The sequence below is a fragment of the Colletotrichum lupini genome, chromosome 7 (genome assembly GCF_023278565.1).
Source record: "Colletotrichum lupini chromosome 7, complete sequence".
NCBI classification, from domain to species: domain Eukaryota; kingdom Fungi; phylum Ascomycota; class Sordariomycetes; order Glomerellales; family Glomerellaceae; genus Colletotrichum; species Colletotrichum lupini.
Window position 1 is genome coordinate 1,050,074 of NC_064680.1, and position 228,973 is coordinate 1,279,046.

Sequence of the window (228,973 nt, forward strand, 5' to 3'; positions counted from 1 at the left end):
TTATTAGAAATATTTATTTAAAACCTAAGTTAATAAGAATAACTTAGGTAATATTCTTTTTATACTAAAGTAAAAAAAAACTAAGACTCCTTTTTTAATATATATATACTTAATTAATAAAAAGTAATTAACGAGATAACTTAGGGGTATCGGACACTATATTATTACGTTTATATTATAATTAGTAAAACGAAGTACGTTTTACTAACTATAGTTTAATTTAACCGAATTTACGTAAATTAATTAATTACCTTTCTAAAGAAGTAAAAAGATATTCTTAAAATACTAGAACTTCTAAAAAATTAATTTATAAAAGTAGTACGGTTAGAAATTTAAAAATTAAAAAAAATAAATACTTAGAAAGTAGTTAGTAAGGCGTCGGTTACCTCTAAGCTAATACTTTTTAAATAGGTATTTAATTATAAATTTAATAATAATAATTACCTCGATTACTATAAAATGAGAATTTACGTTAGGGGGGACTTTTAAAAATAATACCCCTTGAAAGAAATATATATAATAACGCTAATTACTAAGACGTTTAGAGTAGTTATAACTATTACTACTTAATTTAATTTAAAAATCTATTAATATAATATTATAAACGCTTTTCTAAACGTAATTAAAAAGCTAAATAACCCCCCTATTATTTATAAATTTCTAAACGGCTTTTATAAGCTAGAAATATATATCGAACTCGAATAAGCCCTATATAGTACTTATAACGTTTTATTATTATAATATAAAGAGTTAATATTAACTTTTAAAAATCTAGGTCTTTTATTTATAAGCGAGGACCCGTATTTATTTTAAGATTTTATTAAAAAGGTCCTAGTCCTTTTTTATATAAATAATATCCTCGTTTTTTATTATAAAAACTATATTTATAAAGCTAATTAAGTAATTAAGGGATTTAAAAAAAAGTATAAAATAAAAAACTAAGGGCTAATTTTATGATATCTTAAGATAAGGGTCGTTTATAATTAATTAAATAAAAAGATCTATTTAGTTTATAATTAATATTTTAAAAGAGTAGCTAAGAAGTTTAATTTTATTAACTTCATTATTCTTATAACCCCGTTATTAACGGTCCTAATTAAAAAGAACTTAGGGATTATATCCCTAAATAAGACTAAGTTTTTTTAAAAAAAGATTAGATTAATATTATATATAGCGATTATAATTCGGCTTAACGTCGCTTTTATATACGCTTTACTCTTTTAGTTCTTAACGAACCCGTTTTATTAATATTATTTTATTATAAATTAAATTATATAATACCTTTTTTATATATAATATTTAATAATATACTTTAGGATCTTAGGGGGTAACTAAGTATTATTAATTATAAATAACGCTTTATTTATAAATAATAAAAAAACCTAAAGATCCTTATAAGGTTTTATAATTTCCCTTTTTAATAGCCTCGTTTAGTAAAAAGTAGCTTATTAAAATATTATAACTATGTTAATTATAGAGGCTAAATTACTAAGCTTAAAATATATAGCTAAGGAGATACTCGCTCTTAAATACCTTTTTAAAAATATTTTATTTAAACTTAGTAACGTATAAAAAGTATATTATAATAATTATTAAATAATTAAACTCGTAATAAAAAAAGGGGAACGTATTTTAACTTACTTATATTATATTAATATTTAAAATATATAGTTATAATAAGAATACTTAAGAAGCTTATTGTAAGTAGTTTATATATTAATAAATAAGATATTAGTTAACGGTTTTATAAAGAACCTTTTTAAAACGAAGTTCGAGTACTTCGTATTACTTTTAAATATAAAAAATATATAAAAAGTAATTATATTAAATAAGGGGACGTTTAAAAAGTAATAAAACGGCCCGGGGGGGCCCGGTTTTTAATTAAAAAACGTAGCCTATAACTAAGGAGTATAAAGTTATTTTAATAACCCCGTTAAGTTATTTAAAAAGAGGCTATTTACTTAAGAAAATAAGCGCGTATTTATTTAAAAAAAACTTAAATACGGGCTATATATTTAAAAGGATATATAAATTAATAAGAGTATTAATTCTAATTTAGATACTATATATTTTTATAAATAAAATAGCTAATATTATTACGTCCTTAATAAGTTCTTTTAATAACGCCTTTAATATAAAAAGAGCGCTTATAAACGCTTCTTTTATTAAGGCCTCGTTTATATAAACCCCCTTATTCTTACTTTTATTTAAAAAACCGTTATACTTAAGGGCCTTATATAATATTATTATTATACGAGTTAAAGTCTATATATTAAGTTATAAATAATAAATAAAATAAGAACGGCTTAAAATATACTTTATAAAGTATAAGTAGTTTTATATTAATAATTATAGTTCTTACTAACTTTTTTATTATTTCCTACTTAAAGTATAAGAACTTTATACTTAAGAACCGTATATATCCCTTAAAAATAGGGGTATAACCTAACTTTTTATAAATTTAATAATATTAATATTTATTATTAATACGTAAACTTAAAAAGTACGTACTATCTAAACGGCTACTAAGGGCGCTCTTAATATACTTAAAGTATTTATAACTAAATAAGGGAAATAAAAGTACCGGCTTATATTAAACCTTAGTACTAAGGATAGTACTAAGAGGGTCTATTATTAAGAATTAGTTCTATAAATAATAATAATTAAAAAAGTATTATATATATAATTAACTACTCTATACTTTTTAAAAAGAGGTAAAAAAAAGGGGCTATAAACCTACTTTATTTCTCTAATCTTTTTAAAAAAAGTCTTTTTTTTTTCTTCTTTTTTATTTAAAAAGAGATAAAAGAGGGGGCTATAAACCCTCTTTATTTATACTATTTTTTTAAAAAACGAGGACGTCTTTTTAACTTTTAAAAAAGAGTAAAAAAGGGAGCTATAAACCCTTTTTATTTTCGTTACCTTTTTAAATAACTCGTTTAGCTATAAGGCCGTTACTTATTAAATAAAGTAATTAAATTAATATTAAATAAATAAAGGCTATATTATAATTAAAAGGAATTAATAAGGACGCATAACGAATTAATACGGACGCATAGCTCTTAGGGACGTATAATATTCTTTATTTCTAATTAGTTTAAAAAAATAGTATCTCTTTATAAAAGTAATAAGGGTAATTATATTAATATAGCTATTCTTACTATCCTCTCTAACCTAAGCTCTAGTTTAAGATTTTTAAAAATAAGAATATTATTATAACCCCCGTATTCGTTTAGAACTATTATATTACTTATTTAAGATTTATAAATCTTAAATAAACTAATAATCTAAGTTTTTATAAATTTTAAATAAATAAGGCTTTTTCGTACTATATACTTAAAATATATAAAGAATAAATTATAATAACGTTTACTTAACTACCTCTTTTAATATAATTATAATAGTTTATTATTATTATAAACTACTTTTTATTAGCTCCATTTCCTTTAAATACTGAGCTATATTAGCTATTTATTTATATAATTCCTTATTATCCTCCCCTTATTAAAAACGCTAAACTAACTCCTTATTTATTATTAAAATAAGTTTAATATTTAGTTTTAACTTAACTAACTTATTTTTTTTATAAACCTAGCTAGTATTAACTTATTTCTATTTTTAAATAAGCGGCCTTACTTTTTATTACTAATACCTTAGTTATTATAAATAATACGGGCTTAACTAACTAACTAGCCTTTTTTAAATAAAGCTAGTTATAATAGAATAGGTTATACTATATTCTTTAGCCTATTATAGAAAAATATAATAATTTTAAAGTTAAAGATTTAATAATATAAATCTAAAAGAAATATCTTTTAAAGACGTTATTAAGGGTATACTTTTTATTTATTGAAAATAACTAAATTTAATATTTTAAAGTAGATTTTATAATAATATAAAATACTTAGTTTAATTAAAATAATATAATTTAGATTATAAGATCCGAGGGGGTCTAGTAATAGCCTCTTATTAAATAGTATTACTTTTTTTATAAACTAGCCTTATATTCTAATTAAAATAAGATATTTTAAAAAAAGTATTATTCGAAGTTCGCTTAGGTATTTAAAGCGAGTATTTATATACTCCTAGCTTATAAATACCTCGTCCTCTATATAAGCTTAGTAAAAGCGTAGTTCTTAATTACTAATTATATTTTATATAATATTAATAAGCTAATATAAATAACTAAAACTATTTAAAAAATAACTTTTAATATTACTATTACTTAACTTAGTATTAAAAATAATACGAGTATTAAAGTTTTAGTATTTTTAAATAAAATAATAGGCTTACTATGCTCTTAAAAATAGGTATATTACGTAAAAGTACTAAAGGATTAGGTATTAGTTATTAAACTTTTTATAAAGCTTAGTCTAAGCTTTTTTAAAAATATGCTTAGTTTTACTAAAAATAATAAGCTTTTATATTATAAAAACCTTATAATATATATAAAAAGGGGGCTTATTAATAAGTATATTAATATAGACCTTATCCTTATTACTTAGTATAGTTATTACTTATATTAATAATTAATATCCTTCGTTATTAAACTTATTATTATTATTACTATAACTACGGTCCTTAACCTATTTCTACTTAGCCCTAAGTATAATATTAGAGTTAATATAATAAATATAAAGTTATTACTAAACGTCCGGGAACTACTCGTTTAATATAGCTTTTATTTATTTATTATAATTTATAATAATAATAATAGAGTAACGGATTAAGTATTAGTTTATAAATTAGTAAATACTTATTAAAAAACACCGGAAACCCTTTAGTTTTTTATTATTGATAAGGCCGAACGCGGTATTATAAATAGATTTAAAATAGGTTTACTTAGTAGTTTAGAAAAGAGAGAGCTTAAAGCGATTAGTATTATAAGTATTATTAAAGCTAATTATTTTAAAGAATCGCTTTTATATTTAGAAATAGTAGAAAAAGGTCTAAATAAGGCTAATAAGGTAGTTTAGCTCGTTATTTACTTATTTTACTATATATAAAACATTTTACTTATTAAATAGCTTAATTAACGCTATAGTTAATAAGTATTTAGCTAGTTTCTCTTAGTTTATACGAGCCCTAGCGTTATAAATATCTCGCTAAGTAAATAAGGACTTTAAAAACTATTCTTAGATAATAATATATACGTTACGTACTTAAATCCTAACTTATTAGCTTATAATTTTAATAATATCCTTAACTAGCTAGGTAAGCTTATAAGAAAAAAGGTATATAAATATTTTAAAACTAGGCCTATAGTTATATTAGCTATATTAAAGATCTTTATATTATTATAATAATTACTATCCCTCGACCTTAGTTTTAGTAATTAACTTCTATTTATAGTTATATTTTCGGGATCTTTATTATTTTAAACTTATATTACGGCTAGGCTTAGGATATTTATATTAGTTATATTAAAATGTATACTAAATATTCTTCTCATTTTACTTATACTTATAATATTTTATAATATTAAAACTATTAATTTTAATAAAAATATTAACTTAATTAAAGAGAATATTTGCTATTAGCTTTAGGCCGCTAGGAATTAGTAAGTTTAGGGTTTTATTTAAGGGAGGAGAGGAGGATTTATCATTTTAAGTATAATAAGAAGCTATAGTTTAAAAAAATAATAAATTTAAAAAAAGATTTTATTATAAAAGTAAATAAGGTAATAAGTTCGTTTAAGAACCCTACGTTTTTTATTATAAATAGCTTTATTTATATTATTAAATAAAGCTAGTTATTAACCTTTTATTAGTTTTAATAACTTATATAATAAGCTAAAGAATATTATTAAATTACTTTATAATAAGCTAGGTAGGTTATTAAAATTTATTAAAAAAAGGAGAAGGACTAGGCTTTAGTAATATTCGGGAGAGGGTAGTATATTAAGTAGTTTATATTTCCTTTAAAAAATAACATATAAAGTAAAATATAGGCTATTTAAACTTTTTATTAAAAAGGGGAAGACTACGTATTAACGAGAATTAAGGAATAATAAAAAGTTAAAGAGTATTAGTTTTATTAAAGAATTTCTAATTAAAATAAAGAGTTAGTTCTATTCTAATATATTAATATAAATAGTAAAATAATAATCGCGTTTTTTATAATAACTTAAGTAAAGTATTGTTTATTAGGTTATTATATATATAGGGATTACTAACTTTATAGAACTAGTTAATATTAGTATAGTTTTTATTTAAAATAAGAGACGATAATATATTATTATTATTAGAGCGTTAGTGTTTTATAAAATAGCTTTAATTATTTAAATTATTAAATTAAGCTTAGTAATATAAGCTCGGTACATAAGTTATTAAAAAAGCTATTTTATATTATATAAACTAATATAGCTTTAAGAAAAAGAAGATATAAGACGTATTAAATTAATAATAGCTTCGTAATAAAGCTCTCTTAAAGTATAATTATATAAAAGAGATTATAAAAAGAGATAAGTATTTTAAGAAAAAGTAGTAAAATCTAAGTATATTAATAATAAATTTTTAAACTAATTAGAGGTAGAGAATATTATACGTCCCTAAGAGCTATACGTCCGTATTAATTCGTTATACGTCCTTATTAATTCCCTAATTAAAATAAGGGAATATTAGTTATTTATCTTAGGCTCGTAAGGGGGGCTAGGGGAGCTACTACTCTCCCTTAAGGCTATAGCTTTATATTTACGCTTCTTAGCTTCTTATACTATAATAATATAAGCGTAATTTCTACCCGATCGTTTTAGTAATATTTAAATAAAAATAATACCGTTAGTAAAGATCCTTTCTTAACGATATATATATATAAAAACGTAAGTATAAAAATAAAAAATAAGGGTATATATATATAATAATAATATAAATATAAGTTAAAGAGAGAAGGAAAGTTAGTATTATAAATAGTAATAAGAAATTTATATATTTATTACCCTTAACCTATAGGTCGATTATTTAATTAATAAAAAGCCGTCCTTTAGTTATACCTTTTATTAATAATATAACTTTAAAATTATTCATAATAATAAATATAAAGGTTAATTTATAACTAATTTACCCCTCGCTTATAACTCTATATATAAACTAATTTATTTTATAATTCCTTTTATAAATAGATTTTTATATATTAATATTTAGTTTTCCGCTTTTAGTAGACCTTTTTATAATAATATAAGTAGTTAAGTACGCTTTTTTTAAACGTATATTTGTCTAGGGGGGTATATTATAATAGCTTTAACTATTTATAGCCTTATTATATATTATATAACCTCGGTTATATAATTACCGAGGCCTACTTCGCTCGTACCCTTTATATTAAAGCGAGCTTCGTGCCTATTTCCTATTTCTAATAGACAACCGTTCTCTTTATATACGTTAATACCCTTATAATAACTCTACGACAGTGGTCGAATGAAGAAGGCAAGTCCTGGCCACTGAAAGAAAACAAACGACCCGATCGATCAAATATTTTGCACCTCTGTACCCGCAGTTGCCATTCGAATGAGACATTGTTGCGCAAGGCTTTGGCACCCAACCTCGGCTTCTCCGGAACCGCCGGAACAACACGTCGGCTCTGACACATAATATCGACCAGAATATCACCTGCCCTCAATGATCATAAGTCTCGGAGATCCTCGCTCAACATTCACCCGTTGCGCTTCCTCCAACACAAGGAGTCCCAGTACAATTGAAGCCCTGCGGGCTCACAGCATTTCCGCAAAGGTATGAAGTGGCAGCAGTCCCGTTGGCAAACTCCAGGTCGACATCGAAGAGACCGATGTTGGTGCAGGGTGCAACAGCACTGCATTGGAGACTGGCAACGCGGGATGACTTGGTCGTGCCGACCATGCCATTGAGGGTGATGTCACGAATCTGGAATTGCGAGTTGGTGCAGTTGCCCACTCCAGGTGCGCCGCGGAAACGGGTGCACTGGGAGATTGCAAATGCAGCACCGCGCATGCCCTGAACAGTGAGGTTCTTGAAAGACATATCCGACGCAACTGCAGAGTCAAGGTCGTTAGAGACATCCTCACCAAGAGTATTACTGCGTGTTCACAGCTTCAGACTTACAACCAAGCCCGCCGCCGCCGCCATTGGGAGGGTAGCCGTTCTGATCATCCGTCCAAGTTTTGAAGTAGACCTGAGGACATCGTTAGCACTGACGGGCTCTCATGGATTTGAAAGAGAAGGGCGAGGAGGACTAACGGCATGCAACGTGCTGTCAAAGAAGCAATTCTCGACTTTCAGCCTCTCGATGGTCTCAAACTGGTCGTTGTATTGTCCAATGCTACCAAGCGCAATGCCTAAGCCATTGTAGAACTTGGAGTTTGTAATGCTGACATCAGTGCTGTTTGCCTTGAGAGAGATGCTATCGTCGCCGCTGTAGACAGTCCAGTTATTGAACTTGATGCCGGAGGACCGGATCGTGTCGGCTCCGTCCGTGTTCGCTATGCGAAGTCAGCGAGACTCAGTCTCTTGCTAAAGGCAGAGTCTAAAGCATGGTGTTCTGGACATACAGCTTTGGAATCGGTTTCCGGTGTTGTTGACCAAGATGCTATCGAGGACGACGTTATGAGAGTAGATGATGGACAAAGTCCTGCTAAACTTAGTCACGTTCCACCTTGTTCTATGGGAATATGCTCATACCACATCTGACTTCTCAAGAAATTTACCCCCTTTACAACAGAGTTCCTCAGCCCGTTGAGAGTGAGAGCATGCGGACGACCAGGGTAGTTGGAAGTATTGGCTTGCTGTCTGATCCATTCATACCAGTAGTCGCCGTTGCCATCGAAAGTGCCTTGTCCATGGCCGTTGAGACGAACATTGTTGCCGCCGAGGATGAAGGCGGTGGACTGATTCTGATACCCAACATCCAGGGAGTTGGCGAGCCAGTACGAGATGTTCGTACTCCACTAACAGCCGGCAGTCTCGCGTTAGCTGATCGCCATAAAACGAAAGTCTTGGTATTGTTTGGCTTGGCGCATCACTCAAATTGAACCAAGATCGGGAAGGGGGGCAACAAGCCTGCCGTGGACGGTAACGTACCAGTAGAGTTCCCTGAAGATCAATCTCGACGTCGTCCAGCCAAGTGACATTCAGAGCGGAGTTGACAAAGTATGTCGTTGGCTCGAACACGACCTTGCCGCGCCGGCCGCACTGCGTGAATGCCTCGAGTATAGCAGGAGCGTCGTCGGTCGTGTTGGTCCCGCTGGCCTTGACAACACAAGTCTTGCGTCCAGCGGTGTCTTCAGTCTCTCGGGCACAAACCTTGGAAGCTGAAGCAAGTAGAGTGCAAAGCACGCCAACAGCCCAGGAATAGTGCATGTTCAAACAACGTGTAACAGGTCCTTTGAGCTGGGCTGAGAACACGGGGTCCAGTGGCTGACGGTTGAAAAAGCGATGAACGACAGGATTGGCTCAGAACATCAGCTGAAAGACAGAAGACCCTAGCGCTACCTCCCACCGGCAAACCGTGACGGTGCCCAAGGATTGAATAGTTTCCTAGCATCGTCAAATCGGGCTTTTCCCGGCCGAGTCTCCGCGATCTCAGCGTCGTGTTTAGTCGGTCGCACTGAAATCTCGCGCCGGATTCCTTGGGGCCAGCATCGGAGTTACATCGTTGCCGTTCGACCGGTTGGATTTTGCACGAATCATGAAGGAGGAGGTACGCGAAGGCCTAGAGATCTCCACGTTTATGACTAAATTTGTACGGTGTCGATCGGTTGGCGATTGACAATGCGGAGGCGGGGTGATGCGGGGAAAGCATATTATTTCCCCGGTCACTTGTTGCGCAACGAGAATGACTTCAAAGAACATACATCTATCAGTTGCGTACTACATGGCAACCATTGTAAGGCGTGTTACTTTTCCATGAAACTTAAGAGGATATGATCCATTCCTCCTCGAACTCCAAAGGCTTCATCACGGGGCAGTATGGGACGAACTTCCTTCGATCCGGGCCCTCCGTGACAATAGCCAACAATGTTCAGACACTCAAATACGTTCCGTTGTGCGAAGGTAATTCTCAACTGCATCGGATTCCGAAAGCCCCCTGCTCATACCCAACACCCAATCCAAATTCATACAATGGAGTCACCATCGCTATTGACCTCCTTCGCCATCTGTTCCCTAGCTTTCTTCTCTTCTGCTTCCATCCACTTCCTCATACCCCAGACAGTGATCAATGTGATCACGATTACAAGGACGCCATAGAGAGCGATCCACGGCGAGATGATTTGATTACCATCTGGGGGAGTCCAATTGAAGAAAGACATGGAGAAAAGGGACTTGCGATGCATCAGCTTACTTGTTCTTACGCGACCGCTCAAATATATTGCAGAAACGGATGAACTTACTGCAAGAAATGTTCCAGGCAGGAAGATCATCCCTAGCAGGGAAATGCTTCTCATTTGGCTGCCATCTCTCTTCGTAGCATTTGCAATGATGATGGATACTCTAGCGTCTCGTCTCGTGTAGTAGTTTGATTCCTAGCCATGAGCGTCAGTCCCGCAACTAGAGAATCAACGAAAGCGTTTTGCTAATGCTCACCATTTGTGCAGCTAGGGACATCCCGCCGAGGAGAGCTTCACAGCTTCGGATCTTGCTTCCCAACTCATCAATCATCTCGCGTAATCTCATCTCAATCCTGCTTCCTGCTCTTCGTTCTTCGGCATGTTCATCAATCTTATTGCTACCTTCGACAGGTGACTTGAAGTATGTCGTAGCTAGATTTCCTGAGTGTTCCATCATGTTCTGCAGCTGAGTCCTGAGACTATGGAGTCCATTTTGGAGACTACTGACATCCATCCAAAGTTTGGTCGACTCACAATCTCTCGTTTGTGATGTGGGCTCAGAATCTGCCTTCTCAGAAATAGAACTCTGGTCTTCACCTCGAAGCTTGTTTTCCAACTCCAAGATACGTTTGGCAAGCGCCTCTTTCTCCCTGTCAAGCAAACCTACCAGGCGTGCGCGTTCTAGTTCCGCGAATATTACTGGCATAGCGAGAGGATGAAAGGCCTGTCCACCAAAGTCTTCCAGGCACTTAATAGTTGACTCAATGACGGGCTGCGTGCAGCCATACATGGCTGCGTAAGCTGTGCCAAGAGTCGGAAATGAAGTGACTGACAGCGCAACATCGTCTGGACGATTCACTGTCGGCGGTGGGCTTTCAATGTCGGACTTGCAGTTGTACACTGCGCTTCATGTTAGAGCCTCGAAACTCCATGGTGACAACTACCCGGCGGACTCAAAGGGTGGATGTGAATAGCACTTGACAACAGGATAGAGCTCCTCTGAAATGGTTTTCTTACCTATGGATGGCAAAGAAGTGAGACTGCCCTCCCACCCCACAATGTTGTGGGTGATGAGCGCGGTAGAGGCTCTCTTGAACAGGAGCGCCAGCGAACGGTGCTGATATAGTTTTTGAGTTATTTTTCTGAAAGTGCTCTTCCCGTATGGCAGTGACCTGGCTCCCAGTGGGTCGGTTGCATCCAGCCTATGATGCATCACAAGCACCAGGCCTGGCACCTCAAGAGGCGACTTCTCCTATGATGTATGTGGTAAGCAGACTAGCCCTGGTGAAACGGAGAACCATTTGCTCGAGGTACTTACCAATTCTAGCCATTTCAGAAACTCATCTTCTGTGGTGAACTCTAAGGTTTTTGGCTTTGAGATGCGATTAATTTTGACTAGGCTGGACTAAAGACACATGAAATAAACTGGAAAGTCACATGATTGTCAGACTTTCGTAAAGTCACAGTCGATATCTTGAAAGACTCTTCCGGAGAAAATTCAAGTTTATTCAAGTCTCTTTTGAGAAAGTCTGATCTTTGACTGATCCATTCCATCGTGACAACAAGTGATACGCGACTTCAGCATCTGGATCAACGAGGGAAAGAGCTAAGGTGTTTTCACGATGTTGGGCACTTGCTTCAGCTTATACTTGTATAGTGAATCAATTGCACGACTTGCCAGCAAAAGATTCTGGCGTGCATCAGCCCGCTCATTAGTGTGTGTGTAGCATTGAAACCCAATGGTCCAGACTGATGTCAACGGCAGTTTCCTGGCCCCCGACCTGCCTGAGACTCTATGTGGATTAAAGGTTCAAACTTGTGCTTTGCCATTGACCCTGCGCCATGATGACTGCAGATGCACTCAACTAGACCAATCAGTGCTATATCCGCTCCCGTCCTTTCACGTAACTCGATGAGCTGTTGTTGGTTGCAATACTGCATGAACAATAACACCGAAATTATGAGCCTGGTAGTGACATACGGTGCCCCGAGCCTCACTTGTGATACAACACACAGCCTGCTTTTTTAGCGCGACTGAAGGCATTGGGGGTAATGCACGTGGACTAAAAGTCATATCATGATACCTTAGCCGACGCCGTGTGCTGACACCTCTTAGCTCGCGGTGGAAGTACAGGCGATGATAAGCCATTTGCCCAGCCATGGCGCCATGTATGCGTGCGCCTGAAAAGGTGCCTCGGGAACTCAGCCACTCACTTTTCTGGATGACACCGAAGCCACCTTCAGTGGTTCGCAAAATGAAGAACTGCACTTTGCCTCGCTGGAGCCTGGCGAGCATCTGGCTCTGATGATTAAAATGCGAGAATTTGAAGAATGCGCACCCTCTTTGTATAACTCGCGAAGTCTTCACTAGACAACAAATTCTTTGGTTTGCAAACTTGTATTTGTATTCTTAAAAGCCCCGTCGTTGCTTTACATGGATGATACAAATATCCGATCTTGGGCATCAAGGCTCAAGAGCTACATCCCGACTTTCGGCAAACGAGATAAAATGGCCAATACGGAAGAATTTATCGCGACCGACACGATAATCGATCGATATGCCGACGTGAAGGTTTTGCAGAAAACGCTTTTGAGATTCAAGTTTCCCAAGGAGACGATTAAGGTGAAGGTAAGGCGTCGCCCAAGCCTCGCTCCCGTCCTTTCACATCCAGATAACATACTGATTCCTGATTTAGGCAACAAAAGCCGACTGTCTCAAGGTTCAACTTCCTCGAAAGTTGACCCCAGTGAGTCTAGATATCTCTTGGCTGGATGAATTTCTATGAAGTCATTTCACCGTCTGACCTAGGTGCTTCCCATGAAACTAGGAGGAGATAGAAAACGTTCACGCTGCCCTCAAGAAGGCGAAAGAGGTAGACTCTGAAGAAGAATGAACTCTTTCGGGACACTTGCAGTGGAGAGAATTAATCTTGGGCGCATTGTCTGTCATTTTGGGCGTGATTCCGGATCGTGATAAGTAGGTATTAGCTACATCGTCGACGAGCGGGGGTTATGCGTCTGCATGACCCCTCCTCTCGGTCTCCGTAGATAAGGTAGATGGACGTTCGTGGAACTGAAATACATGTGAAAATAATTCACAATTCCACCGCAAGGAAGCCTGGTGATGACAGACGTAATTCCTTACCATACTCGAAAATTTGTAAGCGTGCAGTGCCTTCTACTGCCTCCCCAGACTTGCCGTGTTAATAGTGAAGCGGGGATTCCCAATCCTTGAGTGCCACGTCGTTGCCGTATCTCGCATATTCAAGGTTGAGGTGATGTAACATCCGGTCTTCCACATTGCATCTGCAGGCTTTCAGAATTATCAGCGAAGGGCTTGCTTCATTCGTCCGTGACTACTTCAGTCGGATGGAGGCTTCGAGTCTGGACCACCTGCTGTTTGAAGCTCTGCTTCCACACTTGCAGAACATCTCGAACCTCATTCGACGCTGCCCGCGTACTGCCGTCGATGAGCAGCATTCTTGACTGGACAAGACTTAGGAATCTCTTCAAATACTCTGTGCACCGTGCATGGGCGCGGAGACGTTGAAATTGCTGACACCAGATTTCCGTCAGCATCACAAATTGGGCAGAATCGTCGATCATTGGATATTCAAACACTCACCGAAGTAACCGAGGGCTTTAGATCTGCAACAATGGTCCGAGGACCTCTTCTTGGCCACCACCATGTCCCTCGTTGCACCCTCTTCTTGAAGAAAGTATCTTCCAGTACCGGCGGGAACTCCAGGTCGACATCGATCTCATCTGTCTCCTGAAGGCGGTTTTCGCGGAAGCTCTCGACTCCAGCCCACCCTTCTATGGCCCAGGTGATGAAGTCGAGAAACAAGCATCCCAAGCACCATATATCGAACGACTCATCCACCCTGGATCTCTCGAAATCTCTTTCAGGTGGCCGGTATGTCTTTGTCTCCGCCTTCTGCGTCGGACGTGTCGGAGAATTACGATTGAAAGGCTTAGATAGACCAAAGTCCGTTAGCTTCAAATCGTATGAGACTTTGCCATCGTGGGACTGTTGGAAGCAGACAACGTTCTCCGGCTTGATGTCGAGATGAAGTTGGGCCTCGGAAGAGTACCCCCCTTCGCGGGAATCATAGCCATGAACCGTGGCCAAGGCGTCGGCGATGAAGTAGCATTGGTCTATCATCCATTGAACTGAGTACCAAGAGGGCCAATGCTCCGTTGAATCATGATGTAAGTCGTGCTTTCTCCATAAGTCATAGAGACTGTCCCCGTCAGCCCAGGGAAACAGGAGATAATATCGATTTCGGTGTTTGAAGGCAGAAAATAGCGGTGTTATACGGGGATGGGTTGTCCTTTGGTTGGCAGCAATCTCATCCATAAAAGAAGTTTCGGCAGCCTTGGTCGTATGCTTCTTGTCGGTGATCTTCAACGCAAAATATTCTATAGGTATTCCAGCTTGCTAAGACACGAGAAGTTATTAGTAAATATGGCCTGATCGGTGATCAATCCGATTTGCAAACTTGCATCTGAGAAATCGTGATGATCTCGGTGTATCTTGATTCTTTGCACAAACGAGACTTGTCCATCAAGTATCCTCCCCTGCATGTCGAGCTCTGACCACGGCAACGAAATCTCATCATGCAATAGATGATAAGGCTGCTCATCAACCTTTGTCCTTGATTGACTGAAGTACGGAGACCTCATATGCCACTGCAGCTGGTGGAATAGCTCCTGATCATGTGCATCTAGGGCTTGCAGGACGTCCCGAAGCGCCTCAGCAGCACGGGAAAAGTAGGTTGGCAAGTTTGGATCGCTGCATGGCCAAGCTCCATCACAAATATGAACTGAAGTTTGATAAATATCCAATATTACTTCCTGTTTCCCAAGGATGAATAATGTTGCGAAGATAATTCTCAGTCCTGTGCACAAAGCATCCTTACAACAAGGACATCTTTGATGCTTGCTGGGACTAATGAAACGTGCAATTTCAGCAATTTTAGTCTTGTCGGAGGGAATGAATGTGCTTAACAAGCCTGACACCTTCTTTTGGTCGAATTGGGACACTAAACTGCCCCGTGGAACGAACCGATTGCGTTTGTCGTTGAGATCTTGGCATGAAGCACGCAGGAGGATGCAGGCGATATCATCCCTAGCGGCGCCGACGTCGAATGACTGTGGCATTAGGCAAGCTCGGTTTTCGAGACCCGGACTGGTTTTGGAGATCTGTAAGGTATTTCTTAGCGGCCTGGAATGACTTGGAAATCAGATACGTGCAGAAAGATTGCTTTTTAACCCACAAAAGGCAGGAACATCCACACGAAGCACAACAGTGGACATTACGCTGTGGCTGCAGCACGCATGCCTCTCTCTGCCATAGTGCGACATGTCGACAGCTAAACAGCGCATGCAGTAAGAAAGCAACCCACCTGTTTACCTGTTCAAGGCTTGGAGAGAGATCCGTGATAGGTTATGTTGTGAGGAAGTAGTTCGGTGTAGTCGTTTAGTCGAAGAAGCACTACCGGTTTGTTCGGGATTGGATGGATGAGGATATGTAGATCTAAGTAGTGGTCATGATCCGCGAAAGAGTTGGACGCAAGTGTGTTTTTGAGCTGTGAAAATGCCGTAAGGCTCCCACGTCCTTTGCTGCCTGTTTCTGGCGCGGCATTGCCATAGGCGGTGTTGCCATAGCCACCGCTTTGCGCAGCTGACAGTCACAGTTTCCCGTCAATGTGCAGATTTGAACGTGACAAATTTGACTCGAAGCTCGAGGCAGGCCGCGAAATTGACGGCCGTAGACACCGAACCCACCTTTCAGAAAAGGATTGAACCAATCGAAAATTATGATTGGTCTATGATACGATGGGAAACATGAGAGAAGTCGTTCGTCTTCTATGGTGGGAATATCCGACATGCGTATTACACTGGACCATCCACACCGTGACCGCCAGGCCCTCAGCCTGCTGCACCACACCACTGCCATCCAACATGAAGCCATGTTTTCACCCGATAGCAAGTAGGTACTCCGTAGGCAGCCAGGCATACTGAGCGATGTCACTGTCGATCGATAAAACCCCGCACCGGCGGACCGTGCGCTTAAATCTTCAGCCACCGAACCAAAGGGATGGTGTAGTGCAACAAAAGTAAGAATGCAGCAGATGCTGGCATTATTAAGGTGCAATCTGATGGGATGCTCGGCATCTATCCGTAATGAAAGGGGGGAAACGAAATATGAAAGGTTTTTCTTATCCCTAGCAAGACAATATTACTCGCTCAGTAGAAGTCAGTCCGATGCATGTACGTATAGGTGTCCGACGGGGAAATCAACTTGTACTTCTTGCTTCAAGAGGGCCTGCGATCCTGAATCCCGTCAACCATCCTCATTGTGTTTTTCTCAATAACCTCACGATATTTCTGGGTATATCAAATAAGATTCGATTTCAGTGACTCTTCAAACCAGCGATTTTCTCTCTTTTCAATGATTAACTACCTTACCGCCCTGTTTTCCACCTCCCCAAAACCGACTTATCCTCGTTATGACAATTTCAGCTACTCTCAGCCATCCACTCGACAAAGTACTGGCTTTTCATCATCGACAACTTCATCATCGGCATACAATCACAATTATGAGAAACAAGAAATATCCGGGCGATTTATCAACAAGCGGAAGCTCCAGAAACTCTTAAAGGATCGATTTGGCAACGACTACCAATTGCATGTATGTGCCACAGGACAGCCTACGGCGATCTTGCTTTCGCTGAAGAATACTAATCGTTGACGCCTGCTACGACAGATGAGGTCAAACAATTATCGTGTATACGCAAGAAGACCACTGAGCGAGGAAGAGATTTTAAGCTGTTGCTGATATAACTTTCTTGAGTTTATAATCTTGCCGTCAAATAGTTAGGAGTTCTTTTACATGTAACAACGCGATTTTCCCGAAGGCCGTCTTCCTGTTCGCGATATTTCTTGTTTTCCAACTTTTTGCATTGATCAGTTGAAAGGAAAGTAAGGTAGATGTACGGTGTATGTTTCTAGCAACTCACGTTATTCTCAATCACGGACAGTGTTATCCCTTGTGGTCCCTCAAAGATGGCCAGGTTGAGCGATTTGTGTGGAAGTAATGATTCAAAGCTACGTATTATGTTACTCGATGTAGATGAAGGTACGTAGACTTGGCAACTGCGAACTAGTAAGGTACCTATCCCTGATAAATTTGTGCAATGCAGCACCTTCGCAGCCTAGCAATCCAAAAGGAAATGCCAGTGGCTTGGAGAAATGCCGTCAAGTAACGTCTCAACCCGGCTCCTTCGTAACCTAGCCTGTCAAATCGCAATGGTTTCTGCTTGCATGTATGCAGTCTGACGTGTGACTCAATATTACAAGGAGCCTTTACCAGCGTAACGAATAGCACTTGTCCTTCTGAAAAGTGCATAAATCATCTTGTCGAGGCATGCCTCACTCGATATGTGAATTCCACTTCTCTCATACCATTGCCCTTTCTGTCGGGTGCCCTTCTTCATTGCCCTCTACTATCAGGGCGATTAATTATCGATCTTGTCCTTTAGCAAAAGAATTGATGAGAAAAGCCTTTTCTCGTACACCAAGCCACAGTTGAGCATAAACTTGAAAATGATCAAGTACTGGTTCGTCTTGGACCAAACTCATTATGAGGCGCCCGTTTATGTGGATGAGACGTACAGGGAAGCTTGCGGCACTCTTCTTTTGGGACACATCATTCCTGGTATCAAGAGCCTGGATCAAGTCATCAACAGAGACGAGCTGCCTGGCTTTCCTCGAACCTTTCGGGTCCAACGATCGACACAGAGCAACGTCTCTTGGTCTCGCAGCACACAGTTAGATGGCAGTGCCGGCGCGAGCGCAGGTGCTCCAGCTCTTGCCGGGGTAGGGATAAGTATCCAAGCCGGGGTGAAAGTAGGGTCGACTACGGGAGGCAGTGATTCATGGGAGTTCGATCAGTTGGAGACACAGGCCATTGCGCCTACGACAAACTATATTCAGGATTGCATCAGGGCTCCTCAAGTTGCTGCATATGTCAAGCAGCGCAAGACACTGGGCAGCTGGAAGCTTTACATGATTACCGGAATCAAAATTGGAAAAGGCGCAAAACTTGAACACAGAGACTGCCAGGGAAAATCCGGGGGTTCAAACCCGGGCATGTGAGTTTCAAGCGGACCACACTTCTGTTAGTGAGCCTTACTGACAATTTCAAGCGACATCGCTGATGCCTTCAATGTGGGAATCGAGGGCCAGTATTCTCGGCTAACCGAGACATCAGTGACAGCTCAATATGACGATGCCTTCATTTGGGCTGTCAGGCTACTTGAGATCTCAGGTAGTTGGTTTCATTCAAGTATTGGGCTTGAAGCTGTCACTACGGGAACCACACTTGGTCTAGACAAAACCCAGGCCACTGCCGAAGCAACTGCCCTTGCCGCCGGGCTGGATAATTATTGTGTAATAAGCTCTGATCATCCAGGGGATGATGAGGAAATCTTGCTTCTCGCTGTCGACTGATTGCAAACACACTGTCATTGGTAATCATGGCATGTTGATGCCAGACGCATCTAATGTCGTTCACGTTAGAAGAGAGGCTACAGAACTGTATAAATTTTCGCACACTCATAGATTAGGCCAAATCTCGTCAGTAACGCCAAATCTCATCAGCCAAGTCAAGCGTCTCGATCAATTTGTCGCGCACCGTGATTCTTATCTTATCCCTTGTACTTTCGTCGAAGCCAAACCCTTCCTTCAAGGGAAGCTGTCGTTGTAGGTTCCCTGGCAACAACTTCCACGGGACGATACACCGATAACACCCATCGGGTTCTGAAATCATACCAAGTACTTGGGTCAAATGACTCCTGTACTTCAAAACATCCGCAATTTGCTCCCTTTTGCCTTCGGGGTCTCTAACTTGCTTTGAGAAGTTCAGCAAGAGAGATACTAAGCCGCAGGCAAGCGCAGTCGAGTAAGACGTGCCGGACACCGTTCTGGGTTGTCTTGTGTTATCGGAAAGCTCCACATTCTCGCCTAGTATGGCAAAGTTGTTCTCATGGCGGCTTGTTGGATTGAGATCATGAGAGTTCTTGATGTTGCCATTCGTTGAAAAAGTACAAAATATGTCCCCACCCCAAGCGGCTGGGTACGTGATTTGTGCAATGTTTCCGGGATTAGAAGCTGCAGCAAACACATGGATGCCCTTGTTAATAGCATCTTGCAAGGCTTTCCGAAGATCGGGGACTCTTGTCGTGAACCCAAAGGCCATACAAATGACCTCCGCCTTCTGCTCAACTGCCCAGTTCACTGCCTTGATACATGGCAACGTGAGCTTTAATCTCGGAAGATTGTGCTTTGATTCAAACTCACATCGACTACTGCCTTTGCAGTACCACCGGTTTCGTTGTTTTTTTCCCAGACTCGAGCCACAAGAACATCAGTGGAGTCACACATTCGGTAAATTAGCTTCACAATGTTCGAGCCATGCCCCGTAATATCTGTCATCTGCACTTGCTCGTTCGAGCCATGTCCCGTAATATCTCTCATCTGTACTTGCTCAGTTCTAGTGAAGTCGCGATATGAGTGGGCTTGAATTCCGAAATGCTTTGCCTCTTCCTGAGTAATACCGGTATCCAGTACTGCTACTCGAGTCTGGGTAGACTGTTTACGAGAACCTAAAATGGAATAAACGTCATTCATCTTTCTAAACCAGAGTGGAGATGAGTTCTCTCCATGACTATGAGCTTTTAGTTAGAAATGAATGCGAAAATAGAGGTTTAGTCGCGTCTTTACCTTCCAGAAACACTGCCGTGGAAGTTTTCTAAACTCAAGGGGGTCGTCTCATTGACCACGCCTTCGCTGCGGCTTGGTCCCTGTGATGTCGCTCTGGTGAGAAAGTTCAAGTTCCATTCTCGGCATTCTGGTGAGTCGGATATTTCGTATTGTTGCCAGTTTCTCTCCAATAGCGAGATAACTTTGTGATAGATCCACTCATTGGTCGTCATCTCCGCCATTTCCTCAGAATCAGCCGCTGCCAAACATGATCTTACGGCTTGTTTCACAGATCCGCAAAGGCTGTATTCATAATCACGACTTCTGACCCAACTTTCTAGACAACTGCGTTTTACAGAGACTGGCTGAGGACCTCTCGACAGTCTCTTTCCAGTTGAAATTTCCATGAGAATTTGGGCGAATGACAGCATTAGTGTTTCAACAGTGCCTGTCTTGGATGTCTTGTCTGGAGAGGACGTTTCCTTTTCGTTCTCTAGTCGAATGGACAGATATGGTCTCTCTACATCTATAGTCGGGGGATTTGAGCCATCCGGTGCTCCGGGGCTCCAAGACAGAAAGATGTTGTCGAGGCTCCACTCATTTCGGACCCACGCGTCCGGTGAAAGATGAACTAAAGCTAGTGCGAGATTCAGGGAGAGTGCTGCCTTTTCTGCAGGAAGTATGCCGTTGTCCATGGGGAGCTGGTCACGGCTGCCGAACCAACCTTGGTCAAGAAGGTTACCGAGACATTGTGTTGGGGTGTGAGGCGTCCGATTCGACTTCTTCTCAGTCACAAGAACGACGTGTCTCCTATCGCGAGCTTGCTGGATATTGATATACAGAGGCTTTTTGGACTCTTCACAGAGACTTAGAAGCCTGCAGAGGTAATCTTGGTGTGCAGAGGCTTCTACATCGGTATCCTGTCTTCAACCACAGAGGCGTTAGCACCCTTTCAAGGTTTACATGTGTTCACGTACATGACTGTGTCGTAAGAAGCTTCATTCCATCCTGAATTCAGTTCCGAGTTGGATGAGAGGAAAAGAGAGAATCGACCGGCTGCATCTGTGTTCTTCATACAGAAACCGTTCAAATGAAGACGCGCTATGTGGTTCCCACAACAGCGTGACAGACGCACGAGAACTTCAAATAGATTACTTGAAGGCTCGGTTAGAAATGTCCTGCGCTCAGATGGTGTTGTCGTCTCGAAAGGAATGTCGCCTCCCATTGTTGTTTGACAAATTACTGAACACCTGCTGAAGTCAATCTCGTTCGAACGATCTTGTTGGCCCAAATTCACTGCTAATATCTCCCATTCCTCCAAAGCTTGGCGGTTATCGAATGAACCGGAACCACGTGGATTTTCTGATTCTTCCGGAAGATAGTCCCACAGCTGTAATATCTTGATATCGGCCACTAATAGCTCGGCATCGTTCCGGAAGTCTAGACGTTGTGGAGACTGATCAGTCTCGGGCACATCTGCAACTATCTTTTCGACACGTTCTTTGATTCGCCCTAGCAGGCCAGAGACTGGCTTTTCCAACCAGTTCATAACATTAGTAGGTATCCGACAAGTTGAGGTCGAATGAGGATTGGTCTAGGTGCGTCCTCCAGATCTAAGATACTGCGGAGTTTGATTGTGATAGTAACTGTACTGTCGAGGCCGAGCAGCGGGTCGCGAGGATGAGGAGAAAGTGTGACGGAGCTCTGTTGTTATCTCCTCCTTCAGCAAATATGGTAAGTATTATCCGTACGATAGGTACTTTCGAATAAACCTAAATAGAAGGTGTGGGTGGGGCCGCAAACGGGAACGGTTCATGGACATCGGCGCCCCCCCTCGCCTGCTTGGCCATTTCCGTTGGCATCCAGTCAAAAGTTCTGATGTCTTGCCGAAGTCACTTCGACCTGCAGGCACCACCCGCCCAGCTGACCGCGCTGCAGGCCTGGTGATATTCACATGTACGTCCGATGCCACTCTTCATATTGTGACACTCTCAGAATGGAAGGATCAATGTTGGGGCACGTCAATTTGACTCCAGGCCTATTCCCCGAGCCTGATTACGTCTGACACATCTCCAAGTAAAAATAGTCCCAATCAAACTGCAACTCTGGTTTCTCGGACCAAAGCTTCATATCCACAGCATACTATGCAAACATTTCTCATTGCGAATTCTTCAGCTCTCCACCATGGCCGCACCTGCCTTCAATGAGCAAGGTCCTGCGATACATATCGCGGCCCGGGGCTGCGACGATCAGCTCCGCGATATGATACAAACCACCCACCAAGGTAAAACCGCTTTGAAAGAGCTTCAACAAAGGTTTCAGGCCTGGGCAAACAATTCGGGGGTCTTCGCAGAGCAACAAATCTGCCTCGACGCTCGATTGAGCGACCACAAGCCGCCGCGATTGATCATTTTGGAGATGATCAAGCTCATACAGCGCAATCTCGAAACTGGTATTTCATCCCAAGGGGCTGAACCCTACCCTATCTGTAAGCTCACTTTGACACAGCGCGGAGCAACACTATCACTGTGCAAGAGAGCAGACTCGAGACAAAGTTGGGGGACAGGTTTCCAGGAACCACTGTCCAATTGAGTGATACCGAGGAACCTGGCCTTGATTTAGATATGAGGTACCTGAACGTCGCCTTCAAGGGGGTATTAGGCGCTCTTGAAAGGCTCAATCGCATAGCCGCGTTGATCTCAAAATCTTCCAAATTAAGTCGGCCAGCTAGATTGGAAGAATTCATCCGAAGAAATCCACAAGACTCAGAAACTGAGATAGTCATCAAAGGCATGGTCTCCGGCAAGTTCCCGGACATTCCTGGCTTGCTGAAGACACAACTTATAAGATCCATGATCTATCGAAGAAAACGACTGGAATACGAATGCGGCAGACGAGAAAGGTTATACAACACACGTGCTGAAGAAGAAAATGCGAGCGCCTGGCATGATGATGGTAAGGCATCAACGTATCATCAGTCGGCCTTCAATGAGGGCTATGACGCAATACAATTAGAGCGGACCACCTCAGTCAGCACGACGACAGCAATAGGAACGGAGATCCAATACCCTCGGCAACCAAAGGCTGAAGCTTCTGAAGACATCACAAGGAAATGTCAGTTCTGTCGCAAGCAATTCCCAACGGAGCAAGTGACTAGAACTCGGTGGTGGAGGTCAGTACAACTCTTTTCGTCACATGTCCTCACACCACTATGCAGCCCAACCAGAAAGCAACATGGGAATTGATTGAATTAATCATGCTCCGCGAGTACTTAGGCGTCACGTGGATGAAGACGTAGAGCCGTTTGTTTGCATTTCGGAGAAGTGTGCATATCCCCCTCAAACGTTTGCGAAGTTGACCGCATGGCGAACACACATGGAAACCGAACATGGTCTTGACTGGATGCATCACGCTCACCGCCCGCAAGACTCGGAACACGAGCAAAAAGCAGTATGCTTTATGTGTAAGCAAGTCATATCAGAACAGGAACCGCAGCGAGGGCAATCTGCTGGATTGTCTGAGCCTGTCAACACTACACGCACCACTATCATTCCAGAGAGTCCAACGCCGAATTATCGACGCCGTCAAGTCCAGTTTGCAGATGACAATAAGGAGCCGAGAGTCGCTCCGGAATCTCGATTGAAGGGAATTGAAGTTACAAGGACCCATTCCAGCCAAACAAACCTAACAAGCCACATTGCAAGGCATCTTCAATCTCTGTGCTACCAGTCAATCAGCATTGGAGTTGATGATGAAAATACAGAAGATGGAGATATAGAAGATGAAGGTACAGAAGATGAAGGTACAGAAGATGAAGGTTCAAAAGATGAAGGTACAAAGGTTAGCGACAACACAGAAGGGGGCGTTGCCGAAGGGGAGAATGAGAGATCCTCGTCCGATGGTATCGATCGTTCCAGCGGTCAAGGTGGGAAGGAAGAAGATGTTTCAGTAGAATCCCAGAAAAGGGACTTACACACTAACACAAGTTCCCCATCGAAATCAGGCCAGAGGAACGAGTTTCGAGCAACTGACGTAATTTTTCATCGGTACGGCAACGTCCGAGTCTTGCAAAAGATTCTACTAGCCTTTGGCATTCCAAAGACCGATATCAACATAAGGGTATGATGGCAGCGAGAAATAGATGCTAATACGAGAAACTCCGTTAACGAAATATACATTGGTAGGCTACAATGGAAATGGGTTTCGAACTACAGCTTCCTCGGCGACTGACATTGGTTCGTCAAGCCTTCTACTCGCCCCAAACTGCTTAAGTCTTTGCTAAACCAAGTGTGTTAGGAAGAAAAAGAAAATATTATGACCGAATTCGATCTTGAAGCAGCGAAACTCTTTTGGAGCGTACAGCAGGGAATGCGTATTTAGGATGATTGAGAAGGTGCGAGGCAAATTACAGCATCGGTGTTTTTTTCTTAATTCTACAAATTTCTGAAGACTCATTCGTGCGTAAGAGACAACCTGAGCATTTAGGACAAGAAATTCAAGACCTTTCAAAGTCGAATGGCCATGACTCTTAGAAACACAAGTCCAATACTTGGCTCTGATTATGAATCTACTGTTCCGTGACTCTCCATCGTGCCAATAGGTCGCGGGCCTCAGCCGATGTAGCTCGGTTGCCGCTATCTGCGACAAGCATATTCGATTCCATGAATTCAAGCAGAGCAGCAAGGAATTGTGTGCACATAGAGTCATTTAGAAGAGACTCTATTTTCTATGATTGAAGGCAGAGAGTCAGCACATTGTCTGATATTAATCACGGCCTGGTCAAATTGGGGGTTGCGTTCGAGCCTCACTTACTATCGTGACTGATTCTTTGAGCACCGGGACCATCTTCGCGCCTTCGAACGTGGTACTCGTAGTCTTCATCCTATCTGAAATGTCCTTTACTCTACGCATGGAGAAGAAAGTATCTTCTAGAACGGGAGGGAATTCATCGTCGTCGTATGCGTCGTGTACTTGCTTGAGGCGCTCGGCTTGAAAGTCATCGATCCCAACTGATCCGTTCAGAGCCCAGATAGCGAACTCAAGATAGAGGCAACCCAAGCACCATACGTCCCAGGAAGTACCTATCATTGAGTGGGGAAACGCTTCTTCGGGTGGCCGATAAGTCTTGATTTGGACGACGCTGTTCCGCCGCACGTAGCCATCAACGACTGGCAAGGCCAAGCCGAAGTCGATTATCTTTAGGATGCATAATGGTCTTCCGCCAATAAAATCAGCAAAACAGACAACATTCTCGGGCTTGATGTCTTGATGTAGCTGAGGCTGAAGAGCAAACCCTCCCAACTCGGAGCGATGGCCATGAATGGTGGCAATGGCATCAGCCAGGTTATAGCATTGGTCTGCCATCCAGTCCATGGAGTACCGCGGCGCAAAAGAGCTTATGCCTTCTTGGGCACCAACGAGGGAGTACTCGTCCCAGAATTGTCGCAGGTTTCCACCCTGTGCCCAAGGAAGCACAATGTAGAAGGCGTCTCTATGTTCGAAGGCTGTGAGAAACGCGACAACGTTTGGATGTGTCACCTTCTGATTCGATGCGATTTCGCTCCTAAATCTTTCTGCAGCGAATTTCAAATTTCGACCCTTTTCGAAGGCTTTCAGCGCAAAACTGTCTCCTGGCATTCCCTAGCTTACTTAGGTTAGAATGTGAAAAGGATGAACAACGCGTAGGCGGTCGTCAAGAGTGCTTACTAGCGCATGGTGATCTTGGTGAATCTTGATTCTCCGTACAAAGGTTCGTTGGCGTCTATTCCACTTTTCCCGGACCTCTAATTCTGTCCATGGTAGGCTTACATCGTTTGGAAGTCGTTGGTGATATTCGTGTCCTGACGGAAACATTTTTGTAAAGTACGGTGATCTCATGGGCCACTGTTCCTGAAATACAAGATCTTTCTCTTCCAAATGGAGAGGTCGGAGAATTTCCTGTATCGCTGAATGATGCGCTGTGCGCGCATCTGCCGCATTGATCGGCCACAAGCTATCGCAAAGAGAGGGCGAGGCTCGCCAACAACTAATGATCAAGTCTTCTCGGGCCATGGACAGAAAAGCCGAGAACATGATTCTTAGACCAGTACAGCATGATTCTCCGCACTCGCAGGCCTCCTTTTTCGGACTTATGAAGGTGGCGATTTTGTCAACAAGAGGCTCGGTATAAACACCAGGATCAAGGAGTATTTGCAGAAACTCTTTGACCCTCTCGCGGCTCAACACAGTGAATAATTGACCTCGAGGAATGAACCATCGACTGTAATCTTGGAGATCCCTTTGCGAAGTTAGGTGAAGTGATTGCTGGATTACATCGCGCGCTGCTTCAACAAGATTGGGGGAATGGGCCTGGAAGAGAAAGTCGCATTTTAGCATTTGATTTAGTCGTAACGGTTGAAAAAAATACTTTCATGCCAGTGGAAGAATAAGTTCGAAGGTAGCTACTAGGAAATTCAACTAACCATCGTAACCACTCGTTCACTTGCTCTGATTGAAACAAATGTGCTTGAGCAAAAGAAGCCCTGCTCAAAATAGTTTGCTACCTACGAGAACTGAATAGGAATTCGGAGCGCAACCGTCGCTCGTGAGCTGTAATCCATGGCACAGGGTTCCGCGGGCGAGCTCCGTGGCCCAGTGCACCGGACTTCGCCCAGGACGACATGTGCATTGCCGGTCTTGATCAACTCGTAACGCCAAGTGCGCCTCTCAATACCCCGCGATTGTCGTGGCCACCCACTATTGGCACTCCAGTATCAGTCAATATTATGCCGACTTGTGCATTATCACAGGATGAGATATGCTTGGTTATTGGCTTTTAAATGTGTGAGTACTAGGTAGATGGGTATGCAGTAAGCTGCCTGCCTCCAACGGGATTTGCACAAAACAATCTGCAGTCATGGTTGCATGCATATCAGAGGAGATGTAGCAGCTACTTCAGCTATACCAAACAAGATTTTGCCACTTTTTGTGAGAATGACTTATGCAGGCTGCATACTACCTCCATGTTGATTTTGGAGATTTGTCCAAGCCAGTCGAGAAAAGAGGAAGTGAAAAGAAACTGAGCACGTGTCTAAGCACTCGTAGTCAATCCCTTTGAACATTTGCCCCAAGCATCTGATATGTATCTCTGTCATCAGATTTATGCGTGCATGGGTCCAAAAACCTTTTATCGTCTCACTCATTCTCTGTCTTAATATCTAAATTTACTAATAAGACTCTGCTCTGCTACAATATCTTGAGTTCCAAAAACTGGGAGCAGTGATAAATGATTCTAGCCAAGCTGAGCCATCTAATTCCGAATGAAGATTACTCAATAGATAGAAATTTGGCGTTATTTGTATTTTTGCCACTATAATGCCAAGTTGGTATCACTTGATCTCATGACCTCGCACTACGAATGCTGCATCGGCAAGTAAATTCAGAACGTAGTCAGGATTCAAGAATGACTTGCGACGTTGACATAATGAACTGCGTAAAACCGGACGAACACAGAGTTCACATAGACTTCGCCCTCGCCAGGCTCAGTGGTAACCATCGTGCTACAACTCTATCTTAGGGCTTTTCCAGTCTGGAATCGGGCTGATTACGTCGATGTTCTTGTATTATCCCGACAGACTATGCCCAGAACGAGCTTCCACTGGTTTTTGTGGACATAGTAACAATTAGAATACAGTCGTGAATGGAACCGAGTCAGGATGTGAGTGTTAGTATCCCTATTACAAGGTAGTTAGTTCGAACCGTAGTTAATAAAGAGATTAATTAAACTATATAAATATTTATATAATAAGTATAAAAAGGAGGTTCTAACTATAGGTTAAGCTAGCTACGATAATTATAAATAGGGCCCCTAATTAGCCCCTACGTAGTTAGTTATATACCGTAGTTAAATTAAACTTCTAATCTAATATTAACTTTCTCTTTTTTTTATTAATTTAATTATTATAATTAGAAATATAATTCGACCTCGGGCCTATTTACTAAGTCGTCTCCTTTTCCCCCTTTTTTTTATTCTTTTTATATAACCTATCCCTCTATTTATATAATAACTTTTCTATTACTTACGAATTACTTTAATCCCTTATTTAATACTACTTTTATAAAAGCGTTTACGAGGTTATTTTTATTATTAATCTAACGGATCTTAAGTATCTCGCGCCTTTTATATAATTACTTAAGGGCTATAATATTAATTATAAGCCTCTTTTCCTTCGTCGTTCCTAATTTAATAAAGTATTTATATAATAAATAAGAATTAATATAAATAACTATTAAAATAGGTATAAAGCTAATTTAATTAGTAATTTTTTTTAATATTATTAAAATTATATAAGAGAGGTTAACGCCGTTAATTATACTATAAGCTTCTAATATTAGTATACTTCTCGTTACTTACTTATTTTTAGTTAATAAATAGTAAATTATATTATTATATATAATAAATTCGCTCTTATTTATATTCTTATTAATGAGGATAATAATATACTCTAATTATAAAATAAAGTTATTATTATTTATAAATAACTTATTAATAAAGACGTAGAGCTTATTAGTTATAAAGTCGATTAAGTAATAAACGAGACCTCGATTAAGATTCGTTTATTATTACTTAAGCCGCTTATTAAGTACCTTAACGTCTCGGTTAGTTAGATTTATAGCCTATGCTACTTTAATATAATTAAAAGTTACCTCGGGTTAATAAATATTTATAATATATACCCCTCGCATAAGCTTAGCCTTATACTACTTCTTAATACTAGTTATATTTAAATTAATAAGGTTAATTTTCTTATTTTACCCCTTTTATTAAAAAACGACGGTTTCCCTTTTAATTATAAAAATCCCGCCGTTAAATACTAAGGGGGTATTTATTATAAAAACCTCTTTTAGCTTCGCTATAAAGCCCGCTTTTTAAAGCTCCTTATTCTCTTTTTTTATAAAGTTAATATTAAATAGGCCTAATATATCGTCGGTTTATATTTTAATAATCTTAAATTAATTACCTTTATACTCCGTAACTAATAAGTACGGGTCGTATATAAAAGTAATTATTAATAATTAATTAATATAAAAATCGTAATAAGTAGCTTATTAATAAGTGCCCGATTTTATAAGCCTATATAATAACTTAAGCACTTTAATAATCGTACTTTCTAAGTACTTACTAACTATTTCTTTTAGTAAATAGGCTAGGATTTTCTTTATAAGCCCTATAGCTGATTAGGTATAAGCCTAGGTAATATTACGGCTCTAAATCTCGTATCCCTTTTTTTATAATAATATTATTAATATTATTATTAATCGTTAGCTATAGCGCTATATAGTAGGTAATTATATAAGTAGCGTTACTTTTTTAACGTTATTATACTTTTAAATTACGTATTTAAACTTTTCGTACGGCTAGGGTATTCTTTTCTTTTTAATCTTACGAACTATTCGTAATTTAAATATATAAAGGTTTATATATTTTTTTAAATTATATAGGATAAATTAATAAACCCCTTGATTATAAAGAGTATTTACTTTAATAAGATTTAATCTTTTATATAGCTTTTTAATAATTATAATTACGCCTTCTTTACGTAGTTTAATTACTAACTTAAAATCGGTTTTCTTTTTTATTATATAAAAAGTATTAATTACCTCGTTATTAATAATAAATTACTACGTTAGGGCTTACTATCGTAGTTTTTTACGACGTCTTATTAGTAATATTAATACCTTTTTAGTAATTTCCTCTTCCTCGTCGTTTATTAATACTATTATAACAATTTCGTTAAAAATAATTTCCTATATTTCTACTACGGGTTATATAGTTTCCCCTAGCTCTTCTTTTTTTTATAAGTTAAAAATTACCTCGTTAAGTTTTTTATAGTACGGTTTAATTACTATAATTAATACTTTAAATAGCTAATTATAATTTCTTATAACTATATAAAAGCGCTCGTTAATAGAAATTAACTTATATAGCCTAGCCTATTATTAAGTAATTTTGCGCTATACTTATATATCCGAATTTAGTAATATATCTAAATTACCCCCTATATCGGGCCTATTATATATAATAATTACCTCGTTAACTTACCTTTTTATATTTACTTTGCGTAGTACTTATATTACTTTTTTAACTACTCGGGCTCGTTAGTTCATATTTAATAATAATAATAAGGCTAAGGTCGTTTTTCAATATATTTTAAATACTAATAGCGTTAATATAAGTCCGTTAGGCCTTTTAATATTATTATAGTATTTAAGTATTATTTAGAGGCATTCGTTATTAATAAAATCCGGATTTCCTTTTTTAATCATTCTAAACGCCCTTTTTAATTATTAATATACCCTTTTTACTTTTTTAATACTATAGTACGCTTTAATAAGTACGATTTTTAATTATATACTATAAGCCGTCGTATTATCCTTAAATTCTACTAACTTAAAGTTAGTACTAACGTTAGTTTTAATACTATTTAGTAGTCCTTAATATATATCGATCTAGCTTTTTTATAGGGCTACTTATACTATCTTTATTTATAAATCCTAGAGGAATTGCCCTATTTAAAAAGATATAACTATGTTAATTATATATAATACTAGCCGACTATTTAAATAGAAAATATTAACGACGATTTCCTAGTTAAAGTTAAGCTTATTACGTAATTTAAATTCAAATCTGCGTAAGCTTTGTGTATTTATTTAGTATTAATAATATACTTTCGTTAACTATTTTAGTACCCCTATTTTAATATTATTATTACTTAATTACTTTAGGAAGTTATATAGCCTCGTAATTAACGGGTGCCTAAATCTTTAATATAATCTTCTAAGCTTACTTTTTATTAAGTAATTAATTAACTTCGTATTATTAATAAGCTTTATAAACGTATACCCCTATTGTTATTTAACTATTTCGAAATACGTATTACTAAAGATTCTATTCCTCGTATTATTAAGTATAATACCTAATTTATCTATATTTTTTAAATATAAGAGAAATAGGGTATTAATAAGTAAAATATAAAAAGTTATCGTTCCGAAGTACGTTTTTACTTTTATTATACTTAGGGTAACGATTTCCTTACTTAGGCCGAAACTAATCCTTATAATACCCGTTATTAACGTATTAAGTATTACTAATACGATCTTTTATAATACTTAAAATTACCCTTTTTTTCTAATTAACTATTATAATACCTTAGTATTTAAAATAATCTTATAGAAATTATTTAAGCCGTACTTTTTACTTATATAAAATACCTATACGAGCTTAGTATTTAAGGGATTTAAGTAACATAAAAAGGACCCCTCTAGTTACCCCTAGATTTACTTAGTACTATATTCTTTTTTTTTTAAATATTAAAAAAAATAATATCTTCTCTTTAATCGTTAAGAGAATAGGCTTTAGCCTTATTAAATTCGCTCTTTTAGCCGTTTTTTTATTTATTATTTAAAGGACCTTTTTTTATTATTTATAAATAAAAGCTTATTTATTAAGAGCTTTTATTACCCTCTATTTATTTAGCCTCGTATATCCTTTAAAAGCTAACGGGGTAAAAAAAGAATAGTTAATATTATTAATTTTATTATAATTTAATTTATTAATATAAGGGGTAAAATCTTCCTTATCTTCCGAATTTCTTATAGGAGGTATATACTTTAGGCCGCTATTTTAGCTACTATTACTAAGTTCTATACCCCTAAATCTACTTTTATATATAATAAAGAATTAGTTAAACCGACGAGGGCTAGTTTTATTATTTATTATTCTTAACTTTTTATATTATTTATATAATTTAGTACGCTCTTCTTTAAAATAATTACTTAATTAATATTTATCCTTTTTATAAATATAATATTACCTCTTTTATTACCCTACTTATAAGTTAAATCTCTACTTATTTAATAAATCTAGGCCTCCTTATTAATAATTATTATATTTAGCCTCTTTTCTTTTTTTATTATATATTTAATTAACTTAATATTATTAATAAGGGCCGTTATACGCTTAGAAATAGGTTTAGTATAGTATTTTTATTTTAATATTAAAGCTAGATCTTAGCCTCGAGTAGAGCGTCTCGTAGTTTTTAAATACTTAATATAAGGTTATTTTTATTTCTAATATACGCTAAATTATATTATAAAAATATCTAACTTTCTACTTATTTATCCCTTTATTTAGCTAGGTTTTTACTAACTTATTAATTTAATTAATAAGTTTTTTAAAGATTTTTACTCGTAATTTACCTTTTATTATCCTAGCTATAAATCTAAAAAAAATTATTTATAGCTTAAATAAGAGCTCTAAGTTCCTATTATAAGTCTCGAAGTAGCTTCAGATTACGTTAATTATACTAAAAAAGTCGTTTTAATTAAAATTACGTACCGCTTCGTAATAATAATTAAAAGCTTTACTTACGAGTACGATATTAATTATTAAATAGTACTAATATTCCCTAATTCCGACTTTTTCGTAGTAATTATAAAATATTATTAGGGTTTTTTATAAAACCTTATACTTCTCCTTAGAGTATAATTTCTTTTTTAAAAAGATTTTTTTAAAGTTTATAAATTACCTCGTATTTATTACTAAATTTTCGGTATTTATATACGATCCTTGCGTTACTACGTATTATTAATAACTTCGGGTCGTTTACCTCCTTTTTTATTAACTAATTAGTACCGAATTTCGTATTAATAATAGTAATAAGTTATAAATCGAAAGAAGTAGAATTATTAATTATTATATTTTTAATACTATATTTTACCTCGGTATATCTTTTTATAATAATAGATTTTTATTAGTAATTATAAAAAAGAAATCTAGGTCGTTTACCCTTTTTTTAAATTCGTTAAAGCGATTATACGCTTTATTAACTTATACTTAGTTCTATAATACGAATTCCTCCTCTATAATTATTATTATTAATATTTTATATAGCTCTTACGATTATAATTACGCTAGTAATACCCCTTATTTATAAAAGAATCTATTAATTACTTTTATAATTCCTAGGCTTATACTCGTAAACTATTTATTTAGTTAGTAATTAAGGTTATTTACGATTTTACAAAATAGGGGTTACTCCTATAGCCCCTTTTTTTTATAAACTTTAGTTAAATAGATTAATATTATATTAATCTACTTACCATTAAGCTAATTCGCAATTTTATATATTTACGTCCCCTAATAATCTAGGTTAATATTTACTTATTTATAAGGGATTAGGATTCTATTTAGGATCGGGTTTTATCCTCTTTTTCTTTATTTTAACTTACTAAGGGTCGTACTCTAGCTTATATTTATATTAATAACTATTAATATATTTAATCTTAATAAGGATATATTTAATCCGCGCGCTAGTTATAATAAATCCGTACTTTCGCTACTTAACGAATTTATTAAAGTTTAAGAAATTCCTACTTCCTCTTACTATCTTATTACTACTCTCGTTTTTACTATTTTTAATAATTATTATTACCCTTTTAAATTATTAACTATCGTACTTACTAAGATCCTCCTTTTTATTTAATATAAAAGGGTAAGTTTTAATAATTCCTTTTTATAATAATAGTAATAAACGTTTATATTATTATAAAAAAATATAATAATTAGTCTTAGGATCTTTATTAGTTACCGATTTCTACTATTTTATATATTTCTAGCCTCCTAAGCCTCGTACTTTTTATAATTTCTAAATAGCTTCCTTTTTTAACTTACTTCTTTTAGGGCAGTATTCTATAAAAATAATTAAAAATAAATACTAAGTAGCTCGTAAAAGAGCTATATAGGCTATTAAGAACTATATAAGCTATTAAGTATAGTTAACGAAGTTAAGCTCTTTTTTTTATAAAATCGTAAATTTTAAGGACTTACTAAAAATACTTATTTATTACTTATATATAGTAGGGTTAAATACTTTAAAAATCTTATCTTTTATGGCCTTTTAGTACCCTATTTTATATTTTTTAAGTAGTTTTTTTCGTAGCTTAATTATAGTTAAGTAATTATTACTTATTAGCGATCCTTTTTATTACTTAGATCATTTTTTAAAATTAATAATCTCGCACTAGGAGTTAATATAAAAAAAAGCCTTTTAGCGGCCCTTTAAAAGATTTCTTTTTTTTTTTAAAATCCTCGTTTTTTCAGCCTTTTTTTAAGCTAATAATAACTCTAATAAGAGGTCGTAAGACTATTTTAAAATAGCCGCCTTTTTTTTAAATTAATTTCTAAGATTTATAATATTCTTAATTTAATATTATTAAGACCTCTAAATCCCCTCCTTTTTTATTAAACTATTTTTTATATTATATTCTTAAATAATATTTAAAAAGTAGTTAAGGGAGCTATAAAAAGGTTACTTAAATCGTAGGCTTAAAGTTATACTTATAAAATCCTCGTAATAATAAACTTTTTTATATCCTATAAATCTCTTAGCTTAATAACTCTTATAAAGTTACTTTTATTACTAAATAAAAATATTTACGTTTAAAAATCCCCTTTTTTAATTACGTAATACTCTTTTATATTATAGTATTAAGCTCGTTTATTATACTAATTAATTAAATAAATAGTTATTACGTAAGTATTTCTTTTTATTAATTTAATTAGTTAATTTCTAATCGTAGGCCGGCTATAGAAAAGTCGTTTAATAAAAAAGCTACTCGGGGTAATAATAAAAGGCTAGTTACTTAAGTAATTTCGTTAATTAACGTAATTTAATATAATAAACGTCGACCTCTCGTAAGTAATAAAGGGCTATAATTACTTAATTCCGTATAGTATTTAAAAATCGCCTCCTTTTTTATTTACTTCTATAAAATTAATTAATACGAATCTCTTATCCCATATAGTATTAAAAAGTCGTCTCTTTTATATAACGAAATACTTTACTAATTTATAATAATAAAATTTAATTACTAATTAATATTAATATCCCTATTATAAAGTAATTAGTTCGAACTATAATTAATAAAGAGATTAATTAAATTATATAAATATCTACGTAGTAAGTATAAAAAGGAGGTTCTAACTATAGGTTAGGCTAGCTATGATAATTATAAATAAGGCCCCTAATTAGCCCCTGTGCAGTTGGCTGTATGCCGCGGTCGAATTAAACTTCTAATCCGACAGTAAGGTTCACTCTCACTTCGTAAAAACCATGAGCCAAGAAGCTTACGAGTACCAATAAGTAGTGTTGAGAAGTTAATTTTTATCCATGACCAGTTCAATTTACGTAGCCATGGGTTCATAATGTAATTCGTCCACAAATGGCTGCAACACGACTCGTGTAACATGCCAACTCCGTCCTGAAGGAGTTACTATCAGTCAAAGTTAGGCTTTTCTCGGAATCAAAAGCAATATAGGTTGATGATTGTTCTCCTGAAATTTGTACATAACGCCACCTTTCCTCTGATCGGCAAGACCTAGTAGGAAGGACTTCTCAACCACCACTATCATTTCATATCATCTCAGCCACTTGAACAATCAGTCCAACTCGCAAATCAGCAACACGATCACCATCCTCTAGTCCAACCATTCAAAATGAAGTTCACTGTCTTCATCACTGCCTTCACCATCATCAGTGGCGTAGCTGCAAAGGTATTTCCGAATCACTGCGCAGCAGAGCTTTTGCTGTGAGCTATTTGGTGTAGATACAGTGCTAATCCGGTATCCAGGACTGCTGCTGCAATGTCCTGCCCGCCAACAGGTGCGATTGCAAGGATTCGTATGCCGACAACGTCAACTGCGACGAGATCTGCCGCATCAGGAACAGCTTCAGCTGCTAAGTCATGTGAGATACGTAATGGTCCGACACCAGATTGAACGATTGAATTCCTAGACGGACGTAAGGTTAAAATAGATCCAAAGCGGGAAAGCAGGATGCTTTAAGTCGACCCACCCCCTTTTGGCCACCCCCCCCTTTTGGCCACCCCATTTCTCCATCCCAGCCACCGCATTAAAACCCTACCCACGATTTTCAAACTACTATAATAATTATAAAAATCGTCTAAATATAATTCTTTTTTATATACTTATTTATTAATATATAATAGTCTAGTATACTAAAAATAAAGTTATTCGGGCTCTTAAGGCTATTAAAAAAGGTCTCTTAGTTAATTAGGCTTTAATTAAGTTCGGAGTTCTAAAGTTAACTTTTTATAATTATAAGAGAGGCTATTAAACGAGGGTAATAGTATTCGTAGACCTCTAGAGGCTTTTTTTATAATAAAAAGACTAGCTAGCTTAGTAAGCTCGTATTTAATATAATTTAAATATTATATTAACTTATAAATAGCTTATAAAATTCGCTAAGTAAGTTCTAAGATCTTAGAGGGATATAAATCCTCTTAAAAAGAGATAAATAGACGCTTTTTTAAAGAGGAACTTATTAATTAAAGTCTAAAGAAGTCGTATTATTAATTTAAAGTATTTAAATAGGGCTATTACTAATATAATTAAATTATAGTTTAGATTACTTAATATACTAGAGATTAATAATATTAAATAGGTTAATAAGTATAATATAAATAAAATTAGTATTTTAAAGAGTAAGGGATTTAATAGCCTAGTTTTAAATAAAATAAAAACTATAGTAATATAAAAAAAGGAGCTTAATTCGCATACTTAAGTATTTATAATTAAGTATATTTTTATTAATAGTTAAGCTATTAAACTATTAGTTATATATAAAGAAAAGTTAGTATAATAATAGTAGTTTCTATTTAAACTTAACCTTTATACTAATTAAGAGTTTATAATAATAAATAATAGCTAGACGATTAATAAAACTACTTTTAAATAGTTAAAAATAGTATTCTTATTATAAACTAAGACCCCCCCCCTTAGGGGGCTTAGTATACTTAATAAGCCTTAACTATTAGTTTTAAATAACTATAGGAGTTATATAATAATAGAATTTATATAAGAATACTATAAAAATAATATTTATTTACTATTCTTATTGCTATATACTTCTTATATCCTCTAGCTATTAAATATAGCTATTTTTAAACTTATTAAGTCTAAGTATAGGAAGGAGCTTAGTAAGGAGGATATAGTAAATAATTTTATTATTATTAAAAAGTAGTACTTTTTAAGCTATTATTAAAAAGCTCGTTTAGCTAGTTTAATGTTATTAAATATATAACATAAGTAGAAAGTAATTAGATTATATCCCCCTAATATAACTAGACTATTTACTAATTTAATAGTCCTACTTAACCTAGTTATACTAACTAAAAAGACCGCAAATACTAAGTAAGTAATTAATAATATTAAAAAAGCTATTAACTAAGTATTAGTGGCGTTTATTATTAACTAGTTAATACTTAAGAAGGCTAGCGAGCTTTGCGATTAGTTAAAGTTATTTATAGAGCTTAGTTTAGACTATAATACTTAATAACTACTATTTAAAAAAATAAAAAAGGTATTTAGTAAGTAGGCTTACTATTTAGTAATATTTTAGTACTATATTCGAGTTTTAAAAGCTAAAGTTAACTAATTAAAGCTATAGAAAAAGAAGAGTATATTAATAAACCTAAATATTAAGTTCGTAAATATCTAGGATATATAAAGAGCTTAGGAGGACTTTAATAACTATCTAATTAGTCCTAGTCAACTTATAAGGGTCGAATTACTTAAGGAGAATAATAACTATATTATTATAGTAGTAGAAGATAATTAATTAATTGAGTATAGTTAGTAGCGATGTTTTAATACTATGTTTTAATAGGGTAGCCAAAAGGGGGGGGTGGCCAAAAGGGGGTGGGTCGACTTATCAGATCGAGTTTACGTTATATATCGGTGCCAATACACTGCCTACATCGTTTATGCAGCAACATGGCTTCCACCATGTGACAGGTGTCTAGAGTTGCTCTTGCAAATGAATTTTGGATAATGTTGGAGAAAAGCGGCCCATGACTATGTTGCGTATTGGTAGGCGTGTCTGTTAAATCCGTCCGCTTTTCTGAAACGAGCAATACAGATCACAAAATGCTGTAAGTGTGCTGCCTGTTATCGCAGTTATTTGACAGATAAACAGCGGAGAAGATAGGCTCACTGACCTTTGAGAATGCGAGCCCTTTCCGCCTGTCTCATGAACGCTTTAACGCCTTGTATTGACCCAAAGCGGCTCGTAGAGTGATTGAAGGAAGAAAGTGCAAAGCCGAGACGAAGAAAAGAAACCATGTACAGACTCAGTTATAGTTTAATTGAGTTCAATATGTTTGCTCCGGATCCATTGGACGAACGGTCGCTCACTAGATCTTGGCGGGTAGCAACCTGAAGTAGCACAAGGATCGTGTTGTTACCTTCTCTCGGAGGCTTCACTCCGGTTCCGACCCTGAAGGCAGGATATTCGTGGAATATGACCCCACATATTTCGCCAGTGGCCGGAAAGACTTTCTGATATTAGGAAGATCTTGGAAGTTCCTTCAAAGCGTCCGTGAATGCCGAGTAAGCGACCGCCGGCAAACGTTATGTGAGAAGCGTGAGTGATGATATGGAAGTTACTTAGATGGCAGCTTTATTTAAGAAATGGTCGGCCGGCCGATGTTGAGTGATTGAGATGATTGAAGTCTAGATAGACAAGTGTTTCGAGACAATAACTTCGGAGTCATACTATTACAAGTCGCCATCACTGCGGAGAATGAAGTACTCGCCAGCCGCTCTTCTCGCTGTGGCAGCCGCTTCGGCCGAGGCCCACTGTAAGTCTGAATATCAATCACACACAACTCACAAAAAACACAAAGCCGGCGCTGCACGTAGAATGGCAACACGTGCGCAAGACGCTCAATTTCTACACCAACGGCCCGGCCGACGGTGTATCGTCGACGCAGATTCGCTGCTATGAAGCAGACGCCGCTGACCGCGGCACGGTGACAACGCTGCCGGTATCGGCAGGCTCAACAATCGGATTTGCGGCCAACGGGGTTGTAGGACACCCGGGACCGGCGAGCTTCTACATGGCCAAGGTGCCGACCGGCCAAACCGCGGCGACATGGGACGGCAGCGGGGCGGTGTGGTTCAAGATCTACCACGAGAGGCCGACTATTACGAGCAGTGGATTGGAGTGGGCTTCTACCAGTGAGTTGTTTCCAATTTTCTGCCTTCTTTTTTGTTGTATCCGGAACAATATGACGGAGAAGAGACTCGGAGAGTGGTGAAGCAAATGTTGGAAATGGGGGAAACAGGGCAGAAAAGAGGAGAAATGCAGAGACTAGAAGGCTTTCTGCGGGTTTCAAAAGAATAGGGACCCTCCAACTTTTGTGGAGAGTGTGTGAATCGCGTGCCCGCAACAGATTCCCTTCGCATAGGGCTGATTCAGTGATTTGTGGGCTCGTGGGGGGTTTTCTCGTCAGTTGGACAAGCAAAAGCTAATTATGAACAACGTCACAGACACTCAAGTCCTCTCCACCAAGATTCCGGCGTGCATCCCATCAGGCGAGTACCTCGTCCGCGTCGAGCACCTGGCGCTCCATGGCGCCGCCACGGAGGGCGGAGCGCAATTCTACCTCGCATGCGCGCAGGTTTCCGTATCCGGGGGCGGGAGCACCAGCCCATCGGGTCTCGTGTCGTTCCCGGGGGCGTACAAGTCTACGGACCCGGGGATCCTGTTCCAGCCGTACTGGCCCACGCCGACGAGCTACACTAACCCGGGACCGGCCCCGTTCAGCTGCTGAAAAGCTTGTGAGGGAGATGCCGGGATCCCGGGAGCTCGGGAGGCGAGGACCGGGGTGGTTTTTGGGTGGTTTGGGTTATTGGGAGGGTTCCACTTCCCGTCGCAGGGACCGTTCATCCGTCTGATGGTTGATGGGACGTGATGGTGGTCTAGGCTGGGCATGATTCGGCGGACTTTGATTCAACTGATTTCCAAGTTTTTGTTGGGGTTCACCTCAATAGGAGACTACGTACCTTACACTATCACACTGCCTATGTCATTCTGAGCCTGGGGCATGATCTGAGAGTCTCGACCATCATTTCCCCTCTTCCCCCGGTTGCCCCAGGAAAGCCACCCAAGCCACCTGGAGTAGCGTAGGTCGCCGGATTGGAATGTAGCGGAGGTTTCCCTCCTGGCGACTGGCTCATGGGCTATTTCCAGCATATAATCTGGCGGACTAGCGCGGTGCCGTGGCTGTTTGGGTTAGGTCCGCGCGTCCCGCTTATGGTTAGGGATGGTCCTGGGATGTTCTGGGATGGTGAGGGATGAGATGTTCGGCTGGCCGCCACAGGGATGCGGGTGATGTCAGGAATTGCGGGGATTTGTACGTCATTCACGCGAGAGGTGTGGCGCAAAGCTTGAGATCTTCATCGTGCCCTTCTTTCTCTCACTCGTGTTTCCCTCGCTCTCTCACTCGATGATGTCTCTGCTCAGTCACACCACCCCCGGCCCGGCCACGTCGCCTGCTGTTTTGTTCTGAGCTCCCGTAATTCCCATCGCTCGATCGTTTTCAGTGCCCATTCATATTGAAAGTACCTTACTTACCTAATCCCCCCTAATTACGTCTCCGTGGTCTGGCCTGATTCCCATCCGTGATCTGCATAGATCTACAACCTAAGCTCACCTCCTACAAGTACAATTCACGCCGAGAAGCTCGATACCTCCCTTCCCCGAGTGCTACCCTGTTTCCACATTCCCATCATCTCGTCAAACCCATCTACACCTATCGAAATTGCGACAAAACTCACCTTCTGGAGGCAACACATGCTCTCGTCACAGTCGATTAAACAGATTACCAAACCCTTACCGCACCCCTATCGAAAGATATCATGATGAAGATGAACACGGTCACGATGGATGAGTACGGAGCTCCGTGCTTCCCTCACGAGACCCTTCTCACCCCTCCCGAGTCCCCCGAGCTCAAGCCTCCCGAGGTCCCCGAAGTCAAAGAAGCTGCTTCTGGCAACACCACCAGCATTCCCATCCGCAAGAGCAGAAGCCCCTCCTCCAAGAGATGGAATGGCGACGGCAAGGGAATCCAGGTCGATATCGGTGCCCGCCTGCGCGAGTACCTCGACTGCCTCAACAACCGCAAATTCGATGTCATCGGCAACCACCTGGCCGACACTCTGATGCGCAACAACCGCAGCCAGACACGCGAAGAGCACGTCGAACGTCTTCGATCGCGCGTCGAGGGCCTCGCGAGCTTCAAGATCAAAATCGACACCCTCCTCGTCGACAAGAAGGCCCAGGCCGTGGCCGTGCGATACATCAATCGCGTCACACTCGCCGACGCAATGATGGATGTCGATCCCGTCGGCGCGACATACGAATTCGACGAGCAGTGTTTCGTGTGGTTCGACGACAGGGGCAAGATCTCGCGCATGCTTACGCTGCAGGATAACGACGGCATTCGCCTGCAGACACCCGAGGCCGCGACCACGCCACGCTTCTTCATGCGGAGTCTTCCCGCGGAACCCATTGATCTGGCGGCAACCTACCGCAAGTACGTCGCCAGCATCAATCGGCGCAGCATGGTCAGGGAGTTCCCTCGCTACTGCAAGAAGGAGCTGCGACACAACAACCGCGTTCTCTCGGTGCAGGACTACGCGCGCAGCATGCAGTACAGCCAAGAAGCGATTTCAGGACTGTGGTTCAACATCCAGGAGTTGCTCGTCGACGAGGAGACGCAGCAGGTTGCTGTGAGGCTGCAGATCTCGGGGACGCCGGTGCAGGAGTTTGCGGACGCGAAGCCGAATGGGAAGAGTGTCAAGTTTCACCAGCATTGTATGTATCGCTACGACAAGGGCAAGATTGCCCTTGTATGGGCGGCGATGGAGCTTGATTCGTACCGCAGACAGTTACAGGAGAAGCCTGGTGACAGGAGAACGTCGTCCATGCTAGGCATCAACTGAGCTCAGAGACACAACAACTTCAACAGGGCTGTATTGTATTATTAGCTTACGATTTGACGGACTTTGGGTTTACTTTGGAAAGACAGGGGCCGGAAAGGTTCGGAGCGTGGCGCTCTGACGCTGGGAGTTTTGGATCTTTCTGGGTTCAGGGTCAGCTTTGAGATAATTGTAATACGCGGTTGCTACATGGCAACATATCTCCCCTGAAAGAATTTAGACACGATTCCTCGGTGACAATATACACACAACCTACTATTTCATATCCAACTGCAACGGAGTTAGCAACGGGAATATCGTCCAGATGATATTCTACTAAGTCTCTAAATTAGCATATCCGCTATCATTCGGTATCATCTCAGGTCACGGAGTAGGTCATAACACCGGGCTGCCTAACGATGCCAGATCACGAGAGCCCTGAATGTTAGACAAATTCCTCAAATGAGGAGACTTGCACAAAAACAGCACGTTGTCTTTCGATCTTGATTGACACCACGTCACAGCAGAGTGTTGGGCAAGGGACCGCTATCTCATCTACTTGTCAATCGTCTGTTACCATCATTTATTCAGCTTCATGTCGCGCTTAAGCGGTTCTTTTGGGATTAAGTCTGCCGTCTTGTGCAGGGATCAATGCCGGGCAAATTTAGGCACGTTCATCCACTTAGTCCTACCTCTAATCCTTAGGACGCACGTTATGCTGAGATGTGTATCTTGCCGCAGATTTTCTTCTGCGGCATCCGATCGACTACGCTCCAGTGCAAGACCGAGTAGGAAGCCGCGTCCCTCTCTATAGATACTTTGGTATCTGCTCCACCTCCCAAAAGCATCCTCTTGATGTTGGGTCGGTCGCTGGGAATGACTTCTGTCAAAGATGGATAGATCTACCTAAGTATTTTAGGTGGGTACATACCCTTTAGGAACCTATCGCTTGGGCACCCGTCAGCTAAGATACCGTGCCGAGATCGAAGCATCATTGTGGGAAACGTGCCATACAATGCATTGAGTTCAAAGTTCTTTACATAAGCCAAAGGGGTTCACAATTGTTTAGGCTGCCGCTTGCTATATAATTACACCGAGGTGTCGTGGTAAAAGCAGTTGCTGTCAATAATATGAAGCACGATATCACTCGATAGCAACGCGATATAGTCTACTAAATAAATATATTAATATCCCTATAACGGGGTAGTTAGTTCGAACCGTAGTTAACGAAGAGATTAATTAAACTATTTAAATATTTGCGTAGTAATAAGAAAGAAGTTCTAACTATAAGTTAGACTAGTTATAATAATTATAAATAAGGCCCTTAATTAGCCCCTGCGTAGTCGGCCGTATACCGCGGTCGAATTAGACTTCTAATTTAATACTAACTTTCTCTTTTTTTTATTAATTTAATTACTACGGTTAGAAGTATAATTCGACCTCGGGCCCGTTTATTAAGTCGTTTCCTTTTCTCCCTTTTCTTTACTCTTTTTATATAACCTATCCCTTTATTTATATAATAACTTTTCTACTATTTATAAATTACTCTAATCCCTTATTTAGTACTATTTTTATAAAAGCGTTTACGAGGTTATTTTTATTATTAATCTAACGGATTTTAAATATTTTACGCCTTTTATACGATTACTTAAGGGCTATAATATTAATTATAAGCCTCTTTTTTTTTTATTCTTAATTTAATAAGGTATTTATATAGCGAGTAAGAATCGGTATAAATAACTATTAAAATAAATAAAAGGCTAATTTAATTAGTAATCTTCTTTAGCGTCGTTAGAATTACGTAAGAGAAGTTAACGCTATTAACTATATTATAAACCTCTAACGCTAGTATATTTCTTATTACTTACTTATTTTTATTTAATAAATAATAGATTATATTATTATATATAGTAAATTCGCTCTTATTTATACTCTCGTTACTTAGGATAATAATATACCTTAATTACGAAATAAGGTCGTTATTATTTATAAATAACTTATTAATAAAGACGTAGAGCTTACTAATTATAAGGTCGATTAGGTAGTAAACGAGACCTTAATCGAAATTTATTTATTATTACTTAAGCTACTTATTAAGTACTTTAACGTCTTATTTAGTTAAATTTATAGCTTACGCTACCCTAATATAATTAAAAATTACTTTAAATTAATAAATACTTATAATATATACCCCTCGCGCGAGCTTAGTTTTATATTACTTTTTAATATTAATTATATTTAAATTAACGAGGTTAATTTTCTTATTTTACCCTTTTTATTAAAAAATAACGGTTTTTTTTTTAATTATAAAAATCTTATTATTAAATACTAAGGGAGTATTTATTATAAGGACCTCTTTTAGCTTCGTTACGAAGCCCGCTTTTTAAAGCTCTTTATCCTCTTTTTTTATAAAGTTAATATCGAATAGGCTTAATATATTATTAGTTTATATTTTAATAATCCTAAATTAGTTACTTTTATACTTTATAATTAATAAGCACGGGTTATATATAAAAGTAATTATTAATAATTAATTAATATAAAAATCGTAGTATATAGCTTATTAATAAGTGCCCGATTCTGCGAGCCTATATAGTAGCTTAAGTATTTTAATAATCGTACTTTCTAAGTACTTATTAACTATCTCTTTTAGTAAATAGGCTAGGATTTTCTTTATAAGCCCTATAGCTAATTAAATATAGGCCTAAGTAATATTACGGCTCTAAATCTTATATCCCTTTTTTTATAATAATACTATTAGTATTATTATTAATCGTTAGCTATAGCGCTATATAATAAGTAATTATATAAGTAGTATTACTTTTTTAACGTTATCGTACTCCTAAATTACGTATCTAAACTTCTTATATAGCTAGGGTATTCTTTTTTTTTTTAATTTTATGAACTATTCGTAATTTAAATATATAGAGGCTTATATATTTTTTTAAGTTATATAGGATAAATTAATAGACCTTTTAATTATAAAAAGTATTTATTTTAATAAAATCTAATCTTTTATACGGCTTTTTAGTAGTTATAATTATACCTTTTTTATATAGTTTAACTACTAGCTCGAAATCGGCTTTTTCTTTTATTATATAAAAAGTATTAATTACCTCGTTATTAATAATAAATTACTACGTTAAGGCTTACTATTGTAGTTTTTTACGACGTCTTATTAGTAATATTAATACTTTTTTAGTAATTTCCTCTTCCTCGTCGTTTATTAATACTATTATAATAATTTCGTTAAGGATAATTTCCTATATTTCTACTACGGGTTATATAATTTCCCCTAGCTCTTCTTTTTTTTATAAGTTAAAAATTACCTCGTTAAGATCTATATAGTACGGTTTAATTACTATAATTAATACTTTAAATAGCTAATTATAATTTCTTATAACTATATAAAAGCGCTCGTTAATAGAAATTAACTTATATAGCCTAGCCTATTATTAAGTAATTTCGCACTATACTTATATATTTAAATTTAGTAATATATTTAGATTATCCCCTATATTAGGCTTATTATATATAATGATTACCTCGTTAATTTACTTTTTTATACTTACTTCGCGCAGTATTTATATTATTTTTTTAATTACTTAGGCTCGTTAGCTTATACTTAGTAATAGTAGCGAGGCTAAGGTCGTTTTTAAATATACTCTAAATACTAATAGTATTAATATAAGTCCGTTAAGCCTTATAATATTGTTATAGTATTTAAGTACTATCTAAAAGCATTTATTATTAATAAAATCCGGATTTTCCTTTTTAATCATTCTAAACGCCCTTTTTAACTACTAATATACCCTCTTTACTTTTTTAATATTATAGTGCGCTTTAATAAGTACGATTTTTAGTTATATACCGTAAGCTATTATATTATCCTTAAATTTTATTAACTTAAAGCTAGTACTAGCGTCGGTTTTAATACTATCTAGCGGTCCTTAGTATATATTAATCTAGCTTTTTCGTAAGACTACTTATACTATTTTTATTTATAAATCCCGGAGGAATTGCCTTACTTAGAAAGATATAGCTACGTTAATTATATATAGTACTAACTAACTATTTAAATAAAAAATATTAACAACGATCTCTTAGTTAAAGTTAAGCTTATTACGTAATTTAAACTTAAATCTGCGTAGGCTCTGCGTATTTATTTAGTATTAATAATATACTTTTATTAACTACTTTAGTACCCTTATTTTAATATTATTATTATTTAATTACTTTAAGAGGTTATATAGCCTCATAACTAACGGGTACCCGAATCTCTAGTATAGTTTTCTAAGCTTACTTTTTATTAAGTAATTAATTAACTTCGTATCGTTAGTAAGCTTTATAAATATATACCCCTATTATTATTTAACTATTTTAAAATACTTACCGCTAGAGATTTTATGCCTTATATTATTAAATATAATACTTAGTTAATTTATACTTTGTAAATATAAGAGAAATAGGGTATTAATAAGTAAAATATAGAAAGTTATTGTTCTAAAGTACGTCTCTATTTTTATTATACTTAGGGTAACGATTTCCTTATTTAGGCCGAAACTAATTTTTATAATATTTATTATTAATATATTAAGCGTTATTAGCGTAATCTTTTATAGTACTTAGAATTACCCTTTTTTTTTAATTAACTATTATAATACCTTAGTATTTAGGATAATCCTATAGAAATTATCTAAGCCGTACTTTTCGCTCGTATAAAATGCTTATATAAGCTTAGTATTCGAGGGATTTAAGTAGTATAAAAAGGACCCCTCTAGCTACTCTTAAATATACTTAGTACTATATTCCTTTTCTTTAGATATTAAAAAAAATAGCGTCTTCTCCTTAATTATTAAGAAAATAGGCTTCGGCCCTATTAAATTCGCCTTTTTAGCTACCTTTATATCCGTTATTTAAAGGACCTTCTTTTATTATTTATAAATAAAAGCTTACTTATTAAAAGCTTCCGCTACTCTTTATTTATTTAGCTTTATATATTTTCTAATAACTAACGGGACGAAAAAAAAATAGTTAATATTATTAATTTCGTTATAATCTAATTTATTAATATAGGGGGTAAGATCTTCTTTATTTTTTAAATCTCTTATAGGGGGTATATACTTTAGACTACTACTTTAACTACTATTATTAAGTTCTATACCCCCGGATTTTCTTTTATATATAATAAGGAATTAATTAAACTAATAAAAGCTAGTTTTATTATTTACTACCCTCGACTTTTTATATTATTTATATAATTTAGTATGCTCTTTTTTAAAATAGTTACTTAATTAATATCTATTCTTTTTATAAATATAATATTACCTCTTTTATTACCCTACTTATAAATTAAATATCTACTTATTTAATAAATCTAAGCCTCTTTATTAGCGATTACTATATCTAGCCTCTTTTCCTTTTTTATTATACATTTAATTAACTTAATATTATTAATAAGGGCCGTTATATACTTAGAAGTAGGTTTAGTATAGTATTTTTATTTTAATATTAAAACTAGATCTTAGCTTTAAGTAGAGCGTCTCGTAGTCTTTAAGTACTTAGTATAGGGTTATTTTTACTTTTAGTATATACTAAACTATAATATAAAAATATCCGACTTTCCGCTTATTTATCCCCTTATTTAGCTAGGTTTTTACTAGTTTATTAATTCGATCGATAAGCTCTTTAAAGATCTTTACTTATAATTTACCCTTTATTATCTTAGTTATAAATATAAAAGAATTGCTCGTAGTTTAAATAAAAGCTCTAGGTTCTTATTATAAGTCTCAAAGCGGCTTCGGATTATATTAATTATACTAAAAAAGTCGTTTTAATTAAAATTACGTACTACTTCGTAATAGTAATTAAAGGCTTTACTTACGAGTATAATATTAATTACTAAATAGTACTAGTATTCCCTAATTCCGACTTTTTTATAATAATTATAAAATATCGTTAGGGTTTTTTATAAAACCTTATACTTCCCCCTAGAGTATAATTTCTTTTTTTAAAAAGATCTTTTTAAGGTTTATAAATTACTTCGTATTTACTATTAGATTTTTAATATTTATATATAATCCCTGCGTTATTACGTATTATTAGTAACTTTAAGTCGTTTACCTCTTTTTTTATTAACTAATTAGTGCTAAACTTCGTATTAATAATAATAATAAGTTATAGATCAAAATAAGTAGAATTATTAATTATCGTACTTCTAGTACTATATTTTGCCCCGGTATATCCTTTTATAATAATAGATTTCCGTTAGTAATTATAGAGAGGAAATTTAAGTCGTTTACTTTTTTTTTAAATTCGTTAAAGCGATTATATACTCTATCGACCTATACTTAGTTCTATAATACGAATTCCTTTTTTATAATTATTATTACTAGTATTTTATATAGCTCTTATAATTATAATTACGCTAGTAATACCCCTTATTTATAAAGGAATTTATTAACTATTTTTATAATTCTTAAGCTTATACTTACGAACTATTCGTCTAGCTAGTAACTAAGGTCGTTTACGATTTTATAAATAAGGGTTACCCTTATAGCCCCTTTTTTTATAAACCTTAGTTAAATAAATAAATACTACGTTAATTTACTCGCTATTAAGCTAATTTATAATTTTATATATTTACGTCCCCTAATAATTTAGGTTAATATTTACTTACTTATAAGGGATTAGGATTCTATTTAGGATCGGGTTTTATCTTTTTTTTTCTTTTTTTTAACTCGCTAAGGGTCGTGCTTTAACTTATACCCGTATTAGTAGTTACTAGCGTATTTAATTTTAATAAAAGTATATTTAATCTGCGCATTAGTTATAATAAATCCGTACTTTTATTACTTAACGAATTTATTAAAGTCTAAAAGATTCTCGCTTCTTTTTACTATCTTATTACTACTCTCGTTTTTATTATTTTTAGTAATTATTACTACCCTTTTAAATTATTAATTATTATACTTACTAAGATCCTCTTTTTTATTTAATATAAAAAGGTAGGTTTTAATAGTTCTTTTTAATAATAATAGTAATAAACGTTTATGTTATTATAAAAAAATATAATAATTAATCTTCGGATCTTTATTAGTTATTAATTTCTATTATCTTATATACTTCTAGCTTCCTAAGTCTCGTACTCTTTATAATCTCTAAATAGCTTCTTTTTTTAACTTATTTTTTTTAAGATAGTATTTTATAAAAATAGTTAAAAATAGATACTAGGTAGCCTATAAAAGAGTTATAGAGGCTATTAAGAACTATATAAGCTATTAAATATAATTAATAAAGTTAAGCCCTCTTTTTTATAAAATCGTAGATTTTAAAAACTTATTAAAAATACTTACTTATTACTCGTACGTAGTAGGGTTAAATACTTTAAAAATCTTATTTTTTATAGCCTCTTGGTACCCTATTTTATATCTTTTAAGTAGTCTTTTTTATAACTTAATTATAACTAGGTAATTATTACTTATTAGCGATCCCTTTTATTATTTAATTAACTTTTTAAAATTAATAATTTTATACTAAGAGTTAGTATAAAAAGAAGCCTTTTAGTAGCCCTTTAAAAGATTCTTTTTTCTTTCTTTTTAAATCCTCGTCCTTTTAACCTTTTTTTAAATTAATAATAACTTTAATAAGAGGTCGTAAAACTATTTTAGGGTAGCTACTTTCTTTTTAAATTAATCTCTAAAATCCGTAATATTCTTAACTTAATATTATTAAGACTTCTAAATCCCCTTTTCTCTTATTAAACCGTCCCTTATATTTTATTTTTAAATAATATTTAAAGAGTAGTTAAGGGAGCTATAAAGAGGTCGTTTAGATCGTAGGCTTAAAGTTATATTTATAAAATCCTTATAATAATAGACTTTTTTATATATTATAAATCTCTTAGCTTAATAACTCTAATAAAGTTATTTTTATTACTAAATAAGAATATTTATATTTAAAAATCCTTTTTTTTAATCGCACGGTACTCTTTTATATTATATTATTAAGCTCGTTCGTTATATTAATTAATTAAGCGGGTAGTCGCTATATAAGTATTTCTTTTTACTAATTTAACTAGTTAATTTCTAATTATAAGCCGGCTATAAAAAAGTTATTTAATAAAAAAGCTACTCGAGGCGATAGTCAAAAGCTAGTTACTTAAATAGTTTTATTAATTAACGTAGTTTAATATAATAAACGTCGACTTTTTATAAATAATAAAGGGCTATAATTACTTAATTCTATATAATATTTAAGAATCGCCTCCTTTTTTATTTATTTTTATAAGGTTAATTAATATAAATCTCTTATCCCGTGCGGTATTAAAAAGTCGTCTTTTTTATATAGCGAGATACTTTACTAATTTATAATAATAGAATTTAACTACTAATTAGTATTAGTATCTTTATAATAAGGTAGTTAGTTCGAACCGTAATTAATAAAGAGATTAATTAAACTATTTAAATATCTACGTAGTAATAAGAAAGAGGTTCTAATTATAAGTTAGGCTAGCTATGATAATTGTAAATAGGGCCCCTAATTAGCCCCTACGCAGTCGGCCGTATGCCGCGGTCGAATTAGACTTCTAATCCGACAGAACAAGAGTAATAATAAAGCCCTATAATATAATGTGCAGCCGCTATCATGTTCGATCTCAATGGAATTTCGTAGAGGGGCGTTTAATAGCTAGAAATTATGCTCATATCCCGATCATTTCGATATCTCTACCCCATTAGTAGCACCTTAAACGATATGATTAGCTTAGACATGGACAGAAAGCCAAAGACCCATACCCAGAGCCGTTTTAATGCTGCCATAGATGGCAAACTGGCCAGCGGTGAGCCCACCAATCATAAATAGACGTGCTGGAAGCCCAGAAAATGAGCCACGGACTCCGAGCTCGCCCGCAATCTTGTAAAGACGAAACGCGGTACTTTCACCAGGCAATCCCTTTGTCTTGTTGATTTTGGACAGCATGGTGTCAGCTGGTTGCGAGATAACAGCCGCGGCACAACCTGATAAGAGACCGGATCCCATGTTAATTATGAGCTGGGTAGTGCCGGTTTTGGAGTTATCGAGACGGGCGAAGAAGAACTCGGAAATCTTTTCGAATGAAACAAATTTGGTAACGGTGTATGGAACTCTTTACTAGTATCAGTATGTGCAGCTACCCTCCCCGAGAAGTAAGGTCATGAAACACAGCTTACTGTTTGAATAAGATGGGGCCGAATCCGGAGTAAAATGCACCAACACCCTCTTGCTTCAGAATCTTGCTAAAACCACCTACCAACCCGTGGGCGAAGCCAGGCACGGATACGAGTCTAATGCGAGTAGCTTCCGCGGGACAAAGTGTGACAGCAGAGCAACACTCAGCACAGGCTGCCGAGATGGAGTAGACTGCAGTACGGTTCCTTCTTGCTTTCTCGAGCCCAACGATCTCAATTGATTGTTTCTTGAAAAGTTCATACAGGCCAAACTTGACGCCTCCTTGGATAAAGTAGCCGGTGAACGTCGGGCCCAGACCTGTGAGTAGAGCACCGACACCTTCATTGCGTATCAGTTGGCGGAAACCAGCGATCATACCGCGGTTATAAGTTGCTGGTTCAAGTTGGATCTTCGTCTTGACACTATGGTATTGTTATGAGTCTAGCATGTGAGAGAAAAGGTGATAAATGACGTACACATCGACGGGTGTGAAGACAGCGTGAGTTATGGAGTAACCCAAAGCGCCAGCAAGCGCGAATCGAGCATATAGATCCAGTCCTTCTGGCTTCTGCATGTTGGCTTGAGCCTGAATGGCAGGATATGCGGCAGCCATTGCGAACTTTACGAGCGTGAAGGATACGGCCCCGAGAGAAGCATGTGTGTAACGAGGTGGAACGATGAGGGAGAACATCATTAAGAAAACAGTCTCATGGGACGCATGCTATGACTCGGCGGGTGATACCGGGTTGTCTCGGCGAGCATTGAACGCCGTATATTACTGTCGCCGATTCCCCACTAGACCCCGACCGGGTACCTTGATCAGCGGCCGCACATAACATGGGAAATCCGTCTCCATACAAGCCGGAAGAGATATGTAACCGGCCGACATATAACTTCTCCTTCCTCTCTTTTCCTGCTGTCCGCTTGTAGGATTATTGCGACAGCAGCGTGGCCTCAATTGTAGGCATACCGCTTTCCCCCGGCCGACGAATCTTATCGGTCCCCGGGTTCCCGGAGGTGTGGATCCCCGAGGATCCGTCAGATACAGCGAATCAAAACCCTTCACTCGGTTCAGGTGGGTCGCAGCTCCGTGCGTCGCTTGATATTGCCCGGAGCTCTCGGTCGATGGGGCTTCCACAGCCGGAGGGGTTATCGGTGGCATATCGCAGTTCACTATCATTTGCCGAAGCAAGCTGCATACGTTTCCTTCGTGGTTTTTATATTTCCATTGCTAGCAGACTTTGGTAAATGCTCTGACCTCCCAAAGTATGCGATCTTCAGAGTCTATGGGCAGAAGTAAGTCGGTGCTGAAGAGCAAGAATGATTGATCGGGTCCGAGAAGGTCAATATATCGGCGCACGTCAGCTTTCTAGAGCAAAAGTGAAAGACCAATATCTCTATCATTTTATCGAGACTTTTCCATTCAGTTGATTCGGGTTCCCGCGGGCCTACGGATAGCTAAGCCTCAGGATCCACCGGCGAATACAATCTGCGGACCTGGGGCGATGGAAGGATGACAAGCACCCATGTCAGCTTATCCTGATTGGTGCAGGGATGGCCTGATGCTGATTTCCCCTGAGTCTTGCATGCCCTGCACCTTCGTTTTTGCGGTCAGTTGGCGATCGCGAATGTCATTGAGGAGTGGAAATCCAACACATAGGTCGCTGTGATGACTTGCAGTTTGCGAAAGGTACTTGGCATCCACCCTGATGGAAGCCTCTAAAGTTCAGCCCTATTGTCCCACGGGCGGCTTCAAGATGCAGACACACAGTTTGCCCTAGGGCAAACAAACTTGAAAGTTGGGAAATGCCTGAGATCTTAACGGCCGCCAGTTCCAAGATCCCGCCCGCCCAAATGAACATCCCTGCATTCCCGCCGCCTTGTCTCACCGCCCCCTGCGAGGCGCGAAGAAAGGGTCCAACCTGCTCAGCTGGCAGCTTTGGTCTCGCCCTGTTGGGGGAAGGGGGCCGCCGGCAGGGGAATATTGTTACTGTTACTTCTTTAAGCGACTCGCGCTTATGGGCACTTTCTCAACAGTTTTGTCACACAACTTTCTGCTCGAGAAACACACTGTTTGATTCCTTTTCGCCTCGGCATCTTCTCGTGGAAAGCTGAGCTGAGCTGAGCTTCGCCTCGACTGCGTGACAAGGACCATGATCGAACCCACCACCGAGATCGCGCATACGAAGCGCGCTTCGCCTGTCGCATCCAGGGCGCCCAGGCTTGCTCACTCACAAAAGTTAAAGACCATTGACACGAGCCGGAGGAAGAAGCTTGTCCAATGGCTCTTTGACAACCAGACAAGTACGTCGCGAAGAGTGGAGGGAAGCTGACCACATCTACCGATGCCGTGCATCACACCCATTCATCCTACGAGTCAATGCTGACCTGAAGTTCTCTAATTGAACAGACCTTGCCTTCCATACAACTGCCCCTCTACTCCTCACACACATCTGCATCCCCGCGGCACGTCCGTATACATCCAAGTTCATCAAACTCTCATATTACAACACGACAACCGGCAAGTATGGCGCCGGCCACGACGACCTCTACTTTGTCGCATTCTGCGTGGTTCTCCTCATTGGCATCCGAGCCGCGCTGATGCGCCACGTTCTTGAGCCCCTCGGCCGGCATTGGGGCATATCGAAGAAGAAGGATGTCGCGAGGTTCTCAGAACAGGGCTCGATGCTCACGTACTACAGTGTCCTATGGCCAGTGGGAATGGTATAGTAGATTCGCATTCTCACCTCGTGGGCATATTGTCAACTAACCGGCGAGTTCCTAGTACCTCTATTGCAAGGCGCCATACTACCTTAACATGAAGGAGCTGTGGAACAATTGGCCCCAGCGAGAGCTCGGCGGGTTGATGAAGGGATATATCATGGTACAATGGGCATACTGGGTCCAGCAGGTCATCTCAGTGAATATTGAGGCTCGGCGCAAGGACTACTGGGAGATGATTGTGCACCATGCCATCACCATCTCCCTCATTGCCGCATGCTACGCGTATCACCAAACCCGCGTTGGTCATCTCATCTTGGTCTTGATGGACGTCATTGAGTTGATCTTCCCTGTCAGTCCTCCTTGAAATAACGTCACGCACCAAAGCACCTGCTAACAGTCCCGACAGCTGGCCAAGTGCCTCAAATACATCGGTTTCACAACCCTCTGCGACGTTATCTTTGGCGTCTTCCTCTTGGTCTGGGTCTGGACGCGTCACGTATTCTACCTCATGACCTGTTGGAGCGTCTACTATGATCTGCCCCGATCTCTTAAAGAGCCATGCTTTCGAGGCGCTCCGGGCAATATTGAAGGCCCTTTCCCGGCACCTAAAGAGGGGTGGTCCCACCTTCTCGAACCGTTCAAGGACCCCGCGGGCACGGTATGCTTCACCGACGGCATTCGGTACGGCTTCTTGACTTTTCTCCTTGCACTTGAGCTTGTCATCTGCGCGTGGTCGTTCTTCATTATTCGTGTCTCAGTGAGAGTGCTCAAGGGGGCTCCCGCCGAGGATGTTAGGAGCGATGTTGATGACGAGGAAGAGGAGGAGGAGAAGATCGAGTATGAGGAGATCGAGGCCATTGAGGAGGATGTTGGCGTGGAGTCTATTGACCTAAAGGCTTGGGACAGGTCGCCTTCCCGGAAGGAGTCTTCGAGCTCTAGGGTGAGTGGCGTTAGGACGCACAGCGGCCGGAAGGAGTTGCTCAATAGAATCGGGTGCGAGAAACAGATTGATTGAGGGCTGCGACGATGATACGCTACATTGGCTGGCCAAGACTCGCAGACACAATAGACTCCAATTCTCCAGTTCATGACATACAACTTGCTAGATTTCTACTCTGATACTCGTGTTATCCACCCATTCATATCGTGAGACTCTAGTACGTCTACATCAAAGAGTAGCGATTCTCTCTTCTAAGTCCCAGTTTTTACGTTTACCCTCCACTACAATGGATAATCAGTTCATAAACCACTTCCGTCGAAATTGAGTAGTTTCAGAGAGGTCTGGTCCCAAAGCACCATTTTCTGGAGGCGATGTGCAGCTCCAGTCCCCTCATGAACCGGGACAGAGTGAGACCCGCTCCATTCGGAGCAATATGACGACATAAACCCTCCGATTCGGAGGGTAAAAAACTCGTACGCGTCTCAATTCTCCAGCTCGACCCTCTCCCCCTTTTCCATTCCTCAGCCTCCCGCAACAATTCTATTATCCGCCAGGGTCTGGTGGGGATGGCGAATGGCAGCCACCGTTGGAAACGTGGGTCCATATGCTGTGATTGGAGGCTGCCGAGACATGGACATTCGCATGTTCACCGGACTCAGCTGAGAGGCTTCTCAACACAGAACTTCGGACTTCACAAACTTAGATGCAACTATACGAATGCTCGCGGAGCTGAAACCAAAGCTCGTAAAAGGCGCGCTGTATGAGCTGTACATATATCCCATAAATCTTCGATTACTATCAAAGGACTCCGTCTCCGTCCTCCAACGGGATAAAAGCTCAATCTTCCCCTTCTGGACTTCTGCTGACGCCCCCGTTTGATTAATTGTGAGCCACACACACCGACCAACAGTAGCCCCTGCATTAAGCTATCCCAAGACGGACAGCTCTCTAGTTGCGCCTGGCCTGCCTGTGTTCGGGACGCCCGCTCAAATTATTTGATCCCCTAATGATCTCCAGTCTTGCGACTCTTTTTCTTTGCGCATCGTGGAGGTGTGAGACGCGGAATTCTGAAGACAGACCTGCACCCAACCTTAACTGTCTTGATCATTTGGATCAATGATCGGAAGCTAAGGTGTCATTTGACAAGTCGAATTCACCATTAGGACGACGACCAAACGATCGCGACGACGAAGCACTTCACGAACTCCCGCCGAGACCCAAAATCCCACGATCTCTTGCAACATGGGCGCAAACTACATGGAACTCCAGCCAGGCGCTCAGGTCCCGCCCCAAATGTTGAAGAGCCGCCAGACAAAAAGCTACTCGAAGCGCAAGAAGACAAGGGTATTCGCTCTCCTGCGCCGTCGGACCTGGGCGTTCCCCTTGTTCCTCACGATCGCGATCCTCTCTCTCTACGCCGTCAATCCGACCAACTCTAACCCGACGTACCACTTCATATTTCCCTCCTACAAGCTCGACGATGACAGCGTCGGGACAATTCAATATGGCAAGGGACCTTGTGACATCGCCTTCGTTGCCTTCTACACAATATTCCTCACCTTCACCCGTGAGGTCTGCATGCAAGAGCTCCTGACACCCCTCGCTCGCGCATGGGGCATCAAGTCCCGCGCCAAGCGCGCACGCTTCGCGGAGAACATGTACACAGCACTCTACGTGACCGTCATCGGGCCCTGGGGTCTCCACGTCATGAGCCGTACGCCAGTGTGGTATTTCGACACCCACGGGATGTATGAGGGCTTCCCGCACCGCACGCACGACGCTAGCTTCAAGTGCTACTACCTACTACAGGCAGCGTTCTGGGCGCAGCAGGTGGTGGTGATGGTGCTGGGCTTGGAGCAACGGCGCAAGGACTTTCATGAGCTTGTCGCGCACCACGTCGTCACGGTTGCGCTCGTTGCGCTGAGTTATCGCTTCCATTTTGCGTATATGGGTATTGCGGTGTACATCACGCACGATATCAGCGATTTCTTCCTGGCAGTGTCAAAGTCGCTGAATTATCTCGACAACAAGCTTCAGGGGGTGTCGTTTGGGGTGTGTATCGCCGTGTGGATCTACCTCCGGCACTACATCAATCTGCGGATTCTCTATTCTGCGCTGCCTGGATCCGAGTTCAGTACCGTTGGGCCATATGAGCTGAACTGGGAGACTGAGCAGTATAAGTGTCCCCTGTCAAACTTCATCACCTTTGGCCTCTTGGCTTTGTTGCAGGCACTGAACCTGTTCTGGCTGTATTGCTTACTGCGCAGCGCTTACAAGTTTGTCTTCTTGGGGGTTGCCAAGGATGATAGATCGGAGGATGAGGAAGTTCCCACAGCTCAGCGGGTCGTTCAAAAGGAAGGACATGTAATGACAGCGTCGGATGTGTCATCCCACAGTCTTGATGAATCCAGGCCTCTATTATCGCAAGACTCTGTGCAGCAGAGAAGGCCTAGAAAGGCCACGACATAGTCGAGGTGGAGAGAAAACAAGCAGTCAGACAGAGTGGAAAATTAGCGCGAGACTGTTGAAGGTTCGCACAACATGGCATGGAAGTCTAAGTGAGCAGATGAAGTACGTATAGTTGTTGACCCCACTAAGGTTTGGCTATGTGATACTACGTTAGGCGGAGGTCGGTGAAACCGTAATTCAACTCAGTACTGGCGTAAAAGGGGGATGTTTTAATCTCGAGACTCACAATGATGATATGCTTACACCAAGTTGAAGGGAAGGCATGAATCTCAAAACATGGAAGACCTCTATTACATAATGGGTAGTGTGCAACAGTACGATGACACCAATGACGACGAAAAGCATCCGATACAACCAAAACTCCAAGTAAACTCCATGTAATGAATCATCGCCTCAGCAACTTCGGCAGATTCATCGGCTCTCCAGACCCCAGCGAACTCCGGAACACGGCAGCCATAGCAGGCGATAGGCCAATCTCCTCCGCGCGATCAATCCACTCATTTAGAACTAATGCCTCAACAGCTTCTCCCGTCTCAGTCTCCAAATGCTCTCTTATCTGGCTTACATCCAACTCCAAGTCGCCAGACTCGTGAATGTACACAACTTCATCCTCCTTAGACCCAGACATGACGGCACTCACCACCCCACTGGTGACCGTCTCCGGCTTCACCAAGTCGACAAAGCCGCTCAGACCCGGCGCGGCCGGCACGGCGCGTACGCGTCGTGAGTAATCGAGCATGTTCTGCAGGACATCAGCAGCCGGGTTCTCGCCGGTCCTGTCGGCCTCTGGACGCATGATGCTCGACGGACGATGAATGTAGATCGGCAGACCGATTTGTCCGTGAATGTTCTCGAGGTATACCTCGCTGGCCCACTTAGATGCGACGTAGCCGTGTTGGCCGTCCGCCGGGGGCATGTGTTCGCGGACCGAGACTTCGGCCAGCTCCTTGAAGGGGGTGTACATGGCAACACCCGTGGTGGACACATAGTGCAGCGGGATCTGCCGGGGGCTGCACAGCCGGACGAGCTCTTGCGTTGCCCCGAGGTTTGCAGCGCGGAGTGAAGGGTAAGTCTTGAGATGCGAGACGTCCGCGCCGTTATGGATCACCGCATCGGCGGATTGGAAAATGATGTGGGCTGCTTCTTCCGTGAGACCGAGGCGAGGCAAGCTGAGGTCGCCTTCATAAAACTCTGCCTTTGGCCCAAGCTCGGAAAATAGATCTTGGCGAGCTTGGTCCTTTAGGTTCCTGACCGCTATGCAAATGACCTTCTCGATGTTCTCGTTCTCGACAAGGGATCCGGCTAGGTAGTGGCCGAGGAAACCAGTGACTCCGGTCAAGACAACAGTGCGAGGGAGCTTCGCAACAGGCTCGGCAGTGTCTCGCTCAGAAACTATATCTCCTGGCAGCAGAGCGGTTTCGATTGCCCAATCGATCTGCTCTTCGAGCGCCGCCTCAGTGTCGTCAATCCCGGGAAGAAGCCGGGCCATCGACCTCAGGGTGGTAGCTTGGAAAAGCTTGGGCAGTGCGATGAAGATGCCGAGATGCGCACGGATCCGACCCTGAAGCTCAATCAGGAGAAGAGAGTTACCTCCGATGGTAAAGAAATCGGAATCTGCCTCGATGTCGTGCAGTCCAACCAGCTCTTCAGGGATCACAATTTCCCAGTAGCTCTGGAGTGTCTTCTCGGCCGTGGACAGTCTCTTGGACCCTTCGGAACCATCTCCATCATGCTCAGCACGATGGAAAAGCCCCTGCGAGATCGGCAAGGAAGCGATGGCCCGTCTGTCGACCTTGCCAGCTACCGTTCTTGGAAGCGAGTCAATCGGTATGAGGGCCGAGGGGCACATGTTTCGTGCCAATGGTAATTCTGCGAGAAGCTTCTTGAGGAACTTGCTCGTGGAGCCGGTCAGGCTCTCACCCGAGAAGACGACATGGACGACCATGAACTTGACCGACCCGTCAGAGGTGCTGCGGAGAGAGGCCACGGCATCGGCGAGAAGACCGTTGGAAGCTTGCACGACGGTATTCTCCACGTCCCTCAGATCAATACGCACACCATTGAGCTTGATCTCTGTGTCGTCTCCGATGCGTCCCTTCAAAACGAGGGTGCCATTGGGCTGCAGATATCCAACATCGCCTGTTCGGTACATGGTCGCCCATCCGCGCTTCAAATCGTCCTCGGTTGCAAAGGGATCCGGCAAGAAGGATGTCTGAGTCCGGTCCTCCATGTTCAAGTAGCCCTTGGCAACGCCAACACCACCGATGGCAATCTCACCAGTCTGACCAACTGGCTGAAGGTTCAGACTGGCGTCCAGAATATAAAATCGCTCATTGGCGGAGGCCACTCCAACGGGGATGGTTCCGTGATAGAATCCAGGCTCACGGTACGACAGCTCCATTTTGGTAGATCCACATGTTGTCTCTGTGGGACCGTACACATTAAACAGTCGGAGGCCGTCGCGGTCCACCTCACGGAAGAGCTGTAGAAGCGGCTCGGTGACGGCTTCTCCGGCGACTAACGCCAGGCGCCAGACAGAGGACCGCAATGTTGCCTGGTTTTCCCGCCTCAACCAATCCTTGTACTCAGTTGGAGTTGCGTAGGTGGCCGTCACACCTTGACTCTTGATAAGCTCGACCGTCGCGTGCGAGTCGGCGCGCAGAGTGTGAGACACCGTGTGCAGCTGGGCTCCCGCGCCGAGAGCCAGGAAGATTTGCGTCACGGATAGGTCGAAGCTCCAAGCGCTCTGCTGGAGAACGACATCATCTTGGTTTAGCTCGTAGGTCACCGCGCAGTGATCGAACTCGTGCTTCAAGCTGCTATGGCGTAAAATGACTCCCTTCGGGGTTCCTGTTGAGCCGCTGGTGTACAGAATGATGGCCGCTGCGTCCGGTTGAGCGAGGTTGGGAACCTCTTTCTCACCTAGCTCTTTCAAGGCTGACACGTTGACTATAGAAGTACCTCTCTCGAACTCCAGATTGGTTGCATCGTCTTTCGTCAAGTCGTGAACTAAGATTGAGGATGGCTGGCTGTCGCGCACGATCAGTGATAGCCTGGCGACTGGCGTGTTGACGTCAAGCGGGACATAGACAGCTCCGATTCTGAGGATCGCGAGGAGAGAAGGTATCCAACAGATTGATGGGTGCTGGAAGACAGCGACTCTGGAACCGGGCTGCACACCTTGACGAAGGAGTTTCGATGCGATCGCGTTCGTCATAGTAGAGAGTTTTGCATAGGTAATTGAGCCACTAGCGTCGTCGGTCACGGCAACTCTCTCCCTGACAGTCGGGAAGAAGCTGTCGAATCGATGAATGAGGGTTTCGGGCCAAGATGAGTTGAAAGTCGCGCCTGAATGGATGTTAGCAACCTGGTATGGTACATAGTCAAGATACCGCTCTTTGGTGAACTTACCGCGACCCAATGTAAGAGCCTTCTGCAGAACAGCTGGTCTAAAGTGCCAAGTGCTACCAACAGCCTCATCCGGTGCGTTTGCGAACTCGCGAAGAATATCCTCGTATCCATGCTGCAAAATCTGCGCATCAGACTCCGTGTACAAGGACTCTTGCAAGTTCAAGAGAATGCGCGTATCACCAGTAGTGTTGTTGATCACGGTGAATGTAATGTCGTAAGGAAGCTCAGCCATCTCCTGCTTCATCATCGTCATCCTGCATCCGAGGAACTTTTGGCCGTCTTCAAGGTCGTTCTCGGCGTAATTCATGAATGCCTGCGCCAAAGGCGTGTGGGTAGCCTGACGTGAGATGCGGAGCTCATTCAGGATTACCTCAAGTGGGATCGAGTTGGCAAGAACAGCAAAGCTCTTCTCCCGCGCCTCGTCCAAGGCACTAAAGAAAGGCTGCTCCGCGTTGGCGACCATGCGTAGGGGCAACATGTTGAGGAACGGGCCGATGCCGGTGCGCATACTATCGTCTCGCCGGCAGCTGTCTGCGATACCGATACAGACGTCGGTGGTGCCGAGGAACCTGTGCAGGAGTATCTTGAAGGCCGCGAGGTGGAAGTGGAACGGCGTGGCGCGATACTTTCTAGCTACCTGACGGATCTTTGCTGAGAGCTGTTTGTCGATGCGGAAATCTGGAATGCGGGAGGCGTAGCGCTCAAGAGGCTGCCGCTCAGAGATCTGGCTGCGATGGAGGGATAGAGGATCGGGAATAGTGGTAAACTCGTGGCGCCAGAATTTGATGGCCTCGTCCCATTCTCCGGATGAGTACTGCCTTTGCTGGTCATCAGAGTAATCGAGGTATTGGAGAGGGTTCGGGTCGAGGGGATATCCGTTGTAGAGTCGCTCCAGGTCGCCCATGACAGCGTCATTGCTGGCTCGATCGAAAAAGATGTGGTGAGAACTCATCAAAAGGTAGTGATCCCGTGGCGAGTATGAGAGTAGAATCGTCCGGCTGGTCTCGCCTCGGCTAAGGTCGAAGACATGGCCCCGGAGTGCTGCGTACTCATCGAAGAGTTCGCTCTTGGTGTAGATCCTCTTGTGCTCGAGGGCGAAAGACGGGGTCTTCATGACTCCTTGACTGGGCTGGCCGTCGCGCTCGCAGATGCAACTACGCAACGACTCGTGGCGTTCTCCCAAGGCTCGAACAGCGCGGGAGAGATCGGGAATTCGCACTTCCCCGCTAAGATGAAGCATAACTGTGTTGTTCAGAGTGGTCTTGTCAGGCAAGAGTTCGTGCACAAACAAGAATACTGACTGGGTGTAAGACAAGCGCCCGAACCTTTCCAACTGAACTTCCTGAGGTCTTGCCTCTTTCTCCTCCTTAATTCCGAGATCGCCATTGACTACAGATGAGTTCTCTGTCTCGGGGGCAGTCGAAGGTGGTGTTCCAGACTTTTGGGATGACTCCTCGGAAGATGGTGATGTGTCCTCAGACTGAGAGGAGGAGAACAGCTTGGGTGCCAGCTCTTCCGGTATCTCCTCCACAGCGTGGTCGATGAGACTCTGGAGTGCTTCACCCTTGAGAATTCGAAGCGCAGGAATGTTGACCTGAAAGTTGTTGAGGAACCAAGAACGGATCCTGACGGCGACTAGAGAGTCGAGACCCAGCTCGTCGGTGCGAACGGCGGGTGTGATGGCATAGTCGTCGCTGAGATGGAGCATCTTGCGCATCTCGGCAATGAAAGATTCTGGTGTTGTGTTAGTCATTAAGCTTACGGGAATTAGGAACAGAAGTAGTTATGATCTCACCGGTGATGATATTCTCAACGTCATCTCTCGTTGTCGCAGCGGCCAGTTGGTCCTTGATAGACGGGCCATCCTGCGCATTAGCCGCGCTCGTGTCCTCGACAGCGGCTCTCTCCGTAAGACACGCGAACTGAGGATAGCTGTACCACTGCGGCCGGTTAGGCGCGTTGGCCGGCATCCGTCTCAGTCCGATGGAGATCTGCCATTCGGCACCCGATTCAGGATGACCATATTGAATGGCCTCTGCCAGTGTCTGGTGAACATCGTACTCCGAGATAGTCAAGAGACCTCGCTCAAAGGAGGGTCGAGTGAGGACATTGCCCTTCTCGCGGGTGATGTAACCTGTACCCATGATCAAGCCGAGCTCCACAACCGACGCGGGCAAGCCACGTTTGCGTCTTTGCTGCGCCATGCCGCTCATGAAGAGGTTGGCGGTGGTGTAGCCAGCCTGGCCTGGATTACCTGCGACGGTGGCGACGGAGGAGAAAAAGATGAAGAAGTCCAGTGGCTCATCTCCCAAGACACGATCGAGGTTCAGACTACCCTCGACCTTGGGACGGAGAACGCGGCTGAAGTCCCCGAGTCCCATGTCGCGGAGTGCCATATCGAGCAAAATCATGGCGCCTTGGTATATACCAGCGATCGGAGGCAACGTGGTGGATATCTCGCGATGTGTCTGCGAGAGAGCGTCGTAGTCGGTGAGGTCACTGCATTTCCCATGTTAGTCTATGCCTTCAACCTGGTATGACGGTCAGCTTACCATGCAACGATACGAACCACTGCGCCTCTCGCTTCTGTAATCTTAAGCCACGTCTCATCGACCTTCGGATTGCGACTAGTGATAACTAGGTACTTGGCGCCATTACGAATCATCCAGTCTGCGATAGAGATTCCAAGATCTCCAGACAGTCCAACCAACCAATAAGTCCGATCAGCCTTGAACTGGGCAGTTGTGGGTTGGACTGTGACAGAGACAGAAGAGGCGTTCCAGTCGACAATGGTAAGGGGAGCAGGAGTTTCCTTGACCGTCTCGAGATCTTGGATACCGATTAGGCTAGTTGTCGCATCATCCTGCGTACGGTTCTCAAGAGCTGAACCGGCATCGGTCGCTGCAGTTGCCAGTAGCTTGTTGACGTCATCGACAGACGTTCGGCTCATCTTTGCAGCCGCGGCAAATAGAGAAGACACATTGACAACAGGGATACTGGGTGGAAGAGACAGAGACACTGGTGATGGACCATCTTGTGCTGCAAAGTCGATATATCGGGAGATGTTGGTGGGGAGAAGCGCCCTGATCTCAGATAGGCGCATGTACCGTCCGACGTAGACAGCATTAGTGTGCTTCGCAATCTCTCGGGAAGAGGTAGTGAAAACCAAATTGATGCCAGCAAGCTTAGCATGTCTAATGAGTAGCTTCGCTACCGCCTGAGGAGCGTTGTGAGCTAAGAGAGTGTCGCTTTCGGTGAGGGAGCCCACAAGTTCTGGCATCAGAAGTTGCGCAGCGACATCTGCCAAAAACACCGCCGCAGACTCAAGCGCAACGGTAGAAGCGACGAGGCACTTCTTGGATATGTTGACGACTGAGGCAACAGACTCGGAAAGTCCAACGTACTGAGTGCCACTCGTTGCGCAGCTTCCCAGCACCAAGAATGCATCCCCACCGTCAGTCTTAATGGCATCCAAGGTGGAATGCGTCACCTTCAAGGTGACTGCGCTGCCATCGGAGAGGCCGCTGGCAAGGGAAGGCCGTTCGACAAGTATATGCCGGTCACCGGCACTCTCAATAACGATTTGAGAGGTCAGAGTCTGAGCGTCCTTCACAATCGTCCTGCGCGCCGAGTTGTAGCGATCATTGGCGGTGCTGACAGGTCTCATCCGGGGAACCAACTGGCGTCCGTCTGAGTCGATGACGATCTCAGACTCGACAGACCAAAGGGACTTGCGTTGGCTTTGATCTTGGACCGAACCGGACATTTGGAAGCGCAGGACAGACTCCACCAACGCTCTGGCGTCGACACGGTGCGCATCTTGGAAGTCGATGAACTGGTAACGGATCTCTGGAATCTCCCACAAGGCCGATCGGGCGAATCCGACACCCATGTTACCGAAGGGATTGTCGACCATGCGATCTTGAGTGATCCATGCGATAGACTTCTCAGATCCGAAGAGATGCTTGAGGCCAGCCCAACGAGCAGCTGTGATGTCTTTGAAGACGGGATGGTCGAGGTCCTCGAGAACAAGGATTGTAGCTTTCTCGTTGATTTCGACATCATCAAGTCTCTCCAGCGACTCAACCACCGTAATCTCATCGCAGAAAGCATGGATCAGCTTTCGAATGTCCTGCACCAAACGAGAAACACGCAAAGTGGCTCCTCCAATGATGAAGAGATGCTTGATGACAGCTTGTCCAACAAATAGCGATGGAGATGCCAAGAGAGGCTCCCGAATGAACTCGACCCAGTCATCAACAGCCTGCGAGACCATGACGGAGTTGGGGAGAGACATGGCATCCTTGACGGGCGTCATGGTATCGACTCCTGAGAACCCAGTCTTGCGCAGGATGGCATCCCACTTGGACTCAGAAACGCAAGCACCCAGGGTTCTGCCCTCCTCAACACCTTGCCACCATCCTGGCAGACATCCGAAGAGCGCGGTGCCACGGATGATGTCGGTATTTGTGACCTCGTAAAGAACAAGGTAACCACCAGGCTTCAGAAGCGATCGCACGCGGCGCACAGTCTGCTCAATGCTCTTGGTGGCATGTAGCACGAAGGAGGCGACGACAATATCATATGAATGCTCTTCGAAACCCTGAGTCTTCATATCCTGCTCAAGGTCCAGAACACTGTACACCATGCGATCCTCGAATGCCTCAAACTCCGCCTCGGCCTTGTCGAAGAAGGCCGCCGAGACATCGGTGAAGGTGTATGATGCGAAACTGTCGTCCACCCGCTTGAAAATCTCTCTAGTAGCCTGCCCGGTGCCGGCGCCGACCTCCAGAATCTTGCTCTCGGGATAGCGCTGGAGGATCTGCACGACAGTCTCAGCTAAGAGATCGGTGCCTCGGGTGATACTTCGGGCTTGAGCGTAGTAGTCGGCGAGCAGTCCGTTGTTCATCAAGTGCTCGAGCATGGTTGTCTCTCCCAGAATCGCTCGCGGCATCTGATCCCCGACAATATGCATGGCCTTGACCTCGGGTTGATCAGAGAACGGTTTGGACAGGGCTAAAATGTCTTCCAAAGTGTCGTTGAGCCATTCCTTCTTGGCGTAGCGATGCTTGCCTTGCTGGACGAGCTTGTGAGTATGCGAAGCGAAAGATAGATAGGCGGCATTATACGGGTCAGATCTCCCGGGGTGATCCTCTGGAATCTGGCCTTCCAGCTGTCGGAGGTAGAAGTAGCTGCCACGCTCTAGAATGACTGCCATCTCCTTGTCCTGAGCAGAGGCATCGTAAGTGCCAGGGATGTCAGCATTGGGCTCAGAATGCACCCAGTGCGTAGCATAGAACTGCTGCTGATCATCTGCTGGGGAAGCAGGAGTGAAGGGGACAACGTGGAGTCCTTCCACCTGAACAGCAGTGAACTCTCCATCTTGGTCATGGATGTCGACATCGCCCTGGAATCCAGAGGTATCCGCAGACTCAGTGTCGTCGGCCATGGATGCGACGAATGGGACTTCAGCAGCGCCTGACCAGTGACGCCCACACAAGGAAGGGTTGATTCTGATCTTGTCAATGCGTGTCGGCAGATGCAGACTCCAAAGTCTGCCATCTTTAGGGTAGCTGAAGGTTAAGATTATGGAGTGGAAGGCTGCGTCCAAAACCGCGGGGTGGATGATGAGAACCTCGTCATCAGACTCAGGTGCTGTCAAGGCGAGAGAGCCAGACGCCCTGCCAAGCTTTCTCTTCAAGTCAGACAGAGCTTTGAAGGGACCCGTGTACCCGTAGCCGACATCGTTGAGGGAAGAGTACGCGAGCTCTGTATCGACGTCCACCATGTAAGGCTCGATCCGAGCAGTCGCGGGCAGCGTGTCACGAGACGCCTCTCCAAGTGAGACGGAGATTTCGCAACTTGCGACGAGCTGGAAGTCCTTGTGTGATCCTATACATGCCTCATACGTAAAGTGGGCTGTGATAGAAGCAGGGTCGTCGCGGATGATGTTGCTGATGACGGACCGAACCTCGATGCCAGACTCTTGCTCATCGTTTCCGAACACCAAAGCCTGATGAATCACCAAGTCGTTGATTTCCATGAGCTGAACCGGAGTCTCTTCCGCAAGGAAGGGAATGGTCTCAAACGCCGTGGCAGCGTACGCAGCTGCGGGGAAGACCGTCTGGCCTTGGATTCTGTGGTGGTGAACCCAGGGGAGATCATGAGGGCGCAGGATCGCCTTCCATGTGACCTGGTGTGCTGAGCTCTGGGGTTGCAAGTCTCCGAGAAGCTGGTGAACGGGTTGACTCCTTGTGCGCAGGTTCTTTGATAAGTTGGACTCGTGCCAATACCCTTGAGAGTGATTCCATTGATATGTTGGCAAATCAGATATGAAGTGGTGCTGCTTCGGTCCGCTAAGTGCAGATTCGTAGCGATCAAAGTCGATGATGAGGTTGTCAACGTGGGTCCACACATAACCGATTGCAGAGGAAACACTCTGGACTGCGTTGGTGTTGCGCTGGAGTAAGCCAGTATACGGGATTTCAACTTTTTTCTCCTTGAGCGTGTCAAGAACGGGACCCTTGAGAGCAGGGTGAGGGCCGACTTCAATGGCAGCGTCAAAAGGACCAAGTTGCATTGCCTTTTCGACTGCCTGCATGAAGAGCACTGGCGAGAGGAGGTTGTCGACCCAGTATGAGGCATCAAAACTGTTTGACGCGTCGAGAGACCGGTCCGGGTTGACACTGGAGACCCAAGTGCACTTGGAGTCAGATTGCTTCATCTGGATGGCGAAAGGCTTCATGGACTCGAGATACGGCTGGGAGCAAGGGACCATGTGGTGTGAGTGGTAAGCCTTGTCCACTCGCAGGCGTCGAACGAACTTGCTCTCGTCCTCGAAAATGTCAATCATCTCCTCAATTGCATCTTCATCGCCAGAGATGGTGATGCTGGAGGAAGAGTTGCATGCGGCAACCTTGACTCTGCCTAAGAAGTAGTCATCGTTGCAGATAGATTCGGCGTCCTCCAAAGTCGTTCCGACCGCTAACATCGCACCTTGCACCCCCTCTGGACCTTCAGCCAAACGCGAATGAAGGCCACGGTAGTATGCGATGCGAATAGCGTCAATGGCAGATAGGGCTCCAGCAGCAAAGGCTGCCCCAATCTCTCCAGAGGAGTGACCAACTACCGCAGCGAAGTTGATACCGCTTTGACGAAGAAGCTCAACAAGGATGACTTGAACAGCAGTGCACAGAGGTTGTGCAACTGACGCACTTCCAATCTGGCTCGTCTTCGCTTCAGCAAGCAGTTGTTCTCTCAGAGTCCAAGCCGGGCGATCCGTCTCGGGCAACTGCACCAAGGCATCATCCATGGTGGCCAGCAAGTCGGCGGCGTACTGGGAGGTCTCAACAAGCTCAGCACCCATGCGAGCCCACTGCGCACCTTGACCTGTGAACACACCCAACAAGCGAGCTTCCTTGGTGCTGGTTCCGGCAGCCTTGGAATTCAACTGGAAGTTACTGTTGCCAATAATGCCCTTCAGGTTGGTCTGGAGTACCTCAATAGTTGACGCTGGCAGCGCCAGTCGCAAGGGAAGACGAGAGCGGCGTGATCGTAATGTCCACGAAAGGTCTGAAGGGCTAGTTTTGGGATTTTGCCCCAAGTACTCGACATGGATGGCGAGACTAGACAGGAGCGATTGCTTTGACTGTGCGGAGAAGAGGAAAGGAGCGACGCTTTGGGTGTCGATGTCTTCCAAGGAACTGGACGCCTCATATCCCTCGAGAATGATGTGCGCGTTTGTACCACCAAACCCGAAGCTGTTCACGCTGGCTCGCCGGCTTTGACCCGGCGCAAGCTGTGGCCAAGGAGTGAGTTCCTGGGGAATCTTCAAGTTGCGGTAGAAAGGCAAAACGTTTGGATTGAGGTTTTCCAGCAGCATGTTCGGTGGTACATAGCCGTGCTTCATGGCTTGCACGACTTTGAGAATACCGGCTATACCGGCTGTGCTCTCCGTGTGGCCGATGATGGTCTTAATGGAACCGACGAGCAGACGATCCGCGGCAGGATCTCTGTTGCCGAAGAACGCGGTGTGCACGGCCTCGGCCTCGACTGGGTCACCTGCCGGCGTGCCCGTGCCGTGAGCTTCGAAATATTGGCACCGATCGGTGTCGGACTCCGGGTTGAGTCCTGCCTTGGCATAGGTCGCACGGATAAGCGACGCCTGCGCTGCTGCACTGGGCATCGTAATGCCGCGACTGCGACCATCTTGGTTCACGCCGGTCTCGCGAATAATGGCTTCGATATGATCTCCGTCAGCCAGCGCGGCACTTAGCGTCTTGAGAACAACAGCGGCCACGCCGTCACCGCGGGCGTAGCCGTTAGCACCTTGGTCCCACATGCGAGAGCGACCATCGGGAGAAAGCATTTTCAGCTTGCTCTCGTGGATATAAGGCTCTGGACCGAGAAGAAGATTACTTCCGGCGGCTAATGCGACACGGACCTCTCCGGATCGCAGAGCCTGGACGGCTTGGTGCACCGCGACCAGACTGGAGGAGCAGGCAGTGTCCACAGTGAGCGAGGGCCCATGCCAGTCGAAGAAGTACGATATCCTGTTAGAAACGATACTTCGAGCGGTACCTGGGGCTGTTAGTAAAGCCTTCATTGTGTTAAAGGGTGCAACTCTCACCTATTGCAAGGTACGTTGGGACGTGCTGCAAGTCTCGAAATTGCAGAGATTCGTAGTCGACATACATAACACCGACATAAACACCAGTGTTGGAGCCTTTGAGGCCTTCGATAGTCAAGCCAGCGCCTTCCAAGCCCTCGTAAACTGTCTCCAGAAGGAGGCGCTGCTGAGGGTCCATAGCTATTGCTTCCGGCGCTGTAATATTAAAAAATTGGGCGTCGAACTTGGCGACATCTTCTTGAAGGAGGTAGGAGTGCTTGACGTTGGCGTGACCGGGAAACTGAGAATCCTTGTGGTGAAATCCGCGAACGTCAAATCGACTGGGCGGAATCTCACAGAGTACATCGCGCGGTTCTCGGAGCAGATCCCATAACTTGGAGGGCGAGCTGGCACCTCCTGGAAACCTGCAGCCGCTTCCGACAATCGCAATGGGCTCGTTCCCTTGGGAAGCCATGTTTGGGGAGGCCATACTAAGCGACTGGACGTGTTCAGAATAATCTGATCGGGACGGTTAAGGAAACCTTCTAGAGAAGCCCCTTGATAATGATGGTAGACGGTTGTTGGTATTGTACAATGTGGCAAGCTTAAGAGGCGCTGTGTAATCCCCGCGTGATGCGTTCAAAGAACAAGAATAAGAGGCGCGATCTAAGCTGTCGTTTCCAAAGGTACTATTTGATCAACAATTGGACTCAGACTACAATAACTATGCCTCTCAAGCTTCAACTCTCCAACTCGGGAACATATCACTTACCCGATTTCGATCCAGACCTTGAGGCAAATATTGAACAGGCAGTCGTCGGATTCGATCCCTGTCACCTGTCATCGTAGAGCCCAGGCCCTGGATGCAAACTGGTCCCTGCAGCTCTGCCTTAGTGGGCTCCGAATCTGCGGTCAGGACCAGCTTACACCCCCACGTCGGGAGCAAGTGGGTTCGGCAGGATCAGCCCGGCAGGAGCACATCTTATGCCTCCGAAGGTGTGAGAAAGCCCTCCGAACGGCCTGATTAGGATCTTACGAGTACAACGTGGGGGCAAACCGATTGGCCAGAACCATTCTCCAGAAGGAATCCTTCAGACAGAGACCCGTAGACTTCGCTTTTGGGTAGTGAGAAGGCTGGGTTCTGTGCGCAAGAAGCCGATTACCGAGTCGGTGACTTTGCCTGCGGATGTGGCGGCTGAGGCAGGTTCATCGCCTCGTCTTTCACTTTGCTTGCACGCTTTAGGCTTCTAGGTCTATGGAATGCGCGGATGTCCGGTCTAGGGCTTTATGCCTTACTAATCCGTGATGGACACATGAAGTCTTACATGTAGTCGCCGCATTCTGTCAAACTTGGAATTGATCGGGCCGGGCTGTAAATCCGTTTTGGCGCATCAATCCATCCTGTTGCCGCCACCATGCTGGATCTTGAGTTTGCTGGTACGGGTTGGGCAACTCGCGATAACGCCACGATTGCCTTCGGCTGTGTTAGTGATCCTTTGCACCTCGATAACCACTCCACATACTATAGAGTGTCTAACCATCTTCTAGATCATAGCCTATAGTGTGATTCGAACCATCTATTTGGTTTGGTTTCATCCTTTAGCAAAATATCCTGGACCCAGAATTGCTTCAGTTTCCAACGTCTGGTACGGATACCAATGGTAGGTTGACAAACTTCGACAAAGGGAGTGCATCCCAGAAAATAGCCAAGACTAATTTATTATCTTCAGGCTGTCCGGTCGCTATCCTTGGGCAATGCAACGAGCCTTCAAAAATTATGGTGAGCTGTAATCACTTTCTGGTGGGAAATTGACTTTCTCACATGAATAGGCGATGTTGTTAGAATTGCACCCAACGAGCTGGTCTTCATAACTCCCAAAGCCTACACAGGTATGTTCTCTGCGACCTGTCCTGATGCTGAAATTTCTAACGCAAAGTTGGCAAGACATCTACACCAGCAGCATCAATGGACGGCCTGGCTTTGTCAAGTCTGACATGCTCGATACCGGGGACAAGTACGAGGGCTTAGCTTCGGAAAGAGATATCGACAAGCACCGGGCTGCCCGCAAGCAATTGGCTCCTGCATTTAGTCCCCGGTCTTTAAAGCAGTATGAATCCATCATTCATGCCGACGTGGACGAGTTTGTCGAAGTGCTCAAGAACTCACCTGCGACTGGAGCGGGGGTCGACATTGCTCCATGGTTTGAGAGAGCCACTTGTGATCTTGGTGGCTCGATCACACTCGGCCACAATTTCAAAAACATCCAGTCTGGTCAGTGATACCCGGGCCTCGGTGCTTACGAAGTCTTGCAACTAGATTGCGCTGGAATCTCGGCTGACATGATCGCCGAATAGGCCAAAACCACCCTATCTTGGAGTCACTGTTGCGCATTGGTCACTGGGCCACATTCCGCAACGTCATGCGCCGCTTTCCCCTGCTCTACCCACTATCCTATGTCTTTCTGCCGCCGAAAGTGGCGTTCAGCTACTTCAGAGCTCACTCGACGAGTAAAAAGCTCATCAGAACTCGTGTCGAGGAGCGTCACGACCGCAAGGACTTGGATTACATGACCCAATTTCTGAAGAACGAGGAGGCGCTCCCGCCAGATGGTTTCCTCGTGTCTCAAGCCGGCCATCTCATTCTTGATCATTACGAATCTTCGAGTGTCTTGACGGCGGGTATGTGTTTCTTGACAACGAACGATGAGGTCATGAAAAAGCTACAGAGCGAGTTGAGAACGACTTTCAAGTCGTATGAAGATATTACGGAGGATAAGCTTCAAGATCTGCCCTGGCTCAATGCTACTATTGAGGAAGTCATTCGACTTCACACCAATGTTCCTTACGGACTTCCGAGAATCAGCCCTGGTCACATTGTTGATGGGAACTACGTGGCAAAAGGCGTAAGTAATCCAGCCTACTCTCCAGGCACTGCTCATTAGCACCCTCTCAGTTCCTTTGTCGAGAAATCAAAACTAACCTCAGACTCAGGTCGTTGTTTCGTCCTGCGCATATGCTACGACTCACTCGGAGAAGTACTTCAGCAAGCCGTACGAGTTCAAGCCTCAGCGATGGCTTCCTAAAGATCATGCAGAGTATGACCACGCTTTTGATGGTGATGACCGAGCTGCCTTTAGGCCTTTTAGTGCCGGATCTCGCAATTGCCTTGGCCAAGCCATGGCCTACCTGGTGCTTCGTATCATGTTCGCAAAGCTTTGCTGGAAGTTCCAGTGGGAGCTCTTGAACAAGAATGAGATGGACTGGGATCGGGATCTTCGACTCTACATTGTATGGCAAAAGCCAAAGGTGCACGTTCGCATTACTCCTTTCGAGCGAAAGGTATGATCAGAGACATTGATAAGTCGTCCACACGGCTCTGTCCATGTACTAAGGTAATCAAAGTACCAGTCAAGCTTGGCCCAAATGCAACAACTCCATGTATGTAGATCAGGTACTTATGTGAAATAAGTTGTCTCAATTTCTCTTCAAAGATACCGAAATGGACACCGATGACGACGACGAAGGCGGTGATCTTGCGATAATGGCTACAGCTCCTTGTGATATCCGGGTCTCTCCCTCTTTCTAGTGAAACTCGTTTGGGATACAGACCAGCGGCTTGACTCATTGTGACAGCGCGGTGGCTTCAATCAGAAGATCTGCGCTCTTAACAATAAAACTTGAGGCGACTATGATTTCTAAGTTCTCCTATTCTAATTCCATGCCACCGCTCACATCGTCTATGTGTTAGAGCCTCTGATCCGTTTGCTAGCCTGTCTAATAGTTTGGAAAGTCTCCCGCGTTTGTCTCATCACACCTCGAACAATTTCAGAAGACTCTAAGCGACTAAGAATCCCAGCCTCGCCCTCGTTCGTGCCATCTCGTTGGTCCCAAATTCGAAACTCCGCAGGTAGACCCATCAGTCGCTCCACCGTATGCATCTGATACTCAAAGACTTGAGTCATCATCATGAGCTGTATGCTTGTGGGCTGCGCTAATAGCTGAGCCGCGCTCGCGGCCGATGTCCCTGATCCAGACCCTTCGCGCAAACACCTGCTCATGCGGTTGAATACAATCTCAAACAGCTCACCGAGCTGGACATATGTTGATAGAAGCATCAATGTCAAAGATAGTGCCGGTGGTGGCACAGGGGTCACGGACTCTAGGACAGTTGCGAACCGCATGGTTACATTGAGAACGCGATTCCAAATGCTGAGGTCCCAGCCTCCTGGTGATTCTGTATCTTTCCCATGCTGAAATGCGTCTTTTGTGAGATGCGGGTTCCAAGACTCCCATGGCTGATCCTTGAGTTCCGCTAATTGAAGAGAAAGGCTGCCAAGGAGGCCTACAACATGGGCCCCCGTGTCACCAGCGTTCGAGGTGCTAGGTGTGGCGATCCCGCTTTGACCAGAGAGCTTGTCTTCAACATCCGTCATTGGCTCGTGGAGATCCCTGTTCAAGTGTTCGGCCATGTCGTTTAGATCTCCGAAGTCGAGATCGGGGACGCTTAAGTCGGAGAAGACGTGTGAGTGTGCTCTTGACGAGGGTATGGTGGGCTCGTCGGATGTTGACATCGCAGTCGGGAAATTTGATGCATCTAACCACATGGTCGAGGTAGTATCAACGTGATCTAGCACCCTATTGCTGGTGAAGAACTGCGAGGGGCCTGGATCTGGCGGTTGGCTCTGTGTTGTCGTCGCAGGATCCGTACCCATTGTGACACGCACACCGCGATGCGTTGAGGAGCGACCATTCCGGGCGCCGTACGGCGATCGACTATCCTCGACCTGGCCACGGTGGTTCGCATGTATTGGAGGCCGTCCCAATGGCCGACCGATGCTCGTGACACACATCGCACCTAGACGGAGACAGCGCTCGCAGGTGCCACCATCCGGTTGGCTTCGGGGACATTTGAGCTTCTGCTCCCGGCATCGGTCGCAAGCGTATCTCTTTGCTGTCTGGTTGTTCATAATACCGAGAGGCTGTCCCGATTAATCGTCCGTGCGATATGATCAGGGGGTTGTCGCTCCGCGTGTAAGTCTCTTTCGGTGTATTTGAAGTCATTCGGAGCGGGATTCAAGACCTTCGGAAGCTGAAGGAATATTTGAGTTATGTTTTTGAACAACTATCAGACGAACAAATGTGACATTCTAGTGCGCAGGCACTGAATCCTACGCTTTCCCAATCCGACTAAACGTACGTTCTTCGTTTTTCAGCCCACTTTCACGCTCTCTCGGTAGACTACTTGGGCGTCTAGGGCCCTCGCTCATGCAAGTCGAAACTCTGAAATTGTCTCAAATTTGACAGCTTAGGAAACTGGCCAAGACATATCGCTAGCGAGAAGCAATTGGGGCATCCTACAGGTTCCTTATCCACACGAAACCTGGTTGTAGGAATGTGTTATTCGTGGGGTTCCATCGACAACTGACTAGTGGTGCTAGGTTTCCCGCCACTCGCGTAGCATGTCCAATTATACCAAGACAATTACGGCTTATTATCCGTAGAAACCCCCTCTCCTTCCGATCTGACCGACCAGAGCTCCAGGCAACTGCTTTGAATATGCAGTGAGGGTAGTCCTTGGCAACGGGTCGCATCTGAGGTGGGTTCTCTCGAGACTCGGTTGCTTAGTCTTGGCGCTAATACCATCCAGCCGGCGAAAGAGTTCATTGCGGGAGTTCCCCCCCACCGGAGCAGTCTCTTGCCTGGTAAGGTCCAGCAGCCGGGGCCCATAGCCAGATCTATCCATTCCTTGTCTTTTTCGTATGGCAAAGTGAAAAAATGGTCAGCGTCTCGGACAGACCCGTTGAGGATTGGTATGCGGGGAGTGGTACGGGCCGCGTATACCGGTTATGATGCCGTGCATCCACAGAGCCACAACCAGACTACCTCACTCGTGCATCATAGATTCGTAGTAAGCCCTCAGCCCCAAAAGGTAACTCATTTGATGCAGTCAGCAAAACCCCGGACACAGTCAGCGAAGTCTTGACCTGAAACGGACATACGGATAAGCCCTCGTTCGGCCACTTTACAAAAAGGCACCGAGAAGGCGTGTTTGGATCAGACGATGTCCCACCCGTGGAGGATTCTGAGCCCCGATGAACGTAGGGCTTGGCATCCTTCGATCCACACTTGGAATACGACACGTTCTTCAATTCAATCTGGAAACCAAAGAACCTTCAAAATGCTACGTATGCATCCACATATCCATGCACGCGTCACGGTTAGATCCGACTACTGTCGGGCCTAAAGACTCTCCAGCGGCACAAAGCCACGAGCGTCCTATGCATGGGGAATAGTCATTGCCCTTGATACTTGGAAAATGCTTCGCGAAATCTTGTACGCCTTCACTGGCTTAGCCCTGTTGGCTTATGCCGCAGATTTCTATTACAACGCTGGAGATGATCCAAATGAGCCGGTCCGGATACGTGCGAGATTTCCCCTTATCGGACATGTCCTGGGATTGATGAATCAAGGGCCAACCTATTACAGAAAGACAAGGTGCGTTGACTCACTTGGAGTTGCGATGAAGTATCAAGGGCACCTGATAATCGAATATCCGACAGCAATTCAACCGAAGCCGAGATCTATACCCTGGGATGTTTCAACTTCAAGGTATACATCAGTGCGTCCAGCCGGCTTCTACCATTCATCCAGAAGCAATCAAGAGCTCTGTCTTTCCGACCTTTCCTCCAGCTCGTTGCGCGAAAGTATGGTGATGCTTCTCCTGCGACTTACGAGATTTTCGGAGGCAGTCTGCCCGATGACCTAAGCCAGTCGGTGAAAATGAGCTTGGCTCCAGGCCGCCATCTTGATGAACTGAGCCTTCGAATGGGCAAGAGAGTCTTAATAGACATCGATGAATTGCTTTCAGCTAAGGCAGCAGTACCGTTGTTGTCTTGGGCTAGACATGCTGTTGTGCAAGCAACAAGTTGTGCCGTCTATGGAGAGAAGCACCCTTTTCTCGACCAGGACATAGAGAACTCTTATTGGTACTTCCCACCCTCTCTGATAGTCTCAAATACAATATCGATGCTAACTATATGTTTAAGGAAATGGATGACATATCTTACTGCACACTTGGTTGGCTGGCTCGATGTGACGAAGAAAGGTTATGCGGCAAGAGAAAAGGTGTTTCAGTCATACATCAGGTACTGCAAAACGCTCCCCCAGGAGAGCTCTCATCTTATGAAAGAGCATCAACGCGTTCTGGGAGAGGCCGGGGTATCTAGTACGGACAAGGCTAAGCAAGCCGCCATCTTCACCATTGCCTCCTTCAGTAACTCAGCGCCGACTTTGTATTGGACCTTGTGGGAACTCTTCTCACGACAAGAAATTCTCGAAGAGGTCAGAGCAGAGCTTACAGAACACGCAGTTGTCGAGTCGGAAGACAGAGACTTCGTGCTTGACGCCGCCGCCCTCAAGTCTCAGTGCCCCCTCCTCCTCTCGGTGTTTCAAGAAACTCAGAGAACTCGCCACGTCAATCCCAGTTTTCGCAAAGTCTTGACAGACACGCTTTTGGACGACAAATACCTCTTGAAGGAGGGTAATTACCTCCAAGTACCCGGAAATGTCATCCACAACGAAACTGGCATTTGGGGCCCGACAGCTTTGCAATTCGACCCATATCGCTTCATACCCAAGAAGGGAGGCGAGCGAGATGTTTCGACTGCCAGCGGCTTTGTCCCATGGGGTGCTGCGCCGTACCTATGTCCGGCGAGACAATTTGCCGCAACCGAGATTCTCATCATAGCTGCGCTGCTTGCCATGAGGGCCGATTTATCACCTATGAATGGATCTTGGGACAAGAATCCAGCTGTCAATTATGCGGATCTTGCTACCCTTTCGCCGCCTATAAAGGATGTCGGCATGCGTGTACGAGTTCGAGAAGGGTGGGCTGGCAAATGGACAGTGCAGATGGGCGAGAGTCGAAGCCGCGTGCCTCTCGCCTCCGGGTAGTCGTAATACTCCTTTCGAAGGCTTAGATAGTTCCCAGCGTCAATGTAAAAAGTACTTCGACCCTGTTGCATAACATGAATTGAAACTTTCGAGTACGTGAAACTCAAAACTACAAGCAATTTCTTTCCTTGGCCAAACATTCCGTCAGTCATCAATAGAGTTTCGGCATCTTTTAGCAATATATCATTTGAAAGAACGCAAAGAGTTCTAGTTGTGGATCATTCGTTACAATTGTCTTTCGGATCTTTTAATCAGATGGCAGATTTCTGTCGAATCAACAAGGTCCGCTTTTTTGAACTCATGGTCATTTATTTCGTGATTTGTAGTAAAATGGCTATTCCTCAGCCGGCAGGTCAACTACCATCGCGTATTGCTGTGAAAGCCTCACAATGTATGAGTAAACAAGACTCAGTTGAAACCAAATCCCACGGACGCATAACACGCGGTGGTCTACATCTAGCTACAAAACTCTAGTTGCCTTTGTTCTTCTTGACAAACTCACACATGCAAGGATGTGCCATCTTCAAGTTCAACTCAATGCGGATCTGCTGCTCCGGCTGGCCAGGTGGAATCCGGATTTCTTGATACTCCTGGCAAATTCTCGCCAGAATGTACTCCATCTGTTGCTGTCCAAACTTCTGACCTAAGCAGTGACGAGGGCCACTTTCAATCATCAATGTTAGCTTGACTATGTCTTGAGAATTGTTGTCTGAGGGAAGTTTGAAGACTTACTGGTTGTACGGAATAAAGTGCCAGCGGTTGATGTTGGCACCCTCCCATCGCTCAGGTCGGAACTCGAGCGCATCCTCGCCGTAAATGTCTTTGCGGCGTTGAAGGCCACCAAGAGAATAGACTGTGATGGTACTTGGGTGAGCTACTTCATCTCCAGAGCTTTTCTTACATAGTGCCACTTACTGATGGTTGTGTCTTTGGGAACTGCGACAGGGTCTTTTCCACTCTTTCCACCACCGATCGGCAACGTGGCGTCCTTCAGGGCCATCCGAACATTCATGCCAACTTGTCATGGTTAATCATCGGACACTCAATGGACTACTCAAGTACTACTCACGAGGGTGATACAATCTGAAGGTCTCGTTGATGACATGTCGGATGTAAGTCATCTCTTTGAGATCAGATGCAGAAGGTGGCTTATCGCCAGATCTGACAAGAGGAATTAGTCTCTCTCGTAGTTGATCCGGTACAGATTGATGGACTTACACTTGCGTAACCTCGGCCTGCATTTTCTTCATGACGTTTGGGTATTTGCCCATCAGGAAGATAGCCCAGGCGATAAGAATTGCTGAGGGGTCCTGGAATACTCAGTCAGAAGTCAAGGGCTTCACAGTGTCCGACTGAATTGATCTACCTTTCCACCAAGCATGATGGTCATCATGGAGTCTTTGATATCCTGCAACCTCCGTGAGAATAATTTCCTTCGCCCTTGAATGATGCTTACTTACCTTAACACTCTTCTTCTGGCTCACAAGATCGTCTAACATGTTGTAATCTTCAGGCAACTTCTTCGACAAGTCTCTCGCATAGGCGCGATCGACAATGCCCGAGGTGTAGCCATTCAATTCCTTCAAAGCCTTAGGAGCCAGGTACTTGTCCTTGACGTAGTAAGCATTCTTGCCGAACAGCATGCGCGCCGTGTTGATGGGGTGGAGAGTCTCCATGGGATCTCTGAAAGGATGGTGTCCAGTAAGGGAGTTAGCAGACTCTCCAAAGAACACCTCAGAGACTACGTCGAGTTGGTAACGGTCGGCAACATCGTAGACTTCAATGGGCTTGCCGACGTCGAAACGTTTGAAGAGTTGCTGAGCATGCTTCTCGGTGATCTCAAGATCATCCGAGCGCATCTTCATAACCTGAAGAGTCAAAATCGTTAAGATCAGAATTATGATGTGGCAAAATGCGACTAAGGGAGTGCACTTACATGCCCCTTGATGCGCTCTTTGCTGTTGTGCCAGTCTTCTCCGTCCACTGTAACCCCACATTAGCATACCAAATTCACAAGATTTGATTAGTTTCAGCAACTTACCAACGAAGATCTGTGTCTCTCCGAGCATATCTCCCCAGATACGTTTGGTGACTTCGCCTCTTCCGAAGCTGGACCACTATTCCACGTTGTCAGTGGTCGTGCATCCAACAAACCCCCATCCCTAGAATTCCAGCCTAGATAAATCACCAAGCCTACCTCTGTTGACATGATCGCCTTGATATTGGCGGGCTCATCAGTGAAGATAAGGCCTGTGCCGAACATACGCATCTCGACAGTACGGCCAGGTACGGCCTCAAGCCAGCTGTTGACAAGCTCGAAGAAGGTGAACTTGAAGAATCTGTACAAGGAGTACACAGCCAAGTCGATCCCTGTGCATCAAGTTGTGAGCTTTGAATGAATTCTCTGCAGGTGTGAGTACATACCAAAAGGCGCCTTGAAGGGAACCAAAGGAGGCGGGGAGCCGAAATCGCGAAGCCTCTTGTCGCGACGCGACTTCGCTCCCCAGTCGAAGACGTAGATGCTTGCGATGAGAAGAGTAGAGTACGCCGCCCAGTTCCAGCTCTTTGTCATTTCCTGTGTCAACTTGGACGACGCAAGCGAGTTGAGGTTGGACTTGATGGCATCAGGGATGTACGGACTGATCACGCTGACGACATTGCCGGCGAAATCAGTCAAGTTGCTGGCCAAAGTCGTGGGCAAGCCCGCCGAGGGAATTGGGGAGGCCATGATTGCTTAGAGTTCCTGATGCTCCTCTGTCGTAGCAATGACAGACGAAGCCTTGGAAAATGGCAATATAAACAGCGCTTCTTCGGACTCTGCCCCTTGGATCAGATATATCATCTGAATCAGTACTCGAGGCAGTTCAGTCAAATTGGGACTTTGTTGGAGGTGGGATGTGGGGGTCGACGCGCAGCGAGTTAGCAGCGTCGCAAATGGGATGACTTGGAAGCCTGGACGAGACCGAGATCATGAGAGCCTAGAACGGGATGGTCTCAGAATCCTTCATGACACTTCATGCAGGGCTCTCGCCAACTGTGGGCCGTCGTCTTACTCTCACAAGCTTCCCGCCGTAGGGTTCCGGAAACATCAGCTCGCTTACCGGATGGAATTGGCCGAGTCTGGAGCAGCAGAAGGAGTGGGGTTTGACATCCTTCTCGGATCGTTCTACAAGTAGACTCGGATCCGGCTTCGGGAACTTGTAAGCGCTGGGGGCCGTCCCCATCCGCCGGGCCCACTTCGGTTCGGAGCCCGGATTCGGAGGGTTCTTCGGAGGCTTACCTACTTGTATCCGAACAGGGGATGATATGCAGACCCAATCCTTCGGGAAACCGACGCATCAGCTTTGGAGATATCTGGAAGCCTGTCAAGGACCCTGCATAGAAGGGCTGAGTTGAAGATACCATGGTACACGCGCAGGACTATCGCAATAAAAGAGGGCAGTATGTAGACGATGGTTTTTGAGGTCAGTAGATGGTAAAATTGAACTACAAAGTCGCAAAAATGGCCAAAGGGACGACAATCTCAGCTCTTGTTCAATCTCCCAATGGCGGAGGCCCGCCGCTGGTCTCGCGAGACCGGCCCATGCCGCAAATCAGAGAGCCCCACGATGTCCTCGTCAAGGTTTCTGCTGTTGCGTTGAACCCAACTGACTACAAGATGCCAGACTACCATCCCGTACCCAATGCCATTATGGGCTGTGACTTCATGGGCACCATCGTCGCGGCTGGCCCTGGAGTCGACAGCACATGTGTCGGGATGCGAGTTTGTGGTCCCATGCACGGCTCAAATCCTGGCAACCCAGACTCTGGAGCGTTTGCTGAATACCTTATCCAAGATAGACGCCTTCTTGTTCGGGTGCCAGACTCATGGAGTGACCTAGAAGGGGCAGCTCTTGGAGGAGTCGGATGGGCGACTGTGGCACTAGCTATGGAGGACTCCCTTCTTTTGACAGGCACTCCATCAAAACCTGCTCCCTTGCGGTCTGACGGGACTCGCGTACCTGTTTTGGTATATGGTGGTGCCACAGCCACCGGCACTATGGCTTGCCAATTGCTATCGAGGTACGTGCGATTGGAGTCCTGGTGGACAAAAATTCGAACAAGTACCTAGACTAACGTTCCACCGCAGTGCTGGCTACGACCCCATCGCAACCTGCTCCCCAGCTTCCGCGGCTCTTGTGAAGAAGTATGGGGCGGCTTCCACAACACCTTACTCTTCGCCGACATGCGGTGAGACAATTCGCGATGCAACAAATGGCTCCATCCGAGCTGCGATCGATTGCATCACCACACCAGAATCGGTGAAATGTTGCTTCACAGCTCTAGGTCGCGCTGGAGCGAGGTATGCATCCCTCGAACATGCTCCCGATGAGTGGAGAACGAGAAAAGCAGTCAAAATGGATATGCCAATGACATATGTGGTCATGGGCCGCGAGGTCAAGCTTGATGGAGTTTACCACCGTGATGCGGACCAGTCCAAATTTGACCTGGGAGCCAGGTGGGCGCTTGAAGTTCAGACTTTGGTAGACGAGGGACGTCTGAAATGCCACCCGGCACGTGAAGTTCCCGGTGGTTGGCAAGGAGTGATTCAAGGTCTTGAGATGTTGAAGTCAGGCCAGGTTAGGGGGCAGAAGCTTGTAGTAAAGGTGGGAAGTGCCTAAGAGCAATATCTCCGATAGTTGTACGCAACATACATGTAGTAAATACACAACAACCATAGTAAACCAGTCCACTGTCTACATAAATTCAAATGATGGTCTATAGTTTCTTTTGCCAATGGAACCTTGACTACAGATAACTACTTGTAAACGGGTCACTATCTTCCGTACGGGACCTCAGCTTCACCAGATCTGACATCTGGTTTGCTGGAGTGATTCAGTTCTTCGAGGAAGGAAAGTTCGACATAGGAGCAAATTTACGTTCAGGGTTTCCTCACCACATTATGTGATACGATTCCTGGGGGCGTCTCTGTTGACGGCCTGAGAGGAATCTCCCAAACACAATCCATCGCACTTCGTGACGTATATCGAGTCTCGTCCTTGTGAAGGACCTAAGTAGTTTCCGGTTATTTATAGGCCTTGTCCGAATGGGGCGCCAAGACCTGTCAGCTTCGGCTCAATTCCTTCAGCCCTATTCGGTGGCTTTCTTGTTCGGTCATGTACATTCGGTGCATTCCCCACCATTACTACAATAACACCAAATAATTACTGCTGACCGTTGGCTTATGGCATCTCTAGAGCTGCCTTAGCTAGGCTTGATCACATCATATAATCGACTGCATCATGTTCACATGCCTGTCCCCTGGAATCTTCATGTTGGACAGGAGGAGTATCGTCATCTAGTAGCCAGGGCCCCAGGAAACTCTCAAGTTTTCTTCTCCTCACTATTTTCACTTCATACTTTCGATCAACTCAACTTCATATCATCCGCGAGGATGGCAACAGAAGCGGCCGGGGCCACCGGGCCGGCTTCCACAAACGGCGCATCGGAGAAGCTCGCTCAGCCCGCGACGGCTTCCGGTGTGAACTTTCCGTGGAGCAACAAAGATGGCATTTGGCGTCGTCAATTGGGCTCTATGGAGTCTTTCTACCAGAGCTTGGCGTCTCCCGAAGGCTATCCGGTCCACTGGATGATCGGCTGCAGCGTGACACTTCAGAACCAAGACGAGAGCATTGACAAGGAAGGCTCGATCCGCAGAGCTTGGAAGATCGTAGCGAAGGACTTTCCCTGCGCTGGTGCTGTTGTGGATTCAGCTTCACGTGAGATCGTAGTTGGCGAAGATGCCATCACAGATGAATGGCTGCAAAAGAGCTTCCTAGTTCACGACGGAACAACCGCCGATGAACTCTTCTCTGCGTTCAAGAGCCAATTCCACATCACGCTCCATTATGTTCGAGACTCCAACCAACTTCTACTCCAGTCACCTCACACTCTTATTGACGGGCGAGGAATGTTGTACTTGTATCACGCCCTGTTCACGACACTGGCAGCTCTGCCAGATGACAACTCTCAGACGCATCACGAGACATCTGGAGCACCAAACCTTTCTAAGCCGTACGACGACTGGTTGGGGGTCTCGGCTACACCATCAGAGAAGAACTTTGCCGATGCGCAGTCCATCTTCCAGCGTGTTTTGCAACAAGAGAAACCTATTCGACTACCTGGAGTTGACTTCACAACTACCCCGCAAAGACCAGTCCATAGAGACCTCGAGGTAGACGAGGAGACATCCTCTACAATCATCAGTGCGTGCAAGGAAAAGGGGGTCAGCGTTACTTCAGCTTGGCACGCTGCACTTGCTTTGACAACGCAGGTGAGTTCATGTTTGCTGCTTGCTACTCCTTGGTAGTCGATGAATGCTGAAATTCCATGCTTGCAGAAACTCCAGTCGGAAGCTGGTGAAGACGGTTCATCCTACGTTCAGTTCACCACCATTGACCTGCGTCGCCATTTCCCCTCCTCTTTCGTCCCGTACAAGCACTCGATCGGGTCGCTTCAAACCGCCTTGCCTCTCGCAGCGGACCTCAGCAAGGACAGCACTTTTGATGCTCTCAGCAAGTCCCTACACCAGCAGTACAAGGCGCCTTTTGCTTTCGCCGACAATGATTTTGGGTACCTGACCCCTTACATGGCGATGTCGCGACAGATCCTTGAGAGCGGCGGCGTGCTACCGAGCAGCACGCCGTCTTTGTCCAGCATGGGAGTTGTTGACGATTATCTGCAACGCCAGTATGGAGCTTGGGAGGTGTCCAACTTTTGGGTGAGCTCCACGATGATGACTGGTGATTTCCAGATGTATTTGTGGACTTTCCGGGGGAAGCTCACCTTTAGTGTGTGCTACAATGAGGCATTTTACAGCGTGGAGAAGGTCGATCGTGTCCTGGGAAGTACTAGGGATGAACTACTTCGTGGGTTGACTCAGCTATAGGTCGCTAGGCGATGCGCCCAGAGCGGGCGCTAGAATAAAGCCTGGGAATGCTCATTCCGCCTGGGCTAGGCCCTGTAGCCCCTAAGATAACGCCTGAATGGGATTGAGCTACCTTATGATGTTGATGTTTCGACATGAAGTCTGTGCATTGACATGATGTCGTTGTCTGATACGTGGAAAACCTGACAAGCCTTATGTTACTGCCCATCGATAGGTACGATGCCCCCTTAATCACAGCGCCATTGTATCTTACTTGATACATGTGTTTACGTGGTAGTTCATGGCCTCTTGTGCACAACGGTAATGGAGGCTTGCGTGCCGGCGGGAGATTGGCGATGTTCGGATGCCAGCGTTTTACGCATCTAGATGCATCAATCGTGTGTTAAAACCACATGGCCAAGTTTGGGCATGGAGTTTGCAGAGAGGTTCTTGAGTCTTTCTGTATTTCGCTACCAGGTCATTCAAGAGAGTGTATTTCCACAATCTGCAATTTGGGCATTCCCTATGTCCTGAATTGTTGCAATCACAACCAATCCTACCTTATCCTGTCCAAGGAACTTCATCATTCGTCGCAAGTTAGTACGCAAGGGAAACACGAGGCCGCAACGCTACAAAGGCTAGCTCAAATCGAGATCCGTCACCAATCAAACATAATATGCTCTACTTCCGAGGATTTCTCCGTCGAATCCAGAGTAGGCAATGGCTCAATGTCAATAAAGACAAAGACCTCCTCTCCAGGGAGCGATTCTACAACGCAATGTCGAATGAAGTCTACAAGATGTCGCTTCAGAGCATCGAATTCGTCTTCTCTTCCACAGGGAATTATCTGATCCGCATGAGTGTCTCGAGCTTCCAGTCGAATAAGGAGGTACTTGAGCTCGGATCGCTCAAACTCCAGAGGAAGCTCATTTTCTAGTTCGGCCAGCGTCTTGGTCCGGAAGCTTCCTCTGGGCTTCCAGATGCAGCTCCGGCGAGTCGGGTAACGAGTGATGATGCGATATACGAATTTGACTCGCGCTTGACGCAACGGTGCGGTCTGAGGTGAGCCGTCATTTTCAATTGGCTCTACAGCCATTGTCTGTGAACGTCTCATGTCCGCCAAGAAAGAGACTGTCTTCTTGTGTTCCACAATAGGGCTCGTTGGGCACGAGGTGTCAACTGACGCTGATGCTTCGGTGCTGCTGATAACCTCATCTTGCTGAATTGAACGCGTATCAGTTTCGACGTACAGTTGCTTGGTCGCTTCATCAATGAATGCGTCAACAGAATCTTCTCTGTCTTCGACATCCTCCGCATTGGCTTCCCCCATGTGTAGATCCGACTCCGCTTGGCCACCAGTGACAGAGCCGCCAGGAACTTCTAGGTGGGCTCCAGATGACATGGCGCCGGCGTCCATCTCCGGAGGGGAGTCCTTATCCATTGCCTGCAAGGCCTCAGACAGTCGTTCGCCTGTTAGAATCCCATCGCGTTGAGGCGCATTGCGCTTGCGCGGCGACGTCAGACTTGTTTGGGGATCGACCGCAGCCTCATCTCGCTTCTTCTTCGATGTCTGATGGAGAGACTGCATAGTGTCAACCCTCGGACGCTTGGGAGGAGGCTCGGAAGGGTTCATTTCAGCATAGGGCGCCAATTGACGATCTTCCATAGGGCCAGTCGAGGAAATGAGGTTGAAGGGATCGTTCTATCAAATATCCCGTATTAGAATCACACTACGTGACAATTCTACATGACGAATTTCGCTTACGGAATTATTCTCGACTTCTTGGCCATGACCTTCGGGTTCGCGCTGGAAGTCTGTGGCAACCCCCCTTTGCAATTGCAATAGTCCTTGAACCTCTTCCGAGGTAGAGTCTAATTCGTATGGGTCGACAATTTTTGAAGTAGCAGCCGCCTTATCTGTCTTGGCCGAGCTACGCCATCAAATTTAAGGAGAATACTCTCAGTATGTGCGGGATGCCGATCACTCACCTTGAGGTGGAAGGCATTTCAACCGCACTAGAGTTCTCGAGTGACTCCTCAATCTCATCTACATCGATGGGGTTCTCGTGACATACTCTCCCATCAAGAGTGCGTGTGTGGACGTTGCCCGTCTTCACCTTGTTCTTTCTGTATTTGCCATTGCGGTGCTGCTGCAGGTTCATTCTCCAAAAGAGCTGCTTCAGGATTCGCTTGATTCTATGAGACATGAACTTATCAGCCAATTTTCTTTCTTAAAGAGACAGTATTGCCGTTATTAATTACTTCGTGCCATGACGGGAATACTTGAGCTTCTTAACACTGCCTTGGGCATGTTCATCCGGCCAAAGTCGAGCTCCGTTTCCGTCACGGTCGAGAAATTCATGGGCCATCTCCTCAAGAGCACTTTGATGCTCTGGAGACTTCCACTCGTACATCGCACTGCCTTCATAGCCTTGTCTGGTTTTAAAGGTCTTGCGGAAAGCCCGGACGCTGTCTTGGAATAATTTTGACTGACAATTCGACGGGTCAGAGTCGCCATATCCGAGCTGATGCCGCAGAGCAGAGACGGATGGAATGGACGTTGGATTGATGGAAGACGACATGGCTACCAAGTGAAGAAAACACTTGGTAATGACAAGCAAAAAGCTCAAGTAGAGAGTCGTTCCAACATAAGATACAGAACACGAGCTGAGAGCATGGGTCAATTCAGTAAGACCACATGTTCCGCCAGCTGCAGCGCTGCTTTCTCTCTTGACGGAATGAAGGGGGAACTGCCCCCCATTATATACTTCTCAAGGCGACAGGGGTGTGGGGCTTGTGACTCGGGGCTCGCTCGATCCTTGATTCTGCCTGACCACTCTGCTTCAGCGATTAGGCAGAAGGGTGGTAGGAGTGACAGAGCTGAGACGCTGGCGATGGAAGGGTTGAAGGGAATGAGCCAGTAGCAAAGAATGAGATTTTGAAGAAGATAGATGGGCTGAAGATTGTGAAAAGGGTGAAATGGATGAAGTTGGCGGAACGTATGACACGGTTTCAAACGGGGTAAAGTGTAGTGGAATATGTTGAACTTGGTATAAATGCGTGCAAAACTTAGAGAGACGAAATCAAAATGCAATAGTAGAAAATGATACAAGAGCTAAGAAAATTGAAACGTGTGCTGCTCGAAAGTGGGCTGTTCGGCTAAGAGAATGTGGCGGTGGTTCTTGTGATATGTGCAAAATAGGTCTGAATAAGTGTGAAAGTTGAGAAGACTGGGAAAGGTGAAAGTGGTAATCAAAAAAAGGTAAAAGTGGCTGTAGAGCCAAAAGTGATAGAAGGGCCAGATAGAACAGAAAGATCGAGAATGGTGAAGTGTTTAAAAAGACTCAAGGAGTGAAACAATTGAACTGAGGGAAACGGCCACAACAGTTTGAAAGAGTACAATTGTGGGAAAGCAGTAAAGATGGCGGGATGGGCATTACGGCTGGAATGAGCACAAGAACTGGAAACAGTGAAACGTGCGAGGTAGGTAAGATGTGTGAAAGTGCCAATGGAGTAAAATTGGCTGACAGTTGAACGGAGTAAAACAATCAAGATAGAGTGAAACGAGTGAAATATGCGAAATGAGTGAAATTCCTGAAATGTTGCCAACAGTCGAGCAAGTGAATTGGCGGGTTTCAAGTGACCAGAATGAAGTGTGCGCAAAGGTTGGAATAGATCGGGTGACGGCCATAGAGAAAAGGAGTGAAAAAGGTATAATGATTCAGAGGAGCAGAACGAGAGGAACGGAACGAAAAGTGTTAGTATCCCTATTACAGGGTAGTTAGTTCGAACCGTAGTTAACGAAGAGATTAATTAAACTATATAAATATCTACATAGTAAGTATAAAAAGGAGGTTCTAACCGTAGGTTAAGCTAGCTATAATAATCGTAAATAGGGCCCCTAATTAGTCCCTACGTAGTTAGCTATATACTATAATTAAATTAAATTTCTAATTTAATACTAACTTTCTGTTTTTTTTATTAATTTAACTACTATAATTAGAAATATAATTCGACCTCGGGCCTATTTACTAAGTTATTTGTTTTTCCCCCTTTTTTCTACTCTTTTTATATAACCTATCCCTTTATTTATATAATAACTTTTCCGTTATTTATAAATTACTTTAATCCCTTATTTAATATTATTTTTATAAAAGCGTTTACGAAGTTATTTTTATTATTAATCTAACGGATCTCGAGTATTTTGCGCTTTTTATATAATTATTTAAGGGCTATAATATCGATTATAAGCCTCTTTTCTTTTATTATTCCTAATTTAATAAAGTATTCGTATAATAAGTAAGAATTAATATAAATAACCGTTAGAATAAATAGAAGGCTAATTTAATTAGTAATCTTTTTTAGTATTATTAAAATTATATAAGAGAGGTTAACGCCGTTAATTATATTATAAACCTCTAACGCTAATATATTTCTTATTATTTACTTATTTTTAATTAACGAGTAGTAGATTATATTATTATATATAACAAATTCGTTCTCGCTTATACTCTCGTTAGCTAAAATAATAATATATTTTAATTACGAAATAAGGTCGTTATTATTTATAAATAACTTATTAATGAAAATATAAAACTTACTAATTATAAGGTTAATTAAGTAATAAACGAGACCTCGATCGAGATTCGTTTATTACTACTTAAGCCGCTTATTAAGTACCTCGACGTCTCGTTTAATTAAATCTATAGCCTATACTATTTTAATATAATTAAAAGTTACTTTAGGCTAATAAATACTCGTAATATATACCCCTTACACAAGCTTAGCCTTATATTATTTTTTAATATTAATTATATTTAAATCGATGAGGTTAATTCTTTTACCCTACCTTTTTTATTAAAAAATAATAGTTTCCTTTTTAATTATAAAAATCTTATCGTTAAATACTAGGGGGGTATTTATTATAAGGACCTCTTTTAGCTTCGCTACGAAGCCCGCTTTTTAAAGCTCTTTATTCTCTTTTTTTTTAAAGTTAATATTAAATAGGCTTAATATATTATCGGTCTATATTTTAACGATCCTAAATTAGTTACTTTCGTATTTTATAATTAATAAGTACGGGTTATATATAAAAATAACTATTAATAGTTAATTAATATAAAAATTATAATAAGTAGCTTATTAATAAGTACCCGATTTTATAAGCCTATATAGTAACTTAAGCACTTTAATAATCGTGCTTTTTAAGTACTTACTAACTATTTCCTTTAGTAAATAGGCTAGGATTTCTTTTATAAGCCCTATAGCTAATTAGGTATAGGCTTAGGTAATATCACGGCTCTAAATCTCGTATCCCTTTTTCTATAATAATATTATTAATATTATTATTAATCGTTAGCTATAGCGCTATATAGTAGGTAATTATATAAGTAGCGTTACTTTTTTAACGTTATTATACTTTTAAATTACGTATTTAAACTTTTCGTACGGCTAGGGTATTCTTTTCTTTTTAATTTTACGAACTATTTATAATTTAAATATATAGAAGTTTATATATCTTTTTAAGTTATATAAAATAAATCGATAGACCCCTCGATTATAAAAAGTATTTATTTTAATAAGATCTAATCCCTTATACGGCTTTTTAATAGTTATAATTACGCCTTCTTTACGTAGTTTAACTACTAACTCGAAATCGGCTTTCTTTTTTATTATATAAAAAGTATTAATTACCTCGTTACTAATAATAAATTATTATATTAGGGCTTATTATCGTAGTCTTTTATAACGTCTTACCGGTAGTATTAGTACCCTTTTAATAATTTCCTTTTCCTTATTATTTATTAATATTACTATAATAATTTTATTAAAGATAATTTCCTATGCCTTTACCGCGGGTTATATAGTTTCCCTTAGCTCTTTTTCTTTTTATAAATTAAAAATTATTTTATTAAGATCTATATAGTACGGTCTAACTACCGTAATTAATACTTTGAATAGCTAGTTACGATCTCTTATAACTATATAAGAGCGCTCGTTAATAGAAATTAATTTATATAGCCTAGCCTATTATTAAGTAATTTCGTACTATACTCGTATATTTAAATTTAGTAATATATCTAAATTATCCCCTATATCGGGCCTATTGCGCGTAATAATTACCTTGTTAACTTACTTTTTTATATTTACTTTATATAATACCTATATTATTTTTTTAATTACTCAGGCTTATTAGCTTATACTTAATAACGGTAGCGAGGCTAAGGTCGTTCTTAAATATATTCTAAATATTAATAGCGTTAATATAAGTCCGTTAGGCCCTATAGTATTATTATAATATTTAAGTACTATTTAGAAGTATTCGTTATTAATAGAATCCGGATTTTCCTTTTTAATAATTCTAAATACCCTTTTTAATTATTAATATACTCTTTTTACCTTTTTAATACTATAGTGCGCTTTAACGGGTACGATTTTTAGTTATATACCGTAAGCCGTCATATTATTCCTAAATTTTACTAACTTAAAGCTAGTACTAGCGTCGGTTTTAATACTATCTAGCGGTCCCTAATATATATTAATTTAGCTTTTTTATAAAGCTACTTATATTATTTTTATTTATAAATCCCGGAGGAATTGCCCTATTTAGAAGGATATAGCTACGTTAATTATATATAATACTAACTAACTATTTAAATAAAAAATATTAATAACGATTTCCTAGTTAAAGTTAAGCTTATTACGTAATTTAAACTTAAATCTATATAAGCTTTATATATTTACTTAGTATTAATAATATACTTTTATTAACTACTCTAGCGCCCCTATTTTAATATTATTATTACTTAATTACTTTAAAAGGTTATATAGCCTCGTAACTAACAAGTACCTAAATCTCTAATATAATTTTCTAAGCTCACTTTTTATTAAGTAATTAATTAACTTCGTATTATTAATAAGCTTTATAAACGCATACCCCTATTATTATTTAACTATTTTAAAATACTTATTACTAGAGATTCTATTCTTTATATTATTAAATATAATACTTAGTCGATTTATATTTTTTAAATATAAGAGAAATAGGGTATTAATAAGTAAAATATAAAAAGTTATTATTCCGAAGTACGTCTCTATTTTTATTATACTTAGGGCGACGATTTCCTTACTTAGGCTAAAACTAATTTTTATAATACCCGCTATTAACGTATTAAGCGTTATTAATACGATTTTTTATAGTACTTAGAATTACCCTTTTTCTCTAATTAACTATTATAATACCTTAGTATTTAAAATAATCTTATAAAAATCGTCTAGGCCGTACTTTTTATTTATATAGAATACTTATATAAGCTTAGTATTTAAGGGATTTAAGTAATATAAAAAGGACCCCTCTAGCTACCTCTAGATTTACTTAGTACTATATTCTTTTTTTTTAAATATTAAGAGAGATAACGTCTTCTCTTTAATCGTTAAAATAATAAACTTCGGCCCTATTAAATTCGCCCTTTTAACTACCTCTATATCCGTTATCTAAGGGACCTTTCTTTATTATTTATAAATAAAAGCCTATTTATTAAGCGCTTTTATTACCCTTTATTCGTTTAGCTTCGTATATTTTCTAAAGGCTAACGGAGTAAAAAAAGAGTAATTAATATCGTCGATTTTATTATAATTTAATTCGTTAATATAGGGGGTAAGATCTTCTTTATTTTCCGAATTTTTTATAGGGGGTATATACTTTAAGCCGCTATTTTAGCTACTATTACTAAGTTCTATACCCCTAGATTTACTCTTATATATAATAAGAAATTATTTAAACTAATAAGGGCTAGTTTTACTATTTACTACCCTCGACTTTTTATACTATTTATATAATTTAATATGCTCTTTTTTAGAATAGTTACTTAATGTAAGAGATTAGGCTATGAGCACTTAACCAGCGAGGCTACAATGTAGGTATGGGTGTATTGTAAGACTAAAGCTTGCAGAGTCCTTCGTAAGGGCTCTGCTTCCTAGAAAGTTCTTTCGTAATGAGATCCGTGCACCGGTCGCTGAGTCATCGGCGTCCTGTCGCCGGCCGCATCCCGAATCCATTACACTTAACTAATATTTATCCTTTTTATAAATATAGTATTACCTTTTTTATTACCCTATTTATAAATTAAATCTTTACCTATTTAACGAATCTAGGCCTCCTTATTAATAATTACTATATCTAGCCTCTTTTTTTTTTTATTATACGTTCGATTAACTTAATATTATTAATAAGGGCCGTTATATACTTAAAAATAGGTTTAGCGTAGTATTTTTATTTTAATATTAAAGCTAAATCTTAGCTTTAAATAAAGCGTCTCGTAGTTTTTAGGTACTTAGTATAGGGTTATTTTTATTTCTAGTATATATTAAACTACGGTATAAAAATATCCGACTTTTTACTTATTTATCCTCTTATTTAGCTAGGTTTTTATTAGCTTATTAATTCGATTAATAAGCTTTTTAAAAATCTCTACTTATAATTTACCCTTTATTATTTTAATTATAAATATAAAAAAAATTACTTATAGCTTAGATAAGAGCTTTAGGTTCTTATTATAAGTCTCGAAGTAGCTTCGGATTACGTTAATTATACTAAAAAAGTCATTTTAATCGAAATTATATACCGCTTTATAATAATAATTAAAGGTTTTACTTATAAATACGATATTAATTACCGAATAGTATTAGTATTCCCTAATTCCGACTTTTTTATAATAATTATAAAATATCGTTAGGGTTTTTTATAAAACCTTATACTTCCCCCTAGAGTATAATTTCTCTTTTAAGAAGATCTTTTTAAAGTTTATAAATTACTTCGTATTTATTATTAGATTTTTAATATTTATATACGATCCTTATGTCGCTACGTATTATTAATAACTTTAGGTCGTTTACTTCCTTTTTTATTAACTAATTAGTACCGAATTTCGTATTAATAATAATAATGAGTTATAAATTAAAATAAATAAAATTATTAATTATTATACTTTTAGTATTATATTTTGCCCCGGTATATCCTTTTATAATAATAAATTTCCGTTAGTAATTATAAAGAGGAAATGTAGGTCGTTTACCCTTTTTCTAAATTCGTTAAAGCGATTATACGCTCTATTAACCTAGGCTTAGTTTTATAATACGAATTCCTTTTTTATAATTATTATTATTAATATTTTATATAGCTCTCGTAATTATAATTACGCTAATAATACCCCTTACTTATAAAGGAATTTATTAATTACTTTTATAATTCTTAAGCTTACGCTTATAAACTATTTATTTAGTTAGTAACTAAGGTCGTTTACGATCTTATAAAATAGGGGTTATTTCTATAGCCCCTTTTTCTTATAAACCTTAGTTAAATAGATTAATATTACGTTAATTTACTCGCCGTTAAGCTAATTTATAATTCTATATATCTACGTCCCCTAATAATCCGGGTTAATATTTACTTATTTATAAAGGATTAGGATTTTATTTAGAATCGGGTTTCGTCCTCTTTTTTTTTACTTTAACTTACTAAGGATTATACTTTAGTTTATATTTATATTAATAATTACTAGCGTATTTAATTTTAATAAGAATATATTTAATCTGCGCGCTAGTTATAATAAATCTATACTTTTATTACTTAATAAATTTATTAAGGTTTAAGAGATTCCCGCTTCTTCTCGCTATCTCGCTACTACTCTTATTTTTATTATTTTTAATAATTACTATTACTTTTCTAAATTACTAACTATTATATTTATTAAAATCCTCCTTTTTATTTAATATAAAAAAGTAAGTTTTAGTAATTCCTTTTTATAATAATAATAATAGACGTTTATATTATTATAAGAAAATATAATAATTAATTTTATGATTTTTATTAGTTATTAATTTCTACTATCCTATATACTTCTAGCCTTTTAAGCCTTATACTCTCTATAATTTCTAAATAGCTTCTTTTTTTAACCTACTTTTTTTAAAGTAATATTTTATAAAAATAGTTAAAAATAAACGCTAAGCGGCTTATAAAGGAGCTATATAAGCTATTAAGAACTATATAAGCTATTAAGTATAATTAACGAAGTTAAGCCCTCTTTTTTATAAAATTATATATTTTAAGGACTTATTAAAAATACTTACTTATTATTTATATATAATAAAGTTAAATATTTTAAAGATCTTATTTTTTATAACCTCTCGGTACTCTATTTTATATTTTTTAAATAGTCTTTTTTATAGCTTAATTACGGTTAGGTAATTATTACTTATTAATAATCCCTCTTATTACTTAGTTAATTTCTTAAAATTAGTAATCTCGCGCTAGGAGCTAGTATAAAAAAAAGCCCTTAAGCGGCCCTCTAAAGGATTCTTTTTTTTTTTTTTAAATCCTCGTTTTTTTAGCCTTTTTTAAAATTAATAATAATTTTAGTAAGAGGTCGTAGGACTACTTTAGGGTAGCTACTTTCTTTTTAAATTAATTTTTAAAATCTATAATACTCTTAACTTAATATTATTAAAACTTCTAAATCCCCTCTTTCTTTATTAAACCGTTTTTTATATTATATTCTTAAATAATACTTAGAGGGTAATTAAAAAAGCTACGAAGAGGTCGTTTAAATTATAGGCTTAAGGTCGTATTTATAAGATCCTTATAATAATAAACTTTTTTATATACTATAGATCTCTTAGTTTAATAACTCCTATAGGGTTATTTTTATTATTAAATAAAAATATTTATATTTAGAAATCCCCTTTTTTAATTACGTAGTACTTTTTTATATTATATTATTAAGCTCGTTTATTATATTAATTAATTAAGTAAGTAGTCGTTATATAAATATTTTCTTTTATTAATTTAATTAGTTAATTTCTAATTATAGGCCGGCTATAAAAAAGTCGTTTAATAAAAAAGCTACTCGGGGTAACGGTAAAAGGCTAGTTACTTAAGTAGTTTTATTAATTAATATAGTTTAATATAATAAACGTCGATCTTTTATAAGTAGTAAAAGGCTACGATTACTTAATTCCGTATAGTATTCGAAAATCGCCTCCTTTTTTATCTATTTTTATAAAGTTAATTAGTACGAATCTCTTATTTTATATAATATTAAGAGGTCGTCTCTTTTATATAATAAGATACCTTACTAATTTATAATAATAGAATTTAATTACTAATTAATATTAATATCCTTATTATAGGGTAGTTAGTTCGAACCGTAGTTAATAAAGAAATTAATTAAACTATATAAATATTTACGTAGTAAGTATAAAAAGGAGGTTCTAACTATAAGTTGGGCTAGCTATAATAATCGTAAATAGGGCCCCTAATTGGCCCCTGCGCAGTCGGCTGTATGCCGCGGTTGAATTGGACTTCTAATTTAATAAAAAGGGTGAGAAAGGTCAAAAGTGTTTAAGATGTGCAAGCGACAAAATCACTAAGTCATAGGCATGTCTAACTCAGAGGAATAAGAAGTTTGCTCAGCGCGTAAAAACAAATAAAGTGGGCAGAATCGATAAGAGGATCGAAGTGAGAGACACAGAGCGAAGAGAATAAATTTGGTGCCATAATTAAAGTGATCAAAAGTGATGGGAAAATGAGATCTACAAAATCGGAAATTCTTATTACAGTTAAGCCACACCAAAAATTTGCCCAGCGCAATCTTTGAACGATCATGGGTGTTGGAAAAAAATGAATCGATGGAATTAAAAAAGTCATGTCAAAGTTGAGCCACACCAAAACCTCACTCGGCGCGTAACTTGCAGAAGACCAAACCAACCTTGGACTCAGCTGGCAAGGATCACTGCATCCATCACGTCAATCTTCAGAGTCATTGATAGGATGGAACCCAGTTCCGGTCAAGTTGGTCCGGCACTTGGTCGAGATATTTCTGTTGGTTGATGCGTATCTCGTGTTGGAACGGTCAGGTCGTAAGAGACCAAACTCGTTTTTGCGGCACAGTCGGTTCATGTCTGAGGCCTCCTGCGGTTAGGTTGCAATTACGGCCTGGAATGGATGAATGAGTCTATGAGTGGTATCGGCGGCCAGATTAGAGGCCTAGTACCCCTTAAATAAGGAAGGCGTTGAAGGATTGGGTTCGAAGCGAGGCGCAAGAGGGTTGTGCAAGGCATACATGTTATGAGTGTTGTTTGTACTAATTCACCTCATCTACACTTTTGCGTTGGGGAAAACTGTGACGATGTTACATGTACGAAGGACCATCACTGGCAGTCAAGATCTTCTCATTAGTACCGCAAAAGAAGATCCCATGTGAGCACCTAGCACTACTCGGAATCCCTCTTGCATCCCGACCCATGAATTAAGTGGCAGTAGCGTGGATTCTTAACGTTAGTACAAACGCCGGACACGGCTCGGGGCGAATTCGTCGAGACGGTCGGGATTTGTGGAGATATTGCGGATAGTTATTATGGGGATGTTCGGCATCGGTCTACAAGCAATCGGTGCACGTGCGGCCGCTCTTGGTGACTACTGCCAAGAAAGCGATTATTTCCAAATGGGCCACATACTTCCTGATCACGTTTCTAGTGGCACCAGTTATGTTTTAAGGATTTGTTTTTGTCTAAATGCAATGCTAGACTACCGAGATCCCAAACCGAACAGATAGGAAATAAATGCAAAAGGTAGTAGATAAACGCCAAGAACTCACAACGCTCGTGTCATATTTTTTGGGGTTGAGAACATCAAACCCGGTTGAGGAGCGAAACTCAACCCACCACGTGAGGGACACCCCTCTTCCACTTGAGTTCCTTACCGTGCTTACTCTTGTGGTGCCTCGACACATTGTCCCGCCTCCCCTGGTGTTCGCACCCCTGGTGCGGGCACTGGCGGATCTCGGAGCGCACGTTGTTCTTCTCGGCAACGTCCTTGTGGCGCGCCTGCATGTGCCGCTCTAGGTCTCGCACTTGAGCGAACTTGTGCTCGTGGCGGTGCTCGGCGCGGCAGATGGTGCAGACGAGGGCCTTGCGATGGACGCGCTGGTGCTGCTTCAGCTGAGCCTCCTTTGCAAAGGTCTTTGTGCAGCCGTCGGTGGTGCAGCTGTATGGGTGGGAGGAGCTGGAAGGGGCGCTTGCGCTGTCTGATCCGGGGGAGGAGAAAGTTGTGTCGAGGGGCGAGCCGTCGGTGCTTGCCGGGAACATGGAGAATGAGTCGGTTTCGGGGAAGAAGTCGAGGACAGGCTCGAAGGGGGAGGTGTTCGTGCTGCCCAAATAGGAGGAAACCTGGTCGCCAGAGAGGTAGCCAGAGGTAGAGAGGTCGGGCAGAGGGCTGTTAAAGTCAAAGAAGTTGGGGCCTAGGCTCTGCGCGACATCGAACTGGACGGCGGGGTCGTTGAAGATTTCCTGAGGAGAGTGGGTGGTTTGGTAAGTTGGTTCCATGGTGGAAGGGTCGAAGGTGGTCATGTCGTAGTCGCCCGTAGCGAGCATGTCCTGCTGCATGAGCATTGCCCAATCGTCGCCCTCGTCCGAAAGCTCAAAGAGCTCGGAGAAAGGCGAGTTTTGATACATGCTGTCGTTCATGGCATCGGGTGCAGCACGTACCGGCTGGGCCCCGTAGGGCCAGCCTGTGGTAGTGACCGCCATAACTGCGACTGAAGGGGGGAACCCGGGGTGGTGTGTAGTGTTCTCGCTTGGAAGTCTGCCAACGATATTCGTTGCAGCAGACAGGTCGTAGAACTCCGTTTCAGGAGTTGAAGGTTGCTGGTAGTAAGGGTCGTATTGGTAAAGGGTGGTTGACTCGGCGATTTGCTGAGCTAGCTGGTTTACGAATGGTTGCGTTTGTGTGAATTCTTGTGGACGGGCGCTATCAAGTTCAGATGGCCGATCGAGAAGTTTTACGACGTACTCAGGTCCTTGGCCAACCTGGGGGTAAGCGTTAGAGGCAAGTCGCGAGAGCAAGCGTAGACGCGCCGTCGGCGAGCTTACCGGTGCGAATAACCAACATCATCCTCGCAATATTAGACAGCAACAGACAACAACTGCATCACGCCGTTGAGTTTCCCAAAGGAGACCTGTCGGCATGTATCCGGAATGTCCAGATGTGCCGTTTGGCCGTCGTCTGGGGACACGGGGACTGGGGTAACGAAATCTAGGACGCAAATGTCCTCCATAGTTGCAAGGTCCGAAAGCCGGACGCTCGCCAATTTATCCCGGGAGGAGAGGGAACAAGAAGCAATCATGTCTTCGCGGCATTTACCACAAGCAATAGGTGCATGGCGGGACTAGGTTTGTGTGTTAGCCTCTCGTCATGAGAGAAGAGTCTTGTATTCAGTCGTTAACTAACCTTGCGAAGTAACAACTGCACAGGTAGGCGTCGGCGTTCTCTGAACGTCAACAAACGTGGTAGTGGAAATCCTCCATCGTCGGAGCTGCCTCCATCAAAAGGGGACTCCGTTTTCTCGAATTTGACTGGGTTTAGGGTGGAACGGTGCAGTTCCATCTCCGAAGCAAAGGCGTCTCCCATGTCGACCATAGTCGTGACCCGAGGATCAGGAGTCGCCCAAGCATCTAAGTCAAATTCGTCTGACATGCTGTAAAGGCATAGATAGCGATCAGGGTCGCCATCGAAATCGTGCGAGTCCCAGCGGTCTTGGACCGGTGGATCAGCGTAAGAAGCCATATTGGCTGCGGGGTGGATCGTTGATTCAACTAGAGCATCTCGCAGTAGTCGCAGGGGCGTGGGGTAAGCTTGGTAGCTTGAAAGCTTGTATCAATCGGCTGGGTTAGATGCGATCAATGGTAAGGTGGTAAGGGTAAGGTAAGAAGAGGTAGGTAGAGATTGAAGGTATTCGGAGCGGATGAGGAAGGAAGAGAGGTCCAGCAGTCGAAATGCGCGAGGGATGCCTGGGGATTTGAAGTCCTCAGTGACTCAGGCCCGCTTCTTCTGAGTGGTTGCCTGTGCCGAGTTCCCAAGGCGCAGCGATTTTGGCCTCAGTGGCCCGTGCGATGATCGTAAGCAGGGATACTCAATCTGCGAGACATGCAACGCCGATTAAATGTTAGAACTGCAGCATACATCACCACCCGATAGGCTTCACATGTGAGCTATAAATCTACTTGAAAATTCAGATAGCTTCTTACTGTTTTATATCGCAGCACGTCACATCATCAAAGATATCACACAGGTATATGGTGTCGCTAAATGAAAAGAACTTTGGTTCAGCATCGTAATGGTCAGCATCAATGTACCCATGCGGGTGCGACGGGGCTGAACGGTGGGCGGATTTCTCTGGGTGGATCCATTGGCTCGCTCGCTTCGAACAAAGCCCCACATGGCGCGAGAAAAGATACCGAGTGACTTGAGGCCGCCGCAACTTTCCCCGTCCATTTCATGCCAATCGCGCCGTTGCCCATTTCTCAACACTGAAAATCAGGGCACATATGATGCAACGTCTTCGGTGACCCTTCTTTTGGTCTCAATTCGTCGATAATTATTGGTCGCCTTACGTTGAGTCAATCGGGCAACATATCTTTGCTTTGACTGCCGTGATTTTGGCACCAATTGTCGCATCGTTGGCATCGTCGCAGCTAAAGGATAACGTCTCATCGCACGATGCCATCCATCCACGCCGACGACACCATAGCTCGTACACGTTCGCGAATACCACCGCGGCGCAGTACAACGATCTGATACGATGTTACGCTGACCCGTATTTCAATGCTTTGTTCAGACGCTCACGAAGTCTCCCCAGATCTAATAGTCTTACAATTAACCGCCAAGGCTGGTCTTGTTCAAGAAGCCAATTATCCCAGTCCGGGGAAATACGATAACTATTTCAATGCCATTCGGTCCGATGCCACACTGAATCTGGCGTTGTTGTGTCCCATTAACTGGTTTCCATCGCAAAAAATTATTTGGAGGCGCCGATTGAGTATTAATAGGACAGACAACATGGGCGAAGTGCGTCGACAGTCCAGCAACGTCACTGCGACTACCAGAAGCAACAGCGGCGGCAGGTACTAGCCCAAAGGAGACGGATTTGTTCCGCGGAGCAAAAGAGTTGCGTCGAGGGGGAATCGAACCCCCGGCTCCCCGACGCTGCTGGACGGCAACGGAGAATTTTACCACTAAACCATCGACGCTGATTAAGCTTGATCAGCTGGTGACCTTCACAGCGATTTTTCGCGCCTTGTTATCTGCCCGGTGCCGGATTGATCGCGGAAATCGCGTCTTCTCACGAAAGCCGCGAGCTTCGTGAGTGCGGACTGGAGAGGTGGTAGGGTGTTTTCGAGTGCGGTCGAGATAGACTCGGCAGCGGAGATGGGCCAAACTTTGTTTCGTCAAAGCTCAGCTTCCTTGCCTCCGATCTTGGCGGTTGAAGTGACCAAAGTCAATGATGACGTCTACACCGAGGAGTGGAGAAATTCCGGAGCGGTACCCGGGCGGCTGGAGAAACAGCCTAGCCCCGGATCCGGAGGCTGCTGCTCGACCGACGCCGACGGACGCATTGCCGACCTCTCACGTAATGAGGTTTCATCCGGAGATAGGAACTTGCGGCGCTCGGGGTCCTTCGGGCTCCTTTGGCAACATGGGCATGACAAACGGGAAATGACGAACTACAGACTCCCTCAAGCGAACACCACCGTTGAAACCGAAACCGAGCTGCGAGTCGAATGACGGGATGAACCGAGACCGAAGTTGATGTTGTAATCCACAGACCTTTCGACGCTGCAATATCTTGTAGCCGTAGAAAGACGCAGGAATCATGAGCACATGAGCGTTTTTCGATGCGGCTTCCGCACCGGAGCGTTCGGCTGATTCGTTCTGCGATGCGATGTCAGGGGAGCTTGGTCGGCTTCAGTAGCCTCTACTGAAGGGTTGCGGCTATGTTCAGTGGGGAAATAGCGAGAGCATCTTGAGTCGAGTGTCCCCTTTTCTCGGCGCAGCAGAGTTCTAAATGATGGCAGTCTTTTCTGCTCTATATAAGCCAACATGCAGCGATCCTCGAAACATCCAGGTTGACCTACGAAGCAGTCGATTGTCTCAAGAGCCCCTATCTTAACACGCACCATCTTCAGTTACAACCGACCATGAAGCAAACAAAAGCTTGTCTGCTGGCTGCTGTAGCCGTTTCGGCATCTACCTGCTCTGCCGAGACCAGCACCGGAGATCGTGTCATCCAGCTTGGCAGAGACTTATATAATGGCACAACTAAGGTCCAGTTCACCACAGAAGCTCTCGGTGAAGCAGACTTCTTCAAGATCGACCCGGGCCCGAACTCAACTACCTTTGACTCGTACGTCATCAGACCCTACGTGCAGCTAACCCCCCTGCTGCATCCTGCCATATATGTGATTGACACAAGGTCTCCACAGATGGTACTTTGACGCGATGAACCCTTCGACCAACGAGACCGTCGTCTTCAACTTTGAGATCCAGAGACCGACCGATAACGGCGCAGATGTAGGCATCACACAGTACCACGTATCCCTGTTCGGATCCTTCGCGAACGGAACGGCCTTCAGCTACGGAGTCAACTCCGAGTACGCCAACATCACCGAGCGGGCGGACAAGAGCATGCGCGTCGACTTTTTCGGCGGCAGCGAGGTCAGCTGGTCGGGCTCGAGCTTGCTGCAGCCGAGGCCGGTCTATAATGTGACCATCAACTCTCCCGAGACTGGCATCTATGGAAGTCTTATCTTGCGAGGCAACGTGAGTACAAGTCTACTACCAAATCGGATGGCCGGAAGACTGACATACTGGCTGTTTCCAGACCGTCGCCCCTCACTACACCTGCGGCACCGACGCAGCTGGCGTAAATGAGAAAAACGTCGAAGGCGTAGCCTGGGCCAACGCCCTCCCCGACGCCGAAGCAACAGTCGATCTCAACCTCGGCGACACGGCAATGTCCTTCTCCGGCTACGGCTACCACGACAAGACCTGGGTCGACCGTCCCTTCCAGGAAGCGATTCAAGCCGCCTTCTGGGGCCATGCCCGTCTGGGTCCATATGCCGTCGTCTGGTGGCACTCGCACGCACAGGACGGCACCGAGATCAGCTCCGAGTACCTCGCGACCTACGCGGACGGCCACGTGATTGCGTCGCGATGTGTGGACCGCGTGAATAACACGCTGGGATGGGGTGAGGGGCAGATTTGGCCACTTGTGCCTGGGACGCCAGCGCCTGCTGGGATGATTATGCGGTGGGACTTGGGGGATGCTGGGGTCTTTGTGGCGAATATTACAAGTAAGGATATCTTTGTCACGATTCCTTTTTGGCAGGCTGGGAGAGGGCCTGTTTCTGGGGGTTTTGTCGGTGGGGAGCAGTACACCGATGAGACTGGGTTGTGGTCTCTCAACCAGCTTCCCAAGTTGTAGCAAAGTTGGCCTTGATTCGGCTGCACATTCACCATCGTAAACTCTTGTTGTAGTAGATATTTCATGACTTGATGTTGTAAAACATTGACATCATTGCGCCGAGGCGTTATCTCTTGGTACATTTGAAGGTTAAAAGATAGAATATATAATATAATGTATTGCATACACGATGCTATCTTAGTAGTCTACGCCTATTCTCCGAATCGTCTTGAACCCAAAAATGACTTGCAAATCGTTTGCGAGCGCGTCATTTTGCCATGTCGAATTTTGTCGCTCTTAAACTCTGGTGTTTATTGCGATATTCTGAGCATCATCCAACATCCCCTTAACCAACCTGCCAGCTGCATCTCGAGGCGCTGTCAACGTTCTGACATCTTGTTCCATAATGTGAAAGCAGCGCCAGCATCTTTCGAGATGCTTTGGACCAAGCAATCGAGAGACGTTGGTAAGTTACGCCAACGTGATATCCAACTCCAGCTACCAAACCAACTCCAGAGCAGCTGACAGACCGCCTCAGACAATGAACTGTCCCGACAACAAACAATCCAGCTCATTCCAGCCGGCACAACCACTGTCGTTCTTCACGTCTTTCGGCCAATCAGTACATGTCATCTCCCCAGCATTGAGGAAGCGCATTCGGGAGCTGCAACCGCGGGAGAGAGTGCGTGAGTTTGAGCAAGATACTTGCATCCGCGCTAGCGCCCGCCGCTCCCCCGCCCCCGCCATCCACCAACTCTGATTCGCCGGCTGAACAAGGGGACCATTCCCATCTTGAGCCTCTCGCCCAACCTCAAGTCAGCCAAACGACCGTTTTTCACGAAGGAAACATCGGGGCCGCCTGTTTGGCTCTTTGATAATCTCGCTCAAAGACCAGCCAAATGCTCGCTAGACTCAGGTACCTTGCCTAAGTGAAAATAAACTTGCTCAGTTGGTGTCCTCCATTGGTGCACTTCCCCGTTGCGGAACTGCTCGCCTCTCGGTCTTTCAGTCCGAGGCTTTTGTCTTTTCGATTCCCTGTCGCCATGAGGACAGCCCGAGGCCTCGATATGCTGTTGTGATTTCACAGTATATCCGCCAGCGGGCTATTTCCCTTGAGGCCGCACCACAGGGTAGCGCCGTAAGAAGTCTAGGCCGCTCTCATTGTGGCGTGTGAGGGAGTTTTCTTCGCGCGAAAGCTGGCCTGCCTTAGTCTACCTGCCACGATGCTTACAGCTCAGATCCCTGTCTACGTGACATCCCAAAAGTAAGGATAAGCTACCTATTTAAGGTATGCTGCAGGTGTTACGTGCGGAGGTTGATTTGTTTATATAAATGCTTGCCTCGCAGAAGTCAAGCTATGATACCTCCCGCCATCCTCTTCTTCATCTTCTTGGCAGTCCTCATCCATCGTTGATCTCTCCATCTGACCCGCTGTACAAAGTTAGAAGCTCTGTCGATCTCATACCAATTGCAATCATGGCCCCCAAGACCCTCCTGCTCGCCCTCGGCGCCGCTAATTTTGCGTCCGCTCACTTTGGCCTCGCCTACCCTTCATGGCGCGCTGATACCCTCAGCGGAACGAACCTGACGGGTTACTCCCAGTGGACTTACCCCTGTACAGTTCCCCTCTTTTCCCAGTCACTCTTGCCTTCGTCTCCCCGTAACTCGAGTGCGACAAGTGACACAAGCTGACCTCCTCATCAGGTGCCGGAGTTCCTTACGGAAGAGGCAACGTCACAGACTGGCCCCTCGACGGCGGCTCCATCGAGCTCGACCTGCACCACGACTGGACCTACGTCTTCATCAACCTCGGCCTGGAGTCCGGCGGCAATGTCACGACGCATAACATCACCCTCACCCCGCAGTTCTGGAACGCCACCGGCTCCGGCACCCTCTGCGTTGAGAAGCTTGCGCTGCCAACGCCCGCAAAGGACGGACAGAGGGGAAGTATCCAGGTTGTTACTGTCGGCGAGTCTGGTTCTGGACTCTACAACGTATGTTCTACTATCTTCTTTGATCAAGTACTGTGGATGCTTGTTGAAAGAAATGTTCTGTGGAGAGGATGCTAACGTGATGGACGATGTAGTGCGCCGACATCCGCTTCACTTCAAACGCCACCACCCTCCCCTCGGATCAGTGCAAGACGGAGGGCGTAACGATCCACACCATCAAGGAGCAGAGCGCCAACGGAACCAACAGCACCAGCGGGAACAGCACGGGCAACTCTACCTCAGGCAGCGGTTCCAGCGGCGCGGCAGGCAACGGAGCCCACATGCTCGCCCTCTCATCGGTCGTTGGTCTCAGCATGGCATTTGCCTTTGGCGTGAGTCTGTAAGACAACATCCAGAGGGAAAAGATGTGACGGGAGCTTAAGGTGTCTTAAGACATCTATCACGGAAGAGGGGACAGCATGAGAAATGCGTTCGTGCTTCTAATGTACATGAATGCTTGATACCAGTTCATCCTCTGGATGACCGATATGATAATGAAAAGGAAAGTTCTCAAAAGATGCTATGCTCAGTTATATGTATGTGTATATATGAGATGCGAACCGTGTCCAAATATGACCAAATGTAATGCGGCCTGACCTGCGTCAATGTTACTGAACGAGGTCGGCGCGAATCCCCAAAACCAATCAAAAAGCACTTACTCAAAAACCATGCATGCTACTTTCTCAACATCAGTGGTATCTCTCGCAAACATCATGCAGCTTCATGCGCACCGGCGGGGCAGTGGCGTCTATCTCGACCGAAACGACAACGTATAATCCAGATTAAATCCGTGCCAAAACATGAGAAAAGGGTATTGGTGAGCGCAACCGATCACCTCTTCACGAGAGCCTGCTGTTCCATGACATACAGCTCTCTCACAACGCGGGCCATGGTGATCCGCTGTGTCGGCGCGGGTATCAACATATCGGAAACAAGCCGCTCAAGCTTGTCGCGGGGGTACAGTTTCTCCCTCGCCACCGCAACCTCGCTCAGCCATCTGTACATCTGATCCACAGCAGGGCAAGGCTGAGCGGGGCCCCTCGGCTGCGGGTTCGGCGGGGGCGGGGGTCGATTCACGTCGGCAATCATCCAGTACAGCGCCGTCTGTTTAGCCTGCTTCCGTGAGCGTGCGTCCGGGAAGGGGATCTTGCCGAGAACGTAGAGCATCGTCACGCCGAGCGCCCAGACATCCGACGGCGGGCCGCGGAGCTTCTTGCCGATGAACTCGGGCGGGATGTAGTACGGCGTCCCTCCCGTCGTCACGGGCCCGCTGGTGTGCGTCGACAGGCCGAAGTCACAAAGCACGGCGCCGCGGGAGGGCGAGTAGAGGATGTTGGCGGGCTTGATATCGTTGTGGACCAGGTTCTTGCTGTGCAGATAATGCAGTGCGCCGCTGATGTCGCGCGCGATGGCAAAGGCGTCAGTGCGGTCGCCGAGGAAGCTGTGGTCTAGCTGGGAGCGCCAGACGCCCTTTGCACTGAGGTCCTTTGCGTCGACGTGTTCCATGTAAAGGGAGAGGTAGCGGGCGTCGCCGCCGTAGAGCTTGACGATGGACTCGTGGCGGAGGTCGTCTTGGGACTGGTACTCGCGGAGCCACATGTCGGCCTGACGGATCACGTTACGCTCGTTGTTGTCCTGGGGCTTCGAGGCGGCGTTGGCGTTTGCGTTGGCAGTGCGGGTCTTCAGGACTTTGACAGTGACGATGCCGTCTGGAACGTTGGAGTGCTCTGCGGTGAAGACGGAGGAGAGGGCGGTGGAGGCGATTTGGTCGCGCTTGGAGACTGTGTACTCGTCGATCTCGCAGCCGCCGGGGATGACGACCGTCTCGTCCTTTTGCATGTCCAGAAGGGCGTGGCCGTTTGTCGCCACAAGTTCTCTGCCCTTGGCTTCTGTGGGCAAGGGGAATACGAGTGGTTGTGCTTGTGGTCTGAGGAACATGATGACGCCGTCTTCCTTTTCCTTCTTCACTATGCCGGCCTCCTCCGTCGTGCGAGCCTTCTTCTCGGACCGTGGCTCACCATCATCGGCGGTGAATGACCGCTTACCAGAGGCGTTGAGGGCATCCGAGTTTGAGCTTGAGGGGAGTTCGTCTTTGAGGTCCGAGTCGGCATGTTTGAAGTAGGCGGGCCGCTTCTCCAGGATCCTAAAGTCGAGCACTTCAACATCGCGAACGTTTATCCTCCATGTTCCTGGTGACAGCGCCTTGGGGGCTCCCGGATTGACCCCCCAGCTGGCGCAAGAACCTGGACCGTCGGATATCCTCGTCAATGAAATGGGCACCTCGGATCTGTTCAGAAGGATCTGGTTATCGCTCGTCGGATCATAGTAAAGCTCGCACCACAGAGGTGGGCGGGGCGTGTTGTCGTCCAACCGCTCCGGCGGGATACGCACGGAGAACTTTATGTCCCGGGACGTTTGGGAGACGGCAAGCACCTTGTGCTGAGGTTCCTGCTCAGAAGCAACCTCGGCGCGGAGAGCGAGCCACTGGCAGTTGTAGTTACCCGGGCTCACCGAGCGGCTCCGAGTAAGGGGTCGGACGAGGATGCGGATGCCCTGCTTGTGGTGGTGCTCCTCAACACGGAGCTTGTCTAGCGGCACGGGGTCGCCTGAGATGAGGTCAAAGGGTTCCTCTACGCGGATGTTTCTCATGCGGGCATCGATTTCAGATTGAGAGAACGGTTCTGTCTTTTCCTCCGACGGCTCCTCCGAGCCGCGGATCCGGCGGTCTCCCATCAAGCGAGGGAAGGGATGACGATGTTGCCTAGCCTCCCGTGGCCCATGCGCGGTTCGATTTGCGATGGCGGCTCGGCAGCTACGGATACCTTACGGGGAGATGGACTCTGGAACCACGCCAGGCACTCCGGACAGCGGGTCGTGGGGTGAGAGGTGTGAGTCGCCGTTGTCGTCGCAGTGGCAATGAGGTGAGTGAGTCTGGCCGGGATGGGCTGGCCTGGACACGTAAGTTTGGTGTGAGGTAAGATGTTGTCTATCCTGGTATGGCCAGGCAGACAGGCGAGTTGAGTGAGAGTGAGATGGTGCGCGGCAGGGTGAGCGTGGTCAGATCTTTTGCGATGGGCAGGGTTCAGAGCGCAGCGGTCTGTAGGTTGGCCGAGGCGTGATTTATGAATGGGGAAAAGGGAAAAGAAACAGGAGGAGAGAAACAGTTTCTCTGCCAGGTACAGATGCAGGAACAGCACGGCATTAATGAGCCTCCTGAGCACTGCCAACAAGCTGTTCTGTCGGGGTGTTGGAGAAGGGCAGACGGACAGAACTCGACGTCAGATGAACAAATGGACAGATGAGCCCAATGTCAACTGAAGAGCAGACGACGGCGGGGAACGGGATAAACGGGGAGTGAACGGGGTTGAGCTGACTTGAGCTGACGGGGGGAGGGACCTTGGGACCTTATGGGAGGGCCTGCTGATGGAGTCTCAGCCTCAAGTAGTTTATCGGCCGACCAGCAGGGCAAAGATACTAATTGTAAGATTACGCTGCTCTAGCAGCAACTTGGGTGTTTGAGTGAGATTCTCTCAGTGTCAGCACATTCAGCGATATCTTTGTGTGTGGCCGCAACTAAGGACGAAACACACTCACTGAGTACGGAAATGATTTTGGAACGCGCGCATATCCCTAGGTCTTGAAGAGTCATCGAACCCTGTGGAAAGAGACTGGTGCCTAGGGCCGGTTGGCCTTGGTCTTGGAGAAGATGTGAGGGGAAGAGGAAAATCGACTGAAATGATGGGCTGGCCGGGCTGCAGGGCTTCCAACCAGGCATGGCGCTGGAGGCCCAGAGGGGAGAGATCGTTCCCATTTGAGATCTGACCCAGCGTCAGCCCTGGTCAACAGAGGGGCAGAGGTATCCCAGCGGCAGACCTATTGTGGGAAGTGACATTAGCTTCATCGAACGAGAGCCTTCAGCGCTTCGTCGCTCATCAAGCCAAACCGGAACGTCGACTACCTCTCAGCCACAACAGCGCCTCTCATTCAACGGTCCGAACGGCGCACACTGAGGAGGATCGATCACTGTGAGTGAGACGATGGTCTGCAGGTCTCGCAGTGCCCGCCAGGCCCCTGACAGTTGACCATAACCTGACGCAATGAGGATGAACGGGATAAAGTCACTTGACCCGTCCGTATTCACGCGTCAAGGCGAATGAGTTGAGAACTGGAGAAACAGAGACAGCGGCCCGGCCGTGACTGGGACAGGTGCGGAAGAGGTTTCTTATGAGGAAGCAGTTTGTCGGGAGATCCGGACTGAAGTGTCAGACTGACTGAAGACAGGTCGCAAGCCATAATAGTATTGAATATCGCAAGTCGGGATGAGACAATGACACTGCGAAATGAATGGGTTTCGATGAATCTTGATGAGTCGAAATGTGCCTCGGGTGAGTGAGAACGGCCAACAATGAGCGAGTCACTCGGTGATTGGCTGTGGAAGCGAGGCTTGATGACTGAGCCATCCTGTTGAACTTGTGTCGCCGCCTCTTGTCATCTCCGCCCAACCAACTCTTCTTCCTTTTCCATCATCCTCCCGCTGTTGCGGAAGCAGGCTGTCTGTCGCCACCGAAATGGAAATTGAGAACCCAACTGAAAGACTCACATTCACGCTCCGAGCCAGACGGAGAGTGCGGGAAAAGTGAGTGAGTGAGTGAGAGCAGAGCCTGGCTGTGGTTCACTGCCTGCGCCCGGGCCAACCCAGAATATCGTCTCGTGGCTTCCGTGAGTGGACCCGCTCAGACGCTTGCATCCTTAGTAAGCGTTATCATTGGTTCTGACTGAAGATACCATGCTACTCTGCATCATTCCTTCTTCTACCATTGGCTCGCTAGAGTGGCGGAGTCTGAGAAGGCCAGGACAGCCCTGCCCTCGTGTTCCGATTTTGTCGGACACAGCAGGGATACCCCCTAGTCGTAGGGCCTCCTGTCGGCGCTAGTGCTGCTTAGTGTGCCGCTAGCGCCTCCGGGTCCCTTGCACTTTCCCGTCATCTTTGCAATTCTCTCCGACCACACGTGACTTTTGGCGATGTTTTGAATCGGCGTGAAGTTCGTCCGACTCTGGCTTCACGCACATTGCGTCCGGGCACCCCCCCGACCAACTCATTCCCGCTCTCCTCGGTGTCCCCACGCCCTGAAACCGTCCATCCTCATCACCAAAGAGCCCATCAACAACCCCGACATTCACCTTTCGCTCCTCACGGACACCTGAATATTCACAATGGATACCCTTTGCAGTTGCATCTAAATGTTCTTCATGTCGTCACTAAAAAACAACCATTTCTTCCATCGAGAAAACCGAAGCCACCGGCCTCACCAGCCACCCTTCATTCCCTTCCTCCGAACCGCCTGAACCGACTCTTCTCTCCACTCCGACTCCCTCTACTACCAATCGACAACTACTTCTCGTCGCCGACTATCCTCTTCAGTACAGTCTTGCCCTAACATGGACGAACCGGGTTGTGCTTGGCCTTTCTGGAAATTTGGGATGAAGAGAGAGGATCTCTCCACCAAACTGCAAGACCAGTACAACACGATTCCTTCCAGCATCCAGGACCCCGACGCCTTTCACAATGATGTCTGCGAGATCTCCCACATCGCCGACACCGCCGACGAGTTCCATCGCCTCATGGCTGACCGCAAGGAACAACGCTTGAAGGAACTCAACATGTCTCTTGATCTCGCTGCTGTCGAGATCATTGCGAACCCCAAGCTCGTCGGCACGGCGCAGTGGTCGTACGCTCTGCAGCTCTTCCGAACACGCTCGCTCGACTCCCTGGTGCGACTGTTCTCAAGCTACCTCCCCGACGACTATTCATGCGCGCAAGGCTACTATGCATCTTCCACCGGTACCTCCTTCAGTGATCGATGCAGCTCTCGCACCGCGAGCACCAACCTCAGCAGCCTCGACGACGGTCCCTGTTTCTTTCACGATGATGATGACGACAAGCCCATTATGACGCATGAGCCTTTTCACATTTCGACCTCTATCTCTTCCGCCATCACCACAGATCTCCCTCTGTCTCCTCGCTCTATGACGATGCACTCCGATACCTCTGTGTCGTCCCCAATCGACCATGATCACGACCACAGTTACCACCACAACCTCACGCCCGCGCGAACATTATCCTTCTCTGGATCCGAGTCCGGCCGACTCGAAGAGAGGCGGCTTCAGTGTCTCGATGATGAAGACGACGAGGAAGAAGATACCTCACAGTCTGAAGATCCCGACTCTCTGACGACGTCGGTCTCTGATCTAGAAGAGCACCGTTTGACGCGTGAATCTACCGTGGAGGAGGAGCAATCTAGCGAATACACCGACAGCGCCATTGAAGAGGACGACTGCGAAGAAGAGTTCCCGACAACCCAGCTTCCCTTCGACCTCTACGACGACGTGATGGAGTCTTCAGAAACACCAACACCCAAACCAGAAATAACAACGGCGGCGTCTTACCTTGACAGCAAATCTCCTTTCCGTTCGATACCCCAATCTTTCCGCGCATCCTCACCAAAGATACCCCATCTCCTACGCCGTCGTGACGCCAGCCCCGCAAAGGGCATTAGCAGTAGTAGTATCAGTAGGAGGACTCCCGAAGAATCAGCGTGCCGTATTCAGAAGCCGCAGCCCGACGCCGCACGCGTGCGGGCCTTGGCGGCAAGGGATCGTAGAAGAGGCTTGGACTAGCATGCAGGGCGGCCGGGGACGGCGGGCGCTGTATATATGTCCATCAAGTGTACATACAATTGTATCATGAGTTCTAATCCGTTTTCTCAGTTACCTGACCTGCTTCACCCTTCGCTTGTGCGAACGTGCGCGCGCGTACCCAGTTATAAGCGATCATTTTGTCTTCCCGTTTACATGAATCGGTCTGCAGACACGTTTGTTCCATGATAAATATGACTCTCCGTCAGCGCATGGCCTCAAATAACTAATGTTCCAGGGATACGCGTGTTTAAGAAAGACAACAATGTAAGAAACACAACGAAGAAACCACCGCGTGCACGCACCGAAAACGTCGATTCCGCACCCGTTTATCTGATCCGTTAAGCATTTCGCGCGACAACGTGATGTCGGTGTCGTGACGGTCTCGGTTTCTCGGCAAGTTCACGTTTTGGGTACAGCCCAACCCGTCTGACAGTGTCAGGTGGCTTGCTTGTATCTTTGCCTTGGGTTGGTGGTGTCGAGTGACCTTGCCTACCCGCCCGACTAGTCTCTAACTCACCTTACCCTTCCTTGCTTTACCTTGCCACGTTTTTATTCCTGCCCTTGCCTTGGGAATATGACGTCATTAGAGAAAGAAGCTCTTGTCTCTATGTATCTGTTGTGGTTTATTTTTGGGTCGGAGTTGGGTGTTGATCATGTGCTTGTTCTTTACGAAGTCGTAGGGGCCGGGTTCCCGGTGAGGCTGTTCCTAGCTGCCTGGCAAGTACTAAGCAAGTAGGCAGGGTGCGTGGTTCGTCCTCGAGTTGCGCATCATCCTACGATAGGTAGAACGCGTACTCACCGCAGAGATTTTATTGCCTTGTGGATTTTCAAGACTTGTCGTCTATGTTCATATCTCATCGTGTTTAATAAGTACTTTACCTTATTCAAGAGAGATGGTACTCCAACTCAAACGAGCCTCCAACAAATGTGAGGGCTCACTCACTATAGTTCACGGTGTCTCAACTCATGCTGACGTGCTTTCGTATGAGAAAACCCCGCGTAGCTTTGTACCTCCCAAGCATAGCTCCTGTGAGAATTGGAAAGGGCGGGAAATGTAGCCCAGCAATACCTGTGACTCTCGTCAGCCCCTTCCTTTGACTGGAAAACACAGGTTATTGATCGGACTCGTTTTGTGTCGCTAGAGACTGAGTTGCCGACATACTTTGAGCTGGCATTTCAGGGCCATGCAGCGGGAAGTATTACTAATAATTACTCATTAAAAGCTCTGAGATATTAAAGACATTTTTCGTGTGTCTAGAGAAGCACTTAACTCCCTCGGTCAGTGCATATACGTGTCTTCAATCACGCCAATATAGCAGGTAAAGCATGGATATCGGGGAGCCTGTTGTAAAACTACTATCAACTCTTTGCTTATCATCCCGAGAAACTAGCTGTGACTGGCGCCCGGCCTTAGCAATATTCAAAAGAACGACACACACCGCGGGTTGTCCGCGCTCGTTACCACGAGCAGTAAGGTTGAAACTCACCGGAAACCATCCGCGATGGTGCCCGGGGGACGCTCCACAGCACCACCGGCCACGGAGCGGGGTCTTGATAATCGGCGGCCTCATATGAAGAGAAACGCCGTCGGGACGGGTCCAAGTGCCTCGCACCGATCTTGAGAGTCCCCCACCCCTCGACTCCCAACAACTTTCGCATCCCACCAGGGGTTTCACTCCACCTCACTTAAGCTTGAACTCTCATGCTTAACAACAAACCTTACCCCCATGGTGAGCTGATTGCCTTCTCGGCTCTTGCTTCTCACAACCCGATAGCTTATTGAAGTTAAGGCCTAGCACATGCTTGACGGTAATCAAAGGAAGTTGCCGAGAGGGTGGAAGGGAATGTTTAAGTGCGAATCCAACCTGGAGCGATAAGTACTGCCATGTGAGAAAGTTGTTGAGGGGAAGAGGAAATGCACTCAAGATATTGTCACCTCAGCCCATTCTCATCCCAGCATCTGCACACACGAAGCCGCGCTGGGCTACCAATGGTATCCTGGCCGGATCAGTATTCCTCCCCGACCAGAGTAAGATCTGACGAGCCGCATGGCCGTCGGACTTTAGCTTCGTGATGGAATAGACCTATTTTTGCCTTTGTGAGTAGGATTTGGTTCCGCCTATCTTTTTCAATCTTCAGTCTTGTTTCGGAAAGTGGGAGCTATCATCTGTCTCTAACGGTAGGGTTTGCATTATACTTGTAAAGTCATCTCAAATGCGTTATCACCCTTCAGCTTCGCTCTCGGCACCGTAGAACACCTCAGAATGATGTATAAAAATGCTCAATGGCACGGACGAAGAGTTATATAAAATGTTGCCCTTTGAACCAGTCTTATCACGAGAACTTGCGCGCTTTCCTACTTGCCACTGTACATCTATCAAAGACACTCGAACTGAATTTCATTCCGACTGCAGTCCGATGCATCAAATTGGGCGCCATCAGCATGGCATCCTACACTCACTCAAGCAAGGGAACACCCGGCCAATCCAAACTCTTCCTCAACCCCGCGGCCCTGAGCCCCGCGGGAGACAGGGCTAACCACACCACGTTCTGGCGAAACCCCAAGGTCGGGAACATCTACCGTAACACCGAGTACATCACTGGTCCGATCACGCAGCCGCTGCTGAATTATTGCGGTCTGACAGAGGATAAGTTTGCTTCGCTCACTGAGCCTATCGAGGTGCTTGATATGTGCTGCGGTGCAGGCGTTGTCTCGGCCTGCATTCAGGAGATGCTGAAGTCAACAGGCCAAGGTGGGAAGGGGCTTGTGAGATTGACTTGCTCTGATTCTAGTGGTGGTCAGATTGAACATGTAAGGGGCCGAGTTGGGAAGGACGGCTGGACGGATACGACGGTGGTCCAGGCGGATATGGCGGTATGTGACAGGCTCCCTCCCAATATGGGTAGTTTAGAGTCTCTTTGTACATGGATGGTTGATGTAACAATAGATTCTTTACTGACTACATCAGAGCTTACCATTTGAGTCGAATAGCTTTGACTTCATCGTCGTTGGCATGGCGTTGATGGTTGTCGCTGAACCCTACGCGGGTCTAGCAGGTATGTGCGCCGCCAATGTCTACTGTCAAAGGATACAACACTGTCAAGGAGAAACATCGTTCCCTGGCCTGTCACTGATTTATTAGTAGAACTTTACCGCGTCCTCAAGCCAGGCGGTCGTATCGCGAGTTCTACATGGGCAACGGAAGGTTGGGTCTACGATACCCGCGATGCCGTCGCAAACCTTAGCGTCCCCGGGCAGCAACCGGTGCCATGGCCGCAGAAGTCATGCCATCTGACCGGACTTTGGTCACCTGGCGCATGGGATGATCCCTATTTCGCGGCTGCCATGTACAATGCTTCGGGACTGACTGAGATTGACTCGGAAACTCTGGCCAAGCCTATCACTTTCAGAGATCCTGAGCAATTTTGTATTGTTTTTCAGGCGCTGCTTACGGGTACCGTTGAGAGATACTGGTCTGAGGAGCAAAAGGAAAAGTTAAGGCACAAGTTGAAGCCTGTCATTGTTGAGTATTTGGGGAAAAAGCACGGCGGAGGGCCGTTTGAGATTGAGAGGTCTATTGTACTCGTTAGCGGGACGAAGGCAAAAGTGTGAATCCTTTGATATGGCAGTTAGGATAGATGAGAGATTCGGTGTAACAAAGTCTATCCTGCCTGTGCTACCTTAGTTGCAGTGAGATCCATGCGAAAGCTCCAAAGCAGGCTACTACTTTCCGAATGATTTGAGTCGTTGACTAGTAAAATTGGAAACTTCCCTGTCCCGCTAGATGTTCAAATTGGACGAGCATACGTGGATGGCAAAGTTTATGGTAACATATCATCAGGAAGTTCGCAAATCTCGAGGCAAAATGGGTTCAGACAGAAGTCTTATTAGTAGGCCATGGACAAAGCCAGTGGAACTGATGTTGAGAGACGCTGACGACCTCTGGACTAGAGAACTTCATTCCAGCGTAGGAGTGAGAGTACGAGAAGAAACCTGTGCCGATTCTGAAGATTGGTAAGGTGATTTGAAGGCAACGATAGTGGGTATGCCCTGATTGACTACGGATCTGGAATATGGTCATCACGTCCCAAAACGACAGGTAGTCTTGCAAGCAAAAATGGCTCCCAATACTCAGGCAAGCGCTACGGAAGAATGAACTTTTCAAAGCCAACACAGTCGTCTGAGCAGCTAATGAATTATTATCGAGCCCAATGATACAATGATCGCGGCTTCGGCAGCTATCTACGCCCGAGTGAAGTTACCGACGCCGATGCTGAGATCTCGGGTACGCTCGCAATACCTGCAGCGATCGATGCCTTGTCCTAGGTGCCAAGCACCTCTTACGTGTCTCTCAGCTGATTCCACTCCAAATATCGTTACGGCGATATGTTGAGTCAAGGCAAAACTAGAATATTTCCGTAGTCTGGTTTCATCCTGGTGGGCGTTAGCGTTTCTGACTCTGTATGTTTTATGATTAAAGCTTCAACGGAAGCTCTAAAGGCGCTGAGTGGACAGTGCACTCGAGCGAAGAGACCGTGGCTCAGGCCTGAAGAGCAACCACTACCGAATCAACGCGCGCTAAGGGAAAGTTTAATCGAACGTACATGCGAACGATACCCTTTGGTTAGAACCACTGTATCTGGGCCTCTGAGATATCGCGAGTAAGTTGGACGAGGTTCTTTAAAAACATGAAGAGGTCATCGGCATCACTGACTTGGACTCTGGACAATGGTCTACATAAGACTTAGAGTGCCCCTGCCTTGGTTTAGAAGTCGTATCCGAACGTTCCCATCTCCATATTCCCACCAGTTTTCAGTTGACCGTCACTTGACGCAAATTTGACAAACCTATCCGATACACGAAATTGAAGCAAGGCAACAATGCGGCTTCAAGCCCTACTACTTGCTAGCACGATCGCTCTTGGAAGCGTCGGAGCCCTAGGACTGAGTCTTCCTAGGAATTCAGCATTCGCCCTGGCAGCACTGGTATGGGTCCTTTATGAGCTACCTACTGCAAATAATTCACCGCCGTGATCCGTCCAAATCGTGCTAATCAACCTTGCTTAGGCCCCTGGTGTTGCCTTTGCGTCTCCCGCACAACTTCTGACGCGAGCAGCAATGAGTCCTCGCGAAGAGGGTTTGAAACTTGAGGATCGTGCGAATCGGGGACCGCCCGGTTGTGGGCGTGATCCAGCCACCTGCCAAAGAGACTAGGCCTCGCGATGATTCAACGGCTGGATCTACGACCTCCGAGGTCGACGAGTGAGTGACAGATCTACGAATCGGTCAAAGTGAAACGGTTAAATATATCAATGGAGGCACACGAATAGACTATCATTACAGAATATCGCCACTATTGAATGCTGAGATTGCCTCTTTTCCTCGATGTTTGAGAAGAAAAAAAAAAAGAAACGAGTGTAAAAAAGATGAGAAGTCTAGGATCACGATGTTGACTTTCGTAAACGACTCCACTGGAATTGCCCTTGTTTGGAACGTCGATGTTCCAAGAATGGCTGCCTGCTGTCGTGACTGCACGCGAATAGGAGCCAATGGAAGCCCACATGTGCTCTCACTGGGCTTTCGAGATATGTTGAGGTACTCCAAGAGCTTCCTGCCAATCATTCACAAATATTTGTCATCGCCTGGTCATTTAATGTTAATTAGAAGTGCCGAAGCATGATGGCCATGCGATTGGCTTGGAAACCTCCATCAGGTTGGTCCCATGAAGGCGCAGCACACAAGGCGAACCCAGAGGCAGACTGCCGCAGAGCCTGACTTTACCCCTCATCCTTCCCACAAAATTTCGTAAATCTTCCTATAGCAAGATCCTCCCTCTCGTTGGCATTCCCTCGAAAGTTTATCTTCTTTTCTCCTGCGTGTCGTCTCAGGGCATGGCTGAATTCTTTGGAGTTGCCGCTGGAGTGGCTGGTTTTGTGTCCCTCATGGTACAGATTGGTGAGGGCGTCAGCAAATTGCGAGCTATCCACGACAATGCGGGCAAGGCTGCGACCGATATCAGCACCCTTATCCGAGAACTGGATCTCTTGACACATGTTATGCAGGATATAATTGTGCATGCTTCTAATCGCAATGATTCTGTGGTTCAACATTGTCAAGCGGATTGCGACCAAGTTGTTCGGGATTTGAAGTCTCTGATCGCGAAGATACCTCCAACATCAAAAAGTACTGTAAAGGCCAACGCGCTTAAGTTCCTTGCTTTTCGAGATTGGAACGAAAATGTGATGGCTTTGCAGCGAAGTATTCAAGGGGCGAAGATCAATATGATTTTGTGCGTGTCATAATCCTTTGAAGATACTTCTGCCGCCTTTCAATCACTAACAGAGTGTCAATGTCAGGATCACGACGTATAGAAACTCGAACCAGCTTAAAGAGTTAACCTTGGTCAGCCAACTTCACACCTTGCCGCCGACAGGAAATCCTCCTGATGAGTCTGCCTCAGAGCTGGCTCCGGCTTCTGCTTCGGACTTATCCCAATCTCCAACCGCCTCCGTTGGCATAGTGCCAAGAAGAGAGAAATTGAGGGCCAAACATAGAGGAAATTGCCTTTTGAGACCATGCTCTTGTGTTTGCCATCGCACGAACAGGACAACACATCGGTTCTGGGCTCTAGAGTATACTCCTTGGGGCGCTTTGCAGCAGAGCTGCGACCTGGAGACCTGCAACACGACAAGATACGGAGCTTCAGTGAGGCTTGCGTTCTCGCAGTTTGGCATTAGATGGGCAGCAGTGCTTGAGGTCTATGCTATCACATCCGCAGGCAGGTTCTCACTTCGTCCGAATCTCGAAATGGAGCAAATAGTGCCGTACACGTCTCCAGGTTTCGAGATTATATGGAGGTGCCAGACGTACAGCATTGGATTCGAAGAGGCTAGCGAAAGCCTGAGACAGCTCTACAGAGCAGACCCGCAAGGTTTCAGCCGCCACGTGAATCCAGGTGGGAAGTCCTATATCGAGGTGGGTTTGCCAAAGCTTCATTTACGGCCATATTCTGACAGATGATGATGATAGGAGATTTTGAGGTATCCGTGGGCAAGGGGACATGATCAGACTCAATGGGAACTACTGATACTCTTCATGCAAGAGTTCGAAATGACCAAAGGGACTGACAGTGTGCCGTAGGTCAAACTCGTAAACTGGGAGCATGTGAAATGGCTAAGGTCATTGATTCGTCATTACAGGTTTCTTGTGCAATGCGCGCAGTGGATTGGCGAAGGCCCCCACTTGTACTTGCTGGAACTCCTTCTCGATTTGGGTTACGATGTCTCCGGAGTTGTTGGGGATTTTCAAGACTGGCCAGCGCTGTCATCGCCGAACTGGATCTCAGAAGCAATTACCCCAGACCCTTTCTTCATCGAATATTTCAAGATAGTGTGCACACACAACCAAGGTTAGTTCAGTCCTCAGCCTAAAGCATCTCACTGATTTCTGTACTCGAGAGGAATAGCGAGGAAAACGAAATGGCCCCTAACGTGTGATACGCAGGATTCGCTGGAATGACACCACTCCACGAGGCTATACTGATCGAGTCGACACAAACAGTAGCCAGATGGATATCTAAGTCTAAGAAAGACGAAAAGAACAGCCTCGGGCAGACACCCCTTCACCTGGCTGTTTCGGACCCTCAACGATTGAAAGCACTCATTGACTCGGGACATGATGTTAACATGACTGACATCCATGGCATCACACCCCTGATGTACGCTGCTGCCGTAAACCAGGATGAATCCGTCACCCTTTTGATTGAAGCTGGGGCCTGCATCAACGCAGGTGATAAAAAGTATGGGCGTACTTTTCTACACTACGCCGCCGTGCGTGGACATTGGAAGTTGATCCTCAGGTTCCTAGTTCGCCTGGAAGGCTTTGCCGACAATTGGATTGTGGAGGGCTGGGCCGAAAGCGCTGTCTTGTTGTATCACGTCGAATATCCCAACCTTGGCAATCTTGAAATGCGCGAGGTTTTTCTCGGGCAGCTCTTGATGAAGTGTCGTACAGCCAACTTGACCTTTGATGATGTGACTTCTGGCATTAAAGACAATTGTCTGCTACATTACAACACCGGAATCACTGACTTCGAGGCTTTGATGGAGCAAGGGTACAGGCTATTCAACCATATGAATAGCAAAGGCCAAACCCCTCTGATGGTAGCCGCCGAATTGGGCGAACCTGATCTGGTCAGAAAGCTTGTTGAAGTCGGAGCTGACGTCAATCTCAAAGACTTTCATCATAGAACAGCTCTACACTTCGCTCTTGGTAGAATGGAGAAGAGCCGAGGCTACGGCTTCTGGATTGCTATGGAGACTTTGCGGATACTGCTGGCCGGAGGCGCGAATGTCTTCACTATAGATGGCTGCAGATGCCCCTGTTCATCCTTTGGCCGTCTCTCGGTTGTTGACTTGCTGAATTCTTCCAGACATTGGTGGCAAGGGATATGGGAGAAGCCTCCAATCGCGGCGATGGAGCTTCTGTGCCTCACAGTGGAATATAGAGGAGCACAAGAAGGAAAAGACTTGCTGCTTTCTTTCATTCGGTGGGAGAAGCATGAGAAGCTTGGAATGTCCCATCTTTGCTTCCAGCGTCATTCAGCGGATGGCCTCTATGGCTTTGTTGCTTCATCTCGTCCACTCTGCCTGCAGGCTGAAGAAGTCGACGACATACTCGACGAAGAGTCAGAGTTTCTTGCCATTTTGGAAACTGAGATGGAAGAATCAAGTGCCAAGAACTTTGAGCACCTACTTAAGGACTGGCTCAAGCAGATGAAGAGCAGACTTGATAAAGAGGTTGAGGAAAAAAGCAGATCAGATGCGAAATGTGTGAAAGGGCAGGCGGAAGTCAAGGTACCTATGCTGAACTCTACCCCCAATGTGACGTCGTGCACCAATACTCATGTATTACCGAACAGCATGGCTACCAGGTGGATTATAAACGCGATTGCTTCTACCACAACTTGGTCGTAGACGTAGACTGGCCAGATCCTACACGAGCAATCAGATCTTCTCTGGCTATGTACATCGCTTGGATCGAGCATGAATACGATCATGGGGCCACTGCACGCTTGGCTGGACCATTCCACAAGGACTGGTACTCTACTAGGACCTCAATGGTTCACAAGTTTATCGAAGTCTTCTGCATACCGACAGCAGAGATTGCACACGCTTTGAAGCGCTCGGATGCGACTATCGAGGAAGAACGGTATGGACATGTCAATATTGAGCTGATCATAGAACACTTTCTTCGGCCTGCTTCAAAGTACTAATGGATTGACGATCGTCTTGGAAAGCAACATACATTCCCGACCCACGAGCTGGCAGAAGTGTTTCCCTTTGAGAGGATCAATCTTTACAACTTTCGCTCATTTTCGGTCCCTTTTGTGAAGTCTGTAACTTGGAAAAAAAAATGGGTTGTTTGGGTCGAAGAAGATCTGGATAGTACTTTTGGTATTTAGGAACTGTGGTAAATAAGGCGTAATTGCTGGCCGGCAATTACGGTTCCGTTTTTGTACGACAGGTACCATGTCGCAGCAATACTCAGATTCTTCCAAGGCCATCGTCAACTACAGAACGGGAGACGGTTTTGATGACAGTAGCTGTCTTGGAGATGCCCTATTGTGCCCAACCGCACAGCAAAGAGGTGTAGCCACACATGATTTGCCGAACTCTGATAGCGTGGTTGGCCTCCTGCATTTGCCTTGTCGCTGCATCAAGGATACGCTGAGATTTTCACCTGGCTTTTCACTGGTCGTCCTGAGATTACCCCTCTTCAAGCAGCGCGAGAAGATGTCTGCTGTTTACTACGTATAATTAGCTTACACTTCTCGCTCAGGATCATGTGCGTCCCTCAACTATCGCCACTCCGCTGTGGCTTAAATAAAATACCCTACATCGGCCAGTCGTCCAGCGTTCAACCCTCCCTCGGTCCTACCCCAGCAGTCATTAATAATCTGAGCGAATTTTACGATGGCGAGTTGGTTGGAAGTCAGAACGCGAGCGGCGGCACCATCGCCAGCCGTAAGGTGCCGATTTGATCTCAAAGGATGTTGCCGCTCAGGGTCTGACTGCCCATTCGTCCATGAAGGGCCCAGAAAGTCGCCTGCATCCGGAAAGGCCGATGCGGTCCTATCGCCAGTGATCTGCAAGTTCTTTGCAAAGGGCTTCTGCTCCAGAGGCGATGAATGCGCCTTCCCTCACATCTATCAAACCGTGCCGTCTGGCCCATCTCACGAGTCTGCGCTGAGAGGCGTGGAGCCCACTGGATCAGTAGCGGAAGACTCCCGCTCCAAGATCCCCTGCGTCTTCTTTGCAAAGGGAAATTGTAGAAGTGGCGTCAAGTGCGCATTTTCTCACGATAATGTCCCAAGAGAAGCAGCATCAGCAGCAAGTGAAGTTGCGGTATGTGGAACCTTAGACTCATCAAGCGACCGAAGATGGGTGCTGATTTCCTGCTTCTAGCTGCCCGAACCGCAAGAGAAGTGCACACGTGAGCTACTAGGTGCCTGGGTAAACTTTGGCCCAGGCGCATCTGTCGAGAAGCTATCGCTCTTCTCCGACTTTTCTTCCGCCAGCATTCTCAACCTACCCGCTCAAAGCGATGTTGCAGCAGTATCACGACTCCTGAGTCGATCGGGGTTCGACATTCCAAGTCTCGCCATTCGCGCAAGACCTCAAGGCATAGGGGGCTTGATGTGTGCTATCATCCGGGCAGAAGACCCTGACTTTGCACAATCACTCTACGAAAGGTTCAAGAATCCTAAGATCGAAGAAATATCCGGAATACCAGGATTGAAGGTCGAAGTGCACAAGCCTCTCAACCTTTATACAAACAAGGGGTTCACCCACAGGGTAAATCGCAAGAAAGTCATCTGCTCCTGGCACAAACCAAAGCAACTGGCTTGCTTGACCTTTGGTTCCGAGTCTGCAGAGAGTGAAGTCCGCAGTAAATTTGGAATTGGAATATTTACTGTGCTGGGAGCGAAGGTTTCTTGTGCACCAAGGTCGAACGCGCTGCATCACCGACAGAGGAGCAACTTGGGAATGCCATATTCAGCCAATTCGTCACCGAAGTTGAGACTATACGTTCCACCACAAGCTACGAAGGACGACATTCTCAGCATGATTCCTCAGAGACAGCGACCCACAAGTGTAAAACTTGAGGGACTGCAGGACCTGGACAATACCAAGAGTGAGGTCGACTTGGTTGAAGCTCTACTCGTGGGCATTGGACCATTGGAGACGAGACTCAAGGCGGATGCAGACACCGTTGGCAAACGAGTCAAGGCGATGGCTCGTTTCTCGGACGAGGCAGACGCTATGACTGCGGTTAGGTTGCTTAACTCTAAGCCCTTGCCATTCAACAAGGACGACAGACTCAGCATCAGTAGAGTTCATTCTGCAACCTACAAGATCGCGGATCATATCTTCAGCGCGGTTCTTCTAGACTCCGAGAAAGCTGCTCAGACTTTCCGCTCGATAAGAGTCAACTTCAAAAGATTTCCACCGGCAAATGGCTACGTCACACTGAGACTCGAGAGTGAAAGGGGAGTTGATCTCGCGGCAGCTGAGACTCACACAGACAAGCTACTCGAAGGACGCTTAGTATACGATGCTGGAGGTAAGAAGCCCCTCTGGAGTCCATCTTTCAATAATAAATCACTGGCGAATCGACGGCTTCGACCCATCGAGGGACAGCATAAAGTGGCGTTTCAGTGCGCTCCGTCCAAAGCCGAGATCCACGTCTTCGGCTCACCCGAAGCCTCGCAGAGAGCTTGCGATGCATTGCTACAGGCTTTCAGCGACAACCCTTCCACAATCCACTATGTACCGTTGACCTCTGAGAGTCTGCACTTGGCCATCAGGGGAGGATTCAAGGCTATCTGCGAAATCCTGGGTGAGGAAGCTGTATCCCTCAACATTCTTGAGACACCCAAAAGGTTGGAGATCATCGGTCCGCGAGCTTCTTTTGACACGGCTATGGATATCTTGGCCAAAGGACGTTTACCTCAGGAGCATGAGACAACCGCAGTAGCAGAGGAATGCTGTCCGGTTTGTTGGACAACGGCTGAGACCCCACTGAAAGTCAAATGTGGACATGTGTACTGCCGTGACTGTTTCGAAAACTTCTGCCAATCGACCGTTGGTAACGGAGAATCGGGCATCCGCTGTCTGGCCGACGAGGGCGCTTGTAATGCCTTGTTCTCACTCCAGGAGCTTCAAGACTCCCTGTCATCGGTCACCTTCGAAGAGCTTCTTGCTTCCGCGGTGACGAGTCATGTCAAAAGTCGCCCGGATGAGTTTCGCTGGTGTCCAACCCCAGACTGCCAAGCCATATACAGACCGACATTGCAAGGACCGCCAAAAGTCTTCAGCTGCCGAGGGTGCTCAAAGACCATTTGCGCATCATGTAACGTCGACCACCGCGGCAAGACCTGTGCCGAACACAAATACGTCACATCAGGAGCAGCGGCAGATGCTGATAGGAAGTTCGACAAAGTCAAGAAGAAGCTAGGAATAAAAGATTGTCCTAGATGCAAAACTTCGATTCAAAAGTCGGACGGCTGCAACCACATGACTTGCAGCGCTTGCAAAGCACACATCTGCTGGGTTTGTCTGGAAGCTTTCAATGATTCGAAGCCTTGCTATAATCACATGAACAAAGCACATGGAGGAATCTTCCCAGATGATGCGCTATACGAAGCATGAAATCGAGACGAGAAGGGAGGCCTCAGATCAAAAGCGAATTGAGTAATTTGTCGCGTACGCGGGAATTTTTCTTCATGAATATGTCAAGCATTTGAGATGGAATTACTGCCATAGATTGTCCTTTTCTGTGTTGGTAATCTAGCCTTTTCCTACCCAAGACAGGATGAAATCACTACAGTGACTCATTCGTTTTGAATAGGCTTTTACAACAGGAACTCACATCATTGAGCACGTCAAGCAAGACCAAAAACGTGCCAAGAATCGCTTTGTGTATTGATATTTTCTAGCCTCACTATTGCTCACTTCTCAGGTAAACATGTAGTTCGTGAGGTCCTTGTCGAACGTCCACGGAGGATTTAGCAGACGGGGACGTTGATGACCTGGCCGACCTGGAGGCTCTCGGGAACGACACCGGGGTTGGCACCAGTCAGGGAGTCGGTGGTGATGACGAGTCTCTGGGCGACAACGAAGAAGGTGTCACCAGACTTGATGGTGTAGGTGGCAGCGCCGTCAGTGACGCAGGTAGCGGTGCCGGAAGGCTTAATGCAGGAGGTGTTGTCAGGCACGCAGACGTCGACGGGGACGAGGAGGACCTGGCCAGCGTAGATGACGTTGGGGTCGGCCAGCTTGTTCTGCCACGCGATGTCGCAGATACCAGAGTTGTAGCGCTGGGCGATGATGGTCAAGGTCTGGCCGGCCTTGACGGTGGTCTTGTGGAAGTTGCCGAGCTTGCCGCAGGTGGCGGAGGGAGCGGCGGCAGCGGTGGTGGAGGTGGCAGTCTAGGAGGTTGTGTTAGCGCTGGTGTCTTTTCAAGTCGAGACTCGCTCGGTAGGTTACTTACGGGAAGAGCAGCAGCGAAGCTGGCAGCAGCGGCGATGACGGTGAAGATGGAGAACTGCATTTTGGCGGTTGAAGTTGATTAGGTAAGAGATTATTGGTGGTTATTCGTGTTAGAAAGAGTGGACAGACTTAGAAAGTCAAAGTGGTAGGCAGGCTTATGAAAGAGTGACAGAGTGGGTTGGTGAGAGCAGGACAGAGCAGACAGACGGGAAGCGATGATCACGGCCTAAATACAAGTTCACCTAAAGCACTGGGACAGAATACGAACGGTTGCACGGTTGACGAATAACACCCGAAAATGCCGAGTCCCAACCAGATGGTACGAACACAGAGATGGTTTCATCAATTAAGATTTCTCACTGTTCGCCGGTTCCCGAGTTCATCGCATGTAGGAAATGAGCTTCATTCTGACTTGTGGGGGCCATTGTCCTGTGGCTAATCACCGCGAACCTTAGCTTGGGGAATTGGCTTTTGACTTGACTGAACTCTGACTCTCAAAGCCTTACCCCTGTAAGGCGGACTGAACATGTGCACCCAGCGAGTCATTCGTCACGATGTGAGAAAGTTAATTATACAACATTGTGATTATGAGCTTCAATCTGTATTTGATTTCAATGCTGAGAAACGACTGTATCACCACTTAATCGACCATTTGGCTATCCCACCGCGCATCAATGGATGTGGAAAATATGTTGCTGATCGACTGAATGGTTGAAGCTATTATATGGACACAATATCTCGGACTTTGTAAGCGGCGCGGGTGGCTCGACTTGCCACGTTGTTCATCCCCACGCCGACCCACTGCGTTGTTGAAATTATCAGCGAGTACGGAGTACAAGAGCCTTCCTTTAGCAGGGGCCACATCATATTGATTTGCTACACGGTTTGTCCGGCTTGTTTGAGATGAACGGGCTGACGACCTTGCTTCATTGAGTCCCTGACTCGGCGGCAAAAGGCTTGTTCTTTCCCGCGCGCGCTAGGACTGTGAGTATGAGCACTAGTCGCCTCGAGCGGTGACCGGAATTTGACGAGAGTAGGTGCGTTGCGAACAGTCGACATGCGAGCTGTTACAAATTCAACCCGGCTGGAATTACAGCCGGCTCGGTTCTCGCAGAGCAAGGCTTAGTAGTCTTAAACTTCATGTCACTGTCCGCGCGGCGCGCGGTGCGGGCCCCGGTCAATATTATTCGGCGCTAGCTCCCATTTTGCCTGAAGAATCGGTGACTTTATTGCTCCTGATAGTGGAGAGGAAGACGAGGCGAGCTTGGGGCACGACTTTGAATTTCTGCCCTGGGCATCTAACCGGCAGAAAGACGGCTTCTTTCTCTCCTAGCCTAAAAGAACAAAGTTGGACGGCAACGCTGATGTCGCGCAACTGCTCATGCGCTTCGAGATGAGAATTGGGTTAGCAGAGCGACTGGACAACGCAACGAATGGTGCAAAACTGGCAACTCTCCACGGTAACAATCATTGCCGGGATCTGGCAGACGATGGCGCTTAGAGGATGTATTTCGGACTTCAGTTGCCTTCTATAATCACCTTCTATGAGCAAGAAGCGTCAGGTTCAGACCACACACCTTGGCTATAGCGTCCTTCTGCGGCGCGAGGTCAGAGAGACATAGAAAATGCGGTGAGATTGTCAGGGGTTGACCCGTCAATTTCAAGACGGAAAGTTTCGGACCAGAGTATAATATCTATTGGTATTGTGGCTCTCCTAACAGAACTTGGCTATAACAGCATCGGTCTGGCTAGAGAGCAGTGCATTGTGCACGAGATGACTCTTAATGGCCTAAGAAATTAACCGTGATGTTTTTGACTGCAGCGTACATGCACCATATCCTTATGAGGCTGAAAGGTCGCAACAGCCCAAGCCCTACACATAGTTGCTGAATGGTTGTATGGAAGTCTTGGGGTAAGAGTCTGGGGTAGACATACTCAGCTCTTGGCAACCGCCAAGTTAGTGCCATCAGTGTTACCCTGTGATTAACAGCAATCTTCATCGACAGGGCACTCGAAACTCGACCATCAAACTCCTCCATTGATGAGCAGGTTCCTCTTGGTGACATGGAGGAATCATCTTCCAGGTGCGAAGACCTTTGCCGGGGTAGCTGATGCAAATTTAGAAGAAAGATCTTCGCTTCGGGCTCTCTGATTTATTCTAAGTCTACGATATCGTGCCTTTTATCATCACGCAAAATCCGTGATATGCTAGAAGACATCTGCCCTGTCCCATACATTTCTAAGCCACCCCGTTCGATACTGCAAAAGAGACCCCTTCAGAAGCTGAACGCGATCTTGATCCCAGTACAAGAAGCCAAGCTGCCTCCATGCTTCAACGGTGGCTTTCACCCGATCCAACCGCGTGCTGTCTATACCCACGTGGTCTGGTGAATTTTGCAGCAACTCTGAGCCCCATCGGCGGCAATCTAAACCAGCGTGCGCGTCGACCCAAGCAAAAGGAGGGTCTGTTTTCAAATCGCCAGTGGTGATTGCCGGTAGCCTTCTTTCGTAACCGTATATCACATCTCGCAGCCGTCTAATCTCATATTCATGGGACAAGAGCGTGTGGAGGGTCAGGTCCAGCTGTGAGGAAACCACTGGGAAGTACTCCAAAATATAGTTACTGGGTACTTGGTGACCTCCCCTGAGAATTTGATGATCCGAAAGGCACTTTAACTGTGTCAAAGAAGCCGCAAAGATCTTGATTGTATCTTGGCCCATGGTGAGTGCACGGCTTAGTATATGTCGGAATGCCGTAATATCGTAGAAAACATGTGTATTTTGCAGGTTCAACTCATCTGAAGCATCAAGCGAGACGAAGAATTGATGTAGTTTGCCTGCAAAGTCGTGAATTCCAGCGATTTGCTCTATCTGGCAAGGCGTGAAGCATTGATTCAAAATTGCCCGTACTTCCATCGTCGTCTCTTCACTTACGCGGTCGCGACAAACTTGTGTAAGCAATTGATACCGCAAGCATGCAAGCACGAGCCGGTCTTCTTCATCTTTCGTGAGTGGCTTGGCTGCCTCTGAGTCCAAGGTCCATAATTGCTGTCGCTGAACTTCCGTATACAGAGTGACAAAGTCCCGAGCTATAAAGTCGCATCGCGTAGCCTCGATCAAATGATCAGCAGATATGGATGATATGTCTGCTGTGCCTGCGTCGAGGTCTTCCCGAAATATCGCATATAGCTTGGTGGCGCTCACCACCTCCCATGCATGATTGTTGCCAGACTGACCAGCTCTTGGGATAACTGCAAGAGCCACAGCATCTTTGAGGACAGCAGCAGCATCGCGGTGAACAATATGTCGGATGACGCGCCGACGTTCCGCTATGAAGAATCTCCGCAGCGACGAAGACGCATTGACAAGCGTATTTAAATCGCTCAAAGATTCGAGGAAAGAAATGATGCCCAATAGTATATCTGCAGGCAGATTGTCGAGCGCACTTGGTGGTGGAGAGTTGATCATGTTGCCGAAATTGCGTTGAGTATTTGCAGAGGCCAAGTCGCATGTAACTTTTCGCGGTCGGAAACTTACGGCTGCTCCTTTGTTCTGGCGCGGATGGCAATTATCCGAAGAGCCGAAAACATCCTATCGATGCACGTGCTACAAATTCGCGAGCTAGACAATCAAGCATTAATGCCGGGCTAACGCGTTTCACGTTGTTTGTAGTTCACCAGATATCCACAAAAGTCAGTAGCGATAAGGAGTGGGAAAAGCACTGGCATCGCTTCGAATAAGGAGAGGTTTGCGAGATTCATTACAGTATTCCAGTATCCTAACGAAAATCAAGCGAGAATAGGCACAAATTGAGTTCAACCTACTGCTTGTTGGTTCCTCCTTCGCTACCAAGGGTCTCGAGGCATTCTATACATCTTGACAACTATAGAAATTAGTATGGAAATGCCTCGTTTCTTAAGGAACACATTCATGTCATTGTTGTTCTAAGATCGTTTTGCGCCAGCAAGTCTCGTGATAGGCACAGAGCGTTCGCGTCGTCACCTATATGTAGATACTTGTCTAAATAGATTAAGAATCGCTCAGGATGGGTGTTCAGAAATACGGCATGACCGCTGGATGATTCTGTTAAAGCTAGGGACTTTGTTTCACGAAATCTAGTCCTGAATCCGTTTAATCCATGTGAATATGAATCCTGACATGAAGCAATTCCATGCGATCAGATCTATTTCCTATGAGCCAGAGAGTTACATGATCAGGATGTGTGAACTTGAAATTATGTACTTATCGAACTCGTATGCCCAAAATCTACTCATCAGTAATTCTTTTGCCGGAACAGCCCGTACAGATTCGTTGATGAGTCTAGCAGTCTTACTGTTGGTATCCCTATTACAGGGTAGTTGGTTCGAACCGTAGTTGACGAAGAGATCAATTGAACTATATGAATATCTGCGTAGGTGTAAAAAGGAGGTTCCAACCGTAGGTTGGGCTGGCTACGATAATCGTAAATAGGGCCCCCAATTGGCCCCTGCGCAGTCGGCTGTATGCCGCGGTCGAATTGGACTTCCAATCCGACACTTACCACGAGGCAGTCAACAATCAAGATTGAAGCACCGCCCGTGATACATGTCATGTAATGGATGTAGGCTGTGTGGCAAACTCTGCTGATTCACATCAGACTCACCCTGCAAAACAACATAGGTGCTGCTTGCATTCAAAACTGAGTTTGCTGAATCATATCAGCAGATCATGATCTTAGTGAAAGGTAATGGATCGACGCCGTTTGACTGACGAATCTACATGATGACCAATTCTACACATTCACTGGAGCAAGTCTGATCCTAGCCGCTTCCAATTTGCAGCTAAGTGTATATAAGTTGCAGACCTGACTAGACATTATTGACTCTCTCAAGCTTCATATTCTCTGAAGCTGCATGTGAGATCGCAAGGACAAAGAATTAGTCAGTCAGGAATGCCCAAGATCAATGAAATCTGATCTCAAGCCGCGCGTCTCACAATTCCATCGAAGTCAGATATAATATTTACATCAAGCACCCATACTCAGAATAAAGGATGTGCCACAAATACTACTTCACTGGCGAGTCCGAATGCATGCACTTGGGTGTTTGCTTTCGAGACCAACAATGTCAACGTGTCAGGGATGGAGCAAGACCATGCCCACGAAACACCTGGGTTCACCAGTGGATGAACGGCGTCCTCCCGGTCGAGGGCTTTTGTCGCGATTGCCGCGGAGAAGGGCTGGAAGGAAATGATGTCGTTGAGAGACCAGAGCAAGGTCATAGACAGCGGCAAAGACGACGGGAACAACGACGGGAGGAGCCTGAGCTGTCCGATGAAATGGAGGGAGTTTGAGGAAGTGGAAATACACTAGCGATGGTAGCTGTAATGCCGAGGCTGTCGAACTTTACTTCTAGTGTTGCTCAACAAGGCAGGTACGGCGAGCTGAATATCCAAGACAGAGTAATAGCGTCTCATCATAACTTTCGGAGATGGCGAGTGATCTCTTTCGAGCTATTCACCTGCGTGAGAGGGTGAGGTTTAGGAAGGCGGTTATTAGCCATCATACGTCGGCTGCACGCCGAGACATTGGAGTGCCATTGGCGCGTCGCCCGCTCGCCTTATAGAGTAGGTGGCGAGGCTTCAGCTGGGCGGAACGCCGTCGGCGTAGCTACCTTGCGGCGTGACACGCTGGGGCTGGATAGGGATCCCAATTGGGTGTAACGGCGAACTCGGCCGGATCTTACTCCGGATCCTCGATGTTGCACTGTTCCTCAAGTCGGGGATCTTGACTTTGGAAGTATATGGATACTCCAGGTAAGGCCAGGTCTTGGCGGCATCCGAGGCATATCGTAACCGTTCATATCTCCGGAGTCTCAGGCCATCGGGATTGATGCCACCGGAGCATGAGATTGTGCGACGATGTCGTGACCATCATCGTATTTAGGTAGGACGTCCTGGATTCGATAGAGCCCGATAGTATGTGATGTGATCCGGAACCCGAGTCACGAGTGTTCTAAGGCTACTCGCGGTTCATGACGGCGTTTTCGAGTGATCGTCGTGAAAGGAAGGTGAGGAAACCACACCACCAGCTGGTTGTCTTGGCAAAAGTGATCTCGCAGCAGTAAAGCGGTACTGCTGAAGAATCCTGGCAGAGATGAGAGCCAAGCATTTGTAGGTTCTTGGAATGCCGGTGGTTCCTGGCTGGGGTCGTCGAGTGTGGCAGGTCGGTAGAAGCGGGGAGGCTAGAACTGGTTCTGCAGAGGATGCCACCATTCTTTGGCAAGAAATCGTGACTGCGGTTCCAAGGAGATGCCTAAACTGCCTTCCAGAAGGCCACTAGCTTTGAACCTTCCCAGTTTGTCCGGTTCAGAGCCTTCCCTTGATGGTCACCTCCCCCTTTCAGCAAGCGATGCCATCGTGGGAATTTTGGTGGTGGAGGTTAGGCGGTAGCCTAACGCATGGCCCAACGGCGAGCACACTGGCAATGTGTTGTGTGACATGACTATTTCGGTCAAGGCTGCTGTTGTAGCCCTCAAGCTATTGAATGACTGCAGCAGTGGTCAGTGCTGCGTAGCCTGTGGGTGTGTCCGAGTGCCTGTGTTGTCAATAGCTGTAAAGCACTTGTGGTCCATCAATTGCTGGGTAAGACGAAAGTCAATGTCGGTGCTCCGTAGACAAGCATCAGAAGGAAGAGCTTTTGATCCATCACCCCACATTAGACAAGATCTCGGCAGCGGCCCCGAGCCTAGGTAGGATACTGCTGTTCTGCCGCCGCGAGACTCGAGGGTGACAAGGGTGGTGGAAATGAAAGGCTTGAGACTCCGTTGTAGTACAGGAATTACTTGAGTTGATGTAGCGCCTGAATCTCTCGTGATTTGTGCTGTTGCCTTTGATTCCGTCTTGGCTAGCCTGCAGGACAGTACAAGTCTGGAAGGACGTTGGAAGAGCGGAGTGCTAGCTGAGTTCCAGGGTCAAGAAGGTTTACGCGGATGGGATTTCGTAGCATGGAACAGCAAAACAACCAACTTGGGCACGCCGCATTGGAGAAGGTTGTGACGGTAGGATGACGGTTGTGTAAGTTAACCTTGATCACGAATGGAGATCATGGGGCTGGAATCTGGAATACTCAAGAGCTTGCCCCCCGCTTCTTACTTTACTGAATCGTGCGAAGCTTCAGAGTCCTGGCTGACAGGAAAGAGAGGCAAAGGCCAGAGGTGACATTCGGGGAGTTGCCATCCCACCATCTCCGCTCCGAAAGGGCAGGGGAATTGGTTTATGTCAGCATCGCTAAAGCAGGAGGGCCCACTACCTTATCACGTTATCGGTGCCATGGGAAGACGCTCGGATCATAGACTGCACCTACTACGGCTCGAGCCCCCACTTGCCGGCGGGAATTTCGGAGAGGCCCGCCTTGAGGTGGAAAAGCGGGTATCTTCAGAGTACGTACTCCGATACGTACACTGCCCGCAGCATGTGATTCACGGGGCTCCTACCGCTTCTAAGTACCAAGGTATCTTGTCTCTTGCCGCCCGGGATTTCTCTCTCTTTTTCCACCTCATAATGTCGCCGATCTACGGATACACTTATTCAATTTTGGTAGCAATTATTCAATGTTTGAGATATCTTGCCGAGCCACAAAATCATGTGGCGTTTCCCGCTACCAAGGATGCGGGGTTCCACGACTCGTGAAGGCTTGGACTCACAGATGTCTCGGCCAACCCTATTCTGAGCTCTTCTTCGAACAAAGGTGCGGGTGGCTGCTGACGGCGTACATGTGTTCCTCCTTTCAGGGATCTTGATCAGGAACCAGGGGTCTCCAACGAGCGATGTCCAGTTAGAAGCCTAGAACACACGCGGCGAACACTTCACTTGCTCGTCCAAGTATGGACGCGCTGATATGCGCTGATAATTGCGTGAAGGTCCAAAATCTCTGGCATGGACCTTGGGGAAGCCCAGCACAGGCCAGCCTCTGCCGAGATGTGCTGTAGACCAACCAGCTTATCTCAACATCCCAGGAGACCCTCCTCCGACCTAAAGAGGATCAGAGCTCTCAAGAGCAAGAGAGCTTTCCTTGCGTGAGAAAGCTGCGGCCTTCGTTGCGTGCTTAATCAAGTTCGGGAGCTCTAGATCGGGAGTGAGGGGCTACGATGAGCTGCTTCAAGGATCTTCTGTTGTGGGTTGTCTTCCCCTCCTATCCAGAGTCTCCACAGGAGCTCTGATCCTTGACATTAACGTCTATTTCATTTGGCTCCCTGGCTCTGTTGGCATTTTGCATGCATTAAACAAGAATATGCGTCCAAGTCAACTCACCGCAATCAGGATAGGGCACAACAGCGTGCCCCATGTCCATGCAACAGACAGCGGCGCGTACATTGCTGGCTTTTTGCAGCTGGCCTCTGAGAGCCATGGTAGTAGACGCGGAGGTCTACATGAATTCCGCCTCGGAAATGCTCTCCGACGGGCCACATACAACTACCTTAGCTGCGGGCTGCTTGGTCTGAGCCTGGCGCCAACATATCCGCCCTCGGCCGCCACATGCGATCCACCGTCGTGCAACGGACACTTCGCTCTAGAATCAACGATAGAAATGCAGCAATTCACTCATCGGTGGCACTTATCACGACTAATTCGCCATTTGCTACCTATCCTCCATCATCCTCTCCTGGGGTGCATTTTGGCAGCCCCCAATTCTCCCAGAACTTATCATCCGACCCCGATCGCCGACTGTCACGCTCCACGGTCAACTGCCGGATTAGGAAGGCGAGATATCTCACCTGGGGTAACATCGCCTTGACGCACGAGGATCAACCTTCCTTCGACGAACCACAGCTTCACTATGGCCTGCGATATCGTCTGCCACCCCGGACCCCCGATGCATCCATTTGAAGCTCAAGCCCTGTTTAGGGATGGAGATGGGGAGCAACAATGAAGGTGGTCCAAGTCTCCAAGATCTCATAGGTTGGAACTTTTGGGGTTGAGTGGGCGCTGAGGCCATCAACATCACCAACACCGACATTTACAACCTGCAAAGCGACCTCATACGCATCAGCTGCCATTAATTCGGGTCCATAGACTTTTTGTCTAGCATCAGGACAGAAAAGATGTCGTTTCTCGATCATCCTACAGGGGCCAGGCGCGAGAGCCCGGGAATCCACCGCATCCTGAATTTATGCATAAAAAAGCCTTGGCACTGCCGTTCCGAGGACCGTACCGGTCTTAGGACTGGACGTTGAGGTATATTGCTAATGGCCATTAGTATTCGACAACTCGATTTCATTGGTGGCTCTTGGCTCGGACAACTCTCGCCTTGTACTGCGCGAAGAATGGGACTGGAAGACCACTCCAATGGGCCGTCCAAATGCCGATGTTGTCACCGCTGCATTTCCGTCCAACAGCGGCGCCCACAACAGCTGTTTGTCGAGCCTCTATCCGCTTCTCTCCCGTGCCCGCGGGACGCGTATCTCCACTATGCGATATTGATCTTCGAAATGTTCGCTTCTTGTCTTGTAAGTCCTGGTATCGTTCAAAGCTTACTGGTTGTACCTAACCAGGTGACGACAGAGGGCTTGAGATGCCTGCAAAAGCTGTCGAACGCCCAATCTTAAAGTCACTTGCGACCATCTGATAGCTTTGTTGCATTGCCAAGCCGGTCTAGCATGCTTCCTCTCTCACCCAGCTTGCTGCATCACCAATATTGCCGTCAATCAACTTCCTATTATTGATTTTGTCGCACAAGCTTCTGAGATGGCTGCTTTATGTCGCCGCATGGCGCCATTGGTACTCTCCTTCCCCTTTCCGCGGACCATGTCGTCTTATCGACTTGGGTTCACTTGCTGTACAACCGCCAGCGTAACTTTTGGCGACATATCCAAGTTTGACAGGTTCATCCCGACTTGGACCCTGCGGCGATGGCTGTTTTCCGAGCAAGGGTCCGAATCATGTACGTACTGCTTCTCGAAGGGCGCCCCGGAACTCTGTCTGCAAGCAGTAATGCACCATCGAGGGCCTGGATGAGCCAGCCACTTACATGACATGCAACGGACGAACATCGAGCCTCACTCGATTTCAATGACGAGGAGGAAATCTATATAACGGCTTTCAACAACCCACGATATTCGGTCTCTTTTCACTCCTCACCCCTCATCCTCTCCTACAATCCCAACTCCAACTCCTGCATCTCGGTCTATCGACAGTCACAATGGTCGGTTTCAAGCAACTCGCGCTGCTCGCAGCTGCTACCTGCGGCTTCGCTGCTCCCACTCTCAAGGAGAGAGCTGCCGAGACCATGGTCCAGACCCGGGCTGAGAACAGCTACATCATCACCCTCAAGAGCTCCGTCGGCTCCCAGGGACTCACCTCTCACTTGAGCTGGGTCAACGATGTTCACTCCCGCAGCCTCGACAAGCGCCAGTTCACCGGTGCCGAGCGCACCTACTCCTTCAACTCCTTCCAGGGATACTCTGGCAAGTTCGACGATGCCACCATTGAGGCCATCAAGGCCAGCCCTGAGGTAAGATTCAAAGCTCTGGTGCATTGAAAGAGCCCACTCTGACACTACGAATAGGTCGCTGCCGTTGAGCGTGACGAGATCTACACTCTGAGCGCCCTTGTCACCCAGACTGGTGCTCCCTGGGGTCTCGGAACCATTTCCCACAAGACCTCCGGCTCTACCTCGTACATCTACGACAGCGCCGGCGGCACTGGCACCTTCGCCTACGTCGTCGACTCGGGCATCAACACCGCCCACACCAACTTCGGCGGCCGCGCCTCGCTCGGCTACAACGCCGCCGGCGGTGCCCACACCGACACCCTCGGCCACGGCACCCACGTTGCTGGCACCATTGGCTCCACCACCTACGGTGTCGCCAAGCTCACCTCCCTGATCTCCGTCAAGGTCTTCGTCGGCAACTCCGCCTCCACCTCGGTCATTCTCGACGGATACAACTGGGCCGTCAACGACATCACCACCAAGGGCCGCGCCGGCAAGTCCGTCATTAACATGTCCCTCGGCGGCCCCGCTTCCACCGCCTGGACCACCGCCATCAACGCCGCCTACAACTCCGGCGTCACCACCGTCGTCGCCGCCGGTAACGAGGCCCAGAACGCCGCCAACGTCTCCCCCGCCAACGCTGCCAACGCCATCACCGTCGGTGCCATCACCAGCACTTGGGCCATTGCTTCCTACTCCAACTACGGAACTTCCCTGGACATCTTCGCCCCCGGCAGCTCCATCCTGTCCACCTGGTACACCTCCACCACCGCCACCAACACCATCTCCGGTACCTCCATGGCCTCCCCCCACGTCGCCGGCCTCGTCAACTACCTCCAGTCCGTCGAGGGCCTCAGCACCCCCGCCTCCATCGTTGCCCGCATCAAGGCCCTTGGTACCTCTGGTAAGATCACCGGTACCCTCAACAGCTCCCCCAACCTGGTTGCCTACAACGGCAACGGCGCGTAAGCGGTTCCTCGTCAAAAACCGGCAAATTTCGACAACCGATCGAAAGCCAGCCGCGGGGGGCGAGAAGACGTTCCGCCCTTTCCGACGGCTAAGAGCGTTTCGCAGCTCGCTCACCTTTGTAGATGAGGGAGTTGGGATTCCCTCATCAGAGATGAGCGGGGGGGCGCTGTTTCTTACGATGGAATGAGGATGTTTATAAGACTTCGCTGCCTTGGGTTTTGGACCTTGGCTCTCCCATTTTTGAGATTTGTAGGTGTCATTTTGGGCATATATAGTTGATAGGACAATAAAGAAGATGCATCTGAAAGTAACTTTCCAAGTTGGCATTGTGATTTGAAGCCGAATGTACATCAATTGAGGTCATCACTGCAAGGGTGATCACTGATCAGAGCGACAAGCTTCGTCGTCTAGACTCACACCTCTTGGCGAACGGGATCCTTACTCAATGGGGTATTAATATCAATTGCATCTGACCCGCCCGCCACAGCCTGGACTCTGGAGAATCGCGATCCTTGACCGGCATTTCTTCCCTGTAATCTCGTATTCTGAGTCTTGGCAGTTGTCATCTCTTTTGCAGTGTACCTAACGCTCTATGGTAGGATGTCATGCGAATGAGTAGCTGGTTCAAGTGGTGGAGATGCACTGCGACGACTTTAATATCATCCGGGGAGGGCGCTGGGTAAGGGTTCTCGCGGGGAAATAAGGATCGTCTCCCCCAGGTTCAAAGACTCGGGGTACCCTGGGGGCTGGTACTGTGCCCCGACTCCCACTCTCCTACCATACTCCGCGCCGATCAGCAGAGCATACATGACAGGACCAAATATTCGGGCCCCTTTGACAGACGGAGTCATTCAGCAAATCATCAGGCTTCGTGGCTTGGCGTGGGTTGAGTTGATTTGCTTGATGAATTGAGGTTTTGCGTGCGCACATAATTGCAGCTGGGGATGTGCCTTTTTGAACACTTAATTTGCCTTTTTCTCATTGAAAGCGATTATCTCAGAACGAGATTTAACGTAAAACCATCTGGTTCCTCAGAAGCAAGTTGGTGTTAATTTCGTTCCTCTTGTGGAGATCAACTCCGCCACATATGGGACCATGTCGACTCATGTGTAAGTGGGATAGCCCACAATAATAAGTTGTCCGGGACCACATGTGTCTTAATGTACCCAAAAGACTCATACTCATATCAGAAAATAAACCCCGGTGTATCAGCCTTCATTGCGAGAATACTTGGAAACGATTTTCAGTCCTACGTTGTCCCCATACTCCCCCAATGTCCCCGGCCGCCTTAACTCCGTCAGATGTCATCCGACATCAGCCTCTGACAGAATGACCTTGAAACAAAACCTTCTTATATTGACAACATCTGCGCAGGCTAGTGATGATCTGTTTGTTGTGAAAGTGACCTTCCTTCGTGAGTGACGAATTGAAAAAAGAGCTAAAACTGCAATGCACCGGAGACTATTAAACTTGCGGATGCGATTCTTCTTATCAGTGTCTTTAGTGGTTCTGGTGAAAAATCAACACGGATGACCTCTATGCTGCCAGGATTCGAATAGAATTCAGGTATATCAATATGTGGTAGCTTACTATCAGACTGTCAGTTTTACAAATCGTGATTATAGGCTTTGGATGACTGGCTTGAAGTGAGAATACGCGTAACGCGAGTAGGCATGTCGCTAAATATTTCTGCCGCTCCGGTTCCCTGTCACACATACATTAGTTGACTGACTCAAACACGTCCTCCAGTCCACTTCGCAAAGGGTTTCTGCCGATCAAGCTATGTTCATATTATCTTGCCAGGAATACCAACAGGCATGTCGGTACCGCGGAGTTGGGCCCGTTGACGCCGTACTGAGCTCACTCAACCCAGAAAGGAAGTTTGATCCAGCCCCCACTGCGATTGCAGTTCCAAGATGAAGGCACTCGGTCTGGCTCAAGTTTTCTCCAGACGGCCATTAGTTCGAAGGAGTGCCACCTGTATACGTAGGAGAGAAAGCAGACGAAGTTGACTCTCATTTTCTTGCTGTACATACATGTATGAAGCCGTGTCCGTGATCTTTGGACAGTACCACAAACAGTAGCCGTCAAGCACGAATAGCGCCTGCAGTCTGGTTACTTAGCAGCACTCCTAATCTTGCATTCTCTATGGACCTGATGATTTGAGGCATTGTTTGCGCTGGCGGACAGCCCCGGTAGCTAGGGGTTTGAGTTTCGGACAACACGAGTCAATGTGAGAAGGAAGACTCTACTAAATCATGTCAGCAGATTCATATGCGCTGGTGAGCCAGGCTGCTCGTTATGGAGCGAATGCGAGATGAGTACTATTCGGCAAACCCGATCGATTGCTAAACGCTGCAACCATCAACAACAGAGCTATTGGCGCAGGTTAAATAGAGACGGTTCGCGCTGTTGCTGAACTTGAATCTCACTGTAGCCACCATCATCCTCAGAAACAAGAGCCTCACTTCAAGTCACTCATTCAAACAATCGTCACCATGCTCTTCCAGCCTTCTCAAGTCTTTGTTCTTGCCCTCGGGCTTCTGTCTGCCACTTCCACCGCCGCGCCAACTGAGGTGGTGGAGCCTCGCGCTGAGGTCCTCGACATCGGTGCTTGCTACAGCTCCAAGTTCACTTGCGCCTTCCAAGGATGTCTTGCTGGGTACACTTGCTCTCAGCACACCGGAGGTACTGACTACTGCTGCGTCAAGTGGGGTTGTAAGTGATTGTGTCTCTATATATAATCAAACAGACATGCTAACAAGTAGTAGAAACTACTCGCTCTACCTTACACATAGCTGTCACTTTCCATCGGTCACCTAATCTGTTCGGCTTTGGACGTGGTCCGGATTCGATTCCAACGATATGATGGGAACAGTTGTCTATGATTGTTTCATCTACTCAGATTTGACAGAATAATTTTACACTTCATCACCAAAGCATCGGCGTCATAAACCAAGATCGCAAACGCAAGCAAATTTGACCCATTCTATATTAACCTTGATGTCATTTTGCCATTCTGCGGTTTGATACACACAACTATGCGTGACATCTCATCAATTTACTTAAGGTCTTGCAATATCTCTGCCCGCTAGCCAGATGAACAACCAGCTTATTGAGATCATGATCTTCCTCCTCCAGCTCCTCGTCCAGCCTAGACTTCCAGAACGCCAAGCCAACCACGCGCTCATCCCCGTCCACTCCTGCTTACCACCAATGATACCGTCGTGGCGGCCTAGGTAGGCCAAGAGTGCTCTCTGCTTGTAGTTGAAAGGAACAGGATCGGCATTCGAGTTGAGAATGGTCGTGAGATACTCGCCTTTTTGCAAAGCTACCTCAGCCAGAGTGGGTAACGACTCGCCCTCAATATCAGCGGCGTCGCCGAGCGCGTAAACATCGCTCATTGGACTTCCATCTGGATGTAAGACGCGAAGATACTTGTCAGTCAAGATGCGAGGCAGACCGCTCTCTGGCTTTTTGACAGGCAGCTTCTCAACCAAGGTGCTTGCCTTATTGCCCGTAGCCCAAATCAGCAGTCCGTACGGCAAACGCCCGTCCTCCTTCGTGAAGATCGCATCGGCTTCAACACTCTGAATGTGTGACCCGGTCTTGATCTTGACATGCTTCCCTTGCAACGAACTCGTAGCGTATTCGCTCAAGTTTGCGTCAAAAGTGGACAAAATCTTGGGCGCGACGTCGTGAATGGTGATGGTCACCTTACCATCGAGGTGAGGAAACAGAAAACGCATATCTTCGAACCAGAGGTCCCATAGCTCAGCGGCAGCCTCAATACCGATAGCTCCGCCGCCGACAATTCGAATGTTGAGATAGTCTAGCTGATCTTGTTCGCTTGTCGTTGGAAGAGACGCCTTATCGAGCATTTGGAGAATGCGCTGCTGGATCAAGCGGGCATCATTGGTTGTCTTCAGAAAAAGAGCGTGCTCTTTCGCGCCCGGTGTGCCGAAGTCCTGAGTACCGCATCCAGGCGCTATGCAAATCTTGTCGTACCTCACTTCAAAGGTAGTCGGGGCTTCACCTGCGGTGGGTGCATCGGTCTTGCATCGGACTATCCGCTTTTCAAAGTCGATGTCTTCCGCAAAAGCCTTGTAATAGTCCATTTCCGTCCTGTGCTTCCGCCTGACCGGCTCTTCCGCAAGACGGAAGTTGAAAAGCCCGCATGCCGCGCTGGCCAGCAAGGGAGTGTACTGGATTGTTCGAATTGGCGAAATGACCTTGATATCGTATTTCGCTAGGTCGACTTTTTGAGTGAGGGTGAACCCACCCCAGCCGGTACCAATGACGACGAGGACTGGTTTTGACATGTTGAACTGTGATGCTCTATCCACAGGTCTGAACTGCAGCGCTGCTTCCCCGCGCAATGTAAATGTAATCTTTGACCGACTTCTTATGGTTTTCTCAATCCTTGCTTCACTTGGAACGAAATTATTAACCTTACGTCACGGGTCCCAAACTATCAGCGTGCCGCATGGCAGTTGCGCTTTCGTGGGCTCTTCGGGCAGGGAACGTCATCGATTTTCGGAGACCAAGTAATGTAGCATCGCCTGGCTGGGGGGAAGCTCGGAGGTTTGACACCTTGGCTCGGCAAGATATGACTGGTTGGAGCTGGCTGCCGTAGCTTGGTCCGAACCTAGACAGATGCCGGGAGATCTCCGCGTTCCACCCGGGCCCACTTCTTCGGCTGGATTGGTCCGGTCGATGATGGACGGGGTCCAGGGTTCGTCTAGAAGCCGACTTTCACAGACATATTGTTGCATGGGCTGCTTGAAGGTTTGTCGAGATTGCGGGGAAGCTTTCTTGTCAGCTTGGCAAATTTTCCGGTTAGGCGTCTTTAATGGTGGTGATTTGATGATTGAGAAAACTTGCTACAGTCAAGTCGAGGCTGTACAATGCCCGTGTTTGTAGACCTTCTCCTTGCGGACGGGATTACCGGATGTATGAACCCAGCTTTTCTAAGCCATACAACGCAGCACATTCCCACATTGGATCACAACAGGGTCACGGCAACATGTTAGTCTGCGGGAAAAAGCACAATTTGCTTGTTGATAGTACTGCGCTGAAGGTGCGTGAAACAACGTCCTTCGGTCCGTTTTGCTAAAGATGAAGGCAACAGGCTAACGTTACTAGCGTTGAAAAAATCTACATTGTCCCTGTTGTTTTCGTAATATCTGTTCTCTATATGCTGCTAGTACAATAATAATGTTGAATCTAAGCTAAGCGAAGTGAGGAAGCAACTCGCTGGCACTAAACACAGCCGATAGTTTCTCTATGTAAGTCGGCTTGAGAATATTGTCGGCATGCAGATCATCTTGTGTCCAAAGAGCATGAAGTAACTTCTTAATAGAATGAAGTTCGCGATCAGGAAGAGTCTTCTCCGCGTTGGAAACCAGATTCAAGATGCGAAGCCTTTCCTCGTCGGTACGCGCTTCACATCCGAATATGAGAAGCGGCAACGGTCTCTCACAGGTGCCCATCAAAGGGAGGAGCTGTAGTCCTCGTTCGACCAAGGCAGCTACGCCAGAATCCTCTCGCTCGCCTTGGTCGGTAGTGCGACTTAGGTACACCAGCGTTGAAAGCCGATATACTTCAGACTTCGCGGCGATCCTCTCTGACTTCAGATCCGCGCGGCTGTACGATGCTGTTACCCGCAAGCTCTCGATTTCCGCTTTGAGTGTTCTGATCTTGCATCGATACTCCTGTGTGTGGGTCTCGGGATTATCGGATGGTAGAATTTCCGCAACAACCTCGGAGAGAAGACCCAACGGCTGGAAGAATCGCTTACTTTCCAACGACGCTTGGCCCATGATCATCGAAAGCTCAACACGGGCTTTCTTCCTCATCTCTGGCGAAGTGAACGGCCTTGTGTCGCAAATTACCTGACTTGGTAGCAGCGCTTTGGGTTTCCTCCAATGGCGAAGGCTGAATCGAGCTAATATCTCATGATATGATACCCACTCCAGCAACATGGGAGCGTCTGAGACCCTCCAAAATTTCTCAAGCGAGACACTTTCGATGAGAGTTCGCGAAGAACGTAGATAGCAAAGCCAATGATTTGTTGAATGCGAGCTCTTTTGGGTCTGTAAGAATAGTGAGTGAGAATATTCCAGAATTCCTTTTGCAACATAACAGCTTATGATCTTCACAGACCTTCTGTATAGGTTAGGTAGAATACAAGAGAATCATATCATACCTCAAACATGCAAAGAACCATCCCAGCTGCTACGTGCTGAACAGCCTTGTGGGCAGACATGCCTTCAGCAGCTGACAGAGACAGAGCACGCAAGGCCGATAGTTTCAGCTCCTCGGCACGAAATACCGGTCCGTACCGATACTGTGCTGAAAAGGCAAGCAACGCGTGCTGCAAGGCTTTGCCAGCATGGGAGATTCCCGATAGGGCAATCCGAAGCAATACTTCTCCTAGGGGTTGACTACTGAAACTTGAAAGATTCGGTCTCAGGGTCTCTCGAACTGGAAAAAAGAGTGAGCCACCGTCAGGCATGCCGCTCTGAGAGGGAGGTCTGATATCTTATGCTTACAGAAACGGAAAAGGCTTTGGTCAGTGGCATTTGATCCGGACGAGGACCATGGCAGTGGATACTTCATGATGGGACGTATCATGCGCCTAGCAATAAGGAAGTTGTGTACTTCGATGTCCCATGAGGTCGCATTGATCATATGTAATCGACCTGAAGTATTATTGACCCGAGGGAATAATGCGGCTCGGCTGATAAGTGACCTCTTGCCATCAGTAGCCCTTGGCCAGGACAATCGAAGCCCGTAGCCCTGGCATTTGCGGTTGGATTTGATGCAGTTCGTACAGCGTGGAAACCGGCGGTCACAACTGACTTTGCGATCTGCCGAAACCGTCAATACTCAGAGTGCCTACTGATCAGAGCTCTCTGCATAATATGAGCGAACAATGAAGGGAAATGCGTCCAGACGGTTCATTTTGGTGCTCAGGACCAATCGAGTCTAGCGTACCTATGCAAGTTCCACAGCGCTTCTTCGACGATGCTACGGCAGCCGCATTCCTTGAGTTTGTCATGTTTTTCGTATCGTCGAGAGAATGAGGTGATCCCGAATCGAGAAGGGAAATATGTTCACAGACTCATTCGCAAAAAGTTGCTTGCTGACTGGTTTCTAGATAGATCATTCAGAAAGGACGAAGCTGACCACTGTTCGCTTTTGATTTCTAAGCGGGCGAGACGGCGTTGTCTCAGGGGTCGAAGATGCACGCCATCTTAGCGCAATTCACCAGGGTAGACGCTAGGAAACTTCCGACTGACGATTTTACTGGGCAACTTTTTGCGAAGGATGCTCACCCTAGCGTATCAACAGACTAGCCAATTAAATTTGCATGGGGAACATAAGCACCGAAGAGTGTGGGCATCTTTTTGCGAGACGCAATGGTAGCAGTTCTCCTAGCGTCACTGTGCATGCGATTGCTTACTCATGCGATCTAGAATTCGATGATGATCAGAGAAATTCCCTCCACGTTTCGGGCGGGTGCGCATCTTTCATTACCAGATGTGCAATAACTGTGGAAACCTTCGCCTTCACGAGCGTCAGCAACTCCCAATGATGTGGCGCCGGGTTGGAGTAACCCTCTGATAGCGTCCAGGGTAATGTGGAAAGCGTCCCTCCAGCCTGCATAATCTCGTTGGAAGTTGCACTCGTTTTGGGCAAGGCCCAATCACATTACTCATTCCATGCTCGAACTCGGGAGGGGCACGGAAACCGAACATACGAGATTGAAGAGGATACGTGTGTATATAAACTGACATGATGCCTCTGTGCTTCTTATCATTTGGGCTCATCACATCAACTACGCCAGCAGATTCAGCATTCAACCTCGACAGCTAGTAAAACCAATTTCTCTACCACATCACGTTGGAAGCTTACCATACACACTCAGAGATGCCTTCCTATCTCATCACAGGAGTCAACCGCGGCATTGGCGTACGTCAGCCCTTGAGCTTTTCTTGACTTTTGTGTTTGAAGAGATAAAACTGACCAGAATGACAGTGGGGATTCCTCAAGAAATTATCCGAGGACGCCAATAATACCGTGATTGGCAGCGTTCGCGATAAGGCTGCTGTCGAGAAAAAGATTGCCGAGGAGCTCGGAGACCGTCCCAATATTCACATCGTGGAATTCGAGCTAGTCGACTACGAAAGCATCAAGGTTTGCAAATTCTAATTGGCACAAAACACTGAAGCCTTGGTCTCGGAAGCTGATGTAGCTTGCATAGAAATCGGTTCCGGAAGTCTCCAAGATCACCGGAGGCAAACTTGACTACCTCATTGCCAACGCAGCATTTGTCTCGCCTATCTCGACCTGGCTCCCCATTGGAAAGCAGTAGGTCTTTCGTAGAGGCGTAGTATAATCCCCAGTGATCAATCATCAACTGACATTGGACTTCTTTCAGAGCTGAAAAGCCGGAAGAGCTTGAAGAAGATCTATTGAAGAGTTTCAAGATCAACGTCGTTGGCAATGTCCACCTATTTAGCCTCTTCTTGCCGTTAATACTCAAGGGAGATGTTAAAAAAGTGTCGTAATAGCTTCAACCATCCATAGCCTTACCGCACGTCACGTGACCTCGGTTACATAATCACCGAGGCCCACTTCGCTCACACCCTCTATATTAGAGCGAGCTTCGTACCTATTTCCTATTTCTAATAAATAACCGTTCTCTTTATATACGTTAATACCCCTATAGTAACTCTACGATAGTTATAAACCCAGCTCTAACTTAAACCCCTATACCTCTATTAAAAAGTCACTTCTTAAGGACTACGGTTTACCGTATCCTTTTTTATAATATTATTTAACCCCTATTACGTTCGTTAACCTTATTCCTAAACGAACTAATATTTTTTAAAAAGACTACCGATACTCCCGGGCGAAAGCTTAACTACTAATAAAACTAGCCTAAGTAATACCTCGCTTTATGAGTTAAGGCCCGGTTAAAGGACGTCTAGGACCTACTAAACCCGGACGACCTTATTTCCCTATCGAATTTATTACTCTTTACTAAGTCTATTTTTTTAATCGAGGAGTACGTTAAGATACGAAATACTACCTAAGATTAAGTATATAAAACGGCCTCGACCGAATATTAACGAAGACTCGAGGAGTTTACGTAATAATAAACCGAATAGTTAAGAAGTAAGATTATAATTAAACTAGCGACCGGAAACGCTTAAATTAAATAACTAGTCGCTCTAACGAAACCGAAGGCCGTAATAGCGAATTAGGCACGTTTTATTAAAAAATATACCTTTTTTATTTAGTAAACCGTATTTAAAACGATCTTTTGCTTAAAAAAAAAGAGATCGTACGAATTAATAAATCGCTAGATCTCCCTTATAGTTATTTAAGAAATCTTAAAAGACGTAAAAGAGGAGCTTATTAATTCTTTAAACTACTCCCTTTATACCGTAATTAAGGTTCTTAAGTAAAAGTACGTACTAAGCGACTCTAGTTCGCTTATAATTATAAAAAAAGAATTTAACGTAGTTATAAATAGGGCGAACTCTAGCGTTAGTTTATCGACCTAAATTAAAAACTTTTTCTCGGCTTACTATTAAATAACGTAGCTTAAGCTACCTAAAGTCTAGGGGACCCTCGCTTTAAAAACCTTTCTTTATATAACTATACGTCGCTTCGTCCTAAACTAGTCTAACTAAGAGCTTATTAAGATCGTTAAATTAGAATAAAAAGGGGAAGCGATCCCTAATATAGGGTATTATACTAAGATCTTTAACGACCTTTTATACGAAAAAGCGGTATATAATAAGAATTATAAACAAACCCCTATAATATTCGTAATACTAATAAGTCGCTCAGATTCCCCTAAGTAGAACAAAGCGACTCTTAACTCGTTTACTAACTACCCCTATAAGGGGACCTACCGCTAGAAGCTAATAAACTATATAAAAGTAGAGCTTATTTTAATAAGTAAAATAAAGTTAGAATATATTTAGCTAGGCGCTAACGACGCCTAGAAGATAATTTCCTACTTAAATTAAGAAAAGTATACCGACCTCCGTACCGACCTCGCTTAGAAGGGCTAAATCTATATAAAACCCCCTTCTAAATAAAGTAATAGTAACCGAGGTTGCTTTAAAAAGACGACTAAAACCGGTAAGCTAAGCAATAAGAAGAACTCTAAGGGAACCTACCCTTTAAATATTATAGCTATAATTATTAACGTCGGTCTGCTCCCTAAGCTAAGTACGGAGGGGAATAGGAATAGTAATCCTATTATCTTTTCTATCCCCTTTACTAGCCCATACCTCCTTTCTAAGAGCATAGTTATAAATAACTACGGTACCGTCTACCTTATTAATAACTAATCGCTTCTAGAGCCGGATTTTATTTAATAGAGCGATAGCTTAGAGAATATAGATTTTAAAACGGCCTCCTATCCTATTATTACTAGGGGAACGAGGATTATATGTAATATTTTTATAGGACCAAAGGGGCCTAGGATAGAGTACCTTACTCTTTATAATATCGGTTTTATTAAGAACTTCTATATAAACGTCGTATTAGAAGCTCTTTTCTAAAAGACTAGTATTTAGTACTTAGGTTTTAACTATACCCTTCGGTTCGGTAGCAAATCTAGGAACGTTACTATTAAGTAGCTCGAGAAGAAGGTTAATCTAGTCTTCTTAGAATATAAGCCCTATTCGTCCTATTTTCTGCTTAAAAGTTAGTCTTCGCTCGTTAATATAATTCTAGTGCGTAGCGCTTAGCACCTATATTCCTTATACTAATTAAGGAACGACCGATCGGATATAGCCTAGCTTTAGTATTTTAAATCTAGATATCTCGCGCCGGTAGTACTTAAGAAGCTCGTCCTAGCTGCTTAGGGAGTAAGGATTAAAGGACTAAGCTGTTTAAAATATTAATACTATATAACTACTTATATAAAATAAGTTATCTTACGACGTACCTCAAAACGAAGAGTAACCCGACCCTATTATAGGATCTTATAGGACCTCTTTAACTACTTACTAACTTACGAACGAAGTAAGTAGCTAATACTAATTAAAGACGAGTATTTAGGTAGGATCTTCGTCTTTTTACGAGTTACGAAGACCTATAATATAGTATTTAGGGTCTTATACCTTTTTAAACGATAGGTACGTACGTAAAAGGGCGTAGCCGTTTATAAGATTTAATAAGACGTAGAACGTATAGTAATCGTAATTAATAGTGAAACTCGTTTTTAAATATAGGTACGGGAGCTAGGAATAGACCTAGAAACTACTCCTCTATATACGAAAGAACCGAACGGAGGAGGGGAACGAGCTAGCTAGGAAATTATTAGTAAAGCGATTAGTATAACGTTAGTAGCTAGCTTATTAAACGAACTCTAGGTAGAAGCTATATTAGCCGTAGCCTACCTATATAATATTAGCCCTAGGTAACGCACTAACTAGCTATTACTAGTTTAAATTAAAGAAGTCTAGTTCGCTTACTATTTTAGGTAGTAGTAACTAATAAATACGCTAAAGCTCGCCCGCAATCTACGTCCCTATTGGGGGTAGACGTACGTATATAGCTATAGAGCGTACCCTTTTAAAAGGGACCGTAAGAAAGGAATCGATAAGAGACGCTTTAAAATAGAGTAGAGGGGATATATTAAGTACCTCGTAAGTTACGTACTAAACGCCCATAACTTATATAAGATCTAGATCCCCTCGCTTTTAGAAGTTATTATTACCTAAAATATGACGTTTAATAAAATAGCTTTTTACTTAAAGGATAATACTAAAACCGCAATTCGTCTACCTAAGTTAAGGGCCGTAGCGGATAAGATTTAATAGCTACTTAAAGTAATCGAACCTAAGCTCTAATTACTTAGAATTATAAATAAAAAGGAGGCCGTATTAATTAATAACGAAGAGTAGTTATTACTACCTATACTCGTTCTATAAAAAGTAAATAAGGCTATAAAAAAGCCTAGTTCGTTTTTAAGTAAATAAAGTAAGTAACTACTTACCCTTAAACTAACCCTAGACTTTAGAAGTCCGGAGTTAAATACGAACCTCGCTTAGCTAACCGAGGTTATAAGCGAGGCCGTAGGGGAAGTCGATCTTTTTATTAAAAAGATCGAAGACGTAATATATATATAAATAGAAGTAGAGACTTTTTAGAGCTCTTATAAAGAGGATCCTTCTACTTAATTAGACCCCGACGAACCCCTTTAGTAAGCGAGCTTATACCAAGAAGTAAGAATAGTAAACGACCTAGCCGGCGACTCCGATATAGCTAATATATATAGCTAAGAGGAGGACGGGTATACTAAATAAAGCCGGAGGTTAAGAAACTAACCGCTAGAGGTATTTATCTAAGACCCGAGTTAATAAAAGTAACTCGGGTAGTACTCTTTTTATACTTAGGTAAAAAGAGACTAGGACTCCTTTTTTAATACGTATATACTTAATTAATAAAAAGCGGTTAACGAGGCGACCTAGGGGTATCGGACGCTATATTACTATATCTATATTATAATTAATAAAACGAAGTACGTTTTACTAACCGCGGTTTAATCTAACCGAATTTACGTAGATTAATTAATTACCCCTCTAAAGAAATAGAAGGATATTTTTAAAATACTAGAACCTCTAAGAAGTTAATTTGTAGAGGTAGTACGGTTAGAAATCTAGAAGCTAGAGGAAATAAATATTTAGAAAGTAATTAGCAAGGCGTCGGTTATTTCTAAGCCGATACCCCTTAAATAGGTATTTAATTATAAGCTAGATAGTAATAATTACTTCGATTATTATAAAGCGAGAATCTGCGTTAGGGGGGACTTTTAAAAATAATACCCCCTAAAAAAGACCTACGTAGCGACGCTAGTTACTAGGACGTTTAGGGTAGCTATAGCTATTACTACCTAATTTAATTTAGAAGTTTATTAATATAATATCGTAAACGCCTTTTTAAACGTAATTAAAAAGCTAAGCGACCCCCCTATTATTTATAAGCTTTTAGACGGCTTTTATAAGCTAGGAATGTGCGTCGAACTCGAGCGGGCCCTATACGGTGCCCGCGACGCTCCGCTATTATAATACGAAGAGCTAGCGTTAACTTTTAAAAATCTAGGTCTCTTACTTATAAGCGAGGACCTGTACCTATTCTAAGATTTTATTAAAAGGGTCCTAGTCCTCTTTTACGTAAATAATATCCTCGTTTTTTATTATAAAAACTACGTTTACGAGGCCGGTTAGGTAACTGAGGGACTTAAAAAGAAGTACGAAATAAAAAACTAGGGGTTAGTTTTATAATATCTTAGGATAAGGGTCGTTCGTAATTAACTAAATAAAAAGATCTACCTAGCCTACGATTAGTATCTCGAGAGGGTAATTAAGAAGTTCGATCTTACTAACTCTACTACTCTTACGACCCCGTTATTAATAGTCCTGATTAAAAAGAACTTAGGGATTATATCCCCGAGCGAGACTAAGTCTTTTTAAGAGAAGGTCGGATTAATATTATATATAGCGATTATAATTCGGCCCGACGTCGCTTTCGTATACGCTCTGCTCTCTTAGTTCTTAACGAACCCGTCTTATTAATATTATTCTATTATAAATTAGGTTATATAATATCTTTTCTATATACGATACTTAGTAATATACTTCGGGATCTCGGGGGGTAGCTAAGTATTACTAATCGTAGGCGACGCTTCGTTTATAAATAATAAAGAGACCCGAAGATCCTCGTAGAGTTTTATAATCTCCCTTTTTAGTAGCCTCGTTTAGTAAAAAGTAGCTCGTTAGAATATAATAACTACGTCGACTACGGAGGCCGAACTACTAAGCCTAGAATATATAGCTAAGGAAATACTCGCTCTTAAACGCCTTTTTAAAAATATCTCGCTCGAGCTCGGTAACGTATAAAAAGTATATTATAATAATCGTTAAATAATTAGACTCGTAATAGAAAAAGGGGAACATATCTTAACTTGCCTACGCTACGTTAATATCTAGAATATATAGCTATAATAAGAGCACTCGAGAGGCTCATTCTAAGTAGTCTATATACTAACGAATAAAATACTAACTAATAGTCTTATAAAGAACCTTTTTAGAACGAGGTTCGAGCACTTCGTATTACTCCTAAATATAAGAGATATACGAGAGATAATTATATTAAACGAGGGGACGTTTAAAAAGTAATAAAACGGCCCGGGGGGCCCGGTTCTTAATTAAAAAACGTAGCCTATAGCTAGGGAGTATAAAGTCGCTTTAATAACCCCGTCGGGTTGCTTAGGAAGAGGCTATTTACCTAAGAGGGTAAGCGTGTATTTATTTAAAAAAAACTTTAACGCGGGCTATACGCCCGGAGGGATATATAAACTAATAAGAGTATCGATTCCGATTCGGATACCGTTTACCTTTATAAACAAAGTAGCTAATACTATTACGTCCTTAATAAGTTCTTTTAATAACGCCTCTAATATAAAGAGAGCGCCTATAGATACCTCTCTTATTAAGGCCTCGTTTATACGAACCCCCTTACCCTTTCCCTTACTTAAGAGACCGTCGTATTTAAGGGCCTTATATAACGTTACTATTACGCGAGTTAGGGTTTATATATCGGATTATAAGTAATAAATAGAACGAGGACGGCTTAGAACTTACTTTATAAAGTATAAGCGGTTTTATATTAGTAGCTATAGCTACTACTAACTTTTTTATTACCTCCCGCTTAAAGTATAAGAACTTTATGCCTAGGAACTATATATACCCCTTAGGAATAGGGGCATAACCTAACTTTTTATAGGTCTAGTAGCGTTAGTATTTATTATTAATACGCAAACCTAAGAAGTACGTACTATCCGAACGGCTACTAAGGGCGCTCTTAATATACCTAAGGCATTCGTAACCGAACGGGGGAGGTAAAAGTACTAGCTCGTATTAAACCTCGGTACTAAAGATAGTACTAAGAGGGTCCGCTATTAAGAATTAGTTCTATAAACGACGATAATTAGAAAGGTATTATACGTATAGTTAATTATTCTACGCCCTTTAAAAAGAGGTAAGGGAGGGGGCTATAAACCTACCTTACTTCTTTAATCCTCTTAAGAAAAGTCTTTTTTTTTTTCTTCTCTTTATTTAAAAAGAGGCGAGGGAGGGGGCTATAAACCCTCCTTACTTATACCGTCCTCCTAGGAAACGAAGACGTCTTTTTAACTTTTAAGAGGGAGCGAGGGAGGGGGCTATAAACCCTCCTTGCCTCCGCTACCTTCTTAAATAACTCGTTCGGCTATAAGGCCGCTACTTATTAAACGAAGTAGTTAGATTAATATTAAATAAATAAAGGCCGTACTATGACCGAAGTATAGGACGAGGGAATATTACTTACTTATCTCGGGCTTATAGGGGGGGCTAGGGGAGCTACTGCTCTCCCCTAAGGCCGTAGCCTTAAGCTTACGCTTCTTAGCCTCTCGCGTTATAGTAATACGAGCGCGGTTTTTAGCTAATCGTTTTAATAATATTTAAATAAAAACGATACTGTTAATAAAAATCCTTTTTTAATAATACGCACGCGTAAGAACGCAAGTATAGAAGCGAAAAGTAAGGGTATATACGTATAGTAATAATATAAGTATAAGTTAAAAAGGGAAGGAAAGTTAATACCGTAGGCGGCGGTAAGAAATTTATATATTTACTACCCTTAACCTATAAGTCGATTATTCGGCTAATAAGAGGCCGTCCCTTAGTCGTACTTTCTGTTAATAATATAGCCTTAAAATTACTTATAGTAACGAATATAGAGGTTAATCTACGGCCGATTTACCCCTCGCCCATAACTCTACGCGCAAACCGATTTACTTTATAATTCCTTTTATAAATAGATTCCTATATATTAATATTTAGCTTTCCGCTTTTAGCGGACCTTTTTATAACGATACGGGTAGTTAGGCGCGCTTTTTCTAAACGTACATTCGTCTAGGGGGGTATATCGTAATAGCTTTAACTATCTATAGCTTTATTACACGTTACGTAACCTTAGTTATATAATCACCAAGGCCCACTTCGCTTATACCCTCTATATTAGAGCGAGCTTCGTGCCTATTTCCTATTTCTAATAGATAACCGTTCTCTTTATATACGTCGATGCCCCTATAGTGACTCTACGACAAAAAGTCATTGCTATTAGCTCCGGTATGGCCGATTATAAGATGGTTAACTAGTACCGCCTCGAAGTTAGCGCCCCCTACTCTATTAGCAAGACAGGCGTGAACATGGCCGTGAGCAAGTTCCACGCCCAGTATGCCCAAGACGGAGTCCTTTTCATAAGCATCTGCCCCGGAATTGTAGACACTAGACACAACCAGAAGCGTAAGCCCCTCTAACTATAGTGGACTATAACTGTTTTAGTCCCGAAACTAACTATCATTTGTTTCAGTAAGCGAAGTGCACCAGGAGTACTTTCTAAAGACCGGTGCCATTTTGTCAGGCCTCGCCGGTTAGGCCTCGTCGGTTAAGGGATAGCTTAGGGGGGTATAAAGAGGGGGACTAAGTAACAAAGGAGCAGCTCAGGTATATATAGAGCGCTAGTAATATACCTCGAGAGAAGGGCAGATTTCAGTAATTCCTCTTTTAAACCCTAATAATAGTTAGCTTCTATAAGCTTCTTCCCTATATCGTATACTTATTAATAATTTAAAATCTCTACTTATAAAGGGGACTAGGCCGGAAGCTTAAAATACTAATAAGAACGAGACGTAGCGAGAGAGCGTAGTTAGTATTATAATAATAAGAAAAAAATAACTCTTTTCTATCGGACCCCCTAGAGTCGCCTCCTCTTTAGTAAATAATATAAAAACGAAGCACGGTAGAACTATTAACGTAGCGGCGACGTAAAAGGACCGTATTACTAAGAGTATTAATAAATTTTAAATAAAATAGTAAACCTCTTACCCTTACTTACTAATACCTAAACTAAATAATAAGTAATAAGTTAATAGAACTATAAGAATAAGAACGATAATTAAAAAAAGAAATCCTTATCGTAACGTATAAAGAGCGCCTACGTAAAAAACGAGTAAATTTAGAACGCTTATAGAGCTCCTCGGATAGCCCGGCCCCCGCGCTAAGGGCTACGGTCTTAACTATAGCGGCCTCGGACGTTAGCTTCGATATAAACGGAAACGTAAACCCCCGGACTAAGGATAGTTCGATAAGTAAAGCCGTACTTAAAGCGCCGCTTAAGTAATAATAAAGCGACGAGTTCGTACTACCTAAGCCCCTATTTACTAGCTCCCTCCCGACTTAAGTAAGCGCTATAAATAGAACGTTTACGTTTAAACCGCTATCCCTCTCTAACTTATTATACGCTAGTAAATCGGTACGGGATCTATAGAGCTTCCTTTTTAACTATTATTATTACTTCGACTTATAGGCTTAATAAATAAGAATAGACTATAATAAAGTAATATATATAGTTAGCTACCTAAGTAGTAGTATAAAAACCTCCTAAATATACTATATCTTTAACTACTAAAGGACCCCCGGTTTTATAATAAACTAAGTTATATAAGAGGAACTAAAGACCTTCTTATAAAATAACCTATCCGATCCCGCTAGCTAAAGAATAATAGTAAATATATAACTAAATAGCGCCTTATAAGGCTAAAAAAAGAAAGTCGACGAGTTCGTTAGTTATATTAATAAGCTTAAGATAGAATTAGAATATATCCCGATAAAGAAATAGAGGATCTCTATACTAATAAGTAAGCTACGGCCTAAACTACGCCTCGTAATAGTATTATAAATAGAACTTCTACGGACTTATTTATAGTTAGTATCGCTAATAAGACGTATTAAACAATCCTCGCTATTAATAAAGAGCCTACGAACGTCCCTTAGGTAATATTCTAACTTAAACTCGAACGAGCTAGTAAGAAGATACTAGGGCGCTAATAAGTTAAATATATAAAGAATACGCCGTAACTTACTTAGTAAAGATACTACGTATTATAATTATAAAAAGACTAGTTATATTATAAGGGATTACTTATAACTATAAGAGTAGTATTAGTAGTACTATAACTATAGTAAAACCGAGTACCTCGCTAATAGCTACCCGAGCGTTATATATTATAAATATAATTAAAAAGGGCATAAGGCCGCTAGCTATCGATTAGACCTCGCCCTAGCTAAGTAGCGCAGACCGGTAACGAGCTCGAATACTATTTTAATAAAAAAAGTAACTAGTAATTAATAAGGGCGGCGCTTAGACGTCCCGACCTATATATGCCTAAACTACGTATAAGAGAAGCTAAGCGCCCTTATCGATTTAGGAGCAAAAGGGAACGTAGTTAGTATCGGGCTACTTAATAGCTTTAACGCTAATCTACGAATTTACCTATTGCCGTAGCTAATAAACGTCGAGGGTAAATAAATAGAGACGCTAAAAAGCTACTACCTACGGCTTCGAATTACTAATAGTAACTACGTAACGGAGATATAGTTATATCGCTTCGTAATAGCTAATATTATAGTACTTACGCTTATCCTCGGTTTCCCCTAGCTAGAGGATATCGACCCGCTAATTAGTTAGAAATAAAAGAAGTAGTAGTATCTAATCTACGAACGATATATCCGCTTAGACGCCCTAAAAAAGGGGCTACTAAACGACTTAGTTTTAGTAATACTCGCGTATATCGTAATTAACCTAGCTATAAATAGTAATATAGTACTAGCGAGCGTAGCTAAGGACTAAAAGCTACGTTACTAAGACTTTAACGACTTATTTTTAAAAAAGAAAGCTATTTCGTTACTAAATAGAGCACTACATAATTACTATATCGAGCTAAATAACGCGGCGCCTATCCCCTAAGGACCTATTTACTTACTATCGAACTATAAGCTCGAGATCCTGCGCAACTATTTAATAAAAACAGAGGCTAGGGGCTAGATACGCCCCTCTATAAGCCCGGTAAGAGCACCTATCCTTTTTATACCTAAAAAAGGAAGAGAGCTACGACTTTGCGTTAACTATAGAGCGATTAATAAAATTATATAGAAAGATAGAACGCCGCTACCGCTAATTAAAAAGATACTAAATAGACTATCTAATACCTCTATTTTTACGAAGCTAGACCTTAAGAACGCGTACTACTGTATACGTATAGCTAAGGGTAATAAGTAAAAGACGGCTTTTCGTACTAAATACGGGTAGTTCGAGTACCTAGTTATACCTTTCGGGCTAACTAACGCGCCCGCGACTTTTTAAGTGCATATTAATAACGTTCTAAGCGGCCTAGTTAACACTATCTATATCGTATACCTAGATAATATCCTAATATATAATAACGACTACGTAGCGTATAAAGAGCACGTACGTAGCGTACTATAAAAACTATAATAATAGAACTTATATCTAAACGGTAGTAAATGCGAGTTTTATATATCGCATATAGGATTCCTAAGGTACATCGTATTTAATAAAGGTATAGAAATAGAACCCGCGCGCACCGAAGCTATAGCGAATTAGCTATTTCTAAGGAGCGTTAAAGATATATAAACGTTCCTTAGATTTATAGGGTTCTATTATAAATTTATTAATAACTACGCTAAAATAACGGTACCTCTAATAAACTTACTAAAAAAGGTAAAACCGGGATAATTAGAGCTATTAATACTAGCCGTAGAGTCGTTTAAAAAGCTATTAATAGTATTTACTAACGCGCTAATACTACGACATTTCGACCTTACCCTACCTATATAGTTATAAACAAACGCTTCGGCTCGAGCTATCGGCTTAGTAATTACGCAATTATTTAAGGGTAATTAGTACCTAATTATTTATAAGTCGAGGAAATTAATAAACACGGAGAGCTATTATAGTATAAGAGACGCAGAGCTACTAACTATTATAAATATACTAAAGAACTAATAACACTACCTCGCTTATAGCCGAGATTAAGTCGTAGTATTTATAGATTATTTTAACTTATAGTTCTTAGATATAAAAAAGAGACTAAACGGGAGATAGCTACGCTAACTAGACGAACTCGTAGCGTTTAATATTAAGATTAGGTTTAAACTAGGTATAAAAAACCTAGCGAATAGACTATTACGAAGACTTAACTATAATAAAAATAATAATAATAATAGAGCGGAGGAGCTACTATCGAAGATAAGAGAAGACCTTTATAACGTTAAAAATATATAAGAGCCCCTTAGAGTCGTAATAATAAAATATACGAGGACGAGCTACGGGAATAGCTCTTAAGTAAAAGGGATAGTAAGTATTTTAAAAACGGAACTAGTAGTAGTATAAAGAAATAAATAAAAGAGGTTAGGAGCTCTAGCTCGAGGGAACTCCGAGGAGTACTTTAAGAGGTATAACGGGGCTACGAGCCTAGGGTATTAGAGTTATAGCATAGTACTTAAAAAACTACTTAAGCTTATTATTAAAACTATAAATCGCGAGCTACTCGTTCTATAGGACTCCGATATAATAAGAGTACTTAAAATAGTATTTAATAAAGAGGGGTTATTAATAATAAGTTAACTACGGGCTACTTAATAAGAGGACGCTTTTATAAAGGATAAGTAGTAAACTAAGAAGAACCGACGGCCTTACTTAACTAAAAAGAAGTAATAATAGAGCTAAGTATACGACTCTAAAGGGCTATTATACTATAGCGGCCGCGCCTACGTATTACTATATAAGGGGCTAAGAAGGGAGGTTATCGAAGTATATTATAATACGCCTACGGCGGGATATTATAATATAAAGCGGACAATAGCGCTATTAAAACGCTACTATTACTAAAATAGAGTAAGTAGGGATATAAAAAGTTATATTAATACTTATATAGTATACTAACGGACGAAGCCTTATTATTATAAGCTATATAGCTTACTACGCCCCCTACCTACCCTAGTTAGGCTATAATAAGAAATATTACTAGACTTTATTATAGGCTTACTTATATTAACTACGCTAATTAGGAGGCGCCCCTACGACGTAGTACTTATCGTAATAAACCGATTTACGAAGTATAGTATCTATATTGCTACGAGGACGACCCTTATAGCCTAGGGATTCGCAGACCTCCTATTTATAAAGATCTTTACTAAGTTTAAAATACTTAAAAGGATCGTTTCTAATAGGGGGTCGTTATTTATAAATAAGTTTTAAACTTATCTTTACTACCTTTTAATAATAAAGAGGCGTCTTAATACCGCGTTCTACTTATAGACGGACGGTTAGATAGAATAGTAAAACTAATACTTAGAGTAATACCTTCGCTATTTCTATACCTAGGACTAATCGGATTAGGTATAGCGTCTTTACCTAGCCGAGTTTATATATAATAACGCCTAGTACTTAGTAATCCGTAAAGCGCTTACTAAGGCCCTACTCGGGTTCCTACTTACGTACTTTATATCGATCTTAACGGGGACTTAAGATAGTATATAAAATATCTTAGCCGAGGAGCGTACGGCTTAATTACGAGCTAATTAAAAAGTTCTATAACCCCTTATATAAAAAGCACGCGAGACGTATAAATAATAAGCTAATAAAGCTAGGATAGATATATTATATAAAGTAGGCGACTAAGTACTACTATTAAAAAAGAATATTAGGAAGTAGCGTCCTAGCTAGAAGTTAGCTAATAAGTATCTAGGCCTATTCGAAGTTAAATTAATAGTTAGAACGGCGGGGGTCGCTTATTAACTAAACGTACTAACGTAATATAAAATATACGATATATTTTATATATCCTTACTCGAGCCGTATTAATACTGCGAGGAAGCCCCTCGGAAGCCCTTATTTATCGGGGATATAAATAGGGAGCTACTTTACGAAATAAAAAATATTATATAATATAGAGGGCCGAAGAGGAGGCGATAATACCTAATCCGGTAGAAAGGATATAGTAGCGACGAAAATACGTAAGAGCTAGCTAGGTATATCGAAAACGTAGCGTTAATTAGTATATATAAAGAACGAGTTTTAATTAGGTAGCGCGCCCTAGCTCCTAAGGAGCCTAATAACGTAGCGAACTAGCTATTAATAATAAAAAAAAGGGGCTACGTAGCTACGACTAAGTAGCGCAAACGCGCTAACTACTAACCGTTTTCCTAATCCCTATAACGCGCAAAAGGACCGCCCTTATTTATAAAAAGACCGCCCTTATACGCAAAAGGGCCGCCCTAGCTATTATCCTAAGGGTCGTTATAAAAAAAATAATCTCCCTATTATTAGCAAATCTATAAATAATTAGCTACGAATACGGAGTATAGGCGGGGCGACTATATACTAACTAGAATATTATTAAAGCGGCGTACTTCGTTATAAATAATACGAAGTAGCGTAATTATAGCGTCGTTATGGGACGAAGACGTAGCGCGGGAGGAGCTCGTAACTACCTCTTTATTATTACTATTAATAATAGGGGTCGAGCGGGCCTCCTTACTAGCGCGCTTAAGTACCCTCTACGTATTACTAGCGGCGATTCGGTAAGTCTACTAAAGCTATAAAGTAATATTAATAACCTAAGTAATAATAATAATAGAGTAATAACGGAGCGATAAACCTCTAAATTATAAACGTCGCTATTAGAAGCGAGTACGGTACTCTAAAGGGTTCGTACTATAAATTCCGCGGACTTAGGGACCTAAGACGTTATTAATATAATACTTAGGAAAAGCGATAAAATAGCAATAGCACTAAGCGCTTATTATATTTTTATAAAAATAGTCCTACGTAGTATACTTAATATAACGTACGCTAGATCCTAGAGAAATATTAAATAAAAGAGCGAATTAGGGGCTATAAATTACTAACTTAGCTAATTATAGTACTTAGCTTTTAAATCGAGCGCTTTACGTATAATATAAGTAGGGTAAGGGAGCGGGCGCACCTAGCCGACCCCGATCTTCTTAGCGTTCACCTTCTTTTTTTTCTTAATAAGAATTTATAACGGTTAGTATAAGTAGTATATAAATAGCAATATACGTACGAAGTTAGGGCGAGTAAAGGGGATATCGGGCTTTTTAAGCGGACTATTACTACGGCTACTACCGGGCGTACTTATAGCGTTAATAGCCGTTCCGCTACTAATAGTAGCGACGTTACGATTAGGGGCTATAGTTATACTAAAACGAGTTAGTAGCGACTACGGAACGACTTTAGAAAAGACTTACTTAGGCACGGGGAGTATATAAGAATAGGGATTTAAGAAATATTCGTTAGTTATAATATTTACGTAACGAGGGAGTAGCGTAGACACTAATAAAAATAAGAGATTATATATAAAAAGGATAATTATAGATAAAAAAAAAGAGAAAAGGAATTCGGAATTATAATAGCTTAGAAGGGGGTTAATATTAGTAAATAAAAGTAGGGCGACGACTACCTAGGTACCGGTAGTCGTAAGAACGGCCTATAAGTAGGAGCAACCTAAGTATAGAATTATAAGGTTATTATTTAAAATAAGGGGTCCATACTCGGGCTAATAGGCGCCGCCTATACCCGCCCTCGTACCGCATATCTAAAGACCTCCTAAGTAAAGGATTAATATAGTATATATAAACTATAAGCGGGCTTCGGGACAAAGCCCAGGGGAGGGAGTACCCTATTAGGCCTCGCTAATTAGGCCTCGTTAATTAAGGGATAGCTTAGGGGGGCATAAAGAGGGGGACTAAGTAATAAAGGAGTAGCTTAGGTATATATAGAGCGCTAGTAGTATACCTCGAGGGAAGGGTAGATTTCAGTAATTCCTCTTTTAGACCCTAACAGCAGTTGGCCTCTGTGAGCTTCTTCCCTGTGTCGTACACCTATTGACATATTTTCAACGAGTATGCGCCCGGTGTTGCGCTCGCTACTCCAGAGGACTCTGTCAATGATGTTCTCAAGGTCATCTACGACTCCAGTCTTGAGAACGGCAGAGGTGGCGAGTTCATCTCTCACTTGGGCACCAAGAGATGGTTGGAGGCCGGCGCAGGAAGCGTTGCTCTTTGAAGGACACATGAATTCATTATGCTCAACGGTCCAGAATTGAGACGTATGATTGTCGAATGTTTGCAGTCAGTCGGGTAGAGAACCATCACTCATTGCTTCCCAATACCGAAAACCTCCAATATTCGAGCCTTTACCAGTTCAGTACCTATGGAACAATCCCAGAATGGCAATCAGAGAGGTGTGGAAAGTAAAGCCATGGCCCGTGATTCATACTTGTGATTGTAGTGGAGACAATTGATTAGACAGGTACACCTTTGGGGGAACAGCTCACTTACTGACTCATGGCCACTCTTTGTGAAATCGAGTATTGTTTTAGGTGACAATCACATCAGCTAGATCACGATTGTCGAAGTACAGCACTCGGCATACAGCTCTTATCATCGTGAGAACTCATTACACGTGCATGCAGGTTACTCAGCTTACTGAAACATCAGCTGACCTGCGGTACAGGTCAGCCTGGACTACATATCACGCACACATGCTTCTTGAGGCATCTTACTGGATGAGTCTGCTTGCCCACGATGATATAATCAAGAAAGGTAACTGACTTCAACTGAGCGTGCAATCAGTCTATTCCTCTTGTAATCGCTGATTTTACCTAAGACTACACAGAGGACAAGCAACTCATACTACATTACCACGAGTGGAAATACCAATACTTCTCATTCTCAACTTCTACGTGACATTGACACCTAGATATCTCAATACTGATAAACTGTCTTATGATGCACAGGGGCTCTGTTGTGATCATTATCACTGCATGCGATCTGGGTGTCTCACGATGCTGACGACCTACAGTGTCCAAGTACACATCTGCCGTCATCAAGACTCAAGCGGTAATATCAAGTATCTGGTACTTCTTCCGATCACATACCAGCCTTACAAGGTCATAGACATTCTTCTTCGAATTGAAATTAATTGTCTGACATCAACGGACTAAGGTAATACCATTCGAATGATTTGTACTGTTGTGTTCCAGGTCACAACCGAGACATAGACTGCTCTAAATGCGGCGTAGGAGCTCATACTGCCATAAACAAAGACAACATGATAATTAAAATAAGTAAGGCCATATCCCTTAGCTCAGTTGCTTATTCTCACCATCAAACTCAGAACCTACTCGCATTACGTCGGATCCATTTCCAGTCTTCTTTTGGATAAGCACTCAGCCCCAGGCAAGTTCACTAGCCATCACTATGAAGCCAACTACTTTTGCCATCTTCTCTTTCACGGTTCAAGCTCTGTCAGCCACTCTGTTGAAGCGCGAATGCGGCGTGCCACCAGGCGCACATTGCGATATGGTCGGCCGGATCAGGTGCGAATTTAACGGAGGACATATGATACATTTGGAAGAGTCAGGAGAAGTTTTGCGGAGAATCTGATTGGAGGGAGGCCTATGTTAACCCTTTGCAAACTTCAAGATGTATTGCGCTGCTGATAATACTTGGTCGTACGGCTCGAACTGCACTGCGGCTGGTAAACCTTGCCTTTGCGAGACGCTGTTTGAACTCAACTCAGCTTGAAGGACGAGGAAGACAGAGGCAAAATGGCTATGGCTTTGACTTGAAACCAACATAATGTGCTCTGGACAGGCTATTTCCAGTGTTATCCTCGAATTAAGGTTATCGTGTAAAGACAGAAACCGCGAATCGCTCCTTGTCCACTCGCTTCCCATCTAGTGTGAGAATAAGTCTATGCCTATCCATCAATAAATCTCAGCCAAGTAAACATGGCACACTTGCAGTCCCACGGATCGATGGCGACGTTGAAATGTGCTGATCCATCATGCTGGGAATCCAATTTGCAAATTCAGAATTGGAAGTCTCACAAAAGGGGGTTTCCCCTCACGTTGTCCCTTACTCATACAAGGACATTTGCAGTCAAGTATCTGATTGGAATTGTTCACACTTACCAAAAAAAATCTTGAAAACAAAAACTTAAGATCCGCAACAAGTAGATAGTGCTTTCCTCCATTGGAATCATTCAGAAGATAAGCATTCTCACCGTTGAGCATTTCGTGTTGTTTGGGAGCAGAGACCCAAGCTCCAAGCCTCTGGACCCTGACTTCAACTGTGGGGGCTCATAGTGGACAAGTCCCCTGTTTCCCCACAATGTTGCTTGGCTAAAGTGCTGCCGCCAGCCCGCAGTCTTGGGCAGATCACCCGCCGCTATGAGATCATCTGGGCCGAGTGACTAATGACCCACAAATGAGTAGAAAAGTCTGAATCCAAAGCGATGCCAGTTGGGCGATAGGAACTGATCTCGTCGAGAACATGATCTCCAGGGCGTCCATCGTGCTTGATTAACCCTTTTGAGCAGCCAGTTCAATGTCTTCTGTGATATTTGTACTTGTGAGTCAAGTATTGCGCTAATAGATTTGGTGGTTAAGGGGGAAGTTAAGGTTTGCTTCCCAGCTCATCGAATTAACCTGCCAATCCAACTATAACTCTAAAGAAGCTGACCTACTTTATCATGCATTACATCAAAACATACGTAGTAAGTCGACCCACCCCCTTTTGGCCACCCCCCCCTTTTGGCCACCCCATTTCTCCATCCCAGCCACCGCATTAAAACCCTACCCACGATTTTAAACTACTATAATAATTACAAAAATCGTTTAAATGTAATTCTTTTTTATATACTTATTTATTAATATATAATAGTCTCGTATATTAAAAATAAAGTTATTTAGGCTCTTAAGGCTATTAAAAGAGGTCTCTTAGTTAATCGGGCCTCGATTAAGTTCGGAGTTCTAAGGTTAACTCTTCGTAACTATAAAAGAGGCTACTAAACGAGGGTAATAGTATTCGTAAACCTCTAGAGGCTTCTTTTATAATAAGAAGATTAGTTAGCTTAGTAAGTTCGTATTTAGTATAATTTAAATATTATACTAACTTATAAATAGCTTATAAAATTCGCTAAGCGAGTTCTAAGATCTTAGGGGGATATAAATCCTCTTAAAAAGAGATAGATAGACGCTTTTTTAAGGAGAAACTTATTAATTAAGGTCTAGAGAAGTCGTACTATCGATTCGAGGCGTTTAAATAGGGCTATTACTAATATAATTAAGTTATAGTTTAGATTACTTAATATACTAGAAATTAGCGATATTAAATAGGCTAATAGGTATAATATAAATAAGATTAGTATCTTAAAGGGTAAGGGATTTAATAGCCTAGTTTTAAGTAAAATAAAGACTATAATAGTACGAAAAAAAGAGCTTAGTTCGCGTACTTAAGTATTTATAATTAAGTATATTTTTATTAATAGTCGAGCTATTAAACTACTAGTTATATATAAGGGAAAGTTAGTATAATAATAGTAGTTTCTATTTAAACTTAACCCTTATATTAGTTAGAAGTTTATAATAATAAATAATAGCTAAACGACTAATAAGACTACCCTTAAGTAGTTAAAAATAGTATTCTTATTATAAACTAAGACCCCCCCCCTTAGGGGGCTTAGTATACTTAATAAGCCTTAACTATTAGTTCTAAATAACTATAGGAGTTATATAACGATAGAATTTATATAGGAATACTATAGAAATAACGTCTACTTACTATTCTTATTACTATATACTTCCTATATCCTCTAGCCGTTAGATATAGCTATTTTTAAACTTATTAAGTCTAAGTATAAGAAGGAGCTTAGTAAAGAGGATATAGTAAATAATTCTACTATCGTTAAAAAGTAGTACTTCTTAAGCTATTATTAAAAAGCTCGTTTAGTTAGTCTAACGTTATTAAATATACGAAGTAAGTAAAAAATAACTAGACTATATCCCCTTAATATAACTAGACTATTTACTAATCTAATAGTCCTACTTAACCTAGTTATACTAACTAAAAAGACCGTAGATACTAGGTAAGTAACTAGTAATACTAAAAAAGCTATTAACTAGGTATTAGCGGCGTCTATTATTAACTAGTTAATACCTAAGAAGGCTAGCGAACTCTACGATTAGTTAAAGTTATTTATAAAGCTTAGTCTAAACTATAATACTTAACGACTACTATTTAGAAAAATAAAAAAGGTATTTAGCGAGTAGGCCTACTATTTAATAGCATCTTAGTACTATATTCGAGTTCTAAAAGCTAAAGTTAACTAATTAAGGCCGTAGAAAAAAAAGAGTATACTAATAAACCTAAATACTAAGTTCGCGAATATTTAGGATATATAGAGAGCTTAGGAAGACTTTAGTAACTGTTTAGTTAGTCCTAGTTAACTCGCAGGGGTCGAATTACCTAGGGAGAATAATAACTATATTATTATAGTAATAAAAGATAGTTAATTAATTAAGTATAGTTAGTAGCGATGTTTTAATACTATGTTTTGATAGGGTGGCCAAAAGGGGGGGGTGGCCAAAAGGGGGTGGGTCGACTTATAGCATCCAGATTTCCGTCGGCAACGACAACACCCCCGATCATAATTAAACTTAAATAAGACTCACAGAAGGCACATATTTTACTGACATTTCATTGTGAGGCGAAACCGCCAAAGTCGTACCGCTGAACTTGCCGCTGGCGAGAACAAGGCGGATCTTGGCGTCCCCGTGCGGGCCAAAAGTGGATTGAAAGACGTAACAAGAACTGCTGAATTTTCGCCCGCCGTCCCATTCTCTAGGCGGAGGTTCCAGATCCAGTAATGCCTTTTCTTTTTTATCGTGTCAGAAAATCTTGAGCCGAATGTCATTCACGCCTTGGTCGGCTCAGATGGCGCGGAATGAACCCGCGTGAGTCAATCCAAAGTTGCCGAAGGTGAGAGGAACCGGAATGTCGTCTTCTTGAAAACATTCTTCCCTCAAACATATGCCGACGAGAACCGTTCCCGAACAACTCAGAATCCGGGGCCCCTCAAAGTTAACCGCTGCAGGAACAAGCCATTTCTCCACCGATCCAAGCTGCGTGTTCATGTTGGCCTGTTGATTTCGATCGAGTCTATTCGAGCGCTCCACCGAGCCTGACTGGTTCCACCTTCTCCGCGGTTCAGCAAGTCGAATTGTGAGGGAATCGCGATCGAGGCCAGGATCTCCCACCACTCGGTTCCTACTTACCGAGTCTTACCCCGGATTGCGCAATACAGAAATCATGGGGAATGAGGCTGAAGCAATGAGAGCGCCTGTCGATCCTGAGCGTCAAGATTTGCCCAGCCATCAAGGATCAAAAGGCCATGAGCAAGATCCCATTGCGCCACCTGCGTTCTCGACGGGCTCGGGCGGCATCATCGAGAAGGAAGAAGGCGAATTGATCAACTTCAAGACATTACATTGGCTGTAGGCTTCTTCTACAGCAAGATTTACCTAGAGATATGCTGACGTTGGTACAGGCAAGGAGGCATCGTCCTCGTCGCAGAGACAGTCTCTCTAGGAATTCTATCGCTTCCGTCCGTCCTTGCAACCGTTGGACTGGTCCCCGGAGTCATTCTCATCTGCGTAATCAGCGCTCTTGCGACCTACTCTGGTCTTCTCCTCGCCGACTTCCGGAAACAGTACCCCTTCGTCCAGCACTTCGGCGATGCGGTCGAGTTAATTGGAAGGCCCATTGGTATGGGTGGCATCTTCCGAGAGGTCTTCGGATGGGCCCAGACTATTCTGCAGGTTTTCCTCATGGGAGGTCACATTCTCATGTGGACTATTTGCATGAATACTCTCACGAATAGTACAACATGTACCGTCGTCTGGGCTGCTGTTGGAATGCTGGTGTTCTGGGTCTTCAACGTTCCTAGGACCTTGAAGTGGACGAGCTGGATGTCAGCAACTTGTGAGTCATCAATTAATTGCCATGAATGGTTGCTAACTTCCGCAAGCCTGCGTATCTATCGTGGTGGCTGTTCTAATCACGGTCATTGACGTTGCCATCGAGAAGCCCATTGGAAGTGGGTCGATTGACATCTTCAAGTCCCTCGGCTTTTCTCCCGCTTTTCTGGCTGTCACCAACATTGCAGGTGCATTCTGTAAGTAATCCACACAATGAAAAGATCAGAAACCATACGGACTTCTGCTCACAAAATCCCCTTCTAGCAAGCCATTCGATCTTTTTCAGCGTCATCGCCGAATTCAAGAACCCCGACGATTGGCCAAAAGCACTTGCCTTCCTTCAGATCACGGATACAACCCTCTACATTATCGCTGCCGTCATTATCTACGTTTACGTGGGCCCCGATGTTCCCTCGCCGGCTCTATCTGCAGCAGGTAGTGCAACTATCAGGAAAGCGATTTGGGGCGTTGCTATTCCCACGATTGCCATCGCTGCCGTTATTTACGCCCACGTTGCTTCTCAGTACGTGTTCACACGTATCTTTGGTAACACTAAGCATGTTGTCAGAAGAACCCGAGTATCGACAATCTCTTGGCTTCTCATCACTCTGGGTATCTGGGGAATTGGCATGGTGATATCTGAATCCATCCCCGTCTTCAACAATCTACTGGGGCTGGTCTCTGCTGCCTTTGCCAGTTGGTTCTCCTTTGGACTGCCAGGTATTTTCTGGCTCTGGATGCACAAAGGTAACTGGTTCTCGACCTGGCAGCAGAAATGCCGGTTCGCGGGGTCTTCGCTACTTTTGCTTGTGGGAATCCTGCTTTGTGTTCTTGGATTGTGGGTCTCTATTGAGTCCATCGCGAAGGGTGGATCTTCCGCGAAACCTTGGACATGCGCCAGCAACGCCGCAGAGTGAGGTACCTACCATCTTAGTTGGGGACATTGATATACGTAGTCGAGTCCTGTGTATTACTATAATGCGACATCTCTATCATTCAAGTCACGGGGCAAGGGTCTTCTAATGAACCATAACTAAATTTATGGTTGTGTGTTTTCGACCTAACGTCATGGCTGGTCGGTATCTTGAGTTGGTGACTGCACGGAAGTTGACTGTGGCCGACTGCCTCCGACGTGTTTTTTGGACCTAATTTAGTACTTTACTAGCACGAGCAAGGGGCAATACAGTCGTCCAATATTACTTCCGCAGAAAGTCTGCGATACGCACGGTGAGCCGGGAATGTGCGGGGAATAAGTTCTCCAGCTCTCGGACCAGGTTGCCTGGCACCCACGCACCCCGGCACGCCTGGGTAATTTTAGGGCGAGGATATCCTGCCAGCAGCTCCCGCTATTCTGCCCCCAAGTGTGGCTGCGGCCGCTATACGACTACCGGTCTCGGGCATATATATAAGCTAGGCTCTGCGTAGTTAGTATTTAAATAGGTTTAGCTAATTAGAGGTTATTAATTAACTTATAGTTAATTAAATTATTTTAATAAAAAGTATAGTAATTAATACGTTAGCTTAAGTCGACGTATTAGCCTAAGTTAACGTATTAGCCTAAGTCGACGATTTTATTAAATTAGCCTAATTACCTAGCTACCTAGCTACCTAATTAACTCGCTCAAAAAGCTAATAGCAATCTACTAATAGTAGTCTATAAACGAGGTCAAGGATTTATAATACTTATTTAGGTAAGTTAACTTTACGAGGCATTATTATTTTTAATTACGACCGCTATTTTATAAGTCTCGTTAAGTACTACTCTAGCCTCGGGTAGGGTAAAAAAGCGTAGTCGTATTCTACGTAACCGTATTTATCGTAATTAACAGTATACTAATAAACAAAGGGATTATTAACTTCGCAATTTTTTTTATAGCATATTAACGTTAAGAATAGTTTTAATTAGCGGTAGCGGTAGCGACGGTAAGGTTAATAAAGTAGTAGTTAGAGGTAAGTATAGTAGGTAAGTAGGTAGGTAGGTAGGTAGGTAGGTAGGTATGGGTAGTTGGGCTCCGGGCTCGGAGGTAGCGGAGGTCAAGCCACAGCCTGGGGGCAGAATAGCGGGAGCTGCTGGCAGGATATCCTCGCCCTAATTTTATTACAAGCATTGCAAGCCGTGTCTAAGTCATGACTGGCAATGGGTTTCCTTTTTCAAGCCCAGCTTACTGCTAAGTTGGCAAATCGCATGCAGTGCAAACATCTATTCCAGACTTTTTGTCGCCGGCCTTGCAGCACCTCAGAGGCGTGATACACTTGCTGCTAGCTAGGGTGCGCCTGGTTGGTAAGCACCTCGTCGTACAGAGACAACGTTCACATCCCTTGCAGCATGTCATTTCACTCAAATTCAGCACGAAGAAAGCGTGTTTGTAGATTAAATCGTTTGAAATTCTTGTTGGTATCTATGTGACAGACTACACATTATTTGCAAGAACAAGCCCCTCCTGTTAAAATAAATCATGACTTCATCGAGGTGCGCGCGTGTATGGGCAGCCCCGTATAAACAAGAAGTTCGGTCACATATGTGCAGAGTTCCACCCTCCAGCGGCTCCCAGCGGCTATTTTTTGTTGTCCCTTCGGAATTGCACAAGGCGAATTTACAGGACGAGAGCGAAGATGGCGGCAGCCAAGCCGGCACCGGAGAAGGTCATCAGCGCAGCGCCGGCGGTGACAACGGTGGTGGCGGTGGGAGAAGCACCGCGGGTGCCGTTGGTGTGGGCAGTCACGGAAGCGGTGGCAGTAGCGGCGGTGACGGCCTTGGTGGCGGTTCCGACACCCTTGTTGTCGTTGCCGGTGCCGGAGGAGCTGCCGGAAGATCCGGAGGAACCGGAGGAGCCCTTGCCGCCGGTAGCGCAGGTGCTGAGCTTGTCCTGCATCTCCTGGAAGATACCATCGAAATGAGTGATTTCATCGCCACCCTTGCCACCGGCAGGGAATTTGGTGGAGATGGAGGTCATCAAAGTGTGGACGTTTCCGCCTGGAAGATGTTAGCGGCGTGGTCTTGGAATCCTGCGCCATGAAAGCGACTTACCAATCTGAGCAACCCAGGAAAGAGTGCTGTCGCAGATACCTGCCTGGGCGAACGAAGGAACTTTGTCGCTCAGGTCAACAAGAAGCTTGTCGCCAGCGGCGTTGAGCTCGTCAGAGAGGGGCTGGAAGGCGATGGCCTCATCCATGGTCAGAGCCAACATGGCAACCGCGTTGTAAGTCGCAGTGCGGATGGTGGTGAGCATGGTGGAAGAGGCCTCCTCGAGATCCTTGCCATCACCGCCAGCGTAGGCGCAGATCGAACCATCAAGACTCTGGATGCCATTGAGGACGGTGGTCATGATGGTGTTGACCTGGCTGAGCTCACGCGCGCAGAGCTCGGGGGTAGGGGTCGCAATGACGCCAGCGGCGAGGAAGACGATGGGAGTGGTGAACTTCATTTTGATGGTTGTTGGAATGAGAGTAATCAAAGAGTGACTGGTAGCGAGTGATGTTGGAGAGGACGAAGAAGCAGGCTTTTGAAGGCGGGTGGCTGTTTTGATGCTGTTGACTGATGATCTAGACATGGGAGATCGACAGTCCATGTGCAGTGTTTATATATCCATGCCAACTTGGCCATCCCAGAGTTGTAGATCGCTCTGACTTTCTTCTCAACCCCCTGAGTTACCCCAGATAATCTTAGGCGCGAGGTAGAATCTCACGGGTGTGGGATAACGGGCGATGGCGGCTAAGATTTCTCAAACAACGCCGGCGCAATTGCTATTTTTTCCGATTGTCTTCCTTTCCCTCCCTCTAGCCTTGTGCTCGGACAAGCATAGGATCTGACCATGATTGATTTTTGGTGCGCGGCAAATGATCAGTGGCGGGTGGTGAGGGCGCCACGCGCACGCTAGATCAAGCCGTTTCTTTTTATGCGGACATGGCGCGAACCTGGGGGGATTAATCAGGAACGCGCCACATCCTGTGCACCCCAAACCGAGTCATATTTCGAGAAATTGGAGGGGACTTTTCTTTCTAAGCACTAGTCTACATGCATGTCTAGCAGTAATAAGCTCTTCTGCGCAGGCTTCCAAGTCTAGTTGCTCGCGGGCGAACACAGGCGTTGTGACTGACCGCGTGCGGCTTGGCAGCTGTCTCGCCGAACGGCTCAGAAGGATCACAATGGCTGATTCAGACAGGCTTTCAGCTGGCGCAAAGGCCTGATGGATTGGCCTTAATCAGCATGCCACAGATCAGAGTGCTTGGCTTCGCGTTGTTCTAGACCTTGTCTCGAGGCTCGCTCAGACTGTTATGATTGTCCTGGCTGCATTCATGGCAAACAACCTCAAACACAGTCAGGATAAGCGCGTTGTAGTAGCTTCCATTTCAACTTCGGCCCATTCTGGAAACTTCATTGCGGAAGAGCTGTGCACATCTTCGTTGCCCTGCTCGTGACTCAATTAGTGCAATTGTGCACAGAACTTCAGCCGCTCCCGCAACTCGCCCACCTCATTGTTTCCAAACAAGAAACCGTAGGGCCGGCATATGAGAGGTCGGTTGTGAAGTATAGCATCATGGCGCTGCCTTGCGGCTGAGGTTGGTTTCGGTGTTTCCCGCTGTGGCTAACCACCCGCTTTTGCAACGTGCAGATGGAGTTGAAAAGCTGGAGGCTTGAGAAGCTTTTGGCACGGACAGAATTTGAGGGCTGATAGTGTATTGGCCGTCCGAAGAAGCCAATTCAGCCTCGTGAAACTGGACTCACGGATCATTCCTCCTGCGTTCTGTCAGCTCCACTCGGACAAGCAGCTCGTCCGGCAAATGTGTCTGGTTCCAACAGCCGAAGCTTTGCGCTCGAGCCCATCGTAGACCACGGCGAGACCCCCTCTGAACATGTAATTTCAGAGAGAAGAATAGTATTACGCCAAGTAGAGGCCGTAGATCATTCTAAGTGCTAAGTGCAACATGGCCCTCATGTTTTCTTCTTTCCTCTGTTGCAGCCAGCTTGTTACCACCTCCCAAGACCATGCAGGTCTCGGTATGCAATATAAGTCAGAGGAAGTGCCGTGGATCTTTGCAGACAAATTTTGTTGCAACTTCTGAAGATCTCCCCGTCTTTTTCAGTTCTGCCGCGATTTGATGTTATCAACTTCTCATTTATCAGGATATCTAACAATCATACACGTTCGTTTTAAACGCTTCCAGGTCTTCTAGGAAACTGCAAGTCATTTCCATCCACCTCAGGTAGGACTTTGCTCAAAGGTGACGGATAAGGTCCTTCAGCCCAGAATATGTTCTTGATTCCAGCAGAGTACTATATGTGCCGCACATCATTATTGGTAAGTCAAGCTAAGCAGTAGGTGAGGTATAGGAACTGGCGCTGGACGGCACATAGAGACAGAGAAGCAGTGATGCAACATACTGATATGTGTCTTCAGATACCTCAGGTAACGGCCAAGATGTTGACTCACACCAAATAGAATAGCTCAGGTGTTCCTGCCAGGTCGGTCTCGGAGATCCGGGATAAAGCCATTATCTATTAGTACCTTAGTACTCAGAAAACTGAGGAGACGTTGACCATAGACGCATCTTCCATAGTGGACATTTCTTTCTTCATCACACCTCGACTCAGCGTCATGGAGCTCGGGCATTCATTCGATCACTTTTTGGATTCTTGAAAAACGTGAGGACCTCAGCACCGCTCTAGGACTTCCAGATATGGAACGGTGAAAGCTTCTAGTCACTTCTTGGTGATGCATTGATGATACATGAGACCTCTGTGTGATTAACACAGTACGTTTCTACGTACTTACCTCAACTATAGCTAGAAATTCCATTCTCAGCTTTAATTGAACTAAAAACAGAGAACAGTAATCCTTGAATGGTGTATCCGAGGGATGCGTGAATTTACTAAAGGTTATTCGAGGGGCTAGCAATACGTTACGACGAATGGCAACCTAGTCGTCTGATGTATGGCCAGATGTACCGCATCGCGGGGTATATAGTGAGAAGACAGCCGAGGATATCATTGGTCGTGTTTAGTAATCCGTCTCGGCTGGTACTTTCCTCCCAGTCTGAATCCTTCCATATATCCATGTGAGAAAGTTTTTGATGTGGAACTACAAAAGAAACTCAACCGACCTGGCTACCTGAGGTATCCCCTGTGTCTGAGCTCATATCTCAAATACAGCCTCAGCTTCCTACGTTCGAAGTCCTACATCTTCCAACCTGTGCAAACATCTTCCCGAGACCCCAAACATATCGACGATCAAACTTTACAGAATCGTCGAAGAAGACTCGCCAACCATGTATCAACCAGTCTATCAGATAGTAGTAACTGCTGATGAGGACAAAACCACAGCCTCGAAGCGACGTGCTATCTACCTCCGTCCATTTCTCCTCTTCTGGCTCAATTCCCTTGTCTTCGAAGTTGCAATGCTCATAGTCAGCATTGCTGCCTTTTCAGGATGGCGCAGCATGTTCCCTAAGTTCATGTGGACTATCGTGTTTTGCCCTCTGGGCATGGGAGGCGCCATGGGAGGCCTCATCAACGCCTTCATTGTCGATCGCATCTACGGGAGGCGAGCAGTCCATTTCGTCGCAATCCTGAGCGTCCTGGTTCTAGGGGCGTGTAACAACCTATGTTATAACTTGGATCTCGTGTTCGGATGGTTTGGTGCCCAGGACCATTTCTGGTGGTGGCACTGGCGGTATCTGGGGGTTTGGTTTGTTGGGTACTTCAACGGCAGGATGATGTTCACGGATGAAGGACAAAAGTCACTTGCTGATTTGGGTGTTTAAAACTCCAGTGGATTTGAGAGATCGTATATTATTTATGTGTTGTCTTACTCAGGTGTTGTCTTTCATCTAGCCAGAACTGTTCAAAGAGAGGTTGGTTCTTGCGAAATAATATAAATGAAAAGGACTTCTATGAACACACTTGATATACCTAGGTACATGGGGGAGTGGACGTTCAATTCATTCCATTACTGACCTATCTTGTCTACCTATACTGGTATCAGAGTCCAAGATACAGAATTTGCGCAAGAAATTTAAGATTCAAACCTAAGTAGCGATAATAATGTATAATTTGTTTTGGCCATATGGTATCTTCTGTTTAAAGCCGAAATTCAAACTATAACTCATTTGGGGTCGGGTCAGAGTACGTATTTTTATCTAATATTTTATAACACTAAACATTAATCATTGTTAGTATCCCTATTATAGGGTAGTTGGTTCGAACCGTAGTTAACGAAGAGATTAATTGAACTATATAAATATTTACATAAGTATAAAAAGGAGGTTTTAACTATAGGTTAGGCTAGCTACGATAATCGTAAATAGGGCCCTTAATTAGCCCCTGCGCAGTCGGCTATATACCGCAATCGAATTAGACTTCTAATCCGATACTAACTTTCTCTTTTTTTTATTAATTTAACCGCTATAGTTAAAAGTATAATTCGACCTCGGGCCCGTTTACTAAGTCGTCTCCTTTTCCCCCTTTTCTTTATTTTTTTTATATAACCCATCCCTCTATTTATATAATAACTTTTCCGCTACTTACGAATTACTCTAATCCCTTATTTAGTACTATTTTTATAAAAGCGTCTACGAGGTTATTTTTATTATTAATCTAACGGATCTCGAGTATTTTGCGCCTTTCGTACGATTACCTAAGGGCTATAATATTAATTATAAGCCTCTTTTCCTTCGTCGTTCCCAATTTAATAAGGTATTCATATAGTAAGTAGGAATCGGTATAAATAACCGTTAGAATAGGTAAAAAGCTAATTTAATTAGTAATCTTCTTTAGCGTTATTAAAATTGCGTAAGAGAGGTTAACGCCGTTAATTATATTATAAACCTCTAATACTAATATACTTCTCGTTACCCGCTTATTTTTAGTTAACGAGTAGTAGATTATATTACTATATATAGTAAATTCGCTCTCGCCTATACTCTCGTTAGCTAGGATAATAATATACCCTAATTACGAAGTAAGGTCGTTATTATTCGTAAATAACCTATTAACGAAGACGTAGAGCTTATTAGTCGTAAGGTCGATTAGGTAGTAAACGAGACCTTAATCGAGATTCGTTTACTATTACTTAAGCTACTTATTAAGTACTTTAACGTCTCGTTCGGTTAGATCTATAGCTTACGTTACCCTAGCGTAATTAAAAGTTACCTTAGGCTAATAAATACTTATAATATATACCCCTCGCGCAAGCTTAGCTTTATACTACTTCTTAATATTAGTTACGTTCGGGTCGACGAGGTTAATCTTCTCGCCCTACCCCTTTTATTAAAAAACGACGGTTTCCCCTTCGATTATAAGAATCCCGCCGTTAAATACTAAGGGGGTATTTATTATAAGGACCTCTTTTAGCTTCGCTACGAAGCCCGCTTTTTAAAGCTCCTTATCCTCTTTTTTTATAAAGTTAATATCGGATAGGCCCAATATATCGTCGGTCTGCATTCCGACGATCCTAAATTAGTTACCTTCGTGCTCCGCGACTAATAAGTACGGGTCGTACGTAGAGGTGACTATTAATAGTTAATTAATATAAAAATCGTAGTAGGTGGCTTATTAATAAGTGCCCGATTCTGCGAGCTTATATAGTAGCTTAAGTATTTTAATAATCGTACTTTCTAAGTACTTACTAGCTATTTCTTTTAGTAAATAGGCTAGGATTTTCTTTATAAGCCCTGTGGCTAATTAGGTATATGCCTAGGTAATATTATAGCTCTAAATCTCGTATCCCTTTTTCCGCAGCGATACTATTAATACTATTATTAATCGTTAGCTATAGCGCTATATAATAGGCGATTATATAAGTAGCGTCGCTTTTTCGATATCGCCGTACCCCTAAATTACGTATCTAGACTTCTCGTACGGTTAGGGTGTTCCTTTTCTTTTAATTTTATAAACTATTCGTAATTTAAATATATAGAGGTTTGTATACTTTTCTAAATCGTAGAGGATAAATCAATAGACCCCTCGATTGCGCAGAGTATCTACTTCGATAAGATCTAATCCCTTATACAGCTTTTTAGTAGTTATAATTACGCCTTCCTTACGTAGTTTAATTACTAGCTCGAAATCGGCTTTCTCTTTTGCTATATAAAAAGTATTAATTACCTCGTCGCTAGTAATAAATTATTACGTTAGTGCTTGCCGTCGTAGTCTCCCGCAACGTATTAGTGCCCTTTTAGTAATTTCCTTTTCCTCGTCGTCTATTAGTATTACTACGACGATTTTATTAAGGATAATTTCTTATACCTCTACCGCGGGTTATATAGCTTCCCCTAGCTCTTTTTTTTTTTATAGGTTAGAAATCACCTCGATAGGATCTATATAATATAGTTTAATTACCGTAATTAATACTTCGAGTGGCTAGTTACGATCTCTCGCGACTACGTAAGAACGCTCGTCGATAGAAATTAATTTATATAGCCTAGCCTATTATTAAGTAATTTCGCGCTATACTCGTATATCTAAATTTAGGGGTATATCTAAATTAACCCCTATATCGGGCCTATTGCGCGTAGTAATTACTTTATTAACTTACCTTTTTATACTTACCTCGCGTAGTGCCTATATTACTTTTTTAACTACTTAAGCTCGCTAGCTTACGTCTAGCGACGGTAGTAAGGCTAAGGTCGTTCTTAAATATACTCTAAATACTAAAAGCGTCGGTATAAGCCCGTTAGGCCCTATAGTATCGTTATAGTATTTAAGTACCGTTTAGAGGCATTCGTTATCGTCAAAATCGGGATTTTCCTCTTTAATAATTTTAAACGCTCTTTTTAACTACTAGTACGCCCTTTTTACCTTTTTAATACTATAGTGCGCTTTAACGGGCACGACTTTTAACTATATACCGTAAGCCGTCGCATTTTCTTTAAATTCTATTAACTTAAAACTAGTACTAGTATTAGTTCTAATACCGTCTAGCGGTCCTTAGTATATATTAATCTAGCTTTTTCGTAGAGCTGCCTATACTATTTTTACTTATAAATCCCATAGGAATTGCCCTACTTAAAATAATATAGCCTCGTTAATTATATATAGGACCGGTCGACTATTTAAGTAGAAAATATCGACAACGATTTCCTAATTAAAATTAAGCTTATTACGCAATTTAAATTTAAATCTGCGTGGGCTCTGCGTATTTATTTAGTATTAGTAATATACTTTCGTTAACTACTCTAGCGCCCCTATTTCGATATTATTATTACCCAAATACTTTAAGAAGTTATATAGCCTCGCAACCGACGGGTAGCTAAATCTCTAGTATAATCGTCTAAGCTTACTTTCCGTTAGGTAATTAATTAACTTCGTATCGTTAATAAGCCTTATAAACGCGTACCCTTATTATCGTTTAACTATTTCGAAGTGCTTATAGCTAGAGATTCTGTTCTTCGTATTATCGAATATAATACCTAGTCGATCTATGTCTTTTAGATATAGGAGAAATGGGGTATTAACGGGCAGGATATAGAAAGTTATCGTTCCGAAGTACGTCTCTACTTCTACTATACCTAGGGCAACGATTTCCTTACCTAGGCCGAAGCTAATCCTCGCAATACCCGCTATTAACGTATTAAGCGTTACTAGCGCGATTTTCTATAGCGCTTAGAATTACCCTTTTCCTCCTATTAACTATTGCAATACCCTAGTATTTAGGATAATCCTATAGAAATTGTCTAAGCCGTACTTTTCGTTCGCGTGGAATGCTTATATAAGCTTAGTATTTGAGTAATCTAAGTAGTATAAAAAGGACCCCTCTAGCTACCCCTAGAATTACTTAGTACCTTATCTCTTTTTTTTAGATATTAAAAAAGTAGAATTCTGCGCTATTAAATTCGTCCTTTTACTTACCTCTATATCCGTTATCTAAGGGACCTTCTCTTACTATCCGTAGATAAAAGCCTGCTTATTAAGGGCTTCTACTACTTTTTATTCGTTTAGCCTCGTATATCCTCCCGAGGCTAACGGGGCGAAGAAAGAGTAGTTAATATCGTTAACTTTGTTATAATTTAATTCGTTAGTATAGGGGGTAAGATCTTCTTTATCTTCCGAATCTCCTATAGGGTACGGGTGCTTTAGGCCGCTAAATTAGCTACTTTCGCTAGGTTCTATGCCCCCGGATCTACCCTTATATATAATAAGGAATTAGTTAAATCGATAAGGGTTAGTTTTGCTATTTACTACTCTCGATTTTCTATATTATTCATACGATTTAGTACGCTCTTCCTTAGAGTAGTTACTTAACTAATATCTATCCTTTTTATAAATAAAACACTACTTCTTTCGTTACCCTACTTACGAGTTAAATCTCTACTTATTTAACGAATCTAGGATTCTTTGCTAGCGATTGCCGTACTTAGCTTCCTTTCTTTTCCTATTATACGTTCGGTCGACCTAATACTACTAATAAGGGCCGTTATATACTTAGAAGTAGGTTTAGCGCGGCATTCTTACTTTAATATTAAAACTAAATCTTAGCCTCGAGCAGAGCGTCTCGTAGTTTTCGGGTACTTAGTATAGAGTTATTTTTGCTTCTAGAACGCGCTAGACTACGGTATAAAAATATTTAACTTTCCGCTCGTTAGTCCCCTTATTTAGCTAGGTTTTTGCTAGCTTATTAATTTGATCGATAAGCTCTTTAAGGATTTTTACTCGTAATTTGCCCTCTATTATCCTAGCTATAGATATAAAAGAAATCGCTCGTAGCTTAAATAGGAGCTCTAGGTTCTTATTATAAGTCTCGAAGCGGCTTCGGATTACGTTAATTATATTAAGAAAGTCGTTTCGATCGAGATTACGCACTGCTTCGTAATAATAATTAGAGGCTTTACCTACGAGTACGATATTAACTACCGAATAGTACTAATATTCCCTAATTCCGACTTTTTCGTAATAATCGTAAAACATCGTTAGGGTTTTTTATAAAACCTCATACTTCCCCCCAGAGTATAATTTCTCTTTCGGGAAGATCTTTTTAAGGTTTATAAACTACCTTGTATTTATTATTAGATTTTTAGTATCTATATACGATCCTTGCGTCGCTGCGTACTATTAATAACTTCGGGTAGTCTGCCTCTTTTTTTACTAGCCGATTAGTACCGAATTTCGTATTAGTAGTAGCGACGAGCTATAGATCGAAATAGGCAGAATTATCGATTATCGTACTTTTAGTACTATATTTTACCTCTATATATCCTTTTGTAACGATAGATTACTATTAGTAATTATAAAAAGGAAATCTAGGTCGTTTACCCTTTTTTTAAATTCGTTAAAGCGATTATACGCCCTATTAACTTATACCTAGGTCTATATTACGAATTCCTCCTCCGTAATCGTTACTACTAGGATTTCGTAAGGTTCTTATAACTATAATTGCGCTAGTAATACCCCTTGCTTATAAAGGAATCTATTAACCGCTTTTATAATTCCTAGGCTTACGCTTGCGAACTATTCGTTTAGCTAATAGCTAAGGTCGTTTGCGATCTCGTAGAATAGGGGTTACCCCTATAGCCCCTTTTTTTTATAGACCTTAGTTAAATAGATTAATACCGCGTTAATTTACTTACCGTTAAGCTAATCCGCAATTCTATATATCCACGTCCCTTAATAGTCCGGGTTAATATTTATTTACTTATAAGGGATAGGGATTCTATTTAGGATCGGGTTTCGCCCTCTCTTTTTTTACCCTAACTCGCTAAGGGTCGTACCCTAGCTTATGCCTATATTAGTAGTTATTAGCGTATTTAATCTTAACGGGGATATATTTAATCCGCGCGCTGGTTATAGTAAATCCGTACTTTCGCTACTTAACGAATTTATTAAGGTCTAAGAGATTCCCGCTTCTTCTCGCCGTCTTACTACTACTCTCGTTTCTACCCTCTTTAGTAATTACTACTACCTTTTTAAATCGCTAGCTATTATACTTATTAAGATCCTCTTTTTTATTTAGTATAAAAGGGTAGGTTTTAGTAGTTCCTTTTTCTAATAGTAGCGGTAAACGTTTATATTACCGTAGGACGATATAGTAATTAGTCTCGGGATCTTTACCCGTTACCGATTTCCGCTTTTCTATATACTTTTAGCCTCTTAAGCCTCGTGCTCTCCGTAATTTCTAAATCCCCTCCTCCCTCGTTAGACCGTCCCCTATATTATATTCCTAAGTAATACTCGGGGGGTAGTTAAGGGAGCTACGGGGAGGTTGTTTAGATTGCGGGCTTAAAGTCGTACTCGTAAAATCTTAATAATAGTAGACTTTTTCCGTATACTATAAATCTCTTAGCTTAATAACTCTTATACGCTTCTTATTACGCTAACTAAGAATGTCTACGTTTAAAAATCCCTTTTTTTAATTGCGCAGTGCTTTTTTATACTATACTATCGAGCTTACCTATTATACTAATTAACTAAGTAGGTAGTCGCCGCGTAGGTATTTTTTTTTACCGATTTAACTAGTTAATTTCTAATCGTAGGCCGGCTATGGAAAAGTTATTTAGTAAAAAGGCTATTTAAAGCGATAGTAAAAAACTAGTCGCTTAAGCGGTTCCGTTAATTAATATAGTTTAACGTAGTAAACGTCGACCTCTCGTAAGTAGTAAAGGGCTACGATTATTTAATTCCGTACGGTATTCGAGAATCGCCCCCTTTTTCGTCTACTTCCGTAAGGTTAATTAGTACGAATCTCCTATCCCGTATAGTATTAAGAGGTCGTCTCTTTTACATAGCGAGATACCTTACTAATCTATAATAATAGAATTTAATTACTAATTAATATTAATATCCCTATTATAGGGTAGTTAGTTCGAACCGTAGTTAACAAAGAGATTAATTAAACTATATAAATATCTGCGTAGGTATAAAAAGGAGGTTCTAACTATAGGTTAGGCTAGCTACGATAATTGTAAATAGGGCCCCTAATTAGCCCCTGCGTAGTCGGCTGTATGCCGCGGTCGAATTGGACTTCTAATCCGACAATCATTAAACTCTATTACGTCATAAATCTCGTGAGATCGGGAGATCTACCACACTGGCAGCTAACGGACAGCCCCTAAAGAAAATAAGATATTAACATGGAATCATCGCCACGTTCAGCACATGCGATCAACGCAGAGCCACCGCTTTAAGAACTCAGAGCCTGGTGATACTGTCGGTGCAATCGGCCAGGTTGTTCTTATCATTTCCAAACAGTGCCATTTTTTCCATGCTACTCCGCGTCAGTAATCGAGCATACTTGCAATTTTCTCATCATGGAGTAACTCACGCGTTGGTAAAGCTGCTGCTCCACTTATTCTGCTGTCCGATGAAGCCCTGGAACTTCTTTCCGATGTCTCCAGAGGTAGAGGTGGAGATCTTGGAATCCGATGGGAACACAAAGACGCCCGGTGCAGCAGTGCCCTTAGTCGCGAAGTCGTATGTCTCCTTGTAGTAGCTGACGTCCCATTTTCCAGGCCTGGTAGTGAATGATCAGCATTTGTATAACGATGTTGAATTTCATGACATGATGAGGCGACTTACGTTGAGTCTTGGGACGCGTTGGCCTTGGTCGTATCGACAAAGTTTTGCGTCGAGGTGCTGTGAGCCCCCAGGAGCGCAGCAAGAGCCTCGGCGTCAAGGCCCTTCTTCTGGAAGAGTGCAACAAGTACGTCGGCGGAGGCAAAGACGTCAGGCAAGCCACCATCCTTGGCAGACGTGGTGCTGTCCGCACGGCCGATGAAGGTCTTCACCTTGGGCCCCCCGGGACAGAGGAAGATTGCGGCATCTGAGGCGTGGGATATCAGCAAAAGAATACTTCCCACGTGACTTTTCTGATTTCATAGCGAGACTTACTTCCAGCGAAGACAATCATGTCCGCAATGGTAGTGTTGTACTTGGTTGCAAGACCCTGTAGAACACCGGCAATTTTCTGCAGGCCTCTGTTCTCGCTCCTGTTGAGTTCGACATCAGGGTTGACACCGACAATTAGCGAGCCGTCGCAGCCACCGTTGAGGCCTTGGGAGGTGTCCCAGGAGCCACAGTCATGGAAGATTGCGCGGATAGATGCGCGTGCGAGATCGTTGCACTGAGGACCACTCATGAAGAGAGAGTTGAGCTCAGTGTTGACTTGCTTCCAGACTGCTGGGCACTTGGCTCCGCCGCGAGTGTCAAGATCCTTTGCGACGACGGCACCAGAAGAGGCATCTTCAGCGTGGGGGAGGACTGCGGCATTGGCGAGTGCCAAGAGGCCGGCGAGAAGGAGGTTTGAAGCGTGCATTACGAAAGAAAGATGGGGCGATGATGCGGTCGACGGGAAGGAAGACGTGCAGTATCTTGGCAGTGGTTGCTGTGGAAGATGTCTGAGAGAGGATGCCAAGAAGTCAGAATTCTTAATGTGAATACACCATCTTTATAGATGTGAAGAACGACTCAAAATCCCTGCTCTTCTCAGACATTCTCACTTTCTCGCATGCACTTTCGATCCGATCCAGACGCATCAGAAAGTCCGGCGGCAAGGTCAAGCCATCGTGTCGGCCCCGGTGGTATGGTTACCCCATGGGTAAGCCGAAGGCACTTGGACTGTCATCGCTGCTGACATGCCTCTTAGCCAGGCTTCATTGTACTGCAAAGTGTTGTAAATCGGGTGTTGTCAACAGCCTGGGAAGCTTACGGAATCCGAAGTCTCTAGCGTCTAACGGCATGCGAAACGGACATTGTATTCTCGGTGGCGGCTGAGCAGGTCCGGCAGAGCTAAAGCTATTAGTGCGCTTACACATTGACGCCAAAGGTATCTCGAACCAATGAGAGAGGCACCATTTCCAAAAGGAAAGTAGTTTGAAGGTAAAGAGAGCCGCATGGACATGGACAGAGAAGCACAAAAGGGGAAGGGGTCGGTCGTGAAACACAGGAACAGAGCGCATCCAGTGCCATGGGTCCTGAGACCTTTCATTCTCTATCAATTCCATTAAGGCCGTACTGCAGATACTATATCTATTCGCCGTATATGCCAGGAGAAGAATCCGCGTGCAACAAGTGGTTGCGTGAGTAAAACGGGATCAAGCCGCAGCCGAGTCCTGACCAGACCACCGGGTCAATGACAGATCCTGACGCTTAATTATCAAGATTCAACGGCTCCGTGTAGCGCTAATGTCAGTCGGTCAATGAAGTTCAGTCGGCGATTATGTCAACAGCCTTCGGCCAAAGTCTATCGTTGATAGTCTGCCCTTCAGGGCGTCAACCACCGACTTTCAGATGAGAACCCAAGCTCCTCATGTGAAAAGAGTTAAAGTCTCCCATACTGATCGTCTAGAGGTAAGCTGACATGCGCATTTGCAGTGTGACTTTCGCGGCCAGTATGTTGGGTAAGACAGGGTCTAATACGGCGCCTTGGCCAAGTACCTAATCTGCAGGCCAGACATTGACCTGCGTAACACACAGCTCGACCGGCGAGGGGTTCCAGAACCCTTTACCCCAGTTGCATGCGCACTGATTCCACAGAGGCCCAGTGCCTTGGACCAAACTACAGGCGTTGGCCAGTCCATTCACGATCCGAAAGGCCCCTCAGAAGGTGCAGACTGGGCACGGGCGCTACGCACCATTTCTCAGCCGGTGTCTGCAGCGTCATGCAGATTCAAGGCCCCGTGATTGGCTGCTTTCGTCCGAAGCCGTGGTCTGGACCGCCATTGCATTGCAATTCACCTCAACCTCTTTCCATGCATGGCCAAAGCGTGGAGTGCCTAGGTGTTCAGGAGCAGCACGACATACCAGCCACCCGGGTTCCATTCAATCCTTGGCCATACAGAGAGGTAAGAGCTGGAGCAGGGACGAGGTCGCCAAAGTCTCAACTGGCAGTGTGCGGACTTGGACTTCAGCTCGCTTACAGCTCGCAGTAGGTTGCAACACTCAGAGGCTATGGCTGAAGCAACGTGAAAAGATAAGGAATAGCTCGGACCACATTAACTCTGACGATGTAGACAGTACCGCTATTGCTTTATGCACACATATAAAGACATCCTTGTATTCATTGGCAGTGAGTGCACTTTAGAAGCAGATGATTTTCTTCGCTCTGTTAGGTACGGAGCATGGCCATGATCGGGGACTTGCTCACCCGTCCTGAACTTGAATTAGTAGATATCAGATGCATGTAGAGAGCGTCGCTGGTGTCTTGCTCCCCTAATCTTCACCGATATGGCAATATCTCGACCCTGACCTGGACACCTAGAGAAAGCGATTCCCAGGACGAGTTCCACAGAGCGTGTGATTCCACGCGGTCTGGGATGGTTCGTCTACATTGTTCCCGAGCGAGATTAAGGAATCCAGAGGTTGAAGGCGTGCTCGAGATAGGCTGTCCAGGAAATTGACATAGAAACAGCTGTGAAAAATGGAGGTAATGGGTCTCAGCAGGGTTGTCAAACCTGCAAAGAAAGAGAGATGCTTGCGGAATCACATGTTAAGGATAGTTAATGAAAACGACATGTAAATGAATGGAGATCAAAAAATTAGATATGTGCATGAAAGTTTGGCAGTCGCTTTCAAGGCCACCTTGACACTTGACAACTTCCAGCACGAGACGTCCCAAGAAAAGTACGCATCAACAGGAACGAATCGACTTGAATATGTTATCGTCACTTTTCTGTTCTATGATTTCAGTCCTCTGCACTTATTTCATTTCTCCGAATTCAAGTCTCTCGAGCCGCCCTACTCCGACGTTAACGAAATACAACCTACCTACTACCATTGCCTTGAGATCAGAGCCACAAATCAATCTGAGCACTGTTCGCTGAACAGGATGCTAGAACTTTTGCATGAAACATGTCTTTCATATCTTTGTTCAGTCACTGTGACGTACGGTAGTAGCCCGCATGTGTGCGCAATTTCTTTGTGGCGAAAGTGGGCATATAAAAGACCTGACCAAGCCGAGTCAAAGAAAAAGGGGAAGAAGTTTGTTATGATGAAGAGATTCCTAGCGACCCCTGTTCAGGCGAACAGAATAACTGTGGTACTTAGTTAAAGGGACAGGATGGGTGGGTCTCCATGTTAGCTGAAAGAAAATAAAGAACACTGTTTATAAGCGGAGTCTTTATGCTCAGAAGAGATCGAAACATGGACTTATCGCTGTTCACCTAGTAATAGCAGAGTCTTGTTGTGCTAAACAGGACAAACATCACTGTTTTAATACAAGAAACTTGGTTTTTGGATCTGAAGGGACTGGAATCATCTAATAAAAAGCCCAAAATTTGCGCAGCCTTTATGGAAACAGTAAGGCGACTTTATATTTGGGATCGACACACAGTCACCACATAGACACACTTCGACAACTTCTTCACTCCCTCTTCTACTAGGTACTCTTTCATCAACACTGCTACCTTCCTTCCGTGGTTCTATCTCTTCTCAGATCAGCCATGGCATCCTCAGCGGCAATGAACTCTGATGGCTGTTTCTTTCCGGTTGTGAGTGGCATGATTGCTTAGCAGACTAACAGATCTAACCCAGATGTATAGCTCAACATGAAATTCGGAACGATCTATCCCTTGAATCCAAAGCCTCATACTCTGGAAATGACACTCCTGATCGCACATTTTTATCAGGAAGGACTCTTGAGCGTAGATAAAGAAAATGCCTTTGAGCAGGAAAGATTGGCCAGCATCGCCATAAAGAAAAGCGGAATCGATCGAAGAAGATTATTTGTGGCAATTAAAGTTCACGCTCCCGTGCTAAGTGAGATAGAATCACACCATACACCTCAATACTTCACTTATATGAACCTGTGAGATGGCATCCACCTTCTAACAATCACCGGATGTGGTTCAAACTCGCATCACCTATGCTGACACCCTAATTAGCCTTGAGGAACCTTTCACTGCCTTGCGTGAAAGCCAGGAGAGACTCCAGATTGAGTATGTGGACCTGTAAGTTCGCACTCCCTCCCCATAAGCACATAATTGTGCTTGCATAGTAACACAGCCCATGCTAAATTCGCTATAAGCATTCTTCTGCACGATGCTCATGTTGTCATCAGAGACATCCGGGATTTCAGTACTGCATGGAAGCATTTGAAGCTTATGCAGAGCAACTGGGAAACATTCATGAAAGGGGAACTGCAATTAAGGGTGCAGGCCGAGAATCCAACGCCTAGAGCCAGATTCATTGGGATCTCGAACTTCGAGGTCGATAAAGAAGAGACCTTTATCGAAATTCCGTCACAAGCCTTATTCCTAGAGAGTCAGTATCCGCAATTTCGCCGATTTCGCAGGGGACGGGATCTCGAGGCCTATTTGAATTCAGCTTGGCTTGCGGAGAACAAGTTGCGAGAAGTCAACAAGATCCGTGCGATGTTCCCTCACCGGACAAAGTTATTGGAAAGTCTGATCAGTGAACGAGCTATCACTCGCACAGACAGCTTCATGTGTTTAGAGCCTATACCCGATGGAATTCTTCCTCATTTGAACTTCAAATATGACATGGGGGAGGATGTAGTGCATGAGGGAGAGAATTTTGATCAAGAGATGAACGATAAATGAATCAGCATTGAAGAGAGAAGCGACGAAGAAATGAATGATGAAGAGAGGGTTAACAACGGTTGAGGATGTACCTCCTTATCCAGGGAATATGGGAATATTGCCAAAGCTATCCGTCCTACCAGTTTATCATCCTAGATAGTATTGTTCTCAATTAAGTCTTAAGTCGACCCACCCCCTTTTGGCTACCCCCCCCTTTTGGCCACCCCATTTCTCCATCCCAGCCACCGCATTAAAACCCTACCCACGATTTTTAAACCACCATAATAATTACAAAAATCGTCCAAATATAATTCTTTTTTATATACTTATTTATTAATATATAATAGTCTCGTATACTAAAAATAAAGTTATTCGGGCTCTTAAGGCTATTAGAAGAGGTCTCTTAGTTAATCGGGCCTCGATTAAGTTCGGAGTTCTAAGGTTAACTCTTCGTAACTATAAGAGAGGCTACTAGACGAGGGTAATAGCATTTGTAGACCTCTAGAGGCTTCCTCTATAGTAAGAAGACTAGCTAGCTTAATAAGTTCGTATTTAGTATAATCTAAGCATTATACTAACCTACGAACAGTTTATAGAATTTACTAAGTAAGTTCTAAGATCCTAGGGGGATATAAATCCTCTTAAAAAGAGATAAATAGACGCTTTCTTAAAGAAGAACTTATTAATTAAGGTCTAGAGAAGTCGTACTATCGATTCGAGGCGTCTAAATAGGGCTATTACTAATATAATTAAGTTATAGTTTAGATTACTTAATATATTAGAAATTAGCGATATTAAATAGGCTAATAAGTATAATATAAATAAGACTAGTATCCTAGAGGGTAAGGGATTTAATAACCTAGTTTTAGGTAAAGTAAAGACTATAGTAGTACGAAAAAAAGAGCTTAGTTTGCGTGCTTAGGTATCTATTATCGAGTATATCTCTATTAATAGTCGAGCTATTAAACTACTAGTTATATATAAAGAAAAGTCGGTATAATAGCAGTAGTTTCTATTTAAACTTAACCCTTATACTAATTAGGAGTTTATAGTAATAAATAATAGCTAGACGACCGATAAGACTGCCCTTAAGTAGTTAAAAATAGTATTCTTATTATAGACTAAGACCCCCCCCCCTTAGGGGGCTTAGTATACTTAATAAGCCTCGACTATTAGTTCTAAATAGCTATAGGAGTTATATAATAATAAAATTTATATAAGAATGCTATAGAAATAACGTTTACTTACTGTTCTTATTACTATATACTTCCCATATCCTCTAGCCGTTAAATATAGCTATCTTTAAACCTATTAAGTTTAAATATAAAAAGGAGCTTAGTAAGGAGGATATAGTAAATAATTTTACTATTATTAGAAAGCGGTACTTCTTAAGCTACTATTAAAAAGCTCGTTTAGCTAGTCTAACGTCGTTAAATATACGAAGTAAGTAAAAAGTAACTAGACTATATCCCCCTAATATAGCTAGACTACTTACTAATCTAATAGTCCTACTTAACCTAGTTATATTAACTAAAAAGACTATAGATATTAGGTAAGTAACTAGTAATATTAGAAAAGCTATTAACTAGGTATTAGCGGCGTTTATTATTAACTAGTTAATACTTAAAAAGGCTAGCGAGCTCTGCAATTAGTTAAAGTTATTTATAGAGCTTAGTCTAGACTATAATACTTAACGACTACTATTTAGAAAGATAAAAAAGGTATTTAGTAAGTAGGCCTACTATCTAATAGTATCTTAGTACTATATTCGAGTTCTAAAAGCTAAAGTTAACTAATTAAGGCTACGGAAAAAGAAGAGTATACTAATAGACCTAAATACTAAGTTTGCGAATATTTAGGATATATAGAGAGCTTAGGAGGACTCTAGTAACCGTTTAGTTAGTCCTAGTCGACTCATAAGGGTCGAATTACTTAGGGAGAATAATAACTATATTATTATAGTAGTAGAAGATAGTTAATTAATTAAGTATAGTTAGTGGCGATGTTTTGATACTATGTTTTGATGGGGTGGCCAAAAGGGGGGGGTGGCCAAAAGGGGGTGGGTCGACTTACTCAGTATTTATTAGGACCGACCAGTTTGATGCTTGGATGAAGACGCGCACATCGAATTGTCATCACTCTAAGCTGACTACCTAGGTACTTACCTAATCTGACAGACTTGAACGTATCTCTATCACTCCATCCTGCCGCAGCTGGAATCAGCTCACAGCCAGTCGATCTAAAATTCCAAGCGGAGCTCAGCCGAAATAAGCTTTACCGATATCATAATGCAATTAGACCATCCCATGAGTGGTCATCGTCGTTGAACAGAGTATAATTTTGTGACGAGCGCAATGAGTCTTTCAGTGTTCGAATGAAGCTTACGAATAAAGTTCTCAATTCAGACTATGTCTGGAATATTCTATTGTTCGTAGGTAATGATAATCTTCTACACTCAACTCGCAGTCAAAGCGAAATGCAGAAGGTGAATGTCCCAATCTATGACAAAAAAGGTGGTTAACGGAGTTTGTTGTGGTCAGGTGTCCATGAACACTATTCCCACATGAAGAAGGCACGGCATCTAAATCTAGAAGAGGTCATACCAAAACACAGAGCGCACGAGAGCGTTTGGGTAGCTATGCTTGAACAAGCACAGGTTTTAGTTTGCTTTCACCACTGGCCAGCTTCTTAGTATGCATCAAGTAAGGTTTCTTACTGAAAGCCAAGAAAACGTCGAGCATTATAACAAAACCTTTGTCGTGATGGCTTCAACCATCCGTGGTCTCACCGCATGTCACGTGACCTTGGTTACATAATCACCGAGGTCCACACTCGCCTGCACCCTCTATTTCAGGGCGAGTCTCGTGCCCATTTCCTACATTCAATAGACAACCGTTCTCTACATTTAACGTCGATGCCCCTATTGTGACTATACAGCAACCTTGCAACATACTTCAAATGCTATCGGCAGACTTCTGCAACAGATCCACTACGTATCCTCTGAATGCCTGCTGCAGTTTGAGGTCTTCCTTCGTGTCATCCACAACCCCGAAATCCCCTTTTAGGCACCGAATAACAAGTCTTTGGTACTTCTCCCCCATCTTCCCTCCCAAGCGCCTCTCTGCATGCTTGATAAGATATTTCTGTATTTCGCGAGGATCGCGGACTTCAGTGAACCCTGACTTGTCGAGGCTTGAAACGGATTGCCACAGGCCTAAAGCTATCATTGCATTGAAATCAGACGTAGTCATCAAAATTTGAACACTGTCCGCTGAACAGGTTGTCAGAATGGAATTGGATATGTCTTTCGTATCTTGTTCAGTGTGAAGCAATAGCCTGCGCGTGTGCGTGATGAAATGGTGGTGACAGGAGGCACAGTGAAGATCAGGACAAGGCAAGTCAAAGGAAAAGGTGGATGAAGTTTGCTTTGACCAGAAGGCTCCAGGGATCCTTGTCCTAACAAAAGAATAACTTCAGTGTTCAGTCAAAGGGATGAGCCGGCCCTCATATTCGCTGAAAGAAAATCAAGAACCCTGTTCTTACATGAAATTCGGATGTTCAGAAGACATGGGAATATTCAGACAAAAATCACACAAGCATGCAATCGTGTTGATACGTACAAAGCAACTGTCTGCCCATTCAAGGCCTTACCAGAGTCACAGCATAGACACATTTCAGCAGCTTCTGCTTTTGCCTTCTGCCCCTTATCTATGCTTATTCAGAAGGTCGTTCTATTTTCTTGTTTCGTTTTGAGATCAATGGTGAAGGCGCATTGCCGTCTTCTTCGCCCACCAGCCAGCCCGGTTATCGACACCGCTATATTTCACTTTTTTCTCTCCAATTTTCTTATCCATCTCTCCTCAAATTCCTCTATGGCCTCAACACAGCACACTCTAGAAGATGGACCATTTGTTCCAGTTGTGAGTGGTATTGGTTTTGCACTCAGGACAAAATGAGTACTAATAGGTTTAGCTGGACATCATTGATACCGGAACACTGTATTACAATCTTGGTACAGACAATCCTGCAAAAAGTCCTAGCACTCCCGAAGTTGCGAGAATAACCGCGGCAATTATGGAAGCAAAGTTCGCCACGCTGCACACACGCAAAATTAATGGCAGAGTTCCGGATCTCTCCATCGAACGCAAGAAGGCGTTTGGCAATGTCATTAGAGAATCGAGAAAGAAAGTTCCCAAGGAGAAACTATTTGTGTTACTCAAAATCCAAGAGCCGACGAAGAGGACCGGTTCCTTGGCTAGTAGCTTAAAATCTATGATGACTGCTAGCTTGGGCTACATGGGGCTCGATAGCGTAAACCTGTAAGACGCCTCCCCTTCTGTCTATCAATCTCTACGTGTGATTGCCGACGCATGTGCTCTAGGTATGCTAATATCAGTGTCAGTGTTGTTGTGCATAGTAATGGGTACCTCAATCCAAAAAAGGATCTCGATCCAGAAGAGGACTTCGATCCAAAAGAGTTTAAGGAGGCTTGGGCGCAGCTGAGAGAACAAATCACTGCCGAGAAAGATGGAAAAAGAAGAGCCCACTTTATTGGAGTGTCATCGGACAGTGAGACTTTCGTCCTCGTCGAACCGTCCCAAACCCCAGCCATCAATTACCAACAAGCTACGGAATCTGGTGGATTGACTACCTTGAAGCAAGCATGTGGACTTAAAGATGGACTCTTCGTGCGTCTTGCCGACATACCCTCAAATAGAACCATAATTCAGGGTGGAAAAGAGCCACTGCAGTTGTCCATAGCCGAATTGCCACAGAATAATCTCTTGGACACTCTCGTTGGGCGAAATGGGACAACATGGCATTCTCAATTTCTTCGCCGCTTGGGGATTGAATACAGTGCAAAACATGCAGCACTTGGAAAGGACAAAGAGAATAAAAACGTTGGAAATGAAACAAAGGCTGAGAAACATGACATGCTACCCCCAGATCAGTTGACACAACAGGCCAAGAAACGGAGAGCAGAGGAGGATGCAGAGAAGGAAAAACAACGCAAACAGCACGAAGCAGAGTACCGAAAGAAGGTTTTGCAAGATGAACAAAATTCCAATCAGGCAACGGAGGACAAGGACGAAACGGAGGACAAGGAGGTAGAACAAACCTTATGGTCGCCTGAAATACAGCAGGTAGTCGAGAACAAGGTCAAGTCCTTTTTTGGATGGGTTGAGAAGCCAAAGAAGGCCTAGTTCATGACAGTCTTTGTTGATAAATTGATCCACTACTCAGTAGAGCAGGAAGTATTGCCCAAATTCTTTCTGATCTACCAGTTTTACTAGCATACTTACGTATTTTGACCAGTCCTAGAGCGTATTATTTCGTGCATCATAAGCAAATGCTGAAGTACATGATTCTTGCCACCTCAAGTGATGTCAATCTTACAGCTGTCTATCGCTTACTTCACGTATCTGTTTTCACTCCATAATATTACATCATTGAAGATACTGGCTCAACCATGAACGTGGTCACACATATGAAGCCACGAGGAATTCTCCACAAAGAAATCGGGGTAGAAAGATTAGGCGAATTTCTACCTGTCACAGCGCAAGAAATTGGAGAAAACTGCTCGGTGCAAGGGTGTCGAACCACTTAGACTGTTTAATGCTATCGTGGCACGCCGCGGGAGAGACCAGGGCATCAACACTGGTCAAACTCAATCGCACTAAGACATTTAGAGCTAGTCAATTACCATCGAGCTTCAAGATGGCGTCAACGTTTTTGACCGAGATAGGCTTACAGGTAACCAGAACACTGAGTCAAATATGCGCATAAAACTCATACACCTGCTTCCGAGGCCACCTCACAGCCTCCAACAACACAGGATGTCCCGCCAACTGCGCATCAACCATGGCAAACAACCTCTTCGACCATCCCCGAAGGAACCAAAACGTCGGCTCAAGCACACACAAGAACACGGAAAAGTACGCCAACAGAACCAAGCTGTACGGATTCAGGGCGTGTATGTCGGCCATGATGTTCTCCGAGATGACGTACGGCCAGAAGAGAATCATGCCGACCTCGAGATTTGCGCCGGCATGCGCCATGAGGTAGACTGCCTTTTCGAGCTCTCTTACGGCTGTCACGTACTCTTCGCGCGCGCTGTCGTGGAGGTTTTCTGTGTAAAAGTCTAAGAGGCCTTGGATTGCTTCGAAGACGTCGGGTGGGAGTGGGGAGTTGTGGAGGGGTGGGAGCCTGTTTAGTCTGTCAGTCTTGGGAATAAGAATTTCTTGATGGCCGGTGTCGACGCACTTATATGATGGATCACTCGGGTCGATGGTCCATATTCCTGTCGCCATTGGCGCAAATTCCGTCCTTACAATTTTTGTCTGATATGGTTCGAGGATCGCACGAATCCCTCGCACAAAGATGAAGACACCCATGATATCCGGCTCGGAGTCGAGGTCCTGCCCCATCCGCACGGGCAACGAAGCGACGTAGAAGACGACGAGCGACGCGAAGCAGAAGAATGGCTTCCAGTTTGTGTCGTTAACGGTGTGAAGCTGCGTTCGGAAGCCCTCGAGGCCTGCAGTCTGATGTGACGTCGCGAGGTCGAGGTACTTGTCCCGCGCCCAGGGTATCAGATACGCCTTGTGCAGCGCCGCGATTGTGAGGATGCCGTGCATGACAAACGGGCAATCGTAGCCGATCTCGGGCATGGTGACGCGCCAGACGTGTTGCATGTCCGGGCGGACGGAGAGGCTGTTTGCGGTGACGAGCGTGAAGTGGTGCATCAACTCCAGGCCGTGGCCCCAGTGTCCGATGGACGGAGCGGGAGAATGGAGCCTGTCATGGTCGATGGCGGCGTCTAGGAAGTTGTATGGTGCTTCTGGGCTGAGGCCGTTGACAGATGGTGTTGTTGTTGATCTTTGGGGGGTGATGTTTGCTGGTGAGGTCTGTGATGCTGAGAGACTGCATGGGATGCCGTGTCTTGAGCAGTTGAAGCAGGACGGGTATGCTTCATCGCACTGGGTAAGTTCAAGCTATCAGCAAACGGACCACAGATGAAGGGACGTCCTTATCTGATTGGAGGCTAGGTTGATTGGGTCCAAATCTAAACCCCTTACCGCGTGTTCGGTACGCGGCAGCCAAGTTAGGGTAGGTAGATGAGGGAGGGAGGGCTGTCAGTGTGTCACCTACCTTGACTTTCCTCCGCTTACAGTCCCTACAGCCAGTGCGGGACTTGGTATGGGAACGACGGGTTGCCATTGGATAGGAAGATTGGGCAACGGACGAGGGATGGCCGTTCCGTCTCAGATCCTATAATGATGCAAGAAATTATCCGCGTGTAAGGTGACAATACCTTAGGTCTTTGTGATGGGTGGGTGTACGAGGGTGCGAGCGGATCTCACGCCTACAGAAGTTTGTTCAGACTGGAACCGACTACATAAAACGCAGACAGCACCTCAGTCAAATCAAGCGTGCAGAAGGGAGAGACAGGAGAGAGTACGAACACGCGGGTTTTGGCCATAGAGAATAAGAATAAAGAAGGTTGATGGAAGATTGTGGACACGGGGCAATCCGCCAGCCGACGGCTTTACAGTTGTCAGTCAGAGTTCGATGTGGTTGCGAAGCAGAGATGCGGGAATACGAAGCGAGCAATGCGAATACTCGCAATTGCGGAGCCCCGCTCCTTAGTAAAGTGGATCTTCCGGCGCTTGACATGCACGGCCCACCGTTCCCGGGTGCCCAAAAGCGTCCGGATCCCGGCGTCTTTCGTCAGCCCCTGCGCCCGGTAGGGACGCCAAGTCGTACTGGGACAATCGTGATTGGTCCCGTACTCAATACGTCTTTGTACGGCCGGGTCAAGCCCACTGTCCAAATTTCTTCGAGAATTCCTTCCAGCAGATTTGACTGAGGAGAGACAAACGCTCGGGACGCAGAGAGGGGCGCAGTGATACTCGCATCCCAGGCAGACAGAATACAGAAAGAAGCACTACTGGCCGGTAGACCCTAAGATTGGCGAACGGTGCGCCAAGGGTCCTTCTAACTTGCCGTTTGTGAGCTGTACTGGTATCTTTTGCGTGGCTGAGTCTAAGGGGGTGGAATACGATTGAACCGATTTGTTTATTGGATGAACCACACAACGTGGACCATTGCCGTCCTAAAGCGAAAAGCACATAAGCATAATCCGTTTCGCTGCCTTGAACCTTGAGATAGTCCCATCATCATACCTTCTTTACCTAGAACGACACTCAGCGAGCGGAACAGCCTGCATCGAAGTCCCAGGAACGTTCCTTTCGATTTCATCTGGATCTTCCCCGACCCTCTTTTCCTTGAACGGCCAGCTGCTGTACTTCTATCGATCCATAGTCAACAACCGAAAGGCTCCTCTCCATCTCGTTCTCGTAAAGTGCCACGATCGCAAACATGGCACGAGGCTGTACCCCCGACTATGTCAACGCCGAATGGTCGTTCTACCGTTTCGAGCCTTCCACAGCAGCGGCGGTGTTCTTCTGCGTCGTCTTTGTTCTCACTACTGGTCTTCACATCTTCCAACTCATCAGAACCAAGACATGGTACATGACGGCCTTCGTCATCGGTGGACTGTGTAAGTGCTCTGAAGAGAACATCATGTCCGTCCCTTGCCTATGGCCTGATCATGAGCTTACACCATTCTCCGCACAGGTGAAGTGGTTGGATACGCTGCAAGAGCGCAAAACACGACACAAGAGCCCGGATGCTGGACTCTCGGCCCCTACATCATCCAGAATGTCCTTCTCCTCATCGCTCCGGCCCTCATGGCAGCCTCCATCTACATGATCCTAGGTCGCATCATCATGTTGACCGACGGAGAGAGCCATGCCTTGATCAAGAGACGCTTTCTGACCAAGATCTTCGTTTCTGGAGACGTCCTTTCGCTCCTGATGCAGTCCAGTGGTATGTGCATTTGCCCTTTTTGGCCAACCTGTAGTAGTCGGCCATCACTAACGCGCGTGGTACAGGTGGTGGTATGATGGCGTCCGGCGCAAGCATGATGGATATTGGCGAGAAGGTCATCATCATCGGCCTCTTCATTCAGCTCGCCGTCTTTGGCTTCTTCATCGTCGTGGCCGCCCTCTTCCACCGCAGGATGTTGCTTGTTCCGACCGCAAAGTCTCACCAGCCCGAGATCCGCTGGCGCTACTACCTCCTGACGCTCTACGTCACCAGCGTTCTGATCTGGGTGCGTAGTGTCTTCCGAGTCATCGAGTACCTGAAGGGCAATAAGGGCCACCTGATGACCAACGAAGCGTACGTCTACGTCTTTGACGCGACGCTCATGTTCCTCGTCATGGTGTGGATGAACTGGTTCCACCCGAGCGAGATCGGTCTCCTGCTTCGCGGCGAGCCACCCCTCAAGAACGGACTCGAGCTCGTGATGATGAACAGAAAGTTTGGAAAGATCCAGAACGAGAACAGCGGCATGAGCGCTTAGGGAACCGATCGAGAAGAAGCTCTCAGGACTTGGGGCCGGGTACTTGGTAGGCGCGGGTGAAGGCGCTTGATTTCAGAGAGCCTTTCAGGATAGACTGCATCTGTAGATTCAGTTAGTACGTTTCTGGGATGGCCCAGGCCATGCCCATTGTTTGAAGGATTTCATTTGTTGGAATAGAGGTTGTTTGGAAAAGGCCGATGGAACTCGCGCGACGGAAGACGCGATCGAGAATGCAGCAGGATGACAGCAGCCATAGATTTGTGGTTAATATTGATTCAAGATGGAGAGCATGTCTCATTCTTGGGTATAGCGTTGCATGTGAAGATTCAGACATTCCAGAGCCATGATGACGAGGTTGACAAAGTTGATGTTCTGGGTAGGTAGGTAATGTGAAAGAACGCCTAACGCAATGGGAGAAGTCCAGGGGGTCGGGGTGTCTTATCGTTATCGGAGCTCAAAACTGATAAGATAAGATACGCGAGGCGAACGCACAGGTCAGTGACCTTCCACGGCGGGGCGGACGATCTGCAGGAAGTGCACCCGGAGCCGAATAAAGGCATGATCGGCGATATCAACCCCGCATAAGCTTGCTGATACGTTGGAGCTCCAGCGGGCCTCAAGGTGCGGCTGCCGCCTACCTCAGCAATCAACCTCTCCTGACGAGTCACCCAAGGTGCCAGCCTGAGGTAACTACGGAGTAAGGCCATCTTTCTAACCGCTTCATTCCTCTCGCCTGGACGCAGAAACGACTGAGGGCGGTTGTCATCTTACAGCATCAACAGCAGCGCAATAATCATCAACCTGAGGCCCGACGATTGCCTTATCTGCCCTGCCTTTCGCAAGCCGCCGGCGTCAGGCTGCACCTACCTGAGGCTCTATCCGGCAGCCCCATCCGCGTCACCTCCACGTCTCGCATCGTCTCACCGGCATTAGTAACAATATTCTGCTTCCGCCAACCTCTCTTTTTTACGAACACGACATAGCTTGTATGCATGCGCACCGTCTCAATACTCTTGTGATAAAGTATTAGGTAGTTAGAGTGTCACTTCCCTCAATGTCTCATCTCACCGTCATGTTTATCAAATGCTAACATTCTGAAGCACATTTTCTAGCTGACCGATACCATTACTCTCTACGTTCGATTCGCTAGCAAGACCAGCCGATCCTAATACGATCCCGAATACATGATGGCCGGACCCCAAAGCCCAGCCAAGCAGGGGTTGGAAGAGTGGGAGGAGATTGCCGACGACTACTCTGTCGTCTCACTCTCATCCGATGACGAGGACGGTAGTGCCCCTCTCACAACGACAACCACAGCCAACAAGCCATCTTCGACTGTTGGAACGCTAAAGAATGCCGCTGCCGGTTCTTTGGCGACTGAAGACGCGAGCTCTTCTCGCCTGACTTCTGCCAAGCAAGCATCTAGTTCAACAGCAGCAGCAGGCAGCGATCAGCCACCAAGGCGAGACCTCCTAGATTTACTTGGGAACTCCCTCCTACCCAATGAGGCCATTCAGCCAATCTGGACTTCATACCAGACTAAGCAGCAAACTCCAACGCCGCCACTGAAACCAAGCAACGGCAAGGAAATCGAGGGGTTGAATCGAGATATCGGCCGCCTAACAATGGGCAACGAGGACGCCGACGAGGTTGACTCATCGAGTAAACCAGAAGGCACCTTGGGCGAAACCCTGGACTTGGACGACTCCTCGATGAATCCTACCATCATCAGCCAGAAGCTAGAGTCTCTTGGCGAATACCTCCTTGACACATTCAATCGGACCAGCAAGGAGTTGACTGGCTTTGACAAGGCGCCGGCTATCGCCAACAGTTGTCAAGCTCTCATGGCGAACATCAATGATCTTCGTCCCATACTCGCTGATTATGCATCTCGGTGGGACGCGAATGTTGAGAAGGAAATCCCGCTCGATCCCAGTGTCACGCTCTGGATGGATTCTTTGCGTACTGTTCTTGCAAGGCTTCGGAGAAAAGCCAGAGCCTGGCCGCAGCATCCGGCAAGCGAAGAGGCAAGGATCCGTGCGAGCTTGAACAAGTATGCTGCTGCACTGGACAAGCAGGACAAGCAGATGCAAGAGTTTCTGCCCATTATACAAGCGTAAGTCATCGTCTCCCGGCATCGTCGTCCTCGTCACTAACTGTTATCAAGCGACTTCAACACCTACCGGACACAGGACATGCAATTTCCGGTAGAAAACACGGAAGATTCCGCCAACAGCTCTGCACGTTCAGGCCGTATACCGACACGTCCCACGTCTCGTCTTGCCCAAGTTCGAGACGCCCTGTACGCACTCAAGGATCAAGTTCAAAATACGATTCATGTCCTCGCTATCAGCCACCACTTCCTTCCCCAGACTGCCTCGGAGACTGCTGTAGCTGTTGTTCAGTGCCTGAGGTCTACTGTCAACGCCGCGTCCCTCGCCCTGACCAACAACGGCTCGGAATGGCTCGAGAGTGACTCTGGTAGAGCTCATATTGGGTTGCTGTCTCATGCCGAGTTCAGCAATCTGGACCCCGCGATGCTGCGGGACTACGCAGCGCGACTGAAGCAGATCTGCGACCTCGTATCCGACCCGAATAGTCATCAGCGTTGGACTGAGGAGATGATTAAGGACCATTATATCTACATGTTGGTTGAACAGGAGCAACTTGATGCTCTCCATAACATCGCCTCTGCACTCGAGGAGATGTTGCTACCACAACACATGAAGACCAAGACCGAGTTTGATGATTTCTTGAAGGAGATGTAATGATTTCGCAACAGGAGACAACAGAACCAAGTGGACTACAGATTTATGACATGGAACAGCGGGCTGGCATTGGGAACTATGAGCGCAGCTTTGAGCGGGAACGTAATGATTTTTAGGATTGGATGGCGTCATGAGTGACGGGTTTTGATGAACAGCGAACCAAGATGGACACGGAAGCTTCCACATGAACTTGACAGAATGTATTGTTCCTTCGGCCGTATGACTCAATAAAGTCTCGAGTATCAATGGCGCAACTCTCCTGTGTGAAACAAGTTTCTCTCACATATCCATGAAGGCTTTTGCCTTATCTTGAAGTACTTGGGATTTACCATATCTCCGGCTTCTGCTTCACGATGGTGGTGATAACGACACCATTTGAACGCGTAGAATAGAGCTACTTGTCTAGGTCACCTCTTACCGTCGATAATTGTGAATGGTCCAAAACTTATTGCCATGTAGCTTGTCATCATTCAAAAAACGCTGGTGTTTCAACGTTTGAATAGAGAAGCCCTGTACAGGTTCACTGTCAAGCTTAAAGGGCTTAGAGCAGCACGTGGGGCGGTTATTTTGGTCATTTTCCCCAGACGCCGATTCCGCACGAGCCGCCTTCCAGAAAAGGACCCCTAAAACTGCATCTTCCTTAACCCTTGTTCTTAAGTGGGCCTAAACTGGAATAATCAGGCCATTTTCCAAAAAGTTTGCCCGCAGAATCTGTCTTTTTACAACTCTCAAAAGGGAAGAATTCTGGTAGAAATTTCATTTTCTTCGGTTTTGTTTTGATCAAGTCCAGTCAGCCCCGTCAAATTAGTCGCCATGCCTCCGAAAAAGATTGAAGTTGTCAAGGACAATGTCGTGGCGTTTGGCAGGGTCAGCAAGAACCTCAAGATGGGGTGCGTCGGCCTGCCCAACGTGGGCAAGTCGAGTCTGTTCAACCTCTTGACCGAGCAGAGCGCCGCTGCGGAGAATTACCCCTTTTGTACGATTGAGCCCAACGAGGCGAGATGTGCTGTTCCCGACGCTCGATATGTAAGTTGACAGTCGAGATACGAAAAGATTGCCTATTAAAAAGGGTCACCTACCTTACTTGAATATGTGGCTGAAACGTGGGCATTGTGTGTGTAGGACTTTTTGTGTGACCTCTGGAAGCCGCCTTCCATGTACCCCGCGTATCTGCAGGTCACCGACATTGCTGGCTTGATCAAGGGTGCTTCGACGGGAGCGGGACTTGGAAATGCTTTCTTGTCTCATATCCAGGCTGTTGATGGCATGTTCCACATTGTCAGGTACTGTAACTATCATCTGTGACTGAAATGCTACATCTCGATGAGCTGTGACTGACTTGGGTTGTGTAATAGAGCATTTGACAACGACGAGGTTTTGCACGTGGATGACTCGGTTGATCCCGTCCGTGACTTGGGTTAGTCCATGCAACTCTGGCACGTCTCTCAAGTTGAGGAAACTGACTGGACCGTTATATAGAAACTATTCAAAATGAGCTTTGCAAGAAGGATCTTGGTATGTTTTATTCTGTCAAAATCTGGTTCACTCGGCTTACACCTTTCTCAGACATTCTGGCCAAGACCATCGTCGCCGAGGAGCTGATCGTCAAGAAGGCAGGAGGCAAGTACAAGATGCTGCCCCTCTTCACAGAGACAACGACAAAGATCCAAGCTGTAAGTCCAAACTTTCCAGGCTCCAATCTCCAGCCGTTTCGACCACGCAACATAAGGTACTTACACACGTAAACCAGATGCTGGAGAAGAACACCCCAGTCCGCGACGGAAGCTGGACCCCCGCCGAAATTGCCCTCATCAACGAAAAGATGTCCCTCATCACCACCAAGCCTGTCATCTACCTCGTCAACCTGACAATGAAGGACTACCTCCGCCAAAAGAGCAAGTACCTCCCCTCCATCGCCAAGTGGGTCACCGAGCACGGCGGCGTCCCGCGCGACATCATCCCCTTCTCCGTCGAGTTCGAGGAGAAGCTGCACAGCTTGAAAGACGACCCGGCCGCGCGGGAGGAGTTCCTCAAGGAGAGCAAGGTCAAGTCCAAGTTGGATAAGATTGTGACGGAAGGCTTCACGAAGCTTGGATTGCAGTATTACTTCACTGGTATGTTTAATCTTTTTGCTGGCTCTGGGTGACCATACTAAACTTTCTATCAGCGGGTGAGAAGGAAATCAGATGTTGGACGATTCCGAGAAATTGCCTTGCTCCGCAAGCTGCCGGCGCCATCCACAGCGACTTTGAGAGGGGCTTCATCAAGGCTGAAGTCGTTGCCTACCAAGACTTCTACGACCTCTGCGAGGGCGGCAAGTCCATGGGTCCCATCAAGGCTGCTGGCAAGTACCGTCAGGAAGGAAAGTCATATGTGAGTTATACCTGGTTTACTTCCCAAAAGGCTGGCACACGCTGACGCTCTTTTCTTTGCTTATAGGTTGTTCAAGATGGTGATATTATTCATTTCCAATTCAGTAAGTTGAAGACTGGTCAAAGTGCGGTTAGTGATGATCTGAAGAGTGCTGACTATGTGTCTTTCTAGACGTTGGAAACAAGAAATAGAGTTTCTTCCTTGAAGTTCGTGGGCAACAGAGGTTTAGGTAAACGGGTTCGGCTACTAGTTGGTTACTCTCTCAGCTTAAAATGTTCCTATAGACTTTAGAGATACCATTGCAACTGTCCATTCGATGTCCCTGTATCTCTTAGCTTATCATAATCCTGAGATTGACCTGTCTACGTGAAGTACTCTCGCGCGCCAGTTTAACCCTGGCCGCCTTAGCGGTCTATGACCTTTGCTCCCTCTCATATGATACGAGATTGGTCCCTTCCTAGCATTCTAGGCACTGGTGAAAGCAGAATCCGAGCTATGGACAAGGTTGTGTTCACAAAATGAGATACGTATGTTGAACGAAACATCACGGCGTCGTGGCAAGGTGAGTCACATTGATCAAAAAGAGAATCCTTGTATTGTTACGATCAACCTTCCAGATCTACAATGACCTATCGGCCTGAGCATAGAAACGATCGAGGTGCGTTTTCCGAATTCAAGCGTCTTCTCCTTAGAACTTGAGACCGGCCTCGGCCTTCTGGAGACCGAACTATGGGATCATTAGCTAGTGAACACAAAAAGTGCGATGCATTTGTTTGACACGTACCTTCTTGAGGCGGATGGCGTTGATGGTGATGAAGCCAGACTGTCACAACTCGTTAGTATACAAGTTTCTTCGATCGATTCTGAGGATGGCCTTCTTACGGTCTCGGAGGGGTCGAAGGTGGTGAGAGAGTCCATGGAAGCATCCTCCTCGGAGTAGAGCTTCTCGTCGGACTTGCGACCCAGGCAGTAAGCGTTGCCCTTGTACAGGCGGAGGCGGACCTCGCCGTTGACCTAGAAAGATCACTGTCAGCTACCACACAATCACCTTAAGAGGATTGAATTCTCCATACACGCTGCTGGGAGTGGTCCAGGGACGCTGTCGACACGGTTAGCTTTCGGCTGTCTTCATCAATTGTAGGTAATCTTGGACTTACGCTGCAAGAACTCGCGCTCAGGGCTGAAGTAGGAGCCGTTGTACAGGCACTCCGACCATTGCTTGGACAGCAAGTCGCGGTAGGCGCGAACCTTACCATCCAGGACGAGACCCTCGAGGGAAATGTGAGCCAGACGAAGGATAGTCATGGCGGGAGAGTCGTAGCAGCCACGGCTCTTCAGGCCGATCATGCTGATGTCCAAGTCAGTTTGAGTTTCATCATCAAGGAGAGCAGTTTTCTATACCGGTTCTCGACGATATCCTACGTCTAGTGTTAGTTCACACATTCTTCAAGCAGCGTGGTAAAGTTCGAGGAGTGAAAAAACTCACAATGCGGCCGACGGCGTGCTCCTTGCCAATGGCGGTGAGCAGGGCGAAGAGCTCGACATCGTCGGTGGCAGTCTGCTGAGGAGTGACAACCTTGACGGGAATACCCTTGTCAAAGTGAATGGTGATGTCGAGGGGGGTATCGGGAGCCTTCAGGGGGGAGACAGTCTTGGTCCACATGTCCTCGGGAGGGGTGACATCGGGGTCCTCGAGCATGCCAGCCTCGTACGAGCAGTGGGCTTTTCATGTCAGCAGAAGTACTTTTTTCTTCCGAGATGGGGTGAAATACCGAAGTTGTCATCCTATGTCTAGTCAGCACATGGCCGTAAGTTCTTGGAGTTGGTGAAGGAAGGGGGATTTCTTACCATAGAGTAGGGCTTAGCCTTGGTGCTGGTGACGGGGATGCCTGAACAATGTTTTAGTAAATAATCAACGAGATGAGCAAAGCTAGCTTACCCTTCTCGGCCGCGTAGTCAAGGAGGTCGTTGCGTCCCTGTAGCGCAAAGACGTCAGCGGCGATACTCGCAACACAATGCGAGTTCAGCTAGAATAGCGACACCAAAGACTTACCTGGAAGCGGTTGAAGAAGGTAGGGTCTGGACAAGTTCGTTAGCCAGGAAAAGGTTACTACATAGACATTGATTTACGTACCACGCCACGGGGCAATGACCTTGATCTCGGGGTTGATTGTGTAGAAAGCAAGCTCTGTTTCCCGTTAGTATTTAAGGGTCAATTGTCGATGAACAGGCCAGCAGTCTTACCGAAACGAACTTGGTCGTTACTTTTCAACAATGTCAGCAGTCAGGCTCACGCGAGACACATGCTTCCAAAAGCGTTCGATCACTTACCCCTTGCCGGTCTGCGAGCAGAGTTAGCCAAGAGTTAAAAGGAGTTGGATTTGTCCATTACTTACGCAGCCGTGGGAAACGAATTGGCAGCTTGCGATATCATGTCAGTTCAATCCTCCCAAATGGGATGTCCAGTTCAGCTCACCCAGTGGCGGCGGCAGCCTTCATCTGACCCCGGGCAATGATGGGGCGGGCCAGACTGGTACCTGCGGAGGAGATGAGCATTTGAATGTCTTCGGTCGCTGAATAAGCTTACCGAGAAGGTACTGGTCCTCGTAGATGGCGTTCTACAATGTGCAGGTGGTCGTGAGCCAATTGGCATAGTTGAAGCTGTACATCCGGTTTTACTTACGCACTGAACAGCCTTCCAGCAGATCCTGACATGATGTTAGCCGTGTAGCATTCACATGGATTCCATGATTACTCACTCCTCAACGAACTCGCGCTTGAGATCGTCAATGATCATCTAGGATGGCTTGTTAGTGACGGTCTTCAGGATGCGTGGTGGCAGCTTGTAAATATAATGTTCACATACCTTCTCAGCACCGATCTGAAGAGCTGTTTGGTTGACAGCATTAGCTCACTGGATCGAATGGTTCCATGCCTAGATATATCGATGGGAGCGGGGGATTGCAACGAACCCTTCTGCTCAACAGCAGCCCAGTCTAGTATTCGGTTAGCTTTGGCGTAGAAATACAGAGCACATGGCTACTCACCCTCTTCCTGTCCAACATTGGCGAGGTAGCAACTGTTTCCATGTTAGACTGGCAGTCATCCAAACTGACGCCTGCCATTACAGACGGCCGAGAAGCACATACACAACGGAGTATCTGAATACCAAGTTAGCTTTGACTTGCCAAACGTCCGTCTTAGGTCAATGACTTACCCCTGCTCCAAGAGCCAGGCCAGAATAGTGCTGGTATCAAGACCACCTGAGTAGCTATAAAGTATTGATTAGCATCAATATCCATTATTGTTTCTTCCTCCATGCCGCTGTATCTCTAAGAACAGCTTCGCAGTAATATTCCAGCCATCATGTGGCTGAAGATCATTGTGGCTCAATGAGGCACGTGATAGCCAAAAACCTTGTCCGGCAGAACTTCGCTCCACAAAACTTTTGGGACCGACTTTCGCAGGGCCAGGCGCGCGGCCCTTGAAATTGGAGGAAGGAGGGGCAGAACACTTACGCCAAGCAGACCTTTCCCTTCTCGCCGGCCATTTTGTCAATGATGCTGTAGGGGGTTTGGGGGAAATCAATTGGGGTTTTGCGGAACAGAGGAAGTTTGCGTCGAAACAATTGACCGGATGAAGAGCTGGAAAGATTGTTGTTGGTACTTCTGAGAAAAAAAAGTAAAAGAGGTGAGTGACGGCATGGGCCAATTAATTCTGTGTGAGTCAATGGGAGGTGGGATGGGCAGCGCTGTTTGGCGGGGGGGAGAATTAGCGGCGCTAAGTTTTTCCTGGGTATCTTATCTGTGGAGTCACAGGTCCCGGTCCCCGTCCCGATGTCGGGTCACGCTTCCAGCTGTGACCACACTCCAGTTGTCAACGCCCTTTAGGTCTGGTCAGCATGTGGAGCCCCGGAATGAGATCCACTCATCGGCACAGGATAAACCCATCGGGCATTTCAAGATACCAGGGCAGGCCTGCGTGCAGCTCATCTGCTCCGACTTCTTGACGTGTGGGAGCGTGGGGCGGTGAGCGATGCGGCCGCACTAGCAGCTGATTGTTGAGAGCACACTTTGGGCCTCGTCGGTCACGCCGTTCCTGAGTGTCTGCCCTGCTCAATTTGACTGCCGCAAGGCCATCCGTGGCTCAAGCATAAGTTCTGGCCCTGCCGTGAAAGAATGGCTTACAACATCATCAATGGTCTGCTTTTGAACAGGTAGAATTTGGTCAGCATTGTTGCGACCCCCCCGCAATTATCTTCATTGTTGAGAGCTGGCGACAGTGGCGATGCCTGGGATCTGGAAGAAGACGAAGACGTAATCAGGCAGACTTAGAGTCGCCTGCCGCTGCCGCTATAGCTCGGAATCGTGGCAACGCTGAGACCATTCGGGGTCGGACCTAGAAGTGAAGTTGCACGGCACTTGTGTGGGAGTTCGATGGCACCCGGATCGTAGCTGCTCAGTCCCCAGCAGTATAGTCGGGGTTGCCCATGCCAATATCTTCCTTCTACCACTTCGAGACAATGACTCCGAGGAGTCCCTGAGAGCAGCTTTCCAAGTGAGCTAGCTAGAAGCACTAATGCCACATATGTCACTCACCAGCGATGTTCTTGAGATCAGACCACAGGAGAAGCTCTGATGGCGAGAATGGGCATAACAAGAACAGCTGCTAGGCTATCAGTGAACAAACCGGATTGAGTTGTTTGTAGTAACATAGAAGTCAATCAGAGCTAATAGTCCCATGGATGGTTTCAATTTGGTCACGGGTAAGAAAGTATGCGGCTCGTTACATGGCCGCCGCACGCCGAAGCACATTTGTCAGTCAGGGACCTGTCATTGGCCGTACTTCTCTTGAAGCCCAACTAAGGAAGGCTGGCAAGAATCATGAGATATAGCAGTCCGCTCATTTGGATAGAGTGAGACTCGAAAGCTTGAATCATCATCCAGCATGTGTGGATAACTTCATAGTATTGCCGGTACATTTGCAAGTATTTCACTCATTACGTAGAATTATGAGGCATTCTTGAACTTTGGAACCTCCAGCATGGACTGAAGACAATGGATCTTGTACTTTCAATAGGTCTTCGAGACTTGGAGCTTGACACTGGCCTCTACAGTTCGTCGACTAGTAAATTACGACAGGATTCGATAAATCGCATAGGTTTCTATCCAGATACGGTAGGGTTTACCAACCAAACTTCAAAAATGATTCACCTGAATCACTGAGTCAGTTCCAATGCCCCTAGAGGTTCAAATCATCGACCACTATTCAATCCGTATATGATTCCCATCTCCCAATGGGTAGTCTTCCGAAGTGCATTCCAGAGTCCCTGGCATGAACGTCTAGCAGTCACGCAGCTTTGAACGACTATCCATACTCCCATCTTTCAACATGTCGAACAACATTATCTACCTCCCAACATTTCCTGGTTTCCTTGCTCACTTGAAGTCATCTGATACTCGTAACCGCCTACTGGCTTCTTGCATTACCACATGGCACGGCCTTGGTACAACTAAGCTGCAAGTCAAAGACTCTCAAACTTGTAGATGCGTACCAGGTTCGTGTTCGCCCTCGAGGCACATAGTTCGGATACCTTCAGATGTAGAGTAACTAGAGTTGGGCATACTAGTTACCTTTTTCATCCATTCACATTAATCAGACCCTTGACGGTTGCTTATTAGACCTATTTCCCCTCCTTACCTAAATAGTCACTTACACAAAAAACACATTCCAACGGTGTATAGATTCGGAAAGAAAATAAGCTCTTGGAATACCGGAAATGTCTATTGAAATGTGTTCTCGATCACAGCAAGAAGGTATGTTCAATATAGGGAAATACATTAATTTTATACTATTAGTATCCTTATTATAGGGTAGTTAGTTCGAACCGTAGTTAACGAAGAGATTAATTAAACTATATAAATATCTACGTAATAGGTATAAAAAGGAGGTTCTAACCGTAGGTTAGGCTAGTTACGATAATTATAAATAGGGCCCCTAATTAGCCCTTATATAGTTAGCTATATACCGCGGTCGAATTAGACTTCTAATCCGATACTAACTTTCTCTTTCTTTTATTAATTTAATTACTATAGTTAGAGGTATAATTCGACCTCGGGCCCGTTTACTAAGTCGTCTCCTTTTCCCCCTTTTCTCTACTCTTTTTATATAACTTATCCCTCTATTCATATAATAACTTTTTTACTACTTACGAATTACTCTAATCCCTTATTTAGTACTACTTTTATAAAAGCGTCTACGAGGTTATTTTTATTATTAATCTAACGAATCTCGAGTATCTCGCGCCTTTTATACGATTACCTAAGGGCTATAATATCGATTATAAGCCTCTTTTCCTTCGTCGTTCCTATTTTAATAAAGTATTTATATAGCGAGTAAGAATCGGTATAAATAACTATTAAAATAGGTAAAAGGCTAATTTAATTAGTAATCTTCCTTAGCGTTATTAAAATCGCATAGGAGAGGTTAATACCGTTAATTATACCGTAAACCTCTAATATTAATATACTTCTTATTACCCGCTTACTTTTAGTTAATAAGTAATAAATTATATTATTATATATAATAAATTCGCTCTCGCCTATACTCTCGTTAGCTAAGATAATAATATACCCTAATTATAAAATAAGGTCGTTATTATTCGTAAATAACCTATTAATAAAGACGTAGAGCTTATTAGTTATAAGGTCGATCGGGTAGTAAACGAGACCTCGATCGAGATTCGTCTATTACTACTTAAGCTGCTTATTAAGTACCTTAACGTCTCGTTCGGTTAGATCTATAGCCTATACTACCCTAATATAATTAAAAGTCGTCTCGGGTTAATAAATACTTATAATATATACCCCTCGCGCAAGCTTAGCCTTATACTACTTCTTAATATTAGTTACGTTCGGATTAACGAGGTTAATCTTCTTACCCTACCCCTTTTACTAAAAGACGACGTTTTCCCCTTCGATTATAAGAATCCCGCTATTAAATACTAAGGGGGTGTTTATTATAAGGACCTCTTTTAGCTTTATTACGAAGCCCGCTTTCTAAAGCTCCTTATCCTCCTTCTTTATAAAGTTAATATTAAATAGGCCTAATATATCGTTAGTCTATATTCCGACGATCCTAAATTAGTTACCTTTATACTCCGTAATTAGTAAGTACGGGTCGTACGTAGAAGTAACTATTAATAATTAATTAATATAAAAATCGTAGTAAGTAGCTTACTAATAGGTGCCCGATTTTACGAGCTTATATAGTGGCTTAAGCACTTTAATAATCGTGCCTTCTAGGTACTTACTAGCTATTTCCTTCGGTAGATAGGCTAGGATTTTTTTTATAAGCCCTGTGGCCGATTAGGTATAGGCCTAGGTAATATTATAGCTCTAAATCTCGTATCCCTTCTTCCGTAGCAATATTATTATTACTATTATTAATCGTTAGTTATAGCGCTATATAATAAGTAATTATATAAGTAGCGTTACCTTTTTAACGTCGCCGTACCCCTAAATTACGTATTTAGACTTCTCGTACGGCTGGGGTATTCCTTTCCCTTTAATCTCACGAACTATTCGTAATTTAAATATATAGAGGTTTATATGTTTTTCTAAGTTATATGGGATAAATCGATAGACCCCTCGATCGCAAAGAGTGTCTACTTCGATAAGATCTAATCCCTTATACGGCTTTTTAATAGTTATAATTACGCCTTCTTTACGTAATTTAACCGCTAGCTCGAAATCGGCTTTCTTTTTTATTATATAAAAGGTATTAATTACCTCGTCGCTAATAATAAATTGCCGCGTTAGGGCTTATTATTATAGTTTTCTATAACGTCTTATTAGTAATATTAGTGCCCTTTTAGTAATTTCCTCTTCCTCGTCGTCTATTAGTACTATTACGACGATTTTGTTAAGGATAATTTCTTATATCTCTACCGCGGGTTATATAGTTTCCCCTAGCTCTTCTTCTTCTTATAGGTTAGAAATTACCTCGTTAGGATTTATATAATACGGTCTAACTACTATAATTAATACTTTAAGTAGCTAGTTACGATCTCTCGCGACTATATAAGAGCGCTCGTCGACGGAAATTAACTTATATAGCCTAGCCTACTATTAAGTAATTTCGCGCTATACTTATATATTTAAATTTAGTAATATATCTAGATTATCCCCTATATCGGGCCTATTACGCGCAGTAATTGCCTTATTAACTTACCTTCTTACGCTTAAGTCGACCCACCCCCTTTTAGCCACCCCCCCCTTTTAGCCACCCTATTAAAACATAGTATCAAAACATCGCCACTAACTATACTTGATTAATTAACTAACTATCTTCTACTACTATAATAATATAGTTATTATTCTCCCTAGGTAATTCGACCCCTATGAGTCGACTAGGACTAACTAGACGGTCGCTAGAGTCCTCTTAAGCTCTTTATATATCTTAGATATTCGCAAACCTAGTATTTAGGTCTATTAGTATATTTTTCTTTTTCCGCGGCCTTAATCGGTTAACTTTAGCTTTTAGAACTCGAATATAGTACTAAGATATTACTAAATAGTAGGCCTACTTACTAAATGCCTTTTTTACTTTTTTAAATAGTAGTTATTAAGTATTATAGTCTAGACTGAGCTCTGTAAATAACTTTAACTAATCGCAGAGCTCGCTAGCCTTCTTAAGTATTAACTAGTTAATAATAGACGCCGCTAATACCTAGTTAATAGCTTTTTTAGTATTACTAGTCACTTGCCTAGTATTTGCGGTCTTTTTAGTTAGTATAACTAGGTTAAGTAGGACTATTAGATTAGTAAGTAGTCTGGCTATGTTAGGGGGATATAGTCTAGTTACTTTTTACCCACTTCGTATATTTAACGACGTTAGACTAGCTAAACGAGCTTTTTAGTAGTAGCTTAAGAAGTACCGCTTTCTAACGATAGTAGAATTATCTACTATGTCCTCCTTACTAAGCTCCTTCTTATACTTAGACTTAATAGGTCTAAAGATAGCTATATTTAATGGCTAGAGGACATGGGAAGTATATAGTAATAAGAATAGTAAGTAGACGTTATTTCTATAGCATTCCTATATAAATTCTATCGTTATATAACTCCTATAGCTATCTAAAATTAATAGTCGAGGCTTATTAAGTATACTAAGCCCCCTAAGGGGGGGGGTCTTAGTTTATAATAAGAATACTATTTTTAACTACTTAAGGGCAGTCTTATCGGTCGTTTAGCTATTATTTGTTACTATGAACTCCTAATTAGTATAAGGGTTAAGTTTAAGTAGAAACCACTGCTATTATACCGACTTTCCCTTATATATAACTAGTAGTTTAATAGCTCGACTATTAATAGAAATATACTCGATTATAAATACCTAAGTACGCGAACTAGGCTCTTTTTTTCGTACTACTATAGTCTCTACCTTACCCAAAACTAGGCCATTAAATCCCTTACTCTCTAGGATACTAGTCTTATCTATATTATACTTATTAGCCTATTTAATATCGCTAATCTCTAGTATATCGAGTAATTTAAACTATAACTTAATTATATTAGTAATAGCCGTATTTAGACGCCTCGAATCGATAGTACGACTTTTCTAGACCTTAATTAATAGGTTCCTCCTTAAAAAAGCGTCTATCTATCTCTTTTTAAGAGGATTTATATCCCCCTAGGATCTTAGAACTCGCTTAGCGAATTTTATAAGCTATTTATAAGTTAATATAATGCCTAGATTATACTAAATACGAACCCACTAGGCTAGCTAGTCTTCTTACTATAGAAGAAGCCTCTAGAGGTTTGTAAATACTATTACCCTCGTCTAGTAGCCTCTCCTATAGTTACGAAGAGTTAACCTTAGAACTCTGAACTTAATTAAGGCCTAATTAACTAAAAGACCTCTTCTAATAGCCTTAAGAGCCTAAATAACTTCATTTTCAGTATACGAGACTATTATATATTAATAAATAAGTATATAAAAAAGAATTATATTTAGACGATTTTTATAATTATTATAGTAGTTTAAAAATCGTGGGTAGGGTTTTAATGCGGTGGCTAGGATAGAGAAATGGGGTGGCTAAAAGGGGGGGGTGGCTAAAAGAGGGTAGGTCGACTTACCTCGCGCAGTACCCGTATTACTTTTTTAACTACTTAGGCTCGTTAGCTTATACTTAGTAATAATAACGAGACTAAGGTCGTTCTTAAATATACTCTAAATACTAATAACGTTAGTATAAGTCCGTTAGGCCTTATAATATCGTTATAGTATTTAAGTACTATCTAGAGGCATTCGTTATTAGTAGAATCCGGATTTTCCTCTTTAATAATTCTAAACGCCCTTTTTAACTACTAGTATGCCCTTTTTACCTTTTTAATACTATAATACGCTTTGATAGGTACGACTTTTAGCTATATACTATAGGCCGTCATATTATCCCTAAATTCTATTAATTTAAAGCTAGTACTAGCGTCGGTTTTAATGCCGTCTAGCGGTCCTTAGTATATATTAATCTAGCTTTTTCGCAAGGCTACCCACACTTTCTTTACTTATAGATCTTAGAGGAATTACCTTATTTAGAAAGATATAGCTACGTCGATTATATATAGTACTAGCCGACTATTTAAATAGAAGATATCGACGACTATTTCCTAGTTAAAGTTAAGCTTATTATATAATTTAAACTTAAATCTACGTAGGCTTTGCGTATTTATTTAGTATTAGTAATATACTTTCGTTAACTACTCTAGCGCCCCTATTTCGATATTATTATTACCTAATTACTTTAAGAGGTTATATAGCCTCGTAACTAACGGGTACCCGAATCTCTAGTATAGTTTTCTAAGCTTACTTTCCGTTAGGTAATTAATTAACTTCGTATTGTTAATAAGCTTTATAAACGCATGCCCCTATTATCGTTTAACTATTTCGAAGTGCTTACTACTAGAGATTCTGTTCCTTATATTATTAAATATAATACCTAGTCGATCTATATTTTTTAGATATAGGAGAAATAGGGTATTAATAAGCAAAATATAAAAAGTTATCGTTCCGAAATATATCTCTACTTTTACTATACCTAGGGTAACGATTTCCTTATTTAGGCTAAAACTAATCCTCGTAATACCCGCCGTTAACGTATTAAATATTACTAGCGCGATCTTTTATAGTACTTAGAATTACCCTTTTCCTCTAGTTAATTATTACGATACCCTAATATTTAGGATAATCCTATAGAAATCGTCTAGGCTATACCTTTTGCTCGCATAGAATACTTATATAAGCTTAGTATTTAAGGGATCTAAATAATATAAAAAGGACCCCTTTAGCTACCCCTAGATTTACTTAGTACTATATTCCTTTTTTTTAGATATCGAGAGAGATAGCGTCTTCTCTTTAATCATTAAGAGAATAGGCTTTGGCCTTATTAAATTCGCCCTTTTAGCTACTTCTATATTTATTATTTAAGGGACCTTCCCTTATTATTCGTAAATAAAAGCCTACTTATTAAAAGCTTTTACTACCCTCTATTTATTTAGCCTCGTATATCCTCTAGAGACTAACGGGGTAAAAAAAGAGTAGTTAATATCGTCGATTTCGTTATAATTTAATTCGTTAGTATAGGGGGTAAGATCTTCTTTATCTTCCGAATCTCTTATAGGGGGTATATACTTTAGGCCGCTACTTTAGCTACCGTCGCTAAGTTCCGTACCCCCGGATCTACCCTTATATATAATAAGGAATTAGTTAAACTAACGAGGGCTAGTTTTACTATTTACTACCCTCGACTTTTTATACTATTTATATAATTTAGCACGCTCTTCCTTAGAATAGTTACTTAACTAATATTTATCCTTTTTATAAATATAATATTACTTTTTTTATTACTCTATTTATAAGTTAAATCTCTACCTATTTAACGAATCTGGGCCTTTTTACTAGCGATTGCCGTATCTAGCCTCTTTTCTTTTCCTATTATACGTTCGATCGACTTAATATTATTAATAAGGGCCGTTATATACTTAGAAGTAGGTTTAGTATAGTATTCTCGCTTTAATATTAAAGCTAGATCTTAGCCTCGAGTAGAGCGTCTCGTAGTCTTCGGGTACTTAGTATAGAGTGATTTTTACCTCTAATATACGCTAGACTATGGTATAAAAATATCTAACTTTCCGCTCGTTTATCCCCTTATTTAGCTAGGTTTTCGCTAGCTTATTAATTCGATCGATAAGCTCTTTAAAGATCTCTACTCGCAATTTACCCTCTATTATCCTAGCTATAAATATAAAAAAATCGCTCGTAGTTTAAATAAGAGCTCTAGGTTCTTATCGTAGGTCTCGAAGCGGCTTCGGATTATATTAATTATACTAAGAAAGTCGTTTTAATCGAGATTACGTACCGCTTCGTAATAATAGTTATAGGCTTTGCTTACGAGTACGATATTAATTACTGAATAGTATTAATATTCCCTAATTCCGACTTTTTTATAATAATTATAAAATATCGTTAGGGTTTTTTATAAGACCTTATACTTCTCCCTAGAGTATAATTTCTTTTTTAAAAAGATCTTTTTAAGGTCTATGAATTACCTCGTATTTATTATTAGATTTTCGGTATTTATATACGATCCTTGCGTCGCTACGTATTATTAATAACTTCGGGTCGTTTACTTTTTTTTTTATTAACCGATTAGCGCCGAATTTCGTATTAATAGCGGTAACGAGTTATAGATCGAAATAAGTAGAATTATCGATTATCGTACTTCTAGTATTATATTTTGCCCTAGTATATCCTTTTATAATAATAAATTTCCGTTAGTAATTATAGGGAGGAAATCTAGGTCGTTTACCCTTTTTTTAAATTCGTTAAAGTAATTATACGCTCTATCGACCTATACTTAGTTCTATAATACGAATTCCTCCTCTATAATTATCGCTACTAGTATTTCGTATAGCTCTCGCGATTATAATTATACTAATAATACCCCTTACTTCTAAAGGAATTTATTAACTACTTTTATAATTCCTAGGCTTATACTCGCGAACTATTTATCTAGCTAGTAGCTAAGGTCGTTTGCGATCTCGTAGAATAGGGGTTACCCCTATAGCCCCTTTTTTTTATAGACCTTAGTTAAATAGATTAATACCGTATTAATTTACTTACCGTTAGGCCAATCCGCAATTCTATATATTTACGTCCCCTAATAGTCCGGGTTAATATTTACTTACTTATAAGGGATTAAGATTTTATTTAAAATCGGGTTTCGTCTTCTTCTTTCTTACCCTAACTCGCTAAGGGTCGTGCTCTAGCTTATACTTATATTAATAGTTATTAACGTATTTAATCTTAACAAGGATATATTTAATCCGCGCGCTAGTTATAATAAATCCGTACTTTTGCTACTTAACGAATTTATCGGGGTCTAAGAGATTCCTACTTCCTCTTACTATCTCGCTACTACTCTTGTTTTTACTATTTCTAGCGATTATTACTACCTTTTTAGATCGCTAGCTATCGTACCTACTAAAATCCTCCTTTTTATCTAGTATAAAAGGGTAGGTTTTAATAGTCCCTTTTTATAATAATAGCGGTAAATGTTTATATTACTATAAGAAGATATAGTAATTAGTCTCAGGATCTTTACCAGTTACTAATTTCCGCTATCTTATATATTTTTAACCTCCTAAGCCTCGTGCTCTTTATAATCTCTAAATAGCTTCCTTCTTTAACCTACCTTTTCTAGGGCGGTATTCTATAAGAATAGTTAAAAATAGACGCCGTGCGGCTTATAGAAGAGCTATATAAGCTATTAAGAACCGTATAGGCCGTTAAGTATAATTAACAAAGTTAAGCCCTCTTTTTTATAAGATCGTAGATTTTAAAGACTTACCGAAAATACCTACTTATTACTTATACGTAGTAAGGTTAAATACTTTAGAGATCTTATCTTTTATAGCCTCTTAGTACCCTATTTTATATTTTTTAAGTAGTCTTTTTCGTAGCTTAATTATAATTAGGCAATTATCGCTTACTAGCGATCCCTTTTATTACTTAGTTAATTTCTCGAAATTAGTAATCTCGCGCCGGGAGCTAGTATAAAAAGAAGCCCTTTAGCGGCCCTCTAGAAGATTCTTTTTCCTCCCCTTAGATCCTTATCCTTTTGGCCTTTTCTTAGGCTAATAGTGACTCTAGCGGGAGGTCGTAGGACTACTTTAGGGTAGCTACTTTCTTCCTAAGTTAATCTCTAAGATCCGTAATACTCTTAATTCGATACTATTAAGACCTCTTAATCCCCTCCTCCCTTATTAAACCGTCCCCTATATTATATTCCTAAGTAATACCCGGGGGGTAGTTAAGGGAGCTACGAAGAGGTCGTCTAGATCGCGGGCTTAAGGTCGTACTTATAAAATCCTTATAATAATAGACTTTTTTATATACCGTAGATCTCTTAGCTTAATAGCTCCCATAGGGTTACCTTCGCCGCTAAATAAGAATATTTACGTTTAGAGATCCCCTTTTTTAATCGCGCAGTACTCTTTTATACTATACTATTAAGCTCGTTTATTATATTAATTAATTAGGTAAGTAGTCGTTACGTAGGTATTTCCTTCTTCTAATTTAACTAGTTAATTTTTAATTGCGGGCCGGCCGCGGAAAAGTTATTTAATAAAAAAGCTACTCGGGGCAATAATAAAAAGCTAGTTACTTAAGCGGTTCCGTTAATTAACGTATTTTAATATAGTAAACGTTAACTTTTCGTAAGTAATAAAGGGCTATAATTACTCGATTCCGTATAGTATTCGAGAATCGCCTCCTTTTTCGTCTACTTTTATAAGGTTAATTAGTACGAATCTCCTATCTCGTGCGGTATTAAAAAGTCGTCTTTTTTATATAGCGAGATACCTTACTAATCTATAATAATAGAATTTAACTACTAATTAATATTAGTATCCCTATTATAGGGTAGTTAGTTCGAACCGTAGTTAACGAAGAGATTAATTAAACTATATAAATATCTACGTAGTAGGTATAAAAAGGAGGTTCTAACCGTAGGTTGGGCTAGCTACGATAATCGTAAATAGGGCCCCTAATTAGCCCCTGCGCAGTCGGCTGTATGCCGCGGTCGAATTAGACTTCCAATCCGACACATACCACAAAACCCTCCGATGGGACAATTTATTGACCCATCCTTCTGACGTTTGCCCTTTCTCAGATACGATGTACTCAGATTGATGTCATTCAAAGACCACGGAGATCAACCCGATCAATCATATCGATCGACCAAATCAAAGTCCTCATGAGTGGAAAACACCAATATTTCGAATTAATAATCTCCGTAACCCCCCCATGACTCTTGACACCTCCTGAACAAACATCACAATTCCGCCCCGGTCCCCCCCGCCCCCGCAACCTCCAGTCCACCCAAAATGGCGATTCCAGCAGCCGATCGACACCCCTCCGCCAAAGGCAGATCTTTTCTCTTTTCCTCAGCGGTTGCACTTTACTCGTGACCCGGAAGGGCGTTACGGATGGGCAGTACACAGTACCCAAAGTCCACGCTGGTCAATGCGGTGACCAGCTCCAGAGGGACATAGATGGCCGTACTTGCGCCCATCACCCCTCCTCACTCGTGCTTCACGCCCCGCGGCGGGCTTGCCTGATACCCTCTTGCTCGCTCGGAACCCATTCACTCTGCCGATACCACCAGTATGAGGGCTGGCACTCCCTCCGAGATCCAGATATACCTGCGCCCACCGGTCTGCCGCTGAGTGCGGGCGCGCGTCGGCGGCACAGCACGAAGAGGAAAGGGCATGATTCCCCCCTGTGACTTCACCATGCCATCATCGAATCCTCCCTACTCTGACACCAAATTTAGTGACGAGTTCATATCATGAAGAAGGCGAATGACAGGAAAAAGGCGCTCAATGGCTGATGGTAATTGTGAACCGCATATTGCGAAGTTGAAGTCTATATTCGTCCACGGCCACCCGGGCGTCTTGCCCCATTGCACAACATTTTGCGTGTGCAAAGGTTCCGCGATGTCTTGCAATTACATAGATATCAAGGTGGTCCACGACTCAGGCCGTGCTTCAGCCACTCACCACAGAGCGACAAGAAGATGTAACGAGAGGGCCGTACCCGCCTGCCGTGAAGTACTCCGGCAGCTGGGACGACTATGCACTCAAGCTGTGCGCCCCTGGCTGCTGATCAGCATTGTCAGGCAGCGGAATGGGCCAGCGCCTCCTGTGATCTGAAGCGTAGGCCCTCGAAGCTTTCCAATCGCATGAAAAGTCTAGGATATTGCAGTGCCTTCCTTGACTTCAAGTCCTGTTTAAAGGTAGTCCGCGATTTTCAGCCCAACCACCAAAGCCTAAACTGTGGATCTCTGAGCCTGTGTAAGTTGGAGCCCAACCGGTGGATGAATGCGAGTAGGTAGAGCCTGCGCATTGTAATATCAAATTGAACATTCAAATGACATGGCGTCTAACTTCAAGTCGATCTTCAGACTACGATCCTTCAAGGCCTCGAAGCAGCAGATGAAACTTGAGTATCTTTGTTGCAGATATCGAGCCAGATTATGGATGCTACGTCCAGGCCCGTATCAGGAACCCGTTGGTCAGGAAACCCCAATGCTGATCTAAAGATCCTAGCAAGGTGCATTTTCCGGGGTGAGAAACAAGATGGCCCAGCCCGCCCTGACTATAATGACTTCATAGTGGACATTGCAGCCTCGGAATTTGTGGAAACTCACTTGTCTGCAGTGTTGTTCCAAAAGGTGCCGGGGCAAACGGTCCTATGGCTGAAGAGTTCTGCAACCCGCCGCAAATGGGTTCGGAGAGACTGCCGTAAAGGATGGTCTCGCGACGTCAGGATATACGTTGCCGCGGCTCAAGGAGGCAAGCGCCCGACTGGCTCGTCAACGTTGTGATTAAACGTCCGCACTATTGTCGTGTTGCCATCCAAACGGTCGACTCAGGAGATGGTTCAAGGCCGTTTATTTCGAGACGCCGGGGGCCAATGGCGATGGAGTGATGATGTGACGTGCCACGTGCCCGATTGCAGCATTGTGCAGTCCGTCCTGCGGTCGCTATTCTGCCACAGGCGTGGGGGCAAAAGGCATGACGTCAAAGGGGTGTTTCGCATCACTTTGGAGGTTTGGAGCGAGGCACATGAACGCAGCTGTATTGTCTCTTCGTAATTTCAACGCGCGTTTACAACGTCCAACCTGCAGAGTAGCAACAAGTAGGCTGCGCCAAGGGGTAGGCCTGTCCATTCGTCATGACGATCATCTCGGGACGGCGTTGGGCGCGCCGGGATGGTGAGCCCCATCTCGCTCTGATGATCGTGAATGCAGCATGTTCCACCAGCGACAGTCTCAAGGAGCAGGGCGGACCATGTAGCCGATTTGGGTTGTCCGAGTTTGACTTTGTAAGTCGCGTCAAGCGAGCTGAATAACAGGCGCGTCGTTATTATCATCATCTCTCGAGCCTTGAATACTCGGTATTAGGTTTGCATTAGAAACCCCCGTGGCCGCAATGTTGATCCCTTAGAACGCTCACTCTTCGATGATGTTTGCGCGTAGCTGTTGACTAAGCCAAAGCTGATGAGAAACCATGTCCGACGACGAGGATTCGCCGAGACTTGTTGCTATCGATTTCAAGTCGTTGGGCCCATTGAATCCAATGCTGGCTTACCCGTCGCGAGATGTATCGCAGTGTGAACTGATCTCTGTTTGCCATACTCCCGAGGTATGTTTAGCTGAGAAAGCACAGCAGTTCGACTGGGATGGGACGAGATGTAGAGTGATTTGATAAACTAATAATGACCCCCCCTAGTTAAGGTAAGAGTCCCGTGCATAATAGTAAGTACTTAGTTATTAATAGATCCCTGAGTAAATTTTTAGCTAATTAAGGGCTAGAAATATTTTATTATATAATTATTTAATTATTAATTTAAATATTATAAGTTTTATATAATAAGGGAATATATTATTTTACGCTTTACTAAATTATTTTAAAAATATTTCTTAATTATATCTCTTTTTAATTATACTAAAATTCGCTTATTATTACTAATTTTATAAAATTATTCTTATAAGACTTATTTATTATATATAATAATAATATTATTTTAATACTTTTATTTTAGTAAAACGAATTTAATTTATTATAAAATATTTAAAAAGATTTATATTATAATAGCGTATTTATTTTATATCCTAATTTTTATAAATATTAAGCTTTTATTTATGAAGAGTTAATTAAATAAGTAAGTATTATATAAATTAGATTTTTATACTAAATATTAATATAATACTTAGGTTATAAATAATAATTCCGATAATTATATTATTATTTTTAATAGCTTAAATATCCGTACTAAAACTTAAAATAACCGAGGTATTATTATAATATAATAGCTTTAATATATAGTTAATATACTTAAGTTTCCTCTAACTATTAATAATAAAGATATACTTATTATCTTAACTAAAGCCTTATTTATAAAAGAAATTGAGCGGCTATAGGATATAGTATATTTAACTTTTTATTTTTTAATATTAAGAATTATTAAAGAATAGTAAATTTAATATAATACCCGATAAGGTATTATTAGTTTTTTAATAATTAGTATTATTTTAAGAGATATATTTATAATACGATATTATTATACTTATTAAAGTAATAAAGCTTATTTATATATACCTTATAACGACTTTTATTATATAATTATTTTAAAGGACCTTGTTAAGAAGTATAATATATTACGAAATAGAGTTAAAATATTTAATATTATAAAAAAGATTATTAAGTAAGTCCGGTTATTTAAAAAAAAACATTTTAAAAACGTTTTAAAAACGTTTTAAGAATATTTTTAATCGTTTTTTTTTAAATAAAGTACTATTTATACTGCACACGCTAGATTTAAAAAAGGCGTTATATATTGAAAATAAAATGCGATATACTTCCTTAAACTAAAGAAAATATAATATAATATATATATAAAATTACTTAATAAGATAATATAAATAATTTATAAAAGACTTAATAAGAGCTTATTAGTTTTTAATAATAGATCTTATTATACTAAAATTCGCATCTTTTATAAAGACTTATAAATTACTACTTTTATCTAATTTTATTAAATTAGAAATATTATATATAATATATTAAAGTAGCTATAAATAAAACGAATACGTAATTTATAGAAGAAAGGGGTTAAGAATATTATATATTTATATCGAATTGTTAAAAACGTCCTATTTATAATAAGCTTATTAAATATTTTATTGAAAAATAAGGCTAAGTTATTACTAACTAAATAAAACTTATTTTAAACTACTATTTAAACTTAAAATAATAAAGTATTTTATTAAATATTAATCCTTTATTTTAAAAGATATTAAAATAATACTATTTATTATTTTAACGTTTTATAATAAATATAACTATTCTCTATTATTACTAAATAAAACCCTAAAAGCTATTATTTAAAATATTTTTTAAGTTCTTTAAAAGATTAATAAACTAAATACGAGTCTAAACGTCTTTTTTTAGTCTCCTTAACTCTAAGAATTCCTAACTAAGAATAAGAGGTAAATAATTATAAATATTTATTAAAGCCTTATAAAAATAGACTTTTTATAATACATTATTTATAAATAATAGATTTTTTTATTTCTGAAGAGAAATTAGACCTTAGTTCTTATATTATAATAAAGAAAAAAGTAAATAAGTAAATATATAAAAGTTTTTTTATAAATATAAAAAAATAGCTATTTTAATATTATAATAAGTATATAGTATATTTAGTATACGTACTAATCTAATATTAACTATATAGTTATTTACTTTTTTTAAAAATAAATAAAATAATAGAAGTTTAATAATATAAAGTCGTTTATAATTAATATAAACTATAAATATATAAAAGGTATAGGTTAGTAAGAAATTATCTAGGGCTAATATAGCTAGAATAATAAAAAAGATATATTATAATACGAGAAATGTTTCCGAAATGTTTCTTAACCTTTATTTTGAAATTATTAATATATTATTTATAAAGCTCTGCTTCTTATATAGGTCTATATAAATACTAAAACTATAAATATATATTATTATATATTTTAAGCTATATTTAATATTTTAAAATAAAAATATTAAGTTTAGGTTTAATAAAAATATATTTATAGAACTAGCCTTTTTAGAGTTATTTTAAATTAAGTAAATATAGTAATTAAGGGCTTAAGTAAATACTTTATTAAAAAGTTTAACCTTTAATAAATATAGCTTACGTAGGTCTAAAACTATATATACTTATATTACGTATATTTTAAAAAAAGTATCAAAGAACTCTTAGGTAAAAATTATTTTCGTAATATAAACTCTATTTATAATATATTAATATCTTTTTTAAAATATTAAATAATACCTAACTATAACGAGCTATATAATATAATTTATTATAAATATCATATCTTATTATATATAGCTTATAATAAAAACATTTTAAAAATATTTTAAAAAGGGAAAACGTTTTTAAAGTATTTCTAAAATATTTCTCGTTAATACCTTACCTAATTAATAATAACTTATTATTTTATGAATAACTTTCTATAATATACTAACTAAGCAAAGTATAAACGAGAACTATATATTATAACCGGGTTTTATAATAAAACAACTAAGGGTTCTTTAGAAAACTAGCTTTTAATACTCGATAATATAAATATAATTAAGATCTTTTACTTAGTTTTATATAGTAGTTTTTTTCCGGCTTTATAAGTATAAAAGATCGACCTTAACGGGATTATACTTTTAAAAAGAATTATACAATATAGTATACTTTTTAACTATATAATATACGTAATATATCCTAAGCACGCGCTTAACGTAATATAATAATTTCGATATAAAGACTACTATTTAATTTAGGATAGGTAAGCTACCCTATTACTTATTAATAATAAGCTAAGTAATATATTTACATAGCGGCGCCGGCTAAAAAGGTTAATAATAGAGGTCGGCTATAATAATTAGCTATAATAGTCGGCTATAATAGTTAAAAGCGGCCCTTAACTATAAAAGTTTTAAACTTTAATAGCGACGTAAAGGTTTCTAAAAAAGGGCTAAATAGGCTAATATTTACTACTTAAAGCTTATAAAGATTCTTTTTATCCTTATCGCTTCTAATATTACCTAAAGCTACTCTCTATTTAAATTAAACAAATTTATTAAATAAATTTACTAAATAAACTTATTAATATATAAACTACTACTTAAATAGCTAGTTAGATAACTAGTTAAGAGGTTAGCTAGTTAAAATACTACCTTAATAAGAACTTAAAAATACCCGTTAATAAGTCTACCCCTCTTAAGTTAAGCGCCCTTAGCTAGCTCGATATTATAGCTATCGTAACTAATATAAATATACTTAAGAATTAATAAAATACTTTTTAATAATATAGATTTTAGCTAGGTAATAATACGAATACTATAAATAGCCGGGCTAATATAAATATTAAGATTTAATATATCGACGTTAGCTTAGTTATAATAATTATAATAAACGGGTTAGAAGTATATAAAGTTAAGGTAATAAGCCGGCGCCTTAAATAGCTCTTATAAAACCCCCTAAGTAATAATAATATTTATATAAAAAAAAGATTATATTAAACCTAGTTACTTATATAGGCTAGTATTAAGAGGTCTTATATACGTTAAAATAAGTAAAGCTCGCCCTATAAGCGGGTAATAAAAGGTTAAGAGCTATTAATAAAAGGGAGATAATAGTTAAGTTAGTTAATTACTATTTTAGTTAGTAATTAGGTATAGAGCGTATTATACTTAGTTTTCCTTAATACGTAATATATAGTACGGCCCCGGCGGATTATTCTATCGGGGGGTTACTTAGTTTTATATATTTAAACTAGCTAATATTTCCTTTTACTTACTATAATTAATAAATATATATTAACAATTAGTTATTATAAGTATTAGCTAACTTTAATAATACTCGTAATTAAAATTAGAAATTTGTAATATTATAAGATTTCGTAACGCGTTATAAATATATTATAACTTTATATTAAAATACTAGTATTATAAGCTATTTTTAATATTTAATATAACGTTGAAATATATTTAAAATGCGCTTTAATAAATATTTATTAACTATTAAATTAAAAAAAAAGGTAAAAGATCGGGCTAAGAGTTTATAAACTAATACTAAAAAACTTTCTTATACTTAATAAAGAACTCGTAAGGATTTAGTTACTAATTAATGAAATAGTTCTTAAAACGAGAATTTTAATAGTTTTAATTTTAATAATTATAATAATTTTAATAATACTTAGTCTTAATATAAAATAAGTATTTTATTTTTTAGAATACTTTTTTTATTAAATAAAAATCGAAACCCCTCGAGTTCCTTAGTACTCTATAATAGTTTATAAAAATAAGCTACTTAATTATAAACGTAAATAAGCATAAATTATTTTATATTTAAAAATTAAAATTAAGAATTAATAAGATTTAAGAGGATAAAGAATAAAAAGAATAAGAGTTTAAGTTTAAATAAGAACGTAAAGAGTGCGAGTTTTTAATAAACTAGGCTTATAAAAAGCGTAAGTTTATTATAAAATACAATTACTTAAATAGGGTAATAGAGGTAAAAATAATACTTAATTAACAAAAATAAGAATACGAAATAAGCTAATAAAATAAAAGCTTTTGAAATATTTTTGTATTTATTTCTTTTTTAACTTTATTTTTATTTAAATAATTTAAAATATTTCTTTTATAATATTAATATAAAGTATAAATCAATATTTATAATATTTTATTAAATTATAAATAAGAATATTTTATAGATGTTTTTAAGTATTAATAATAAGAGAAATTATTTTTTTAATAAAATAATCCGTTAGGGCCGTATTATATATTACGTATTAAAAAACCTAAATATATTATATTTTATACTTAACTACTAATTAAAATAACTCCTAACTTTTTATTACTTATTTAAAAAGCGAGTTATACCTATTTTAATATATATAAAACCTTTTAACATTAACTTATATAAGTAGCTAAAATTTATATTATATATTTCTTTTCATTAGAAATTAAGGGACCTTTTATATTTTCTTTTTTTTTATAATAGGAATTAATAAAGACGTATAACGAATTAATAAGGATATATAACGAAATAATACGGATATATAGCTCTTAGGGACGTATAATATTCTTTATTTTTAATTAATTTAAAAATTTATTATTAATATACTTAGATTTTATTACTTTTTTTTAAAATACCTATCCCTTTTTATAATTCTTTTTATATAATTATACTTTGAAAAAGCTTTATTACGAAGCTATTATTAATTTAATACGTTTTATATCCTCTTTTCTTTTAAAAACTATACTAGTTTATATATTATAAAATAGCTTTTTTAATAGCTTACGTACCGAGCTTATATTATTAAGCTTAATTTAATAACTTAAATAATTAAAACTATTTTATAAAACACTAACGCTTTAATAATAATAATATATTATTATTTTTTATTTTAAATAAAAGCTATATTAATATTAATTAGTTTTATAAAACTAACGATCGCTATATATATAATAACTTAATAAATAATATATTTAAATTAACTTATTATCTTATTTACTTTTATAGTTATTTTTTATTTAAAGCGAAGCGTTTCTTTAATTTAGAACCTCTTATTATATTTTAAATAATTAAACCTTTTTTTTATAACTTAAATCCTAAACTTATTAATTTTTAGTAATTTAAAATAAATTTATAATACCCTTTCTAACTAAGTCAATAACTTTATAAGAGTTAATAACCCCCTAATAGAGTAATTTACTAGGGCCGTATTATATATTACGTATTAAAAAAACTAAGTATATTACGCTCTATACTTAATTACTAATTAAAATTAACTAACTCGACCGTTATTTTCTTTTTATTAATAACTCTTAACCTTTTCTTACTTATTCAAAAAGCGAGCTATACTTATTTTAATATATATAAAACCTCTTAGTATTAGCTTACGTAAATAACTAAATCCTATATTATATACTCCTTTTTATCGAGGGTTAAAAGGCCCTTTATATATTCCTTTATATTTATAATATAGCCTATATTAAAGGGAGTTTTAGCTCTATAAAGTATAATTCTTAAGCTAACGTTAATATACTAAATCTTAATGTCCGTACTAGCCTAGCTATTTATAGTATTTATACTATTACCTAGCTAAATTTTATATTATTAAAAAGTACTTTATTAATTCTTAAGTATACTTATATTAATTATAATAATTATAATATTAAGCTAACTAAGGGCGCCTAGCTTAAGAAAAGTAAACTTATTAACGAGTATTTTTAACTTACTAATTACTAACTATATACTAAGAAGTCCTTATTAAAGTAATATTTTAACTAGCCAACCTCTTAATTAGTTATTTAACTAGCTATTTAAATAATAGTTTATATATTAATAAGTTTATTTAATAAATTTATTTAGTAAATCTATTTAGTTTAAATAGAGAGTAGCTTTAGGTAATATTAAAAGCGATAAGAATAGAAAAAATCTTTTTAAGCTTTAAAAAATAATAAATATTAGCCTATTTAGCCCTTTTTTTAAAAACCTCTACGTTACTATTAAAGTTTAGAACCTTTATAGTTAAAAAAGGCTGCTTTTAACTATTATAGCCGATTATTATAATTAACTATTATAACTAATTTCTATTATTAATCTTTCTAATTAGCGCTATTATATAAATATATTACTTGGCTTATTATTAATAAGTAGTTAAAAAGGGTAGCTTACTTATTCTAAATTATATAGCGGTTTTCGTATTAAAATTATTGTATTACGTTAAGCGCGTACTTAGGGCATATTATGCATATTATATAGTTAAAAAATATACCGTATTATATAATTTTTTTTTAAAGCGTAATCCCGTTAAAATTAATCTTTTATACTTATAAAGTTAGAAAAAAACCACTATATAAGAGTTAATAAATTTAATATTATAAAACAGAATAAATATAAAGCTTAAGGCCGAATTATTTAATATACCTTTTAATATAATTAGTTTAATAAGCTTAGGCTTCTATTAAATATTAATATTTAATAATATAAGTTTTATAAATACGGTTATAAATAATAAGTTATTATTATAACTAGCTAGTCGTAGTAAATATATTAATAAAAGTTAAGGCTACGAGTACTAAATAAGTAGTATTATAATTATAAATAGCTTTTTAAAACTATATTTATAAGTTATAAAGTAAGTAAGGCTTTAGTAATTAATTATAATCTTATTAAAAAGGGTTCTTAATAAGAATAATTAAAAATAATTATAAGATTTAATATTAAGTTAATTATTAAAAAAGCTATAAAAGGTCTATCCTTAAGCCCGGCTTAAGTTTATATTATATATAAATCTATTTGTTTTGTTTTTTATTTCTACCTTTGCTGGCTGCTCGGGCGATTCTCGATATCGATTACACGGTAGTAATACACAGTATCAATGGATACTCCCACTGTCTCGATAGACTTTATATATAAATCTATTTATAAATATAAAAATATTAATATATTCTTAAAATACGTAATTAACTATTATTTAAAAAGTTATTAAAGTATTAATAAGTCTAAAAAGTATAACGAGGTACTTAAAAAGTCCTTTATAAGTTTAAAATACCGTTTTTTATCTATCTCTTTTCTTAATTCGAATTTAATTAAATACTTCCTTAAGATTTATGATAATAAACTAATTAGTTTTATAAAATAAATCTCTAAACTTAGTAATAAGTAATGAGAAATAGTAATTCTTTTTTATAATTTCGTTAAGTTTTTTATAATTAATAATAAGTTTTAATTTTCCTTCCTTTTTTAATATAAAAAGTAAGAGGAATCTTATAGAAGAATTTAATAGTTAAATATATCTTTTTTTAAGTTTTTTATTAAAATATTTATTAAAATACTCTTATTCTTCTTAATTTATTAAATATATTAAATAGAACCCGGGTTATATCCCTTTTTTAAGTTCGATTTTTATATTTTAGTTATTATATTTTAATAACCCTATTTCTTTAGGTTCTATAAATAGTCTTATATATATTTAGTACTTTTTAAGTATAATTTAAAGTCGTTACGATTTCTAATCGTTAATATTAATTATAAACCTCTTAAAGCCTTTTATTATTTTAATAAAAACTATATATTATATTTATTTGTATTCTTTAAGAGTCCCTAAAAATCCGTTGAAACCCTCTTTTTTCTTAAGTCGTTTAATAATTAAATTTCTTTAAGAAATCTAGTTAGTAATTTAATTTATTTATAAGTTATACTTTTATAACTACGAAAGTCTTAAAATAACGTTAATATTTCTAATCTTTATAATATTATATTATAATTATTCTTATTAATTATTAATATATATTAAGAAGTATATAGTTTCTTAATTAATATATTTATAATTATAGTTAACTCGTTCTCTTTTTATTATTTATAATTAGTATAGTTTATCTTTATATACCTATAATAAGTTAAGTTTATTTACTACTTTTAATAAAATATAAATTTTTTACGCACTACTATTAATAATAATATTTAATCCTTATTTATAAATATTAAAATTAACTTATAAACATACGTCGTTACGTTATTTAGTTATATATTAAAACCTTTCTTTTACTTTTACCTCTTATCGTTCTTTTATAATTAGTTTTTTTAGTTTTTTAATATACGTTTTTTTTATTAAGCACCTTATTTACGTAGTTTTTATTATTCTCTCTATACCTTAGCTTTTTTAATATAATAAACTTAATATTAATTAAATTTATAATCTTTTTATTTTATATATTTATTATTAAAGCACTTTATAAAGAAATTAGGGTCTAGTCCGAATATAGCTCTATTATTATTATCAAAGCTTAGTAACGTCTAGTTAAGTAATTAATTTTTTATATAAATATCTTTAATAGTTTTATTATCGTATTTTTATAAATAAAAACGACTATTTTATTTAAATATAAAATACTAGAGCTATTTATTATTTAAATATTCTACTTAAAATAATTCCTTATAAAAGGGGTCTTTAGGGTTAAGTAAAGAGTAATTTTTATTTATATAGGGGGTTATTATAACCTCTTTACGTTCTCTAGTGTTATAAAACTAAATGACTTAATTATTTATAAATAAATAAATATATTTATATTATAGTTTATTATTATCCTTTTCAAAATTAATATTATTAATACTAAATAGTACTTTATAATCGATCTTTATCTAAGTACGTTATTAAGTAACGTTATAAATTTTATTTAAATTATAGAATAATTGTATTTTATTAAAATAAAAAGAACTAGTTCTTATTTCGATATTTTCTTTTTTAAAGTTAAAATTAATTCTTTTTTTATTAATAATTTTAAAATTAAAAATCGGTTTTTTAAGTACTTCGATCTTATTTTTATATACGAGGTTTTTAAACTATTCCTTAACTTTATAAATAAATTCTTTATTAATATTTACTCCTTATATTATATAAATAAACTTAGTTAATATTTTATTTAAATTAAGTTCTTTTTAGAACTTAATAAGTTATTTTTAATTTATATTATTTCGTTATATTATATAAACGAGATTACTTATAATTCTTTTTATATTAGGTCCTTTTTTTCAAAGTTAAGGAGCTATTCCTTTATATTAACTAAGAGGTTTTATTTAATACGTCTTTTAAAAAAGTTAAGTATATTCTTTATAATAGGGTCCGTTTTACCCTTTTTTTCTATATTTTTATAAATTTAGGAAAGTATAGTAAAGTATTTAATATCATTCTCTTAAAAATATAAAGTTAATAAGTAAGTATTTTCTTTTTTCTTTTTTTTATAACTAGAGTTTTAATAAGAAATAAAGTAATATTATACTTAGATCGCTTACTATTTTTAAGTTATTTTAAGTATTATCTTATTTATTTTTTATTATTTTAATAAATAAAATAGTTATTATTATAATAAACTATTTATAAAAGTTATTTATAAGGGACTTTTTTATTTATAATATTAGCTCGTTTTTCTAAAATAAGTTAGTATTAAATACGTTTAGGTTATTAATAATTTCTAATTATATATTCTATTTTATCGTAAGTATAATACTTAAAGTCCTTTTTTTAACGAGGCTTTTTGTATTTAGTAATACTAAGGTCTATAAGTCCTCTATATTATTTATAGGACGTATTTTATTATTATTAATCTTTTAGGTTATTTTAATAATTACTTAGTAATTTACTATAGCTTTAGTATTCTTCATTAAAATTAATTTAAAAGCGCCGTATTTCTCCCTTTTCTTTACGTCGTTTATATAATTAAGTATTAATTTTAATAATAAGCTTAATATAATATAAAAGATTTATTAATATTTTTACTTTACTAAGTTCGTCCTTAACTTTATTTTTTAATCCTTGATAAAACGAGAAAATATAGGTTTTTTAATAAAATCGAATTATATTATAAGTCTTTTAAACTTAGTAATATAATATAAAATAAACTTAGTTTATTAAAAATTAGCTGGGTCTCTCTTAGCTTATTGTTTTTTATTAAGGTTTTAAAATAGGGATTTAAAAGTACTCTAAAATCTTATTATATTAATAAAAATATTTACGGTTTCTTTTTTATAATATAATAAATAACCGTTATTATTAAGGAATTCTTTTTAAAAAAGCTCGAACTACTCTAAGGCTTATCTTTTAAAAAAGTTATTACGTAAATAACTCGTTTAGTTTTGTTATAGAAATTAGTAGTATAAAACGTTTAATAAGTTTTAATCTAAATTAAAAATCCCTTAAGATATTTAGTAGTTCTATTAAAGATAGGGCATTAATATACTAGCGTCGTAAATCAATATCCCGGCGTTACTTTTATACTAGCGTCGCTATTTTACTTTTTAATTAGTCTAAAAGAATAGTACTTCCCTATAAAAGTAGTAAGGGTAACTATACTAATATAGCCATTTTTACTATCCTCTCTAACT

At 42.7% G+C, this 228,973-nt stretch overlaps 52 protein-coding genes and 1 non-coding gene across 53 annotated transcripts; 31 read left to right on the plus strand and 22 right to left on the minus strand.

The window, feature by feature from the left end:
- Window positions 1–7,643: 7,643 nt before the first annotated feature.
- CLUP02_13345 (exo-rhamnogalacturonase B) lies at window positions 7,644–11,851 on the minus strand (the record flags this gene model as incomplete). Its single annotated transcript, XM_049292284.1, has 16 exons — window positions 7,644–8,005; window positions 8,076–8,145; window positions 8,211–8,452; window positions 8,522–8,601; window positions 8,652–8,917; window positions 9,051–9,421; window positions 9,477–9,681; window positions 9,789–9,839; window positions 9,914–10,033; window positions 10,091–10,291; window positions 10,361–10,492; window positions 10,554–11,197; window positions 11,251–11,273; window positions 11,350–11,549; window positions 11,616–11,702; window positions 11,762–11,851. 16 exons carry the CDS (start codon window positions 11,849–11,851, stop codon window positions 7,644–7,646), a joined length of 3,144 nt encoding a protein of 1,047 aa, XP_049149430.1.
- Window positions 11,852–12,731: 880 nt separating this feature from the next.
- CLUP02_13346 (uncharacterized protein) lies at window positions 12,732–13,191 on the plus strand (the record flags this gene model as incomplete). Its single annotated transcript, XM_049292285.1, has 3 exons — window positions 12,732–12,926; window positions 12,994–13,044; window positions 13,126–13,191. 3 exons carry the CDS (start codon window positions 12,732–12,734, stop codon window positions 13,189–13,191), a joined length of 312 nt encoding a protein of 103 aa, XP_049149431.1.
- A 284-nt stretch (window positions 13,192–13,475) lies between these two features.
- CLUP02_13347 (protein kinase) lies at window positions 13,476–15,965 on the minus strand (the record flags this gene model as incomplete). The annotated part of the gene is made up of 7 exons (XM_049292286.1): window positions 13,476–13,610; window positions 13,688–13,757; window positions 13,824–13,852; window positions 13,923–14,719; window positions 14,800–15,502; window positions 15,590–15,705; window positions 15,872–15,965. 7 exons carry the CDS (start codon window positions 15,963–15,965, stop codon window positions 13,476–13,478), a joined length of 1,944 nt encoding a protein of 647 aa, XP_049149432.1.
- A 223-nt stretch (window positions 15,966–16,188) lies between these two features.
- Window positions 16,189–17,112, plus strand: CLUP02_13348 (uncharacterized protein; the record flags this gene model as incomplete). The annotated part of the gene is made up of 4 exons (XM_049292287.1): window positions 16,189–16,292; window positions 16,624–16,719; window positions 16,826–16,998; window positions 17,075–17,112. 4 exons carry the CDS (start codon window positions 16,189–16,191, stop codon window positions 17,110–17,112), a joined length of 411 nt encoding a protein of 136 aa, XP_049149433.1.
- Window positions 17,113–17,499: 387 nt separating this feature from the next.
- CLUP02_13349 (uncharacterized protein) lies at window positions 17,500–18,814 on the plus strand (the record flags this gene model as incomplete). Its single annotated transcript, XM_049292288.1, has 5 exons — window positions 17,500–17,564; window positions 17,637–17,745; window positions 17,891–18,181; window positions 18,248–18,456; window positions 18,511–18,814. The coding sequence occupies 5 exons, from the start codon at window positions 17,500–17,502 to the stop codon at window positions 18,812–18,814; spliced, it is 978 nt and encodes a 325-aa protein (XP_049149434.1).
- Window positions 18,815–18,941: 127 nt separating this feature from the next.
- Window positions 18,942–22,195, minus strand: CLUP02_13350 (extracellular alkaline serine protease; the record flags this gene model as incomplete). Its single annotated transcript, XM_049292289.1, has 9 exons — window positions 18,942–19,604; window positions 19,664–19,997; window positions 20,087–20,985; window positions 21,039–21,166; window positions 21,221–21,659; window positions 21,718–21,769; window positions 21,869–21,940; window positions 22,020–22,103; window positions 22,164–22,195. The coding sequence occupies 9 exons, from the start codon at window positions 22,193–22,195 to the stop codon at window positions 18,942–18,944; spliced, it is 2,703 nt and encodes a 900-aa protein (XP_049149435.1).
- Window positions 22,196–22,249: 54 nt separating this feature from the next.
- On the plus strand, window positions 22,250–24,336 carry CLUP02_13351 (serine/threonine protein kinase; the record flags this gene model as incomplete). Its single annotated transcript, XM_049292290.1, has 5 exons — window positions 22,250–22,517; window positions 22,559–23,237; window positions 23,770–23,990; window positions 24,069–24,184; window positions 24,250–24,336. The coding sequence occupies 5 exons, from the start codon at window positions 22,250–22,252 to the stop codon at window positions 24,334–24,336; spliced, it is 1,371 nt and encodes a 456-aa protein (XP_049149436.1).
- A 296-nt stretch (window positions 24,337–24,632) lies between these two features.
- CLUP02_13352 (protein kinase domain-containing protein) lies at window positions 24,633–27,599 on the minus strand (the record flags this gene model as incomplete). The annotated part of the gene is made up of 11 exons (XM_049292291.1): window positions 24,633–24,791; window positions 24,878–25,705; window positions 25,772–26,413; window positions 26,527–26,551; window positions 26,612–26,800; window positions 26,852–26,952; window positions 27,027–27,122; window positions 27,164–27,227; window positions 27,294–27,344; window positions 27,415–27,455; window positions 27,519–27,599. The coding sequence occupies 11 exons, from the start codon at window positions 27,597–27,599 to the stop codon at window positions 24,633–24,635; spliced, it is 2,277 nt and encodes a 758-aa protein (XP_049149437.1).
- Window positions 27,600–38,706: 11,107 nt separating this feature from the next.
- CLUP02_13353 (glycosyl hydrolase family 61) lies at window positions 38,707–39,739 on the plus strand (the record flags this gene model as incomplete). The annotated part of the gene is made up of 3 exons (XM_049292292.1): window positions 38,707–38,736; window positions 38,810–39,143; window positions 39,456–39,739. 3 exons carry the CDS (start codon window positions 38,707–38,709, stop codon window positions 39,737–39,739), a joined length of 648 nt encoding a protein of 215 aa, XP_049149438.1.
- A 1,087-nt stretch (window positions 39,740–40,826) lies between these two features.
- On the plus strand, window positions 40,827–41,912 carry CLUP02_13354 (SnoaL-like polyketide cyclase; the record flags this gene model as incomplete). Its single annotated transcript, XM_049292293.1, has 1 exon — window positions 40,827–41,912. The coding sequence occupies one exon, from the start codon at window positions 40,827–40,829 to the stop codon at window positions 41,910–41,912; it is 1,086 nt and encodes a 361-aa protein (XP_049149439.1).
- Window positions 41,913–50,651: 8,739 nt separating this feature from the next.
- CLUP02_13355 (uncharacterized protein) lies at window positions 50,652–51,708 on the minus strand (the record flags this gene model as incomplete). Its single annotated transcript, XM_049292294.1, has 3 exons — window positions 50,652–51,033; window positions 51,098–51,517; window positions 51,572–51,708. The coding sequence occupies 3 exons, from the start codon at window positions 51,706–51,708 to the stop codon at window positions 50,652–50,654; spliced, it is 939 nt and encodes a 312-aa protein (XP_049149440.1).
- Window positions 51,709–51,772: 64 nt separating this feature from the next.
- On the plus strand, window positions 51,773–57,228 carry CLUP02_13356 (TLC domain-containing protein; the record flags this gene model as incomplete). Its single annotated transcript, XM_049292295.1, has 19 exons — window positions 51,773–51,865; window positions 51,895–51,969; window positions 52,026–52,170; window positions 52,236–52,305; window positions 52,363–52,391; window positions 52,565–52,623; window positions 52,676–52,705; window positions 52,776–52,785; window positions 52,867–53,167; window positions 53,245–53,399; window positions 53,506–53,810; window positions 53,881–54,168; window positions 54,226–54,759; window positions 54,889–54,965; window positions 55,089–55,132; window positions 55,172–55,403; window positions 55,440–55,632; window positions 55,712–55,809; window positions 55,923–57,228. 19 exons carry the CDS (start codon window positions 51,773–51,775, stop codon window positions 57,226–57,228), a joined length of 4,044 nt encoding a protein of 1,347 aa, XP_049149441.1.
- A 385-nt stretch (window positions 57,229–57,613) lies between these two features.
- On the minus strand, window positions 57,614–69,737 carry CLUP02_13357 (beta-ketoacyl synthase domain-containing protein; the record flags this gene model as incomplete). The annotated part of the gene is made up of 4 exons (XM_049292296.1): window positions 57,614–62,373; window positions 62,435–63,138; window positions 63,192–69,219; window positions 69,269–69,737. The coding sequence occupies 4 exons, from the start codon at window positions 69,735–69,737 to the stop codon at window positions 57,614–57,616; spliced, it is 11,961 nt and encodes a 3,986-aa protein (XP_049149442.1).
- A 1,265-nt stretch (window positions 69,738–71,002) lies between these two features.
- On the plus strand, window positions 71,003–72,928 carry CLUP02_13358 (cytochrome P450; the record flags this gene model as incomplete). Its single annotated transcript, XM_049292297.1, has 8 exons — window positions 71,003–71,027; window positions 71,078–71,137; window positions 71,193–71,519; window positions 71,603–72,150; window positions 72,239–72,586; window positions 72,640–72,685; window positions 72,739–72,815; window positions 72,881–72,928. 8 exons carry the CDS (start codon window positions 71,003–71,005, stop codon window positions 72,926–72,928), a joined length of 1,479 nt encoding a protein of 492 aa, XP_049149443.1.
- A 56-nt stretch (window positions 72,929–72,984) lies between these two features.
- On the minus strand, window positions 72,985–74,214 carry CLUP02_13359 (uncharacterized protein; the record flags this gene model as incomplete). Its single annotated transcript, XM_049292298.1, has 1 exon — window positions 72,985–74,214. The coding sequence occupies one exon, from the start codon at window positions 74,212–74,214 to the stop codon at window positions 72,985–72,987; it is 1,230 nt and encodes a 409-aa protein (XP_049149444.1).
- An 808-nt stretch (window positions 74,215–75,022) lies between these two features.
- Window positions 75,023–77,200, plus strand: CLUP02_13360 (uncharacterized protein; the record flags this gene model as incomplete). Its single annotated transcript, XM_049292299.1, has 5 exons — window positions 75,023–75,082; window positions 75,149–75,214; window positions 75,350–75,432; window positions 75,494–75,742; window positions 75,808–77,200. The coding sequence occupies 5 exons, from the start codon at window positions 75,023–75,025 to the stop codon at window positions 77,198–77,200; spliced, it is 1,851 nt and encodes a 616-aa protein (XP_049149445.1).
- A 470-nt stretch (window positions 77,201–77,670) lies between these two features.
- CLUP02_13361 (cytochrome P450) lies at window positions 77,671–79,928 on the minus strand (the record flags this gene model as incomplete). Its single annotated transcript, XM_049292300.1, has 11 exons — window positions 77,671–77,863; window positions 77,933–78,053; window positions 78,116–78,217; window positions 78,270–78,361; window positions 78,419–78,510; window positions 78,567–78,608; window positions 78,661–79,068; window positions 79,137–79,183; window positions 79,242–79,317; window positions 79,398–79,570; window positions 79,625–79,928. The coding sequence occupies 11 exons, from the start codon at window positions 79,926–79,928 to the stop codon at window positions 77,671–77,673; spliced, it is 1,650 nt and encodes a 549-aa protein (XP_049149446.1).
- A 774-nt stretch (window positions 79,929–80,702) lies between these two features.
- CLUP02_13362 (uncharacterized protein) lies at window positions 80,703–84,161 on the plus strand (the record flags this gene model as incomplete). The annotated part of the gene is made up of 7 exons (XM_049292301.1): window positions 80,703–81,262; window positions 81,330–81,846; window positions 82,108–82,241; window positions 82,300–82,367; window positions 82,453–83,513; window positions 83,580–84,077; window positions 84,129–84,161. 7 exons carry the CDS (start codon window positions 80,703–80,705, stop codon window positions 84,159–84,161), a joined length of 2,871 nt encoding a protein of 956 aa, XP_049149447.1.
- A 604-nt stretch (window positions 84,162–84,765) lies between these two features.
- CLUP02_13363 (uncharacterized protein) lies at window positions 84,766–86,689 on the minus strand (the record flags this gene model as incomplete). Its single annotated transcript, XM_049292302.1, has 4 exons — window positions 84,766–85,809; window positions 85,873–86,038; window positions 86,097–86,303; window positions 86,370–86,689. The coding sequence occupies 4 exons, from the start codon at window positions 86,687–86,689 to the stop codon at window positions 84,766–84,768; spliced, it is 1,737 nt and encodes a 578-aa protein (XP_049149448.1).
- Window positions 86,690–96,818: 10,129 nt separating this feature from the next.
- Window positions 96,819–98,727, minus strand: CLUP02_13364 (uncharacterized protein; the record flags this gene model as incomplete). The annotated part of the gene is made up of 4 exons (XM_049292303.1): window positions 96,819–97,861; window positions 97,954–97,970; window positions 98,082–98,329; window positions 98,392–98,727. 4 exons carry the CDS (start codon window positions 98,725–98,727, stop codon window positions 96,819–96,821), a joined length of 1,644 nt encoding a protein of 547 aa, XP_049149449.1.
- A 1,038-nt stretch (window positions 98,728–99,765) lies between these two features.
- CLUP02_13365 (uncharacterized protein) lies at window positions 99,766–100,071 on the plus strand (the record flags this gene model as incomplete). The annotated part of the gene is made up of 1 exon (XM_049292304.1): window positions 99,766–100,071. One exon carries the CDS (start codon window positions 99,766–99,768, stop codon window positions 100,069–100,071), a length of 306 nt encoding a protein of 101 aa, XP_049149450.1.
- Window positions 100,072–100,109: 38 nt separating this feature from the next.
- Window positions 100,110–100,190, minus strand: CLUP02_tRNA262. Its single transcript has one exon. It is a non-coding gene; the product is annotated as a tRNA-Gly (tRNA).
- A 692-nt stretch (window positions 100,191–100,882) lies between these two features.
- Window positions 100,883–102,424, plus strand: CLUP02_13366 (uncharacterized protein; the record flags this gene model as incomplete). Its single annotated transcript, XM_049292305.1, has 4 exons — window positions 100,883–100,908; window positions 101,066–101,344; window positions 101,424–101,760; window positions 101,822–102,424. The coding sequence occupies 4 exons, from the start codon at window positions 100,883–100,885 to the stop codon at window positions 102,422–102,424; spliced, it is 1,245 nt and encodes a 414-aa protein (XP_049149451.1).
- A 1,455-nt stretch (window positions 102,425–103,879) lies between these two features.
- On the plus strand, window positions 103,880–104,738 carry CLUP02_13367 (uncharacterized protein; the record flags this gene model as incomplete). The annotated part of the gene is made up of 3 exons (XM_049292306.1): window positions 103,880–104,018; window positions 104,108–104,397; window positions 104,490–104,738. The coding sequence occupies 3 exons, from the start codon at window positions 103,880–103,882 to the stop codon at window positions 104,736–104,738; spliced, it is 678 nt and encodes a 225-aa protein (XP_049149452.1).
- Window positions 104,739–105,225: 487 nt separating this feature from the next.
- Window positions 105,226–107,127, minus strand: CLUP02_13368 (uncharacterized protein; the record flags this gene model as incomplete). The annotated part of the gene is made up of 1 exon (XM_049292307.1): window positions 105,226–107,127. One exon carries the CDS (start codon window positions 107,125–107,127, stop codon window positions 105,226–105,228), a length of 1,902 nt encoding a protein of 633 aa, XP_049149453.1.
- A 2,748-nt stretch (window positions 107,128–109,875) lies between these two features.
- Window positions 109,876–111,072, plus strand: CLUP02_13369 (uncharacterized protein; the record flags this gene model as incomplete). The annotated part of the gene is made up of 1 exon (XM_049292308.1): window positions 109,876–111,072. One exon carries the CDS (start codon window positions 109,876–109,878, stop codon window positions 111,070–111,072), a length of 1,197 nt encoding a protein of 398 aa, XP_049149454.1.
- Window positions 111,073–113,536: 2,464 nt separating this feature from the next.
- CLUP02_13370 (uncharacterized protein) lies at window positions 113,537–114,706 on the plus strand (the record flags this gene model as incomplete). Its single annotated transcript, XM_049292309.1, has 3 exons — window positions 113,537–113,968; window positions 114,063–114,150; window positions 114,240–114,706. The coding sequence occupies 3 exons, from the start codon at window positions 113,537–113,539 to the stop codon at window positions 114,704–114,706; spliced, it is 987 nt and encodes a 328-aa protein (XP_049149455.1).
- A 1,268-nt stretch (window positions 114,707–115,974) lies between these two features.
- CLUP02_13371 (uncharacterized protein) lies at window positions 115,975–116,307 on the plus strand (the record flags this gene model as incomplete). Its single annotated transcript, XM_049292310.1, has 2 exons — window positions 115,975–116,079; window positions 116,161–116,307. The coding sequence occupies 2 exons, from the start codon at window positions 115,975–115,977 to the stop codon at window positions 116,305–116,307; spliced, it is 252 nt and encodes an 83-aa protein (XP_049149456.1).
- A 677-nt stretch (window positions 116,308–116,984) lies between these two features.
- On the plus strand, window positions 116,985–123,511 carry CLUP02_13372 (uncharacterized protein; the record flags this gene model as incomplete). Its single annotated transcript, XM_049292311.1, has 11 exons — window positions 116,985–117,146; window positions 117,436–117,458; window positions 117,699–118,068; window positions 118,315–118,501; window positions 118,597–119,948; window positions 120,014–120,303; window positions 120,916–121,118; window positions 121,186–121,499; window positions 121,560–121,949; window positions 122,127–123,365; window positions 123,440–123,511. 11 exons carry the CDS (start codon window positions 116,985–116,987, stop codon window positions 123,509–123,511), a joined length of 4,602 nt encoding a protein of 1,533 aa, XP_049149457.1.
- A 651-nt stretch (window positions 123,512–124,162) lies between these two features.
- Window positions 124,163–124,707, minus strand: CLUP02_13373 (intracellular hyphae protein 1; the record flags this gene model as incomplete). Its single annotated transcript, XM_049292312.1, has 2 exons — window positions 124,163–124,585; window positions 124,648–124,707. 2 exons carry the CDS (start codon window positions 124,705–124,707, stop codon window positions 124,163–124,165), a joined length of 483 nt encoding a protein of 160 aa, XP_049149458.1.
- A 374-nt stretch (window positions 124,708–125,081) lies between these two features.
- CLUP02_13374 (uncharacterized protein) lies at window positions 125,082–131,631 on the minus strand (the record flags this gene model as incomplete). The annotated part of the gene is made up of 22 exons (XM_049292313.1): window positions 125,082–125,166; window positions 125,222–125,263; window positions 125,377–125,522; window positions 125,589–125,730; window positions 125,794–125,936; window positions 125,991–126,090; window positions 126,186–126,241; window positions 126,371–126,394; window positions 126,474–126,566; window positions 126,623–126,740; window positions 126,895–128,237; window positions 129,187–129,251; window positions 129,289–129,308; window positions 129,495–129,534; window positions 129,701–129,992; window positions 130,051–130,136; window positions 130,192–130,242; window positions 130,298–130,488; window positions 130,649–130,918; window positions 131,016–131,162; window positions 131,247–131,492; window positions 131,549–131,631. The coding sequence occupies 22 exons, from the start codon at window positions 131,629–131,631 to the stop codon at window positions 125,082–125,084; spliced, it is 3,783 nt and encodes a 1,260-aa protein (XP_049149459.1).
- An 89-nt stretch (window positions 131,632–131,720) lies between these two features.
- Window positions 131,721–133,684, plus strand: CLUP02_13375 (uncharacterized protein; the record flags this gene model as incomplete). Its single annotated transcript, XM_049292314.1, has 7 exons — window positions 131,721–131,803; window positions 131,855–132,310; window positions 132,429–132,458; window positions 132,508–132,609; window positions 132,681–133,232; window positions 133,307–133,476; window positions 133,605–133,684. 7 exons carry the CDS (start codon window positions 131,721–131,723, stop codon window positions 133,682–133,684), a joined length of 1,473 nt encoding a protein of 490 aa, XP_049149460.1.
- A 42-nt stretch (window positions 133,685–133,726) lies between these two features.
- CLUP02_13376 (uncharacterized protein) lies at window positions 133,727–134,656 on the plus strand (the record flags this gene model as incomplete). Its single annotated transcript, XM_049292315.1, has 4 exons — window positions 133,727–133,832; window positions 133,882–134,037; window positions 134,254–134,554; window positions 134,614–134,656. The coding sequence occupies 4 exons, from the start codon at window positions 133,727–133,729 to the stop codon at window positions 134,654–134,656; spliced, it is 606 nt and encodes a 201-aa protein (XP_049149461.1).
- Window positions 134,657–134,823: 167 nt separating this feature from the next.
- Window positions 134,824–136,083, plus strand: CLUP02_13377 (subtilase; the record flags this gene model as incomplete). Its single annotated transcript, XM_049292316.1, has 2 exons — window positions 134,824–135,135; window positions 135,190–136,083. 2 exons carry the CDS (start codon window positions 134,824–134,826, stop codon window positions 136,081–136,083), a joined length of 1,206 nt encoding a protein of 401 aa, XP_049149462.1.
- Window positions 136,084–138,581: 2,498 nt separating this feature from the next.
- On the plus strand, window positions 138,582–138,952 carry CLUP02_13378 (uncharacterized protein; the record flags this gene model as incomplete). Its single annotated transcript, XM_049292317.1, has 2 exons — window positions 138,582–138,801; window positions 138,882–138,952. 2 exons carry the CDS (start codon window positions 138,582–138,584, stop codon window positions 138,950–138,952), a joined length of 291 nt encoding a protein of 96 aa, XP_049149463.1.
- A 196-nt stretch (window positions 138,953–139,148) lies between these two features.
- Window positions 139,149–140,405, minus strand: CLUP02_13379 (uncharacterized protein; the record flags this gene model as incomplete). Its single annotated transcript, XM_049292318.1, has 1 exon — window positions 139,149–140,405. The coding sequence occupies one exon, from the start codon at window positions 140,403–140,405 to the stop codon at window positions 139,149–139,151; it is 1,257 nt and encodes a 418-aa protein (XP_049149464.1).
- A 909-nt stretch (window positions 140,406–141,314) lies between these two features.
- Window positions 141,315–143,146, minus strand: CLUP02_13380 (uncharacterized protein; the record flags this gene model as incomplete). The annotated part of the gene is made up of 3 exons (XM_049292319.1): window positions 141,315–142,178; window positions 142,292–142,569; window positions 143,083–143,146. 3 exons carry the CDS (start codon window positions 143,144–143,146, stop codon window positions 141,315–141,317), a joined length of 1,206 nt encoding a protein of 401 aa, XP_049149465.1.
- Window positions 143,147–144,018: 872 nt separating this feature from the next.
- On the plus strand, window positions 144,019–144,659 carry CLUP02_13381 (short-chain dehydrogenase; the record flags this gene model as incomplete). The annotated part of the gene is made up of 4 exons (XM_049292320.1): window positions 144,019–144,060; window positions 144,127–144,285; window positions 144,353–144,459; window positions 144,530–144,659. 4 exons carry the CDS (start codon window positions 144,019–144,021, stop codon window positions 144,657–144,659), a joined length of 438 nt encoding a protein of 145 aa, XP_049149466.1.
- A 15,507-nt stretch (window positions 144,660–160,166) lies between these two features.
- On the plus strand, window positions 160,167–161,437 carry CLUP02_13382 (uncharacterized protein; the record flags this gene model as incomplete). Its single annotated transcript, XM_049292321.1, has 7 exons — window positions 160,167–160,288; window positions 160,357–160,404; window positions 160,447–160,649; window positions 160,714–160,789; window positions 160,844–160,881; window positions 160,909–160,996; window positions 161,224–161,437. The coding sequence occupies 7 exons, from the start codon at window positions 160,167–160,169 to the stop codon at window positions 161,435–161,437; spliced, it is 789 nt and encodes a 262-aa protein (XP_049149467.1).
- Window positions 161,438–165,200: 3,763 nt separating this feature from the next.
- On the plus strand, window positions 165,201–166,891 carry CLUP02_13383 (transmembrane amino acid transporter; the record flags this gene model as incomplete). Its single annotated transcript, XM_049292322.1, has 5 exons — window positions 165,201–165,385; window positions 165,439–165,872; window positions 165,919–166,065; window positions 166,133–166,781; window positions 166,870–166,891. The coding sequence occupies 5 exons, from the start codon at window positions 165,201–165,203 to the stop codon at window positions 166,889–166,891; spliced, it is 1,437 nt and encodes a 478-aa protein (XP_049149468.1).
- A 1,571-nt stretch (window positions 166,892–168,462) lies between these two features.
- On the minus strand, window positions 168,463–169,437 carry CLUP02_13384 (uncharacterized protein; the record flags this gene model as incomplete). Its single annotated transcript, XM_049292323.1, has 2 exons — window positions 168,463–168,842; window positions 168,897–169,437. The coding sequence occupies 2 exons, from the start codon at window positions 169,435–169,437 to the stop codon at window positions 168,463–168,465; spliced, it is 921 nt and encodes a 306-aa protein (XP_049149469.1).
- A 2,827-nt stretch (window positions 169,438–172,264) lies between these two features.
- Window positions 172,265–172,630, plus strand: CLUP02_13385 (uncharacterized protein; the record flags this gene model as incomplete). Its single annotated transcript, XM_049292324.1, has 1 exon — window positions 172,265–172,630. The coding sequence occupies one exon, from the start codon at window positions 172,265–172,267 to the stop codon at window positions 172,628–172,630; it is 366 nt and encodes a 121-aa protein (XP_049149470.1).
- Window positions 172,631–179,987: 7,357 nt separating this feature from the next.
- CLUP02_13386 (versatile peroxidase VPL1) lies at window positions 179,988–181,110 on the minus strand (the record flags this gene model as incomplete). Its single annotated transcript, XM_049292325.1, has 4 exons — window positions 179,988–180,063; window positions 180,121–180,309; window positions 180,375–180,618; window positions 180,687–181,110. The coding sequence occupies 4 exons, from the start codon at window positions 181,108–181,110 to the stop codon at window positions 179,988–179,990; spliced, it is 933 nt and encodes a 310-aa protein (XP_049149471.1).
- Window positions 181,111–184,234: 3,124 nt separating this feature from the next.
- CLUP02_13387 (uncharacterized protein) lies at window positions 184,235–184,745 on the plus strand (the record flags this gene model as incomplete). Its single annotated transcript, XM_049292326.1, has 3 exons — window positions 184,235–184,282; window positions 184,421–184,599; window positions 184,676–184,745. 3 exons carry the CDS (start codon window positions 184,235–184,237, stop codon window positions 184,743–184,745), a joined length of 297 nt encoding a protein of 98 aa, XP_049149472.1.
- Window positions 184,746–188,286: 3,541 nt separating this feature from the next.
- On the minus strand, window positions 188,287–188,583 carry CLUP02_13388 (uncharacterized protein; the record flags this gene model as incomplete). The annotated part of the gene is made up of 1 exon (XM_049292327.1): window positions 188,287–188,583. One exon carries the CDS (start codon window positions 188,581–188,583, stop codon window positions 188,287–188,289), a length of 297 nt encoding a protein of 98 aa, XP_049149473.1.
- Window positions 188,584–189,204: 621 nt separating this feature from the next.
- CLUP02_13389 (uncharacterized protein) lies at window positions 189,205–189,655 on the plus strand (the record flags this gene model as incomplete). The annotated part of the gene is made up of 2 exons (XM_049292328.1): window positions 189,205–189,252; window positions 189,305–189,655. 2 exons carry the CDS (start codon window positions 189,205–189,207, stop codon window positions 189,653–189,655), a joined length of 399 nt encoding a protein of 132 aa, XP_049149474.1.
- Window positions 189,656–190,266: 611 nt separating this feature from the next.
- Window positions 190,267–190,536, plus strand: CLUP02_13390 (uncharacterized protein; the record flags this gene model as incomplete). The annotated part of the gene is made up of 1 exon (XM_049292329.1): window positions 190,267–190,536. One exon carries the CDS (start codon window positions 190,267–190,269, stop codon window positions 190,534–190,536), a length of 270 nt encoding a protein of 89 aa, XP_049149475.1.
- Window positions 190,537–190,884: 348 nt separating this feature from the next.
- CLUP02_13391 (uncharacterized protein) lies at window positions 190,885–193,683 on the minus strand (the record flags this gene model as incomplete). Its single annotated transcript, XM_049292330.1, has 10 exons — window positions 190,885–191,009; window positions 191,037–191,098; window positions 191,147–191,539; window positions 191,597–192,327; window positions 192,485–192,604; window positions 192,676–192,698; window positions 192,795–192,879; window positions 192,936–193,098; window positions 193,160–193,494; window positions 193,627–193,683. The coding sequence occupies 10 exons, from the start codon at window positions 193,681–193,683 to the stop codon at window positions 190,885–190,887; spliced, it is 2,094 nt and encodes a 697-aa protein (XP_049149476.1).
- A 31-nt stretch (window positions 193,684–193,714) lies between these two features.
- CLUP02_13392 (RTM1) lies at window positions 193,715–194,762 on the plus strand (the record flags this gene model as incomplete). The annotated part of the gene is made up of 3 exons (XM_049292331.1): window positions 193,715–193,895; window positions 193,952–194,224; window positions 194,290–194,762. The coding sequence occupies 3 exons, from the start codon at window positions 193,715–193,717 to the stop codon at window positions 194,760–194,762; spliced, it is 927 nt and encodes a 308-aa protein (XP_049149477.1).
- A 1,184-nt stretch (window positions 194,763–195,946) lies between these two features.
- On the plus strand, window positions 195,947–197,530 carry CLUP02_13393 (uncharacterized protein; the record flags this gene model as incomplete). The annotated part of the gene is made up of 2 exons (XM_049292332.1): window positions 195,947–196,878; window positions 196,930–197,530. The coding sequence occupies 2 exons, from the start codon at window positions 195,947–195,949 to the stop codon at window positions 197,528–197,530; spliced, it is 1,533 nt and encodes a 510-aa protein (XP_049149478.1).
- Window positions 197,531–198,343: 813 nt separating this feature from the next.
- On the plus strand, window positions 198,344–200,094 carry CLUP02_13394 (GTP-binding protein YchF; the record flags this gene model as incomplete). The annotated part of the gene is made up of 9 exons (XM_049292333.1): window positions 198,344–198,556; window positions 198,653–198,813; window positions 198,886–198,947; window positions 199,010–199,045; window positions 199,097–199,203; window positions 199,281–199,644; window positions 199,755–199,903; window positions 199,970–200,006; window positions 200,075–200,094. 9 exons carry the CDS (start codon window positions 198,344–198,346, stop codon window positions 200,092–200,094), a joined length of 1,149 nt encoding a protein of 382 aa, XP_049149479.1.
- Window positions 200,095–200,641: 547 nt separating this feature from the next.
- On the minus strand, window positions 200,642–203,453 carry CLUP02_13395 (argininosuccinate synthase; the record flags this gene model as incomplete). The annotated part of the gene is made up of 19 exons (XM_049292334.1): window positions 200,642–200,917; window positions 200,977–201,002; window positions 201,061–201,251; window positions 201,305–201,321; window positions 201,390–201,608; window positions 201,752–201,792; window positions 201,843–201,879; window positions 201,957–201,982; window positions 202,038–202,091; window positions 202,235–202,245; window positions 202,380–202,440; window positions 202,491–202,521; window positions 202,587–202,611; window positions 202,663–202,700; window positions 202,770–202,792; window positions 202,876–202,899; window positions 202,951–202,982; window positions 203,121–203,174; window positions 203,422–203,453. The coding sequence occupies 19 exons, from the start codon at window positions 203,451–203,453 to the stop codon at window positions 200,642–200,644; spliced, it is 1,218 nt and encodes a 405-aa protein (XP_049149480.1).
- Window positions 203,454–217,010: 13,557 nt separating this feature from the next.
- Window positions 217,011–217,662, minus strand: CLUP02_13396 (uncharacterized protein; the record flags this gene model as incomplete). The annotated part of the gene is made up of 4 exons (XM_049292335.1): window positions 217,011–217,068; window positions 217,139–217,370; window positions 217,483–217,570; window positions 217,618–217,662. 4 exons carry the CDS (start codon window positions 217,660–217,662, stop codon window positions 217,011–217,013), a joined length of 423 nt encoding a protein of 140 aa, XP_049149481.1.
- Window positions 217,663–228,973: the final 11,311 nt, after the last annotated feature.